We start from the raw sequence: 245,411 nt of genomic DNA, 5'->3' as shown, positions 1-245,411 counted from the left end.
ATAAACATGAAGAACTACTTGTTGTAATGTGAATGCAAGTTAGTTTGTTCCTGTTATGCTTTAAATGGTTCGGGAAACTGGAGACCAGTGCCTGGCAATTCATTGGAATATAATCGAGACATTCGGAGCTCCTCGGCCATTTTTATCGAAAACAACCTCGGATGTATGCCGGTACATCAGTTGAAGTAGTTCGTAAATCTGTGAATTATATCATTAATTAAATGTAGTGTTTTAGAGTTGTATTTATTGATCTAAGTTTAAATTGATTGCCAGTAAAGTGTATTATTGTAAAGATAATTAAGATTCCCAAAAGTTAAGTCATAAAGTTTAACTGCTAAATAAAATTACAACGCGATCTACTTGCAGCGGACTTAAACGCACCGCTTTTTGAGTATGTAAACCGCCCAAATAAATCCGAGATTGTTTTCGATAAAAATGGCCGAGGAGTTCCGAATGATAATCGAGACAATGGGCAGATAACTCCGTAAAGTATTCACATCCTTCCAAAAGCTTAGAGGCTATTTTAAAACATTCGGAATTCCTCGGCCATTTTCCATAGAAAACAACCTCGGATTTATATGGACGGCTGACAATGTCAGAAATATTTTTATTTAACTACTCTGCAAGTAGATCGCGTAGTAATTTGAATTTAGGAGTTAAACTTCATGGTATTACTCTTGGGAATCTTAATTATTCATCAATAATCACTTCACATGCAATCAATTTAAACTAATACGTAATAAATATACGTAAAAAATACAAAAAAAAATAATAATGTTATTTAAAAATTTACAACCTACTACTACTGGTGTACTGGCATACATCCGAGGTTGTTTTCGATAGAAAATGGCCGAGGAGTTCCGAATGATCCGAAAAGAGTTACACTTGAAAAACAAACACTTAACCAGTTATAGACAAACATTTAAACGGTAGGAATAGTTTTCGATACCGTATAAATTGTTCAAGAGTTTAAACTTAATGTTTGTGTGAAGATTAGGGGTGTAATAGATAAAATGGGCGCCACTTTTGTGCTTCTATCTGACCATATTTAAACAGTCTAAGTATTTTGATGTCCCTTAGGGATTGTGCAAATACTCGCCGTATGAACTACCCACAAAGACTAACAAGAGTATTGAAATTGATCTTTGAGATCAGTTAGTGGTGCCCTGAAGATGTATTGTCGAAAATAGTATCAAATTCAGGGGCGGATCCATGATTCGACGTTAGAGGGGTCGTAAGTTAGGGACGTAATATCACTCAGATTCGATTTTTGAGGGCTTTACATGTTGGCAGGCGCGTTTAGTGTTATACCCTAAGAAAAAAATAAACAAAATCTAGTTCGATTTGGTGCATTTCGGGCGTTCTTATATTTTTTTCCTATATTGTATTAAAAAGTTTGACGATAATAGCCCCCACCCCCCTTCTGGACCCGCTAGTGAAATATGTCTTAAATAAAACAGTTTATACTTAATTTTGATTTTTTATGCGTAGTCATTTATTACATGTATATGATTAGCTGTATACGTATTAAGATGTAAACGGAGGGGCCCGTAGCTTACGTACTCGATATTTTGTTGTTCCAGTATTAAATAATTTTATCCACAGTGTAATAACATAAATCTTGAATGGTGTTTGAAAATGGACGTGTGCGTGTATTGTTGTTAATTACTATTTAAGTACAATCATTATTTGATTATTGTTATCGTCTCACGAAGATAAACTATTCCATTGTCACAGAAATTAAAGCTAAACTTCGTTACATTAGATTTTAAGATTACATGTACTTTATCTGATTAACTTAAGTGATTTGTAATTCGATTATTTAATTTAGAGTCAATATTTATTGATATTGTACAGGATTACACCCTGGTAATCGCTTAAGCCCATAAATGTCACCACACATCTCGTTAGCCCGTCACCACCGTCCGCCAACCTCCCGTTTAACATTATGGGACGTCTTGTACTTATTTTGATGAAATTTGTAATAAATTATTACTTAATACGACCTGCAGAAAACAATTAAATACATGTTTGACACATTAAGACCTTGACATTTGCCCCCGGGCCATTAAAGTGACACCTTGACCGTGCAGGTAATGTATTGTACAAAATACGGAAATGAAGTAACAAATTACTAACAAATACACATTTCATTGTGGTTACTTTTGGGATTGCTTTTAACATTCTTTTTAACTTATGTCAAAAAAAATGATAATAGAAATACACGTGAAAAACTGTAGATAGCTTTCCTACTATGACTTGGTGAATCATAAAAGATCGCAAGCAAAAACCGATGACGCTACTCGCTGCTTCTGTTGTATCGTGAAAAACTGTTACAAATAAACCTATTGGAAAACTTGGTTCGCTCTTCACTGTGTATGGTCGCGTGGTTCCAGCTCGGATTGCCTTCGCCAGTTTAGAAAGTACGATTTGGATGTGTTACTATTTCTGTGCTGTTTAAACAAGAATCATTGTCGAAGAGACAATAGTGTATTTACTTTTGATAATTGTTAAAGCTAACATTACACTGTTATCTTGTCATAGCTGACAGTGGGAAGGTCGTGATCTTTCTGCAGAATACATTACACTTGTTTCTATAACAGGGTTAAAAGTGAACTCATATCTCGGATTAAATTACAGCTTTTGTTAAAAGGGCAATCGGATACGGTGAAAAAAAAAAACGAAATAAAATCAGATTTCTTGAGCGACAGTTTTGGAATATTTAAAAAAAAATTCAAACGTTTTGTTTTTGGAAATTAAAATATCAGATAAAATGGAAAGGTCCCTCATTCTGATGGCGCTTGTGTCCGCTGTGTACTCTTGTACATTGGACTTACCGTACTATGCCCGCTCCTCCAACGCGACACTGGAAACTGACAATACACGGGTACACTTCTCCGAGTACATCGTGTTTGGCTCGGTAAAGCAGAATGTCACGGGCCAGAAGTACCCATATAACGGCATGGACGGCATCTACACCGTGGCGTTTGAAGTTCTCTGTTCCTACAAGGGCGGGGTAGTGCCCAAGACTATCTATATTGCTGGCATGGGTAAGTCCTCTCAATTGTATTGATATCTACCATTATGATAAAGGGCAATTGAACTCGTATAAGGCCTATTAAGATAAAACGGATGTTCGAAAGAGTAAACCCAAATTATATGACATCTGCAGAGAAATATAAACTTATGAAAGGGAATATTAGTATTTAAGACCGTATGCAGGGTCTTATTGCACTATCATGATAATCCTCAACAAGATGCATTAATGTAAAGTCCATGGTTCCAATTTCCACTGGTTAGGAGTTCCCAGGGTGTCAGCATTGATTCGATCACATGGCAAAACTGTTTTATTCAACATTTAAGTGGCCCATGATTCTGTAGTTTGAAGACAATGAGTATTGTTTAGACTTAAGCATCCTTTAATCATGTTAATATTAAAAGTTGACATAATACATTTTTAAGTGAATTTCTGTGATCTACAGCCTGGCATTTGAAGTGCCTTTTTAACATGCAGTGCTTGACTTGTTTCGATAAATGCACATGTTAATCGTAAACCTTAGTATATGAAACTGAACAGGATATATGTTTTTTAATAAACATCTTGCTTTCGCTTAAATGCATTAAGTAATAAAGCAGACGACAACTTCGGAAAAGACATGCAGTTGTTAGTATACATGTACAATTTTATAATCTATTTTGGGTGTAAGTTTAATATATTCCCTGGCGAATTATAAATGTATGTACATGGCCATACGTACCATATATCTGAGAGGCTTCCCGGGGGATTTTGTTCTGAGTTTTAGGGGATTTTGATATAAACACCAGGGGATTTTTACGCAGGAAAATTTTGTGCAATATCTACAGTTATGATTTCAGATTGAATACAGAAACACTCTCTAATAACAATAATTTTTTGACTTAGTCATCATGGTCCTTAGTGGATTTTCACACTCATAATATTATGGATGCTTTCCACTGTCAACCTTCAGCTAAGTAGTAAAAAAAATCCAGGGGATAGGGATCCCCCAGCGGGGGGACCAGGGGATAGGTCGGAATTCCGGGGGATTCTCCCGCCGGGGGATATGGCATATATGCATGGCCGTATAACTGAATAATGAAATATTCATTGGTAATATATGACGAAATTGGTCACTGATACCATTACGTTCTATTCTATGTATATAAAAAACGTAACGATGTCATAAAAAGACAATAATAGTTATGGAACACGACAAAAACTGCACATTACCAAAATTACACGAGCAATAAAGTGTAATAAACAACGTGTGAAACCAGACATCGACTGTCAAATACTCTATATATAATTTAGTAATACAATATTCAATGATTTGTTGTCTAAATTAACTTCAGGCTATTTTTGCTATCTGTCTGTACTTTATCTCCTCATATTATCAGACAATATCATACAGTAAATGCACCTTGACATTCACAGCAAGTGAAACAAACTTTTGCACTATCATTCACGAACAATGGTGCACTAAAATCGCTGTATAGTGATGGTCACACTTTGTTTTCTTGTCATAAGAGTAAAACCGTGAATTGGTATAGTCGAAATTGGATGTGATTCAATGACAATAAAATTACGTTAATTTCAAAGGCATTATCAAAACATTTAGATTAGATACAGACGACAATTGGACGCTATATTTAGTTTAAACGTAAAGCTTTTATGTCATATATCTTACAATGAGTTTAATCAAACAGTAAAAGTAAATATATCAAGACGTCTGTATTTCATGAAGGTGCTAGTCTTTAAAGATTGAAACCTTTTGATTCTATAATGAACACTACAAGATTCCAGCTACTGCTACAGTAGTTCTTTTTGTTAACAACAATACTGGAAACAATGTGGCCGACCATTTTAACAAAAGCACGTTTTTCTTTGTGAAGAATTAACAAAATGCGGGGTGCCTAAGCGTCTGTCGCCTACAGTGTGAAATATTTCACCCCAAATCACAGCTGGCCTGGCAGGATTTTAATGATTCCTTTCCAATTCTCGCCGTCCAAACCACATGTTAGTTTTAAAGCTTTTTTTCTAAGCATTAGCAAATGGCTTTCAACGCTTGAAGCGGGTGATCAAAGTCTTGTCGTGCTTGTGAATAAAGCAAATGTACGTGAAACATTTAAAATCGATATTTCAGCATGTGGCCTTGTCTTTGATCGCGTGATGCCAATATCTGATTTGTTTTATCGATCTGCCATGGGATGCAGTGGGGGGACACTCAATAGTTTACAGAAACAGTATATTACATACTCGATACTCGTACAATACCAAGTGAAGGCATTTCCATTCAACGCCATGGTGATCTCTACGGACTTGCTGGTCATTATGTTTTACATACTATAAGATACACAGTAATTAAGATTGGGGCGGGCGAGGGGGTTGGTGGGGGTGGGGTGAAATTGATTGAACGCATTGTCAAAATAGCTGATTCTAAGCTTCAATGATGCAATTAAATTATATAAGGCGGATGAAAAGATAAGTTTTTAAGTACGATTTTAAAGTAATTGTATACGTTTTCATTCATTTGCTCTCACATATATTTAGAAGTTTTTAACAGCAGTACAAAAGTATGCATGTATATTAAATATTGACACATCAATAAATGTTGGCGCCAACGTTATATCGATGAAATTGAACTGGCGTGGAAGAGAAGAAATCCAATTCTACACACGTGGTGGACTTTCAATTTCAAGCACTGTCTGTTAAAATGTTGGTTTAAAAGTACATGTAGAAACAAAACCTATATTGTTGATTCAAACACATGTTATTTTCTATGAAATGCCGTGCATAACAAACAACATGTTGAGTGAACAGTCGCTCCGAGGTTTGCCGAGGATAGGGAAAGTGGGAAAGAATGTATTGGTCGATATACCTGTAACATGTGTTACATACATCAAGAACAGAACAAGGCTTCATGTAATAGTCTTGTACAAGAACAAATTGTTCATTCGGATTGCCAAGATGTTGTTTTCTGAAGGTCGTTGTCTTTTCACCTGTGTAATCCGTGGTGACAAAAGTACTTTACGATTTTGAAAGGCACCCCGATAGTCTTGTACAAGAACAAATTGTTCATTCGGATTGCCAAGATGTTGTTTTTTGAAGGTCGTTGTCTTTTCACCTTTGTAATCCGTGGTGACAAAAGTACTTTACGGTTTTGAAAGGCACCCCAAAAGTATTGTACAAGAACAAAATATTGAGTCTGATTGCCAAGACGCTGTTTTCTGAAGGTCGCCGTGTTTTCACCTGTGTAATCCGTGGTGACAAAAATACTTCACGTAGGAGAAAGGCTTTATGTAATAGTTTTGCACAGGAACAAATTGTTGATTCGGATTGCCAAGATGCTGTTTTCTGTTTTCCACAATAGTCTTGCACAAGAACAAATTAATGATTCTGAGAGCCAAGATGCTGTTTTCTGAAGGTCACCGTCTTTTCACTTGTGTTATTTGTGGTGACAAAAGTACTTTACGAATTTGAAAGGCATCAAGTCGATGCGTGTCTCCTACAGCAACGATGAACATACATTCGAACTTGTTATGGCGAATTCGTTTATCTCGATTTTCTGGTTATGTCGAACCTTTTTTCGATTTTGTTTTCGGTTTAGTTTCAGACTTCTTGTATTTCGGTTATATCGAATATGCGTTATCTCGAGTTTTTTTCCAAGGTTTGAACGACTTCGACATAACAAGTTTTGACTATAGTTTAACCATTTAATGTTAAATGTATCGTCTAATCAGCAGCAGATGGTTTATAATATTTCATGAATTGAATTGAGGACGACCGAAAAGTACACATTTTCAAATATCACTATCAGAAGTCATGCTGGTTCTAAATTCCGCTGAAGGGTAGATGCATAGCTCGAGTTGAAATTGTGAATATTTTTTTTCTTCAAGCTTCATATTGAAATGTACTTAAACACCCCCAACCATGTTAAACTGCTGCAAGCGGAAACCTGATGCCCCCTGCCTCATTTGACTGGTGAACACTTGACTGCAATTCAACTTATTTTCTACATAAATGATTGAAGCCTGTCTTGGCTGAAAAAACTATCAGTTTCCTTGCGCGGAGAATGTTGCTTTGGGCAAGATGAGCAACTTGCACCGGATGGTTTTATACTTTAACTCAATAACTAACTCTGTTCTCAGCCGCGTGTCTTAATAAACACCATACCTATCTTAATGGGTAGTGTAATTAAACCCCCATAAATAAATCTAATTGGAAACAATCAGGCGAACGGATATGAACCATTTTGTGAATTCACATAAAGTATATATTATAAACAAGTATGAGTATTTCATTCAGGACTTCAATTTTTTCGATGATATTGTTGAAAGTCAGGCGAAAACTGATAAATTGGCCATGATTATTAGAAACCTGACCTCTGTAATGGCTCTCACGTGACCAGCTAACAACTGTAATCATCATTGTCCTGCCCTTTGACGTTATTATTAATGTCCCAAGCGCGGGAACATAGCTTTTGACGTACGGATATACATGGGCCATTAAGAACTCTTTTCTAGCGGTAATTGGACACATTACAAGGGACCCTAATGCGACTACGCGAAACATTTACCAACATTCCTGCACTGGATTCAAGTTTTATGGATCAAATCGTCTGAGATTTAACTACAAGAATTAATGTGTCTGAGTGTATCCATCGAAATGAAACGAAGAAAAACTGTCATGGTGCTTTTGGAATGTAAGAAAATTACTTTGTCATCTGCAGACAGTGTCGGATGCAGAACATAATATTAATGTTTCTACGCAACACCGTTTTTGCATCATATAATGCACCAGACAATTGTAACCACGGCCCCCTCAGGTCCGGGGGTTTACCGGGGATAGGGGAAATGGGTAGGTTTTTTACCTTCCAGGTGGCCGCGTGCCGAGTGAATGCGGTGGTTATGTTTTTTTGCTCCGAAAATAGCGGAGGGGGGGGGGGGGTGCCGGGGTGCGGGGGCATTTGGCGGGGATTTTACCAGCAGTATGTCCGTGCAGGGCGGAGATTTTACCCGGGATTGGCCGGACCGAAAGTCAAAGTCACCGCTATTTAACGGACCTGGGCCGGGGGGGGGGGCGTCAAGGGTCGAGGTTACAATTAACTGGTGCATAAGTCAACACAGAAATCATGGAAATCTAGAAGCTAGTCGTTTGACTTAGATTTGACAATTAACAGCTAATAACGGAAGGAGCATCAAATTCAATTTGTGTGTGTTTGCAATTAAGAAGTTGTGTTATAATGTGTAATGGACAAATAATCAAAGGTCAGTTTTACCCACAAGCGGGCAATAGACTTCCCCCAGTAGCTTTAACAATGCGCAGGGGACAATAAGTAAACATTTGGTCTCCGTCAAGTTACAATGCTGCTGTACATAACTTTCCCATCTGGACTCTGGCTTCGCTATTGATTACGTAACAAGTTAACAACACCACTGGAACGCCATTGTTGTCGATTTGAACTACAATAAATTAACTTCACTATCTCTGGTGACCGGTTGTGTACAAAATAAAAACATGCACCATAACGTATGCGTAAAGATATGTATGCCGACACTTCTAATGAATGACCAAATATTAAAACGTTATTTGTAATTACAGTAAAACTCGTTATGTCGAAGTCGTTCGATATAACCAGAACATCGAGATAACAGAATTTGACATACGGAGTTTCGGCTGTAATAGTAAAATGACTATGTCCCATACATAGATTGCCATAGATTTTTGTTGCGCTGTATGTCTTGTGGTCAATGTAAAGAAAAACAAACGATTTTAAACATATGATTCACGTAGCAATGTTAGACTATTAAAGTTACTGCGACCTTATTCATAACATACGCGGTGTAGCTGTTCTCCTAATTGTATTGTTTCTAACATTGGATATGGTGGTGGTGGTGGTGTTAGTAGTTTATACTCCGGGTCCCGATGTGAGCACATTGAAGGGTCCCAGAGTGACAGTTCAACCACCGCACACCTATCCTGGGCGGTGAACCAGTACTAGGTGCCTTCACTTCTGCAAGGAACTGACAACTTCTGTACATGCCAGGGGCAGTGGTACAGTGCGAATGGTCGTAGAAAGTATTTCATAACCAATCACAACAGAAGTGACCTGGTCCGCCCGGGAATCGAACCCTGGTTGTCCGATTAACATTGGATATGGACAAATGACCCGTGACCAGATCTAACGACCAGAAATCTGATTAGTCCAGCATCATCTGTCACTCCGACAATGTACATTGACAGAAGATAGCATAATTGGCCATTAACCCCCTGTCCCGGCGGGCGCCGTGTGAAATTCGATTTGGAGGGGGAAGAAAAATTAATTGACCGGTATCGTTGTCAATTGGACAATTACACTGTCATTGCTACTAGGCATTTTGGTTTTTCTAGTGTTTTCTTTGGAAAATGGCTCGACTTTAGTAAAAAGTAATGAGAAATAGGCGGTAGAATCTACTTCATACAGTACAAAATGAGTTAGGTACACTTAGTAGTATATACATGAATGTAGCAGCCATTTGTAAATAATCAATCACCTTAAAGCGAAAATCCATCTTAATATCGTTAACTCCTTCATTACCATCAATCAGCAGAAAAGTTGATTTACGACTTGATTTCTCGTTTGTCATGTTTAGTTTCTTTAAAATAAGCACAAGGACAATAAGCAAGCACACCTCAAACGAAAAAACGTTAATTATTTTAGAAAATTATAAATGTATATAAAGTCAAACCCCGTTGGCTCGAACAGCAGGGACTGGCGAAATACATCGATACATCAAGGAATTCGAGCCAAACGATAACGCTTACAGTCCGAGTAAAGAAATAGGTCATTTACATTCAATTCGAGTCGACGAGGAAATCGAGCCAAGCGAGTTCGAGCCAACGGGATTAGAAACTATATACATATTGTTCTATTGGTAAGATATTGTCCCATTACAAGATACCGATAGTAGCTACGCGGTCAGCATTAAGAATCATTTACACATTCCTCTTTGCATTATTACACGTGTAGCCACATTTTAATTAGTTGCACGTGTGCCAGTAATAAATTCTAGAGCCCGTCGTTCCAAGGAGTCAGTCGTGTTTTTTTTTTCTTCCTCTACCTCATTACTGCTTCATTTTATCCCATACGAATCTTTCTTGAGAGCGAAATTGTTCCAATTAAAACGGCATAATCGTTACCAAGGTAAAAGACAAAACACAAAAATATCGCTTCTTTTAATCGAGAACAGCATTCCAATGGTTATTAGATGGCATTCGCTGTTACGAGTTGGTAGCAGCGCATATTGAAGAAAAAGTTTATCGCAAAGCACCAAGATATGCCTTCAACAAAATATGTAAAAATTGGTATTAAAGTCGTTAATAACTGAGCCCAAATATTTGCTTGGAACTAGTATATATGTATTTATTATGTCTATGAATTATGGTTACTAATTTGTTCTCGTAAGAGTAATATCTATTGCTAAACAAGGGACAAGGGTCATATCTATCGTTATGTACTTCTGGGGTGAAGATGGGCGGTCATTGGCTGGAAGCAATTAGACGAATTCCGTCCGTACGCCTCATAAAATATCTATTAGTATACGACCGGACCTTTATAGCGTTGACCGACCTCATAAATTGTGTAGCTATTACTAAGAGAAACAAAAACATTAGCAATATTATATCCAGATCCTGTGTTTATCTTGGGAAAGAGAAATACCAAATACATGATGCACCGAGGCAATGTTTAGCCAAGTGGGTGGGGTAAATCGACCCCTTGGGTATTTTATCATCGGCAGTTGTCAGGATTATACGGTATATTATCGTTATTTGTCAGTTACGCTGGAAGGGCAGTAAACTTTGTGGAATTATAAATTATTCAATAATTAGAGCACGAAACACCCAGTAGATAAATGTCTTAACCTTATTGATTGCAGATGTGCAACGTATTTCCATAGTTGAATGTTTCTTTGTGGAATGTTGCAATACTGTTTCAAAGGTAAAGTGCTTAAATTGGAGACTGGTCATTACGAGGAATCCAGTTAAAGCTGCACTCTCACAGATTGAACGTTTTGACAACTTTTGTGTGTCTTGGAACGAGCCAATTTATGCGAAAATGCTCGGAAACCATTGAAATAAGACTGTTGACAAAAATCAGATCGCAGCTTTTCATAATGTAAGTTAAAAAATGATATTTTATGCATTTTTCTTTAACCATTAGTAACGCATTTAGTAATAAAACATAAATTTTCGAACGGAACTATGAAAAACTACGATCTGATTTATTCCCAGCAATCTTATACCACTGGTTTGCGGATATTAACGCAAAAATTGGCTCATTCTAAGACAAAAAAATGTCAAAATGGTAAATCTGTGAGAGTGCAGCTTTAAAGGGAGTGACACCATCTTATTATACAGCCTACAGTCTTCGAGTTTTCTTACACCTACGGCCCAGTCAATATGAACTTAATCTGTTTTGCAATCTCGAAACAATTACAGATGATCAGGATCATTGTGCGTCGTGCTTCCAGCGGTATTATGTAATAGTTAGATGACGTGAATTAAATTCTTAATAATTAAAAATGGACGGATTGAGCGTAGCGAAGGAGCACTTCTTAATCATTAAGATATTACTTCGCCTGGATCATTGTGGTTTCTGCAGTATTATGTTACAGTTCGATGGTATGAATTAAAATCTTAATGATTAAAAATGGGCGGAGTGCGAAAAGCGAGCGATCCCTTCTTAATCATTAAGATATTACTTCAAGTCATCTAACTGACTTAAAATACAACCTCATTGGCTGACACATTGTCAATACAAAATCTTACACTGGGAATGTGTATCGGATGAGTCGCAGTGGGCGGACCTTTAAACACGCGCGAAAGTTGACATTCTTAATGATAAAGTCTACTACCTAATAATTGCTTATCTATCATTACATTAAAATGTAGGTTGTAAGGACAGAAACTGATCAGCTAGTCTATCTGGTTTGCGTGATAAAGAAAACGATAGGTGTAAAACCCGGTCAAAAGTCACATTCTTTAATACACTAAATAAACGCTGGTATTACATGTCATTAATTAATTATCAGACAGGTACACGACAATGCTACACGAAGGTGACACCCAAAGACACATACATCCTATTTCTCAGATAACTCTACCTTCCGAATCTAACCCAGCATGCAATTTGATCACTGCGCCTTTTGCAAGTGTTAAAGCGACTATTGATTTACTAGTTGAAGATTCAGACGACTCTAGGTAGGCAATTAGGGTCAAAGCTAGCCTTGCAGATGTCGCGTGTTCCGGAAACGAAGCGTATAATCGTGATATTGGATACAGACTATCAATGATGACGCAACCGTTTTGAATCAAACAAAAGGCAATTGAGAATTATTGAAATTCTCTTTCGACTATCAGATCTGATCATGACATTATTGAGGCGAGACCTATCCATCTTCTAGAGGTATAGCGTATTGTTGAAAACGATGAAATATAAAATGGTGCTTACATACTCTTAAGGGCCTTCCAGAGTGCAAAAGTCGTTTGAAAGACCAAAACATAAAATGTTAAAACACATTTTTATTTAGTTATGAGGTTCAATTTTTAGCAACCATAATACATATATCCATATTTTAACCAAGTTGTTGAGTATAATGGAGACGAAATAACACAGTCTGTTATAGGAGACAAAACATATATATTCATGATATTGTTGTATTGAAAATAGAAGGTATTACAAAATATTTCTGAAGAGAGTGAAACGAACAGTGCGCTTGACGACTGATTACCGTAGTTCATGTATGAACGCCGGTGAATTACCGTTATCTGGAAGAATAATTGTCAGGTAAAATAACACAAAGATATCATCAGTTTTGTAATTTAGCAGAGATTCCTTTGTCTCTCATTGTCTTTAAGCAAGAATGGTAGTTTTCAGAAGCCTCGCTCTTGACGTTTTTATGAAAGACGTAAAAATAATGAGTCCTCTTCAAAAACATTGAGTTCAGACAGGATGAGAGCTTTGAACCTCATAAAATTAAATTAGATGTGTTCTCTTACTTACATTCTATATCATGTCGTCATGGAATCTAGATGTTTCTAGAATATATCTTTTGACTATCTTTGTTAATCATCATAAGTGGAATTCCTCCTCGTTTCACAGTTCAGAACAAGACTTGCAACTTGGTGCAAGTGGAATATTATGTTATTAGTTTGACAAAACAATCTGCCGGCTTTTGAGTTACGACCGATGGTGGCCAGATTTTTACGGATCCAAAAACCGGTTTCCTTCAAGACAAAGATGTTTGTACCGAATTTGCAGATTTCAGAAAGCGCGAAAAATTCATTACATTTAAAGTGATACACTTATATAAATCAATACATACACATGTATAACAATTTTTTTACCTTAAACATCTTACTAAATAATGTATTTATGGAAAATATTTATTACTGATAACAAGATTGTAACCGCGTATTTAGTAGCTGAAAACGCAAAAGTATTAAACGATTGGTGAATGCTTAAAGAATTACAGTGATGTACTTCCCTCTCATTAGGTAAAATGCTTTCTGCACCTTTCTTTCAAATTTAATTTGCTATTCTTCATAAGAACCAATGTTTTTGACAATTATTCATCGTTTTGAAATATAAAACAATTGTATTAATTGGAGTAAGAGTACATCTTTAAGAATCAGCATTACCGGTATTTTAGTTTATACCGAATGTTCGGCCTATTTCTGTTTTGATTTTACACCAGGGGATGTTTACGCAGTGATTTTTTTCTCAACATTTAAATTTATGATACAAGAATAAATTCAGAAACACTCTTATTACAATAACTTTTAGACTTAATCATCATGGTCCTTCACGGAATATCACACTCATAATATTATGGGTTTTTTTTTAATTATAGGGGATATGGATCCCCCGGCGGGGGACCAGGGGATAGGTCGGAATTTCGGAGGATTTTCCCCCCGCCGGGGATATAGCATATATGACCTTGGAAATCTTGAGTCATACTTGGAGAAACCCAGAGTCATACTGAGAAACAGGCGTACAATGACACAATGCGACAGCTGTGTTCAGTCGTGCCATACATCTTAAAAAGGCAGCCGAGGTGTTCAATTATTAAAACATTATATCGATCGCATAACAATAATAGAATAATGCTTGCCTTAAAAAAGGCATGCATTGAAAACAAATGTTTGAAATTTAACTCTTTGTTCCTTTTGAAACGATATTTTTAGACTACGCTTTGATTTTTAAAACTAGACAATAACAATAAAACTAACAGACATCTTTTGTATGAGATAACAATTCAATGATCGTGTTTATTGGTAAAGTATTTAAAGTGACTCGCTCATGTTTTTGGACCAAAAATAAGTTTTTCCCGGAAATGCATCTGAAAACATTTATTTTATCATTATTTTACTCTATGATATCGAAATTAAAGACAAACAAACAATTGTAGCATAAAAAAATATTTTGGCTTTCTTTGGGTTGAAACCCACACTAGTAAAGTTAAGAAAAAATAGAAACCTCTTGCGATGCCACACGGGCACCGGCACTTGTGTGAAAAGTGGTGGATATGTTGACCTCTTAATGATACATTGATAACACCACGTGATAATGTCAATCAACCAATCACGCAACACCACGGCCGTAATTTAACCTTCAATCGCGTTATATTAACGCTAATGAAAATTGTGGTCTTCAAAGACGATATTTGAGGATTCAGTGTTCAAACATATTTATTAAGTAACGTAAACATACTGTTTCTTGTTACATGATAAGTTTAATTTATATTATATACCACGTTGAGCAAATAACAACATTTGCTGAAGGGTTCCAGCTTTTGGTATTTCTGTTTTAACACTCCTTATAATTTGCCACACTTTATTTCGTAATTAAAAAAGTGCATTTTACAAACCATGAGCGAGTTACTTTAAAAACTACCACTTCGATATTTATAAACTAACGATGTATCGCACCACAAAGCAGGTGATGCACACCATGTGGTTTCGCCGAAGATTACTTTTCATTGATAAATTGATAGATGTTTTAATATCATGCCCATCATTGCACTGTAATTGTGGCTTTTTAGGGTATTTATTTCACTGCTCTGATAAACTAAAGTTATTGATACTAAAACTAAGGATGGTACCATGGGCAGATCCAGGAATTGACGTTAGAAGGGGCGTAGCTTATGGGGCACAACCTTTTGACATACGCCCCTACCTTAGAACCGAAAATATATGGCATAAACTATTTACACGTGGATTTGGGGTTACTGTTTTAAACCATTGTAACAATTTGTAGCCAAAAACGGTGCATTTTGAGCATGCTTTATTACCCCCCCCCCATATTGAAATTAAAAGTAAACTTGGACGATTTCAGAGGGGGCGCTAGCCGGGTGAGCCCCCCCCCCCCCGCCTCTAAATTTGTTAGTGGGTTCATGCCGCTATTCCCTGAATAACTATTTTAGCAAGATGGTTCAACGTACAAAAAACTACATCTCTTGGGGCATTGTTTTCTTGTATGACCTGGTTAAAACCATTGAAATTTGAAATCTAAGAAGATCAAAAATCACCCCAATCCGACCACCTTGTTTTTGACAGTCCATTTAGTCGCCGCTTGACAGAACCCATTTAACGCTGTCAACCCCTTGGCACGAACCCTTTAAGTGCTGGCCATCACTGTAACCCATCAGACCAAAGATGCTGATCGAGATATTATCGCCTGGCATTTTAATAGCTGTGGTCTAATTGTTCGCTTCTTATTTACGACGCCTTGTACCGAACGCAAGGTGATTTCCATTGTCCGGTTAATACAGCCACGCGCTCATGGGTCGCTGGGCACTTAAACTGGACATTCCAGATCAGCGGGCCTGTGTAGCTAATGCAGTATCTGCCAAGTCAACACAAGTTGAACATGCTCTTTAAAGTCCATTATCTGTCATATCCTTTAAAATCATACAGAAGAGCTTCTCTCGTGTTGCTAATATTCGAATGACCATTGTGAATGACCATTGTAATTGTCCATTGTCCGGTCAGTGCGACATAAGGGACTAAAGCCAGTTGAATAAAACTGGAAAAATCTTGGTTTTGGCTATATGTTGGCTAAATGATTGATTGGTCAATATTTTCCCGGAAATAAATTATAACCAATGAAATCATTTAGATGTGAAAAACAGCCTAAAAATAACCTTTGGACACTTTATACAGGTTTTATGCAATTGTCTGCTGATGTTCAAAGTCTGTACTGAAGCCCCATTTGTTAAAATAGCATGATTATTTACCATTTTCTCTGATCTCTATCTAGAGAAAGTATAGATTTTTTAATGTTGGATCATTCACGAGTTTCTCTGAAACTATGACCTGTATTATTCTTTTGGGAGTTGGGCTTAATAGGATATTACATGAATGTTACATGAGTATATTAGGCTAGTGTATTCTATTTACAGCCACTATTTATCTACACTAGATTTAATACATAGATTTCATTTTAAATATTTTCTTTAGACGTACCAAACCATACCAAAAATCAATTCTTAAACAGCAATGGTCAGCGCAACGTTTTCAGCGCCCCATTCTCCCCCTCCCCACAGGTCGTCCTAAACCGTTGTCTGTTTAATTATTCAGAATGGCCTGATTTAGATGCCTTTACACTGTACGGCAGATCGACAGTTTGTAATTTCTGTAATATTACTTCCACATTTTTGACATACCTGTGTGATAAAAGGAATCTTCATATAACAATATACAGCCAAAACTCGCTATGTCGAATTATTTCAATAGTATCTCGGGAAATACTTCGAGATAACGAACACTCGATATAACCGAAAAACCGAAATAGTATAACTAAACCCAACACATTTGAGAAAAAGTTCGCCATAACTAGAACATCGAAATAACAGAGGTCGACATGGATGGTTTGGACAGTATATTAAATAATTGGCTTATAATCGAAAATCTTAGAAAAAACACACTTATTTTTGTCAAGCAATTCTTAACCAAGTTGAAAAGTTGAAGAATGGACTGGAAATTTTCCAAAAGACAGTTTTACTCAAGGCTAAACATCTTTTACAGCCTCATCAATATGTTTTCTATCTCCCCACTTTGTCTGCTGCCAAATTAACAACAACATGTAGTTGGTGATTACATTTCCACTCGTAGATATTTCAGTAATGAATATTTGTAACTTTATTGCCTTTATCGCCGCATGAAGCAGGAAAATATTTACGAGAATTGTACTAGATTACGCAAAAGTGTTTAGTTGGTAAAACATGGCTGTCTGAAACACGCTTAGGTCTTCCTATAGAGCAATAAAGACTGCTCGTTTTAATGTATTCAACTGCAGGATATGTATACCTAATTTATTTAAGAACGTATGTAGTGCAATAACTTTTTCATTATGATAGATACTCATCTTAAGTAGATGTTTTCATGGGAAAAAGCGACCTTTAAATTAAACAATGTGTCTGCATTTCATTATTTTGGCGTACACTAGTAACTTGTATAATTTTATTGTCATCTTCAAGCAATGTGTTTAAGGCGAAATCACGGATTGCATTATTATGGCTTATACCAATCACGGATATCGTTATTTTGGCTTATACCAATCACGGATATCGTTATTTTGGCTTATACCAATCACGGATATCATTATTTTGGCTTATACCAATCACGGATATCGTTATTTTGGCTTATACCAATCACGGATATCGTTATTTTGGCTTATACCAATCACGGATATCATTATTTTGGCTTATACTTATCACGGATATCATTATTTTGGCTTATACTTATCACGGATTTCATCATTTTGGCTTTTACTAGTATGTAACTTGTATATTTTTATTGAGTTTGAGGCAAAATCTTTAACTCAAATCAAAACCTTTCATTTTGAATGTGGTTGATATCTAGAATTTGGTTATTATACCAATAATATACCCAGTCGAACAATAATTATTATAATCATACTTATCATTGACCTTTTAACCAAATGTCTAAAAGTTAGACTAGTCGTAGAGGCACATAAATCACAGCAACAGGCCATACATGAGGAAGTTATTATCGTAGTTATTTCATGGTTCCAAGCCTCAAAGTATGTGATGAAACTATTGCAAAAATCCTGCAGACTGTCAGCTCTCAGAAGAGATGTTTTATGTTCATTGTTTTCCCAGAAGTCGGTGGAAGCGTCCATATTTCAGCCGGTACATTTGTAACGGCCCCCGCGATAATAAATGACATAGCAATCTGTTTTTCGAATTTGTATGTTTTTGTCATTGATAAACGGTTCTATATTTTGTATAGGAAGGTAAGACCATAATAAACAAAGCCAAGTGCTTCCTTAATTACTCTTGCCCTTTTATCTTTAAGTACAGATTAGAGAGAAAATGCGCGCACCTTGATAACTAACTGGTGATAAATAACACCAAGCATCTCCGAGGAAACAATCGCTACCTCCAGTAAAAGGTACAATGTCCATTGTTCTTTGAGAATTTGGAATCAGACTGAATTTCAGAATCGTGCTTCAGCGTTCATCCGACATACTAATTGTAATATATCAGGTCACAGACACTGTTTGAGTTTTATATCATTGAATTTGTCATACCAATATAAGAACAACAAATATTTACAGCAGCAACAACAATTACCTTTATTTGCCATGGAAACATACAGCAGACTATCAATGAATGGACATTGATGGGGGGTTTTATACTTTGAATATGTTTTAAATTTCTCTAAGCATCCCTTTAAAAGACTTTTGCTGACCGCATTGATTGCACTGACTGTTTCTAGACAGCTCGTTCGATTGTTTCGTTTTCTTTATTTCTTAAAGTGACACTCTTATTCAAAACCAGTATGTACACGTGTATATCAAACAAATTTTGAGTGACAAACCTTTAACTACTTAATAAATAATGCATTTATGGAACATATTAACTACTGATTAAAAGATTGTAACCATGTATTTAATAGCTGAAAACACACAAATATTAAATGATTGGTGAATGCTAAAATATTAACTGTGATCTACTTTCGTCTCAGTGCATCTTCTATCGTAAGAGTGCATATTTGTAATCAAGCGTAGAGTGTTTCGATGTACTCGCATCATTTCGTTTTCATCGTCATGGTTCCAAACACGTTGGCCGTCAAACAAAGACCCTCATATTCTACACCATAACGATACCCATTGTGTTTGTGTAAATTGCATTGAACCGAGGAAGCTTTTTTACAACCTGCATGCAATTTCTTGAAAACAAAATCGATCAGCAAACGACTTTTTCTTTGTCGCCATATTGATCAACATTCCTCACCAAACGCTTGATTAAGTCTTATTCCAGAGAAGCTTGATGCAATCAAGCCATTTCTTGCCAAATCATGATCAGAATTTTAAAATGAAGTCATTTGAATGCTTTAATCTTGTAACCTTTGGAGCTGTATATGTGTTTCTATAAACAATAACAAATCGATTTATAACACAATGGCGTCGTGCTTTTTCCCTTTCTGGCATAAAGAAACAATTTCGCCAGACAGTGATGCCATTAGCATTTGTTTTAGTATTGATCAGAAGCCACTTCATGGGACCAGGAATAAGCTAATAGCTGCTGCATAGCTTCATGGCGTATACCAAACTGTTGCATAATCTATTTCTATAATAATTATGTTTCGTTTGGCAAAGCTATCAGAGGCATGCCATTTTAGCCATGGATGGCGGTTTTAATCCATCACCATGGCGACAACTGTTATTAAATTTTGATGTTTTTGACGTAGTATTTGTTTTGCAAGATATCAAGGACAAGATACACATTCAAACGATAGGCACATGGTTACTTTTTATGAAAACTTTCTTTGATTTTAACGAGACTCTTATCTTCTTGAACATCATATCAATTATTAATCATTTATTAAACTCAAAGGTTAGAACGAAAGGTAATATATTATTTAGTTATACGTGTACATATTTCTTTAAGCTCGGTTGAGTCGGAAGCTTATATCTTATAAAATCACTCTTGAGTCCGTTTACTTGGCCAGTACTGGTTGATTTTCATTTTGAATTGCCATGGGAAGCTACCCCACTTTAGGATCGAACCCTCAACCTCTTGGGTGAGAAGCGGAAACCTATACCACTAGATCACTGTCACCATGGTGGGGCTCGAACCCACAACCTCTTGGGTGAGAGGCGGGCACCTATACCACTAGATCACTGTCACCATGGTGGGGCTCGAACCCACAACCTCTTGGATGAGAAGCGGACACATATACCACTAGATCACTGTCACCCTAGTGGGGCTCGAACCCACAACCTCTTGGGTGAGAAGCGGACACATATACCACTAGATCACTGTCACCATGGTGGGGCTCGAACCCACAACCTCTTGGTGAGAAGCGGACACCTATAACACTAGATCACTGTCACCTTGGTGGGGCTCGAACCCACAGCCTCTTGGGTGATAAGAGGACACATATACCACTAGATCACTGTCACCCTGGTGGGACTCGAACCCACAACCTCTTGGGTGAGAAGCGGACACATATACCACTAGATCACTGTCACCCTAGTGGGGATCAAACCCACAACCTCTTGGGTGAGAGGCGGACACCTATACCACTAGACCACTCTCACCCTGGCAGGGATCAAACCCACAACCTCTTGGGTGAGAAGCGGACACCTATACCACTAGACCACTCTCACCCTGGCAGGGATCAAACCCACAACCTCTTGGGTGATAAGAGGACACATATACCACTAGATCACTGTCACCCTGGTGGGACTCGAACCCACAACCTCTTGGGTGAGAAGCGGACACATATACCACTAGATCACTGTCACCATGGTGGGGCTCGAACCCACAACCTCTTGGGTGAGAAGCGGACACCTATACCACTAGATCACTGTCACCATGGTGGGGCTCGAACCCACAACCTCTTGGGTGAGAGGCGGACACCTATACCACTAGATCACTGTCACCCTGGTGGGACTCGAACCCACAACCTCTTGGGTGAGAGGCGGACAGCTTAATGACTACACGAATCTCACCGACTTTAATCATGTTATTTGAACTGTTTTTAGGAACAATAGAGCAGAACGAGAGAATAAAAGGCGCAAGATCGGTCGGGTTTGTGTAAATATGTTTTGCCTAACAACCGTCTGTTACTGAACTTACGGAAATAACACAAACTCTACACGTACAATTAACCATTAACCATCTATGTTTATATTCAAGTCGATAGATTGAATCGTTTTATTTCATCGAACGTTGGAGCATCCGCGGATGCAAAACATAGGGGGGTCGTCAGAAAGGCAATTTGCAATCATTAATATGCATTCTTTTGTAAAGCTGCAGCTTCACATTTAATTTAGGAAGTATTAGTTTTCCTATGCAACTAAAGTGCAAAAAAAGCCCTGTGTGGCCCTCTGCCAGGCGTCCTGCTGCTGTGACAATAAATTCCCCCTAAAGTAACCACAGCTTGCATAATGGTATTTCGAAAACATACGCCGAATTATATACGGCATTTTAATTATTTGCTTTCTGGAAACTCATGGAAACGAGTCTTTGATGATGAAACATTTTATTGGAATGTTCTGTGTTATATTGTATCATAGTTTGAAACATTTCGTGTCGGAACGCTATGATCTTTTTAAGATTGTGTATTTTTACCCTCTCTACTTTGTGTTTTATCACTACTAATTAAGAAATGGATCTCAAATAACCGGGGAATATAGCGATTGCCAGTCATACATGGCTTTCGGAGCTCATCGGCCCGTTTTCAATCGAAAACAATCACGGATATACATCAGTAGAATCAGTTTGTAAACTTTTAAATTATAGTCCCTCTTAAAGCACTTGTTTCTAAGCAAAGATAACATGTGCATCTTCATTTAATAGGTTTAGTAGTTATTTTTTGCACACAAAATTTTTGCTCTCAATATCCCTTTTTTGCCCTACTTTTTTCCAAAACAAATCCTTTTACTATTACCACTTCTATGTTGTAATTGGTCAATTGGAAGCCTGCGTATTGTATTACTGTGATATTTTCTTTGGATCTATTACTTACCCAGTGGGTCAAGTTTGTTTAGAGAAGCCACATTCTCCTCTTTTGTAGCGCCAATAAGAGCATCATGGGTAAACAGCGCCATGTTTGGTGAATAAACACTCACACTTGAGGCGAGAGACGACCTGTAACAATTAGCAGGAATGGAGAAAACCATTCGGAGATCGATCTAATGTGATCATTAAATATTTGCCAGACGTCTCGTGCGCTTAATTGCAGCAGAAATGGTGTAACGAGATCGTGTAGTGTAATGATTTCAAGTAAAGAACTCTAACTAGTGTACTTTTAATGTTGCACTGTGGTTGTTTATCTTCAAAATAGGGCTGAACGAAACTTATCGACAAGACTTACAGCCAGGATACCTTTGACGGTTCAGGGATATACGCCCCCATCTCCATCCTCCCCCACCGTTACATATTCATGTAACGTTATTTACGTATATTTGGATTTTACAGGTAACTATATAAAGACTTGAAGGGATGCCGGACGAAAAGGGTTTAAAAATACACACAACCAATTCTGGCAAAATAATACTGTCTACTAAAAAGTGGGTTCGGTGCCTCAGACAAAAAAAGCAAACAATTCATTTACCGATATTTTTCCAAACCATTCTACACGACACTGACTCACAACCGTTCAAGTTGGAGGAGGAGACCAGTTATCTTAATGGGAATAAATAAGGCTGCGTGTTTGTTCCTGGGCCAAGACCTGGCTGCATCAGAAGCAATGTTTGCTGTGTTGCAGAGCATTCATTTTTTTAAGTGTGATGTATGTGGGTGGCTGTTATCAAAGAACGCGAATAATTTGATGCGCCCAATTCAGAATTTCAGAATGGAATGTAGAAGTTAATATAGTCTTATCAAAGGTCTTTTCATTTGTTTGTATAATCCTTAACGTATCATTCATCCATTTGAGTGAGACTCGACAGACTCTTACTCTGAGCCCAGGGGCCATGATTACGAAAAGTCTCAAGGTCAAGTCTAGACTCAGACTCAGAAAATCATTTTCATGAAGGAGCAAAAAAAAATATTTAACCCATTTGTTTTCAAAATAAAAATGTAAATAAAAGTAAAAATCCAAATATGAAAGTGATAAATTTCAGCATCAATGCTTTGATAGAAGGAAAATTACAAGGAAATGAAGTTTAGCCATGTTGAGTCTTGAGTCTGAACTCAGACTTGAGACTGTACGTAATCACTGCCCCTTAGGCCATGGTTACGAACAGTCTCAAGTCTGAGTTCAGACACAAGTCACAAAACTTCAAATCTTCCTTTTATTGGAACTTCCCTACCAGTTAAGTTTTGTAAATGCAACTTGCAGAATTGTCACGATAACTATATTTGAAACTGTTCTATTATCTACATACACACATGTATATCTGTAAGGCGAATGGAATAAAGATGATTCTCTGAATAAAACCGTTCTTCTGAGTTTGAGTCTAGATTCGGACTTAAGTCTGCTCGTGATCGTGAGTCCAGGGGCCTTATGCCTTATTCAATAAGCAACTTAGATTGAACTTTAAATTCAAGATAAGAAACTAAGGGGTTTGATTGGCCTATATATTTAGCTGACCAATAGACTAAATCATGGTAATCACTGAGGCATAGCTAAGGATAAGATCAATATTGAATACTGCCCCAGGAGATGTAAAGTACGTTTGTGAACAGGTTCTCCTGGAAACAAGGAACAGTTACATATAAAGCTGTGTTTTTGCAAATTCAGGGAAGTTTTTATGGAAGGACGGAAACGACTGTAATAAATATGTTGGACAATCAGATGTGTGGTGGGAATTGGTCTATAGGGAAATATTTACAAGACTCGGAATGATCGCCCGATTGTGTTCAGGGTAAATTCTTGTAAAGAAGTGCCAGTGAGAACTTTATGCAAATTTAGCAACGTCCTCTTCGATCCATGGTGTAAACCACAGGAGGAGGGTTATATTCCGACACATTCGGAACTCCTCGGCCGTTTTTATCGACAACAACCTCGGATGTATTTGGACAGTTTACATACGGTTCCTTTAAGTCCGCTGCAGTTTTATGACTTAACCCTTGAGAATCTTAATTATGTTTGCAATAATACACTTCACTAGCAACCAATTTAAACTTAGATTCATAGATACAACTCTAAAACATTACATATAGATAATGATATTATTCAATCATTTACGAACTACTGCAACTGATGTACCGGCATACATCCGAGGTTGTTTTCGATAAAAATTGCCGAGGAGCTCTTAATGATTCCCACAATCTTGTTCTTCAGGAGCAAGTGATACGTCTTTCCTAAAATACACACATGTTTCTTGTGCGTCACGCTCAAATATTGAAATAATGTGAACAGCTTCCGGCATAATTTAATCCACAAACAATTATTCCTCTTTTTTCTAACACCTTTACCAATTCACTGGATGTTTAGTGTCATTGACCTGAGGTACTCCGCCTCTTGCATTCTGTTTCTGAAGAAGCCTCTTGTTCAAATATTGTCCTATTTGTTCGACAAACACTTCGTCTATGATAGCTTCTTCTGCAGCAAAATTAATATCTTATAAGACACGAAATTTCATTAAAACGATAGATGTTTGCGTTTTTTATTTCGTTGAATGGCATTTTTACACAAGTCAAATTCAGGCAGGTATATTTGATTTTAACCTTTCTTTTAACCATTTTATTTTAAGTCTGGATTGTGCTCATCAAACGGATCTTACCCGAAGCGAAAATATTTTTTCCAAAAATGTGCAGAGCTAGGGCAGTAAACGTTCACTGTGAAAGCGTTAAACATGGATCATTTCTGTGCCTTGGTCTTTAAGGCCTAGTTTATACCTTCTATAAAAGTGCGCCCCCCCCCCCAAAAAAAAAAACGTGTATAGTACACAAGTTCTGAATACGTTTGAGAATATTTATGCCTCCGCCCAAATATGACAAAATTACAATCTAAAACTTAACTAATTTCACGACATATTACCATAAGTTACCCCAACTCGTATATGTTTTATCCTTTAAATCTTTTTAAAACAAATTCTCGACTGAAATATGCTGATTAAACACTTTTGTCAAGGTTTCAAAGAAATATTTGTATACAACAAAATCATTTGAAACATTTAATCAAGTATTTTCTTAGCCTATCGTCCTTTGGGAATCCGTGTAACGCAACACTAAGTCCATTCACAAATTTTTCTCAGAAGTTACTGCAAATGAAACGATAGTGTCGCTTTTTTAACGTCGATTTTGGTGTAGATTCGCTCATTATCGCATCTGGTCTCGGCACAAGGTAATTCTCATCTTTATTATGTGTAAGATTACTCCAGATCACCACTTTATTACGTATTTGCAGAAACATTTCAGCTTTGACACTATTTTCCCACAAATTATGAATAGTAAGTCTGTTGATTTAACACCAGAAAAACAATCAAGATGGTTTCGTTTTTCTGCTATCCTCATTTCTTTACAGTCAATATCTATAGCGTCCATGTGACACAGTCATGGCCGCATCTCTAGGGTCATCTCAGAATTCCTCCAACCAAGAATGAAGTCCTGCAAAATACTATTCAAAACCTCATTAATGTCTTCAAATATGATATAAATCATGTGTAAGCTTGAAAATACATACAAGAATGCAATGTATACATCATCAAATGCAACCTAAAGTGGGGAGAAACATTGTTTATAAGGACTACTTGAAGGGATACAAGACCCGGAAGCATTTCATTTAGTTACTTTGCACACCGGAAATGAAGAGAAGATCTCCACGAAAAGAGCATTCAGGGGAGATAATTTGCCAAGGGAAGTAACAACATTTATTGATCAGAACCAGCTCATTGTTTTTAGCAATTACTCAAGACCATGTTTGGCTCTAGAATGTCAAGAATGTTACTTTGAACTTGACAAAGGTTTTGTTCAACACATTGAATGAAAAACTACGTTATTGAAAAGGTGTTGAACAATAATGTTCTGTTATGTGGAAAAATTAGTTGAAATTAAGATTGAGATTTGACCTGATATACTGGGATATGTTTATTGTGATATTGCGGCTCAAAGCCTATGTTTACGGACAGGTCTCAAAGTCTGAGTCTAGTCACTACCCCAAATATCATTACCTTTACCATTATATAGCAGAGCATGGGCGGTGAAATTTGTTGAAAAGATTTTCATCATTTAATAAAACTGTTTTCGGACTGTGAGTTTAAACTCAGAGTTGAGACGGTTTTCATGGAAGGCTATATCTTTGTTTTAGTTTGGGCCCTTTTGATTCTGAAATGTTCATTAAATGGTACAGGAAAACACTTATCGCTTCTCTCTTACAACTTTAGACATAGCCACTTCAAATTTAACGAATTCATGACAGCAAAAGTCGAATTCACACGTTACAATTCACAAGACAAGAGTTACTTTTCTCAATGATGTAGTTTTTGCATATATATGTCAATAAATTACGTACAAAACATCGCCTGCCAGATGTATCAGTAAATGGTACAGGCACATACATATCGCTTGTCCTTGTATCTTTATGCACATACACTTCAAATTTAACGAATGTTTGTCAGCAAAAGTCGAATGCACACGTCATAATTCACAAGACAAGAGTTACTTCTCACAATGATGTAGTTTTTGCATATATGTGTCAATAAATTAACCAACATAAATCACACATAAAACATCTCCTACCAGGTGCAAACATAAAACATCGTTTATTGCTGTTTTAGAGCATGTTTCTGCCATTTTTGACAAGTTTCAATTACTGTCAATACTACAATTATACATGTTCATATGACAGCCCAAACAGTTCGTACATCATTCAAGTTGATGATCGCAGACAGCGCTCGTGCCACTGCACTTTCACAAACATGAATATTCCAAACCCTTGTTATACACCAGTCTCAAAATAGCAAAAACTGAAGACATTCTGTCTGCATAAGAATTTGAGCATACATCATTCTAGTTTGTGGAACCATGTGCACCAGGCCTTAAGACTGGTATCATTAGGGAATAGTTTTCATTTTCGAGAAAATATTGAGTATGCGATCATTTACTGTATTGTCTCCATAAAATACAATAAATATAAGTTAAGTTTTTGGAAAAACCCATGCAGGTTTAACCTTAAAGCTGCACTCATACAGATTGGCAGTTTTGACTTTTATTTTATTTGTTGTCTTAGAATAAGCTGATCTTGGCATCAATGCCTTCGATTGAGTCATATAAGAAAACTCACTATAGAAAAAAATCTCAAATTGTATTGAAAACTGCCGGAAAACTCTTTTTTCTTAAAGCTTTAGTAACGCTTTTAGCCACAAAACATTTTCGAAAGTAAATATGAAAAACTGTGATGTGATCTTTTGTCAACAATCTTATACCACTGATTTCCAGAATTTACGCAAAATTGTGCTTTTTCCAATACTTAAAAAAATGAAAAAATATGTCGAAAATTTCAGTCTGTGAGAGTGCAGCTTAAAACATGTACCAAACAAAACGCTGTCTCAACAGTATTGCCAGGAAACACTAGTTCATACATTGTGTACCAATAACTGTTTTTACTTGTGTCTAGTACTGATGCATTCATTCTGTCAGATTTGATGTTGTGTTACGCCCTGGGTACATGAAGGTATTTGCTGTTTTTTGCTGGAGGAATCAAGAAATGTCTTGTAGTATACGATTCTTACTGGCAAACGCTCATGTTTGTCGAACAACCGCCTGATAAATTATACATTTATTGTATTGTGAAGCTTTCTTGAAGAAGAGAAAAATCAATGTTGCATTAGGTATATATATAAAATGGTTAAAGGCGTGTTTTGTCGTGTTGTTACCGCAGAATATTGGCATCATTATACATGTCATACGTCCAAGTAATATCACCTTGACGAGATACCGTGTTCATTTTTAACAATGTCAATTATGGCCATATACACATGTACGACAATTTACATAGCATGCAAACATAGCTAAGTAATATTACATACCACGCAAGGGACACGTTTAAACTCACTTTGTTTCATCGTCTTCTTTGATTCTTCTTCTGTACCTCCTACTTCTCCTTCTTTTTCTACTTTTCTCATTATTCTCCGCGTCCTCCTCCTAATTCTCCTCCTCCTGGTCCTTCTCTTACTTGGTATCCTCCTTCTTCTCCTGCTTCTGCTTCTCCTCTTTTCCCCATTATAACTTCGTATCTTTCTCCTATTCTCCCTACTCTATTTTCTCATTGTCTTGTTCTTTCGCCTGATTCGTATCCTCCTTCTTCTTTCCCTTCTGCTGCCTCGCCTGCTCCTCCTGCAGCACCTCTTACTTCGTGTCCTCCTCATTCTCCAGCGTCTCCTCTTACCTCGTAGCCTCCTCCTTCTTTCCCTTCTCCTGTTCCTTATCCTGCTCCTCCTCCTCTTACTTCGTATCCTCCTCTTTCTCCGTCTCCTCCTCATCATCCTTCTCCTCCCCTCATCCTGCTCTTCATATAACTTCGTATCCCCTTCTTCGTCTCTCCCTTCTCCTCATCCTGCCCCTCCTCCTTCATCTTCTTTGTGTCCTTCAGAGTGAGTGTACCTGACCCACACTGGTGTATTGTCGTATGAGTTTCGCCACCATGCCTCCTTCATGTTCTTACATCATAACATAATTGGAAATAATAAGACAGGAACCCCTCGGAGACAGACATTAATAGCCGGACTTAATTTGATACAAGTCATGTGTCTCAGACGTCGTCTGGAATAAAGCGGTCATAATTTACAAAACAAAAATCTTAAAGATAGCAAAAGCAATTGTTCAACAAAAGACACAAAAGCATCAAGTCGATTCTCACTGATGGTTTGGCGATCCACAGCACAACCTGTTTACATAGGTTCATATACAGTCGAACCCCGTTGGCTCGAACTCGCTTCGCTCGAATTCATCGATGGCTCGAACTAGATGTAGAGGACCTATTTATTTATACTGAATGTTAACAATCCTGCTTGGCTCGAATTTTCCGAGGCTCGAGGTGTTTTCGCCGGTCCCTGGGAGTTCGAGCCAACGGGGTTCCACTTTTTTTATCTGACTTAAAGGCGTAGAGAAGACAAGCCCAACTCATCTCTGTCCCCTGATTCTTTATCAGACATCCCGAAATACCGTATATTAATGTTTGGTATTGATACGTGTCTGGCAATTTCGAATCAAGCACATTAAAGATATGATTCCTCCAATCCTATTGAAACCATACCACATATGTTTAAATTTGTTTGTTACGAAACCTCCTCTTAAATGATGCGCACGTTAGCCTCGGTGTCCGTTGGGAAAAGATTGGAATAAAACAGAAGAACATGTCGTCTGGTTTGTGCCTTCATCAGTCACAATATTGCCGTTTTTGCGACTCTGCTAGGCAAGATATGGGCAAGATATATAGGCAGCCACGGTTCCCATATACCGAGTAAATGCATATAAATGTAAATGAACTGAATAATAAGTGGATCTGTAATTTGGTTACTTTAAGTTATTTAATTCTTGCGAGATACAAAACTCTGAGATGAATATGTATCGTTCCTCAAAAAATATTCGGCGGTTACATACAGAGATGGAAGAAAAATGTTTGTTTTTATCGAACCTCGTTGGCTCGAACTACCATGGACCGGCGAAAATGGGTCGAGCCTCGAACAGTTCGAGCCAAACGGGAATGCTTACCTTCAGTAAACAGAATTCGGTTCTTAACATACAGTTCGAGCCAATGAAAACTTCGAGCCAAGCGAGTTCGAGCCAACGGGGTTCGACTTTAAATGTAAATGATTTGAATATGAATCTGTAATAAGGTTACTTTAGTGAACGTTATTTAATTCTTGCGAGATACAAAACTCTGAGAGGAATATGTAAACTATCATTCCTGATAAATATTCGGCGGTTACATCGAGATTGATAAAAAATATTTTTTTATATATATATATCATTTTCTCTGACTGGTTCTGCCACGAATAAGTAAATGTTTGTTGCATGCACTTTATGCACAAATGCCTTCATTGCAAGCGAAGTAGATGAAAATAGATCGCATGTACAGTCATGTGTCAGTTGTACGACATATTAAATGGCACAGTTACCAAAAAAAATGGAATAACATGTAAGTCGGTTAATCTGTTAGATTGAATCACTTCCGAGTTGCTTGCCTAAAGTCCATATCGAACGAAGCCTAAGGTCGAGTGCGATGAATTTTGACTCAAGCAAATAGAAGTGATGCGTAATAGTTAGATGACATGAAGTAAGATCTGAATGATTAAGAATCGGCGTGGTGAGCGTAGCGAAAGCGCCCTTCTTAATAATTATTATATTATCTTCTAACTGACTCAGAATACAACAGTATTACCATTCAATTCCAAATTCCCTTAGAACACTAACTACATGTTCAGCCAAAGAAATTGCAGATAGGCAATCTAATGATTAAGTACCAAGTAGGCTTAATCATTAAGAATTTCACATTTCGGGGGTGTTTAAAGGTCCGCCCGATGTTACTCATCCGATGCACACTCCCTTCGTCAGAGTTTGCGTTGTCAATGTATCAGCCAATGAGGTTGTATTCTAAGTCATTAAGATGACTTGAAGTTATTTCTTAATGATTAAGAAGGGCCTGTTTGTAACGCTCATTCCGCCTATTCTTAATCATTAAGAATTTACTTCATGTCATCTAACTATTACATACATCAACGGCCTTAACAGTAGTTGATTAAATAATATTCAATGTTGTTGTTGTTTTAAACGAAATCATTAAATGGGTTATATTACAATTGACGTTTACATATTAGAATCTCCATATTCAATAATGCCAGGCTCAACGAAGTTGATATTAAACATGACGCACATACATGAACTGCATACTCCAAATAAGGTTGTCCGGACGAAGTATCTCAACAAACGTACACACGCCCACTAAACGCTAGCTCCACCATTTATCGATGGAAAAAGAAAATGAGCTCTTGAAACTTCCGTGTTACACCGATATTTGATTGAGCTGGCGTTCAATGGTCGTGGTACACGTGCGCAGACTACATACGGATCAATGACAATCATGACATCGACTTGGTTCATATGTGGCCATTTCGAGTGTGTTTGCATTTATTGCGTTATTTTAAAGGTTTACTGCTTTACCATTCTCACGGAGACAAATCTGTGGTAATTACTTTCCAGCAAAATATAAGATATATTTTATAATTTATCTATTTTTGAAAAGAAATAAAAACAAGAATGTCATAGATGATGAGTTTAAATGTTCGAAAAAAATCATTTTCTGCTTCGTATGAAACATTTTAGGACCACCCCATTTTTCCGTAATACATTTTGCCTAGAAGACAAAATTATGACGAAGTATATAATCCCTATTATAATGTAACTATATATTATTGCGTCATTTAATATATATTTGTAACAGATTTCTTAAACAAACCAACATTTATATAATGAAGTGGACGATTGGAAGTCCACTTTGCGCTTCCATACATGCTATGTTTGAAATAAGTGCACGAGGATTACAGAAATACAGAAATTCTGTCCGGTGTCCATATTTTACGTTTGAATCATGCAATATCTTAGACGGAAATTTAATAGGTATGAAACACAAGTATATGTTTGTAAACAAATGGATATGGATTTGTTAAATAAATGTGTCTCTATATCATTCTCCGTTTACCAAACATACCACACATGGGTGTTTCCAGTAATCATGAGTCGTTATTGTAATTTCTAGGCAATCATACACTATTCATGGACCATTTTGCAGACTGACTGGCGTGTGAAACTGGCATGATAATGTCAAATGGAATTTTCAGAAATGACCAATAGCGTTTGACGCAAAACATTGACATACAATTTGCCAACTTACGATGTACGTCGAATGACAGATATATAATATATATAGGCTAATGTCCATATTTCATATTTAAAACAAAATGGTGCTCGAGTCCTCGACTTATTTGGGTTTCGAACTATCGTCAGTATGCTTCATATGAAAATAGAAGGAATAATGGCCGGGACTTTGCCTTGACCTCGACCAATATGCACTATCACCCTCAATGCAGTCAGTATTCTTTATATACATGTAGTATCAATCGTAAAGATTGCCTTTGTATCGAACCGAATTTTAACTTCGTATGCATTGTGGTACTTTTCGATGGATTCCTTTCAGAAAGTAACCCGTCCTTGATGGTTACGGTATCTGTTCTTTGGTGGTTCTTCTCTTGTTTTCATTGCTATTGTGGGCGTTGTCGGCAATTCTCGTTGGACCAATAAGTCTACAGTCAAATCTCGTTATTTCGAAATCTGTTATCTCGATGTTCTAGATGTGTCGTTTTTTTCGGTTTAGTTTCACACTTCTTGTTTTTTTCGGTAATATCGAATGTTCGTTATCTCGACATGACAAGGTCTGACTTTATATAAAACTGAAGGCCTTACAACTCCTCAAAACACTGCCAACGGAAACGTTTTTTACTGTGCACACGATCGAGAGGACAGAATCTGTTATTTAAATCTCGGATCTCATTAGTGGTTGTCTTTTTTCTGGAGACTTTTGTCCTTTCCAATTTTCGTCAATCACAAATATTTGTCATAAGCAGTTGGTTTTGCCAACAACTAATATGAACAGTTTACAATGAATCAGTTGATAAGTACGCATCGGAGATACTAATCCACCCTCAAGTACCTAATGTTTGTTTACAAAGATTCATCATCGGTATTTTATTGAAGGCGTTCACGTCTTCATAGTCATACAGTTTCAAAATGAACGTGGTTTATTTGTCATACATAATCATCTTTGGAGAATGCAAAACGGTAAAGTTCCGGGTAATGCGTAGAACATTCTGGCAAATGTATTTCAAAGTATTCACTCTCTGATTAGCATTTGAACTAGACGTGCTTAGGAATGGAATTAGTGACTATTATGTTTTGTCACACGCCTAACAATGACAACATTGATTAAAAAGGTTTTCAGATATGAAAACAATCCTTCTTTTTCTTATACATGTAGTTACAAGACTTTTTTTCTGAAGTAGTGATTAAGAGGCACGCGCAAGAATTCCACGAGCACGAGGTATCGTTTTCCAGGAGGATGCACGCCCATCCGTTTGTCATCCTGGCGACTTGGAATAACATAAACACACGTAATTATGCAATATACTTGACTGTCTCGCTACCTGGAATACCAGAGAAAGACTTTTCCCCCAAAACCTCCTCAATCCGGCATTCCGAGACTAACTTATAGCCAGGCTTCAGGGCTCACAAATGTAGAATCCAACTTCAACTTTATGCCAATGGTGGTATACAATATGCAACTAAAGTCAACTTAGTTGACCTAAGTCTTATGGTCAAACATCATTGACTTTATTCACTGTATAGGTCCGTTTTTGTTTATTTCACGCAATCCGATTAGCTACATCGTTCTTAGACCAGTTTGGAAAACCACCCAAGGCTTCAGGGCCATTGAAAATATTGTTAATAGATGCTTAGACTTTAAAATGAAATATACAGGGAGTATTATATCATTTATAAATGTATCATCATTGTTCAAACACTTACTCATTTATATTCAAAACAATATAAACGTGTTTCTATGTGAAGAATAAGTATACAGTCGAACCCCGTTGGCTCGAACTCGCTTGGCTCGAATTCCTCGTTGGCTCGAACTAGATATAGAGGACCGATTTCTTTATACTGAATGTAAACAATCCCGCTTGTCCCTGGGAGTTCGAGCCATCGGGGTTCGACTGTATTACAATTATGTTATCTTCAATCTAACTCTCCCAATTCTTATTCAATTGTATAAACCGACTTCTAATAGTTTGTGAAACAGATTAAGTCAAGTGCGTTATTTTTACAATCAGTTTTTTTCTGTCTTGAGCCTGTCTAGATGTTTTCGTAGAATGTGCATTCTCCCGTTTGTTAAATATTGATGCATCTGTTCACACTTTGTATGATAGTTTTAATGCACCGTAGGACAGATGTTTTGTAATAATTCCTTTGATTATACGGTTTCAGATAAATTTCAATAGTTGTTTGATTATATATCTTCGTTTAAAAAGTGAATATGTTTCCTGCAATGTAGGCAACTCAGCCAAATATAAATTATCCGCCGTGAGAGTGTTGAAAGTGTTGCTATTATTTATACCTGTGCTTACAGTGAGCTGAGACCTTTTCATACTGGTTCAGAATGTTCACTCTTTCAGAACTTCATCAAACTCAAGACTTTGGCTGGTATTCAATAGTGTTCTTATTTGACTTTACGAACGATGTAGCTAATCGGATTACTTGTTATAAATAACTGACCAATAGAGTGAATGGAGTCAATGATGTATGACCATGAGATTAACTTAAGTTAAATATTGAATACCACCCCAAGGCAATGCATTCATCGTCGTTTGAAATATTTTAATAAGATGTATGAGCAATATAAAACACCTTTACTGCTGGCAGACACATGATTGAAAGAAGCCTTCACCGTTAGGGCAAATTCAGAGAGGGGGTCTATCTTAGAACAAGGTTAAACATAATGAAGCTCCATGCAATTTGCTATATAAAAATTAAAATGAAATATAAGCTGATATAACCTACATTCAATTTAGATTGCCATTGAATCATTCCGTTGTTAGAAATTCCTCGCGGTTCTCCATAGAAACCTGCTTTCTATCATTACAAGCGCCTGTTCTTAAAGACTGCACAACTTGATTGATGATGGATTGCTCATTCCTCTTAATTTGCTGATTACGAACAGGCAAAGAATTGTACTTTGTTTTCTAAATGGCACTTAATTTTATGTTTCTGATGTAATTCAGGCAGCACATGATGCATCCAGCTTAAGGTTAATGTAAACTTCGGAGTTTGTTCTTGAATTATATTCTTACTTTCAGACTCTATTCAGAGCATATAAAAGAAATGGTTTATAGTATTCCTTTTAATTCTGTTAAAAAGGTCAACCATTTTGTTTTTCCTGAATATTCAATACATGAATATCAATACGACAAAATCTCTTAAAGCTGCACTTCCACAGAGTTACCGTGTTTTTTTTTGTCTTGGAACGAGCCATTTTATGCGAAAATGCATGTAAACCAGTCGTATTAGACTGCTATGAAAAAATAGATTATATTCTTACTTTCAGACTCCATTCAGGGCATCTTAAAAGAAATGATTAATATTATCTCTTTTAATTATGTTCAGAAGGTCAACAATTTGTCTTTGCCTGAATATTCAATACATGAATTTCCATAAGACAAAATCTCTTAAAGCTGAACTTCCACAGAGTTACCGTGTTTTTGTTGTTGTTTTTCTTGGAACGAGCCATTTTATGTGAAAATGCATGTAAACCAGTCATATTAGACTGTTATGAAAAAATGGATCGCAGAATTTTTATATTAAAGCTAAAAAAATGATGTTTTATGCATTTTACTTAAACCGTTAGTAACGCTTTAAGTTATAAAACATTCATCCTCGAACGGAAATATGAAACTCTGCGATCTGATCTTTTGTCAGCAGTCTTAACACATATTTACGCAAGCATTCGCTCATTCCAAGACAAAACAAAAAAGGGAAAACAGAAAATCTGTGAGAGTGCTACTTTAAGGTTAATTGTTCTTGAGTTATATTCTTACATCCAGACTGTATTCAGAGCATCTTAAAAGAAATGGTTAATATTATCTCTTTCAATTCTGTTTAAAGGTCAACCATTTTGTCTTTGCCTGAATATTCATGTAATTTCCATACGACAAAATCTCTTAACAGACCACAGCCGGGAGATTGTTGATGTCGCCTGCTGACCACTAGGGTCATTCCCAGTAGTTATTGCCAATGAATTAAAGAGTTAGTGGAATTATAGTCGATAAAAGCTGCAATATAGGACATTTGTCTTTGTTTGGAGACCTCGTTTGCTGCCATTATTTCGCCTGGAGTGACAGTTAGAATTGCGGGTTATTCGATGAATTGGTTGTTGAGACCAATTTCGTTAGCATAATTCGCAGACGGCACCAAACACTGCTGGCAGGTGCGTAGCTTCCTATAGGCCATGGTGGCCGCGGCCAACACATGTTTTGTAAAAAAATATCATTACATTAAATGAATCATTTTAACGTTGTTTACTTTAATTAAAACTTATAAGACATCTCAGGTGAAATGTATGGATATCGGTGTTCTTGTAAGCCTATTTGCTAACTCGAAACAAAGATCGAAAAGCACCTCTTTGAAAGTCAGTTTCGACAAAGCTACGCCCCTGGCTGGTAGCGTTGTCTTTAAGAGATTTAAGATATTTATGTTTATTCAGCAATGTTTATTTAGTTCTGTATGTAAGGATATTGATGTTCTTGAAAGCATATTTGCAAAATCGAAACAAAGATCGAAAAGCACCTCTTTGGAAGTCAGTTTCGACAAAGCTACGCCCCTGGCTGGTAGCGTTGCCTTTAAGAGATTTAAGAGATTCATTTTTCATCAGCAATATTTATTTAGTTCTGTATTCTATATTTTCATTCTCATTCGTCAGCAGATTGATAATTATAAATCTAACCTCTGATTCCATCGCTGCAAAATCGAGTGCGAAACTAAAAATGTGGTAAGCATAGCATCATCACTCTTGTGTACGAGGATGTAAATCGTTGGCTTGTTCCGAGACGGAAACCTAACAATCCTTGATAAACACACCTAGTTTTTTTTATATAGTATATATACACTGTGCTGTTTGTGGAGTTTTGTGCTGTTGTTCCATGTTTCTTGTTTGTGATTTTTTTGTTTTTGTGTTCTATGTCTTTGGCATTTGCCATGTGCCATTTAACGGGGGTTATGTTTAAACTTTTGGCTACTGAGCTTGTTCCTGTAGTTTTTCGTATAAATATTGTACATCTTTTCTCTTTTGAATGTGTTTTCTCAATTAAGTTAATTATACATCATTGTGTCGAATATGGACCCCCTTCCCTTTGGTGCGATCCCGTAGATTACATAATGAAACAACGTTAGTGAAATATATTTTGTTGTGCACGTTTACAATATCTTTAATTGTGCAGCAAATGAATTCCAGGTTTACCTGGTTTTTGCAGAAGTGCATCGATTTTGTCTGGTTTTCTCTCTATTGTTGCTTCTTTCATTTTACATTTATATCGACCAGACATTGAACATTCCATACAAAATTCACGGATGTCTAATCAGACAATGTCATCAAACGATTTTTCAGAAAAAGAAAAAATAGAAATTAGCATTTGTCAAGATTTGAAAGCTCGGTAGAAGAAAGGGGGCGTAGATAGGCGTCAAAGCACCGTTTTATGGCTACTCCGGAACTATAGAACACGATTTAATTGAGTCTCAATAATTGTTTCCATAAAACCCCGCGGTCAAGCGATTCCATGGGAATGGCCGTTTGATGTCGGTTTCTATAAGAGGACCCCCTCGGGGTTATTGCTTGAAATGTTAGAGTCACAGAAGGCCTGATGGTCACGGCGCATCATTAACTAAGGAATCATTGGGAAGACCAAGTTGAAGGTTGGATTTTGCCTCGAATTAATCATATACTAAAAGTACACGGAAATTTATTGTTACAGTACTAACAACCTTCGAACACGTTCATACTAAAAGTACACAGAAATTTATTGTTACAGTACTAGCAACCGTCGAACACGTTCAATCCGTTTAAACATACTTTCTTATTCATCAGAGGTTTGATAATGATAAATCTAGCGCATGGCATCCACTCTGGTGAACGAGAATGTTTACATGCAGTGTGTGGAATTATTCTGACTGCGTACAATATGTTGCCCTTGTCAATGGTCACATAAGTAGCCCATTGTTTAGTTTGATGTTTGTGAAATGGTTAAACGACCATTCCTATACCGGTAGCAGGTGATAGGTAACAGGAAAAGTCAGTCCTGCCATTTGATGCGTATTTCCTGATGAAGGACTCTTCTATCTACGTCTTTAACACCAAGTATATGTGATTAGATGCTAATGAAACGTTAAGGAAAGTTTAATCAAGCTCACAAGACAAATGAAGGGAGCTCTTGTATCGTCTGACCCCACAATTGACATAATGAATCTCAAGGTCATTGTCCATCTATACTAAAGTACATCACACATTATTCAATAACACGTGTCAAAACAACACAGTTTCAATTTATGCATTGTCCTTAATATATGTATGTTTGTCTTAGTTTCTTAAACATTTTCGGAACCATGTCTCCATGGACTTTTTACTTTAAAAAACTAGTCAGAATGGACTGTTTACTATTTGACTTAACTTTGACTGTTTTTTTTTAAGTTCATCTCAACTCATAACTTAATCTTGAGAAAGATCACTCAAGTCCTTACTCATGCAGTACATTTTCAATTGAAGCAAATACTTAAGCGCATCCTGGTGAGTGTTTATCAACACTGGCTCAGTAGTCTCACAGTCATCATCATCATTGGCAAAGTAGGTCTCCCAATCAAAAGCATTAAATCAATCTAAATCCATCAATTATCAAACACTTCCGTGTTTTTCACTCTAACCTTGACCTCTATCATAAAGCGGCTACAAAGTTGTCGTAAAGTGGTCCGTGATTATCAGGTGTAGTAAACTTCTTTCCATTGGGTGTCAGTCGAGATGTGAACTCAAAGATGTATACCTGTCAACAAATTGCCTGCGGTCGCGTAAATGATCAATTTCACATGTGATTAATTAAAAGGGACTGGATTAAGTGGTCATATTACTGTATAACGGGGTGCCCTTTTTTTGATTTACGACCATTGAATTATAGAGGAAAAAGATCGGATCTGATAAAACTCGGTCTCATTAGCGGGGTGGTCGTGAAAACGGGGTGGTCGCATATAGGGTTTTTACCGTATATGTAATATATGTTGCGAATGAACACAACATAACATAACAAAAGGTTTATTTTCGATGTAAGCATATACAGCTTATTTTCGCATACAAATATTATTACAAACATGCATGAAAATGGAATGTATAATAATTCTACTAATAATACGATCATAGCATACAAAAATGGTAAACCGCAATTATCGCAAAAGTGCATAAATACCCATTTTGTTGCAATGTAGTTTCATATGAAGACAATATACCGTTTATTAGTTACCAAGACACAAACACACGGTTAAGTTGTATTCCAGCAAGCCGACGTATTGAAACGGAATTGAGAAGGGAGGCTATGGACCATGCAGCAGGTTTATAGGATCGTGAATGACTAGGATCAAAGAAACTACGTTGCATAGAGGTTCATTCTGAGACAATAATAATGGCACCTTTAAGTCAAGAATACGTTCAACGTGATGGATGGGATTTCTTTGAAAAGAACATTTAGGCGGGCGTTCCATCATTTGAGCTTCAAACGATGTAATTTCTTTAATACATTGATGTCAGTTGTATCGGAGTATCGCCAAGTGCTAGCTCATTCCGGGGGCTTAACGCATGTGCATCCGTAATTAAATAAGAACTTTTTCTTGTAACGCCCACAATATCTTCTTATATTCTAAGATAACACAGGTAATTGAATTTAAACAAAACAAGGTATTCTGCATTTGCTCTCTAGTTTCTACACATTGAAGTCATTGCAAAAAGAATACATTCCGGAGAATCATAAGAATTCGGTGATCATAAATGTTACAGATATAATGTGGAACATATTATTTTTTTTCCGCCAACAGCTAGAATTTGGTGGGAAGTAAGAACAAAACCAGTTTGTTTTAAATCAAATATGATTACAAAGAAAACTTATTTAGAATATATTATAGTCGGCTCACTGGCCGCTCGGTCTGTTTGTAGAAAAAAATTTTGAATAACGTCACCTTTCAGCAGTAGTTCCACAAAAAAACCTTTGTCACGATTCCCCAAGAATTGATTGTCCAGTTTTGCCTTTGAACAAAGAAAACTCCATCACTGGTTTCAAGAAGCCGATTATTTCAGTATTTCAATTATATTTTGTTGCTAGGCAACTATTTTCCCGAGGGACACGTATTGCATTTATTTTCTAAAAAGTAATATACTTGAATGATGTATTTCACATTTAAGCCATGTGCTTACCGTTTGTCCTTCAATTCAGTTGACATGTTTTAAAGTGACACTCTTATTCAAAATCAATACATACACATACGTGTATAACAAAGATACATTTTGACTGATTAACCTTTAACTACTTACTTAATAATGCATTTGTGGAAATTATGAATTACTGATAATAAGATTGTAACGTGTATTTAATAGCAGAAAGCACAAAAATAGTAAATGATTGGTGACTGCTAAAAGATTTACTGCGGTGTACTATAGTCTCATAAGGTAGAAATACCGTGTTTTATGCTAATTTCTTTCAAATTAAACTCGGTATCCTTTATAAGAACCATAATTTTCGACATTTATTTATCCTTTTTGGAATATTAAAACAATACTATTAATTGTAAGAAATTTGATCTTGTATAGTAATAGTGCATCTTTAAAGGTATTGGCATCAGCTATGTCATGGTTAACATACAATGCTACAACGTTTGGCATTGGTTTTCTGAATAACAGGTCATATGTCACAACTAGTGGTCACAATGGACGGGGGCGTACAATGTCATCAAGGCTACCTAATCTCCGGTTGACATCTCTGATCACTAGAAAATTACCAGTTTAACTTCTTATGGCAGATCAAATTAATGCTAATGAGGCAGGTGCTCCAGTAATTGCCCCCTTGCCACGCGCCTCGTTGCTACAAATTGTAGCGGGCTTTAAAAAGTGGGCTCATAGTGGTTTCATGGGTTGGTGGTGGGGCTTTATTGATGTTTTTGATGACACAAAAGGCACACGCCTGAACGACGGGGGTTTCATCATTGACTCCTATTAAATATGATGCTTGGACAACTTTGATGGATCGAACTAAAATACGAATAAACGACGAGACTTGAATAATACTTCCTAATAGTTAAAGTAACATTCTTATTTGAAATCAATACATACGCATGTATAACGAACATAACTTTTAAGTGATAAACCTTTTAACTTTTTCGTAAATAATGCATTTATGGAAAGTATTAATTACTGATAACAAGGTTGTAGCCGTGTATTTATAGCTAAATACACACAAACATTTAAGTGATTGGTGAGTGCTAAAGGGTTTACTGCGATCTTCTATCGTCTCATAAGGTAGAAAAACCGTGTTTTCTGCACTTTTTTCAAATTAAACTCGATATCCTTCATACAAAACATTGATTTGGACATTTATTCATCCTTTTAGGTATATTAAAACAATTGAATAAATTGTGGTCAATCTTATTTGCGAGTAAGAGTGCATCTTTAACATTTTCTACCCGCTGATGCTGTTCCATATATGTTAATACTGTTCAACTACTACAACTAATTATAAAGATAATATATGAACACCGCTATAACAGTACATTTGTATATTAATATAATCAAGATCTGTAGAAAATTGCCTGCCAGAAAACTCACACTTTTATGTTTACCATTCGCAAACAAGCTTTGAGATTATGAAATAGACCATTTACGCAATTACTAAAATGTCAATGAAAATCCTTGTTTTGTCTGGAACGCTGGCGTTGACGTTCGGTATTAGCTAATTCTCTGAAAATTCCAGAAAATTCCCCGGGTGCTTACAAGTGATAAGCATGAAGTTTGAATGTTCAATAATGCTTGATTACGTAATCGATTCCCTGCCCTGAAGCTGTTTAAATAATTGCTGAGGCCGTAAAAAATTGTTTGGTAAGGGTAACAACCTTTTCAAAAATAGGTAGGGTAGGTAGGCTTTTTTTATAAGGCTTTATATTAGAATGTAATTTTCATCATTGGAAAAGGTGTTAAAGTTATCTTCTGTATATGCATTTAAGGTTTTAAACTACATATTGAAAAGCATTTTTTTTATTATTATTTTTTATGATTGTTATTATTTTATTATTTTTCAAATCGCTTATAAAAACGGTAGGGTCGGCGCCTATTCCGAAGGTAGGGTCGGGTTACCCGAACCAAATGTATTTTTTTTTGTAGGCCTGACTGCCTAGAAGTTTGGCCACAAATGCCGCGTCGCTGCCAGTGATTACATGACATGTCGTCAATGATTTATTCACTAAATTAGCTTTCAGCAGATTACTTAAATCGCTAAACACATGGTCCATTTTAGCCAACTGCTGCATTACGTTTTCCGCAAGCTACGGGATATGATTGTATGTTCTGTTTTGTCTGTAAAAGCATCGATCTTGTTTTGCCTCGAGCTATTTCATTTATTTTATGGCATTCTGACTCAGCTGGAGCTGAATAGGAAACAAGATATATTAGATATACAACAAATTACACTATATCCGACTGGAATCACAATATGGGTATAATTTGTTATAGTGTAAGATTGTAATTTATTTCACCGAATAGACACGAATCATTATAATATACACGAGGCGTAAAAAAAGAAAGCGTCATCAGAAAGCGCAGCGAATTGTATTTGAACGTAACGCTAAATAACGTCATTAAAATTGTGTCCCAGCCTCGTATGCGCTGACGTTCGATTCTGAAATGACGGAACGTGTTAAATTTGTAAAACAGCGACAAATATCAAATTGGTATTTCATCGTTTGAAACATAATTTTATTTAACAGATAAATCCATATCAAAGAAAAGTATACAATAAATACATGTAGACATGCTTGTAAGAACTGTTTGTATTCTGTGCGATTGAGCTGCTCATGTATTTTACATGTTCGAGCACAAAACACTAATGAATTATATAAGTAAATACAATCTCAGACTCTCAGAACACAAAATAGTTTTCGGAGATGAATATAATAAAAAGGCATGATGACCTCAACAGTTTTGTCCCCTAACACCAAAACTTGCAAATGTAGGCACATATAATTGAAGATACGATCGCATAATTTGTTGTTGTTTTTATTGACATCAGTTTTATAAGCTATGACACTTATGTGTCCGACGAAGCCTCAACGCCATTAAAACTACTTTCTCGTCGGGAAATCCATACCGTCGGAACAAGTTAACAGGGGTTACATTTCTTATTGCATAATTTGAAGTGGCAGATGCCTTTCTGACGAGGGTTGATAACTTTGTACATGTTTAGCTGTGTCGTCATTTTCCTAGCAAATATATCGCTGCCACCAACATAACAGAAATTTTGTCTGAAGAAAAAATGCGAAGAAATGTCTAAAACAATTCGAGAAATTGTTGCTGATTGTGTAGATAAGACTTAAGACTTCATGAATATTCTGTTTTGAAAGAAAAAATAAAGGTTTGTTTCCCGAGGAAGATAAATAGAGCTTTCGCTTATAACATTCTTAGCGTTGGTGGTATATCTGATTAGCATTTAAAGCTGCACTCTCACAGATTTTCAGCTTTCACTTTTTTTCTTTTTTTTCTTCTCAGAGTCGGCTGATTTTGGTATCAATACCTTCAATTCATTCATATAAGATAACTCACAATAGAACATAAAAATTATATCAATTGTTTCAGAAACTGCCGAAAATTTCACTTCTATTTTTAAAGCGTTAGTAACGCTTTTAGCCATAAAAAAATAACCCTCGAAGTAAACATGAAAAACTGCGATCTGCTCTTTTGTCAGCAATTTTGTAACCTTGGTTTCCAGACATTTACGTAATAATTGGCTCATTCCAAGACAAAACATATAAATGTTGTCAAAATGGCCAATCTGTGAGAATGCAGCTTTAAACTGTTTGAAACTAAATGCATAAAACAAAATGTGCAAAAAAAAATAATGACAACGAGTATAAGTGGGAAACATCCTTTCCGTTTTGTTTACATATTAATAGTTAAATCGTAATACATTTTGAACGTTTTTCTGTTTATATCACTGAAATTTTATGTTACATTTATGTGTTTTAAACAGTTGAACTTTAAGCATGTGATAAAGTGCCATGATTATGGCAGAACAAGTTCCTTCAATTTCCAGGAATCGAGTATTTATGAGTGGAGTTTAATACCTCTGAATAAATATGTACTGTTAAATTAATGGCAATGATGTACTTTACGTGTTATAATCATCCTTCTTTATTGTCTTTTACGTTACCAGGGTAACATTCCTATCATTGTGCGGCTCTAAAGATGTAGAGGATAATTGTTTGTTTCAGTGTAAGATCGTGATATATTTCACCGAGTGAGCACCAAAAGCTATATTTCACAAGTGAAATATTTACTTTTGGTGTTCACGAGGTGAAATATATTGCAATCTTACACTGAAACCAACATTAATTTCACCTTATTACATGCCTGAAAAGGTATAAAATGACATAAATAAATTGTTTCAGATAAGCGCGCCAAATTGTATGCAAACCTAACGTCATTTTTAGCCATAGTGTAGTCGTTGAACCTGTGCCCAGCCCTATGCGCGCTGACGTTTGATTTGCAATTGAGAGCGGGCTAAAATTTCAAAACAGTGAGAAATATCAAGATGTTATTTCACTGTTTCAAACATAACTATCGATAAATCACCGGTAAGCATATAATGAATTGCGTTCCGTCACGGACTTATAAACTAATCCATGGTTTATAGGTCCGTGGTTCCGTTTTAGTTTCAATGACAAAAGTACATATTAGTTCAATATCATATATTACACCACAGTGTAAGTTTCAGCCTTTAACAAAAGCATTTAACTGTACATTATAATTCGCCCACTTTGTCAAAAGCAAGCTGGGAAGTAAAAAGTTTCCATTGCTCCTGCTTTATAAACAATGGAATCGTATTACGTCCTTTGTGTGTTTGTTTTTCTGCAGAACATGTGTGTTAGGCATGAATGTGCGTGGTAAGTAAAATAGATGATTTCATTCGGTGCAGTCCTCGGCAATTTTTATCGAAAACAACCTCGGATGTATATGGACGGTTTTCAATGTCAGAAATCGGTCTTTTTGAGTCCGCTGCAAGTAGATTGCGTAGTAATTTAATTTAACAGTTAAACTTAATGACTTTTAATAATGTTTGCAATAATTCACTTCACTGGCAATCAATTTAAACTTAGATCAACAAATATGAGCTAAAACACTACATTTCATTAATGATATAATTCAAAATTTTACGAACTACTTTTACTGATGGACCGGCATACACCCGAGGTTGTTTTCGATGAAATTGGCCGAGGAGTTCCGGTTTTCGATAAAAATGGCCATATTAAAGTTCTGAATAAACTGTACATTAGAATTCGTCAACTTTGTCAAAAGCAAGATTGGAAGAACATGGTTTTAATTGCCCCTGCTTTATAAACACTGTAATCGTATTACGTCCTGTGTTTGTTTGTTTTTCTGCAGAACATGTTTATCAGGCATGAATGTGCGTTGTTAGTAAAAAAGATCAGGGCCGTAGCTAACCCTCTTTTCATGTGGATTCGTAATTGTGCTGGGGTGTGGGGGTTCGGGGGCATGCCCCATCAGAACATTTTGAAACCATAGTACAATCTGGTGCATTCTGTGCGTTCGGTGTTGCTTTATTTAGTACTGGAAAATGGACAGTTTTAGGATCATGTATAGTCAAGTACGCATACTGCAACTTTGGCTTATATTTTTGTCAGAACCATGTGGATTCAGCCGCCTACTCACGTATAGGCAGCTACGCGTCTGTAGATGATCTGCGTGATAATGTACATGATGAAATTTAAATTACCAATCATTCAAACGAGGCAAGCTGGCTGATTTAGGTTTAATTGACTTAGCAGTTGATACGACAACAAGTCATGCCGCACAAGGGACCGACTATTCCGCCCTGCAGCTGGTTGCAAATTTGCATAATTAGTTCTACTTGCAAATCTGCTCTGGCGTCGCTCATGTACAATTACGAGTGTTTGCGTAAACAATAGATTGGAGACTCACCGTGTAGCATTCATGGCATTTTCTGGGTAATTCCAAGATAATATTTGGTTGTCCAGTCCTGATCTCTCCTTAATACTCCTGGGGCCAATAATACGTAATACTGAATAGTTAAGCAACTTTCTGGACAAGAGCACGAATTCCTGAAACAAAATCAGGCTTGAATTGGATGTCTTTACAGTCACCTATCCGTATAAACATGTGGAACATTGTGCCACCATAGGAACTGGCCATAGGCTAATAATATTACTGTTGTTTTTTTGTTTTTGTTTTTTGTTGTTGTTGTTGTTGTTGTTGTTTTGTTGTGATGGGTCTTGTTGAAGGTATTTGTGAAATGATTTTGGTAAGGTGTCTGATCATAGTCTAATGAGGGACATTCTAACATAAGTCTGTCTGCCCGTCCATCGGACAGTCAGTCGGTCGGTATGTCGGTCGGTCAGTGCGTCCTGCCTTCCTGAACAAAACATATTCGTTTAAATTAATGACGTCATACATTTCAAGGAAAATGACATGTTCTTGCAATTGATTATACGTTGTGTTTGTCATAAACAAGGTGGATCACACCTGATAAGACATTAGTAACACCAGCATAAAGCATTTATGATCGCTGTTTTCGGAAACATCAAACGCTTATAAAAGATAGAATTATTTCATGATTCCTATCCGAATTATTTATAGTCGGTAGAAATGACATATTTACTGCAAACGACGGTGTATTTAGGCACGCTTATGCTAAGAGAAGTACAGTCTATTACTTCATTTTCATATTTCTGAGCCAAGAATTATTGCCAACTGTCACAAGAGGGCCATTGATCGCTGGATTTAGGGCATATCATTTCTGTTCTTTTATTGAAAATCAGGAACAGAGTATTGATTCTATATCCTTTAAAATAGCTTAGAGACTAAAGAATTAAGAATGATGCTGATAACGGTAATAATTCATTTAGAAAGATAATGCATTTTCACTTCATATCATTTCTGGTCTTTTATTGAAAATCAGGAACATTATATCGATTCCATATCCTTAAAAACGGGGGCTAAAGAATTAAAGCTGCACTCTCACTGATTTACCGTTTTAAAAACTTTTTTTTAAGTTATTGCCTTGGAATAAGCAAATTTGTGCGTAAATATCTTCAAACCAGTGATATAAGATTGCTGACAATAGATTAAATCGCAAATTTTCATATTTCCGTTCGAAAATTAATGTCTTACGGCTAAAAGCGTTACTAACGGTTTAAGAAAAATGCATAAAACATCATTTTTTAAGCTTAAATATAAAAATCTGCTATCTAATTTTTGTCAGCAGTCTTATATGATTGGTTTACATCATTTTCGCATAAATTGGCTCGTTCTAAGACATTTTTTTTTTAAAGAAGTTGTCAAAACGTTCAATCTGTGAGAGTGCAGCTTAAAGACCGATGCTGATAACGGTAATAATTCATTCAGAAAGATAATGGTTTTTCACTTCAACCGTCGTTAATCGCGTCATCATTCTCATAAACGTTCATGAACAAGCAGATTTAATCCCTCTCAAGCTTCTGAGGTAAATATTAATTGTCTATTCTCTTGTTTTACAACACGCTTAATGTCTACCATTCGAGGACGCGGGGCTGGTCGGACGCCAAAAGTTGCGCGACTGCCTGTAAAACCCTTGGTGCGCACATTCTTGTTCTACCATTTTTCTGTTTTTATAGCAAATGAAAGTGTATTTTACGCATTCCCATAGACACATATTGTAAAAGTTCTTGAGAGATGCTAAGCTTGCGTCCAAGTGTTTCCAATTACATGAGCCCAAGAAAACGACTTTATGTATGTGTGTTTTTCTCATTCGTTGATTTGCAAACTAACAGTTAGAAGAGAGCATACTCGTATTAATGTGTATACACAACACGATTCTAGCCTTCTATCGTAAAGCATTTTAAAGTGACACTCTTATTCAAAATCAATGCAAACACATGTGTAACAATCATGAATTTTGACTGATAAATCTTTAACTGCTTACTAAATAATGCATTTATGGAAAAAAATAATAACCGATAACAATATTGTAACCATGCATGTAAGAGCAGAAAGCGCAAAAATATTTAATGGTTGGCGAATGCTAAAAGATATACTGCGGTTAATTATAGTCTCATGAGGTAGAAATACCGTGTTTTATGCTCTTTCTTTTCAAATTTATCTTATTATCCTTCGTTTGCGACATTTATTTATCTTTTTTTGGAAAATTAAAATAGTATTATGTATTGTGGTAAATCTTATTTGGGAGTAAGAGTGCATCTTTAATAGCCCCCCCCCCAAAAAAACAAACAAACAAAAAAACAACAACAACAACAACAAAAAACAACAAAAAAAACAACAACAAAAACACAACAACAAAAAAAACAACTGCCAATACGTTTAATTAAATAAATTTCGGTTCTGGGGGAAGGGCGCAACAAGTCAAAGTTGCCCCTTGCGACGTAAAATCCTGGATCCGCCCCAATTGATGAGCTATGACGTACATAAGCAGAACACTCTTTATATGGATTAACGATATATCTATCACCCCTCCAACATAAATGACGCAACGCCATTGATCCAGTACTGGGTACACGGTGACCCCATATTTTGTCCATATTAGGTCACCAAATTTATATCGTACCATTGTAGCGTCTATTTTCCGATTTCGATGAATATTCCGATGAATAAATAAAACATTTAAACATGTAAACAGGTTGTCGACGTGATATATACGTTACGGGGTTAGTAGGTGACCCGATATGGGATTAACGGGGCGGGGCGCAGAAAACCATATTCGGATTCGAGCCTCGCTCTCCATCCATATGGTTTCCTTTGCCCCGTTTATCCCAGGTCGGGTCACCTACTAGCCCCGAAACTTATAATATTGAACATGGACATGATGTGCATCCATGATCTGGTAATGATGCCTGATAGTTGAGTTGATTTGTTATTCCTGTTTTCGTCTTTTCCCATATTAAGTTATTCTATTCATAAAACCAAAAAAAAAATGACAACTGTGTTTGGTCTAAGGGAAGCAACCTGTATTTGACAATCTGTAGAATAATAACAAGTTGTCGACCTTTATTTTGTATTTGTTACTTCAGGGAACGAGAACAAAGCTTTACCCGGATGTCCAACTGTAAAGGTGGGCAGCAAACATAACTATATTATGTACTTGAAAAACACTTCTCGGACCAAGTCAGACGCTATTTACGAGATCGAGTACGCCCCGACCGGCGGGGAAGCTGAGATTATCCTGGATGACCTAACAATCAACTGTGGACTTGAGTTGCACGAGGATACAGCAGGTATGACGCTTTTGGCTCATTCGGAGCTCCTCGGCCATTTTTATCGACAACAACATTCGGAACTCCTCGGCCATTTTTATCGAAAACAATCTCGGATGTATTTGGACGGATTACATACTCAAAAAGTGGTACGTTTAAGTCCGCTGCAAGTAGATCGAGTAGTAATTTTATTTAGCAGTTAAATTTTATGACATTACACTTGGGAATCTTATTTATGTTTGCAATAATACACTTCACTGACAATCAATTTAAACTTAGATCAATAAATACAACTCTTAAGCACTAAATTTAATATATGATATAATTAACAAAGTACGAACTACTTCAACTGATGTACCGGCATACATCCGAGGTTGTTTGCGATAAGAATGGCCGAGGAATTCCGAATGGCTTCTTGCTTTGTTGTCTGCTTGCAACTTCTGTATTATCTGAGCCGTTTATTTTTCAACTTGGCTTCTTTAATTAGCGTGTAATTTAAACAAAAATATCGGTGAAATGTCTACGAACTTCAACATACACTCTCAAAGATTGAACGTTTTGACAACTGTTTTATGTTTTGTCTTGGAACGAGCCAATTTATGCAAAAATGCATGGACACCAGTGGTAAAAGACTGCTGCCAAATCAGATCGCAGATTTCATAATTAAGTTCAACAAATGATATGTTATGCATTTTTCGAGCCTAAATATTAAAAATTGAGATCTGATCTTTTGTCAGCAGTCTTAGATCACTGGCTTGCTGATCACACGATCTCTTGGGTGAGAGGCGGACTCCTAAACCACTAGACCACCTTCACCCTCGTGTATTTGACAACTCCGATCATTCCGGCAGTTCTGCGACCAAATCTGGCAACTTCTATGTGACAGAAAACCTTTAGGTGTCACCAGTAGTGATTCACTAAATAGATCTTCGTATCACTTGCTTAAAGCCATGAATCTACATTTCAGCTGAGGAGTGTAGTGATTTCATACCACTGAACAAGGAAGAGGGGTGCGTACAGTGGAAGAAACCGGCACCGACTACCCCCGCATCCACAAATGCTCCAACCACAGTTCCAACCACAGTCCCAACCACAGTTCCAGAGAAGGATACTGGTATACATTCTCTAAAAATTATCGGTCGAAACTCGCTATGTCGAACTCTGTTATCTCGAAATTCTGGTTATGTCGAGCCTTTTTAGATGGTTTTTTTTGTGTAGTAATACACTTTTTCAAAGTTCGTTTATATCGAATGTTCGTTATCTCGAAGTGCTTTCCGTGGTCCCAATGACTTCGAATTATCGTGTTTTACCTTACATCCACATTTTTAAAGAAAATAAAACATTGCTATTAAGTTTGTATTTTTTAAACAGTAGGAATTCCAAGTTCTGGTCAATTTTATCTGTTTTTAAACTTTATATTTTGGTTTAAATGCTTGTGTTGGTGGTTTAGCCTACAGTGATTTTATGGGAATGAACTCCTGCTTTGGTGTCATTTGACGTGTATAAAATATAGTGACATTTAACCGCAATTATTTATGTTTTCTTTAGATTTATCAAAGGGGTCACTCTTTCCAACTATCAAGCATAAAATAAGTATAAATTATTGCAGTTTTACAATGTCAGATCATCAAATCACTGTGGTTTAGCTCGTCTGTTTCACGATTAAAGGCCTAGTTTAAGGAATGTTTGGCATGATAATCCCCCGATGTGCATCTCCTGCTAAGTGCACTGGTGTCACAGTAAGGGCCAATTCCCTGTGTATTCGTTTATTGGCTCAGAGCCATTTAGGGTCCATTTCTATCATAAAACATCCCAAACTGCACAGCAGGATACTCAGATCGGAGATTTGATAAGACAATATTCATACGCTCCTTAGTTTTTGATAAGGCGATGTACTACACGTTTTCTTACCAATTGCTAACTTATTTGTTTGTGTTTTAGACGAAATTGATGTCAAGCCTGTTCCAGAAGAGGATGAAGACAACCAGTCGGACCAGGGTGGATATGATACCAAGACAGAGAAAACCGTCGACAATGGGGGAAAAACGGGCAAAGTATCTGACAACGACCCCACCGGCTCAGCTGGAAAACTAGCATCTTCCTTCTTATTAGCAATTGTGTCAATTTCCTTCGCAATTCTATTGTAAAATCGGATTAGTCTAGAATTGTGGTTTTTAATTCTTTAAGACATTTAATAAATTTTACAGGATATATTACTTCTGATACTGACGAGCAACAATAATCATTCCCGCAGGGCTATGTGATACAAATGCAGTTTCAGTTTTCATTTCTGAGCAATGTCTTTCGATGGACGTATCTAAAACGTCAAGTAGAGCGTCGCTGGAATTCTCTATCAACGTCGACAGTGTCCTTTGTACTGTCACAATTAGTAATTCTAGTGTCTCGTGCCCTGTGACACAAGCACTGTGACGTCATGGCGCCAAGATCGGAATTTCACGTGCGAGATGTCACCTGCTGGAGGATACAGAATATGACGTGAGACTGCGCTATTCACGAGCACAGCAATGAACGTCCGCGCAATGAAATGAATCTCAAAAGGCTGTTATCTCTGTATCTTTAAAGTTCATAAGGAGTTGACACTAATAATATTCATCTTTTAAGCTCAAACATTTAATATAACGGCAAAGTCGAGATTGCAAAATGATTTAAATATAGAAACCATTAAAATACTTTATAACTTATAACTTCATTGCATATAAAGCATGCTAGTCGCTGCTTTTATTGTTCCTAGATTTTTTTAGTTACGTTGCCTCATTTATTACCTCATATAACTCAAATGCTGAATTGTTTTGAATAAATTTATTGAGGTTTAAATGGCTCTTTCCCAAACTGGAGCTTTGAGAAATTGTCTATATTAAAACATGAATATAAATAGTTACATAATAAAGTAACCATTCTTCTTTTATCTATCACACATTTATAATAAATATAATAAATGGGAATTGATTATATCAAATAAATCTAAATATTTTTTATGTTTCGCTTGTTAGAACTTAAATTGATCTCTCTCAATATTCGGAGACCTTGAGAAACCCCATACTTCAGAAACGTAGGTCACTATAGGGCCTATTGTATTAAAACACATCTAAACTAACGGACTAATAAGTGTTCATGTATCTAGTAAATGTGTTATGTATAGTTTTATATATATACCCATCATGTGCAATACCTCTTTTATACATTGTTTTATTTAGAAAGATTCATATGCATAAAGTACCAAGTGAATGTTAAAAAAGCAAGTCTTTTATTAAACAACTGTGGTAATAAAAAATATATGTTGAATGTTCAGTTTATATTCATGCATATTATGTGCAAAATGTACAACAATTCATTTTCGGATCTGAAAATATATTACTTAAATTTACTTTTCATCATTTGTGATAAAAATAAGACAACATTGTATATTTTATGTCTGGAAAATCGGGTTACATCTGGATGCAAATGTAATGTACGGTTTATATTAGCACATATAATTGCTTAAAAATTTATACATGAAATGCCTCATTTTTATTTGCAAGGAGCAGATGTTTGCATTTATATACAAAATACAGTCAAACCCGTCTGGCTCGAACTCCCAGGGAACGGCGAAAATACCTCGAACCTCGAAAAATTCGAGCCAACCAGGATAATTACCCTTCAGTATAAAGAAATTGGTCCTCTAGCCTGCAAGGAACTCGAGCCAAGCGAGTTCGAGCCAGCTGGGTTCGACTGTAATTTTATAAAGAGGCAAACGTGGTGTGGATTTATTCTATGGTCTCTGCTTCTTTTCTCCCACTTGCCTTGCTAAACAATCTGCCTTCATGTACATATGCATATATGTCCAGCCAGATAACCACTGTATTCATTGTACGAGTTTTGTTATTATTTTAACACCATGTGCTCATTATAAAATGTAAATAAGCTTTAATTATTACAACTATAATATGTTTGCTATGTGTGTATACTGTTAAATATTTGCTCATGAGTTCCAGGACTGTAAAGGATGAGTTTAGTATTGTGAACATTTTTTTTCTTAAAACAAATGTATTATATTAATGGTATCCATTAATTAGAAACAAACTTTTATAATAAAATACATAAATCAGTTTCTAAATTCACTTTAAGACATAATCCACTGAAACTATTTACAAACTGTTCCAGGACAGGTGGACGATATATTTTTCTTATATGACATTTTAAACATTGCAATAAACAGCTAACATAAAATTGATAATAAATTTCAAATTATTTGCATCTCCATACTGAAAGAGCAACTGAGTTAATATGCTGTGACTGTGTTTGTACCTTTTTTTAAGCTGCATGTTCACAGATTTACCGTTTTTACAACTTCTTTATTTTTTGTCTTGGAATGAGCCAATTCTTGCGTAAATATCTGCAAAACAGTGATATGAGACTGTTGACAAAAGATCAGATCGCAGATTTTCATTTTTCTTAAAGCGTTACTAATGGTTGAAGAAAAATGCATAAAACTTCAATTTTTTTTAACTCAAAAATAAAATTCTGCGATCTAATTGTCAGCAGCTTTATATGACTGATATTTATGCATGTTCGCATAAATTAGCTCATTCCAAGACAAATAAATACAAAAAATGTCAAAACGTTCAATCTGTGCGAGTGCAGCTTCAAAGTAAGTTACAAATTCTCTACCATTGTCTAATTGCCTGGAAGCCCAAATTTGATGTGTTTTTTTTTCACGAATAAGGAATGATATTTTACAATTTTATACCAACTTAAGAATATTCAATATCAGAATTCATATATTGCAATATTTCTTCCTATTTTTATGAATATGCACTATGATAAAAACAATTAATATAGATGGAATATTTGTGTATTTTGAGTTTGAAAAGTGAATCTTGCCCTAGTCAGATATTTGCAAACAAAAACTGGCCCTTAGACAGAATGAATGTGCAATCATTGAATCATTGCTTTATTCCGATGGAAGTATAGATTCTATGAATGGATTTACTTTAAATGGCCATATGTCTTGCTTCGTATTTATTTTACGACTGGGATTTTCCCTGTGGTTTAACTTGTATTATTGAATAACAGTCAAAAACCGTTGGCTCGATATCCTAGGGACCGGCATAACAATACGCGCTTCATGATAATCGAGGCAAGCTGGAATGCTTACATAAAGTTAAAATATGTCAGTACTTGACATCATTTCGAGCCATCGAGGAAATCGAACCAAGCGATATCGAGCCAAAAGGTTTTCAAATGATATGACTTCCTATTGCCAAGATCAGACTGAACTAGCTTTTACAAATGTGGTACATCACACTTCAGTTTCTTGAAAGTTCTTCATCATAATTAGTTTAAGTAACTAATTTCGTTATGCCAAATTTCTTACTTTAGTCTTGATATTACCAAATAAAAATTAATTTACCATGATTACCATCATGATAATTTCCTAATGAAGTCCAAACACTGTCAATAATCTTAAAATTACATAATTTATACCAAAAAAAAATATGAGTGTAGTGCCATTCCAGTAAACCATATAACCCATAGGGGGGAAGGCAATTATTTTAATAGTATATACATGTAGGTGGGTGTCTTTTTTTGCTAATTACAACCCCAAAAGGGTAAATTTGCTTCTGTAGGGGGGTGGCATAATTTAAAAGTGCCTTCCCCCGGGGGTTATATATGTAAATGGAATAGGCCTTAGCTAAATCATGTTATAAATGACATCAGATGCTTCTAGAAACTGAACCTTGATTCAACCTGACGAAAGAAGTAAAACATTTGTGTTTATTTATGTGTAAGTCTGATCGATAGTATAATGAATTAAAGTTGTAAATGTGAGTGTGTTATATGCACAGTTACCTGTAGCTAATTGTGTACATATAAAGTCTGGGTGCTGCTTTGTGTAATTACTATAAATGCATGGTGAATTTTGAATATTTATGAATACAAGAATAAATCTTTTTGTCATGATCGAGTTATTTGTATCTATGTCTCAACTTGCCTAGGCCTTAAATAAGAGATTTGTCCACTAGAACCTCTTGCTAATTGGCCCAACTTGAACAGAATTAGTAATATATATCCAGATTACTAAAAGAAAGTGACTGTGGTGGATCCATGGTCAAGTTGTCGCACACTTGAGTGTCAGTCCAGAGGTCAAAGGTTGGATTCCCGGCAGCACCACTAAAACAACTACAAACTGTAATCGACTTCCGGGGAGGAGGTTAAATGGGGTCCTGTGTAACAGTGCTTTACTCTTTTGCACGTGAAAGAACCAGGGTAGCCTAGGGTAGCTCTAACCAGGGTTACATTCTGTCTGTCCACTATGCTCTAAAAACCTTAAATGACTAACAATCTAATCAGAACACACTCGCTGAATGGGCAAGGCCCAAGTGCGAGGATAAATTAAAAAGCTTACACACCAAAAAGGCTATGGTTGAGGTGGTTTTTGTCACTATAACCGCGTATCACTACTTAAATAAATCTGAATATTCATCTTGCCTGTCCAGTTGTTCAGAACTTTGTTGAAGTTAACAACATTGTTAACTTCATTGTTGTTAACTTCATTGTTGTTAACTTCATTGTTGTATTGTTGTTAACTTCATTGTTGTTAACTTTCATTGTTGTTAACTTTCAAGTTAAATTTTTGTTCTTAAAGTTTAAAAGATACATTAGTGAGATTCTATATTTTTAACATAATTTGAGACAATTGTTTCAACTGTTCTTGTTTATATTTAAATTTCTTAGCACCTCATCAAATATTTCATGTTTAGATGTTAACAACGATGTCGTTAAACAAGTTGTTACCTTTAACAAAATTTTCAACAATCGGCCATAAAACATTATACATTTCTGAGAATAACAAACTTGTCTTGCTATTCCAAAAAATCAGTTTCACTGATAATTTATCCAGATATAAATTACCAAACTAAAATAATTGATGCATATTATCAATCAAAGATCATTATAAAGCAAAAACGCAACCATAATTTTTACTTAAAAGCAGAACTGATTCATTGGTACATTTCCATTTTATTTTTCTGTAAAAACATCATATACATTCATTCATCTTTTTGAACAAAGTGCTTACAACTTACTAGACAAAACACACTGTCACCAAGAGTCCAGGCAGCCGCTAGAAAATATTACATAACAGGGCCAAGATTATTAAATTAGGTACGCAAAATAAATTATTTTGGGAAATAATTATGGGTGTCCAAATATTTAGAGTGTCCGAACTCTTAGGTGAATTACAGTAACTTTAATCGAAAAATATTTTTGTTGAAATTATAAACGTCTTACGATATACCGTATCCCGATCTTCAACTGCCGTTTTAACCCATATATACTCGATCAATATGACGCGAGTAACATCTGTTTCTACATAAATCTAAAACAAACTCTCGGCTTGAAATTGACCTCAGAAAAAAAGTTCAAAAAATTGTTACTGGGTATTATACGCAGGCATTTTTTTGCATCAAAATCTGAGGGAAAAAAAGTGCGTCTAATACCCAGTCATTTACGGTATCATTCTTATAATGAATCATTCTGGCTAGCAACAATGCCTGCGAACTTATAAATATTCCTAGGTGCGTCATAATGGTAGCAATACATTCTTTGCACATCCACCATATATAGTATTTGACCATTGTGTTCCACCTTTGCTAACAGGTTTTTTCGTGGTTTAAGTGCACAAGATGCTTAATATACGAGGGTGAGTCGTTCCCAGACTCTGCACATGATATCAAAACTGTAATAAATTTAATTATGAATTATATTTATATCCATCAAAAATATGTAAGTTTTTGTTTACCTGACTATAACTTGTCGTATTTCAATATCACTGAGTATTTAAACGATTGGATAAATAATGTGATTTTTATAAGGACAGTCTGGGAACTTTATGCCTGACCCTCATATAACTTTTCAGCGATGAACATTCAAATGTTTCCCGGCACTGTGAGATTGAAGTCTGGTCGATGTTTGTAAGGTATTACTGCACTTATATTGCACAATGTGGCCAACTGCACTGCTGTCTCATGTCTGGTTGACACCACTGAATGCCTCAATGACAGCAGGTTTCCTGGCCAGCTCCCATGGATAGGAACCAGTCTGGTCTGGGACACAGTCAGCTCCTTGTTGCAGCAACACGGTGACACAGTCTACATGCTGGGCACCAGATGCTATGTGCAGGGCTGAAGGAAAAAGATAGTTCTTAAAATAAGATGACCTCAATTTAATTTATACCAGTATCAATAATGGCATTATGTTAAAGCATTGCTAGTATATACAGTGGAACACAATCCTGTCTTTGTGTCCATTTCAAGATAACTTGAAAAACTCCCAAACCAATCAAGTAAGAGAGCAGACAATGAGCTGATTGGTCAGAACTTCGTTAAATAAACTGCATGATAACACCATTGTTTATAACTTTAAAACATGAAATACATGTAGTTGAAGATGTGTTCATATATTTAAATAGTACAGCTGAAACATTTGTCAGAAATCTTGTTAGAAATACTAAAGGTCACAGAAAAAGCACATTAAGATTTGAAAATTAACAATGCCGTAAAAAAACAACTGTAATTTTAACCAAGTTCTGAAGACGTGGCAACTGAGTAGTGATGGTTATTAAACCTATATGAGATATTTTACCTATAGGTATATTCCGATAAATATTTGCCAGGTTCGGACAATTCAAGGGCAATACTTCAGAAGTTACTGAATCTATTAGACCGGTTATGAAATGTGCCAAAACTGTATGCACATGAATGTTTTTTTTAACTAAGTTTGGTATGGAACAGGACAACATTTATCAAGTTGGCAGTGGACAACTTGGGCGGAAGCAATTTGCCACCCTCCATAATAATGTAATCCCATAATACCACACGGTTTTAGACAAGAAAAAAAATAACAAGAGGCCCAAAAGGGCCTATGCTCTACTTGCTGGGTTTGTGTGGTCAACATCACTGTTTTCGAAAAGAACCAACCTCTTATTATGGATATCTGAATACTGCGTAAGTTTCATCGAGATACACTCAAAACTGAAGACTGTATATGTTCGCAAGCTTTTTTTACACAATAGCATTTTTTTACACTATCAAGGCCCATAATCTAATCATGTCATGGCCCATAATCTAGGCATGAATGGACAGATCTAGCTGGTTTTCGAAAGGAACCGAGCTCTAATGGATATCCAAATACTGTACAAGTTTCATCAAGATACAATCAAAACTGAAGGCTGTATTGTGTTAACAAGGAATTGTTTACAAACTCACTGATTTTTTATACTATCAAGGCCCATAATCTAGGCATGCATGGGCGGGTCTGGCTGGTTTTCGAAAGGAACCAAGCTCTAATGGATATGTAGATACTGTACAAGTTTCATCGAGATACAATCAAAACTGAAGGCTGAATCGTGTTAACAAGGAATTGTTTACAGACGCACGGACGCACATACTACATACACATTACCATCGCATAAGCTCCTCTTGCCTTTGGCCAGTAGAGCTAAAAACACTAACATATCATTATTAAGCGATAAATAGAGGATATTTGTTTACTTCAGTCTAAGATCATATTTTATTTCCCGAGGTGTCATAGAAAAGCATATTTCACCCAAAAGCATGACAGAAAACTTTGTATTTCATGAAATCAGTGTGTTAAGTTTTAAAACTAACCAAACAAAATAAAAAAATTATTGCATTAGTGGGTTCAAGACACTTGTTGAGAGTTTACTAGTGGTAAAGGTGTCCACCTCTTACACAAGGGGTTGTGGGTTTGATCCCCACCTAGGGTGCTTTCTTATGGCCTCTCAAACTAGACACCAGTACTGGTTTCTACCCAGGAAAAGGACTCAAGAGTGATTCTATAAGCTATCAGCTTTCATCACCATCGAGCTAAAATAAGTAAGTATAAACTAAGATAATCTTCAGTATGACAAAGGCTAGTTCTACGTTGATCTTTTATCACTCTTATTGCATGTAGACACACCAGTTCTTCCCCTTGAGTCAGTCAGATTTATATCCACACCACGGGACAGCAGGAATAGGATAACATCACTGTGACCTTCCTGAAATATACAACATTCCTCACATTTACTTTGAACTTATGAATTGTCAGGTCTCTTTCTGGGCATCCCTGGGGTCAGATAATTGATAAGTAAAACTAATTCGGGGGCTGAACCATGCATCTTTTGCACATTTTTCCATTTTGTAATTTACAACAGTTGTCTACTTCTAGCTCACATTGACATTTCTAGGCTTGTTTTGAAGAAATACAGTATTTGCCAATATTTCGGGACCATCTGGTGTCCAGTCCCTTCAAAACCAGTCGGAATCCCAATTTGACAAGTTATTCTTGGATACTATTATTTCACCTCCATTTTCAGGACCTCTGGGATTACAGGTGCAAATACTTGGACCTTAAATGCCAAGACAAAGGTCTGATTAAAATTATATGTAAGAGATTATGTATGTAAATTATGCTAGCAATGTATTTTTTTTTAAGTATGAACGAACCACCAGTGGTGTTCATGATGCGAAAGCGAAACTGCTGTACAATAAACAAGTAGTAAAGTATATTGATGTTAATGCTATTTGTTTGAAAGGTGAACACATATACATGTAGTAGTAGTTGTTGTAATAGTTGTAGTATTTCTTTAGACCTTGCAGTCAAGGCAAGCACTTATTTCCAACAGGGTCCTTTGTTTTTTTGCTGAAGGGACAGCACGCGGTAGAGACTGTGGTGGGATACAAGGAAGTCAGGGTGTGATACCCTAGCTCTTTTACGAAGAGACCCCTGGGATCTTGTAAAGCACCAATACGCATGGTACAACCACTACTGAGTACACCACATTTCCAAACACTACCCTTTTAATGCCAACCGCCAGACAAGGGAGCTACTTGTACCAACTTTTAACGTCTTTCGGTATGACGCTGCCAGGGATTGAACCCACGACCTCCCACTCTGTAGGCTGACGCCTTAACCACTAGGGCACAGTTAAACCATGTATAACCATTTAAGGTATTTGACCTACAAATAACATACCGGTACCTATAGTAAGCTGTTTCATTACTGAAGATACTTGCCAGTAACCAGATCTATTTTGAGAGAATAGAGGTTGTAAATTAAGACAAAGCAATCAGATCTAAATATCATTGCATGTTTCAACTTGAAACTTGGTATTTGATAAAAAAAGACAGCTGGTGTCAGGCAGAACCCTGGCATATCATTTACAATTAATACTTGATATAATTATCATTTTAAAGCTCTCTAAGTGATAACATATGTCATATTCATCCAATTGTCTGTCTGTCGCAGCTTATCAATAACAACATATATGGACAAATGCCACAAGGTCTTTCGAGCTGAAATTACTTATGGCAACAGGGGCAAAATAGAAAGCAAAATGAGAAATGATAATTTTCAACATTTAATTGAATTCTAAAGCAAGATCCATACATAACAGTTTATATATAACAGAACAGAAACAATAACAAGAACTATATATATAGAATAATAGCACAATTATTCACATCACAATCAACAGACAGCTTCAGTCCTGACAATGATCACACGGCTTCTGCCCTCACAATAATCACACAGTTTCAGTTCTGAAAATGATCACACAGCTTCAGTCCTGACAATGATCACACAGTTTCAGTCAGTCCTGTACATGGTGGAGTCCATGTTGGCCCAAACAGCAGCTGATTTGTCCTGCCTTGTTGTGCTACCTGCTTGTGGTGATGCCATCAGTGATATAACAGGCTCACTGTTGTCTGCTTCCAGTTGGGACTTGATGGTCTGGGCTGTTGACTGCACCTGAACATAAACAAGTAATACAATTAAAAAAAAAATTAAAAATAAAGTTGAACTGATCTTACATAACCAGAGATAAAAAAGTCACAGATAAGAAAATAGTTCTACTGTTACTGATGTGTGGTGTGTAAGATTATTTATACTCGCACGCGGGCCTTGCCCATTCGGCGAGTGCTCCGTTAAGATTGTTAGTCATTTTAGGTTTTTGGAGCATAGTGTACAATCAGAATGTAATCATGGTTAGAGCTACCCTGATTTGTATGGCACTGTCACACAGATCCCCCATTTAATGTCCCTCCCGGAAGACGATATTAGTATTTTGTTAGTGATGAGACGGGGAATTGAACCAACAAACCCTGGATTGATAGTCTAGTGTGTTACCACTAGACCACGGATCTGCCACGACTGTTACAGAAAGCTGAGATAAATGTTATATATTGGGTACCAGATAAATATTCTGAATAAAATCCAACCTGGGCCCACTTGTTTCTGGAGAAAGTGGTGAACATTGTGTGTACGCCTTCAGAGATGGACAGACGGAGGAGCAGTTGTAGATGACCGTACTGGCTGTCCTCCACCTCTGCACTCAGACATGCCCTGCCCAGCTCGCTCAGGTGGCAGTCTGAAAAGTAAGTGAAAAAATAACAATAAACAATTTCAATTCTTTTCAGATTTACAAGCTGTCATTAAAATCTATTAAGATGCAGAGTTTACTATAGCACGTAGAGATTTATGGTATGAAATTAAGATGTGCATGTAAATAATATTTGAAAACTGGCTTAATTTCAAACCTAGATAAGAAGATCCGATTATTAGAATATCCCTAAGCATACGGCATTTGTTTCTTTTGTGAAAACCCATGTTAATCAGAAACTGATAAGTGTTGAAAGGCACCTTACCTAGGGCTTCTATATTTTGGTCACTGTTCTGTAGAGCAGCAAGCTGGTGCTTCAGGGTGGAGGCTGCTTTCATAGGGCTGTCCATGGCTGAGGTTTAAGTTTTCTGTTGTGCTTTGAGAGATTTCACAAGATATGATGTCATTACCAGCATTTCAGTCATTCTTATACTTTCAGGGAAGATGTGGTTTTCACACTTCACACTTTCACAGCTTATATGGACCAAACACTGCTGATTGATGGTGTGAAGATAAAAGGCACTTCAAACAAACCCACTTTATCTATTAAATTGGTGATAATTACCTATTTACAGCTATTTATTTCAATTATGTAAATCACTTTTATAATCAAAATTTAATCATGTCACAATCTTATGGAAACTATTTTAAACACACAATTAAAAATAAAAGAATTAAGTAGTTCTGCACATTAAATTGAATTGTTGATTTTTATCATAATTAGATTTTCCAATACATACTTTCATTTTTTAAGATTTATTTTTTATGTCTGGAGTAGATATTTTACTTACCTATTGTGCTTATTTGTGTTTGTATTTTTGTGAAAATGTTATATTCACATCATTGTGAAATTTCGTCTAAACAAGAAACATAAAGCAGTAACGTCTAACAATTTCAATATTTTATGCATTAAATTAGATCAGGGCTTCCGTTAAAGGAAGTTTGGAAGTATATTACTCCCTAGAAATGGGTTAAAACTTCCAAAATTGATTCCTTGGAAGTACAAAAACTTCCATAATTTTGAAGAAAACTTCCAAAGTTGAAAGCTTGGAAGTTCAAAAAATCAAAACCTTTTGTCAATATTACTTTTATAGTCATAATTTCAATCAGTTTAAGTGTTTTTAAGTAAAAGGAATAATAATAATATAAGTTAAAGTGAAAATTATTTGATTTTTAATATATTTGTTGAAAAATAGTTGAAAAGATATTGTATTATGGAGACTTAAACTTCCATATTTCAGTGTAAAACTTCCAAAAGTGATTCACAGGAAGTTCATACTTCCAGTTTCAAATTCTTAATGGAAGCCCTGAATTAGATTATTCTATACATTAAACTGTAAATAAAGAGGAAATGAAACTTTTTTTCAGACTCCTCATACTAAAGTTGCAAACGCTTTCTTTTCTATATTTTGTCAGCACATTTTACATGGCCATCATTTAACAGATATTACATTTTTTGCATATTTTAGATGCATTTTATTCACCCTGACATGTTATGGGTTATAGTCTAAGACAAAATGTATACAAGAAAAGGCATAAACAATTCAAACTATTGTAACACAAAATTAAAACTTCTTCCGCGATCTGGTTTTTGTGTGATATTCGGAGTCATCATGGCCCAATCAATTCTGTCAAACATTATTTCGAAATTCCTCAGCAAAAGGCAAAGTTGTAGGCACAAAAAAATTAACAGACAGACACTAACATCATAGAACTGTCATTGTGGCAAACTTGTGGGCTTGTCAAAAGAGAGAGAGGTTCAATTTAAAAAAAAAAATGATTCTTTTTCAATACCACTTCAAAAATATACAAAGAAGAAATATAAATATTATTGAAGGGGTGAGAGTGGTGAATTGGTATTATAGGTGTCAGCCTCTCACCCAAGAGGGCGTGGGTTTGATTCCCACTAGGGTGAGAGTGGTCTAGTGGTATAGGAATCAGCCTCTCACCCAAGAGGGCGTGGGTTTGAATCCCACTAGGGTGAGAGTGGTTTAGTGGTATAGGTATCAGCCTCCCACCCAAGAGGTCATGGGTTTGATCCCCACATGGGTGAGAGTGGTCTAGTGGTTTAGGTGTCCGCCTCTCACCCAAGAGGTAGTGGGTTTGATCTCCACAAGGGTGAGACTGGTCTAGTGGTATAGGTGCCGCCCTCTCACCCAAGATGTTGTGGGTTCAATCCCAACTAGGGTTATTTCTCATGGCCTCTCAAAAAGGACACAGTACTGGTGTCTGCCCAGTAAACAGACACAGCTTTGTCACAATCAAGCTAAAATGAATAAGTATATGCTCATTATTACCTTGGCTGCGATGTGCAATCCTGAGGCCCCGGTCCCTGTGCACAGGACCCCCGGATGGGCCCCACAAGTGTCAACAAGGTAGACGAGGGAGTCAAGACATCCAGCCTGGCACGCCACGTGCAGACACTGACGACCTACATTGTCTTCCTTGGTTATATCAGCCTAAAGTACACAAGTTTTGAGATGATTTTAAAATAAAACAAATTGCTGAAATGTCACATATATTCACCTACAGGCGCTAGTCACATAATCAAATATTTTACAAAATCGGCCTATATATGTATTTTTAGATATCTTATTATAGTATATAGCCATTTTAGAACATTAAAAAAAGTGTGTGTCAAGTACCTGTGTATTCACCCAATGACCAACTGTCGCAATTGTAATATGATTAATTTCAACTTTATATATATTCTTTGGTAAATCATTGTTATGGACTCATTGTTTAATTTCCAAAGGTGTCTTTCATGAATTTTACACATATACTTATAAAGATAGGGTAGATTTCCTTGCCTCTTTTGTTTCACATTATCGATATACATTTAAATGAATACAGGGGAGGCAAGCAATAAACTATCAGAGAAATCAACCATTGCAGTGTGTTAGAATCTAATCATTATGTATGGTAGTAAATGCTATTTTTTAAAATGTATAAACATTGAGGATAACTTGACTTTTCTCTGAGTGGAGTTTAATTTGGAACCAGACTGCTTGAAACGCAATTAGAAACAATAATGAAAATTAATCCATTTCTTGCCAAAATGGTAAATCTACACATAAATTAAGAATGCTGATAAGCCTTTTTGGTATTCAGTGGTTTTAATATCTTCAGCAAAGTTTTTAAAATTCAAATTAATCTTTAAAGTCAGATAAGAACTCTAGCTTTCCCGGCATTTGGTATTCACCTCATGATTGTTGATGAGCACGTCGGCAGCCTGTATACAGCCAACCCTGATGGCATCCATGAGGGGAGTGGAGCCACAACTGTCCTGGGTGTCTGTCACATAGTCACATCTCTCCAGTAAAAGTGAGACCACATCTGCATGGCTGTGGAGAGCTGAAATGGTTACAATATTTTACTATTTAGATCAATTTGTGTTTATGTATTTATGATGTTCTTTTTCTCATTATGTATCTGATATTACTTTAAAATGACATTTCTAAACATGGACTATTTTCAAACGCTGACTATTGAACTCTAGATTGTTATTTACTGTATAGCTTTTGATGTATTTCATAGTGCAAAGCATACACAGGGATGATAACAGAGCCAAGTTGCCAATCCTGAAAATGTCTGCATGGGGTTCAGGGGGCCGCTTAAGGCCCCCGATGGGTCCAGGGCAAAGCCCTGGTGGGGGGACAAGGGGGGCGAAGCCCCCCGAAGCTGTCCGTATTTCAGGGATTCTAATACCCTTTTTTGCCTTAGAATAGTGTTCAAGGAGTACACCTTTCGGTTTGGTAGATATAATTATGTTCAACACGAGACATCCACAATCAGAACAATTATCAGGAATCTTAGCAGTGAAGTTTAACACCTTTGTCTTTAAACAAAGTTAAATTTACTTTTTTCTACCTGAAGTCACAGGCATTAGACATGTACCTGACATTTTGATTCAGTTGTCCACTTCCCATAAAACTCAACTGGCTATGATCAAATGGCTGTGTATGAACAGTCTACACTGTGGGATGTTTGATTTATAATAATGAACAACATATCGATTATCATGCTTGCAAATGTTTATTGTAAGTGTTAATTATTCAATTTTTATGTATCATATAAAGAATATTTTTTCCATTTCTGCACATTTGATGAAAATATAATGTTATTAATTATTATATATATTATTCCAAGTAATATCCAAACTGGACTTAAATGCTTTGACAGCGTAGCCGTTGTGGACATGGTGGACTTTGACGTATTATGGTCTCTAAGCCAGATTCTTTCCCCTCATGGTGTTAAACGAGTCCAGTAGCACACAAACTAGATTGTCCCACGGCAGTTCAAGTCTCTCAAACTGGCTTTCAATTTCTATGAAAATTGATTCAGAATCAGCCCTTGTGATTTTTAAGGAGGCCAAATGTCTCAACACTATTTCTTTCTCTATAGCAGAAAAATAGCTGAAACAGTTTTCTCAGTGTGTTTGTTGACTTGTCTTAGTTGAAACAAAACCGAGATCCATTAACTCCTCCACATGTTCATCATTGAAATGGCTAGCCACTCCGTAAGTCATCTTGTATGATGCTGTACACCTTTGAAGTTTTAATTCGCTGAGAGCTTTTGTACCTTTGGCAAGTGTCTTAAGTAAGACACACTACTGTGGTGCCAGGGAGCATGTTCTGTCATAAATCCAAGTATCATGGCCTCTGGATTGAATTGTCAGTCAATGACAGGAACAACTGGATGCATTGGCTGAGGTATCTGTTCATCCCTTACTTTTGTAACCATCAACATACCTGGAAATACAAATTACAACTATATAATTTAAATCTCACTCAAACTGGGTCCTCAAGAGGTTTTGTTGAACTGTCTCAAATAGAAAATAAAATGACTGCCTCTACGTAATATGTATTACTACTACAAAATATTTATTCTTTTTTTCTTTTTTCTTTTAATTTGAACCAAACCAATTTTCATTTGAACCTCCCATTGTGGTCAACAGCCACTTCTTATTGAGAACAATGCTTCAGACATTATGAGAATAATAAAGAAACGGTTTACAGCGTAAAATAATAATTTGTAAAATAAAAATCGATTATTATGACACAATCCGAATCGGATTCAGACTTAGCCGGCACGTTCATCCCCATAGCTTTCAGCAAATCCAAGTCCAATCCGATTATCACAAGTGGTCCTTTTACCCCCATAGCATAGTTCTTTGGAATAGCCTGCCCGTCAATGTAGCAACTCTGCCAGCAACAGAACTTGATAGGTTCAAACAGGCAGTGTCAAGCTTACAATATTAGTTTTACGTACTATCATATTTTACTTTTTAAAAATGTTCTCACGACTAACTAGTTTTAACCATGACTGGATTTTGTTTTTCTATTCCATGTCCCACAATGTTATCTTTTATTTCTTTCTTTCACTTTACTAACAGTCCGACGCGCACCTGCCAGTAATACTCGAAAGAGGGGTTCGGCAGTATTCAAAGATAGATAGATAGATAGATAGATAGATAGATAGATAGGGATGTCCGAAATAATGCTACATGCGCAAATTTCATTATTAGTTTGATCACTTTCTATAAACTTAAAAAGAAACGTTTCGGGAATTTCTCTTAAAAATAAATGGCAAATATACCCTTTAAATCGACGAATCTATGTTTCGAAGTTGGTGGTGGTCGTTTTTTTTTCCAATTTTCCAATACCCGTTTATTCGTCTGTCATATCCGGATACGACCATCCGGATATTGTCTTCTAGTCCCATCGGTAATTTCCGTTATCACCGGATGCTATCTTAACCAATCATATAGCTCGATTGCCAAGACGTAAATAGGTTCGTTAATTTCCGGCTTTACACTTCCGAAAAACTCACCTTTCGTACCCATGTTGTTCAAACTGAGCTCGATTCGGTCCCTGTACCCCCCCCCCCCCCCCCAGAAAAAAACTCAACGGATTTACATTAATCTCAAAATCGATCCGTGAGGCCTTAAATCCGGAATTCCGGATTAATCCGGAATTTTATCATCCCTGCATACAGGCTATAATCAATATTGCCAAACTTATAAACAAATTGTGTATATCCGTGGCGGATCTACCGGGGGGGGGCACATAGGGCCTGTGCCCCCCCAGTGGGCCGGCAAGTAATGTTTTTTGGGGGCACATCTTTATATTTTAACTGTACAAATAAGTTGTTTTGTCACAATTCAAATTTTAGATAAGCACAGTTAACTTAAATTTATATTGATCAATGACATCCGAGGTACCTATAGTGTCGTTGAGTGCAATCAACGTACTGTAGTGTAGGTTTATATAGCACTAATTTTTAAGCAAAAATATGTGTGTCTCAGGTGGACGAGCGGTTAACGACTTAGCCTGTTAATCCGTCGACCCTGGTTCGGTTCCCCAAAACAGCTAGATATCTTTGTTGTTTTTTGAAAGGTTTATCTCAGTAAATGATATCTTTTTAATTCAATTTATCTGCCAAACATTATTGACAGTGAAGACAAATGTCAATTCCATGTCATTATATGATTAAAATAATGCATTCAAAAAAAGTTTGATATGTTTACACTTAGTTGTGCCCCCCCATTTTGAAAGTCCTGGATCCGCCGCTGTATATTAAAACTTTAGCACGCTTGCCAAATGGGTATAACCCCCCACTACCCCGCCCCCCCCCCCCCAATTTAAAAAAAAAAAATGGTTTATCAAAATCACATTTTGAAATGAAAAAGTATGTCCCCGAACAATGGAGTCTGTATTTGACAAGATATTTTTTTGAATACACAATGTAGCATGTTCTGTTACCTATATATTTTTACTTTTTATGGCAGCCCCGTCTGAATATATTCTTAGGTCTAAATGGTCAATTTTAGGTGGGAAATACGCAGGGATCCATTAGCGTATGGTCCTTTTTTTCTGGCCATATCAGGCTTTCAATGCTGTAATGCTAGACTTAGGAAGGCATGCTAGTTAGCTTGTTACTGTCACTCCATCACAATAAGCTATTATTTTCATGAAAGGAAAGAATTGTTAATAGCACAAAAGGGGTGATTTGACAACTGATTCACAGTGCAAACATGACGTTTAGGGTAAGAGTGAAAAACCTGTTAATATAACCACCTCTGTCACCACCAAGTACATGTACACTCATTGCAGAACTACCAGTTTTCGTGTTACTTGGGGGATTTTAGTGAGGTAAACGGGTAACATACTCGTTAGAAGTCTGCGATTTACTTGTAAAACCCTCAGATTTACCAAGAAAGTAGAAGTTTCGCGAGGAATGGAAATGTACATGTTTATTAGCCTCTTAAAAAGGACATTGGTGCTATTTTATACTCTTGAAACAAACCAAAGGTTGGTTAATACAGGGTTCTCAATAAGTTTCGGTTGAACTGTCTCAAATAGTAAAGTAACCGACCAGCTTCTACTTATTCTACTTAAAATTCATTTAGTTTTCCAAATTTGAACCAGCCCAATTGCCATCTGAACCGTCCATTTTGGCCGGCAGCCGGTTCTTATTGAGAACACTGTTCATATCATCTAAATAATGTAGTAAAAATATAATACATGTAGTATACAATAAGACCTGACCTGCTGTGTGTAAAGGTGTCCGTCCATTCTTGCTCACTGTATCCCAAACAGTCTTGTCAAAGTTGAGGAGATACTCAATGATGTCCAAATGGCCTTCCCTTCAAGGCAATCAAATTGTTTATTCGCATTTATAACCATTACCGTATATATATTTTTAAACAGAATTCAAATAATTTGACATAGACAATTCGTTAACAATATATCATTAATTTGAATCACTGAACAGAAGAGCAGAGGTCATTGCGAAAAAAGAAACGGTTCTCCTTTTAAATAGTTATTGGTATATTTTAGTTCAAAACATTATGATAATCTTATTTATTACACAACATCATTAATTATCATTCATCTAAGATCTAAATCTCAATGGTGAACAAGCCAAAACACAATTGAGGAACAGTGTTGTAGGTAGACACCACATGCATTGGGTCAAGGGCACTCTTAGAACTTCAAATGACAGGTGCATCGTAGAAGTTTCCAAACATACTTGTATACATTAACACATACATCTACATAGGTTTGCTTTACAAGGTTTTATATATAGAGAGATTAAAGAGAAGTGCCTACCTTACCTAACAGCCACATGGAAGCTGTTCCAACCATCTTTATTTTTCAATTTCAAACGAGCACCGTGTTCAAGAAGTGCCTTTACGATATCCAGCCTGTCCTTTGTACAAGCAAGCATCAGTGACGTCCTGTAAATAATTGATGGGTTGTCGTAATCATATTAGATTTTACAACTTAAACAGCATTTTTGTTAAAACAGTATGCGTATGAATGACTCAAAAACTGAACTGTGTACCGGTTGATTCCCGGGCTTCTGTAATGTAGCTGTTTTCACTTTTTCAGAATTATGGGACTGCTCCAACAATCAGACTTTATAGCAATTGAACTACTTTTATTAGCTGGTATGTCAAGTGCTATAAACAAATTCGCTAAAGCCCCATGTGGTAGCTCTGTTTGACCTATGGTCATGGTTTCTGAGGTAGTAGTACATTTTTAATTTATTACATTCTACTCATTGAAGAAACCTGGCGGAAAAGTGTGCTTTATGTTGAGCTAGAAACCATGATCGCTGGAAAACTAGCTCAGCCCTCTAATCAATGAATCCCACACATTAAACTAATTCCACCTAGTTATATTTGCAAATCATGGCACTCTTGCCTTTTACATTTACTTCTTCCATCAATGAAGTAAATCTTCGAGGAAGAGTGTGCCCGGTGTTAGGCCCAAAACCACAATAGCTGGAACACAAGCACAGCGCTATAAACAACTGAGCTATCAGGCAGCTGGTGCTTTACCCACACATACTGCATCAATCAACTCCAGATAACATAATATTGCTTTACTGTTGTATACAGAAAAAATACCAACAGAAATTCAAAATGATAAAAAATATGCAGCAGACTCAGTCTCAGACAACAATCAGAGATACCCACCAATCAGCTCTTTTAAGCGAGTCAACAGACGCACCAGAGTCAAGGAGGCACACGAGGCACTCGTACTGGCCTGCCTGCGCTGCTTCATGTAGAGGTCTCTTTCCATCAAAGTTACCAGTCTCCAAGTTAAAGCCCTTGCACAAGAGAAATTTTACAAGTTCCAAATGACCATGTCTTACTGCAAAGTGTATCGCAGTATCACCGGATTTATCATGGAAATATTCAAGTACCATACTAATGTTAACTTCCTTGTCATAAACTTCACGGAAATATCCTAAATCGCCAGATTGAGCTGCACGGGATATTTCGGACATTTTCGGATAAACTTTACGCGGCACTTGATCTGCAAAGCAAACTAAATAATTTAATCGATTAATGTTTAGCTAACCTTTATTGACATTTCTTGCGAAATTTATTTACCCTTTGTGCATTTTTCACTATTTTATAAAACTTTCAGTTGTTTAAATCTTTGAAATATGTTTTAATTGTTACTTTGTTTAAATCAGTTTGTAGTTTCCAAGAATTTTAATCGAGCACACCGAAATTTTCACGGTGCGATGGTAGTTTGTGACGCCTGCGATGGCAACAAGAGCAGACAGGGTATACCTAATGTTCTTAGAAATTTTCTAATAATTCACAGTGTTTGCCTATTATTATTTTATATAACTGACTGTCAACATGTTTTTCTTTCTACATCACTTGAACGTTTCAATCGTCAATACACAGAATAAAAGTTGTCTTTGCATATAGGCTACAATATACTTCCGACACTTGATAATGAATTACTTCCTGGTTATTTGTTCTGTTTGTTTTAGATGAATGTTAATAATGTTATTTTTATCTGTTTCATTTAAGGTTTTAAAAATAAATGTTTACAACTTCTTTTTTTCTAAAAAAATGAAAATGCAAGTGAAATGCATGATACAATGCCAAGTCCATTGTACACTATAGGAAAAAGAAAGTAGAAGATTTCAAGTATGACAATGTTTAATGTAAAAGAAACTTAAGGCAAAATTTAAAGCCAAATGACAGTTTTGTTAAAACAATTTTGATTTTACTTATGAATCATTGTTAAGTTTTTATTAAAAATTAATTACGTATACCAGGACAATATTATACAGTCTTGTACAACTAATATACAATGTCCAACTACTGCACCAGTCAACTGTAACCACGCCCCCCTCCCCCAGGTCACCAGGTCCGGGGATATACCGGGGAAAGCTGGGGAAATGGGCCATGTTTTTACCTTCCAGGTGGCCCCGCAGTGCTGTGTGAATATGATGGTTTTGTCTTTGTGCCAAAAATAGTGGGGAATGGGCCTTACCTAAGGTCCCTGGGGTATGGGGGCATTTGGCGGGGATTTTACCCGGGCTTGGCTGGACCGAAAGTCAAAATCCCCGCTCTTCCTCTGACCCACAACAATTGACTGGTGCATAATTGTACTTAGCAAAATTTGATACCTTTTTTTGGCTGGGGCAGCCTCATAAAAGCCTTGTATAATGCAGAGATTGGTTCTTCTGCTTGGTGTAAAATATGTGTGTTGACAGCAGTATTGGAAACATTTTATGTGATCAAAGCTGTAGAAATTGTGTCTACATGCTTGTGGATTATACCCAATCAGAAAACAACATAATATTGATAGAAATCTTCGTAATGATTACAATGTATATGTTTTCATTTTTCAGTTTTAAAATATGCAATAACTTTAAACACATTTTTACATTTACACTTAAACCTTATATTTTCAATTAAGTCCCAGGATCCACAATGGCCAGACTGGATGAGGCCAGGTGTACGTGTTATCCGAGGTCCTGACTTTAGGTCCACAGTCAAAGATCCGAAGGCTACAAACCTAGGGACGCTCAGTTATGTGCCAAAGCAAGCGGGAAATAGTAGGGTGCACGTTGTGTGGGATACAGGCCAAGAGAGGAACTATAGCTCTGGATTTTGTGGACAGTATGATCTAAGAGCTTATGATGTTCAACAAGTTGGTAAGCCATACTCACTTAAACACAACAGTTAGTGAGTTTTAAATGAACACAAACATGTATCTGATATTAAAGCTGCACTCTCACATATTGATTGTATTGAAAACTTTTTATTTTTTGTCTTGGAATAAATCAGATCGCAGTTTTCATTTTTATGTTTGACAATTGATGTTTTATGGCTAAAACCATTGATAACGCTTAAAGAAAAATGAAATTTTCAGGCAGTTTTACCAAACATTTAAGATCTGTTCTAATGTGAGTTACATGTTATATGACTGAATTGAAGGCACTGATGCCATAATGAGCTGATTCTGAGACAAAAAAATAAAAAGGCCAAAACTGTCAATTTGTGAGAGTGCAGCTTTTACTTAAAATGAAGAAAATGGTACCGGTATTTCTCTGTGCAGGACTGCATATGTGTAACTTTAAAGAAAATTTATATTTTAATCAGATATATTAACTTTATGGTCTGGATTATTTTAAAAAAGCAACATAAATGTATTATTCACACAAGTGATTTAGTTTGATGTATTACAGTGAATTTGATGAAGTGATCTCCTAAGATTTGGATACAATGTAGTGTATACATGTAAATTTTTCTTTTCAGGCATTTCCCATACGGGATTTAAATGTTCTGTTTGTTCAATTGACCCAATCCATGGAATCAGGTTTCAATGTGCTCAGTGTGCTATAGATCTGTGCACAGACTGTTACCATGGTGATAAACACGATATGGATCACCAATTTAACAGAATTGATTCCCCAAATAGTGAGCTGTAAGTATACCTTAAGTTAATGCTATTGTTGTGACCAGATGAATAAAGGTGTTGTGAAATAATTGGTGTGTATTGTTGTCTCGTAAAATATGGATTACAATTCCGATCTGTAGGAATAAAACATCAAATAGCATATGTTAGCTTGAGTGGTTATATTTCAAGAACCTGGAATGGAAATACAGTATTAAATGCATCCATCATTTCCATCTGAATAACATGATAAATATGTCTCGTGCATCATAAATTATTTTTTCTAGAGTAACATTGAACACTACTTCACTTAAGTGTTTTATAGTGCTATAAAACCAGGAAAGTTTTCTTCACAGTTTAATGAAAAAGAGACATCAATTATGTTAGAACTATTCAAAGCAGACCATAATGATTGATATTGACTGAATACTTGGATGGTTGCATTATCTGAGGGACTGGTATGCAAGTTTGAAAGACAAATAAAATACTAGTACATAATTTGATTTCTTTTACTCTCTTTTCTCCACTTAACTGAACAGATCTATTTGTTCGGAATTAGGTTAAAAAATAAAAGTAAACATTATGAGTTGTGGCACATATGTGTGAACTGGTGAATAACCATCTGAGTTAAACCAATCAATTTCAACATGTCAGTTTGGCATTTTATCTTGTCAGAAGCCTTCCACATTATCAGACTCTGTATGGCAAACCCATTTAAACATTATATATTTTACAGCAATTGTGAAAAAAGTTACGATAACTTTACACTAAGTCACTCTCATTGGTATGATGTTGCACAAGTGTGTGTTCTTGTATTGTGGGGGAAAACCCACTTGTCCGACTTGTTGACCACTTACCAAACTCACATGTGTCCATGCTGGGAATAGAACTAGAGTTGCCCTGGTGAAAAGTGAGTGCACTAACCTCTGCGCTAACCGGACAACCTGCAACCCCAACCGGCAAACCCATTTGTAAAAAAAATCAGGGGAAACACTAAATTTTGCTACTGATGGCTGTTTTTATGGAACCTTTTAGAATTTAATTCAATTTACGAGTGAAAACATCTTTATCATGTATTGTATGTATACATGTACCTTCATGTATGTATATATAGATTATTCCACAACATACCCTCAATATTTCAATATACAGAGTGCCGCTTCCAACCAGAAAGAGTTCCCAGTTTGTGAAGCTGTTTGGTGTGTATGAGAAGACAGATGTTATACGAGGACCTCACTGGAACTACACCGGTTCCGATGGTAGTCATGTTAAAAATTAATATGCAAAATTCTATGTGCATAGTAAATTTTTATACAAGCAGTTATGACTTGTTTACTTTAATACCATATGAAGATATCAGAAAAATGGCTGAACTGTTCTAGTATTTACTTTTTATTAATAAAATATGAAAACTATCATCTTGATTTTGCCTATGGTTTCTACCATGCTGGCTGTTTTATTTAGGCGTTAACTTTAGTTTTTATTACCTTCTTTTATGTGATGAGATTGTTACTATTCATGATGCAAACTTGTACTCTTAAAAGCTGTACTCTCACCGTATTGACAACTTTTTCATTTTTGTCTTGGAATAAGCCAAACTTTGTGTAAATGTCTAAAAAAAGTGATATAAGACTGCTGACAAAAGATCAGATCTCAGTTTTTAATATTTACGCTCAAAAATTTATGTTTTTTGGCTAAAAGCTTTACTTATGTTTGAAGAAAAATGAAAATTTTGGCAGTTTTTCGGAGATCTGTCCTATTGTGTTTTAATCTGTATGTCTGATTTGAAAAAAATGATGCCAAAGTCAGCTGATTCTGAGACAAAAAAAATGAAAAAGTTGTCAAATTGGTTAATGAGAGTGCAGCTTTAATGTAAGTTGATATAGAACACTGCATGATATTCTCATATGGTCCCGCTAGTGGAAAAACTCATAATTTATTTTGAAGTATAAGACACTTAATGGAAGTTTAAATTCATCAACCAGGTGAGACCGGGCGTGGCGTGGTGAAGGCATTTGTCGATGAGAAAGACGGAAAGTTTAATGCATGGGTGCGCGTAAAGTGGGAGGTTGGGAAGGAGGTCCGGGAGTATCGTCTAGGGGCAGAGGGCTTTGTAGACATCGTCGCATCAAAAGTGACCCCGGGCGGCAAGGTGTATGCAGACCATTTGCCTCTTTTGGGTAAGTACATTGATGGTAATTTCATTGGTTTGAGTGAGGTTGCCATGTTTTATTATTATTGATTATATTCTTAGATTAACAAAATGAGATGAATGAATTAAAATAAAATAAAATAACTACATAAAACATGTAGTAAAATTGGCATTCTTGAACTACCCGATATAACAGGATCAATTTCACCACATAAAAAAAGGATGAATTGTGTAATACACTCTTTAAGAGATTGTTTAGTCTTTTATTAGAGTTTGTTTAGTCTTTAAAACATTTTTTTTTAAGATAATTCCGATAAACTAGTTTTTGTTTTGTTTAATCAAGGTTGTGAAATATATTTGACTTATTGTTATTGGATACTTATATATTTATAAGCATTTTAAGCTTAAGATTTTTCTGAGAAATTGAGGCCTGATAAGTGGCTCCAAATAATTAAAATTAAGTGTCTTAAGTCCTTTCAGGCTGTTTTGTTGAATAGGGCTTTAGCATAATTGCTATATACATGTAATAATGAATCAATTTACAAACAACAAGAAACAGGAGTTAATACTGTGAGGGGTGTAACCAGTGTAACGCACTTACGCATGTGTGTAAGATCAATTTTAAAAATGAAAAAAAATATGACCAAAAATTGCATCAATGTCAAGGGCTTAGCTAAAAATTAATATCAAAATAAAGGGAAGATCAGCTAAAGTAAGCATTGCTTCTCTGTTCTAGATAGCTTACTGAGCCTAAATTGGTCACTTGGTAACTGCAAAGGCAGCGGCCTCGAACCTATAATCCCTCCAAATACACCTCAGAGCTCATCATGTTAGTTCCATTTTTTCCCTGGGGAGGCCCCCTAAACCCCCAACCAGCTACAGGAATATTCCCCTCCCACACCTGCCCCCTTTTGTGTGTAACATTCAGTAAAGCCTGGCTACGCCCCTGGCTGTAACCAGCAAGTAAAGCCCTCTGATTTGTTCTTCTAGGTATAGTAATGTTAAAGGTGGGAGACAAAGTGACGGTGAACATGAGCCTTGAAGACTTCAAAAAAGCACAAGAGAAGGCGAAAGTCCCAGGGGGCTGGAAACCAGAAATGAAACAGGTTGGCACTATATATTTTTGTCTGTGTTTTTGGAAGAAAAGGTTGAGAAAAACTGTTGCATTTTCCAGCCGTAACATCATCATTGTGAGCTGCAAAGATTTAGTTGTAGATACAGAAAAGCAATCATACTGATCATAAGGCCTAAAAAAATATCTTTGGTGCAGGTAACCCGACCCTACCTACGAAATAGGCACTGACCCGACCTTTTTTTTATTAGTTGTTTATAAAAATTTAAAAAGAAAAAAAAATATATATATATGAGAGTGTGTTTTAATATATGGTTTAAAACCCTAAAGCTTTATACAGAGGATTGTTTTAACACCATTCTCCAATGATCTCCAATTGCTCGACATTGCAAAATGACAAGTGTAGTTATGACAGAATCTGATACATATCGTAGATGTAAAGTTTTCGGATAAAAATCAAAGAAGAGGATAACAAAAATTCAGTTTCCCATGTTTGTAGTTAAAACTTTGTAGAATATAAGCAATTGTGGGCTGATTGTTCAGAACTCTGTTAAAGATGACAACATTATTCAAATCATCAGTGTTTTCTTTCAACTCTTCACTTCTCTGGATGTATGATGCACTTGAGTTTGAAGTTTTTCTAATACATTTGGAAACAAGAGTTTCATCTGTTCATGTTTATTTAAGGATTGATCGCATTTGTCTTGCTTTTATATTGTATGAACAACACGCAAACAAATTCCATAAATCCCACTAGCAATTCTTGGTAAATGCTCGCTTGCCGTTTTGCGTTCATACAGCATAAACACAAGCAAAAATGTGATCAATACTTATATTTAGATTTAACATTCATTAGATGAAATATTAGCAGTATCATTTGCAATTGATTTTCTGTTTTTTATGATTTATAACCAATAACATGCAAAAGAATAGTTGATATTTGTAATGTCATCTGTCATTGGTTTAATGGAGTTTTGCTAATCCAATCAGAGCTCAGTACTGAAATAAACAATGACATCATAACATCTTCCATGTTGTACAATATAAATGTCAAGTTTTATCTATGCATATGACTAGGTTAATGTAACTATATTTAAATATATGAATATATCATCAAATATTTCACGTTTTAAAGATACGATGAAAACTATTCCCACTCTTGCTGTTTTTGTTTCTAGTGCGTAGCAGAGACAGGCACCCTCGTAGAGAAGGTCTTCAATGGCAACTTCTTTCGAGTACAATACCTCGATACAAAGGAACACGTCGTCTCCAAAACTGCTCTCTTTAGGGTAAGATAAGCTTTAATATGCACCATGGAGCTGGATTTTTTTAAAACATACAAAATTATCCTTTTAAGCGTTTTCAAAACTATTAGAAAAGATATTATTGGAAAAAATTGTGTTTACAGCTGCACTCTCACTAATTGTAAGTTTTGATACCTTTAAGATTATTTGTCTCAGAATCGGCTGATTTGGACATCAATGCCTTCAATTCAGTCATATTAGATCATTTACAATGGATTAGATCTCAATTGTTTGGTAAACTGCTGAAAGTTCCATTTTTCTTAAAGCCAATAAAGGGTACATCAATATCGAATATAAATATGGTAATCTGTGATTTGATATTTGGTCAGCTGTCTAATATCATTGGGTTCCAGATATTTTCCCCAAAATTGGCTATTTAAAAGACAAAAAATAGAAGAAGTTATCCAAATGATCAGTCTATTAGAGTACTTTAAATTTTGAACAGAGTATTTTACGAACATTATTTTCCATAAAGTATAAATACCGGTAATTGTTTGTTTTCAGTGTAAGGTAGCATATATTCTTTTGGTCTTCACAAGGTCATATATATATGCATTTTTTTTAAATGAAACCATCAAGTTTCTCCTTATTTCTTGTTTATAATTCTTCAAAAATATCAATTGCTTGATATTGAAATGGAAAATCTCACCAAATTTAAGCAAAATGTTCTCACACAAATCCTGTTTTAAATTAATTGAATATTATTACTTTCATGCTTATTATTGACTATCTGCCAACAGCACAGTGGTTTCTGTGAGAAGGATGCTGTGGAGATTATACCGGACAGGCAACGGCTGAAGGCGCTACAGATTGGCCACGGAGGAACGAGCCCAGACATGGAAAAGGTTGGTGGGGTTGATATTTATCAGCATTGGGGCCAATATCACAAAAATGCTCAAGTTTAATCTCAATCTCAAATCCATTTACCACATTAATGCATAGTAAATTCCAAATGTTTTTATGTTTTAGAAATGTATTTTTTCATAGAATATATGTTGATAAAAAGAAGTCAACAATATTTTAAAGAAAACTAATTTTGGGCAAAAGGTCAAGGTCACAGTGACCTTTAATGGTAATATAATTTTAAAGCTTGTCCGAGTGATAACTCAACAATGCCTGCACCCATGGCCCTCAAACTTGACATGGAGGTTGAGCCTGACCAGTAGTGACCTTGAATGGTAAAAGGTTGTCCGAGTGATAACGTGACAATGCCTGCACCCATGGCCCTCAAACTTGTCTTGGAGGTTGGGCCTGACCAGTAGCTGACCCCTATTGTTTTTTGGGCTCAATGGGTCAAAGGTCAAGGTCACAGTGACCTTGAATGGTAAAAGGTTGTTGATAACTCAACAATGCCTGCACCCATGGCCCTCAAACTTGACTTGGAGGTTGGGCCTGATCAGTAGATGACCCCTATCGTTTTTGGGGGTCATTGGGCCAAAGGTCAAGGTCACAGTGACCTTGAATGGTAAAAGGTTGTCCGATTGATAACTCAACAATGCCTGCACCCATGGCCCTCAAACTTGACTTTGAGAATTGGCCTTACCAGGAGATGACCCCTATGGTTTTGGGGGGTCATCTGGCCAAAGGTCAAGGTCACAGTGACCTGGAATGGTAAAAGATTGTCTGAGTGATAACTTGACAATGCCTGCACCCATGGCCCTCAAACTTGACTTGGAGGTTGGGCTTGGCCAGAAGATGGTCCCTATTGATTTAAGGGGTCATTGGGCCAAAGGTCAAGGTCACAGTGACCTGGAATGGTAAAAGGTTATCCGAGTGATAACTTGACAATGGCTGCACCCATGGCCCTCAAACTTGATTTGGAGGTTGAGCCTGGCCAGAAGATTGTCCCTATTAATTTTAGGGGTCATTGGGCCAAAGGTCAAGGTCACAGTGACCTTGAATGATAAAAGGTTGTCCAAGTGATAACTCAACAATGCCTGCACCCATGGCCCTCAAACTTGACATGGAGGTTGGGCCTGACCAGTAGATGACCCCTATTGATTTTAGGGGTCAAAGGTCAAGGTCACAGTGACCTTGAAAGCAAACTCGACAATTCTTGGACCTATGGTCATCAAACTTGACATGAAGGTTGGGCCTGCCAAGTAGATGACCCCTATCGACTTTGGGGGTCATCAGGCCAAGGTCAATGTCACAGTAACCTTTAATGCAAAAAAGTTATGATTTAAGGGGTCATCGGGTCAAAGGTCAAGGTCACAGTGACCTTGAACGAAAAAAACTTGTCTTTTGATAACTTGACAATGCCTGCACCCATGGCCCTCAAACTTGACATTTAGGTTTCTGGTGACCAGCTAATGACTCTGGATTTTGAGTTCATAGAGTCCAAGGTCATGACGGTCATAACACACTTTATCCTCACACTTTAATGGTCATAATCTTAAAACAGCAACAAATCAGCTGTCATTTCGGTCCATGCATATTTCATTCAATTGTCCATATAATCCTGACAACATGGCGCTCAGGGGGGGGCATAATGTTTGACAAACATCTCTTGTTAATAACTTGTGATGCTATGTGAAAAAAATAGTAGAGGCTGGGATTGATATTTGACTTAAGTATTTTCGTGATATTGGGCAGTGATTTTTTTTGGTGCAATATTATGCCTTCTAAAGGCTGTTTCCCACTAGTGAAAAAGTGTTGAATTTCTCCAAAAATTCATGATATTTTCCAAATTAATTGAATACAGATCCTGTGAATGAATAAAAAAGCAATGATTTATTAAATTTTAAACAAAATCTTAGCTCTTTTACAGCATAATGTATGCATAAAAAAGTTAAAACATGTATATTTGGTATTATAGTTCCTATTTTAGCATGATTTTGCATTTTTTTGCAAAGTCGAAAAAAATTCCTTATTTGGAAGGAACAGACGGTGAAAATAAAACCTAAAAAGTTACTGGTGGCCTGGCTATAATAGAAGTCGTAGTGTATTATTTTGCCCTCTAGGTTAAGCCTTGAATTTACTTAGTTATTTTTTTCAAATGGATCATCTGGTTCTATAACTGATCTTCCCTTGTGAAGTATTGACACAGACCTATAATAGGTCCGTGGTATTGATAAACAAGATTTCCTAGTATAGCTTTAAGCAGGCATTACAGGTCAAGTTTTCACATAACGTTTAAAAATAGGATTTTTTTATGTCCTGAATAGTCTAGAAAAAAACACGCTCTATGCCAAGTAAAGTCTTGAAAAATATGCATACTGTATCTGGATAATCAAAAAAATAGGTTAAGCTATGACTGAGGCTTAGTTATTTTTATTTAAGGGCTATTCCATTAAAACATATAACCCTAAGGGGGAAGGCAATTATTTTAATAGTATATGTGTTGGTGTCTTTTTTGCCTATTGTGACCCTCAAAAGGGTAAATTTGCTTTTGGAAGGGGTTGGTATAATTAAAGTTGCCTTCCCCTGGCGGTTATACATGTATGTATAAATGGAATACCGGTAACCCTAAATATAAATTTACTTCAAATCCGATATGAAGCTCACTAAGTTGTACTTCCTAAGTCAGTTTAGTTACTAAATATGAACTCATTCATAATTGTAGTAAAAAAAAAATGAAAAAAATATGTATATCTACTCTGTGGATTATTAAGTCTACCAACTATTTGAAAAAAAGTATTCAAGCCTTATAAAAGGCCTGATTCTTACTAAAAAGATCAACATTTTATCCTATAGGTCCACCATCCAGGGTTCTGTCATCACCGGAGGCATGTTTGCATGACCCCTGAAAATGGACACCAGTTTACATTTAGTTAATTGCTTTACTTAATTGCTTTTCAGTCATTTGATAAAGGTCTGAAAAAGAACCAGTGAACTCCTACATGGCTTTCAAAAAGTGTTTTATGACATTAAATGAAATTGAATTTTAATTATTTGTTATTAAGTTTTCACAAATTTCTTATACAAGTAGGATAAATTTGGAAATAAGAAAATTCAGAGATATTGGCCAGTTACCATAATCAGTCATAGAGCGGAAAAAATTGACCGGTGAGTAATATAGTCATGAAATAATACTTCATAACCAAGATAAAATAATTTTTAAATTCTTAAAATTTTCTTGTTTTTCTTACCAGGCATGTGGTAAGGTAGGTCGCCTGTTGAAGATCCAGGCAGACGGTGATATGGTCGTCCTGGTGAATGGGAAGAAACTCACGCTCAGTCCAACATGTTGTGCTCCAATCTGGGACCAGGTACAGGTTTAAAACAATGTTTAGGGTTAAAACCTGGGCATGGCTTAAAGTTAAAACCTGGGCAAGGCTTAAAGTTAAAACCTGGGCAAGGTTTATGGTTAAAACCTGGGCAAGGTTTAAAATTAAAACCTGGGCAAAGCAAAAGTAAAAACCTGGGCAAGGTTGAAAGTAAAAACCTGGGCAAGGTTTATGGTTAAAACCTGGGCAAGGTTTATGGTTGAAACCTGGGCAAGGTTTATGGTTGAAACATGGGCAAGGTTTATGGTTAAAACCTGGGCAAGGTTTAAGGTTGAAACATGGGCAAGGTTTATGGTTGAAACCTGGGCAAGAATTATGGTTAAAACCTGGGCAAGGTTTATGGTTAAAACCTGGGCAAGGTTTATGGTTGAAACCTGGGCAAGGTTTATGGTTAAAACCTGGGCAAGGTTTATGGTTGAAACCTGGGCAAGGTTTATGGTTGAAACATGGGCAAGGTTTATGGTTGAAACATGGACAAGGTTTATGGTTGAAACCTGGGCAAGGTTTATGGTTAAAACATGGACAAGGTTTATGGTTAAAACCTGGACAAGGTTTATGGTTGAAACATGGGCAAGGTTTATGGTTAAAACCTGGGCAAGGTTTATGGTTGAAACCTGGGCAAGGTTTATGGTTGAAACATGGACAAGGTTTATGGTTAAAACCTGGACAAGGTTTATGGTTGAAACATGGGCAAGGTTTATGGTTAAAACATGGGCAAGGTTTATGGTTGAAACCTGGGCAAGGTTTATGGTTGAAACATGGACAAGGTTTATGGTTAAAACCTGGACAAGGTTTATTGTTGAAACATGGGCAAGGTTTAAGGTTGAAACATGGACAAGGTTTATGGTTAAAACTTGGGCGAGGTTTAAAGTTAAAAGCTGAAGGTTTAAAGTAAAAACCTGGACAAGGTTTATGGTTAAAACCTGGACAAGGTTTATGGTTGAAACATGGGCAAGGTTTATGGTTGAAACATGGACAAGGTTTATGGTTGAAACCTGGGCAAGGTTTATGGTTAAAACATGGGCAAGGTTTATGGTTAAAACCTGGACAAGGTTTATGGTTGAAACATGGGCAAGGTTTATGGTTAAAACCTGGGCAAGGTTTATGGTTGAAACCTGGGCAAGGTTTATGGTTGAAACATGGACAAGGTTTATGGTTAAAACCTGGACAAGGTTTATTGTTGAAACATGGGCAAGGTTTAAGGTTAAAACCAGGGCAAGGTTTAAGGTTAAAACTTGGGCGAGGTTTAAAGTTAAAAGCTGAAGGTTTAAAGTAAAAACCTGGACAAGGTTTATGGTTAAAACCTGGACAAGGTTTATGGTTGAAACATGGGCAAGGTTTAAGGTTAAAACCAGGGCAAGGTTTATGGTTGAAACATGGACAAGGTTTATGGTTAAAACCTGGACAAGGTTTATGGTTGAAACATGGGCAAGGTTTAAGGTAAAAACCAGGGCAAGGTTTAAGGTTAAAACTTGGGCGAGGTTTAAAGTTTAAAGCTGAAGGTTTAAAGTAAAAACCTGGGCAAGGTTAAAGGTTAAAACGTGGGCAAGGCTTAAGGTTAAAACCTGGTATATTATTGTACTCAATGGCCAACATGGAAGATTGTTTGTCTAAAACTCTGTCCAACCTGCTGTAATGAAATGGTCTGAGACAAAATATGGGGCTATTTGTCCTTACCAGGGGCCAGTTACCTTTTATATTTTGTATTCAATCCAATTTTAATAAACACTTTGTTCTGGCAAGCCTTTTCGTTTATATTTATGAGTAAAGAAATAAATTTACTCTCTCCTATTCATGACCAGCAGATCCCCTATTGATTTTGAGGTCAGTAGGTCAGAGGGTGCAGTGACCATAAACACAAAAACAATAAATATTCCTACTATCCTCAAACTTGTAGGGATTTTGGTCAATACCTTCTCAACAGACATTTAATGTGAAATGATTAAATGGCTGCCATTAGGGGGCATAGGTTTTATACAATCATCCCTTGAGCTCTTAAAACAGCTATCAATCTGAGATGGCCCAGTTTGGACAGCATTTTTAGCTCGACTATTCGAAGAATAAGGAGAGCTATACTACTCACCCAAGCATCGGCGTCGGCGTCACCCCTTGGTTAAGGTTTTGCGTGCAAGCACACATAGGTTAATATCTCAGCAACTACTTGAGGTATTGCATTGAGACTTTATACAATGGTACTCAACCATCCAACCAACTTAATTAACCAAGTTTGATAACTCTACTTTGCATTTAATGCCAATAATAGGCCTTTATTATTTGACTTAGAAATTCTGGTTAAGGTTTTGCGTGCAAGCACACATAGGTTAATATCTCAGCAACTACTTGAGGTATTGCATTGAGACTTGATACAATGGTACTCAATTATCCAACCTACTCAATTAACCATGTTTGATAACTCTAGTTTGCATTTAATGCAAATAATAGGCCTTTATTATTTGACTTAGAAATTCTGGTTAAGGTTTTGCATGTAAGCACACATAGGTTAATATCTCAGCAACTACTGGATGAATTGCATTGAGACTTTAAAATGGTACTCAACCATCCAATCTACTTGAATAATCAAGTAAGATAACTCTAGTTTGCTTTAAATTCAAATAATGGCTCCTTTTTTATTCAACATAAAAATTCTGGTTAAGGTTTTGCATGTAACCACTTTTAAGTCAATGCTTCAGCAAATATGTCATGTATTGCATTGAAACTTTACACACAGGCTCCCAACCATTTATCCTTCTTATTTAATCAAGTAAGATAACTCTATCTTTCATATTATATAATTTTTGCCCCTTTATTATGCGACTTAGAAATTCTGGTTAAGGTCTTGCATGTTAGCACACATGATAATATCTCAGCAACTACTTGATGTATTGCATTGAGACTTTATACAATGGTATTCAACCACCCAACCTAATTGAATAATCAAGTAAGATAACTGTGTTTTGCAAATAATGGCCCTTTATTATTACACTTAAAAATTCTGGTTAAAATTTTGCATGTAACCACATTTATGTTAATATCTCCGCATATCATGTATTGCATTGAAATCTAATCTTACAGTGATCCTTGTATGTTTCGCCAAACCTTTTCAATCCTTACACTGAAAAGCGACGGAATAGTCGAGAGTGCTCTCTCTGTGACAGCTCTTGTTTTAAGTCGAGTTAATCAAAGACACCTTGCGATCCAACTTTCAGGGCCATCACTCCCAGCTCTAGATTGACCTAATTACATTCCAGGATGTAGCGAAGAGTGCTCCACCAGTACCAATGTCTGACTCAGAGGATGAGGCTGGTGATGAAGGTGATGGGGCAACATTCGTGCCAGAAGGAGACTGTGTCCCTGGTAGGAAGCTGGTCAGCAACACGGAGCAGGTCAAAGCAAAGCCCGCTCTCAAAGGTAGGTCTGAATAATTTTTTTGGTACTATGTGTCTATACATAGCACATGTTTTGAATGTTACATGATATCCAACAATAAACAAATATTGACTTGAATTGAAATAAATTTTCTTCGTGTTAGCAAAAAATTAGGAATGCTTTGGGGCGTTATATATGGGACAATATGTTTGAAGAGAGTACATATATTTTTTTTTGTTAAATGAAGAAGGTAATTTTAGAGGGTAGTATTATTCAGATAAAGTGCTATGTCAATAATTGAGAGGAGAAAGATTCCAAAGCAATTTTCTTTATATTTAATATTAGATATTTTAAAAGTAAGTAAATAAAAAAAACAATGTTATCTTTTTTATAAAAAATCAAATGCGGTTTTAGACATACAGTAATATACATTTACTGTATGTGTGTTCTCTTTTGTGTTTCATTGACATCTTCCACATATAATGGCTGCTCATTTTCCTCACATACAAGGCAAGCCATCTTCCACACACACACACCTGGCTGCCCATCTTCCACACATACATGGATACCCATCTTCCACACATACATGGCTACCCAACTTCTACATGTACATGGATACCCATCTTCCACACATACATGGCTGCCCATCTTCCACACATACATGGCTACCCATCTTCTACACAAACATGGCTGCCCATCTTCCACACAAATATGGCTACCCATCTTCCACACAAACATGGCTTCATGGCTACCCATCTTCCACACATACATGGCTGCCAATCTTCCACACAAACATGGCTACATGGCTACCCATCTTCCACACATACATGGCTACCCATCTTCCACACAAACATGGCCACATGGATACCCATTTTCTACACATACATGGCTGCCCATCTTCCACACAAACATGGCTGCCCATCTTCCACACATACATGGCTACCCATCTTCCACACAAACATGGCTACATGGCTACCCATCTTCCACACATGCATGGCTACCCATCTTCTACACAAACATGGCTACCCATCGTCTACACATACATGGCTACCCATCTTCTACACATACATGGCTGTCCATTTTCTACACATACATGGCTGCCTATTTTCTACACATACATGGCTGCCCATCTGCCACACATACATGGCTACCCATCTTCCACACATACATGGCTCCCCATCTTCTACACATACATACCTGCCCATCTTCCACACATACATGGCTACCCATCTTCCACACATACATGGCTGCCCATCTCCACACATACATGGCTGCCCATCTTCCACATACACATGTCTGCCCATCTTCGACACACACATGGCTGCCCATCTTCCATGCAAACATGGCTACTCACCTTCCACAGAAGCATGGCTGCCCATCTTCCACACAAACATGGCTACTCACCTTCCACACACACATGGCTGCCCATCTTCAGCACAAACATGGCTACTCATCTTCGACTCATACAGGGCTACTCATCTTCCACACATAAATGGCTACTCATTTTTCACACATACATGGCTTCTCACATTCCACACAAACATGGCTACTCATCTTCCACACATTTCAGACTTTTCGGAGGAATTTGGTTCCCACGTGAACAACATCAAGCGAAATCAGGATGTAACCAACGATGGCAACAACATGTTTGAGGCCTTTGCCAAAGCTGACTTAGACAAAGTAAAGGCCATGATTAAGTCTAATAAGAAACTGGTAAGTGATTAATTGACCAACCTTGCACAGAAAAGTAAACTTAAAATGCCAAGCTTAAGCCTTATATAAGTGACCCCTCCCAAACCTGTGTACAGTACGCAACCTCTGTGTATTGATCTTAATCTTCTTGCCCTGATCTCTCAGATCTGAGTATCCTGCTGTGCAGTTTTGGAGGTTTTATTATAGAAATGGACCCTATATGGCCCTGAGACAATAAACGAATACACATGAAATTGGCCCCTACTTTGACACCAGTTCATACAGCAGGAGATGCACAGCAGGGGATTATTTTACCAAACATTCCTTGAACTAGTCCTTTAAGTTCTTTATTAAAGGCCCATAGGCAGCTGTTTTAAGGTAATAAAATACAATCTATAAAAAAATTCTGAAATTTAAAAAAAACATATCTAGGTTATAAATCAAGACATGAATTTATTTGTTTATTCCTTAATATCAACTAAATATCACTAAGCAGAAATCTGTCACCTAAATTTCATCCAAAAGTCTTTCACTAGTGCTCGTCATAAAAGAACTCAAAGCCCTGCGATATGAAATCCAAAATGTAAAAACGCCAGAAAATCATTTAATCAGTGCTTGTGCTTATTTTGACTCTTAATACCCTATAGTATAATGTGTAACTAAGAAATATGATAAATTACTAGTATCTCTGAATTTTGTTTCATTGTCTCATTTTGTTTTTATATTTGATAAAATGAAGGATTTTTTTCTTTGTGAATTTTCTAAAGTTTGTAAGTGTGACTTAAATTTGCTAAACTTTTATTCTTCTGAAAATATTCACAAATCATTACCATTATGAAAACCATGTCCATAGGTTGACTTCCGTATGGAGGGTCGGACGATCCTGCACCTCGCCTGCCACGAGGGCTATATTGGGCTCGTACGAGAGTTGATAGATGCGGGAGCCAATATGGGCCTGCAGGATGATGAAGGGGACACACCACTTCACTATGCTGCCTTTGGGTGTGTGATGGTTATTTTGTGTACGAGTTTGGTTAAATGATATTGGAAACTTTGATAAATGATTTTGGCAACCCACTGGCTGCAAATATATAAAGGGTAATCGTTTGTTTCAGTGTAAGATTGTGATATATTTCACCGAGTGAGCACAAAAAGATATATTGTGAAATTTTCACTTTTGGTGTTCAAAAGGTGAAAGGTCTTTTTTTATCATATGCCAAAAATTGAAGTTAAAATCATTTATTTACACTTTTAGAAAAATGCGCCAATTTATATGCGCATGTAACCTCATTTCAGAAATGTTGTCATTTAAATTGTGTCCCAGCCTAATGTAAGCGCTGACATTTGATTTTGAACTGAGAGCAGACTTAAATTTAAAATCTGAAAAATATCAATTTGATATTTTCATTGTTTCAAACAGTGGAATATCAATTTATTTCCACTGATAAAACTTTATAAACCACCAGAAAGCATATAATAAAGAGCAATATTGAAAAATTGTCTTTGTGAATTATTTAAACTAAAATTAATTAACCATGCCTTATTGAAAGAACAACAAATAATGCTTAGTTGAGTCCTCAATGAATGTTTTAAAGGTATCAAACTATTGTGATTTTATCAATGAAAGTGATTGGTAATCTTTTTCTAGAAGTACACTTTATGACCAGTTTTATTGACTTGCAGAAAGCAGCCAGACTGTGTCCAGGAGCTCTTACAGAATGCTGCCAACCCTAACGTGAGGAATAAGAATGGCCTGACCCCCCTTCTGATTGCAATAGACCATCCTGACATTGACTCCATCCAGTGCCTTATTCTCAACAATGCCGATGTCTCATTGAGGGTAATGTCTAATACTGTTTTTGCATGATTTTTAAAGTAATGGTTAGGAAATTATTTTTTATTGTGTTTAAAGTAAATCGGTCTACAGCTATTTTTAAAACAGCTTATCTGTCTTTAAATAAACTGAAGCATTTTTTATTTATCTTAAACAGGAGATTTATACAGAAATTATTATTATTATTATTATTATTATTATTATTATTATTATTATTATTATTATTATTATTATTTTTATAAGCAAGTACTGGGATAATCTGCCGGTTGATTTATCACGGCAAATATGAACTCATCAAAAATCTCACTGCAAGTGAACATTCAAACTTATTTATTAAGACATGGAAGGGACTTTATTATGGAGTGACCTTCCTATGTCTTTCAAATAGATATGATCAAGTGTCTGTTAGCTATTGCTATCTGTACGAAAACACTTTGTTAAATAATAAAATACATTCTTCAGACTGATGATGGTGAGACAGCCATGCACACTGCCATAGAACAGAAGGAGGGGCAGCCCCTGATCCTACAGGCTGTCCTCTCAGCAACAACTGCTGACCACACAATGTGTAATGCGGACAACTTTAATGTTCTTCAGTGGGCCGTGTTCAAGAATGTTCCTGCGTAAGTAGTTGTTGTGTGCCGCTCACATAAACAAATCAGGGGTAGTGTTTAATTGCCTGTCAGTTATGTAATAAGGACAACTTTAATGTTTTTCAGTCCCGTGTTTAAGAACGTCACTGCTTGAGTAACTGTTGTGTGAGATCAAACAAACAAAATTTGGGGTCATTCAGTCTTGTATTTGCTTGTCAGTTTTTCAAAAGATAAAAGTTAAGGTATTGTGATAGACTCGGTGTCATCAATGTCATTTACAGAATGTGCAACGTTAATGTTGACCATAATTTAAAACCAAATTCAAAACAAGATTATAAAACAAATGAAAATTAATTCACATGTTGCCAGAGACAAAAATGCACATGTGAGTAAAGACCTAGCACTCTGGCGTAACTAATGATTCAGTTATGCCTTTGTACCAGTCTTTGCCTTAAAAAAAATTCAGCACTTGTCCTTTCGGGCAAGTAATTGAAGTAAACCACTTGCCTGAAAACAGTTTTACTTGCCCAAAATAATTTAAAAAAAAAAAAACGCAACAAAATTTAAATTGTAGTGTTCATTTATTCCTTATGGATAACAGCATATTGAAATCAAGGTATTCAGTCATCTCTCATCCTCATCAGAATCATCAAAAATAAGACAAAATACATAAAAATTCATTGTTTAGTAACCAAACCACGAACGAAAGAAGTATTCCATTAATTAGCGTTCATGTTTTCAGTTTTTCAAGAGTCATTGTTCGTTTGTTTTTGTTTTTAGCTCCCCTGTCACGTAGTGACAAGGTGAGCTTTTGTGATCACTCTTCGTCCGTCGTCCGTCCGTCCGTCCGTCCGTCCGTTCACAATTGCTTGTGAACACAATAGAGGTCACAATTTTGACCTAATCTTTATGAAACTTGGTCAGACTGATCATCTCTATAAAATCTAGGTCAAGTTCGATATTGGGTCATCTGGGGTCAAAAACTAGGTCACTAGGTCAATTAGTAGAAAAACCTTGTGAACACAATAGAGGTCACAATTTTAGCCTAATCTCAATGCAACTTGGTCAGAATGGTCATCTCTATAAAATCTAGGTCAAGTTCGATATTGGGTCATCCGCGGTCAATAATTAGGTCACTAGGTCAATTAGTAGAAAAACCTTGTGAACACAATAGAGGTCACAATTTTAGCCTAATCTCCATGCAACTTGGTCAGAATGATCATCTCTATAAAATCTAGGTCAAGTTCGATATTGGGTCATCCGCGGTCAATAACTAGGTCACTAGGTCAATTAGTACAAAAACCTTGTGAACACAATAGAGGTCACAATTTTAGGCTAATCTTAATGCAACTTGGTCAGAATGATCATCTCTATAAAATCTGGGTCAAGTTTGATATTGGGTCATACGCAGTCAATAACTAGGTCACTAGGTCAATTATTAGAAAAACCTTGTGAACAAAATAGAGGTCACAATTTTAGCCTTATCTTAATGAAACTTGGTCAGAATGATCATCTTAACATAAGCTAGGTCAAGTTCCATATTGGGTCAACCCAGGTCAAAAACTAGGTCACTAGGTCAATTAGTAGAAAAACCTTGTGAACACAATAGAGGTCACAATTTAAGCCTAATCTCAATGCAACTTGGTCAGAATGATCATCTTTATAAAATGTAGGTCAAGTTCGATATTGGGTCATCCGCGGTCAACAACTAGGTCACTAGGTCAATTAGTACAAAAACCTTGTGAACACAATAGAGGTCACAATTTTAGCCTAATCTCAATGCAAGTTGGTCAGAATAATCATCTCTATAAAATCTAGGTCAAGTTCGATATTGGGTCATCCGCAGTCAATAACTAGGTCACTAGGTCAATTATTAGAAAAACCTTGTGAACACAACAGAGGTCACAATTTTGACCTAATCTTTATGAAACTTGGTCAGACTGATCATCTCTATGAAATCTAGGTCAAGTTCGATATTGGGTCATCTGGGGTCAAAAACTAGGTCAGTAGGTCAATTAGTAGAAATACCTTGTGAACACATTAGAGGTCACAATTTTAGCCTAATCTCAATGCAACTTGGTCAGAATGATCATCTCTATAAAATTTAGGTCAAGTTCGATATTGGATCATCCGCGGTCAATAACTAGGTCACTAGGTCAATTAGTAGAAAAACCTTGTGAACACAATATAGGTCACAATTTTAGCCTAATCTCAATGCAACTTGGTCAGAATGATCATCGCTATAAAATGTAGGTCAAGTTTGATATTGGGTCATCTGGGGTCAATAACTAGGTCACTAGGTCAATTAGTACAAAAACCTTGTGAACACAATAGAGGTCACAATTTTAGCCTAATCTCAATGCAACTTGGTCAGAATGATCATCTCTATAAAATCTAAGTCAAGTTCGATATTGGGTCATCCGCGGTCAATTACTAGGTCACTAGGTCAATTAGTAGAAAAACCTTGTGAACACAATAGAGGTCACAATTTTAGCCTAATCTCAATGCAAATTGGTCAGAATGATCATCGCTGTAAAATGTAGGTCAAGTTTGATATTGGGTCATTCACTGTCAATAACTAGGTCACTAGGTCAATTAGTACAAAAACCTTGTGAACACAATAGAGGTCACAATTTTAGCCTAATCTCAATGCAACTTGGTCAGAATGATCATCTCTATAAAATCTAGGTCAAGTTCGATATTGGGTCATCCGCGGTCAATAACTAGGTCACTAGGTCAATTAGTACAAAAACCTTGTGAACACAATAGAAGTCACAATTTTAGGCTAATCTTAATGCAACTTGGTCAGAATGATCATCTCTATAAAATCTGGGTCAAGTTCGATATTGGGTCATCCGCGGTCAATAACTAGGTCACTAGGTCAATTATTAGAAAAACCTTGTGAACAAAATAGAGGTCACAATTTTAGCCTTATCTTAATGAAACTTGGTCAGAATGATCATCTTAACATAAGCTAGGTCAAGTTCCATATTGGGTCAACCCAGGTCAAAAACTAGGTCACTAGGTCAATTAGTAGAAAAACCTTGTGAACACAATAGAGGTCACAATTTAAGCCTAATCTCAATGCAACTTGGTCAGAATGATCATCTCTATAAAATGTAGGTCAAGTTCGATATTGGGTCATCCGCGGTCAACAACTAGGTCACTAGGTCAATTAGTACAAAAACCTTGTGAACACAATAGAGGTCACAATTTTAGCCTAATCTCAATGCAAGTTGGTCAGAATAATCATCTCTATAAAATCTAGGTCAAGTTCGATATTGGGTCATCCGCAGTCAATAACTAGGTCACTAGGTCAATTATTAGAAAAACCTTGTGAACACAACAGAGGTCACAATTTTGACCTAATCTTTATGAAACTTGGTCAGACTGATCATCTCTATGAAATCTAGGTCAAGTTCGATATTGGGTCATCTGGGGTCAAAAACTAGGTCAGTAGGTCAATTAGTAGAAATACCTTGTGAACACATTAGAGGTCACAATTTTAGCCTAATCTCAATGCAACTTGGTCAGAATGATCATCTCTATAAAATTTAGGTCAAGTTCGATATTGGGTCATCCGCGGTCAATAACTAGGTCACTAGGTCAATTAGTAGAAAAACCTTGTGAACACAATATAGGTCACAATTTTAGCCTAATCTCAATGCAACTTGGTCAGAATGATCATCGCTATAAAATGTAGGTCAAGTTTGATATTGGGTCATCTGGGGTCAATAACTAGGTCACTAGGTCAATTAGTACAAAAACCTTGTGAACACAATAGAGGTCACAATTTTAGCCTAATCTCAATGCAACTTGGTCAGAATGATCATCTCTATAAAATCTAAGTCAAGTTCGATATTGGGTCATCCGCGGTCAATTACTAGGTCACTAGGTCAATTAGTAGAAAAACCTTGTGAACACAATAGAGGTCACAATTTTAGCCTAATCTCAATGCAAATTGGTCAGAATGATCATCTCTATAAAATGTAGGTCAAGTTCGATATTGGGTCATCCGCGGTCAACAACTAGGTCACTAGGTCAATTAGTACAAAAACCTTGTGAACACAATAGAGGTCACAATTTTAGCCTAATCTCAATGCAAGTTGGTCAGAATAATCATCTCTATAAAATCTAGGTCAAGTTCGATATTGGGTCATCCGCAGTCAATAACTAGGTCACTAGGTCAATTATTAGAAAAACCTTGTGAACACAACAGAGGTCACAATTTTGACCTAATCTTTATGAAACTTGGTCAGACTGATCATCTCTATGAAATCTAGGTCAAGTTCGATATTGGGTCATCTGGGGTCAAAAACTAGGTCAGTAGGTCAATTAGTAGAAATACCTTGTGAACACATTAGAGGTCACAATTTTAGCCTTATCTTAATGAAACTTGGTCAGAATGATCATCTTAACATAAGCTAGGTCAAGTTCCATATTGGGTCAACCCAGGTCAAAAACTAGGTCACTAGGTCAATTAGTAGAAAAACCTTGTGAACACAATAAAGGTCACAATTTAAGCCTAATCTCAATGCAACTTGGTCAGAATGATCATCTCTATAAAATGTAGGTCAAGTTCGATATTGGGTCATCCGCGGTCAACAACTAGGTCACTAGGTCAATTAGTACAAAAACCTTGTGAACACAATAGAGGTCACAATTTTAGCCTAATCTCAATGCAACTTGGTCAGAATAATCATCTCTATGAAATCTAGGTCAAGTTCGATATTGGGTCATCTGGGGTCAATAACTAGGTCACTAGGTCAATTAGTACAAAAACCTTGTGAACACAATAGAGGTCACAATTTTAGCCTAATCTCAATGCAACTTGGTCAGAATGATCATCTCTATAAAATCTAAGTCAAGTTCGATATTGGGTCATCCGCGGTCAATTACTAGGTCACTAGGTCAATTAGTAGAAAAACCTTGTGAACACAATAGAGGTCACAATTTTAGCCTAATCTCAATGCAAATTGGTCAGAATGATCATCGCTGTAAAATGTAGGTCAAGTTTGATATTGGGTCATTCACTGTCAATAACTAGGTCACTAGGTCAATTAGTACAAAAACCTTGTGAACACAATAGAGGTCACAATTTTAGCCTAATCTCAATGCAACTTGGTCAGAATGATCATCTCTATAAAATCTAGGTCAAGTTCGATATTGGGTCATCCGCGGTCAATAACTAGGTCACTAGGTCAATTAGTACAAAAACCTTGTGAACACAATAGAAGTCACAATTTTAGGCTAATCTTAATGCAACTTGGTCAGAATGATCATCTCTATAAAATCTGGGTCAAGTTCGATATTGGGTCATCCGCGGTCAATAACTAGGTCACTAGGTCAATTATTAGAAAAACCTTGTGAACAAAATAGAGGTCACAATTTTAGCCTTATCTTAATGAAACTTGGTCAGAATGATCATCTTAACATAAGCTAGGTCAAGTTCCATATTGGGTCAACCCAGGTCAAAAACTAGGTCACTAGGTCAATTAGTAGAAAAACCTTGTGAACACAATAGAGGTCACAATTTAAGCCTAATCTCAATGCAACTTGGTCAGAATGATCATCTCTATAAAATGTAGGTCAAGTTCGATATTGGGTCATCCGCGGTCAACAACTAGGTCACTAGGTCAATTAGTACAAAAACCTTGTGAACACAATAGAGGTCACAATTTTAGCCTAATCTCAATGCAAGTTGGTCAGAATAATCATCTCTATAAAATCTAGGTCAAGTTCGATATTGGGTCATCCGCAGTCAATAACTAGGTCACTAGGTCAATTATTAGAAAAACCTTGTGAACACAACAGAGGTCACAATTTTGACCTAATCTTTATGAAACTTGGTCAGACTGATCATCTCTATGAAATCTAGGTCAAGTTCGATATTGGGTCATCTGGGGTCAAAAACTAGGTCAGTAGGTCAATTAGTAGAAATACCTTGTGAACACATTAGAGGTCACAATTTTAGCCTAATCTCAATGCAACTTGGTCAGAATGATCATCTCTATAAAATTTAGGTCAAGTTCGATATTGGGTCATCCGCGGTCAATAACTAGGTCACTAGGTCAATTAGTAGAAAAACCTTGTGAACACAATATAGGTCACAATTTTAGCCTAATCTCAATGCAACTTGGTCAGAATGATCATCGCTATAAAATGTAGGTCAAGTTTGATATTGGGTCATCTGGGGTCAATAACTAGGTCACTAGGTCAATTAGTACAAAAACCTTGTGAACACAATAGAGGTCACAATTTTAGCCTAATCTCAATGCAACTTGGTCAGAATGATCATCTCTATAAAATCTAAGTCAAGTTCGATATTGGGTCATCCGCGGTCAATTACTAGGTCACTAGGTCAATTAGTAGAAAAACCTTGTGAACACAATAGAGGTCACAATTTTAGCCTAATCTCAATGCAAATTGGTCAGAATGATCATCTCTATAAAATGTAGGTCAAGTTCGATATTGGGTCATCCGCGGTCAACAACTAGGTCACTAGGTCAATTAGTACAAAAACCTTGTGAACACAATAGAGGTCACAATTTTAGCCTAATCTCAATGCAAGTTGGTCAGAATAATCATCTCTATAAAATCTAGGTCAAGTTCGATATTGGGTCATCCGCAGTCAATAACTAGGTCACTAGGTCAATTATTAGAAAAACCTTGTGAACACAACAGAGGTCACAATTTTGACCTAATCTTTATGAAACTTGGTCAGACTGATCATCTCTATGAAATCTAGGTCAAGTTCGATATTGGGTCATCTGGGGTCAAAAACTAGGTCAGTAGGTCAATTAGTAGAAATACCTTGTGAACACATTAGAGGTCACAATTTTAGCCTTATCTTAATGAAACTTGGTCAGAATGATCATCTTAACATAAGCTAGGTCAAGTTCCATATTGGGTCAACCCAGGTCAAAAACTAGGTCACTAGGTCAATTAGTAGAAAAACCTTGTGAACACAATAGAGGTCACAATTTAAGCCTAATCTCAATGCAACTTGGTCAGAATGATCATCTCTATAAAATGTAGGTCAAGTTCGATATTGGGTCATCCGCGGTCAACAACTAGGTCACTAGGTCAATTAGTACAAAAACCTTGTGAACACAATAGAGGTCACAATTTTAGCCTAATCTCAATGCAAGTTGGTCAGAATAATCATCTCTATAAAATCTAGGTCAAGTTCGATATTGGGTCATCCGCAGTCAATAACTAGGTCACTAGGTCAATTATTAGAAAAACCTTGTGAACACAACAGAGGTCACAATTTTGACCTAATCTTTATGAAACTTGGTCAGACTGATCATCTCTATGAAATCTAGGTCAAGTTCGATATTGGGTCATCTGGGGTCAAAAACTAGGTCAGTAGGTCAATTAGTAGAAATACCTTGTGAACACATTAGAGGTCACAATTTTAGCCTAATCTCAATGCAACTTGGTCAGAATGATCATCTCTATAAAATTTAGGTCAAGTTCGATATTGGGTCATCCGCGGTCAATAACTAGGTCACTAGGTCAATTAGTAGAAAAACCTTGTGAACACAATAGAGGTCACAATTTTAGCCTAATCTCAATGCAACTTGGTCAGAATGGTCATCGCTATAAAATGTAGGTCAAGTTTGATATTGGGTCATCTGGGGTCAATAACTAGGTCACTAGGTCAATTAGAACAAAAACCTTGTGAACACAATAGAGGTCACAATTTTAGCCTAATCTCAATGCAACTTGGTCAGAATGATCATCTCTATAAAATCTAAGCCAAGTTCGATATTGGGTCATCTGCGGTCAATAACTAGGTCACTAGGTCAATTAGTACAAAAACCTTGTGAACACAATAGAGGTCACAATTTTAGGCTAATCTTAATGCAACTTGGTCAGAATGATCATCTCTATAAAATCTGGGTCAAGTTCGATATTGGGTCATACGCAGTCAATAACTAGGTCACTAGGTCAATTATTAGAAAAACCTTGTGAACAAAATAGAGGTCACAATTTTAGCCTTATCTTAATGAAACTTGGTCAGAATGATCATCTTAACATAAGCTAGGTCAAGTTCCATATTGGGTCAACCCAGGTCAAAAACTAGGTCACTAGGTCAATTATTTTTATTTACCGGTGATATTTGAACATAAATGTCTATGTTTGAGAACTTTCAGCTGTTTCATATATCTGATAAATATGATTATCATTTTGCAAGTGCAACTACCGACTCTTAAATAATGTCTATTTGGATTTTCTTGTATCATTCTATTTATGGCAGATATTAATTGTTCTTATTAAGACTTACAATCACATTATATAAATATTTTTGGATTTATTATTGATTTACATAATCATACGTAATTCTACTAAATTTTATTTCAAATTTATAATAATATCTTTTTAGATTTTTTTTTATGAAATTGCCTTTTTAGCTCACCTGTCACTTTGTGACATGGTGAGCTTTTGTGATCGCCTTTTGTCCGTCGTGCGGCGTGCGTCGTCCGTCAACAATTTACTTAAAAGACATCTCCGCCTTAACCGCTAGGCCAATATTAATAAAACTTCATAGGTTCCTTGGGTTGTCTTCTATCAAAGTTGTTCAAAGAATTCAATTCCATACAGAACTCTGGTTGCCATGGCAACCAAAAGGAAAAACTTTAAAAATCTTCTTCTCCCAAACCACAAGGCTTAGGCGGTTGATATATGGTAGGTAGGATCACCAAATGGTCCTCTACCAAGATTGTTCAAATTATGGCCCTGGGGTCAAAATTGGCCCCGCCCCGGGGGGTCATGGGTTTTCTCTATATGTTTATAGTGAAAACTTAAAAAATCTTCTCCTCTGAACTTACTTGGCCTAGAGCTTAGATATTTGGCATGGTTCATCGTCTAGTGGACCTCTACAAAGTTTGTTCAAATTATGGCCCTGGGGTCAAACTTGGCCTCGACCCGGGGGGTCATGGGTTTTCTCTATATGTTTATAGTGAAAACCTTAAAAAATCTTCTCCTCTGAACTTACTTGGCCTAGAGCTTAGATATTTGGCATGGTTCATCGCCTAGTGGACCTCTACAAAGTTTGTTCAAATTATGGCCCTGGGGTCAAAGTTGGCCCCGTCCCGGGGGGTCATGGGTTTTCTCTATATGTTTATAGTGAAAACTTCAAAAATCTTCTCCTCTGAACTTACTTGGCCTAGAGCTTAGATATTTGGCATGATTCATCGTCTAGTGGACCTCTACAAAGTTTGTTCAAATTATGGCCCTGGGGTCAAAATTGGCCCCGCCCCGGGGGGTCATGGGTATTCTCTATAAGTTTATAGTTAAAACTTCAAAAATCTTCTTCTCTGAACTTACTTGGACTAGAGCTTAGATATTTGGCATGATTCATTGTCTAGTGGACCTTTACAAAGATTGTTCAAATTATGGCCTTGGGGTCAAAATTGGCCCCGCCGCCCCGGGGGTCATGGGTATACTTGATATGTTTATAGTTAAAACTTCAAAAATCTTCTCCTCTTAACTTACTTGGACTAGAGCTTAGATATTTGGCATGATTCATCGTCTAGTGGACCTCTACAAAGTTTGTTCAAATTTTGGTCTTTGGGTCAAAATTGGCGCTGCCCCAAGGGGTCATGGGTTTTCTCTATATGTTTATAGTGAAAACCTTAAAAAATCTTCTCCTCTGAACTTACTTGGCCTAGAGCTTAGATATTTGGCATGATTCATCGTCTAGTGGACCTCTACAAAGTTTGTTCAAATTATGGCCCTTGGGTCAAAATTGGCCCCGCCCGGGGGGGTCATGGATTTTCTCTATATGTTTATAGTGAAAACTTCAAAAATCTTCTCCTCTGAACTTACTTGGCCTAGAGCTTAGATATTTGGCATGATTCATCGTCTAGTGGTCCTCTACAAAGTTTGTTCAAATTATGGCCCTGGGGTCAAAATTGGCCCCGCCCCGGGGGGTCATGGGTATTCTCTATATGTTTATAGTTAAAACTTCAAAAATCTTCTCCTCTGAACTTACTTGGACTAGAGCTTAGATATTTGGCATGATTCATCGTCTAGTGGACCTTTACAAAGATTGTTCAAATTATGGCCTTGGATTCAAAATTGGCCCCGCCCCGGGGGTAATGGGTTTTCTCTATATGTTTATAGTGAAAACTTCAAAAATCTTCTCCTTTGAACTTACTTGGACTAGAGCTTAGATATTTGGCATGGTTCATGGTCTAGTTGACCTCTACAAAGATTGTTCAAATTATGGCCTTGGGGTCAAAATTGACCCCGCCCTGGGGGGTCATGGGTATACTTGATATGTTTATAGTTAAAACTTCAAAAATCTTCTCCTCTTAACTTACTTGGACTAGAGCTTAGATATTTGGCATGATTCATCGTCTAGTGGACCTCTACAAAGATTGTTCAAAATTGGCCCCGCCCCGGGGGGTCATGGGTTTTCTCTATATGTTTATAGTTAAAACTTCAAAAATCTTCTCCTCTGAACTTACTTGGACTAGAGCTTAGATATTTGGCATGATTCATCATCTAGTGGACCTCTACAAAGATTGTTCAAATTATGGCCTTGGGGTCAAAAATGGCCCCGCCCCCTTGGGGGTCATGGGTTTTCTCTATATGTTTATAGTGAAAACTTCAAAAATCATCTCCTCTGAACTTACGTGGCTTAGAGCTTAGATATTTGGCATGATTCATCGTCTAGTGGACCTCTACAAAGTTTGTTCAAATTATGGCCCTGGGGTCAACATTGGCCACACCCCGGGGCTGATGGTTTTTCTCTATATGGGTTATAGTGAAAACTTAAAAAATCTTCTCCAAACTCACAAAGACAAATAACGTCTTAATTTAAACTGGATAACATATTTAGTACACATACCAATTTTCAATATGGGCCACATACAACAATTAATTACAAATATACATATATAGATACACACGTAAAATCAAGTAGTGACAAGAGCTTAGATATTTGGCATGATATACCATCTAGTTGACTTGTACCAATATTGTTCAATCTTTGGCTCTGGGGTCAAAAAATGGCCCCACCCGGGCGGTCATGGGTTTCCTTATATATGTATATGATGAAAACTTAAGTAATCTTCTTCTCCGAAACCAAAAGGCGAAGGCCTTAGATATTTGGTATGAAGCATCGTTTATCGGACCACTATTAAGATTGTTCAAACTTTAGCCCTGGGGTCAAAATTGGCCACGCCCCGTGTTCATAGGCTTAGGTTTTCAATATTTGTATATAATTGAAGAATGTGCAATATATGACAGGTGAGCGATTCAGGGCCATTTGGCCCTCTTGTTTAATTTCATTGTCTTTCTTCATAGGTCTCATCTGTATTATATTGGCATTTTAAGGTACATAATAATCTATACTTCATTACATAGTTTCCATAACTTAAAAAATAATAACAATTTCCAGTGTTTTATAAAGATCTGCTGTATTAGATCCATTGTAATTCTGTAAAAATCTCAAGCACGACGAAAAATAATCAATATTACTTTTATTAGAATACCTCGGCTTATATCCTTTTCTTAGGTGGTAAAAAAATTCCAGAGTCAAAACTTAGAAAAATATGTTCTGACTCTTACGTCCGTATTATTTATTTAATGCATGTTGGTTATGTAACCCAATGCATCCTTGTCGAATTCCAATATGCACCAGTGATTGTTTAGTTGCAACAACATCTTTCTTACTTTCAGTTTCACTTTAAGGTTTTTATTTTTTTCAGAAAGTAAACAAAAACATTAAACGTTCCTATTGCCAATATTGCAATATTGTATATTTCATAAATGGCATAACCATAACTGTTATACAATACTGTTTTGTTATAGAACTTAACTGTAATGTTAACACTGACAGCGATTTATGCAGTTCTTCTTTCACTTTCATTAAAATTGACAGGAAGCAAGCATGCACCTGTTTTCTGCGCTTTTTATACAATGTGCTACGAAAAATGTTTATTTTTCTGTGACACATTAAAAACTTATAAGAATATTTTTTTAATTTAACCCGAAATATAATAAAACAACTTAAAATAAATGAACAAAATATATTTTAGCATTGTTGTTTTTCAAAACCATCTTACTTAACGAAAACATGGAAGGTGTCCGTTAATTTGCATAATTGGCAGAGTTAATATTACGTCATTGAGTTTGAGTGCTGCTAATTGTCATGGTTACCGATCAGATTCCAGATCGATAATCACTTGTCACTTTGAGTGTTAAATACTCTTGCGAATTAAACAAACATTCAGATCATGCATTGAGGCTTTCAGATGATAACAACTCTCATACTGAAATTCTCCCGGGTCAAATTTGATGCATACATGTACTACAAATTTATGATGTGTCAATTTTGGGTCATTTACGATTTCTGTGCATCAAAACTAATATACTAAAGCCAATATTTAGAAAGTTCATTCCAAATTTGAAAATTATTGCTGAAGAAATTATGAAAACTTAGGGATTTAAATTTCGGGAAAATGCACTTGCCCGTTTGGGCAACCACCTGTGAATTTTGACATGTCCGAAACGGTAATTACTTGTCCCGGGCTTCGGGCAACCCAGTTATGACGAAGAATGTTGTACAGCTGAAAAAAGACAAGTGATTGCATCTTTTAGTGCTGGTTCAAAGTTTCTGCGTACAGCAATTAAGATCAGTATATTATAACAATTTGATTGAAGGTTTCTGTATACAGCCACAAAGATGCTTATTTTGTAACAATTTCTTTAACCTTAAAAATCAAGTGTTTTCAATAAATATTGAGATCTTTTTTGCTCCCCAACCCCAGTGCGGTAAAGATTGTCCTGGACCGAAGCCCGAGTCTTGTTGAAATGTCCATGGGAGATGACAAGTACACCTGCCTGCATATCGCAGCTGTCAACGACTTTGTTGAGATTGCTGGACTAATGCTCGAAATGGTTGGTGGTTTTCAAGAAGTTTCTAAATTTCAAAAGCCTGTACATTTGATCTAGGTTTTTCACTCTTCTTATTTAGTATTTGAGGGAATATCTATGATTACACAGTTATAAGCTGCTCTCTCACAAACAGTCCTTTTTCACAACTGTTTTTTTTCCAAGAATGAGCTTATTTCTTTGTAAATCTCTGAAAATCATTGATATATGACTGCTGACAAAAAATCAGATCGCAGTTTTCATAGTTAGGTTTGTAAATTAATATTTTATGGCTAAAAGCGTTACAAACATATTAAACAAAATATTAAGAAAAATGAGGTTTTTTTTGCATAAAATATCAGTAAATATGGAAACCTGTGGCCTGATCTTTTGTCAACGGTCTTATATCACTCGTTTCCAGACATAAGCACAAAAATTGAATTATTCTAGGACAAAAATGCCACTTTTCTTGTAAATAAAGATGAACATACAATATCTTATAGAAGAAATATCCCTTAGATGACAGTCATACAATAAAATTTGCGAAGCACTTACACATAAATAAAAACATGCTTTCTCTTTTTCTAATTTAAGAATAAAAATTACATTTCATACTTGTTTAAATGCATGCTTTTGTTACATTCCCAGGGTGGAGCAAAGCCTGACCCCAAAGACAAAGAAATGAGAACACCCCTTCATCTGGCTGTGGTCAGACAACATAAGAGAACTATTGAACTCCTGCTCAATAAGAGTAAGAAACCATAATATTGACTTATTTTAAAGTTCTTCCTCATTTTTTTCTCTCAAACATTCTTAATTGTTAACATGCATACCCATTTAAGGTTAAGAACTATTGAGGCCTATTCCATTTAAACCTATAACCCCCCAGGGGGAAGGCACTTTTAAAATATATCACCCCCCTTCAGAAGCAAATTTACCCTTTCGGCGTCCAAATTAGCGAAATATTACACCCACCTATATACTATTTAGATAATTACCTCCCCCCGGGGGTTATTTGTTTTACTGGAGTAACCCTGAACTCTTGCTCATCAACATTAAAGAACCTTGATAAGTTGATATTGGCTTAAGCTTCTTCCAACATTCCTCATTTTATTTCTCAAACAATCAAAAAAAATACATGTATTCTTTAAAAGTTAATTTAGGAATGAATTCTGGGATTGATGTCATTATCGGGGTATGAATGCTGTTGGGCTGGTGAAAGTGTGTGGAGTTGAAAGGTCTCCACACATATTTAAACAAGCCCAACTGAGTTCATTTCCCTGATTATGACATCAATCATGCAGTTCATTACTTCATTCTCCTTATTTTATTTTTAAAACATTCTCAAAAGAATTACATGTACACATGTTTAATGTTAAGAACTATTAAACTCCTGCTCATTTTATTTCTCAAATATTTTTGATATTTTTAAAATTTACATGTATCGCGATTAATGTTAAGGAGTATTTGGGTATTTAAGTATATACAAGAGTCCTCTCCTCCACCATGATCATTCATAAAAGTGATGTGTTTTGCCTTGTACAAGCATCATAATGTGGCTCATTTATTTCAGTTGTTTAAGCTTCTAAGTTTCCTTTATTTTAAAGCTGCAAACTCACAGACTGAATCAGCTGGTTTTGGTATCAATGCCTTCAATTTTAGTCATATAAGAAAACTCACAGTACAACAGGTCTCGATTGTCTGGAAAACTGTTGAAAAGCTAAAAACATTAGCGTTAGTAACCCCTTGAGCCAAAAAAGATCAATTTTCGAATGCAAATATGATCTTTTGTCAGCAGCTACAATTTGATCTTTTGTCTGGAGTCTTATATCACTGTTTTCCAGACATTTAAGCATAAATTGGCTGATTCTTAGACAAAAAAATAAAGAAGTTATCAAAACTGTACGATATTCCTAAAAACTTGGAACAAAACTGTTCAAGATATTCCAGAGACTTGAAACAAAACTGTCCAAGATTTTCCCATGAAACTTGGCTGTTCAAGATATTCCCATGAGACTTAGAACAAAACTGCTCAAGATACTCACATGAAACTTGGATCAAAACTGTTCAAGATATTCCCATGAGACTTAGAACAAAACTGCTCAAGATACTCACATGAAACTTGGAACAAAACTGCTCAAGATATTCCCATGAAACTTGGAACAAAACTGCTCAAGATATTCCCATGAGACTTAGAACAAAACTGTTCAAGATATTCCCATGAGACTGAGAACAAAACTGCTCAAGATACTCATATGAAACTTGGAACAAAACTGCTCAAGATATTGCCATGAAACTTGGAACAAAACTATTCAAGATACTCACATGAAACTTGGATCAAAACTGTTCAAGATATTCCCATGAGACTTAGAACAAAACTGCTCAAGATACTCACATGAAACTTGGAACAAAACTGCTCAAGATATTCCCTTGAGACTTGGAACAAAACTGTTCGAGATATTCCAATGAGACTTGGAACAAAACTTTTCAAGATATTACCATGAAATCGACTGCAAAGTGTAGTAACTTAAGGCATAGCTGTTCGGCTTAAACATGCATCGAGTTATGTCTCTTTGGCTATTTCGCTGTGATAATTCAAAATACATTACCTACACAGTGTGTTAAAATATTTCAGAGGCTGATGTGAATGCCCAGGATAAGGATGGTAACACCCCACTCCATCTCTCCCAGAACGTGAAACTCCTACAGTCATTTAGGGTATGAGCTATTCCAATAAAACATAATATAACAGTTCTGTAGGTCATTTTGGAAAGTGTAGGTTGTTAAGGATTTATGTTTATTTCATTTTCTCTGAAATGTAAAATACTATCGGAAAATATTGAATGAAAATATGAAATAATGAAAATATTGCAACATAAACTTTTAATGGTTACAGACACTACAGAATTTTAAATTTAAGTATTTTGCAAAGAACTGTTGTTCATGCCTAAACCTGTACTAGCCCAGAATCATTAATGTTTTTTATACTTACCATAACAAATAACTGTTAGGTTAATGTCAATGAAAGTTAAATTTACTTTCATTTTCTACCGATTATTGGGTTATAACAATGAGCATAATATGTTTGATTTTCAGTGTTTAAACAAACCATTGCTGATTGTGTTTTACTCATAAAATCCATAATTTATGACCAATTTCAAAAATTAAACCAGCAAAATGTGCGGGACACATGTCTGTCTAAATCCGCATCAATTGATGTACCATTACTTATTGAAATTTAGAGTATTATTCATTCTTTTGATAATTTTTTTTTCAAGTGAGACTGCATAACGCTTAAAAATAGCCAATTTTGGAGCATATTTCCCAACATATCTCAAGAACGGGTAATACTAACGTCTTGAAATTTTAGAAAAGTGAGATAGGCATTTTCTAGTCTGGTCAACCTTTAAAATCTGTCCCTATCTTATATATTTTTTCTGTGCCATTGATATAACATAAAAAAAAAGCTATTCAGCACCAATACCCTGTTCCAGCCATATAGGATTAGTGCACAGGAATTGATATCTAAGTTTACATCTAGATTAAAATAATCTTTCAACCTTTATAATAAAATATAAACCTTGTGATATTAAATGGTAAAATTATATGTGTTTATTTCCATTATTATAACCTTTTGTGAACCTCGTGTATTGTGTACTGCATAGCTGCATCATTTGCCTAGCTGTCCTCAGCGTAGCTTTATTAGATGACAGCTACATTTCGCGTACTGTGATAAAAATCATTAAATGAAATAAGGAAATGTGACTGAAAAACAAATTAAGGCTGCCTCATATGAAATCTAAAAGATTGTTCTCTAACCAAACTTATCCTTGTGTTTTACAGAAGACAGTGAGTAACGTGAAGAATGACATAAACATCCAGATTGTATACACCCTTCTGGAGAAGGGAGCTGATCTGTATATTAAGAACAACGACAATTTTACCCCTGTTGACCTTATTATTGACCCGACCATGAAGAAGATGATAGAAAAGTGAGTGCTCTTGTACATGTAGATGTATGTTATCTGACTTTAGGGCTGAAATCATTTGTTTGCACAAATAGAACAATAACACTAAAAATTATTGTCTGTTTTATATTAACTTTGCATACAGAATGGTATTATATCCTTAACATGCATGAGTAGTCTTGAGCTGTGTTTAGTAAATTGTACCCTATGCTTTATCAAATCGTTTCAATGTTTAGTGTCCGCGGACAGATAGGTTATGGGCTTCCTGATAAAAAAAACAAATTTTTTATGATCAACGATCTTGTAAAATATATGACACATGTAAAGTATTTTTAATTTCCATCTACTATAACTCAGACTACAGAACACAAGTGTAAACAGCATGCTTCATATTTCGTACTAGTATTCTTGGCATTTGATATAAAACAAAAAAAAGAATGTACATGATCAGGATACTTACATAAAAGTTTTATTTGAACACTTTTGGCAGTGGAAATATATCTGACAATTGAGAATGCTCCATAAGATGTCAGTCACTGTTCTAATAGTTGACTCTAAACATAGAAAGCAATTTGGTAAAGTCCTATCTTGAACAATCTATCTAACAATTAAAAATGTTCCAGAATGGACTAAGGGGGCTCTGGGGTCTATATTCTACATAAGATGTCAGTCACTGTTCTAATAGTTGACTCTAAACATAGAAAGCAATTTGGTATAGTCCTATCTTGATCTTGACTCATCTATTTAACAATTGAGAATGGTCCAGAATGGACTAAGGAGGCTCTGGTGTCTTTATTCTACATCAGATGTCACTCATTTGTTTTATTTGAAATCTTTTGGCAGTGGAAATCTATCTACAATTAGTTTAAACTTTATTTATTATTATGCCCCCCTTCGAAGAAGAGGGGTATATTGCTTTGCACAGGCATTTCGGTATGTCGGTCGGTCGGTCCGTCGGTAAACCAAAGCTTGTCCGAGTGACAACTCAACAATTTCTGGACGTATAGTCATCAAACTTGACGTGAAGGTTGGGCCTGACCAGTAGATGACCCCTATTGATTTAAGGGCTCATCAGGTCAAAGGTCAAGGTCACAGTGACCTTTAATGGTAAAAGAATTTTAAAGCTTGCCCGAGTGATAACTCAACAATGCCTAGACCTATGGTCATCAAACTTGATATGGAAGTTGGGCCTGACCAGTAGATGACCCCTATTGTTTTTGGGGGTCATCGGGCCAAAGGTCAAGGTCACAGTGACCTTGAATGGTAAAAGGTTGTCCGAGTAATAACTCGACAATGCCTGCACCCATGGCCCTCAAACTTGACTTGGAGGTTGAGCCTGACCAGTAAATGACCCCTATTGTATTTGGGGGTCATCGGGCCAAAGGTCAAGGTCACATGTACCTTGAATGGTAAAAAGTTGTCCATGTGATAACTCGACAATGCCTGCACCCATGGCCCTCAAACTTGACTTGGTGGTTGGGCCTGACCAGTAGATGACCCCTATTGTTTTTTGGGCTCATCGGGTCAAAGGTCAAGGTCACATGTACCTTTACTGGTAAAAGGTTGTCCGATTGATAACTCAACCATGCCTGCTCCTATGGCCCTGAAATTGACTTGGAGGTTGGGGCTGACCAGTAGATGACCCCTATTGATTTTGGGGGTCATTGGGCCAAAGGTCAAGGTCACAGTGACCTTGAATGGTTAAAGGTTGTCCATGTGATAACTTGACAATGCCTGCACCCATGGCCCTCAAACTTGACTTGGAGGGTGGGCCTGACCAGTAGATGACCCTATTGTTGTTAGGGTTCATTGGGTCAAAGGTCAAGGTCACATGTACCTTGACTGCTAAAAGGTTGGCCGAGTAATAACTCGACAATGCCTTGACCCATGGCCATCAAACTTGACTCGGAGGTTGGGCCTGACCAGTAGATGGCCCCTATTGATTTTAGGGGTCATTGGGCCAAAGGTCAAGGTCACAGTGACTAAGAACCATAAAAGGTTGTCTGAGTGATAACTAAACAATGCCTGCACCCATGGCCCTCAAACTTGTATTGGAGGTTGGGCCTGACCAGTAGATGGCCCCTATTGATTTTAGGGGTCATTGGGCCAAAGGTCAAGGTCACAGTGACTAAGAACGATAAAAGGTTGTCTGAGTGATAACTCAACAATGCCTGCACCCATGACCCTCAAACTTGTATTGGAGGTTGGGCCTGACCAGTAGATGACCCCTATTGATTTGGGGGTCAAGGTCACAGTGACCTTGAAAGCAAACTTGACAATTCCTGGACCTGTTGTTATCAAACTTGACATGAAGGTTGGGCCTGACCAGTAGATGACCCCTCTTGACTTTGGAGGTCATCAGGTCAAGGTCAAGGTCACAGTAACCTTTAACACAAAAAAGTTAACAAATCTTCTCCCAGTGATATCTCAACAATGCCTGAACCTATGAGCATCAAACTTGACATGGAAGTTGGGCCTGACCAGGAGATGACACTTATTGATTTCAGGAGTCATTGGGTCAAAGGTTAAGTTCACAGTGACCTTGAATGCGAAAATGTTTCAAGTGATAATTCGACTGTGCCTGCACCCATGGCCCTCAAACTTGACTTGGTGTTGTGTCTGTCCTGTAGATGACCCCTTATGATTTTAGGGGTCATCGGGTCAAAGGTCAAGGTTACAGTGACCTTGAGCGAAAAAAGCTTGTCTGTGTGATAACTTTTCAATGCCTGCACCCATGGCCCTCAAACTTGACATTTAGATTTTTGGTGACCAGCTGATGTTTCCTATGGAGTTTGAGGTCAAAGGTCATGGTCATAACACAGTGACACTCTATCCTATATACTCTATACTTTGATTGGTCATAATCTTAAAACTGCCACAACGGCATCCAATGTCAGTGACAAATCAGCTGTCATTTTGGTCCATGAATATTTCATTCAATTGTCCATATTATCCTGACAACATGGCGCTCGGGGGGGGGGGGCATTATGTTTGACAAACATCTCTTGTTTTACAACATTTGTAAAGAAAGTTGTATTTACTATACTAAGTCACTCTTGTTGGCACGATGTTTAGCGAGAATGTTGTCTTGTGGTGTGGGGGAAACCAAAGAACCCGGAGAAAACCTACTTGTCCGGCTTGGCAACCACCAACCAAACTCACATGGGCCAGACAGGGAATCAAACTTGGGTCTCCTTGGTGAGAAGCTAGTGCGCTAGCCACTGCACTAATCAGACAACCAGAAAGGGCTTAGGGGTTTCAGGGGTCTATATTCTACATATGATGTCTCTAAGCATAAAAAGTAATCTGGTATAGTCCTATTATGACTCATCTTTCTAACAATTAAGAATGGTCCAGAATGGACTAAGGGGGATGTTGTGTCTTTGTCACTCATTTGTTACAAGAGTTGACGTTATACATAAGAAAGCAATTTGGTATAGTTCTATCCCGACTAATTTGATTTTTGTAAATATATATCCCAACTTCTTCGTAAAACATTTCCAGATTACAAGATACCTACAAGAAGGATCCAGTGATGTCCCAAGCAGGGGTCAAACTCCCGATCCACTGGACATCTATGAAGGTCACGGAGGTTGTGTGCATCAAATTGGACCTGAACGACACCATGCAGCGACAGGAGTATCAGGAAGTGGATAAACACTTCCACGACTCGATGCCCAATGCAACCATCGCCAGCGTACATAGAGTCCAGAATGCTCAGCTGTGGGAGCACTTTAACCTGTATGTACTTAATAATGAGGGTGTTTCCCCCCAAACTGCTTGCGTGCATAATATTTTTTAATTTATTTATTTTACAATGATTGTGAGACAACTTATAACAACATTATATCAATTACTCTCGTTAGTGGATTTTACGGATTGGTTGATTTTACGCGAGAGTGTGGTCTTGTGTTGTGTGGAAAACCAGAGTACCTCGAGGAAACCCACTTGTGCTTAGTGACCACCAACCAAACTCACATGCGCCCAGGCTGGGAATCGAACCTGGGTCGCCTAGGTGAGAAGCGAGTGTGCTTACCACTGTGCTGACTGAACAACCTAATACAGAACACTTCTTCTTATATCATAAGTTTTACAGTTTAACACCTGAAATAGTGCCTTCCAAAGTGGGAGTTTCACTCAAAATTACAATGTTGTGGACAAATTAGACTCTATTTTAGAACAACCAGTAGTTTGGTACTTAATTTCAAATAGTATTTGTGAAGTAAGGTCAAATTTTGCGCTTCATTTGTTTCAAACTGACACTTTGGTGAATTAAACACCTTTCTAGGGAACTGCTTGCAGGCTGTATGGCATAATCTTGTATTCAATTTTAACATACATGTACTTGTTCCTCGATATTTACTGGTTTAATATTTGTTGAGGATACTAGTATGCCAAGTGTGATAGTGGTCTAGATAAATAACTGTCAATAAGCCAATAAGTAACAAGTCCTGGGCTCGTTCGCCACCGGAGAGAACCACGCATGGTCTCTCGAAAAGATCCTTATAGGTAGAAAATAGACTTGAGCGTGATTCAAATGAACTAGCGCTTTTCACAACCAAGCTTGTATAAATAAGTGAAAACTGAGGATAATTACAGTGGTTGAAATTAATACAAGCCTGCAAGCCTTGCACTGGTAAAAAGTCTTCTGAGCTTGCTCAAATTTTGAGTTTTATATAGCAGGGCTTGTTAAAATATTTGATGCCAAGCACTAGTGCAAGAATTTGTTCATCCAAAAGTCAAATTTCGATGACTGTAATTACAAATATGAAAACCTCTTCTGCTCCTGAATGATTATACATAATGTCAAGGTCTCCTATGATTTCAGTAAGAAGCGTGAAATGGAGAGAAAGTACGGTCAGGGTGGTGCGAACGAGCTTCACCTCTACCATGGCACAAGACCTGACATCGTCGAGAACATTGTACACGACAACTTCGACTTTCGCATTGCAGGCAGCAGGGTGGGCGCCCTGTACGGGGACGGGTCATATTTCGCTACAACGGCCAAATACTCCGACCTATACGCATCTCAAGACTCTGACACCGGGTTTAAGACAATGTTTGTGGCCAAAGTTTTGGGGGGGAAGAATTGTCTTGGTGCACCAGGAATGAAGCGACCACCACAGATTGATCCTAAGGACTTTAAGAAAGGCTACTATGATTCAGTAGTGAATAATATACTTTCACCTACGATTTACTGCGTTTTTGATATGAACCAATACTATCCAGAATACTACATAGAGTACCATTGTTAAGGAACATTTTGAAAGAAAATATTGGTTTTTCATTTATTGATAAGACAATGGTAGGATTTGATATATTTTGCAAACGCAATATATGAATTCCATTATTTGATTTGGATAAATATTCTATATTCATTTTAAGTCAGTATTTTTAGTCATTTATATATGTAACATGTCGTTATTCAATGATGCTGAATCATAGGTCTACCCTCATCAAGTGAGGAAAAGTGTCCAACATCATACTACTGGTGGTTGTTTCGATTTTATGATTTACTTTCTTCACAGCTGTTTAGTTTTGGCCGGTCTTGCATGGTTTGAAAAAAATTATGTGATAACTTAGTTTTGGGGAATCATAGGTAATAATTATAATATTATCCTGATCAATTTATTGTGAAAGAATAAATGCTCATAAATTGTAAAGTGATATCATCTTGCAAAATGTGAAAAAAACTACTGCTCACAAAATGTGAAATAATAGACACTGAAAAAAGTGACACAATAAATGTTAGCAAAATGTGAAAATAATAAACACTTATAAAGTGTGAAATGATAAATGCTTATGAATTATGAAATAGTGAACGCTCAAATTAATATGATTAAAAGGTTTGGAAAAAACCTTGGTTTATTTGTTTGTTTCATTCAACTAAAGTGAATTTTAACCATTCATACATGTATACATAGGTATCTTGTCTTTTGTTTTTGAAATGTTTTAATGGAGTTAATCGTATATATTTATATACATATGTATTTGCTTAAGTGTTACCTTCAATGCTCTAGGAATGGATGGTCCTTGGTTACTAGTATTTAAATATATAACAAATCAATTTCTGTCATGACTATCTCGGTATGATATGAATTTGTATTACCTGAAACATTCCTATCAATTGATATCAGCCATCAATAGCTGAGGTGATAGAAATGTGCTGATTAAAGCCTGTGTGTGTGTGTGTGTGTGTGTGTGTGTGTGTGTGTGTTCACGCGCGTATGTGCATTCTTTAAGATATTGCTTTATTTCTCCTGGAACGTGATATGTATCCGCAATTTAATCTTGAAGAAGCCCATAAAAATTCGAGTACATTTACGGTGTTATTTCTAAAATAAAAAAAAGTATTCTCGATTGTTTTATTATTTGGTCTTGATTCTTGATGTCATTCGAAATTCCTCGGACATTTTTATCGAAAACTACCTCGGATGTATATGAACGGTTTACAATGTCAGAAATCCTTACACTTTTAACTACGCTGCAAGTAGATCGCGTAGTTATTTCAATTAAGCAGTTACACTTAATAACTTAACTCTTGGGCTCAGTCTTACTTATGCTTACAATAATAACCTGTAATGGCAATAAATTTAAACTTAGATCTACAAATACAAGCTAAACACTTCATTTAATTAATGATTTTTTTACCTACATGTACTTCTACTGTACTTCTACTGATGTACCGGCATAATTCCGAGGTTGTTTTCAATAAAAATGGCCGAGGAGTTCCGAATGTCGTGAAACTTGTCCCTGTAGTTTCTGCTGTTCCATTCTTTGACATGAGCAATTTTGTGCGTCCAACGAACATGTATCACACGAATTCACAGGACGCTGGTTGTCATTTGAAAACAATTCAATCAGAAAGGGGTGATATTTCGTCAATACATATTAACACATGGCTGTTACATTGTAAACTCTTGGGAACTTATTCATAAAACATTTTAAGTCATGTCCTAACTTAAATCGATTTTTGACAAATTTCATTGTCAACTTAAAAAGTATAAGTCCTTTTTAACAAGAAAGTGTGTTTTTCAATCACTTAAATGAAACTAATATATTTTAGAATTTTTTTTTTTTTTTTTATTTCATATGACTTACTAAAATTAAGAGACTTGAGTTAGAAAATGACTTGAGAAGTCTTACGAATATCGCCCCTGGAACATTTTTGTTCTTAGTAGCTTTTTAAGACTTAGAAGTACCCCGGGCTGTGTCGGATTGGAATTCTAGTTATCCGGGTACCACAAGTAGAACTCCAGAAATTAATCCAATGTATTGAAAGACAAACAGAACATTGTGCTTGCTGTTCTCGCTTACAAATAACAACACTGCACACAATATAGCATCAATTTATTGATATATTTTATATAACTATGCATTTCAAACTTAAAACCCTTTGCTCCCCAAGCTAAAAAAGTTGACCACTGGCCCTATAGTGCAAACTACTGCTGTAGGACTAGACCATGTGATATTTGTCAATGAAATCATAAAGTAAACATGCTAAGCAAAGTCCATTTTTAATGCAATATTTATGCAAAAAGCTACAGAAGCAAGCTCAGTAGCAAATTTTTTTAACATAAACCCGGTTTAGTGGCACTGTGCAAACGCCAAAAGACATAGAACACAAAATCTAAAAACAAGAACCATAGAAGAAACGGCGCTAGTCCTTTTCGTCAGCGTTTCACAATAAATAAGGATTGTTGATAGAATAGCGCACTACATTCAAAATACGCTTAAACTACTACTTCCAAATTCACATTTCAGCGCATCAGGAAACGGCCAGGTTTGTTGGTGAAGCAACATGGAGTCGAATGATAAAATATATTGTATGCTGCATCTCCTTTTCCTTCATCACCTGAAAATATATGAAGTATATTACAAATTATGTCAACATCTATAAATTCAAAACGTTCATCTCGTCATTTACGCATATTTCGAGGGGTGTAAGCGAAATGGTTCTTTATCTTCTTTATTTACTGTCACTTAGAACCTTTTCGCATTCATCCCTCGATATGCAGTATTAATACCTTCGCCAATACATATATATGCAATATTATTATGACAAGCGAGAGTTAACCGCTACAGCTAAAACAAACGAGAAAATTACAAATCATTAACATTCTTAGTAGTTATTTTATTAAGACGAGGAAAATTAGAATAACTCATAACCTACTATTTATTTCTTCCATGGCATATCCACAGGAACTTTCCACATTACGTAGTTTCCGCAACACACTCCGAGTTTCGGTGTATAAACCTGTGGGCCACAACAATACGACTCAACCCCATACTCCTTTGGCCGTACGACACCGCCGCAGCACAGATGCCGCAATGGATCAAAGCAGTCTCCACCACAACACTCTGAGTGATAACTGCTAATACTTTTAACAATGTTGCAGTTACAACAGATCTGCCTGGAACTGTCATATGTACGGTTACAGCAACAGCAATCGTCGAAGTGGGTTGTTTTCTTGATCACTTGTCCATCGCAGCACAACCCTTTCTCTGGATTGTAGCTACGAATGCCACAGCATCTGGTTAACGGACCAACCCATGCGTGCTGAATAACTCCGTCACAACACATATCAATATCTGCATCGTAACTCTTGCCTGCACAACACCGTGTGTTACCCTTGGGGTTCTTGATTGGTTGTGGTGTTTCCTCTCCTTCGTATGTGCAACAAACCTCAGTAACTGGATTGTACGTTGTTTTTCCACAGCAAAGCATATCGTCGGCATTTTTCTTCTCCCGAATCTCATCAGCACAGCAAATATGTGTTTTGCGGTTATAAGGTTTTCCATTGCAACAATCAGACATACCGTATACACCCGGTAGATCAAATAGCATTCCATCACAACAGATGTTTTCATAGATACTGTAACTCTTTTTCGAACAGCAACGCGTGTCCATTTTGTCGTCTGTTAATATTTTGTTTGAATTCCCGTGGCAGCAGAGTTCTTTGTCTGCCTCGTAAGTTTCGTTGCCACAGCAGACGTCATCGTTTGCATGGTTCTTGACTAACAGTCGATCAACATCACAACATATCATTTCATCGGTGTCGTAAGCAACATCACCACAGCATTCAGTCTTACTCCCAGTCCTTACTTGTACTTTGCCAATGCAACAAATGTGTGTATCTGGATTGAGTGACTGCTTCTCGCAGCATACATAATCACCTCTCAAAGTCTTGTTGACAACGCTACTGTCGCAACAAAGTTGTGTATCTTGATCATAGCTAACATTTTTGCAACATCCGGTATCTTGGACAGATTTTGGTTGCCGCACACCCTCGCAACAAATGTCTTTTCTCGTATTGTATGAACTATCGCCACAACATGCATTGTCATCTTGGTGGGGTTTATCGTTAACCTCGTTGGAATCACAACATATTTGTTCTTTTGGGTTATAACTTATATCGCCACAACATCTAGTTCTACCGTTGTCTGCAGGTTGAGAGTGACCATTACAACATAGGTCATTCTGCGTGTTAAAACTGCCTTCCCCGCAGCACCAGGTATCATCCGGTTTATCTTTCCTTCTGATTTGATCGTCACAACATAGATGTGAATCTGGATCATAACTCTTCTTTACACAACACCGTGTCTTCGAACCTCCAACCTTTTCTTGTACTACACCTTCACAACATACTTCAGTTCTTTCATCGAAGGTTGAATTACCGCAGCAACAGTCGTCATTTTGATGTTCTTTATCTATTACTTTCATATCACAGCATAGTTGTCTCTTCGTGTTCATGCCATATGGGCCACAACATGACCCGTCGTTCACATTACCATCGACATCTTGAGGCATTCCATCGCAGCATATTTGAGTTCCTGTATTGTACGTACTATTTTCTCCGCAACAACAATCATCTTTATTGTCCATCTTGTTGCGCACGTCCTCTTTGCAACATATTTCGGATCTCGTATCAAATGATTTCTTAAGACAGCATGCAGAGTACTTGCCACCCTTCCTTTCGACAACCTCCATGTCGCAACACATCTGCCTTTCGGTGTTGTATGTTTTCTTGCCACAACAACAATCATCGTCTTCGCTGGAAGAGTCCATCAGATCAAAACCATCACAGCATACTTTAGTTTTTGAATTATAACTACGCATATCACAACAAAGTGTAATATCGCCCGTAAGTGGTTGAGGAACACCGTTACAACATATTTCCTTCCGTGTATCCATCGTGGTATTGCCGCAACAACAGTTATCTGAAGCGTCGTTTTTCGGTACTAGTCCCTTATCACAGCACATAAACATTGCTGTGTTGTAACCAACATCGCCACAGCAATTTGCGTCTTCATCTACTGAGGACTTTGTATAAGGATTTCCATTGCAGCAAACTCCCCGCCGTGTTTCAAACGTTGAATTACCACAGCAGCAGTCGTCACGTTTGTTGCGTTTCTCTCTTACGCCTTCCTCGCAACAAAGATAAGAGCGGGTATCAAAGCTTTCACCGAAGCAGCAAGAAGTGTACTCGACACCAGCAACGAGTGGCTGTGCTTTTGTATCGCAACAAATCTCCGTTTCAGCATCGATCGTTCCTTTTCCACAACAACCATCGTCTTTCTTTCCTCTCTTCTGTACCAATTTCCTATTACAGCAAACATGCATGTTTGGATCAAAACTGATTTCGTCACAACACTGTGTCCTGTTTCCTCCGGGCTGCACATATAGACCATCACAGCAGAGCTGTTCATCTGAATTAAATGGCGCATTGCCACAGCAACAGTTATCATCCTTATTTTCCTTCTTCACAAGTTTCATGTTGCAACACAAGTATCCTTTAGGATCAAAACTCTTATTTACACAGCACACTGTTTTATTTCCAGCAACCCTGTCCTGAACGTTCTTGCCCTGGCAACAAATGTGGCGTGCCGTATTCATTGCCCATCTGCCACAACAACAGTTATCGTCTTCGGCGTTCTTCTCAATAATTTTCATTTCTCCATCACAACATAAATGTGAGACTGGATTATAATTCTCATCCTTACAGCACTTATCTCTAGCAGAATACCGATCTCTTACAGATTTCTCACAGCAGATTTGTAATTGGGTATTAAATGTCTTGTTTCCACAGCAACAATCATCTTTCTGATCGGTTTTAAGAAACACAATACCATCACAACAAAGCTCGTTTTTTGTGTCAAGACTCATATCTCCGCAACAGGTATGGTATTTTCCTCCAGGATAAACTTGCTTGTTGCAACATATTTCGGTTCGTTCTGTCATGGGTGTACTTCCACAGCATGTGTCATCGCTATTCTTGGACTTTTTAATCAGAGTACCCTGGCAGCAAATATGGGTCGAAGCATCATAACCAACATCGCCACAACACATCATTTCGTCACTTTTATTTGAAAATACCTTTCCAAGACAACATATATGTGTTTTCGTGTTGTATGTTTCTTCCTTTCCACAACAGTAGTTGTCTTTTGGATTTTCTTTTCCTCGAAGTTTTCCAGTATCACAACACACGTAGTCTTTAGCAATATATGCAATCTCGCCACAACAGTGTGTTCCTATACCTGGTATACCCTCACAACATATGTGTAGACCGGTCGTCATAGTGGTGTTTCCGCAACAACAATTATCTGACGATAATCTCTTATTTCGTAAATCATCTCCACAGCAGATTTGTATTGAATAATCATAACTTCTCTTGTGACAGCAAATCGTTGTCTTTCCAAATGATGGCTGAGGATTTTTGTCACAGCAAACGCCCCGCTTTGTATTAAATGTTGATTCACCACAGCAAGAGTTATCATCCTCGTGACTTTTATTTTGTACGTGATTTGGTGCACAACATATTTGTGTATATGTGTCGTACGCAATTTCATCACAACACTCCATACTTTTACTTCTTCGATCAAATCTCTTTTTATGGCAGCAAATGTGATCTTCTGCATTCATCGTACCCTTGCCGCAACAACTATCATCATCATCATCCGTTTTATCAACAACATCGACATCACAGCATAGCTGTTTTCTTGGATTGAAGCTCATGCGTCCACAACAGCGGGTTGAAGAACCAGCCACCTTGTCTGCCACAAACTTTCCCTGGCAACACACTTGTTTTTCCGTGTTATATGACGTATCTCCACAACACCAGTTATCCTCATCATCCGTTTTGTTAAATAAGCCTGAATCGCAGCAAATCTGTGTATTTGCTTCGTAAGAAATGTCACCACAGCAGTGTGTACTATCGCCATAAGACGGTTGCACGACGGACCCATGGCAGCATATTTGCTTTCTAGTATTATATGGCTGATCTCCGCAGCACCATTCATCTGCTTGGCTATTCTTTTGCACTACTTTGTCTTCACAACACATTTCCTTTCGATTATCGTAGCTTTCTCTCTCACAGCATCTCGTTGTATCTTTATTACGTATTGGTTGAGGCACACCCATGCAGCAGGTCTCTGTTTCAGCATCGACGGTGGAATCGCCGCAACACCCGTCGTCTGCGGGTTTGTTTTTGTCAACAACTTTACCAAAACAACAAAGTTGGTTTTTTGTGTTGTAACTTTGCTTTCCACAGCATGTTGTTGGACCTCTGTATCTTGGTTGAGGTTCACACTCACAGCACACTTCCTTAGATGATTGGATAGTCATATTGCAGCAACAACAATCATCGTTTTTGTCCCTCTTTTGAACAATTTTCATATCACAACAGAAAGTTGTTTCAGAGTTATAGCTTTCTGTTCCACAACATTTTGTGTTTTTACCCCCTTTTCTATCTTGTGGGACACCATTGCAGCATATACCGGACTTGATATTGAAGGTTGATGAACCGCAACACCAATCGTGATCCGGTTTTTCTTTATCTCTTATGTCTCCTGCATCACAGCATATCCCTTCATCTGAATTGTAACTCTTGTCATAACAACATCTTGCTGCATCACCCCCAACCACAGGTTGTGGTACTCCCATGCAGCAAATCTGGGTTTCTGTGTTCATCGTTGTTGATCCGCAGCAACAATTATTATCATTGTCCACTTTCTCTATAATTTTACCATAACAGCACATTTCGGTTTGACTGTCAAATGTCTTGTTACCGCAGCAGTCCGTGTATTTGCCACCAACAAGTCTGTTTGAGACACCATCACAGCACATTTCACTCTTGGAGTCCACTGTAGATTCGTCCCCGCAACAAGCATCATCTTCTGAGCCATATTTTGTTCGTACCATTCCATCGCAGCATATAGTCTCTCTAGAGTCGTAACTCGTTTCTTCACAACATGAGGTAAATTCTCCAGCAGCACGTGGTTGTTTTTCACCAAGGCAGCAAATGTCATCCTCAGAGTTCATTGATTTATGGCCACAACAACAATCATCTTTTCTTTTTTCCTTTTCAATGACGTCTTTTCCACAACACATATGAGTATCTGGACCAAAGCTTAATTCAAAGCAGCACTGGACTTTGTCCCCGCCGATTCTGGGCTGTGGGGTTGTTCCCATACAACAAACTTCGATAGTTGAATCAAGCGTTAAGTTTCCGCAACACATGTTATCATTGTCTTTTGTTTTTTCAATCACATTATTGTCGCAACATATGTGGGTTTGGGAGTTGAAACTGTCTTGTAAGCAACATCTTGCCATTTCACCCCCTTTTCTTTCATCAACATTTCCATTACAACAAATGTGTGTAGTAGTGTTGAATGAAACATCATCACAGCACCAGTTATTGCCTTCATCTCCACGTGGAACAATTTTATCTATGCAACATATATGTGTTTCAATATTGTAGCCTTTTCCGTCGCAACAACCAGCACTGTCGACACCTCCTACATCATAAGCTTCCCCGTTACAACAAATTTCTTTAGCTGGGTTAAATGTGTTTTTAGTTCCACAGCATTCTCTATCATCAACCCTCTTTTTGTTTCTCACGTCACCTTCATTACAACAGAGTTGCGACATTGTAGAGTAGCTTTTGTCTTTACAACACGACGTAAACTCACCGTCTGTGCTCAATCTTGGAACACCTTCACAGCATATTTCTTTACTCATATTAACTGTAGTGTTTCCACAACACATGTCGGCATCGGGTGAATGTTTTGTCACGATGGTTCGTCCACAGCATAACGACAAAGTTGAATTGAAGCTTACCTCGTGACAGCATTGAGTGTTTCGCCCATACTTCGGTTGTATATTGCCTTCACAGCAAACGTTCAGCTTTGTATTGAAAGGTTTATTGCCACAACACCAGTTGTCATTTTCATCACGTTTAGCTGTCACAGTGGTTCCATCACAGCAGATTGATTCACTTCTGTTGTAACTCTTATCTAGGCAACAACCAGTACGTGGCCCGTAATAATCATTTGTTACACCCAAGCAGCACACTTCTGTCTCATAGTTGAAAGTACTGTCACCACAACAGCCGGTATCTTCGGGACTGGCTTTCTGAACAATATTCCCATTACAGCAAACTGACTTGCTCATGTTGTAACTCTCCGAACCACAGCATTTTCCATTTCTTCCATATCCTTTCTTTGTAACACCCTCACAACATATATCGTCCTTTGAGTCCATTGAGCTTTTTCCGCAGCATTCATCATGACTAAGATCAACTTTCGTTATAACTTCTCCGTCACAACATAACTCAGACATTATATCAAAGCTTTTCTTGTCACAACAGTCAGTAAAAGGTCCACCTTTCTTTGGCTGCGCGACACCCTCGCAGCATATTTCGTTTATACTGTCGTACGTTGAGTTTCCACAACAATGATCATCATCATTATCTTTTTTATCGACAACATCTTTGTCGCAACATACTTGTGTATCCGCGTTGTAACTCCTAAGTATACAGCACTTAGTATTGTCTCCATATTTTGGCTGTGGATTGATTCCTCCACAGCAAACCTCATCATCAGGATTATATGTTTTGGTCTTACCGCAACACATTGTATCATTGTCTTTTGTTTTTTCAGTCACGTTCTTGTCGCAACATATGTGGGTTTCGGAGTTGAAACTGTCTTGTGAGCAACATCTTGCCATTTCACCCCCTTTTCTTTCATCAACATTTCCATTACAACATATGTGTGTAGCAGTGTTGAATGGAACATCATCACAGCACCAGTTATTGCCTTCATCTCCACGTGGAACAATTTTATCTATGCAACATATATGTGTTTCAATATTGTAGCCTTTACCGTCGCAACATCCAGCGCTGTCGACACCTCCTACATCATAAGCTTCCCCGTTACAGCAAATTTCTTTAGCTGGGTTAAATGTTTTTTTAGTTCCACAGCATTCTCTATCATCAACCCTCTTTTTGTTTCTCACGTCACCTTCATTACAACAGAGTTGCGACATTGTAGAGTAGCTTTTGTCTTTACAACACGACGTAAACTCACCGTCTGTTCTCAATCTTGGAACACCTTCACAGCATATTTCTTTACTCATATCAACTGTAGTGTTTCCACAACACATGTCGGCATCGGGTGAATATTTTGTCATGATGGTTCGTCCACAGCATAACGACAAATTTGAATTGAAGCTTACCTCGTGACAGCATTGAGTGTTTCCCCCATACTTCGGTTGTATATTGCCTTCACAGCAAACGTCCTTCTTTGAATTGAAAGGTTTATTGCCACAACACCAGTTGTCATTTTCATCAAGTTTAGCTGTCACAGTGGTTCCATCACAGCAGATTGATTCACTTCTGTTGTAACTCTTATCTAGGCAACAACCAGTACGTGGCCCGTAATAATCATTTGTTACACCCAAGCAGCACACTTCTGTCTCATAGTTGAAAGTACTGTCACCACAACAGCCGGTATCTTCGGGACTGGCTTTCTGAACAATATTTCCATTACAGCAAACTGAATTTCTCATGTTGTAACTCTCCAAACCACAGCATTTTCCATTTCTTCCATATCCTTTGTTTGTAACACCCTCACAACATATGTCGTCCTTTGAGTCCATAGAGCTTTTTCCGCAGCATTCATCATGACTAAGATCAACTTTCGTTATAACTTCTCCGTCACAACATAACTCAGACATTATATCAAAGCTTTTCTTGTCACAACAGTCAGTAAAAGGTCCACCTTTCTTTGGCTGCGCGACACCCTCGCAGCATATTTCGTTTATACTGTCGTACGTTGAGTTTCCACAACAATGATCATCATCATTATCTTTTTTATCGACAACATCTTTGTCGCAACATACTTGTGTATCCGCGTTGTAACTCCTAAGCATACAGCACTTAGTATTGTCTCCATATTTTGGCTGTGGATTGATTCCTCCACAGCAAACCTCATCATCAGAATTATATGTTTTGGTCTTACCGCAACACATTGTATCATTGTCTTTTGTTTTTTCAGTCACGTTATTGACGCAACATATTTGAGTTTGGGAGTTGAAACTGTCTTGTGAGCAACATCTTGCCATTTTACCCCCTTTTCTTTCATCAACATTTCCATTACAACATATGTGTGTAGCAGTGTTGAATGGAACATCATCACAGCACCAGTTATTGCCTTCAACTCCACTTGGAACAATTTTATCTATGCAACATATATGTGTTTCAATATTGTAGCCTTTTCCGTGGCAACATCCAGCGCTGTCGACACCTCCTACATCATAAGCTTCCCCGTTACAACAAATTTCTTTAGCTGGGTTAAATGTGGTTTTAGTTCCACAGCATTCTCTATCATCATCTTCATTTTTGTTTCTCACGTCACCTTTATTACAACATAGTTGCGACATTGTAGAGTAGCTTTTGTCTTTACAACACGACGTAAACTCACCGTCTGTTCTCAATCTTGGAACACCTTCACAGCATATTTCTTTACTCATATTAACTGTAGTGTCTCCACAACACATGTCGGCATCGGGTGAATGTTTTGTCACGATGGTTCGTCCACAGCATAACGACAAAGTTGAATTGAAGCTTACCTCGTGACAGCATTGAGTGTTTCCCCCATACTTCGGTTGTATATTGCCTTCACAGCAAACGTTTAGCTTTGTATTGAAAGGTTTATTGCCACAACACCAGTTGTCATTTTCATCACGTTTAGCTGTCACAGTGGTTCCATCACAGCAGATTGATTCACTTCTGTTGTAACTCTTATCTAGGCAACAACCAGTACGTGGCCCGTAATAATCATTTGTTACACCCAAGCAGCACACTTCTGTCTCATAGTTGAAAGTACTGTCACCACAACAGCCGGTATCTTCGGGACTGGCTTTCTGAACAATATTCCCATTACAGCAAACTGAATTTCTCATGTTGTAACTCTCCGAACCACAGCATTTTCCATTTCTTCCATATCCTTTGTTTGTAACACCCTCACAACATATATCGTCCTTTGAGTCCATAGAGCTTTTTCCGCAGCATTCATCATGACTAAGATCAACTTTCGTTATAACTTCTCCGTCACAACATAACTCAGACATTATATCAAAGCTTTTCTTGTCACAACAGTCAGTAAAAGGTCCACCTTTCTTTGGCTGCGCGACACCCTCGCAGCATATTTCGTTTATACTGTCGTACGTTGAGTTTCCACAACAATGATCATCATCATTATCTTTTTTATCGACAACATCTTTGTCGCAACATACTTGTGTAACCGCGTTGTAACTCCTAAGTATACAACACTTAGTATTGTCTCCATATTTTGGCTGTGGATTGATTCCTCCACAGCAAACCTCATCATCAGGATTATATGTTTTGGTCTTACCGCAACACATTGTATCATTGTCTTTTGTTTTTTCAGTCACGTTCTTGTCGCAACATATGTGGGTTTGGGAGTTGAAACTGTATTGTGAGCAACATCTTGCCATTTTACCCCCTTTTCTTTCATCAACATTTCCATTACAACATATGTGTGTAGCAGTGTTAAATGAAACATCATCACAGCACCAGTTATTGCCTTCAATTCCACTTCGAACAATTTTATCTGTACAACATATATGTGTTTCAATATTGTAGCCTTTTCCGTGGCAACATCCAGCGCTGTCGACACCTCCTACATCATAAGCTTCCCCGTTACAACAAATTTCTTTAGCTGGGTTAAATGTGTTTTTAGTTCCACAGCATTCTCTATCATCAACCCTCTTTTTGTTTCTCACGTCACCTTCATTACAACAGAGTTGCGACATTGTAGAGTAGCTTTTGTCTTTACAACACGACGTAAACTCACCGTCTGTTCTCAATCTTGGAACACCTTCACAGCATATTTCTTTACTCATATTAACTGTAGTGTTTCCACAACACATGTCGGCATCGGGTGAATGTTTTGTCACGATGGTTCGTCCACAGCATAACGACAAAGTTGAATTGAAGCTTACCTCGTGACAGCATTGAGTGTTTTCCCCATACTTCGGTTGTATATTGCCTTCACAGCAAACGTTCAGCTTTGTATTGAAAGGTTTATTGCCACAACACCAGTTGTCATTTTCATCACGTTTAGCTGTCACAGTGGTTCCATCACAGCAGATTGATTCACTTCTGTTGTAACTCTTATCTAGGCAACAACCAGTACGTGGCCCGTAATAATCATTTGTTACACCCAAGCAGCACACTTTTGTCTCATAGTTGAAAGTACTGTCACCACAACAGCCGGTATCTTCGGGACTGGCTTTCTGAACAATATTCCCATTACAGCAAACTGAATTTCTCATGTTGTAACTCTCCGAACCACAGCATTTTCCATTTCTTCCATATCCTTTGTTTGTAACACCCTCACAACATATGTCGTCCATTGAGTCCATAGAGCTTTTTCCGCAGCATTCATCATGACTAAGATCAACTTTCGTTATAACTTCTCCGTCACAACATAACTCAGACATTATATCAAAGCTTTTCTTGTCACAACAGTCAGTAAAAGGTCCACCTTTCTTTGGCTGCGCGACATCCTCGCAGCATATTTCGTTTATACTGTCGTACGTTGAGTTTCCACAACAATGATCATCATCATTATCTTTTTTATCGACAACATCTTTGTCGCAACATACTTGTGTATCCGCGTTGTAACTCCTACGCATACAGCACTTGGTATTGTCTCCATATTTTGGCTGTGGATTGATTCCTCCACAGCAAACCTCATCATCAGGATTATATGTTTTGGTCTTACCGCAACACATTGTATCATTGTCTTTTGTTTTTTCAGTCACGTTAGTGTCGCAACATATGTGCGTTTGGGAGTTGAAACTGTCTTGTGAGCAACATCTTGCCATTTCACCCCCTTTTCTTTCATCAACATTTCCATTACAACATATGTGTGTAGCAGTGTTAAATGAAACATCATCACAGCACCAGATATTGCCTTCAACTCCACTTCGAACAATTTTATCTGTGCAACATATATGTGTTTCAATATTGTAGCCTTTTCCGTCGCAACATCCAGCGCTGTCGACACCTCCTACATCATAAGCTTCCCCGTTACAGCAAATTTCTTTAGCTGGGTTAAATGTGTTTTTAGTTCCACAGCATTCTCTATCATCAACCCTCTTTTTGTTTCTCACGTCACCTTCATTACAACATAGTTGCGACATTGTAGAGTAGCTTTTGTCTTTACAACACGACGTAAACTCACCGTCTGTTCTCAATCTTGGAACACCTTCACAGCATATTTCTTTACTCATATTAACTGTAGTGTTTCCACAACACATGTCGGCATTGGGTGAATGTTTTGTCACGATGGTTCGTCCACAGCATAACGACAAAGTTGAATTGAAGCTTACCTCGTGACAGCATTGAGTGTTTCGCCCATACTTCGATTGTATATTGCCTTCACAGCAAACGTTCAGCTTTGTATTGAAAGGTTTATTGCCACAACACCAGTTGTCATTTTCATCACGTTTAGCTGTCACAGTGGTTCCATCACAGCAGATTGATTCACTTCTGTTGTAACTCTTATCTAGGCAACAACCAGTACGTGACCCGTAATAATCATTTGTTACACCCAAGCAGCACACTTTTGTCTCATAGTTGAAAGTACTGTCACCACAACAGCCGGTATCTTCGGGACTGGCTTTCTGAACAATATTCCCATTACAGCAAACTGAATTTCTCATGTTGTAACTCTCCGAACCACAGCATTTTCCATTTCTTCCATATCCTTTGTTTGTAACACCCTCACAACATATGTCGTCCTTTGAGTCCATAGAGCTTTTTCCGCAGCATTCATCATGACTAAGATCAACTTTCGTTATAACTTCTCCGTCACAACATAACTCAGACATTATATCAAAGCTTTTCTTGTCACAACAGTCAGTAAAAGGTCCACCTTTCTTTGGCTGCGCGACACCCTCGCAGCATATTTCGTTTATACTGTCGTACGTTGAGTTTCCACAACAATGATCATCATCATTATCTTTTTTATCGACAACATCTTTGTCGCAACATACTTGTGTATCCGCGTTGTAACTCCTAAGTATACAGCACTTGGTATTGTCTCCATATTTGGGCTGTGGATTGATTCCTCCACAGCAAACCTCATCATCAAGATTATATGTTTTGGTCTTACCGCAACACGTATCATTGTCTTTTGTTTTTTCAGTCACGTTATTGTCGCAACATATGTGCGTTTGGGAGTTGAAACTGTCTTGTGAGCAACATCTTGCCATTTCACCCCCTTTTCTTTCATCAACATTTCCATTACAACATATGTGTGTAGCAGTGTTAAATGGAACATCATCACAGCACCAGTTATTGCCTTCAACTCCACGTGGAACAATTTTATCTGTGCAACAGATATGTGTTTCAATATTGTAGCCTTTACCGTCGCAACATTCAGCACTGTCGACACCTCCTACATCATAAGCTTCCCCGTTACAGCAAATTTCTTTAGCTGGGTTAAATGTTTTTTTAGTTCCACAGCATTCTCTATCATCAACCCTCTTTTTGTTTCTCACGTCACCTTCATTACAACAGAGTTGCGACATTGTAGAGTAGCTTTTGTCTTTACAACACGACGTAAACTCACCGTCTGTTTTCGATCTTGGAACACCTTCACAGCATATTTCGTTACTCATATCAACTGTAGTGTTTCCACAACACATGTCGGCATCGGGTGAATGTTTTGTCACGATGGTTCGTCCACAGCATAACGACAAATTTGAATTGAAGCTTACCTCGTGACAGCATTGAGTGTTTCCCCCATACTTCGGTTGTATATTGCCTTCACAGCAAACGTTCAGCTTTGTATTGAAAGGTTTATTGCCACAACACCAGTTGTCATTTTCATCACGTTTAGCTGTCACAGTGGTTCCATCACAGCAGATTGATTCACTTCTGTTGTAACTCTTATCTAGGCAACAACCAGTACGTGGCCCGTAATAATCATTTGTTACACCCAAGCAGCACACTTCTGTCTCATAGTTGAAAGTACTGTCACCACAACAGCCGGTATCGTCAGGACTGGCTTTCTGAACAATATTCCCATTACAACAAACTGAATTGTTCATGTTGTAACTCTCCGAACCACAGCATTTTCCATTTCTTTCATATCCTTTGTTTGTAACACCCTCACAACATATATCCTCCTTTGAGTCCATAGAGCTTTTTCCGCAGCATCCATCATGACTAAGATCATCTTTCGTTATAACTTTTCCGTCACAACATAACTCAGACATTATATCAAAGCTTTTCTTTTCGCAACAGTCAGTAAAAGGTCCACCTTTCTTTGGCTGCGCGACACCATCGCAGCATATTTCGTTTATACTATCGTACGTTGAATTTCCACAACAATGATCATCATCATAATCTTTTTTATCGACAACATCTTTGTCGCAACACACTTGTGTATCTGCGTTATAACTGTTAAGTATACAGCACTTGGTATTGTCTCCATATTTTGGCTGTGGATTGATTCCTCCACAGCAAACCTCATCATCAGGATTATATGTTTTGGTCTTACCACAACAGCATGTATCATCATCGCTCTCCTTTTCCACAACACCCTTCTCACAACACAGTTGCTTTGCTGGATTAAAGCTGACAGTGTCGCAACACTGCGTAGAGGATCCTGCGACAAGAGGCTGCGGTGAATGGTTGCAGCATATCTGTTCCTTTGTGTTAAAACTTACATTTCCACAACATAAGTTGTCGTCCTCATCAACTTTGGTAACAACACGACCTTCGCAGCAAATTTGTTTAATTGGATCGAATGCTTCTTCCAGACAGCATTTTGTCATCTCCGCTCCAACACGTATTCGTACTTTGCCATCGCAACAAATCTCAGATTTGGTGTTCATGGATGTATCACCACAACAACAATCATCTTTAGAATTATGTTTCTCCCTTACGTCATTATTATCACAGCAAATATGAGTTTTGACGTTATGGCTTTCATCGCCACAACAGGAATACATTCTGATTGGTCCTGGTTGTGGGTTGCCATTACAGCAAATCTGGCTACTGGCATCAATAGTTCTATTGCCACAACAACCATCGTCCTGCTCGTTTATCTTTCCTATGACTTCATTGTGGCAACACACATGCGTTTTCTGATTAAAGCTCTTCTTACCACAGCACTGTGTGTCAGACCCATATCCAGGATTCGGTACATTTTCACAGCATATATCCGTCTTGCTGTTCAAGGTTTTATAGTCGCAACAACAGTCATCGTCTGGTGATGATTTGTTTGATAATCTCATACCATCACAGCATACCTTATTAGCTGAATCATAACTCTTATCAAGGCAACAAAGCGTGTCGTCTCCGGCAACTCTCGGTTGTCTTACATCATTACAACATATATGGTCGGATGCATGCATCGTGCTGTCACCACAGCAAACGTTGTCTCTTTCATTCTCCTTTGCTATTACTTCTGAATCATTACAACAAATATGTGTTCTTTCGTCGTAAACATTTGAACCACAACAGTCACCAAACTCAGGATCAACAGCTTGCGGAACACCTTTGCAACACAGCTCCGTTTGACTATTTACAGAACTGTCATCCCCACAACAGCCGTCGTCGTTGTCATTTTTCTTTTCTCTAACTTTTCCGTAACAACACAAATGCGTTAGTGTATTATAACTATATTCATTACAACACGTGTAAGTTCTACCGCCAGGCTGAACATTTCTATTGCAACACATCTGTTTTGTATTCATTGTACCGTTTCCACAACACATTGTATCCTTTACGTCATCCTTTTCAACGGTATTGCCATCACAACAAATATGAGTCGAAGGATTATAGCTGTTTTTATTGCAGCACTTTGTATCTTCTGGATCCGGTGTTCGTTTTGGTTGTTTGTATAAGCCTTGACAGCAAATATGTTTCTTCATATTGTATGTTGTGTCACCACAACACCATTTATCCTCTGGTTCTGCTACAACTACCATCCGGTTTTCACAGCAGATGTGCGTTTCTGTGTTATAGCTCTTGTCGACACAACATGCCCATGTCGGCCCGCCAGGTTGTGTAGTGTTTTCACAACAAAGCTCATCCTCAGTATTAAATGTGTTTACTCCACAACAGCAGTTATCATCCGCGGAATCTTTCTCGTGAACATGTATTCCGTTGCAGCACAACGATATTTCTGGGTCGTAACTAACATTCCTACAACACCTGGTATCAGGACCAGCACACCGTGGTTGTTTATTTCCCTCACAGCATATGTGATCTGTTCCATTTGCCGAGACATAACTTCCGGGTTTGCCACAACAGCAATCGTCATCCTTTTCTTCTTTATCAATGATATAATGTTCATCATGATCTCCGCAACATATTTGTGTTTTACTGTCATAGCTTACTCCGTGGCAACAATGAGAATATGGACCACCAGGTTGAGCCCTTCCATCACAACATATCTCGTTGTCTGTATCTACAGTTCCATTACCACAGCACATGTCATCTTTCCTGGATCTCTTTGGACGTGGGTTCCAATCTCCATTTTTATCACGGCAGCATATTTCCTTTCTTGCATCAAAGCTTTGCTTACTACAACACTGTGTTAATTCGCCACCGTCCCTTTTATCGACTTCACCGTCACAACATATTTGAGTGTCGGAATTCATAGGTTCATTCGCACAACAGACATTGTCGTCGGCAGAATTTTTTTTAATCAGGTCTGTGCCATTACAACATAAATATTCGTCTATATCATAACTCTTTAATCTGCAACATCTGGTTTCCGGCCCTGCTACAGCAGGTTGTGGTTTACCAAAGCAGCAAACTTCTGTTTCTGTGTTCATTGAAGTATCATTACAACACCAATTGTCGGAGACTTTGGATTTCTTGACCAGGCTGCATTCACAACAAATCTGGTTTCTGGTGTCATACGATTGACCACAGCAGCAGTCTGTAAATTCCAGTGATCCCCTGATGGGAACTGGACCATCTTTGCAACATATTTTTTCTGAAGAATCCATTGTTGTATCAATACAGCAACAGTCGTCGTCATCGTTCCGTTTGTCTCTGACTCCGTCTCGTTCACAGCAAATTTGTTTTTTTGTGTTATATGCGACAGTACCACAACAATCAGTATATTCTCCACCGATTCTTGCTTGCCGGACGCCTTCGCAACATATTTCATTTCTTGTATTCATTGACTCGTCTCCACAGCAACAGTCATCGTCAGGTGAATTCATTTTGTAAATGCTTTCATTACAACATATATGCGTACCCATATCAAAACTTTTATTGTCACAGCATAGTGTCCGGTCCCCGTATCTTGGCTGTTTCACTTTTCCATTACAACAAACGTGCTTTCTCGTGTTGTACGTTTCATCACCACAACACCATTTATCATCTATGTCCGTCTTCTCCAATAAATCACCGTGACAGCAAATCATGTTCTCCATATCGTAACTAATAGTGCCGCAACATTTTGTCGTATCTGGATCACCGTAGGCGGACTGAACGACCATGTCACAACACACCTGGGTGTTTGTGTCGTATGGATCATCTGCACAGCACCAGTTGTCCTCGGGTTTTTCTTTCTTTACCATTTTGTTTTCACAACACATATGTGTTTGTGGGTTGTAGCTGTTCTTGTCGCAACACATCCAGTTGGACCCACTAACAAACTGTGGCTTTCCCAGACAACATATCTGATCTTCTGTGTTCATAGTAGTTTTACCACAACAACAATCGTCCTTCTTGGATACTTTCTCAACCACCTTTTTATCGCAGCACATGGAATCCTTCATACCGTAGCTTTCATCGCCACAGCAACCTGTTTGTTGCCCTTTATATTTCATTTGACGTTTCCCTCGGCAACATACAAAGTCTTTCGAGTTCATTGTAGTGTTTCCACAACAACAGTCATCATCTTCATCGACCTTTAGAACAATTCGGTTTTCACAGCACACATACATTTTCGAGTCAAAACTTTTCCTGTCACAACAAAAGTAGAAATCATTCTCCTTCGGCTGAGGTGTGTCCTGGCAACACATTTCTTCTTTGGAGTTCATAGTTGTATCTCCGCAACAGCAGTTGTCGTTCGGCAACCTTTTAGTCTTTTTCATTTTTCCGTCACAACACATGAACGCATTAGGATCGTAGCTTTCGTCCATGCAGCATTTTGTGTCCTTTCCTGCAGGTGCTGGCTGAACCACGTTCATGCAGCAAATCTCGGCATCATTATCATATGTTGTGTTTCCACAGCAACAATCATCTTCTGTATTCCGCTTCGGCCTCACTTTCATATCACAACACATTTCGTCCCTGGAGTCATACGCTTTGTCATCACAGCATTTTGTGAATTCTCCACCCTCTTTTGGCTCAGAATTTCCTTTACAGCATATCATGGTGTTGGCATTCATCGTTGTACCGCCACAACAGCAATCATCATCCGGTCTTCGTTTAGGCACAAGTTCCATGTTGCAACATAGTTGTTCTCTTGTGTCGCCCGCATCATCTCCACAACAAAATCCATAATCAGTATCAGAAACCCCAATTGGTTTTCCTTCACAGCAAATTTCGTTTTGAGTATCCATTGTAGCTTTTCCACAGCAGTAGTCATCTGATGGCGTGCGTTTGTCGACCACGTCACCAGTGCAACACATCTGCAGTCTTTCATTGAAGCTTTTATTTCTGCAACAAAACGTATTTTCGACTGATGTTACAATTGGCTGTTTATTTCCTCTGCAACATATATGCAAATTAGTGTTGATACTGATATCCCCGCAACACCAATTGTCCTTAGAGTCGAGTTTCGGTACTACGCGATTTTCACAGCATATATCTTTGTCGGGGTTATAACTAAGTTGCCCACAACACCTCGTTTTGCCAGAAGCTTCTAATGACTGCGGAACACCTTCGCAGCAAATTCCTTCAAGTGTATTCATTGTAGTATTGCCACAACAACAGTTATCGTCTTTGCGCGCCTTTGTTTCAATTTTGTTTCCATCACAACATATTTCCTTATTGGTGTCTATGATTATTTTTTCATTACAGCAAACCATGGTATTTGGAAACACCCTTCCATCGCAGCAAATTTCAGTTTTAACATTGAAGCTATTCTTATTGCAGCATCTTGTTCCTTCTTTAAGCATAGGCCCTGGTTCTCCATTGCAACACATTTCCGTTCTCGGATCGTACGAAACGTCTCCACAGCAACCGGTATGTTTTTTTTTACTCTTTTTCATTACTTTATTGTGGCAACACAGCTCTTTCTTAGCGTGATAGCTCTTTTGTCCGCAACATCTCGTAATGCTCTTACGTCCTTTAGCAAGCGACTGAATTGAACCTTCGCAACAAATAAATTTTTGAGATTTAAAGCTCTTCTTTTCACAACACTGTGTACCGTTTTTAAATTTCGGCTGTACCTCATCGTCACAGCACACTTCCTTATTAGGCGAGAACGCCTCGTCCCCGCAACAACAACTGTCAGACTTCCTTGTTTTCTTCGCAAGTTTCGTATTGTCACAGCAGACATGTGTATCCGGATCAAAACTCCGCGTTTTGCAGCAGCGGGTCATGTTTCCTGCGACACGTGGCAGCACGTTGCCATTGCAGCATATGGATGCTTTCGGGTCATAATTTTTGTCCCCGCAGCACGCCGATATGTCCCCGCCAACTCTGTCTTGCAGTTTGTCATCACAACATATTCGATCTTGCGGGTCAAATGCCTGTGCCTTACAGCAGCAGGTCAGGTTGCCAACAATAGCAGGGACCAGTTTTCCTTCACAACAGGCTTGCTTATTGTTGTCAAAGAACGGCTTTTCGTGCATTCCATCACAGCTGTAACAATTAGGGTGGATGTGTGGGGGAAACAACATTCCTGCAAAAACAACCAAACTCGTGTGTTTATACATCTACAAGGAAAACCGCTTTTGCGACAGTCATTGACGATGCCGCTCTGCTGAGTGGTATTCAATATGCAACTTTAGCTAATCTAAGGGCCTTACATCACAGACTTTGTTCACTCTATTGGTAAGTTCTTAATAACAAGTAATCCGATTAGCTACATCGTTCTTAGATTCAATTAAGACAATATTGAATGCCAGTCCTGAACAGTCAAATAATTATATTAAGAGCAGAAAATTAGATAAACTTAATAATGCAATATTAAAATATGTAAACACAAATAAATAATATTATTTAATTTAAGCTAAGATTATAATTAAAGGATATTTCTTAGTTTTTATATAATTCAAAAACTAACCTTAGAAATAAACATCTATGTTTCATGATATCGCGGTGGAGTCCCTGGCCTAGAAACGCCAAGTAAGTTAAGATGATATTTGAGTTATATCTTAAACTAAATATCAAAGACGACCCTCGGTAAAAATCACGTGCATACCTTTGCAGCAGAGTCTCTCCATGGGGTCGTAGCTCTCGTGCCCGCAGCAATGAGTGTCTTCCCCAGCCACAAGAGGTTGAACCTTTATAGTGGTAAGATCATTAGCTACTGTTGATTGTTGTCATTTACAGAGAATAGCATCTCGTTATAATCAATCACAGCAGTTTTCTTGGAATGAAAATCTCGTAATGCATAAATATCTGAGAGTAAAACAACTTGAATCGCAATAAAGCGATCCGGTACACAGACCATCAGTACAGTCATTTGAAGGGAATGTACGCCCTGAAAAAGCAGTGTGTGTATACCACGTTATACATTGCGTCAAAAATGCTTCGTCGAAAGGCAACATTATGCTTTAAATGAAGACTTAAAACTAAGCTAACTTTTCTTTTACAGCACTTTCTTTTTACAGCATCTTTAAAAAAGGACAGTCTATGCCGCTTAAAGAGCCACGCCTTCGTTTTAATTCCGGGGTTTGATAAGGTGATTAGTTTCATCAAACACTTTCGACAAACTTTGTCCAAAACAATGTTTTGACAGCGCTTCGTCAGATGGCCGTTTTGTGAAGGTTAGTCAAAGTGTTTTAAGTAGTTTAACTCTCAAACTTCGGCAAGAATGCGAGGCTGTTTAAGCGGCATAGACTGCCCTTTGATTTATTCAAAATGGTGTAGTAAACGAAAAGTTAGCTTTGATTTAAGTCTTTATTTTAAGAAAAATGTTGTCTTCCGACGTAGCATATATGACGAAATTTATCACGTGGTGTACACATCCCAGATAAGAACAGTCGAATCCCGTTGGTTCGAATTCGTTTGACTCGAATTCCTTGTTGGCTCGAACTGAATGTTAAGGACCCATTTATTTAAGCTGAAGGTTATCATTCCCGATTATCTCGAATTTTCCGAGGCTCGATGTACTTTCGGCGGTCTCTTTGAGTTCGAGCCAATGGGGTTTGACTGTATATCCGAATATTTGGCAATGCTTGAAATCATTATTACTAAGTGGTAACACGAATCTTATTTTAATACGTTAACCAGTTAGTATGTTACTTATTAAGTGGATAAGCTGTTAGTGTTGTACATCGAAAAAAGGTAACAGGTTGCAGTTTTTGGCACTTTCAAGCCTGTTTTTAGTCTTATGATATTTATCCCGCCGAAAAGTAACGCGATTATTAACTAAATAACTAGATAATTATCGTGAAAATTAAGTGATTAACACGAAACAATTCGCGAACGTTAACAGGTTATCTTACGGCAGTTATATGCCACCAATAGATGTTTTATGAATACTAGGTCTGAACTTTACATTTTTTTCGCATAGAAATCCACCTTGGTTCAGATTTCAGTGATGCGACAATGCTTGGTTTGCATTTTCAAGATTATGTTTGGGAGTGGGTCTACATATGCTTGTGTTCATTGAATACTGAACATATTCAACGGTTGCTACAATGCTGTAAACGTTAAACGTATTTATCATAGTCTAATTCCGGATCAAAACGCAGTACTAATAACCCTTTTATTATATACATTACTGGTTAGAACGCTTAAAGGGGCAGCATTCGCTGCCTCGGCAGCGAGTGAATGGGGAGTGGCTTATTGAAAATTCCCTCAGCTATGTACCTTTCTGTTAAACTCAGTGTTAGAAATCTTTAGCACACACTGGAAACAAACTGGGCTAATCAGAGCAGACGATGCATTTCCTCTCATTACTATCTACTATAGGAAATAAAGATGACCAAGCCAACTTTTCCAGATGTTTTCTTTGAAATGATTGTTTTATTGATAATAAATGTCATTTTAACGACGCACTTTTTTGTTTTTCGCCCAACGATAGTTGTTATGACGTGATGTCACAAGAATGGAATACGTCCGTACTGCATGGGAGTGGAATACGGCCGTACTGCATTGGAAGGGAATACGGCCGAACTGCACGGGAGTGGAATACGGCCGTACTGCATGGGAGTTGAATCCGGCCGTACTGCACTGAAGTGGAATACGCCCGTACTGCCCGGGAAGGGAATACGGCCGTACTGCACTGGAGTGGAATGCGGCCGTACTGCACTAGAGTGGAATACGGCCGTACTGCAAGGCAGTGGAATACGGCCGTTCTCCACGGGCAGGGAATACGGCCGTACTGCCGCATTCAATGCTGGAATGACGTCACTTAACGGAAAGTTGTTTACTTTTTGAAAATAATACAAAAATCAAGAAATAAAAATATTTTGTGACCGGTACTTTTTTAAGTTAAATTAGAAAACATCAGAATAAAAAACAACAAGAATTTTGGTGAAATTTGTGTGGACTGAATCAGCTGATTTGAACATCTGGCGATATGTCAACAAAGTTAGGTCGACACATAGGTTTGAAACAAGGTGGATGCTGATCTGAAGTTTCTTTTTGAAGACTTTGTAAGGTAAAAAACTTTATTTTATCCAATTTAAAGCATTTTAAACCCAAATCATAGATATGGAAAATGGCTGGAAAAAGAAAGACATGTAAGAAGATAAACAATCATAAAAATCAACGTCGCCTCATAAATCACCTATTTCTGTGAATAGTAAACGTCCCAAAAAACAACTTGCTGCGCCTGTAGAAGCCAAGAGCCTCCTGACCAGATCAAAAGATATCCTGCAAAACCTTGGATCCAGTGTTATCTGTCAACTATCCGGAAGGAATGAAGATGTCAGTGGTCCTTTGGACTATTTTAACACTATTGATTCAATTTAGAGATATAAAATTGAATGAAATCCATTTTGACCACATCTTTGACGTTAGAATTTTTTCCAGCGTCTCTGATGAATACAGAGAAAGCCCATCAAACAACTACAACGTCGAGATATCATCGGACAGTTTCACTGAACTTATACATCAAGTGCAGTATCACCTGCAATATACTACCCGTGAAAAGGTACTCAAACCCCGGATCATTCTCCGTTTGCTACTACTATTAGAAGGAGATAAACATGCCAACCCAGGTCAGGTCCGTAACCCCTGCGCAGAATGTTATCGTCCAATTGCCTGCAACCATCGTGCTGTAAAATGTGTTGCTTGCTATCAGCGGTGGCACATAAAGTGTCACAGAATCTCACCTTCTGAGTTTGTTGAACTATCAACCAGTGAAGATCCTTGGACATGTCACGAGTGTTTTAATCCATATAAATTTAATGATTCATTCTTTGATGATATTACCTCCAGTGACCTTGATAGTGTTACTTCTAATTAGCCAGACAACAATAATACTGAACAACATGATTCTAGTCATACTTCATCTGAAGATTTTATTGATTATTCCAAATTTGATGCTTTTAAACAGAAAGGTTTACATTTTGTACATTTTAATACAAGGTCTTTACTACCAAAATTATCAGAACTGAGACATTTCGCCACTACATGCAGAGTGGGTGTTATTGCAATCACAGAAACATGACTTGATGAATCCGTTACAGACAACGAGGTAGCCATTCAGGGATACAACATTTTACGCAAGGACCGTAACAGGAATGGGGGAGGAGTGTGTTTATATATAAGGGAAGATGTTCCTTTCACATTGAGAACTGACTTACAAGTTGATAATGTAGAAGCTGTATGGTTTTTATATAAAACTAAACCTATTTTAGTATCATCTTGTTATAGACCTCCAAACCAGTTAGATTTTACTGAGCATTTTGAAAATATATTATCATGTATACGTGCTGATAGCGAATGGTATATTTTAGGTGATTTTAATATATGTATGAAAGATAAAAAATCTGCTCTCTACAGGAAATATAAACAATTATTAAATATGTTTAATTTCAAACAGTTAATAACAGTTCCTACTAGAGTCACTGCTTTATCCTCAACTTTGATTGAACATATTTTATGTAGTCACAGTGACAAGATCTCTCAGTCTGGTACATTACCAATAAACTTAAGTGATCATTTACCAATTTTTTGCACAAGAAGAACTACCATGGTTAAGCCTAACAAACACAATACTATTAATGTAAGGTGTACCAAAAACTACAATGTTGATGATTTCATTAGTAAATTAAAACTTTGTGATTGGTCTGAAATGTTTAAGATGGAATATGTACAATCGTCTTGGATTGTTTTTAAAGATACATTTTTATCAGTTTTAAATAACAGTGCTCCTTAAAGAAGTACGATTAAAACAAAGAAGTGAGCCTTGGATTGATTATGATATATTGGAACTTATAAAGAATAGGGATTTTTATAAGTATAAGTTTAGGAAAACAGGCAAAACAGATTTTTACAAGCTCTTTTGCTCATTTAGAAATACAGTTCAAAAGGCTGTTAAGAAAGCCAAATCTGAGTATATATGCTAGGAACTAGAAGAAAATAAACACAATCCAAAAAGTCTGTGGTCTCAGTTAAATGATCTAGGATACAGTAATAGTAGTAAATCGTCACCTAATGTAGTTCTTAACATAGGTGACAAGCTGTGTTTTGACGCTAAAACAATAGCAAATCATTTTAATCATTTTTTTTTTACTACGGTCGCATCAGTTCTACTGGAGAAACTGCCTGTTGCATCAAATTTGTTCAGTGTTTCATCTAGTGTTTTTCAAAACTTCTACCAGCAGAGAAACCCTGAGTCAAAATCCTTTAAACTACATACTGTTTCAGAGCAATTTGTCCTGAATGAATTATCCAAACTAAATTGTTCAAAAAACACTGGGCTTGATGATATTCCTGCTAGATTTCTAAAGGACGCAGCTCCTTTTATTAAGATACATATCACATTTTTAATAAATAGTTCTATTAATAATGAAAGGGTGCCAAATGACTTAAAGTGTGCCAATGTCAAACCGCTTTTTAAGAAAAATAGTAGGTCAGAAGTTTAAAATTATAGGCCTGTTAGCATTTTATCAATTGTGTCCAAAATTCTTGAGCGAGCTGTCTACACTCAGCTGGAATCCTTCTTAGTAAAAAATGGTTTGTTGTATGAATATCAAGCGGGTTCCGTGGTAACTACTCTACCGACTCCTGCCTAATACACCTTACAGATTATATACGTAGACAATTTTCTAAAGATTTATTTACTGGCATGATCATGTTGGATCTGCAAAAAGCTTTCGACACAGTAGATCATGATATTTTATGCCGAAAGCTACAAGTGTGGAGTCGGTGGAGTGGTTTCGCTCATAACTAACCGACAGAAAACATTCTGTTCATGTTAACAATACCAAATCAGATTTTGATCAAGTTGTGTGTGGTGTACCTCAAGGAAGTGTATTAGGTCCTCTGTTGTTTTTATGCTACACTAATGACATGAATACAAGCATCAGTTCTAATTCCAAACTTATACTTTATGCTGATGACAGCGCTCTCTTATTTTCTCATAAAGACACTGATATTATTAGACAAGTTCTTGGTCAAGAATTGCAAAACTGCAGCATGTGGTTAACTGATAACAAATTATCCCTTCATTTAGGAAAGACCGAATGCATTCTTTTTGGCTCCAAACGTAAACTTGGCAAAATAGGGGATTTTAGCATTCAATGTAATGGCCATGAAATCAAGTCTCAAGATTCAGTCAAATATCTTGGGTCAATTTTGGACTCTGATTTGTCAGGTACATCTACTGTGAACAATATTGTTAAGAAGGTTAACTCTAGAATCAAATTTTTATATAGACAACGTGAATTTTTAAACAAATCTCTTAGGAAAACTCTTTGTAATGCATTAGTTCAATGTCATCTTGACTATGCTTCATCATCTTGGTACTGTGGCTTTACCATGAAGTCTAAAAATAGACTCCAGGTGGCACAAAATAAAATTGTTCGTTTTATTAATAATTTTCATTCTGAACCTCACTTTCAGTGGCAAGTTTTGTTGATCTTGGTTTTTTAAATGTCGAACAAAGATGTAGACAACTTAGGCTGAATCATGCACACAAAATATTTTATGACAAGTGTCCAAGTAATATGAAGGATAATTTTGCCAAATGTAACGAAGTTCACTCATATGGCAGTAAATCAAACTTATAATTTTATGTCCCACATAATGGTGGTTTTACAGCAGCTTCTTTTATTTTAATGGTTTTACGGGATTGGAACATGCTTCAAAATAACATCAAAGACACAGAATCAAAGTATGTTCTTAAGAAATTAGTCAAAACTCACCTCTTATAAATGAGATGGAGAAGTTTGAAAAGTCTGTATTTTTGTATGTATTAGATAAATACATGTGCGCTTTCTAAGAATACGCACAATTTTTATATAGTTGCTTTGGTAATTTTTAAATATTCCTTAACTATTTGTATAATTGTGTGGTATATTATATAATTATGTGATACTGATAGTAGTTTATTTGTTTTGAATGTCATATATTTACTTAATTCATCTGAGTATATGATATAATATTATATAATACTGTTCACTAAATCATTAAATGCCAACTTTAATACCCGTTGGAAATAAGCTTTTGTACTTGTGCAGATCTTTACGGGTTATCCTGTGCAATGTCATTTATGATGTTAAACTTTATTTGGTAAAACTTTATTTGGTAATAAATTAGTTAGCTTTATCATTAACACCAGAAGTAATACTTGTTTTAGTATATCTATTATTATGTGTTTCATGTTAAACTTTCTGTGATATAACTTATAAGAACTCTAAATATCATGCAAATATAATATGTGATATATCTTATATTGATGTAAAATGTACTGTTATTGACATAATGCACGAATAAAACTACTAACTACTACTACTACTACTACTACTACTACTGCACGGGAGTGGAATCCGGCCGTACTGCACTGGAGTTGAATACGGCCGTACTGCACTAGAGTTGAATTCGGCCGTACTGCACTGGAAGGGAATACGGCCGTACTGCACTGGACGGGAATACGGCCGTACTGCACTGGAGTTGAATACGGCCGTACTGCACTGGAGTTGAATACGGCCGTACTGCACTGGAAGGGAATACGGCCGTACTGTACTGGATGGGAATACGGCCGTACTGCAATGAAAGGGAATACAGCCGTGCTGCACTGGAAGGGAATACGGCCGTACTGCACGGGAGTGGAATACGGACTACCGTTTTTTGCGACATGTATTGCGTATGGATTTATGATGGATACATTATAATAAATATGCATATCTGCCGGATCTGTTGGATATTGTGCAAATAAATCTCACATATAATCTTAACAAATAGGATTTCTTTCTGGGGATCAAGTACATGTTGATTTAATGTCGTTAAGAAGGCTTATACTGAGACGATAAGATATTATATTTTATTCAGAACTTATAAATTTAGAACAACTCAAGGCCATTCCTATGTGGAACTACATTTTCCAATTTTCAAAATTACTCGTATAAACATCGAAAAATGAAAAATAAGAAACCATACTCGCTGTTTACTTACATGTTCCAATCATTGGCACTATAACGGAACACGCGTTGGAGCATTTTTAACACATAACAAAATGTTATGGCTCCAATGATTACCCGCCGTGTTATTACTCATTGGTACCGCGTGGCCACTTTTTATTATATTATATTATACTATTATATGTGGCCTTTGGACGAAAAATGTGGGCTTCGTTAAGATAATGACCGGTTTCTAAATTGTTTTCTTTGGCAACTCATTTACAGTAAATTAAATTAGTAAAGAGTTAATGTCATGGCTAGAAAGTCCCATTATAGTCAAGTTATAGCAAATGACATGTAGAGAGATGAGAGTGGTCTAGTGATTTAGGTGTCCGCCTTTCACCCAAGAGGTCATTAGTTGGTCCCCACTAGGGGTACTATCTCATGCCTTCCCAAAAAATACACAGTACTGGATTCTGCCCAGGATACGGACGCGAGGGTGATTCTATTAGCTATCTGCTCAATCGAGCTTAAATGCATAGCTAGTAGAATATATTAATAGCAAAAGACATCAACTTTACAACTACGACGAATTGCTACAATGTAACAAATCGCTGGATCCATGCGCTCAGATGTGTTTATATTTAGCTGTATATAACAAAATTTATCGAGCTTACAGTGTGACCACAGCATTTGTGGGTCCGCGGGTCCATGGGCTCCATTCCACAGCACACCGTCCTCTTCCCCGCGATCTTCTCCACCACGTTGTCATTTGTGCAGCACATATGGGAGTCCGGGTCGAACGAGGTTGTGCCGCAGCATTGTGTCCGCAAACCCGCAACCCGCATGGCCACCGACCACTGGCAACATATCTCCACGCTCGGGTTGAAACCCGGATGCCAGCACAAGCTCGCTATAAGGTAAATTACAAGAGAGTATGACTTAACCGAAAAGAAAATCGAAACAGATTCGACGTAACCAGAACATCAAAGTAGTTTGATGTAGCAAGTTTCGACTGTTTAAGATAAGATAAGATAATGGTAAGATAGATGTAAGATACGGTGAATTATCTATACTTGTTGATAACATACACCATCAGCGCGTATCATACACTATATTGCATACATGCATGTACGAAGTTTGTACAGTGATGTTTATTATTGGTCCAGGTATGAAGTCACGGTCCCTTCATATGTATGAGGATATATACACGCTTATGTTGTATGTCAACACATAAACAGATGTCTTGTCGACTTAAAGTGACACTCTTATTCAAAATCGATACATACACATTTCTAACAAGCATAACTTTTGACGGATCAATCCTTAACTACTTACTAAATAATATATTTTTGTAAAATATTACTTACTGATAATAAGAAAGTAACTGTAAATTTAAAAGCTGTAAACCCCAAAATATTAAATGATTGGTGAATGGTTAAAGATTTACAGTGATCAACTATCGTCTCATAAGGTCACTCCTTTTCTATATTTTGGTTTACAAGAATTTTTGGAAAAAATGTCCACCGGGTGGTCGAAAAAAAAGGAAAAAAATCACAAAACATACTCTTAAAGGGTGAAAATCAGAGCACAACATAAAGACACTGAAACTTCATATCATTTACTTGACATTTTACATTTTTAAACTGCCATTAATGCATGTTTTAATACACTCAAAGTTTCAAAGTTCTAATTAACACACAGTTTGAATCTTACATACTGTGCATATAAAACTTCAATGGAATTGACTATAAAACATGATTTTAAGGAATGAATTGCGGGCTTGATGTCATTATCGGGGTATGAACGTAATTGGGCTGGTCAAAGTACTTTGACCAGCCAAATTGCGTTCATATCCCCGATAATGACATCGACCCCGCAATTCATTACTTATATTTACACCAATAGTTCATTATTTTATTCAATAATTGGTAAAGAAAATACTTCATTTCATTTCAGAAAACCTTTCAGTAACTCTTTCCTACCCATTCTGTAAATAGAACGACCCGACTGTAACCGGAAGCATTTTTCAAATGACGTCACAATAACGCCGGAAAAGATCAGCCACTTGAAATCACTTTTAAACGCAAAAATTAAACACTTATGGCAACAATTTATTTAAAATTTAAAAGAATTATACTTTCTAAAATGTTGATTTATATTTTACGGGACCTGCTGACACCATGGGATATTTACCATGGGATGTTCACCAAATCCATTTCAAATTCAAATTTTGCAGCAAATTACCACATCAGTACATAAAAATCACATAGCAAAATAATAAATCTACCATGTGACTTAACTTTATGTACCAATGATAGTAACAGAGAAATCCTTAATTATGTATTGGATATTTTCATATTCTCCCAACTCCGCCAATTTGTCTATACATGAGTTCACAGGGCATCTTTACTTCATGCTTGTTTATTTTTTATTTTACAGAGTATTCCTTGGTTACAACAACACATCTCATTTATAGTGAAATATCAAGTTCATTACAAATTGAAATTGGCTTATTCAAAAAGGTTTTCCGTGTTGTTTTATCTAAATGTTTTGCACACAACTCCTGGCATTAGTAATTGTCATGGACACATGTGTTCAACTGTTTTATTGTTTTTATTCTAATATTAACACAAACATGAAAAAACATGTAATCTAGAATAAACACAAGCTTAACATTGACTTAATGACAAGTATTTCCAAACCATTTTGTGACTTAAAATCCATAAACACCACCGACCAAACTTGTGAAACTAGGTCACCGGTGTCAACTTAGAAATTTTACTTTCGATTTCACCACTCGCAGTTAGTGCACTGTTATTTGATATTTAACCATAAAATGTTATAAAAAAATATCACACATACTTTACAGATATTTGTGTCTACTAATTCGATCGCAGCCGCTGACACTTTTATTTTTTTATCTATAAACAACAATATTTTTAATGACCTAAATTGGCGGGGAATTTTGACTTTTCATCACCAACTTAAAAAGATTGGAGAGACCGGTTTCAACGTTATAGGACATCCAAAAAAATGCACAAAGAAGAAGATGAGGTGCAACTTTCATTTTTTATCTACTCTAAAGAAAGATACTGAACACTTATTTAAAAGTTTTGTACTTTCGGCAGAGGATTATAAGAAATTTGATACCGTATTGGAACAATTCAACGGACATTTCTCACCGAAAAAGAACATCATTCATGAAAGAGCAAAGTTTCATTCTCGAAAACAAACAAAAGGCGAATTTTAACTTTATTTTCATCAAAAATAACCTTATTTTCGTATTTTAGTCCAAAAACTTTTTTCGCGAAAATAACCTATTTTCGCGGAAATATGTTATTTTCGTATTTAAGTCATAACGAGCGAATCGGTCGAATCTTTTATCAGGAGTTAGCTTAGAGCTGCAAGTTCAACGCTGCCGTAAAATCAGAATAAATCTGTGATGGCATAGTGGTCGGATTTCTCCACAAACAAATGGCAGAGCCAATGCAGTATGAATGTGAAACATTAGAAAAAGCCGTGGCAATGGCAATACAGAGCGAACTGGTAAAGGGACAGGTTCGAGCACAATCGACTGGACCTGCCGAATTGAATGAGCTTCAAGGAGCCAAATTTAAGTTTTGTGGCGGGCGTGTCCAGCCGAAAACAAAACAATGTTATCGACGTCAACGACGTGATGAAGCTTTCACAATACCACAGTGTAGTCGTTGTAACCGTAGGCACGGTTCGTCGGGAAAATAACCAGCGAAATCCAAGAAATGCGGGAAGTGTGGGAAATTAAATCATTTTGCAGTGTGCTGCAAAAGTGTAAGTGAATAACACGTTGTATCAAATATGGATTTTACAAGCGACAACGAAAACAGTAAGTACTATTTAGATTCCATTATCTCTGACATGCACGAAGAAGATCAACTGAAAATCAAATTGACAATGTGTAATTCAAACATTGTATATAAATTGATACTGGGGCAGAGGCTACAGTCATTTCTGAGTCCACATTCATATCTTTGAAAAAGCGCCCAGCGCTAGCCCTTCATGTTTGGTGCTTCGTGGTCCTGGTGGTAAAATTGTTTGTAAGGATTACTTCATTGCTGATACATACAGAGATGGTAAAAAGTTTTTGTATCGGGTGTCCGTGGTCGCAGGAATAGATCAAAATAGTCTACTTAGTAGAGGAGCCGCAAAGGCTATGAATTTAGTACAGCGTCTATGTGAAATTTCACAAAGCATATTTGGAACCGCGGGTACCATGAAATGCTCAAACCAGATGCACAGCCGTACAATGTGAATACAGCGCGCCGCGTACCATTCCCACTATTGGCGAAGTGTGAAAAAGCACTTAATGACAAGCTAAATTACGGTGTCAAAGAGAAAATAACGGAACCGACAGACTGGTGTGCACCGATGGTACCAATAGTTAAGCCGAATCGAAATGTAAGAATATGTGTCGATCTAAAAAAAAAAGTTAAACAAATTCGTAAAACGTAATCGCTATTTCACCGAAACTTGTGAACATGACAGTCTTTTCAAAGTTAGATGCAGCGAATGGTTTCTATCAGTTTCCGCTTGATGACAATAGCTCGCGATTGACGATATTTATAACTCCATTTGGTCGATAACGTGTTCCGTTTGGGATTACGTCAACACCTGAAATATTTCAAAGAAAAATGTCTGAGCTTTTAAATGGTCTGCCAGGTGTTGATGCCATTATGGATATCATTGTCGTCTATGGTAAAGACCTACAGGAGCATGATATAAATTTGAGTAAAGTCCTACAAAGGATCGAAAATTCGGGACTAAAATTAAACAAAAACAAATGTTTGTTCAGACAGACCAAAATTGAATATTTTGGCCATATAGTTAGTGATAAAGGGGTCAGTGTTAATCCCAAAAAGGTCCAAGCAGTAAAAGACCTTAGTACGCCAAACAATGTCGCAAAATTGAGACGCATGATAGCGATGATTAATTATCTATGCAGATACACTCCAAATTTGTCTACAGTCATTAGCCCGATGACTGTATTGTTGAAGTCAAAATCAGTTTGGCAATGGGGCGTTCCGCAGGAAAAAGACTTCCAAATTATAAAAGATTTGCTGACAAACGCGCCGACTTTAGCGTATTATGACAGATCGAAAACTTTAGTTGTTATCGCAGAAAGCAGTAGTTATGGATTAGGTGGAACACTGTTCGTTTAAAAAGGTTCGAATCTCAAGTCGGTAGCGTATTGTTCGAGAATGTTGTCCGATGTAAAAAAAGAGATACGCGCAAATTGAGAAAGAAATAACCGCCTCGGTATTGGCATGCGAAAAGTTTGAAAATATCTTACAGGACTGGATTCATTTGTTCTATTGACAGATCACAAACCGCTGATTTCGCTTATTAACAATCCGAACATTGACCAAGCACCTTTAAGATGTCAGAGGCTTCTAATGCGAATGAGAAAGTTTAATCCAATATGCAGTTATATACAGGGCAAAGAAATGGTTGTGTCAGATACCCTTTCCAGGTCTCCATTGAATGAGTTGAATCAAACTTTTGAGAATGAAGTGAAAATATACATAGAAATGGTCACTGAAAATATTCCTTTAAGTGACATTCGACTACAGCAAATACAACAGTCACAACAAAATGATGAACACATTCAAAAGGTTATTACGTACACAAAGCATGGATGGCCGGAAAAGGAAAACTTACTTACACAGGAAATAAAGCCGTACTTTGCAGCAAGAAATGATTATTCTGTGGCAAAAGCTTTATTGTTGTACATGAGTAGAATTGTTGTACCAGACAAATTACACTCAGAAATTTTACAACAAACGCATACAAGTCACATGAGAATTACTAAAAGTAAGAACCTAGCTGGCCTGACAGTTTGATGGCCAGGAATATCCAAAGACATTGTGAAGTTAATTCAAAACTGTCAAACTTGCCAAGAAAATAAGCCAACACAAGGACGTGAACCATTGAAAACAATGCCTTTGCCTAATGGGTCATGGGAGAAAATTGCCGCAGATATTGGCAAAGTTTACAATAAGCAGTTTCTGGTAGTAATGGATTATTATTCCCGTTATCTTGAGATTGGATACTTACCGATAGCAACAAGTGATAACGTGGTGGGAAAAATGTCAAACATGTTCTCACATTGGGGCGACGCCACAGAGCTAGTGACCGATAACGGTACACCTTTCACATCTGATTTCCGCAAGGAAATTCCCAAGCCGAAGCTGGGGTAAAATTAGTGAAGGGTATTTGGGACAAACTGATGTTATCAGAACATTTCAAACGTATCGGAACACGCCAACAATAGCGACAGGATTTAGTCCTAATGAACTGATGATAGGCAGGAATGTTCGCACGTTTCTTCCATGTATGCCGGAAACCACTAGACCAAGATGGCCTAGACGGCCAATTGTTCAAAGAAACGACAATAAAGTCAAAACAAACTTACGAACATTTTTACTACAAGAGATATTCCGCACGTGCATTGACATTACTGAGGTCAAAAGGTCAGAATAAAACTAGACATTGAGAAGAAATGGGAAAAAGAAGGAACTGTCACGATTCCATTCCAAGAGAGAAGATCATACATGGAACATATACAAGAAATCGAAGGCTTTTACAACAAATTCCGAACAGTGATCTTCGTGAGCCTGACAAATCAAACGAAAAACAAAGTGAAAATTGTGCCACTTTTCCTTTTCAACAATCCAAGGAAACTCCGAGTGAACAGAGAGATAAAACACAAAAATCTCCAGTAACATACGTAACTCGATCTGGGAGGGAAAAGGGGCAACAGGACTATATAAACCTCCAGGTGGCGCTGGGGCAAGCTTTTGTATAATTTTATGCATGTTTCACATCAGGGACACTTTTTCCAAATTTATGCAATGCTTACAAAAAGTTGAGACATGAAACTTTGCAGGCATGTAGAATAAAGGTTAAACAAATAAAAAAATCCACAATTTGTTTTTGACATTACTAGAAGCATGACTTTGAGAAAAAAAAATCCAACTGTCAGATTGAAAATTTGAATATGCCGGGGGAGTGGCTAATTGGTGTTCTGGTGGTTATGAATTCTCTATTGTAAACATTACCGCGTGCTGGTGTTTACATCCCTAGCAGCTTGCTTGTAGCAGATCAAATACTGTAGTAACAAAAGTGAACAAACCTTGATAAGTTTTTATTCCAAATAAGTTTAAATATGTAGCATTGTTTTCATATTTGTCGTTTTAAATAAATAATTATGAACCTCATTGCTTAAATGTTAGTTGCTCCTTCGCTTTTCTATCAAAAGCTTTGTCATCATTACATGTTTATATCCCAGCCAGGTAAAGTGAATATTGTTGTTCAGTCATGTAAACTATATATATATATATTATCTTTGTCCTGATTATTTTGTTCCATATTTTGAGTCTTCTTATTCTGCCCAAAGTTGTTATTTTAAAGGAGTGCAGTACCTAGTTCAATGTCTTGCAATTGTTCACGTATAACTGTGTTCGAGTTCCCTCCTTTTTGACTCAAAATGTGCATTTTATTTCCAGTTATCAATACACAAACCAGATTCCAGCCAGTGACATTTAATTACCAATTAAAGGTGTCAACACTATCTGAATTGTTTCCTTGCTGAACTCGTTTACAATAAGGTTAATTTGTACTAGGGTTGTGGATGCATTCAAACAAGCTTTATTATTGTATGTTGACAAAATAATTAGTTTTGGATTCCAGATTGAGAATAAACCTTGCTATTTTGGACTGGAATGAGAATGTTGACTCTAAACATTTGAGAGGGATGCCCCATACAGGAAAAAAAGATTTAGCCGAAATAACAAAATGCCAGTCAGCAACAAGAAAACGATCATTTCAAATAAAACATCTGTTAAAGATGGCTTGGTAATTTTTATTTCATATAGAACATTGTAGTGTGGGGAAATACATCGTCTGCTCTGATCAGCCTGTTTGTTTACATTTCTCTTGTGTGTGCGAAAGACAGAACACTGATAGACAGGTACATAGCCGAGGGAATTTACAATAAGCCACTACCCATTTACTCGATGCCGAGGCAGCGAATGTTGCCACCACAGCGATATGGGAACTATGTTTAATGTTAGAAGTAATGACATTCAGATTAAGTTCAAGAGTCTCAGATAGGACGTTATAATCGCTAATTAAGAAATGTTTTAACTGACAGTTTCGTTTATATTTAGATTACCACTTCACAAAAGTTATCTGTGATGTCTCTAATATGTGAACCTTAGGTTGACAATTTATGGAGGGAGATGTTTGATATTCCATTCATATAAATTGTAACCATGATTACTCAGAGCTGCTAATGAATATTAGGCTCCACCTACTGTCTTATGTTATTCTTATTACTGCTGCAGGGTTTTGTACATAGCAGAGATGTGTTTACTATCATGAGATGTATATCGTTATTTAAGTATAAAACATTGAATTGTGTTTATATACACTGTCCACCCAATTTCATAACAAATCAGGTGACACTTATTGTTTGTGTCGGCTGTTAAATTTGCCAATGTTTATTGCTATTGTTATTTTAATAACTCCTGCATATTTTAATGAATTAATTTCTTACAAAGAAGAGGGATTTACAACTACGTCATTGCTTTCTGCTATGTGTACCACGTGATACAAAAAATCCAGGAAGGTAGTACAAAGAAATGTAAACAATGGCTAATTCTGATAAGATTTTTGCAGTAACATTCACCATGAATGATCTTTCTGGTGCAAAGATCTCTCAGAATTCCGTTGTTGAATTAAGTAATGGACACAGTGCTGCTGAGGTCTAACTTCATCTGGCGAAAAACCAGAACTAATTAACAGGTAAGCAAATTATGCAATCCATGAATATACGTTTACATTTAACAAAACGTATAATATTGTGATGATATGGTATGCTGAAGGTTTAACATATAAGATTTAGTCTAACAGTTGCATTGAAATTCTTTAATATAATGTAATATTGTTTCTAGCCCAGAATTAAGGTAAACATGCATATGAAACGAATATATATCAGTTGGTCAGCAACAGGTACACTTTCTCTGTCTTATCATACAACGGATCTTGTCTGTGTTTCCTAATGTGTATTTGTGAATAGATGATATATAACCAGGTACTTAATGTATAAAATAGGTTTCGATGTTTTATGATTCAGAAATTAATTGGATTTTTTTAGATGCAGTGTCTGTATTAAAGCTGGGGAGACAAGGTCATTATAGTGCCGGTTGATGACGGATTATGCCAGTTGACCTTTAAATGCATCAATGAAAAAAGTCCACAATGTCATGATTTATACAGAAAAGTGTGTAACATATCTGGTACACACAAAGTACAAATAGATATATTTATATAAACATCGATGTGTTGTCAATACAAATATTAAAAGATAATACTCTATATCTTTTTCTTTTCTTCCCTTTTTTCTCATTTATTTTAGATAAATGAAATAAATGAAAAATAAATGAGAAAAAAACAACTATATACATTCTTGTGTTTTGTTATATAGTGTATTTATTTAATTTTAATCATTCTTTGCATGCCGCTTAAAATAGTAAAAAGTGCAATTGCACTTTGTTTTACTGAAGGATGTCTTAAATACCCCATAAGCAATTACTAATTCGCGAAAATCTAAGATGTGCGCAAACTGTGAGGCTATGACCATGTCACTGTCACTCTTGCTCCCTTTATCCACATCCGACAGAAATGTTATAGCTCCAGAACTTGAATGCCCATAATGCATTTCAAAGTTGCTTTATTTGTATACAAAGAATACAGATTATTTCACCGAAAAATGTAAACTCTGTGTTTTAAAGGGATTGGTATAAATGACTAAATTGATGATTGGTGGTGCCAGTGTAAGATTCAAATAGGTTAGCATCATTCAGAAGCCGCTCAAACGACATATATTATCTTTGTTCTATAGTATTTTTCCCCTATCTCTTTTTTAACTCTCTTGAGTGGAATCAGGTTCACAGCTGGTCGCTGCATTTCAATTGATTTAATTTGGATTAATAAAACACATGAGTAAGAATGTTCACACGTAATTGTCTTCCTTAATTATATAAGTTATCATGTATATGCATACAGACATATGGCACATTTCCTGCAAGACTGGATCAATATGAATATTGTGTGTTTCTGTAGAAAGGTGAGTTGAACGGCTGTTTGTCATACACCCATACTGCAAGAGGGCTTTGAAAATTCAATGTATTCTTTGATACAGGGAAATATCACAAGTACCCATTCCTTGTCCTTAATGCTAAGTATTGGAATTAAGAGAACCGCAAAGTTTCCTTTAAATGATACAAAAAGAGCGAATACAGAGGAAAAAAACAAACTAACAAGCAAATAAAAAACACACAAAAAAAAACAATAACTAATAATCACTTGTCACTAATCACCTGGTTTATTTAAATAACTTCCCATAGAGTTATATAATTACACTAAGGCGTCGAGCAACAGAATAACTACTTCCAGACTTTGTGCACCTTATCTATTTCGGCCATTGAGATGTCACTTGTTATAGTGAAATATTACAAGTACCCACTCCTTGTCCTCAATGCAAAGTATTGGATATAAGTAAAGCACAAAGATTCTCATCTATGATGCCAGGCAACTATAAAATCTAAACAGTAATTTCCTGTCTAAAACTCAACAACAAATGTTTAGAATTGAACACATGTTTCAGAAACCACTGACGTGTGGAACTTTTTTGGCATAAGCGGGATTTGTTTTTCGTTACTTCAGGCACAACAATAAGTAGTTTAAATATAAAATAGACTAGTGCAAATAAGTGTACCGTTTATTTTGCAATCATGTACATAACTAGTCATAAACATTACATGTTAATTGCAACTGAATCTGAAAAGTGTTCTAACCATGAGATTTTTTAGAGATAAGCTCTTGCTGTGAATAACCACTTGACTGCAATGCGGCGGCGCTGGACAAGGTTGCTGCGACGCTTTGTGGTGAAAAGTTTTCCCACGCGCGCATAATGATCAAGCATCCCGTTACAGCCCTGCCCAATAATTATGTTGATTGATTGAAGTGTCGATCAATCTTAGTGGCCGCAGGGCGATAGCACACCCTCTTCTGGGTGAATGTGCCAACTCGCCATCGTACAGATTTATTGCCTTCAAATGGCTTTTTTTTCTTACCAAAATTACAGTAGCAGTGACCTGCTTCTCAGAAATATGTTTTGCAGATTTGTCTTTTACTAGTAATCGAAACAGATAACCACATGTGAGATCAACAACAATCGTTTCGGCAAAAGTTATGTAGTTTTGCAAATAAATAACAGAGCAAATGCTTTCATCCTTCGAATTAAAAACAACTACATTTTTGGATTGTGTAATGAAACTATATTCCAAGAAACTTCAGAGATGAAAATGTCTTAATTGTCAGATAATTCAAACACTCGTTTTAATGTTAATTGACCCAGATTACTAGCCCTATCGCCTGTCAAATGAACAAAAATATGATCTGTCCCTAAACAATAAAAACTTAACTATTTCTTCACTTTCAAAAGTTATGCAATAAGTTAACTATATACAAAGCGCACCTAGTTTATCGAACATTAATGGCACCGCTTGTTGTTGTTATTGCAACATTATAGGCAGATTTGTCTTTTACTAGTAATCGAAACAGATAATCACATGTGAGATCAACAACAATCGTTTCGGCAAAAGTTATGTAGTTTTGCAAATAAATAACAGAGCAAATGCTTTCATCCTTCGAATTAAAAACAACTACATTTTTGGATTGTGTAATGAAACTATTTTCCCAGAAACTTCAGAGATGAAAATGTCTTAATTGTCAGATAATTCAAACACTCGTTTTAATGTTAATTGACCCAGATCACTAGCCCTATCGCCTGTCAAATGAACAAAAATATGATCTGTCCCTAAACAATAAAAACTTTACTATTTCTTCACTTTCAAAAGTTATGTAATAAGTTAACTATATACAAAGCGCACCTAGTTTATCGAACATTAATGGCACCGCTTGTTGTTGTTATTGCAACATTATAGGCAGCCTGCTCTAAGCCAACCGTTTTTTAAATGTCTTTTCAAAAGCAAACCGGCAGCGGGATTTCCAGTGTAAAAAACTGGGTTCCATTCAACAGACCGCACCATATCACGGAATAAAACTTGTAGTTTTTCAATTAAACTGTCAACGGACTTTTCAGCCAACATCAAAGAACAATTACAACTATTCCTTTCTGGTATAGCTTTAAAATGACAGTCAGCAGTATGTAAATGAGTACGACCGTAACGCTCTTTATACACTAGGAATTTTCTGTTTCTTGCATTGAACATGTTTTTAGCCGGTTGAAGCCCACCTATAAAGGTACTAAATTCACACTGAATCTTGGACTTTTATTGAACGTATGAGGATGAATCAATTTAGGCGTCCAGATATGCCATTCTAGATTTAATTGCTTTAAGAGTGTCATTATCCATAATATTCGATGAAGATGCACTCGTTTGGCTATCAAGCTTAACACCACACATTTTACAATTAACGGAATCACCATCATTCATTGATTGACACCCCGTAAATGAAATTGGTAGATTTCTTGCTTCTGAGTGGTCTGTAAATAAATATATATCTAGTATAAGGATCTCAAGATCGGCCATGTAATTGTGGTAATTAGACATGATGTAACCATGCGGTGAGATGAAGTACGATAACACTTGTTTGCTGCCCAATTATAACGACTAGTAAATCGAAACATGTGCCATCATTACCATGTACAAAAGATAAATTTTAAGAATCTTTACTAAGAAAAAAACTCAACTTAAGACGAAGATGTCTCTTAATATACAAATTTATTTACAACATACATAAACATTAATTAATGACAGAACATATTTATCTTTAAACCAGGTATCATCTTATATAATGCAGTCTCTTTTCGTCTGAATTCAATTAACCATATTCACAGTTGACTAGTACAGAGTACATGACGAAGTTTGTTAGAAAATATACTTTCACCGTTCTCATTCAGATGTACAGTATCATATAAAAATATGTCACCTTTATTTAAGTACACCCAGCCATGTGTTTTACAAACATTTTGGAGTTTAATATTGGTCAGCTCAGTCTTGGCATTTATAAAATTGTTTTTCGTTACAATGACGGATGATATTATAATATGTATAAGCTCATTTGATTCTCTGATAGAAAGCAAGGATGATTCCAGCAAATCAAGCTCATTGAAAGCCATGGTCAATTATTCAAGCTCATTTCTGTACAAATGCTCTTAACTCAAATTGTAAACACCTGTATGGACCAATAAAACCCTTTGGAAAATATTGTTTTCTAACCGAAACAAATGATTAATAGTTTCACTTATGAGGCGCCCACTAATGAAAAAGATGTGTGCCAACGGATTATGCAATCTTGACTCACTCAGTAGAAATCGAATAATGGAATCCCCCACACAGACAAAATGGTTATTCTTTGAAGTTGCAGTCAACTTTGTTAATGTCAATTTCCCCCATAACGGGCCGATTACCTGACCATCTTTGTCTGGAGCAACCCGAATGACCCACAAACTTTCACTAACCTAACAAACCTGGCACAATTCTTGAATTTAATGGAATCTGTATAACGCCTGTATCACCTTTTTACCCAAATGAAAAGCGTCTTTGACAAATTGTATCATTTTCTGGAACCAATAAGGTGTAACATCACTTAATGGCAAAATCAGCAAACACGTGAGCGTGCTTTTAGTTAGAAATCTCAAAGTTGCAAAAAGAAACACAAATGGAGGAAACACGTAGCAATTCCCAGATGAGCTGATAACTTGTGCTCACATAATATTTACTCCTGCGGAATATGGAGTAGGGCACGGGGTAAAATGACGCAATGCGCATCTACTTTTATCCAGCATACAGTTTGAGTCTAGAGACAGAATATCTATAGTATGGCCATTTTAACTGCCAAAATATTGTTCCACCAATTAGAAAGCATTGAATCAGTCCTATTTAAGGCATATATTTTTATATATTGACGCATCTGTATAAATCTTAATGTTAAGATGTCGTTTAGGTTTCCAGACAACATTCCCTTTCTAATTATCAAAAAATCGCCAGTATTCTAGTTCTTCCCGCTAGGTACCAGATACATGAATCTGACCCTCTCTCATACCCCTTGATATCGTCGCATTCTTTTCACGGATAAACAGTCTTGCAGCCGGAACTGCTAACATGAAATAAAAAGCCTTACCACTTAGTTTTTGAGATCAAGAAAAGAGATTACACGTTTGGATAAGACAAATTCCCCGTGGTCAATAAATTTTTGCCTCTTTACCTCTGTCACTCGAAAACAACATTCATCTGAATAAACAATAAAACCTAGGAAAGCCGGGTTTTTTTGTGTGTTTTTTTCCAGTGCGTACAAAGTTTGTACTACATGTTACAGTTGCTATTGCCTGTGCTTATCAGTAAATCTATTTTAAGCATATTGGCGGATTAAAAATCCCTCCTATACATACGTTCACATACGTGCGTCTACTAAATCGATGGCAACCGCTGACACTTTTGTTTTTTTATCTATAAACAACAATACTTTCATTACCTAAATTGGCGCGGGAAAACATCAATCACGTGACAGTTATTGTTTATGTCGGCTGTTAAATTTGCCAATGTTGATTGCTTTTGTTATTTTAACAACTCATGCATATTTAAATAAAATATTTCTTACAAAGAAAGCCCGATATCGCCATCGCCAATTCCGCCATTGTCAACGGCGCTGCCACGACAGTTGACTGGCTCACATGCTATCACTATAAATTGGCGAACAACAAACCAGTCGAGATCTGCTGCATTCGTACTCTTATCTGTTCGTTTTCTTTCGTTTCGCACCAAAATTAATACGGTCGGGAAAATAATTTTGAAAAAAAAGTGAAATTCATTCTTTATTTTTCTTGTACAATTTTGAAAATTAGACCGGCGGGTTTTGTAAACCAATTTATATAAAATTAGTGGCCTAAGGTAGAAAAACCTGGTTTTCTGCACATTTCTTTCAAATTAAAACTCGGTATCCATCATACGAACCATTGTTTTATTCATCGTTTCTGGTATATTTAAACAGTTGTATTAATTGTGGTTAATCATATTTGGGAGTAATAGTGCATCTTTAAAACACCTTACTTAACCTTTATCTTAATAAAACTTATCTTATTTGATATAATCTTATCTTTTATTTATCTATATTTAAAACCATCATACATTAATATTTCTCTGGTCCTGGAACATTATTTGTCGAAAGCAATTTCACAAATATCTTTTTTTTTAAATTTACTTAGCACAATCAATGTAGTTCAGAATGTTTGGAGATATTTAAAGTGATACTATTATTCAAAATCAGCACATGTATAACAAACATCAACTTTGACTGATAGACCTTTAACTACTTAATTACTGATAATAAGATTGTAACCGTGTATTTAATAGCAGAAAGCACAAAAATATTAAATGATTTGTGAATGCTATAAAATTTAACGTGATACACTTTAGTCTCATAAGGTAGAAATACCGTGGTTTATGCTCATTTCTTTCGAATTAAACTCGGTATCCTTCATAAGAACCATTGTTTTCGACATTTATTCATCCTTTTTGGGATATTAAAACAATATTATTAATTGTGGTAAATCTTATTTGGGAGCCATAAAATACGGATGGTGACTGTTTAAGGCCTAGTTTAAACCTTCTAGAAGTGACCCCCCCCCCCCCACCAAAAATAAAAGAAACTGTGTACAGTACACAACCTCTGTTTATTGATGTGAATCTGCTTGCCTTGATCCCTCTTATCAGATCTCCGATCTGAGTATCCTGCTGTGCAGATTTGGAAGTTTTAGAGCAGAAATGGACCCCAAATGCCCCCCTACAGTTACACCAGTGCAAATAACAGGAGATGCACAGCAGGGAATTTTCATGCAAAACATTCCTTAAACCAGGCCTTTAATCACTTATTTAAAACTGACAATTTATAAGGAATGATTTATTTTTGTGGTATTACTTGCCGGGGGTGTTGTAGTAGTAGTTGTTGTTGAAGTTGTTGTTGGCGGTACGACGTATTTTCTTGGGGCGTCTGCAAGTGTGAACAAGTTACATGTCAAATAAGTAATGTATATACCAACCTTAATACCATTTAACAATGAACGGCTTTCGTATTCTTATGGGAATATGTTAGTTCGTCAATGTATTTCGACAACATATCGTAAAATAAATTATGAAATGATGCGTTGATATTCGATATATTAAGACAATAAAGATGAAAGTACTTCATGTAAACTAATAATACAAATATGTTGAAAGAGTTTTGTTTTGAAACAAATATATCTCTCTGACAACAAAATGGCCAAAATGGCAGGACTCTGCCCTCAAATTTTTCGCATTCATCATGGACTGTAACCTACCGAGGCAGATTTAAAGAGGAGCCCCTCGAAATAATTCATTCCACATCAGCGGCCATATTGAACTTAGATTGAACTTAAATTTAAGATTAGAAACTATTTTTTTTTTTGATTGGCCTTTATATTTAGCTTAAAAATAGGCTGATGGAATCACTGAGGCACATCTAAGGATATGGATAAAATCAATATTGAATACTGGTCCAGCTCTATAGCGGATTCGCGGTCTAGTGGTAACACACTTGGCTCTCAATCCAAGGATCGCAGGTTCGATTCCCCGCTGCATCATTAATAATACTAATCGTCTTCCGGGAAGGACGATGAATGGGGGTCCCGTGTGCAATGCTATGTACTTGTGCACGTTAAAGATCCAAGGTAGCTCTTACCAGGGTTTCATTCTGTCTGTGCAAAATGCTCTAAACCCCTAAAATAACTTACAATCGTATCCGAGCACTCCAGTCCCGAGTGCGAGTATAAATAAGCTTACACACACACACAATGTAGGCCCAGCTCTACATCGAAACGTACGTTTACATTTATATACTAAAGACATACCGAAGCAGATGGAAGTATACAGAGAAGACTCTATGTCGCCAAGGTCGATGAATAAGATAAGATAAGATAAGATAATCTTTATTTAAAGTCGGTTATGATAAACATAAACAACACTAGCTGATAGCTATTTTCCGACATAATAGATTATCCAATAACAGACAAACAAAAGACCTGAAAATATTCAAGATCATAATATCATATGTTAATTAAAATGTTAAAACATAGGTTATAATGAGATTATAGGCTTCATTACATAAAAATAATACCAGATACATCAAAAGTTACAAGATAAAACATATTTATGTTTTTAATACTGGTCCAATGCATTAAGTGAAATTTAAATAAAAGCAACAGTAAGACACAAAACATGTAATTCAAACAGCAATACATATTTAAGTGATAAGATAGTTGTTAGCGGCTATTACAAAGCAATTCAACATATAGGACAGATTTTTACTATATACACAAATAAGATGCTGGAGGTGAACGCTAATCGTTTTCTAAAAAATATATAAGACGAAAAGAAAATAAGACACTGAAAAAAATTCACGCATTACAATGCATAGATAAAAAAATGGGTATAAAAGATCCTATTATCACCACGGTCAGACCTGTGGTGAACTGATTAGCATTCACTTCAAGCATAGGAATAAAACCAGACTCATGCATGAAGCAACTTAGACACATTTCATCTACAGCTATACATTTGTTAAACAAGAGCAAGCAGTGGTTAGTAAAGCTAACAAGCAGAAAAGCGGTTAAACTATACACACATAGAGCATTCACATTTGCTGCCACTCCAAGTATGGATCAGTCTCTTAAACTCTTTGAAATCAGTAGCTGTGCGTAATTCGTTTGGCAGACTGTTCCATACTTGGGTGGCCTCAAAACGAAAGCTTTTCTTACCATAAGTAACTGTATTTACACGTGGTATGTCGAGCATGTTTTTATGTCTGAAAGAGTAATGTTTAGATTTAACAGAGACAAGTTCTTGTATGTAAATGGGAGATAACTTGTGTAAGCATTTGAAAACTTCAACAGCGATTTGTCTTAGCCTGCTTATATGAAGGGTTGGCATATTTACTCTTTCTAAACACTGTTTATAACACGATGTATAATCATTAAAGACTAGTTTCAGAGCTCTATATTGCAATTTTTCTAGTCGTTCAGTGTTTTGTTGATTACAGAAGAAAGCCATACTAAAGGGCAGTAGTTAAAATTGGAACGGACAAAACATGTGTAGATAAGTAATTTTGTATCTTGTGTGAGATATTTAGACAATCTTGACAAGACATTTATTTGCCGGGCTGATTTCTTACAAATAGTTGCAACATGAGCATCAAAGTTTAACAGTGAATCAATTTATACTTCTAAGAGTTTAACACTTTCTTCACATGGTATTTCTGAGTTTTCAATTCTGAAGGAATCTATTTTACTTAATGTGAGCTTTCCGATACATATTGATTGACATTTATCAGGATTTGCTTGCATTAGATTATCTTCAAACCACTTAATTGGGATAGCACTTTCATATTCAAGAACTTGTTTTAGGTTGTTGATGTTGGAATCACAGTGAGATAAAGTATTGTCGTCAGCATAGTTGTAAACTTTGGCTTGATGAATGAAATAAAATATATCATTGATAAAAATATTGAAAATCAACTGTCCCAAGATCGATCCCTGTGGTACGCCTTTTGATATATCCATCCACTCACTATGAAAATCGCCCAGTTTTACTCTTTGTTTGCGGTTAGTCAAATAATTATGCATGAGGTTGGCAGCTTTTTCGGAGAGCCCATAGGCTTTAAGTTTTAGGACAATAAGATCGTAGGGGAGGCAGTCGAAGACCTTGGACAGGTCCAATAGTATAGCCGCTACATACCCATGGTTGTCCAGGGCCCTCTTCCAATCCTCCATTAATCGGAGTAGAGTAGTTTGGCAACCAAAATTTCCTCTAAAAGCTGATAAAAAATTATGAAAAATATTTTCAAAATGAAAACAGAGTTGTTCACCAACCGACTGCTCGAAAACTTTGGATATAGTACGGAGAATACTGACAGGTCTTTAGTTTTTCTTTTGGAATGGGTCTTCTTTTTTAAATAAGGGTCTAACTTGAGCAAGTATGAGAGCATTTGTGAAGTTTCCTGTTGCAAAAGATGTGTTGACAATATTTGTAAGGGGTTCTGTCAGTGAATCTGCACCTGCTTTTATAACCCTTGGTGGGAGATTATCCACATTATCCATGGCTTTCTTAGAGTCAAAAGTGCTTAACAGTTTATGAACATGTTTGTTGTCTGGTTTAAAATCAAAAACATTAACATTTGGATTTTCTCTTATGATAGCTTCTATGCTGGGGTGAGTATTGTCTACAATAACAGAACTGTTAATACCAATATTGTTTGCTATATCGACATAAAAATCATTCAGATTATTACAAACAGATTTTGGATCATATATGAGAGTGTTATTTTCATTCAATATTTCTTTGGCCTCTGATTTTTGAACATTTTTATTTGATAAAAAGGGTTTGATAGTAGGCCAAAAGTGCTTTGATTTTGGTCCAGGCCCACACCTTTCTTTGAAATATACCTGCATAGACTTTCTTTTAAGGTTTGTTACTAGATTTCGTTGTCTTCTATAAGCATTCCAGTTAAAATTATTTTTACATTTGAAAAAATAATTTCTAATTTGTTTCTTTTTAAAAATAGCATGTCTCAGATCTCCATTCATGAAAGGTTGTTTTTTTTTTTACCTTAGTTTGTTTTAGAGGAGCATGTTCATTAACTACAATTTTCATTAACAATTCACTGGCCCAGTAAATGTCATCAATGTCATTAAAAACATGTGCCACATGGAAGGGTACTCTATTCAAATCTGCATTAAAAGAAACAGGATTTAAGTGTTTATATGATCTAAAAATTACATATTTTGTTTTTACATGATTGCATTGTTCCTTTAAAGTTGAAGCAATAAAATTGTGACAGTCACTTAAACCAGAGTCAAACTTCATGGTATTGCAAAGCAGATTTGAGTGATTGGTAAGAATAACATCTAGAAGGCTCAGCAACTTTTGTATAGCATGTTGAACCATTGACAACATTTTTAAGGTTGTAAGTGTCACAGATTTGTGAAATTGGTTTACATTTAGCTGGCTTATTCAGATCAAAATTCAGATCTCCAATAACTAATATATGGTCATAGTTTATTAACATTTTATCAAGTGAAATTGAAATATCTTCTAAAAATATGGTGTCTTTTGTAGTAGGGAGCTTATACAGTGCTAAAATACCCCATTTTCCAATAGTTCAAAACACATAGATTCTAAATGTTCACATTCATAATCAGTTCTTCTTCTAAAAGGGAGATCATCTCTTATGTATACTAATATTCCCCCACCAAACCATTTTCTGTCCTTTCTTTCCATTTTTAAACCTTTAAAAGTATATAAATTATTATTAAAAGATACATCTAACTTTCAGAAAATTTATTTTTCAGACTGTTGATATTTAAATGTCCAATTAGAGGTCGCTTGCGATTACCTTTTCTCAAACTTTTAAGTTCTTCATAAAAGTTCACTGAGCTGGTATATGAAGTGTCCAAAGCGTCCGAAGATGACAGGTTGTTGTTGCATATGCTTTGGTCTGGAGAATTGAAGCTGTCCGTCAAGGCATCAGATTATGTCCGAAATGTTGGAAAAATCATCTGAAACTAGTACAGATAGGTGTTAATATATATTTGGAATGTTTTGCTGGGTGGTATCACCAGGTGGATTATTCAAATTGCTCTTATGGATGGCATTGTACTGAAAAGAAATATTTTGAATCACTGGTAAATGAGTGTTATTTTGTTAGTTGAACCATCTGGATGTAGAGTTGAGGTTTTGATATTAGGAGTCATTGAAAATTTCATGCAAGGTTTGCAGTTGAAAGGTTGAACAGCAACTGACAATTTGTATTGTTTATATAAACTTCCAGATAAGTTTGAACATTTTTTATATGTCCATTGTTTACATATACCACAGAGTAAAACCTGGTGTTTTTTATACACAAGTCTGTCACACACATTACACAGGCTGTTTGTAGGGATGGGTCCAGGGTTGAGAGCAACGTCTCCACTAAGTTATAGTATCAATGTTACTTGGTATTTGGACGAGCAGTCATTTCTTCCTGGGAGGCGCCATTTGACGTTTAACCCACCCACTCCCTTGATGAGGTCTGATCGCCATTTCATGGAGAGAAGTGAAGGTCTCAGTGTAGCATCGACTTGGTTTGTAAAAGATGCATCTCAAGCAAAGTTGTTGATATTCTTATAGTTAAAATGTGAGTTAAAATCTATTAAAAAAGCGTAGAATATCACTATGTTTATAAAGTACGCCATTTCGGTAGCAGTCAACAGAAAACTTTCAAGCTTCCAACCTCAAATAGATTCGCCTTGGTCGGGGTGAAGGCGATCTGTACCAGCTCATCCCTATCCAGATCTTCAAACCCTAACCCCGTTCGGTTTTAATTTCAAATTCGGTGAATTCGGGGAATTAGGTATGACCAAACTTCAAACTTGTCCAAATTTCATTACGCAACTGCATATTTGCGTACAATGAGGTACACGCCTGATGACGTAATTGATCACGTGGTATACACACACACTGGTTATTATTGCAAGGTTATATGAACAACGCCTGTTAGCACGATGTTAGGCGAGGGTGTGGTCTTCTATGAAAATGAAGTTTACGGACGAACCCCACTTTTCCGACTTTGTTACCATCAACCAAACTCAGATACGCACAGGCCGAAACTCGAGGTCATGACACGTTGAAAATAGAGAGTAGAGTCGAACTCCATTGGCTCGAAATACCAGGTACCGGCGAAAAAATACCCCGAGCCTCGGAAAATTCGAGCCTAAAGGAAATATTTACCTTCAGTAAAAAGAAAACGGTCCTTAACATCTAGTTCGAGCCAACGAGGATTTCGAGCCTACTGAGTTCGAGCCAACGAAATTCGAGCCTACCGAGTTCGAGCCAACGGGGTTCGACTATAGACTACCTGTTCTCATGAAACAAGTTACTGAAACATCTAGAAAGCACCAAAAGAGAGCTTGCGTTCTTATATTGATATGCAGATTTCATTTCGTAAGTGTAGACTAAATCAGGTCCATAAACAATTGTCAAGTTTAACCCGTAAGTTCACTTGGTATCAGCGGCAGCGTTGGCACTGCCTGATTAACGCTCATTGTATGCAATAAGGAGGTCAATATGTTTAATTTCGACTCTAAAGCTGCACTCTCACATATTGAACATTTGAACAACTTTTATTTTCATTTTTGATATAGAATGAGCCAATATATGCATAAATACTTGAAAAACAGTGATAAAAGACTGCTGTTTTTTGTCTTTCATGTTCCCGTTGGAAAATTAAAGATTTATGGCTAAAAGCGTTACTACCTCTTTAAGAAAATGGTTAAAACATCATTTTTCAACTGAAATATGGGAAGCTGCAATCTATTTGTTTTGTCAGTAGTATTATAGCACCAGTTTCCATGCATTTTTGCATGAATTGGCTTGTTCCAAAAAAATTGTCAAACCGTTTAATCACTGAGAGAGCAGATTTAAAGGTTACATACTTACTTTATGGCAAGAGCGGTATTGGTACTCCCGGGTACATAGGTGATGGCATTGATGGCTTCCTCAAGCGATTTCTTGTACTCGTATTTGTTCATTTTGAACTGGGAAACGAAAAGTAATTGTAGGAAGTAACGCCTACCTGCACCCCATTGGGACCTGTGTAGGAGAGAGTCTAAGTTTAAACATATTTATTATACAACGATTGTAAAAACAAGTTATTACAACTTTATACTAATCACTCTCGTTGGTACGATTTAACGCGAGAGTGTGGTCTTGTATTGTGGAGGAAACCGGAGAAAACCCACTTGTCCGGCTTGGTGACCACAAACCAAACTCACATGCGCCAAGGTCGGGAATCAAACCCGGGTCACCGAGGTGAGAAGCAAGTGCGCTTCCCACTGCGCTCACCGGGCAACCAATACGAGAGAGTCGGTGAGAATAAAGATAGTTGTGGCGGATCCGTGGTCAAGTGGTTACACACTTGGCTGTCAATCAAGGGCTCGCAGGTTCGATTCCCCGCCACACCACTGAAAATACTAATCCTCTTCCGGGAGGGACGTTAATTTGGGGTCGCGTGTGATAGTGCTGTACACTGGTGCACGTTAAAGAACCAGGGTAGCTCGTAGAAAGGGCAGGGCCCGAGTGCGAGTAAAAAAAAGCTTGTACACCAATCGAATCAAGGATCAACCAAACAAGACATTCATGCGTCATGCCCCTGAGACTCAGACAAAGTACCACCCCCCCCCCACCACCCCGAACCAAGGAAGCACTAAACAAGACATGCATGCGTCATGCAAAAAATACAATATTTAACGTTTAAAGCACTTAAACGAATCATAGAATTTAAGGAAGCATTAAGAATGACTGCGTATACGTAATGCCGTAAAAATGAAAAGCGCCGAAGACGCTGATGGACGTTGTCGATTTGTTTTTTTTCAACGGTAGACACCGATATTCACTTTTTTCTCTTCAAAATTACAAACACAAAAACTCTGATCGTTGACATCATTACTGAAAGTATTTTGTTCATTTAAGGACCGATCAGGATATCCCGATAAGAATTAGCATTAAATGTAGAGTTATATATGTATATGTTAAGATGTTCTTGTGAAGTCGCTATGCTATTACGATTAATTAATCATCAATATTATTAACATTAAAGTTAACCGAAATCAACACAATATATGTACGGTTCAGCCTCTGTCGTCTTTTGGTTTTGAAAGTAAAACCGTTGTTGACAATACCTTCATGCAATGTCCTCGTGAGTATAAACAAGTTCGTAAGTTAATGAGTTATGGGTATTCTAATCAATATGTCTTAAGCGTGAGCAAACTAAAAAGCAAATTAACTAGACATTTTTCTGTTTCACTTCGAGGAATTAACAGGAAAACATGTCGTATTTCAATGACGTATATATTTATGCACCAGTCAATTGTTACCATGCCCCCACCCCAGGTCCGGGGATATTGGGGAAAATGGGCCGTGTTTTTACCTTCCAGGTATCCCCGCAGTGCCAAATGAATGCGGTGGCTTTGTTTTCGCGCTGAAAATAGCGTGGAATTGCCTTTTCTTAGGTTGTCCCCGGTTGCGGGGGCAGTTAGCGGGGAGTTTAACAACAGTTTGTGAACCGCAGGGTGGAGATTTTACCTTGCATTGGTTGGACCGAAAGTCAAAGTCCCGGCTAAACCCCGGCCCTGGGGGCCGTGGTTAAAATTGACTGGTGCATTACGCTTCCATTCGTCCATTTTTTTAACAAATGTGTTGCCTAACAAGCAATATTTATGTACACAAATGAGCACAATTCACCCATCTCTGCGTTCGGGTTGATAACAAGATCAGCTACAAACTGCTTGACCTTTGTAAAGTTGTCGGCTCTGACGCTCTCTGACGAGTCCAGGACGAACACCATATCAACCAGCGGAGATGCACAAGCTGAAGGCATAAATGGAACACAGCAGTTAGATATGTGTGCTATGAATAATAAACCATATATATAAACATGCAAACTTGAACCTTTTTCGTCTGGCATCGTGCAGGAGGGAACCCCGGCGATCACATCGCCAACTGGAAGTGCAAGGAAGTGCCAGTTAAATAAAAAGCTGGACATATGTTAAGGTATTAACCATCTGCTATTATTATTATTTTGTGAGGATACAGCTGTACTGCTTAGTATAGCATATTCTCCGTAATAAGATTGGTAGTAATTTGGTAATTCTCGAGTGTTTCGGCAATGATGTTTTCTAATATTTACTAATCATTGATATATTTTAGAACCCCTTCAATTTAATATACCATATGCAAAAACTACCAAATGGTATGCTTATCATCATGTCAACGAAGGCGTTCCAAACGATCGTTTAGTTTCTTATTGTCCTATTGCCGGTATTAGGGTGTAGTGTTGTGTTTAATTTGCATTGGGAAGTAAAGCAGCTTGACTATTGCGGTCTGAAAGCTGTCCTATCACAGAAAGACCGTTGTGACAACTTCTTTTATTTTTTGCTTGGAAAGAGCCCTTTTCTGCGTTAAGCTCTGACCACCATTAATATTAGACTGCTGACAAAACTCGGTTCCTTACAATAACGCAAAAATGACTGATTCTAAAAACAAGAACAGTTGTCTGAACAGTCAATCTGTGTGAGTGCAGCTTTAAAGGTGTAACGTCATTGGCTTGATGTTGTTGAAAATTGTCCAAGATATTCACATGAGACTTGGAACAAAACTGTTCAAAATATTCCCATGAAACTTGGAACAAAACTGTTCAAAATATTCCCATGAAACTTGGAATAAAACTGTTCAAAATTTTCCCATGAAACTTGGAACAAAAATTCCCAAGATATTCCCATAAAACTTGGAACAAGCATTCCCAAGATGTCAACTCCTAAGTGTAGTAACTTAAAGCGACAGTCCGCAAATCGGGCAAATTAGCCATGAAAAAAAAATAAAATTCATCTATGTGTTGATAAGCATTCCTGACTGACGAATCCAAAAATAATTTGGTTCAAATCGACCTAGAAATGAGTTTTTCGTGTCATTTTCAATATCTCTTCTTAACTATCGGCCCCCGAGAGTTAACGGTTATATAAATAGAAAAAAACAGTGGGATTCCAAAGTTCTTGCGCATGCGCAGGGCGATACTATTTCCCGGTCTCTCCTCGTAAAATCCGGTCTCATCCGGTCTCATAATTCCCGGTTCATAACTTATGGCCCCAGGCAACGGATTGTGTTGCTGATGTTTATAACACGATTTTGACAATCTTATTTGTTTTTATATGTAACAAAATGGTATAAAATATATAAACATTATGTCTTAATTTATGCAATTTGTTATAGGTATACACTATTTATGCAATTCGTGTTAAAGGTGTAGAGAAAGATGCGATGCAGTACAAATGCTCATGTTTTTTGCATAAAAGATTGAGGACGGCTAGAGTATGAAGTAACTTAGAATTGCACCTTTTAAATTATGTTATGTTATGTTATTGTTCTTCCTTTTATGTTTACCCCCCCCCGACATAAAATTTTTTAAGCATAAATGATTACAATTGAAAAATTCCATGTTTGCATATCCGACTCATATCGATACGATACGATATGTTTATTGCGTAAAACATTATACAATGTTCATCGCATGTAAACAAGTAAATCAATGAATGGAGAAAAAGTACACAAACACATTTTCTGGAGCTAAAAGTTGCAATGTTATAACATCCTATTATAGTAATTATGCGTGTGCTTAGACATTAAAGCTACTAGATGAAGAGTGTTTCTTTGAAGTTGCGCCATTCTGAAGTAATCAACACATTATGTCTCCATTTTTCGTTTATATTTTTGTGCTATTCGCTAATGCTAGGTTTATATTAGGCCACGATTACCACGATGTCCCCGATTCCAGAGCATCGTGGCGAACGTAACAGAGCGTGGAGTCGAATCGGGGTGATCGTGGGGGAGCGTAACGGAACGTGGTTGAATCGGGGACATCTTGGGCATCGGGACAGATTTTAAATCAAACTTAAATTTCACCACGATTGCCCCGATTCATTTTCTAATCGTGACATAGCGTGGCCTTCGTAACAAAACGTAACGGAACGTAACGAAGCGTAACAGAACGTGGAGTACAATCGCAACAGATCGGGACCAGCGTGGACAAATTTTTTCATCCCGCTTCGCTGCGACGTCTCACGATAGCTCCACGCTCTGCTACGATCTACCACGATCTGTTACGATATACACTTTTCTACCATTTATTGCTCCACGTTGCGTCACGCTCTCCTACGGTATCCCCGATTGTCGTTCACGTTCTGATACGCTCTGACACGCTCCAACACGTTTCCTCACGATAGCCACGATTTCCACGCAAGCTGCATATACATAACAGCTTTATCTACTGGTACTCTATCGTTTAAGATTCCACATGAAATGTGTCGGCATAAAAATTTAAATTAGACGATCAGTTGGCAGAAATACATAAGGCAACTGGTCGTGGAAGCGCATCTGCTGCAACAAAATCAATAGTTAAACAAAAGAAGGATAATAGAATTCCTGAAGTACTGAGATAACTTACAAATTTGATTTACATGTAGTCAAGCATTGTTATTTTTTGTATTACTATTATCAAAAGTATACTTATAACTGAATTTATTATGAAAAAAACACACACTCAATGTGTTTGTTATTTATGACATTAATTTCAGTACATGTGCATATTTCATGTTTTTATCTTTGCCTAAATTTATTTTATGTTTTATTGATATAAAATTTGAAATAAATAGTGACATAATTATCATCAAATATCTAATGTTTTAATCAACTGTAATCTTTTGTAATCCTATTACCCCCCGCGGTCATTAACACCTTTTTGATCACGCCCGATAGCTACTATAAAACAGAGACCGGAGGAGACCGGAGGAGACCGGGACCGGATGAGACCGGGACCGGGAAATAGTATCGCCCCCAAGAGTAGTCGGAAAAACCGTAGACCTACTTTCTCTTTTGCCGTCTAAAAATAGCAACTTTCGGCAATTTTCAATTTGTTAAATCTAAGTTATTAAAGCGATTTTTTAAAAAATAATTGCGGTTCAGTCGGTCTGAAACAATGTGGAACTTATTAAAAACTTTTGAAATACGGTTACTTTTGTGGACTGTCGCTTTAAGGCATAGCTGTTCGGCTAAAATAACCATTGAGTAATGCCTCTTTGCCTTTTTCTCTGTGATAATTCCAAATGTATGACCTACACAGAGGCTGATATAAATGCCCAGGACAAGGATGGTAACACCCCACTCCATCTCTCCCAGAACTTGAAACTCCTACAGCCATTTAGGGTATGAGCTTTTCCAGTAAAACATATCACACACACTGTTGGTCAACATTTTGGAAAGTGTAGCTTATTAAGGATTTATGTTTGTTTCTTTTTCTCTGAAATGTAAAATACTATATGATTAGCGCACAGGAATTGATATATAAAGTTTACAATAAGATTAAAATAATCCTTTAACCTTTATAATAACCTACAAATTTTTGTCATAAACTTTTATGTCTAGTGTTATTTAATATCCTCAAAAAGTCTTATATTTTGAATATAAAATGCATTTATACTACAAACATTCACATTCTTCAAAGTACTATCATATTATACTGTGTATATGATGCTAGCATAGATTGGTGAAAAAAACATTCGGGTAAAAACCCTTATTACAGTACATAAGACGCAGTGGAAAATGTCAAAATCTGAGCTGAAAAGGACAGCCAAAAAAATAGTTTTGATGATTTATTTTTGGATCGTAAAAATGGCAAAGGTTAATATAAACCTTGCGATATTAAATGGTAAAATAATATGTGTTTCTTTGTTTATTTCCAGTATTTTCACCTTTTGTGGACCTCATTTATTGTGTACTGCATAGCTGCATCATTTGCCTAGCTGTCCTCAGCGTAGCTTTATTAAATGACAGCTACATGTACCATTTCGTGTACTGTGATAAAAATGAAATAAGGAAATGTGACTGAAATACAAATTTAGGTTGCCTCATATGAAACCTAAAAGATTGTTCTCTAATCAAACTTATCCTTGTGTTTTACAGAAGACAGTGAGCAACGAGAAGAATGACATAAACATCCAGATTGTATACACCCTTCTGGAGAAGGGAGCTAACCTGTATATTAAGAACAACGACAATTTAACCCCTGTTGACCTAATTATTGACCCAACCATGAAGAAGATGATAGAAAAGTGAGTGCTTTTGTACATGTAGATGTATGTTTTCTGACTTTGGGGCTTAAATGTTTAAATCATTTGTTGCCACAAATAGTAGATTAACACTAAAAATTATTGTCTGTTTTATATTAACTTTGCATACAGAATGGTATTATATTCTTAACATGCATGAGTAGTCTTGAGCTGTGTTTAGTAAATTGTACCCTATGCTTTATCAAATCGTTTCAATATTTAGTGTCCGCGGACGGATAGGTTTAGGGCTTCCTGATAAAAAAAACAACAATTTTTTTATGATCAACGTTCTTGTAAAAAATATGACACATGTAAAGTATTTTTAATTTCCATTTACTATAACTCAGACTACAGAACACAAGTGTAAACAGCATGCTTCATATTTCGTACTAGTATTCTTGGCATTTGATATAAAACAAAAAAAGATGAACATGGTCAGGATACTTACATAAAAGTTTTATTTGAACTCTTTTGGCAGTGGAAATATATCTGACATTTGAAAATGCTCCAGAATGGACTAAGGTGGTGCTGGTGTATATATTCTACATAAGATGTCAACCATTTGTTTTAAGAGTTTACGCTAAACATCAAAAAGCAATTTGGTATAGTCCTATCTTGAACAATCTATCTAACAATTAAAAATGTTCCAGAATGGACTACGGGGGCTCTGGGGTCTATACTCTACATAAGATGTCAGTCACTGTTCTAATAGTTGACTCTAAACATAGAAAGCAATTTGGTATAGTCCTATCTTGAACAATCTATCTAACAATTAAAAATGTTCCAGAATGGACTAAGGGGGCTCTGGGGTCTATATTCTACATAAGATGTCAGTCACTGTTCTAATAATTGACTCTAAACATAGAAAGCAATTTGGTATAGTCCTATCTTGATCTTGACTCATCTATTTAACAATTGAGAATGGTCCAGAATGGACTAAGGAGGTTCTGGTGTCTTTATTCTACATCAGATGTCACTCATTTATTTTATTTGAACTCTTTTTAGTGTGGTCTTGTGTTTTTGGGCAAACCAGAGTACCTGGAGAAAACCAACTTGTCCATCTTGGTGACCACTTACCAATTTCACATGCGCCCAGGCCGGGAATTGAACCCGGGTCGCCTTGGTGAGAAGCGAGTGCTCTTACCACTGTGCTGACAGATAAACCTAATACAGAACACTTGTTCTCTTATTATAAGTTGAAGCCTGTGTAACAGGTTTTTCCAGAATATCTGAGGGCCATACAAGCGTGTATCCTCTTACTGCTTGCATACAGAGCACTTGTACTCACATGATAAAGTTAAGACCATGTTAAAGAATTATTAAATAATAATGCCAAGGAATCCTATGATTTCAGTAAAAAGAGGGAAATGGAGAGAAAGTACGGTCAGGGTGGTGCCAACGAGCTTCACCTTTACCACGGCACAAGACCTGACATAGTCGAGAACATTGTACAACGCATCTCAAGACTCGGACACCGGGTTTAAGACAATGTTTGTAGCCAAAGTTTTTTTTTTTGGGGGGGGGGGAATTGTCTTGGTGCACCAGGAATGAAGAGACCACCACAGATTGATCCTAAGGACTTTAAGAAAGGCTACTATGATTCAGTAGTGAACAGTATACTATCACCTACGATTTACTGCGTTTTTGATATGAATCAATATTATCTAGAATACTACATAGAGTACCATTAATGCTAAGGAACATTTGGAAAAAAAATATTGGTTTTTCATTAACTGATATGACAATGTTAGTATTTGATATATTTTGCAAACGCATTTATGAATTCTATTGTTTAAGTTAAATAAATATTCTTTATTAATTTAAAATCAGTTTTTTTAGTCATTTATATTTGTAACATGTTGTTATTCAATGGTGTTGAAGCATTAGTCTGCCCTCATCAAATGAGGAAAAATGTCCAACATAATATTGTTGTTGGTTGTTTGAATTTCATCATTTTCGTTCCTCACTCACAGCTGTTTAGTTTTGGCCGATCTTGCATGCATTGGTTTAAAAATTGTGATGATGTAACTTAGTTTTGGAGATTCATAGGTAATAATTATAATATTATCCTGATCAATTTATTGTGAAATGATAAATGCTCATTAATTGTAAAATAATATCATCTTGCAAAATGTGAAAAAACTACTGCTCACAAAATGTGAAATACTAAATCCTCACAAAATATGAACTGCTCAAGAAATGTAAAATAAGACACCAAAACTGTGAAATAACAAATGCTAGCAAAATGTTAAAATAATCACTCTCAAAATGGGAAATAATAAACACTTATAAAATGTGAAATGATAAATGCTTATGAAATGTGAATAGTAAAAGCTCAAAAGTATCCAATCTACAGTATTAAGTGTCCAATAGCAAATTCATAAGATTAAAAGGTTTGAAAAATACCTTGGTTTATTTATTTGTTTCATTCAACTATTAAAAGTGATTTTTAAATTTTAACCATTCATACATGTACATGTACAGTTGTATACATATATATCTTGTCTTTTGTTTTTGATTTTTTTAATGAAGTTAATTATATATATCTAATTTCTTCAATGCTCTAAGAATGAAAGGTTCTTGGTGATTTACATGTATAACAATCAATTTCTGTCATGACTATCTCGGTATCGAAATGAATTTGTATTACCTGAAACATTCCTATCAATACCTTTCAGCAACCAATAGCTGAGGTGATAGAAATATGCTGGTTAAAGTGTGTGTTCGCGTGGTCTTGATTCTTGATGTCATTCGAAATTCCTCGGCCATTGATATCGAAAACACCCTCGGATGTATATGGATGTATATGAACGGTTTACAATGTCAGAAATCTTTTCACTTTTAATCGCGTAGTTATTTCAATTAAGCATTTACACTTAATAACTTAACTCTTGGGAGTCTTACTTATGCTTACAATAATGACCTGTACTGTCAATCAATTTAAACTTAGATCTACAAATACAAGCTAAACACTTCATTTAATTAATGATATTTTTACCTACATGTACTTCTACTGTACTTCTACTGATGTACCGGCATAATTCCGAGGTTGTTTTCGATACAAATGGCCGAGGAGTTCCGAATATCGTGAAATGTCCCTGTAGTTTCTGCTCTTTGATTCTTTGGCATGAGCAATTTTGTGCGTCCAACCAACATGTAATGATCACACGAATTCACAGGATGTTGGTTGTCATTCGAACACTATTCAATCAGAAAGGGGTGATATTTCGTCAATACATATTAGCACATGGTTTTTACATTGTAAACTCTTGGGAACGTAGTCGTAAAATATCTTAAGTCATGTCCTAACTTAAATCGATTTCTGACAAATTTTATTGTCAACTTAAACAGTATATGTCCTTTTAACAAGAAAGTGTGTTTTTCAATCACTTAAATGAAAATAATATATTTTGGAAATTCTTTTTTTTTTATTTCATATGACTTAAGAGATACTAAAATTAAGAGACTTGAGTTAGAAAATGACTTGAGAAGTCTTACGAATATCGCGCCTTGAACATTTTTGTTCTTAGTAGCTTATTAAGACTTAGAAGTACCCCGGGCTGTGTCGGATTGGAATTCTAGGTATCCGGGTACCACAAGTAGAACTCCAGAAATTAATCCAATGTATTGAAAGACAAACAGAACATTGTGCTTGCTGTTCTCGCTTACAAATAACAACAACACTGCACACAATATTACATCAATTTATTTATATATTTTATATAGCTATGCATTTCAAACTTAAAACCCTTTGCTCCCCAGGCTAAATAAAGTTGACTACTGGCCCTGTAGTGCAAACTACTGCTGTAGGACTAGACCATGTGATATTTGTCAATGAAATCATACAGAAAACATGCTAAGCAAAGTCCATTTTAAATGCAATATTTATGCAAAGAGCTACAGAAGCAAGCTCAGTAGCAAAAAGTTTAAACATAAACCCGGTTTAGTGGCACTGGGCAAACGCCAAAGACATAGAGCACAAAATCAAAGAACCATAGAAGAAACGGCGCTAGTCTTTTTCGTCAGCGTTTCACAATAAATAAGGAGTGTTGATAGAATAGCGCACTAGATTCAAAATACGCTTAAACTACTACTTCCAAATTCACATTTCAGCGCATCAGGAAACGACCAGGTTCGTTGGTGAAGCAACATGGAGTCGAATGATAAAATATATTGTATGCTGCATCTCCTTTTCCTGCATCACCTGAATATATATGAAGTATAATACAAATTATGTAAACATCTTCTGTAAATTCAAAACGTTCATCTCGTCAATTACCCACATTTCGAGGGGTGAAAGCGAAATGGTTCTTTATCTTCTTTATTTAATGTCACTTAGAACCTTTTCGCATTCATTCCTCGTTATGTAGTATTAATACCTTAGCCAATACATGTATGCAATATTATTATAACAAGCGAGAGTTAACCGCTACAGCTAAAACAAACGAGCAAATTACAAATAATTTACATTCTTAGTAGTTATTTTATTAAGACGAGGACAATTAAAGGTACTGTATCACATATTGGCACCAAAAAAAGTTTTTTTCTGTAACGAATCTCATGACAATTATCTAATAGAATGTGTTACGCTTTAATATCATAATTGTAAAAAAGGGTACCAAAATGTAAAAAAAATAATGTGTCTGAGACCGGGTTCGAACCCGCGTCGCCAAAACTGAAGTCCAGCGTCATCCTGAGTGAGCTATTAAGGCTTACTCTCGTCGGGTGACATAATTAAGGTATATACCTACCTCAGTAATATCACGTGATAACACCGACTTACCAATCACGCATTAGAAATGAATTCTACCTGGTAGACATACCCAGTAATCTTTTTAATGGAAAAATACGAAATAACTGCTAAACTTATAAATTGCAAACTATGTGGTACTTCAGTTAGTAAGTTTCAATGAATTGTACACATCGATGCAAAGTTTATGTCATTTTTCGACAATTTATTTTTTCGCTATTTTATCATCTGTGAGACAGCCCCTTTAAGATATCTCATAACCTACTATTTATTTCTTCCATGGCATATCCACAGGAACTTTCCACATTACGTAGTTTCCGCAACACACTCCGAGTTTCGGTGTATAAACCTGTGGGCCACAACAATACGACTCAACCCCATACTTCTTTGGCCGTACGACACCGCCACAGCACAGATGTAGCAATGAATCAAAGCAGTCTCCACCACAACACTCTGAGTGAAAACTGCTAATACTTTTAACAATGTTGCAGTTACAACAGATCTGCCGGGAACTGTCATATGTACGGTTACAGCAACAGCAATCGTCAAAATGGGTTGTTTTCTCGATCACTTGTCCATCGCAGCACAACCCTTTCTCTGGATTGTAGCTACGAATGCCACAGCATCTGGTTAACCGACCAACCCATGCGTGCTGAATCACTCCGTCACAACACATATCAATATCTGCATCGTAACTCTTGCCTGCACAACACCGTGTGTTACCCCTGGCGTTCTTGACTGGTTGTGGTGTTTCCTCTCCTTCGTATGTGCAACAAACCTCAGTAACTGGATTGTACGTTGTTTTTCCACAGCAAAGCATATCGTCGGCATTTTTCTTCCCCCGAATCTCACCAGCACAGCAGATATGTGTTTTGCGGTTATATGGTTTTCCATTGCAACAATCAGACATACCGTATACACCCGGTAGATCAAATAGCATTCCATCACAACAGATGTTTTCATAGATACTGTAACTCTTTTTCGAACAGCAACGCGTGTCCATTTTGTCGTCTGTTAATATTTTGTTGGAATTCCCGTAGCAGCAGAGTTCTTTGTCTGCCTCGTAAGTTTCGTTGCCACAGCAGACGTCATCGTTTGCATGGTTCTTCACTAACATTCGATCAACATCACAACATATCATTTCATCGGTGTCGTAAGCAACATCACCACAGCATTCAGTCTTACTTCCAGTCTTTTCTTGTACTTTGCCCGTGCAACAAATGTGTGTATCTGGATTGAGTGACTGCTTCTCGCAGCATACATAATCACCTCTCAAAGTCTTGTTGACAACGCTACTGTCGCAACAAAGTTGTGTATCTTGATCATAGCTAACCTTTTTGCAACATCCGGTATCTTGGCCAGATTTTGGTTGCGGCACACCCTCGCAACAAATGTCTTTTCTCGTATTGTATGAACTATCGCCACAACATGCATTGTCATCCTGGTGGGGTTTATCGTTAACCTCGTTAGAATCACAACATATTTGTTCTTTCGGGTTATAACTTATACCGCCACAACATCTAGTTCTACCGTTGTCTGCAGGTTGAGAGTGACCATTACAACATAGTTCATTCTGCGTGTTAAAACTGCCTTCCCCGCAGCACCAGGTATCATCCGGTTTATCTTTCCTTCTAATTTGATCGTCACAACATAGATGTGAATCTGGATCATAACTCTTCTTTACACAACACCGTGTCTTCGAACCTCCAATCTTTTCTTGTACTACACCTTCACAACATACTTCAGTTTTTTCATCGAAGGTTGAATTACCGCAGCAACAATTGTCATTTTGATGTTCTTTATCTATTACTTTCATATCACAGCATAGTTGTCTCTTCGTGTTCATGCCATATGGGCCACAACATGACCCGTCGTTCACATTACCATCGACATCTTGGGGCTTTCCATCGCAGCATATTTGAGTTCTTGTGTTGTACGTACTTTTTTCTCCGCAACAAAAATCATCTTTATTGTCCATCTTGTTGCGCACGTCCTCTTTGCAACATATTTCGGATCTTGTATCAAATGATTGCTTAAGACAGCATGCAGAGTACTTGCCACCCTTCTTTTCGACAACCTCCATGTCGCAACACATCTGCCTTTCTGTGTTGTATGTTTTCTTGCCACAACAACAATCATCATATTCGCTGGAAGAGTCCATCAGATCAAAACCATCACAGCATACTTTATTTTTTGTATTATAACTGCGCAAATCACAGCAGAGTGTAATATTGCCCGTAAGTGGCTGAGGAACACCATTACAACATATTTCCTTCCGTGTATCCATCGTGGTATTGCCGCAACAACAATTATCTGAAGCGTCGTTTTTCGGTACCAGTCCCTTATCACAGCACATAAACATTGCTGTGTTGTAACCAACATCGCCACAACAATTTGCGTCGTCATCTACTGAGGACTTTGTATAAGGATTTCCATTGCAGCAAACTCCCCGCCGTGTTTCAAACGTTGAATTACCACAGCAGCAGTCGTCACGTTTGTTGCGTTTCTCTCTTACGCCTTCCTCGCAACAAAGATGAGAGCGGGTATCAAAGCTTTCACCGAAGCAGCAAGAAGTGTACTCGACGCCAGCAACGAGTGGCTGCGCCTTTGTATGGCAACAAATCTCCGTTTCAGCATCGATCGTTCCTTTTCCACAACAACCATAGTCTTTCTTTCCTCTCTTCTCTACCAATTTCTCATTACAGCAAACATGCATGTTTGGATCAAAACTGATTTCGTCACAACACTGTGTCCTGTTTCCTCCGGGCTGCACATATAGACCATCACAGCAGAGCTGTTCATCTGAATTAAATGGCTCATCGCCACAGCAACAGTTTTCATCCTTATTTTCCTTCTTCACAAGCTTCATGTTGCAACACAAGTATCCATTAGGATCAAAGCTCTTATTTACACAGCACATTGTTTTATTTCCAGCAACCCTGTCCTGAACGTTCTTGCCCTGGCAACAAATGTGGCGTGCCGTATTCATTGCCCATCTGCCACAACAACAGTTATCGTCTTCTGCGTTCTTCTCAATAATTTTCATTTCTCCATCACAACATAAATGTGAGACTGGATTATAATTCTCATCCTTACAGCACTTATCTCTAGCAGAATACCGATCTCTTACAGATTTCTCACAGCAGATTTGTAACTGGTTATTAAATGTCTTGTTTCCACAGCAACAATCATCTTTCTGATCGGTTTTAAGAAACACAATACCATCACAACAAAGCTCTTTTTTTGTGTCAAGACTAATATCTCCGCAACAGGTATGGTATTTTCCTCCAGGATAAACTTGTTCGTTGCAACATATTTCGGTTCGTTCTGTCATGGGTGTACTTCCACAGCATGTGTCATCGCTATTCTTGGACTTTTTAATCAGAGTACCCTGGCAGCAAATATGGGTCGAAGCATCATAACCAACATCGCCACAGCACATCATTTCGTCACTTTTATTTGAAAATACCTTTCCAAGACAACATATATGTGTTTTCGTGTTGTATGTTTCTTCCTTTCCACAACAGTAGTTGTCTTTTGGATTTTCTTTTTCTCGAAGTTTTCCCGTATCACAACACACGTAGTCTTTAGCAATAAATGCAATCTCGCCACAACAGTGTGTTCCTATACCTGGTACACCCTCGCAACATATGTGTAGACCGGACGTCATAGTGGTGTTTCCGCAACAACAATTATCTGACGATAATCTCTTATTTCGTAAATCATCTCCACAGCAGATTTGTATTGAATAATCATAACTTCTCTTGTGACAGCAAATAGTTGTCTTTCCAAATGATGGCTGAGGAGTTTTGTCGCAGCAAACGTCCCGCTTTGTATTAAATGTTGATTCACCACAGCAAGAGTTGTCATCCTCGTGGCTTTTATTTTGTACGTGATTTGGTGCACAACATATTTGTGTATTTGTGTCGTACGCAATTTCATCACAACACTCCATACTTTTACTTCTTCGATCAAATCTCTTTTTATGGCAGCAAATGTGATCTTCTGCATTCATCGTAACCTTGTCGCAACAACTATCATCATCATCATCCGTTTTATCAACAACATCGACATCACAGCATAGCTGTTTTCTTGGATTGAAGCTCATGCGTCCACAACAGCGGGTTGAAGAACCAGCCACCTTGTCTGCCACAAACTTTCCCTGGCAACACATTTGTTTTTCCGTGTTATATGACGTATCTCCACAACACCAGTTATCCTCATCATCCGTTTTGTTAAATAAGCCTGAATCGCAGCAAATCTGTGTATTTGCGGCGTAAGAAATGTCACCACAGCAGTGTGTACTATCGCCATAAGACTGTTGCACGACGGACCCATGGCAGCATATTTGCTTTCTAGTATTATATGGCTGATCTCCGCAGCACCATTCATCTGCTTGGCTATTCTTTTGCACTACTTTGTCTTCACAACACATTTCCTTTCGATTATCGTAACTTTCTGTCTTACAGCATCTCGTTGTATCTTTATTACGTATTGGTTGAGGCACACCCATGCAGCAGGTCTCTGTTTCAGCATCGACGGTGGAATCGCCGCAACACCCGTCGTCTTCGGGTTTGTTTTTGTCAACGACTTTACCAAAACAACAAAGTTGGTCTTTTGTGTTGTAACTTTGCTTTCCACAGCATGTTGTTGGACCTCTGTATCTTGGTTGAGGTTCACACTCACAGCACACTTCATTAGATAATTGGATAGTCATATTGCAGCAACAACAGTCATCGTTTTTGTCCCTCTTTTGAACAATTTTCATATCACAACAGAAACTTGTGTCAGAGTTATAGCTTTCTGTTCCACAACATTTTGTGTTTTTACCCCCTTTTCTATCTTGTGGGACACCATTGCAGCATATACCGGACTTGGTATTGAAGGTTGATGAACCGCAACACCAATCGTGATCCTGCTCTTCTTTATCTCTTATGTCTCCTGCATCACAGCATATCCCTTCATCTGAATTGTAACTCTTGTCATAACAACATCTTGCTGCATCACCCCCAACCACAGGTTGTGGTACTCCCATGCAGCAAATCTGGGTTTCTGTGTTCATCGTTGTTGCTCCGCAGCAACAGTTATTATCATTGTCGACTTTCTCTATAATTTTACCATAACAGCACATTTCGGTTTGACTGTCAAATGTCTTGTTACCGCAGCAGTCCGTGTATTTACCACCAACAAGTCTGTTTGACACACCATCACAGCACATTTCACTCTTGGAGTCCACTGTGGATTCGACCCCGCAACAAGCATCATCTTCTGAGCCATATTTTGTTCGTACCATTCCATTGCAGCATATACCTTCTCTAGAGTCGTAACTCGTTTCTTCACAACATGAGGTAAATTCCCCAGCAACACGTGTTTGTTTTTCACCAAGGCAGCAAATGTCATCCTCAGAGTTCATTGATTTATGGCCACAACAACAATCATCTTTTCTTTTTTCCTTTTCAATGACGTCTTTTCCGCAACACATATGAGTATCTGGACCAAAGCTTAATTCAAAGCAGCACTGGACTTTGTCCCCGCCGATTCTGGGCTGTGGGGTTGTTCCCATACAACAAACTTCGATAGTTGAATCAAGCGTTAAGTTTCCGCAACACATGTTATCGTTGTCTTTTGTTTTTTCAATCACATTATTGTCGCAACATATGTGGGTTTGGGAGTTGAAACTGTCTTGTGAGCAACATCTTGCCATTTCACCCCCTTTTCTTTCATCAACATTTCCATTACAACAAATGTGTGTACCAGTGTTGAATGGAACATCATCACAGCACCAGTTATTGCCTTCATCTCCACGTGGAACAATTTTATCTATGCAACATATATGTGTTTCAATATTGTAGCCTTTTCCGTCGCAACAACCAGCGCTGTCGACACCTCCTACATCATAAGCTTCCCCGTTACAGCAAATTTCTTTAGCTGGGTTAAATGTGTTTTTAGTTCCACAGCATTCTCTATTATCATCCCTATTTTTGTTTCTCACGTCAACTTCATTACAACAGAGTTGCGACATTGTAGAGTAGCTTTTGTCTTTACAACAAGACGTAAACTCACCGTCTGTTCTCGATCTTGGAACACCTTCACAGCATATTTCGTTACTCATATCAACTGTAGTGTTTCCACAACACATGTCGGCATCGGGTGAATGTTTTGTCACGATGGTTCGTCCACAGCATAAAGACAAAGTTGAATCGAAGCTTACCTCGTGACAGCATTGCGTGTTTCGCCCATACTTCGGTTGTATATTGCCTTCACAGCAAACGTCCATCTTTGTATTGAAAGGTTTATTGCCACAACACCAGTTGTCATTTTTATCACGTTTAGCTGTCACAGTGGTTCCATCACAGCAGATTGATTCACTGCTGTTGTAACTCTTATCTAGGCAACAACCAGTACGTGGCCCGTAATAATCATTTGTTACACCCAAGCAGCAGACTTCTGTCTCATAGTTGAAAGTACTGTCACCACAACAGCCGGTATCTTCGGGACTGGCTTTCTGAACAATATTCCCATTACAGCAAACTGAATTGTTCATGTTGTAACTCTCCGAACCACAGCATTTTCCGTTTCTTCCATACCCTTTGTTTGTAACACCCTCACAACATATATCGTCCCTTGAGTCCATAGAGCTTTTTCCGCAGCATTCATCATGACTAAGATCATCTTTTGTTATAACTTCTGCGTCACAACATAGCTCAGACATTATATCAAAGCTTTTCTTGTCACAACAGTCAGTAAAAGGTCCACCTTTCTTTGGCTGCGCGACACCCTCGCAGCATATTTCGTTTATACTATCATACGTTGAATTTCCACAACAATGATCATCATCATTATCTTTTTTATCGACAACAACTTTGTCGCAACATACTTGTGTATCCGCGTTGTAACTCTTAAGTATACAGCACCTAGTATTGTTTCCATATTTTGGCTGTGGATTGATTCCTCCACAGCAAACCTCATCATCAGGATTATATGTTTTGTTCTTACCACAACACATGTTATCATTGTCTTTTGTTTTTTCAATCACATTATTGTCGCAACATATGTGGGTTTGGGAGTTGAAACTGTCTTGTGAGCAGCATCTTGCCATTTCAACCCCTTTTCTTTCATCAACATTTCCATTACAACATATGTGTGTAGCAGTGTTGAATGGAACATCATCACAGCACCAGTTATTGCCTTCATCTCTACGTGGAACAATTTTATCTATGCAACATATTTGTGTTTCAATATTGTAGCCTTTTCCGTCGCAACATGCTGCGCTGTCGACACCTCCTACATCATAAGCTTCCCCGTTACAGCAAGTTTCTTTAGCTGGGTTAAATGTGTTTTTAGTTCCACAGCATTCTCTATCATCAACCCTATTTTTGTTTCTTACGTCACCTTTATTACAACATAGTTGCGACATTGTAGAGTAGCTTTTGTCTTTACAACATGACGTAAACACACCGTCTGTTCTCGATCTTGGAACTCCTTCACAGCATATTTCATTACTCATATCAACTGTAGTGTTTCCACAACACATGTCGGCATCGGGTGAATGTTTTGTCACGATGGTTCGTCCACAGCATAAAGACAAAGTTGAATCGAAGCTTACCTCGTGACAGCATTGCGTGTTTCGCCCATACTTCGGTTGTATATTGCCTTCACAGCAAACGTTCATCTTTGTATTGAAAGGTTTATTGCCACAACACCAGTTGTCATTTTCATCACGTTTAGCTGTCACAGTGGTTCCATCACAGCAGATTGATTCACTGCTGTTGTAACTCTTATCTAGGCAACAACCAGTACGTGGCCCGTAATAATCATTTGTTACACCCAAGCAGCAAACCTCTGTCTCATAGTTGAAAGTACTGTCACCACAACAGCCGGTATCTTCGGGACTGGCTTTCTGAACAATATTCCCATTACAGCAAACTGAATTGATCATGTTGTAACTCTCCGAACCACAGCATTTTTCGTTTCTTCCATATCCTTTGTTTGTAACACCCTCACAACATATATCGTCCTTTGAGTCCATAGAGCTTTTTCCGCAGCATTCATCATGACTAAGATCATCTTTCGTTATAACTTCTCCGTCACAACATAACTCAGACATTATATCAAAGCTTTTCTTGTCACAACAGTCAGTAAAAGGTCCACCTTTCTTTGGCTGCGCGACACCCTCGCAGCATATTTCGTTTATACTGTCGTACGTTGAGTTTCCACAACAATGATCATCATCATTGTCTTTTTTATCGACAACATCTTTGTCGCAACATACTTGTGTATCCGCGTTGTAACTCTTAAGTATACAGCACCTAGTATTGTCTCCATATTTTGGCTGTGGATTGATTCCTCCACAGCAAACCTCATCATCAGGATTATATGTTTTGGTCTTACCGCAACAGCATGTAGCATTGTCTTTTGTTTTTTCAATCACATTATTGTCGCAACATATGTGGGTTTGGGAGTTGAAACTGTCTTGTGAGCAACATCTTGCCATTTCACCCCCTTTTCTTTCATCAACATTTCCATTACAACATATGTGTGTAGCAGTGTTGAATGGAACATCATCACAACACCAGTTATTGCCTTCATCTCCACGTGGAACAATTTTATCTATGCAACATATATGTGTTTCAATATTGTAGCCTTTTCCGTCGCAACATCCAGCACTGTCGACACCTCCTACATCATAAGCTTCCCCGTTACAACAAATTTCTTTAGCTGGGTTAAATGTGTTTTTAGTTCCACAGCATTCTCTATCATTATCCCTGTTTTTGTTTCTCAGGTCACCTTCATTACAACAGAGTTGCGACATTGTAGAGTAGCTTTTGTCTTTACAACACGACGTAAACTCACCGTCTGTTCTCGATCTTGGAACTCCTTCACAGCATATTTCCTTACTCATATCAACTGTAGTGTTTCCACAACACATGTCGGCATCGGGTGAATGTTTTGTCACGATGGTTCGTCCACAGCATAAAGACAAAGTTGAATCGAAGCTTACCTCGTGACAGCATTGAGTCGTGTTTCGCCCATACTTCGGTTGTATATTGCCTTCACAGCAAACGTCCATCTTTGTATTGAAAGGTTTATTGCCACAACACCAGTTGTCATTTTTATCACGTTTAGCTGTCACAGTGGTTCCATCACAACAGATTGATTCACTGCTGTTGTAACTCTTATCTAGGCAACAACCAGTACGTGGCCCGTAATAATCATTTGTTACACCCAAGCAGCACACCTCTGTCTCATAGTTGAAAGTACTGTCACCACAACAGCCGGTATCTTCAGGACTGGCTTTCTGAACAATATTCCCATTACAGCAAACTGAATTGATCATGTTGTAACTCTCCGAACCACAGCATTTTTCGTTTCTTCCATATCCTTTGTTTGTAACACCCTCACAGCATATATCGTCCTTTGAGTCCATAGAGCTTTTTCCGCAGCATTCATCATGACTAAGATCATCTTTCGTTATAACTTCTCCGTCACAACAGAGCTCAGACATTATATCAAAGCTTTTCTTTTCGCAACAGTCAGTAAAAGGTCCACCTTTCTTTGGCTGCGCGACACCCTCGCAGCATATTTCGTTTATACTATCGTACGTTGAATTTCCACAACAATGATCATCATCATAATCTGTTTTATCGACAACATCTTTGTCGCAACATACTTGTGTATCTGCGTTGTAACTCTTAAGTTTACAGCACTTATTATTGTCTCCATATTTAGGCTGTGGATTGATTCCTCCACAGCAAACCTCATCATCAGGATTATATGTTTTGTTCTTACCGCAACAGCATGTATCATCATCGCTCTCCTTTTCCACAACACCCTTCTCACAACACAGTTGCTTTGCTGGATTAAAACTGACATTGTCGCAACACTGTGTAGAGGATCCTGCGACAAGAGGCTGCGGTGAATGGTTGCAGCATATCTGTTCCATTGTGTTAAAACTTACATTTCCACAACATAAGTTGTCGTCCTCTTCAACTTTGGTAATAACACGACCTTCGCAGCAAATTTGTTTAATTGGATCGAATGCTTCTTCCAGACAGCATTTTGTCATCTCCGCTCCAACACGTGTTCGTACTTTGCCATCGCAACAAATCTCAGATTTGGTGTTCATGGATGTATCACCACAACAACAGTCATCTTTAGAATTATGTTTCTCCCTTACGTCATTATTATCACAGCAAATATGAGTTTTGACGTTATGGCTTTCATCGCCACAACAGGAATACATTCTGATTGGTCCTGGTTGTGGGTTGCCATTACAGCATATCTGGCTACTGGCATCAATAGTTCTATTGCCACAACAACCATCGTCCTGCTCGTTTATCTTTTCTATGACTTCATTGTGGCAACACACATGCGTTTTCTGATTAAAGCTCTTCTTACCACAGCACTGTGTGTCAGACCCATATCCAGGATTCGGTACATTTTCACAGCATATGTCCGTCTTGCTGTTGAAGGTTTTATCGTCGCAACAACAGTCATCGTCTGGTGATGATTTCCTTGATAATCTCATACCATCACAGCATACCTTATTAGCTGGATCATAACTCTTATCAAGGCAACAAAGCGTGTCGTCTCCGGCAACTCTTGGTTGTCTTACATCATTACAACATATATGGTCGGATGCATGCATCGTGCTGTCACCACAGCAAACGTTGTCTCTTTCATCCTCCTTTGCTATAACTTCTGAATCATTACAACAAATATGTGTTCTTTCGTCGTAAACATTTGAATCACAACAGTCACCAAACTCTGGATCAACAGCTTGCGGAACACCTTTGCAACACAGCTCCGTTTGACTATTTACAGAACTGTCATCCCCACAACAGCCGTCGTCGTTGTCATTTTTCTTTTCTCTAACTTTTCCGTTACAACACAAATGTGTTAGTGTATTATAACTATACTCATTACAACACGTGTAAGTTCTACCGCCAGGCTGAACATTTCTATTGCAACACATCTGTTTTGTATTCATTGTACCGTTTCCACAACACATTGTATCCTTTACGTCTTCCTTTTCAACGATATTGCCATCACAACAAATATGAGTCGAAGGATTATAGCTGTATTTATTACAGCACTTTGTATCTTCTGGATCCGGTGTTTGTTTTGGTTGTTTGTATAAGCCTTGACAGCAAACATGTTTCTTCATATTGTATGTTGTGTCACCACAACACCATTTATCCTCTGGTTCTGCTACAGCTACTATCCGGTGTTCACAGCAGATGTGAGTTTCTGTGTTATAGCTCTTGTCGACACAACATGCCCATGTCGGCCCGCCAGGTTGTGTAGTGTTTTCACAACAAAGCTCATCCTCAGTATTAAATGTGTTTACTCCACAACAGCAGTTATCATCCGCTGAATCTTTCTCGTGAACATGTATTCCGTTGCAGCACAACGATATTTCTGGGTCGTAACTAACATCCCTACAACACCTGGTATCAGGACCAGCACACCGTGGTTGTTTATTTCCCTCACAGCATATGTGATCTGTTCCATTTGCCGAGACATAACTTCCGGGTTTGCCACAGCAGCAATCGTCATCCTTTTCTTCTTTATCAATGATAAAATGTTCATCATGATCTCCGCAACATATTTGTGTTTTACTGTCATAGCTTACTCCGTGGCAACAATGAGAATATGGACCACCAGGTTGAGCCCTTCCATCACAACATATCTCGTTGTCTGTATCAACAGTTCCATTACCACAGCACATGTCATCTTTCCTGGATCTCTTTGGACGTGGGTTCCAATCTCCATCATTATCACGGCAGCATATTTCCTTTCTTGGATCAAAGCTTTGTTTACTACAACACTGTGTTAATTCGCCACCGTTTCTTTTATCAACTTCACCGTCACAACATATTTGAGTGTCGAAATTCATAGGTTCATTCGCACAACATACATTGTCGTCGGTAGATTTTTTTTTAATCAAGTTTGTGCCATTGCAACATAAATATTCGTCTATATCATAACTCTTAAGTTTGCAACATCTGGTGTCTGGCCCTGCTACAGCAGGTTGTGGTTTACCGAAGCAGCAGACTTCTGTTTCAGTGTCCATTGAAGTATCATTACAACACCAATTGTCGGAGACTTTGGATTTCTTGACCAGACTGCATTCACAACAAATCTGGTTTCTGGTGTCATACGATTGACCACAGCAGCAGTCTGTGAATTCCTGTGATCCCCTGATGGGAACTGGACCATCTTTGCAGCATATTTCTTCTGAAGACTCCATTGTTGTATCAATACAGCAACAGTCGTCGTCATCGTTTCGTTTGTCTCTGACTCCGTCTCGTTCACAGCAAATTTGTTTTCTTGTGTTATATGCGACAGTACCACAACAATCAGTATATTCTCCACCGATTCTTGCTTGTCGGACGCCTTCGCAACATATTTCATTTCTTGTATTCATTGACTCGTCTCCACAGCAACAGTCATCGTCAGGTGAATTCATTTTGTAAATGCTTTCATTACAACATATATGCGTACCCATATCAAAACTTTTATTGTCACAGCATTGTGTCCGGTCCCCGTATCTTGGCTGTTTCACTTTTCCATTACAACAAACGTGCTTTCTCGTGTTGTACGTTTCATCACCACAACACCATTTATCATCTTTGTCCGTCTTCTCCAATAAATCACCGTGACAGCAAATCATGTTCTCCATATCGTAACTAATAGTGCCGCAACATTTTGTCGTATCTGGATCACCGTAGGCGGGCTGAACGACCATGTCACAACACACCTGGGTGTTTGTGTCGTATGGATCATCTGCACAGCACCAGTTGTCCTCTGTTTTTTCTTTCTTTACTATTTTGTTTTCACAACACAAATGTGTTTGTGGGTTGTAGCTGTTCCTGTCGCAACACATCCAGTTGGACCCACTAACATACTGTGGCTTTGCCAGACAACAAATCTGATCTTCTGTGTTCATAGTAGTTTTACCACAACAACAATCGTCCTTCTTGGATACTTTCTCAACCACCTTTTTATCGCAGCACATTGAATCCTTCATACCGTAGCTTTCATCGCCACAACAACCTGTTTGTTGCCCTTTATACTTTATTTGACGTTTCCCTCGGCAACATACAAAGTCTTTCGAGTTCATTGTAGTGTTTCCACAACAACAGTCATCATCTTCATCGACCTTTAGAACAATTCGGTTTTCACAGCACACATACATTTTCGAGTCAAAACTTTTCCTGTCACAACAAAAGTAGAAATCATTCTCCTTCGGCTGAGGTGTGTCCTGGCAACACATTTCTTCTTTGGAATTCATAGTTGTATCTCCGCAACAGCAGTTGTCGTTCGGCGACCTTTTAGTCTTTTTCATTTTTCCATCACAACACATGAACGCATTAGGATCGTAGCTCTCGTCCATGCAACATTGTGTGTCTTTTCCTGCATGTGCTGGCTGAACCACGTTCATGCAGCAAATCTCGGCATCATTATCATATGTTGTGTTTCCACAGCAACAATCATCTTCTGTATTCCGCTTCGGTCTCACTCTCATATCACAACACATTTCGTCCCTGGAGTCATACGCTTTGTCATCACAGCATTTTGTGAATTCTCCACCCTCTTTTGGCTCAGAATTTCCTTTACAGCATATCATGTTGTTGGCATTCATCGTTGTACCACCACAACAACAATCATCATCCGGTCTTCGTTTAGGCACAAGTTTCATGTTGCAACATAGTTGTTCTCTTGTGTCGCCCGCATCATCTCCACAACAAAATCCATAATCAGTATCAGAAACCCCAATTGGTTTTCCTTCACAGCAAATTTCGTTTTGAGTATCGATTGTAGCTTTTCCACAGCAGTAGTCATCTGATGGCGTGCGTTTGTCGACCACGTCACCAGTGCAACACATCTGCAGTCTTCCATTGAAGCTTTTATTTCTGCAACAAAACGTATTTTCGACTAATGTTAAAATTGGCTGTTTATTTTCTCTGCAACATATATGCAAATTAGTGTTGATGCTGGTATCCCCGCAACACCAATTATCCTTAGAGTCGATTTTCGGTACTACGCGATTTTCACAGCATATTTCTTTGTCGGGGTTATAACTTAGTTGCCCACAACACCTCGTTTTGTCAGAAGCTTCTAATGACTGCGGAACACCTTCGCAGCAAATGCCTTCAAGCGTATTCATTGAAGTATTGCCACAACAACAGTTATCGTCTTTGTGCGCCTTTGTTTCAATTTTGTTTCCATCACAACATATTTCCTTGTTGGTATCTATGATTATTTTTTCATTACAGCAAACCATGGTATTTGGATACACCCTTCCATCGCAGCAAATCTCAGTTTTAACATTGAAGCTATTCTTATTGCAGCATCTTGTTCCTTCTTTAAGCATAGGCCCTGGTTCTCCATTGCAACACATTTCCGTTCTCGGATCGTACGAAACGTCTCCACAGCAACCGGTATGTTTTTTTTTACTCTTTTTCATTACTTTATTGTTGCAACACAGCTCTTTCTTAGCGTGATAGCTCTTTTGTCCGCAACATCTCGTAATGCTCTTACGTCCTCTAGCAAGCGACTGAATTGAACCTTCGCAACAAATAAGTTTTTGAGATTTAAAGCTCTTCTTTTCACAACACTGTGTACCGCGTTTAAATTTCGGCTGTACCTCATCGTCACAGCACACTTCCTTATTAGGCGAGAACGCCTCGTCCCCGCAACAACAACTGTCAGACTTCCTTGTTTTCTTCGCAAGTTTCTTATTGTCACAGCAGACATGTGTATCCGGATCAAAACTCCGCGTATTGCAGCAGCGTGTCATGTTTCCTGCGACACGTGGCAGCACGTTGCCATTGCAGCATATGGATGTTTTCGGGTCATAGTTTTTGTCCCCGCAGCACGCCGATATGTCACCGCCAACTCTATCTTGCAGTTTGTCATCACAACATATACGATCTTGCGGGTCAAATGCCTGTGCCTTACAGCAGCAGGTCAGGTTGCCAACAATAGCAGGGACCAGTTTTCCTTCACAACAGGCATGCTTATTATTGTCAAAGAACGGCTTTTCGTGCATTCCATCACAGCCGTAACAATTGGGGTGAACGTGTGGTGGAAACAACATTCCTGCAAAAACAATCAAACTCGTGTGTGCAAGAAAAAATGCTTTTGCGACAGTCATTGACGATGTCGTCGTTCTGCTGAGGTGGTATTCAATATGCAACTTAAGTTAATCGAAGGTTCATACATTACTGAATTCGTTCACTCTATTGGTAAGTTCTAAATAACAAGTAATCCGATTAGCTACATCGTTCTTAGATTCAATTAAGACAATATTGAAAGCCAGCCCTGAATAAAGAGTCGAATAATTATATTAAGAGCAGAAATTTGGATAAACTTAATAATGCAATATCAAAATATGTAAACACATTTAAATAATATTATTCAATTTAAGCTTAGATTATAATTCAAGATATGTTTTAGTTTTTTTATATAATTCAAAAAATAACCTTAGAAATAAACATCTATGTCTCATGATATCGCGGTGGAGTCTCTGGCTTAGAAACGCCAAGTAAGTTAAGATGATATTTGAGTTATATCTTAAACTAAATATTAAAGACGACCCTTGGTAAGAAAACAACACGTGCATACCTTTGCAGCAGAGTCTCTCCATGGGGTCGTAGCTCTCGTACCCGCAGCAATGAGTGTCTTCCCCAGCCACAAGAGGTTGAACCTTTATAGTGGTAAGATCATTAGCTACTGTTGATTGCTGTCATTTACAGAGAATAGCATCTCGTTACAATCAATCACAGCAGCTTTCTTGGAATGAATTTCTGCTTTTGTGTCACATGACGGTAAATACTTAATGACATTTAATCTAATATTTTTTGTTCAGATTTATAAATTGAGTCACTTCTCCTAACAATCTTGGATAAAAGTATGAATTACGGCAATTAAACAATGTCAGAAAATCTCGGAATGCATAAATATCTGAGAGTTAAACAACTCGAATATCAATAAAGCGATCCGGTACACAGACCATCAGTAGAGTCATTTGAAAGGAATGTACGCCTTGTAAAAGCAGTGTGTGTATACCACGTGATACATTGCGTCAAAAATACTTCGACGGAATGCAACATTCTGCTTTAAATGAAGACTTAAAATAAAGATAACTTTTCTTTTACAGCACTATCTTTAGACTGTCATCACAATACGGCCGTCTGACGGAACACTGTCAAAACATTGTTTTGGACAAAGTTTGTCGAAGTGTTTGATAAAACTAATGACCAAATCAAACCCCGGAATTAAAACGAAGGCGTGGCTCTTTAAGCGGCATAGATAACTTCACTATTTTTCCACGATTTTTAATGAAACAAAGCGCAGTCTACGCCACTTACGCTGGAGCCCCACTTTCGGTCTTTAACCAGAATTTGATTGCGAGTTTAGTTTTCTGAAACACTTCGACAAACCGCTTCACATAACGGCCGTCTGACGGAGCACTGTCAAAACCCTATTTTGGAAACAAGTTTGTCAAAGTGTTTGAAGAAACTAATGAACTCATCAAATTTCGGAAATAAAACAAATGCGAGACTTTTTAAGCGGCATAGACTGCCCTTTCTTTCATTTAAAATGGTTTTGTAAATGAAAAATTATCTTTGGTTAAAGTCTTCATTTTAAGCACATTTTTGCCGTCCGGCGTAGCATATATGACCTCATTTATCACGTGGTATACACACACTGACATATGTTGGTATTACATTGAATGCTCAGCATTTTCAACAGTTGGTACAATGCTGTCAACTTAAGCGTATCCAATATAGTCTAATAGGGTTATTCCGGATCAAAACGCAGTATTAATAACCGTTTATTATATACATTACTGGTTAGATCGCTTAAAAGCCTCATGTTATAATAATAAATGTCATTTTAACGACGCACTATTTTGTTTTATGACGTCATTTTAACATCGCCCAACGATAGTTGTTATGACGTAAAGTCACAATGGTGGAATACGTCCGTACTGCACGGGAGTGGCATACGGCCGTACTGCACGGGAGTGGGATCCGGCCGTACTGCACGGGAGTGGAATGCGACCGTACTGCACGGGAGTGGAATGCGGCCGTACTGCACGGGAATGGAATACGGTCGCACTGCACGGGAGTGGAATTTGGCCGTACTGCACGGGAGTGGAATACGGCCGTACTGCACGGGAGTGGAGTACGGCCGTTCTGCATGGGAGTGGAATACGGCCGTACTGCACGGGGTGGAATACGGCCGTACTGCACGGGAGTGGAATACAGTGGTTTAACGATACTTATTTTAATTTTTAGATATTACTTAGTTTATGCATTCACCTTTGTTGAACAGTTGGATTACAGGACGCAATTATGTCAACGACGTCATTAAATACATATCTTTAGAAATTAACATATGGCCCACTTTGCCATTAAGTCGATACAGCCCAAAAATGCCAATAATGGTCCCAGGGCTTAAAGAGCCAGATATAAAAAATTTCTAGTACCGTGGCCTTATTACTCATTGGCAGCGTGGCCACTTATTATATTATCTTACTATATGTGGCCTTCGGACGAAAAATGTGGGCTTCGTTAAGATAATGACCGGTCTCTAAATTATTTTTCTTTGGCAACTCATTTACAAAATTAGTAAAGAGTTACTGTCATGGCTAGAAAGTTCTATTACAGTCAAGTAATAGCAAATGACATGGTGAAATGTGAGAGTGGTCTAGTGGTTTATGTGTCCGCCTTTCACGAAAGGGGTCATGAGTTTGATCCACACTAGGGGTACTATCTCATATCTACACCAAAGGACACAGTACTGGATTCTGCACAGGATACGGACGCAAGGGTGATTCTATTAGCTATCAGCTCAATCGAGCTTAAATGCATAACTAGAAGAATATATTAATAGCGAAAGACATCAACTTTACAACTACGACGTATTGCTACAATGTAACAAATGGCTGGATCCCTGCGCTCAGATGTGTTTACATTTAGCTGTATATAACAAAATTTATCGAGCTTACAGTGTGACCACAGCATTTGTGGGTCCGCGGGTCCATTGGCTCCATTCCACAGCACACCGTCCTCTTCCCCGCGATCTTCTCCACCACGTTGTCATTTGTGCAGCACTTATGGGAGTCCGGGTCGAACGCGGTTGTGCCGCAGCATTTCGTCCGCAAGCCCGCAACCCGCATGGTCACCGACCACTGGCAACATATCGCCACGTTAGGGTCGAAATACTGATGCCCGCACAAGCTCGCTATAAGGTAAAGTACAATGAAAAAAGGTAATACAGTGAAAACTCGCTATGTCGAAGACGCTTGGACCTCGGGAAATACTTCGAGATAACAAACATTCGATATAACAAAACAAGAGAGTACGACTTAACCGAAAATAAATCGAAACAGATTCGACGTAACCAGAACATCGAAATAGTTTGATGTAGCGAGTTTCGACTGTTTAAGATAAGATAAATTAAGATAATGGTAATATAGAGGTAAGATACGGTGAATTATCTATACTTGTTAATAACATACACCATAAGCGTGCATCATACAACATATTGCATACATGTATGAACGAAGTTTTACAGTGATGTTTATTATAAGTCAGGGTATGAAGTCACGGTCCCTTCATATGTTTTTGCATACGTTGTATGTTAACACATAGATGTCTAGCCGACTTGAAGTGACACTCTTATTCAAAATCGATACATACACATTTCTAACAAGCATAACTTTTACTTTAACTACTTACTAAATAATGTATTTTTGGAAAATATTACTTACTGATAACAAGATAGTAACTGAGAATTTAATAGCTGTAAACCCCAAAATATTTAATGATAGGTGAATGGTAAAAGATTTACAGTGATCTACTATCGTCTCATAAGATCACTCTATTTTTATTTTTTGGTTTACAAGAATTTTTGAGAAAAAATTGTCCACCGGGTGGTCGAAAAAAGAAAGAGAATAAAGGTCACAAAACATACTCTTAAAAGGTGAAAATCAGAGAACAACATAAAAACATTGACAATTTATATCATTTACTTGACATTTTAAATCTGCCATTAATGCATGTTTTAATACACTCAAAGTTTCAAAGTTCTAATTAAACACACAGTATAAATCTTACATACTGTGCATATAAAACATCAATGAAATTGACTATAAAACATGTTTACATGTATAAACTACACGTTTTTATCAAAAATACATTGAATATCACTCAGCAAGACATTTGTTTAGCTTTAAGGGTATGCTAAAGCAAAAGTGAATGCAGAACACTTAAAAACTGACCCATATTAAATTGAAAAAAGAGAAGGAGAATTTCAGCTTTAAAATACACAAAAATTGCACTGTATTAAAACAATACAATACATTTTCTAAGCATTGTTTCAGTTATTTCAATATTGGAAAATGTCCTAGATTTGAGTTTTAATAACCTTTACATTGCGGGGTCCTAGTTGTGTGTAACCCGATCCATGCTAAGTCCGGATATTTTCGGACCGGGATATTTACCATGGGATGTTCACCAAATCCATTTCAAATTCAAATCTTGCATCAAATTACCACGTCAGTACATTAAAATCACATAGCAAAATAAATCTAGCATGTGACTTAACTTTATGTACCAATGATAGTAACAGAGAAATCCTTAATTATGTATTGGATATTTTCTACTTCTCCCAACTCCGCCAATTTGTGTATACATGCGTTCACAGGGCATCTATACTTCTTGCTTGCTTATTTTTCATTTTACAGAGTATTCCTTGGTTACAACAACAAATCTCATTTATAGTAAAATATCAAGTTCATTACAAATTGAAATGGACTTGTTCAAAATAGTTTTCCGTGTTGTTTTATCTAAATGTTTTGCACACAACTCCTGGCATTAGTAGATGTCATTGACACATGTGTTCAACTCTTTCATTGTTTTTACTCTAATATGAACCAAAACATGAAAAAAATGTAATCTAGAATAAACAAGATTAACATTGACTCAATGACAAGTATTTCCAAACCATTTTGTGACTTAAAATCCAAAAACAACACCGACCAAGCTTGTGAAACTAGGTCACCGGTGTCAACTTAGAAATTTTACTTTCAATTTCACCAATTGCACTTAGTGCACTGTTATTTGATATTAAACCATAAAATGTTATAAAAAAAATCTCACACATACTTTACAGATATTTGTGTCTACTCATTCGATGGCAGCCGCTGACACTTTTATTTTTTTATCTATAAACAACACTATTTTAAACGACCTAAATTGGCGGGGAATTTTGACCTTTCATCACCAACTAAATGGGAAGATTGGAGAGATCGGTTTCAACGTTATAGGACATCAACAAAATTGCACATAGAGAAAGAAGAGGTGCAAATTTCATGTTTGTCTACTCTATGGGGAAAGACGCTGAACACTTATTTAAAAGTTTTGGACTTTCGGCAGAGGATTATAAGAAATTTGATACCGTATTGGAATAATTTAACGGACATTTCACACCGAAAAATAACATTATTCATGAAAGAGCAAAGTTTCATTCCCGAAAACAAACAAAAGGCGAATCGGTCGAATCTTTCATCAGGAGTCTGTACGAGTTAGCTGAGAGCTGCGAATTCAACGCTGCCGTAAAATCAGAACAAAATTAATACGTGATTGCATAGTGGTCGGAATTCTCGACAAACAAATGTCAGAGAAAATGCAGTTAGAATGTGATCTAACATTGGAAAAAGCCGTCTCGATGGCAAGACAGAGCGAACTGGTTAAGGGACAGGTTCGAGCACAATCGAATGGACCTGCCAAATTGGATGAGCTTATAGGAGTCAAATTCAAGTCTGGTGGCGGGCTTCGCCAGCCGAAAACCAAACAGTGTTATCGACGTCAACGACATGATGAAGCTTTCACAATAACACAGTGTACTCGTTGTAACCGTAGGCACGGTTTGACGGGAAAATGCCCAGCGAAGTCCCAGAAATGCCGGAAGTGTGGGAAATTAATCATTTTGCAGTGTGCTGCAAAAGTGTAAGTGAATATTACGTTGTATCAAATATGGATTTTACAAGCGACAACGAAAACAATGACAAAAACAGTGAGTACTATTTAGATTCCATTATCTGTGACACGCACGAAGAAGATCAATGGAAAATCAAATTGACAATTTGTAATTCAAATATTGTATATAAATTGATACTGGGGCAGACGCTACAGTCATTTCTGAGTCAACATTCAAATCATTGAAAAAGCGCCCAGCGCTAAAGCATTCATCTTCGGTTCTTCGTGGTCCTGGTGGTAAAATTGTTTGTAAGAGTTACTTCATTGCTGATCATGATGGGAAAAAGTTTCTGTTTCGCGTGTTCGCGGTCGCTGGAAACTATCAAAATAGTCTACTTAGTAGAGGAGCCGCGAAGGCTATGCATTTAGTACAACGTCTAGGTAAACTTTCACAAAGCATATTTGGAACCGCGGGAACCATGAAATGCGAGCCTGTTAGAATAGAGCTCAAACCAGATGCACAGCCGTACAGTGAGAATAGAGCGTGCTGCGTACCATTTCCACCCTTGCAGAAGTGTGAAAAGGCACTTAATGAAATGCTTAATGACGGTGTAATGCAACAGACTGACTGGTGTGCACCGATGGTACCAGTAGTTAAGCCGAATGCAAATGTAAGAATTTGTGTCGATCTAACAAAGTGAAACAAATCCGTAAAACGTGAACGCTTTAAGATACCAAATCTTGACTGTATTTCACCGAAACTTTTGAACATGACAGTCTTTTTAAAGTAATATGCAGCGAATGGTTTCTATCAGTTACCGACGACAATAGCTCGCGATCGACGACATTTAAAACGCCATTTGGTCGATATGCGTTCAAACGTGTTCCGTTTGGGATCATGTCACCTCCTGAAATATTTCAAAGAAAATTGTCTGAGCTTTTAGATGGTCTGCCAGGTGTTGATGCCATTATGGATGACATTGTCGTCTATGGTAAAGACGTAAAGGAGCATGATAAATATTTGAGTAAAGTCCTACAAAGGATCGAAAATTCGGAACTAAAATAAAACAAAAACAAATGTTTGTTCAGACAGTCCAAAATTGAATATTTTGGCCATATATTTATTATATAAAGGGGTCAGTGTTAATCCAAAAAAGGTCCAAGCAGTAAAATACCTTAGTACGCCAAACAATGTCGCGGAATTGAGACGCGTGATAGGGATGATTAAATATTTAGGAATGTACACTCCAAATTTGTCTACAGTCATGAGCCCTATGACTGAATTGTTGAAGTCAAAATCAGTTCGGCAATGTGGCGCTCGGCATGAAAAAGCCTTCCAAACTATTAAAGTTTTGCTGACAAACGCGCCGACTTTAGCGTATTATGAAAGATCGAAACCTTAAGTTGTTAGCGCTGATAGCAGTAGTTACGGATTAGGTGGAACACTTTTCGTTAAAGAAGGTTCGAATCTCAAGTCGGTAGCGTATTGTTCGAGAATGTTGTCCGATGTAAAAAAAAGAGATACGCGCAAATTGAGAAAGAAATGACCGCCTCTGTATGGGCATGCGAAAGGTTTGAAAAATATAGTTAGGGCTGGATTCTTTTCTTCTATTGACAGATCACAAACCGCTGATATCGCTTATTAACAATCAGATCATTGACCAAGCACCTTTAAGATGTCAGAGGCTTCACATGCGAATGAGAAAGTTTAATACAATATGCAGTTATATACCGGGCAAAGAAATGGTTGTGTCACATACCCTTTCCAGGTCTCCATTAAATGAATTTGATCAAACTTTTAAGAATAAAGTGAATACATATATAGAAATGGTCACTGAAAATATTCCTCTACAGCAAATACAACAGTCACAACAAAATGATGAAAATATTCAAAAGGTTAGTACGTACACAAAGCATGGATGGCCGGAAAAGGAAAACTTACACAGGAATTAGAGCCGTACTTTCCATTAAGAAATGATTATTCTGTGACCAAAGGTTTACTGTTGAACAGGAGTAGAATTGTTGTACCAGGCAAATTTCACGAAGAAATTTTACAATTGCATACAAGTCACATGGGAATTACTAAAAGTAAGATCCTAGCTGGCCTAACAGTTTGGTGGCCAAAAATATCCAAAGACATTGTGAAGTTAATTCAAAACTGTCAAACATGCCAAGAAATTAAGCCAACACCAGGACGTGAACCATTGAAAACAATGCCTTTGCCTAATGGGCTATGGAAGAAAATTGCCGCAGACAACGTAGTTGACAATAAACAGTTTCTGGTAGTAATGGATTATTATTCACGTTATCTTAAGACGGGATACTTACCGAGAGCAACAAGTGATAACGTGGTGGGGAAAAATCTCAAACATGTTCTTACATTGGGGCGACGCCACACAGCTAGTGACCGATAACGGTACACCCTTCACATCTGATAAATTCACAAAGTTTATGGAAAAACATAATATGAAACATTCATCTTCATCCACAAGATATCCGCAAGGAAATTCTCAAGCCGAAGCTTGGGTAAAATTAGCGAAGGGTATTTTGAGACAAACTGATGTTATCAGAGCACTTCAAACGTATCGGAAAACGCCAATAATAGCAACAGGATTTAGTCCTAATCAGCTGATGATAGGCAGGAATGTTCGCACGTTTCTTCCATGTATGCCAGAAACCACTAGACCAAAATCGCCTAGACGGTCAATTGTTCAAAGAAACAACAATAAAGACAAAACAAACTTGCGAATATTTCTACAACAATAGATATTCTGCACGTGCATTGCCATTATTGAATGAAGGTCAAAAGGTCAGAATATAACTAGACAATGAGAAGAAATGGGAAAAAGAAGGAACTATTACGATTCCATTCCAAGAGAGAAGATCATACGATGTAGATAAAGAAAATAAAACATATACAAGAAATCGATGGCATTTGCAACAAATTCCGAACAGTGATTTTCGTGAGCCTGACAAATCAAACGAAAAACAAAGTGAAAATGGTGTCAATGTTCTTTTCAATTCCAGGGAAACTCCGGGTGAACAGAGAGATAAAACACAATCTCCAGTAACATACGTAACTCGATCTGGGAGGGAAGTTCAAGCACCACAGCGATATGGGAACTATGTTTAATGTTAGAAGTAATGACATTCAGATTAAGTTCAAGAGTCTCAGATAAGACGTTATAATCTCTAATTAAGAAATATTTTAACTGACAGTTTCATTTATGTTTAGATTAGAACTTCTGAAAAATGTCATGAGTGATGTCTCTAATATGTGAACCTTAGGTTAACATTTTTTGAGGGAGATGTTTGGTATTCCATTCATATAAAATGTAACCATGATAACTCAGAGCTGCTTATGAATATTAAGCTCCACCTACTGTCTAATGTTATTCTTACTACTGCTGCATTGTTTTGTACATAACATAGTTGTGTTTACTATCATGAGATGTATATCGTTATTTAAGTATAAAACATTGAATTGTGTTTATATACACTATCCACCCAATTTCATAACAAATCACGTGACAGTTATTGTTCGTGTCGGCTGTTAAATTTGCCAATGTTTTTTGCTATTGTTATTTTAACAACTCATGCATATTTTAATTATTTATTTCTTACAAAGAAGAGGGATTTACTTCGTCATTGCTTTCTGCTATGTGTACCACGTGATACAAAATTTCCAGGAAGGTAGTACAAAGAAATGTAAAAAATGGCTTATTCTGATAAGGTTTTTACAGTAACATTCACCATGAATGATCTTCCTGGTGCAAAGTTCTCTCAGAATTTAATTGTTGAATTAAATAATGGACACAGTGCTGCTGAGGTTTAACTTCATCTGGGGAAAGACCAGAACCAATTAACAGGTAAGCAAATGCAATCCATGTATATACGTTTACATTTAAGAAAACGTATACTATTGTAATGATTTTTAGGTTTAACATAAAATATTTAGTCTAACAGCTGCATTAAAATTCTTAAATAAAATGTAATATTGTTTCTAGCCCAGAATTAAGGTAAACACACATATGAAATGGATATATATCAGTTGGTCAGAAATAGGTACACTATCTCTGTCTTATCATACAACGGATCTTGTCTGTGTGTCCTAATGTGTATTTGTGAATACTAAGTAGATGATATGTAACCAGGTACTTAATGTATAAAATAGGTTTCGATGTTTTATGATTAAGAAATTAATTGGATTTTTTTTTCAGATGCAGTGTCTGTATAACAGCTGGGGAAGGCAAGGTCATTATAGTGCCGGTTGATGACGGATTATGCCAGATGACCTTTAAATAAATAAATGAAAAACAGTAAGCAATGTCATGATTTATACAGAAAAGTCTGTAACATATATTGTACACACATAGTACAATTATATATATAAACATCGATGTGTTGTCAATACAAATATTAAAATATAGTTATATATACATTCTTGTGTTTCGTTACATAGTGTATTTATTTAATTTCAATCATTCACTGCATGCCGCTTTAAATGGTCAAATGTGCAATAACACTTTGTTTTAATGAAGGATGTCTAAAATACCCCATATGCAATTACTAATTCGCCTGGCTTTAAGAAGTGCACAAGCTGTGAGGCTATGACCATGTCACTGTCACTCTTGCTCCCTTTATCCACATCCGACAGAAATGTTAAATATCCAGAACTGGAATGTCCATAATACATTTCAAAGTTGCATTATTTGTGTACAAAGAATACAGATTCCTTTACCGAAAAATGTAAACTCTTTAAACAATTTAAAGGGATATGTATAAATGATTAATTGATGATTGGTGGTGCCAGTGTAAGATTTAAATAGATTAACATCATTCAGAAGCTGCTCAAACGACATATATTATCTTTGTTCTACAGTATTTTCCCCTATCTCTTTTTTTAACTCTCTCGAGTGGAATCAGGTTCACAGCTGGTCGCTGCATTTAAATTTTATTTTATTTGGATTAATGAAACACAAGAGTAAGAATGTTCACACGTAATTGTCTTCCTTAATTATATAAGTTATCATGTATATGCATACACACATATGGCATATTTCCTGCAAGACTGGATCAATAAGAATATTGTGTGTTTCTGCAGTAAGGTGAACGGCTGTTTGTCACACACTCATACTTCAAAAGGGCCTTGAAACTTCAATGTATTCTTTGATACAGATGAAGCTCTAAGTGTTTCTGGCCTATCTGTTTTGGGAATATTTATCAACCTGTCGTAATAATCACCTTCAATAGATCTAGTAAAATTGTTCCTTATCTAATACCACAATGTATGTTATATCAATACTTATTTAGATATAAGGTTTCTATAAATAGAAGCAAAAAAAACACGAAAATAGTTTTTAATCTATCTGGCATAATTACATTTAGTTTTCAAATTTCTGATGTATTTGTATAATTATGTTGCAAGCTTAGGGTCTGGATGATCCTCAGAAGGTCCTTTTCCTCTAAAAAAATGTTTACTGCATTTGTATGTCCACTTTTTAATTTAGCAACTGTGAAATCCTCTTGACCACGCGCACATATTAACCCTTTGTACATAAATTTCATTTGTTTTATTTAAGGGAAAGGTATGAAAAACATTTATTTTGTGTTATAAAAGAGTGTTGTTAGGCTGTAAGCCGCTAGGCCTGCAGACTTTTACAACCGTATCTCGGAAATCGCATCGGCAGATCGACATAACATTTTTAACTTTTGGCGAATTAATGCGCGCACGGGCGTATCAACCCCAACGCAGTTAGAACTGCGTTGGTCAACAACCTAATTAACTTTAAAAGTTACGTCGAAAATACTTAGTAAGCAATCTTCTTCAATTGCTACGGACTGCGTTCGGCATATTAATTAGCTAGCTAAAAAATGCGCTGTTCGGTGTTTTCAATCTTTGTTATGCGGTTAATATAGTTCGAATAAGCTGCGTTTTACGTAATATAACGCGATTAAAATTGTACGAAAAGCAATTATTTCAATATCGGCGAGTTATAGAACGCAATATAAAAAGCAGAATCTGCAAATAGTTTCTAAGTGAATGCGTACTGAATCAAATAAATGTAAGGCCGAGATCTGATAATATCTTCATGTACTTTGCAGTTAAGAATAGAATCTGGGTCATCGCATTCAGACAGGTTTATTTCCCGGAAATAAACTCTGAGAACTTGTTAAAACCCGGAAAAAATATGGATCGTATTATGATGCAATTAAATGCTATTTAGGCGTAAGATATCAAACCATAATGTTTTAAATGAAATTATAATACTTCATTTTATCCTACAATCAGTTTATATTTGGTTATTGAGGTTCATTCATAAGAATATTTTCTATGTTTTATATTGCTTCAATCGCTCTTACTTGATATTTTTATTGAGATTGATAGTTTGTCCTTGTGTTTGTTAAATGAGTGTCGCGTAAGACCATTCTCTTGTGTAAGTACATATTAACAACCTTTAACCAGTACTAAATGCATATTATACACCTTTACCATTCAAATCAAATCGCGTAAAGCATTGACAGGCTATCGACCTGCTACAGTTTGTGTCATAGTCATGTAATGCCGAATGAAACAGAAAGTGTGTGAATATTCCTCAGTTTTTCTTAGTAATTTCAGACCAAAGTCTTGAGCATGTAGTATAATGCATATGCATACTTAAAAACCACTGATATATATGAGTAATCTGTTCATTTTGTGACATAGGTTGAGGGCATTTTTTCGATACATATACATCAAACATACAGGGAATAAATATGATTTGGGTTGTTCGATCCAGAGGTATTTGTCGTTGTAGAAGGAAGCCTTAAACATAAACCTAATTAATATGTCCAATGCATTTTGTTGGGGTGCATTTGGTTAGGCTGGCATATCCTGGAAGTAAACTTAATACGCCTATGTCAAGTTCCAATTGTAGAGTAGATTTTACTAAAATTCCTAAATGCTTTATCCGTGGCAGTGCATTATTTTTGAAAACAAAGTTTTATATGATATTGAGAATTATTCCATACCGTATACGTATATATTTGACGTATTACACATTTCAAGTGACTTATACTACATGATCTAATTGAGAATCAACATAAAACTCTATAAGTTTTTCCAAAGGAAATTATGAGCGAGCATATACTATCTTTAGATTTTTATGTTAATAACTATGTTTTACAATTACATGACTATTCTCACAAAACGTTGCAGGCCGAAAGCCATTCAATGCTTTAAGCGCTTTGATTTTTAAGAGATAAAGGCTCCAAGTCCATACCCAATCCATTGCAAATCTATGTTAAACAGATGCCAGGTCGTACAAAGTTTGTACTACCTGTTACAGTTTCTATTGCCTGTGCTTATCAGTAAATTTATTTATAGCATATTGGCGGATAAGAAATCCCTCATATACATACGTTCACAGGGCATCTATACTTCATTCTTTATTTTTCATTTTAAAGAGTAATCTTGGTTACAACAACTAAATGTTTTGCACACAACTCCTGGCATTAGTAAATGTCATTGACACATGTGTTTAACTCTTTCATTGTTTAACTCTTCTATTAACCCAAACATGTAGTATAGAATAAACACAGGCTTTACATTAACTTAATGACAAGAATTTAACCATTTTGTGATTTAAAATCCATAAACACCACCGACCGAACTTGTGAAGCTAGGTCACCGGTGTCAACTTAGAAATGTTTTCTTCCGATTTCACCACTCACACTTTGTGCACTGTTATTTTATATTTAACCATAAAATGTTATAAAATGTTTTTCTCACACATAATTTACAGATATTTGTGTCTACTCATTCGATGGCAGCCGTTGACACTTATTTTTTTTATCTATTAACAACAATATTTTCTATGACCTAAATTGGCGCGGGAAAACATCAATCACGTGACAGTTATTGTTTGTGTCGGCTGTTAATTTTGCCAATGTTGATTGCTATTGTTATTTTAACAACTCCTGAATATTTTAAATAATTATTTCTTACAAAGAACGCCTGCTATCGCTATCGCCAATTCCGCCATTGCCAACAGAGGTGCCACGACAGTTGACTGGCTCACATGCTATCACTATAAATTGGCGAACAATAAACCAGTCGAGATATACTGCATTCGTACTCTTATCTATTCGTTTTTCTTTCGTTTCGCACCAAAATCAATACGTCCGGGAAAATAATATTGCAAAAAAGTGAGAAAAAAAAATCTGGTACTTTTCGGAAAATTAGACACGTGGGATTTGTAAACCAATTAATATAAAAGTAGTGGCCTAGTGGTAGAAAACCCGTGTTTTCTGCACATTTCATTCAAATTTAACTCGGTATCCTTCATACGAACCATTGTTGTCGACATTTATTCATCGTTTCTGGTATATTTAAACACGTATAACAAACATCAATTTTGTCTGATAAACCTTTAACTACTTACTAAATAACGCATTTATTGAAAAAATAAGTACTGATAATAAGATTGTAATCGTGTATATTTAATAGCAGAAAACACAAAAATATTAAATGATTGGTGAATGCTATAAGACTTAACGTGATATACTTTAGTCTCATAAGGTAGAAATAACGTAGTTTATGCTGATTTCTTTCGAATTAAACTCGGTATTCTTCATAAGAACCATTTTTTGACATTCATTCATCCTTTTTGGGATATTAAAACAATATTATTAATTGTGGTAAATCTAAATTTGGGAGTAAGAGTTCATCTGTAATTATATTCAGGTCAATGCATTAGTAGAAGCCATAAACTACGGATGGTGACTGTTAGGCCTAGTTTAAATCTTCTATAAGTGCCCCCCCCCCCCAAAAAAAAAAAAAAAAAAAATAAAGAGAAAAGAAAATATATATATGTATTACCTGCCGGGGATGTTGTAGTAGTTGTTGTTGTTGAAGTTGTTGTGGGCGGTACGACGTATTTTCTTGGGGCGTCTGCAAGTGTGAACCAGTTACATGTCAAATATGTAATGTATATACCAACCTTAATACTATTTAACAATGAACGTCCTTCGTATTGTTGTGGGAATATGTTAGTTCGTCAGTGTATTTCGACAACATATCGTAAAATAAATTATGAAAAGATGCGTTGATATTCGATATATTAAGACACTAAAGCTAAAAGTACTACATGTAAACTAATATAACAAATATGTTGAAAGAGTTCTGTTTTGTCTCTGACAACAAAATAGCCAAAATGGCAGAACTCTGCCCTCAAAATTTTCGCATTCACCATGGACAGTAACCTACCGAGGCAGATTTAAAGAGGAGCCCCTCGAAATAATTCATTCGACATCAGTGGCCATATTCAACTTAGATTGAACTTAAATTTAAGATTAGAAACTATTTTTTTGATTGGCCTTTATATTTAGCTTAAAAATTGGCTGAATGGAATCACTGAGGCACATCTAAGGATATGGATAAAATCAATATTGAATATTGATCCAGCTCTATAGCGGATCCGCGATCTAGTGGTAACCCACTTGACTCTCAATCCAGGGATCGCAGGTTCGATTCCCCGCCGCATCATTAAAAATACTAATCGTCTTCCGGGAAGGACGATGAATGGGGGTCCCGTGTGCAATGCTATGTACTTGTGCACGTTAAAGATCCAAGGTAGCTCTTACCAGGGTTTCAATTTGTCTGTGCAAAATGCTCTAAACCCCTAAAATAACTTACAATCGTATCGGAGCACTCCAGTCCCGAGTGCGAGTATATAAGCTTACACACACAAAATGTAGGCCCAGCTCTACATCAAAACGTACGTTTACATTTATATACTAAGGACGTACCGAAGCAGATGGAAGTATACAGAGAAGACTCTATGTCGCTAAGGTCTTGAAGCTTCCGACCTCAAATAGATTCGCCTTGGTCGGGGTGGAGGCGATCTGTACCAGCTCATCCCTATCCAGATCTTTCTTTTCGCCTATGGCAACTCCTATTACCCTGGAAACAAGGTATTTTACGCGCGTGCAGTCTAATGCACCATTCAATTGTAACCACGCCCTCCCCCAGGTCCGGGGAATAGCGGAGACTTTGACTTTAAGTCCAGCCAACCCCGGGTAAAATCCCCGCCTTGCGGGTACGAACTGCTGGTAAAATCCCCGCCAAATGCCCCCGCACCCCAGGGACCCTAGGTAAGGCCCATTCCCCGATATTTTTGGCGCGAAAGACAAAGCCACCGCATTTTCCGGCACTGCGGCGCCACATGGAAGGTAAAAACACGGCCCATTTCCTCGACTATACCCGGTATACCACCAGACTTGGGGGTCGTGGTTACAACTGACAGGTGCATAATGGTTTCTGTATCTTAAATCATTACATAAAAATTGAGTAATTAACATTTTACTGCTCACTTAATATTGCATTTATGGTTAAGATCAATCACTGATAGTTACTGAGTTAGAAACATCGATTTAATAGCACAAATATATGATGACTGGTGAAACCTAAAGATTTACAGTGACCCACGATCACCTCATAAGGTAGAAATACCGTGTTTTCTGCACCTTTCTTTCAAATTAAACTCCGTATCCTTCATAAGAGTCATTGCTTATGATTTTTATTCATCCTTACCTTTTTGGTAAATTAAACCAATTGTATTAATTGTGCAACTGCTTATTTGGAAGTAAGAGGGCACCTGTAAAAGTTTGTAAACTTAAATGGTCCTTGTATTATAATTGACCGCATTTTATGTCCGTGTATTTTAATGCGTAAATTCTTTATGTCCGTGTTTTCTATTGCGTAAATTCTTTATGTCCGTGTTTTCTAATGCGTTAATTCTTTATGTCCGTGTATTCTAATGCGTAAATTCTTTATGTCCGTGTTTTTTATGCGTAAATTCTTATATTTGTGTATTATAATGCTAAAATTCTTTCTGTCCGTGTATTCTAATGCGTAATTTTTTTATGTCCGTGTATTCTAATACGTAAATTCTTTATGTCCGTGTATTCTAATGCGTGAAATTTAATGGTTGGTTTGTAGCAATGGTCCATGTTTTCTAATGGTAAAATGAATGAATGAATGAATGAATGAATGAATGAATGAATGAATGAATGAATGAATGAATGAATGAATGAATGAATGAATGAATGAATGAATGAATGAATGAATGAATGAATGAATGAATGAATGAATGAATGAATGAATGAATGAATGAATGAATGAAAGAATGAATGAATGAATGAATGAATGAATGAATGAATGAATGAATGAATGGCTGCCTGCCTGCCTGCCTGCCTGCCTGACTGACTGACTGACTGACTGACTGACTGCCTGACTGACTGACTGACTGACTGACTGACTGACTGACTGACTGACTGACTGACTGACTGACTGACTGACTGACTGACTGAAAATGAATGAATAAATGAATGAATGAATGAATGAATGAATGAATGAATGAATGAATGAATGAATGAATGAATGAATGAATGAAACAACGAACGAACCAACGAATGAATGAATGAGATTAATTTGACCACTTTTTTTAGGGGTTTTTTTTGGTCTTTGAATGGGCAAATTTTTGCGTAATTGTCGGGTGTTAATTCAATCTCTGCTTGAATGATCAGTTTTGGTCACCACTAAACACCTAAGTGAGTTTTGGATGCCTTGGTTGATAGTCAATATTCAACTTAACAAAATTTAATAGTCATACATCATTGACTTAATTCATTCTATTGGTCAGTTATTGATAACAAGTACTCCGATTAGCTACATCGTTCCTAGTCTTATATCGAACACCAGTCCTGGTGATCCCATTCTATTTTGGTATTATTTGAAAGGGAATTATGGGTAAATAAGTAACATATAAAAACTACCCTAAAATAGATGATGGAAACCTTTTTTTTACATTGAAAAATGGAAAAATATGTCATTTCACGTCAGGTTTCCTGTTAGAATAAAGAACAAAAAATTCAAACTGCAATAACCTTATAAATAAAGGAATCGGACTTTTATTTAAAGCTGCATTCTCACAGATTGACTGTTTTGATCCTCTGTTTATTTTTTTACTAAAGCTTTATTAAAAATGAAATTTAAGGCATTTTCTTTTTCAAATCTTTAGATGTTTTGTTGTGAGTTATCTAACATGTCTGAATTTAAGGCGCTGATACCAAAATAAGCTGATTCCGAGACAAAAATAATTAAAACAAATGTCAATACTGTCAATCTGCGAGAGTGCAGCTTTAATAGATACGTAATAAATAAGCAATGCCCCTTCGAATGATTCCAAAACATCAGGCATCAGCATTTGATATTTTAACAAATGGCTCATTGAGATGGCTAGTTCATTTGTATTAACATATACCATATTGGTACAATAAGCGTTAACTAGCGTCAACGTTTTTGTTCTGTTGTGTATTTTACTGACCCGTAAGCCAGGGGCTGATCCAGTATACGACGTTAGAGGGGGCGCAACTTTGGGGCGTCCCTTTTTATTTCCGCCCCTCCCTCAGAAACGAAATTTATTTGGTTTAAAGTGTTGGAAGTAGGGGTCGTGGTCCTTCCCCCCCCCCTCCCCCACGAAAATTTTAACAATTTCTAGTCCGAGTGGCATTTTGGGCGTATTTTAGTTTTTATTTAATACCTTTCTTCTCCTATATTGAAATAGAAAGTAAACTTGAACGATTTTTTTTGGGGGGAAGGGGGTCCGCTAGTGTAAGTTATAAAATAGTTTTACTTTCGACGCGTATTAAAAGAATCGGATGCCGCTATTTGCTATTATCTGTTGTTATAAAACACCGACCATATCCCCGCTGCCTTCGCTTTTGCCGCTTCCTCAATGGTCTCCTGTTTTACGTCAGACCTGCCGTCGGTAATGACGAACATCACGTTGGGCACATCCGATCTGTCGCCAGCCTCCTTCGTAAAGTATTCTTCACGGGCGTGCCTAGAATATAGTTAAAATAGAGTATAAATAAGTTAAGTGTATACACCCCCGAAATCGAGAAAACACTAAACAAGGCATCCATTTAGCCTCTGAGACACAGACACAAAACCCCCTCCCCCTCCCCCCGAATCAAGAAAGCACTAAACAAGGCATCCATTTAGTCCCTGAGACACAGACACAATAATCCCCCCCCCCAAATCAAGCACTAAACATGGCATGTATCAGTCCAGCCCCTGAGACACAGACCAAGCCACCTCCACCCACCCCGCGAATCAAGGAAGCACTGAAACAATGCATTTAGCCCTGAGACACAGACAAAGTTTACCCCCCCCCCCCCGAATTGAGAAAGCACTAAACAAGGCATCCATGCGTCTAGCCCCTGAGATACAGGTAAATAATATGTTTATGAAATACAAATAAAGGTATATGTTTACTAAGGCCTTTTTTAATAAATTGGTTAACGGATCCGCCGCCAAATTATTTCGAAAAGTCCCCCCCAAAAAATAATTAAATATTGGAAAAAATAAATCGGATTTTTTTCTGCGCACATGAAGTGATGTAAAACCTGTCGCCTATTCATTTGCAACATAGGGATGCAGTTTTAAAAATTGTTTTAAAAATGTCGGCCTCAACTGAGCTGAGATCATACAAAAAAATAAATTCTCATTTTCAACATACCATCTGCATTTAATCAATTTTTTGGGTAATAACTGACATCAATGCTGATGTCTGTATCAATGGTTACAAAGAGAGTTATGGATAAAATATATTGTCCTGTGTTTGTCCCAGGGGTCATTAATTGTTGAACAAACTATATGGAGACTACTTTTCAATTAATCAAAATCTTGGGTAACTTAAATTTTGTTTAAGCTGCAGAGAAATATCTTTACTTCAAAGAATGCATTACTGAATATAAAATCATTTTTATTATTTACATTTCCATTCTCCATCTAAAAAATAATTGAGTCAGTGAAATTTGCTACAGTGTGCTTTTCCTGTTGAGAAGAAGTAGTGCCCAGGCATATTCATTGTATGGCCGACATGTTGAAATAATGTTGCAAATAGGAACACTTTTATAGTCAGGATGTGCTTCAAAAACCATCAACAAAAAGTGACACAAAAAAGTTTGTAATAATATTTACTTTTAATGTGACATTATTTTAAGTGGAAGTGTATAAAATGCTTATATAATGATTACAATAATTTAAATTTGAAATTGGTAGGAGAGAACATTAGACTGTAAAGCCAAACATATGTGTATGACAAAGTGAGCATTTGAACATATCAATATTCATTATAATATTGAGGCATTGCAGACATTGTGTTGCATAGAAATCAAAGCATTTCAAATGTCATTCATATGTATCTATGAACATGTCTTTCCTGTTTGTTGCTATTTTGATCTTTTGGTTTTGGGTTTCGCCACAAGTATGAAATCCTTTTCTTTTCACACCACCCGTCCAACATTTTTTTCAAAAAAATCCGCTAACCAATTAATAAAAAAATACCGGCCTAATGTAATAACAAATCAAAATCATTGGACATTTAAAAAATGTTATTATCACGTGACACCTGTATAATAATTGCAAAGAACATCGATTCAGTATTAATAAAGTCACTACACTAATTAAGCACTTCAAATGAACTATAGATTTCTAGGAAACCTTGAAAATCACTCCGTATACGTTATTGCTTAACAAATCAAAGCGCCGAGAATGCTGGTGGACGCTTTCGATTTGGTGTTTTCGACGGAAGACACCGATATACCGATCAGGATTTCCCGATAAGAATGTTGGGTTATATATGTATATGTTAAGTTGTTCTTGTGAAGTCAATATGCTATAATAATGAATTAATCATCAATATTATCAACATTAAAGTGACAACACAAAATGTACGGTTAACAAGAGTCTCTGTCGTCTTTAGGTTTGGACAGTATGTGTGTGTTGACAATTCTTTCATTAAATGTCCTCTTCAGTATACTCGAGTTAGCTGCCCCATAAAACAGAAATCGGAATAATTGCGCCGCTACCCCAAATTTCTCATGAGTTATAAATATTGAGTCTGTTTATAGCATGAGCAAACAAAAGGCGAATAAACTAGACATTCTTCTGTTTTATTATTATTTGAAAAGTTTTATTTTTATTTTAATTATTCAACAAAAACATATATTTTGGAATACCGATTTTGACATTCGAATACCAAACGTTCGATCGAATATTCGTTTGCATACCTACTGAGTTAGTAATTATGACGTAGAAATTTTCGATGAGCACATGCTTTTCATATCAATAGTGTGCCATATTGGTAAGCTCTGGTCCAAACGAGCATATGTCCATAACCTGAGACAATTCTTATATTTCAATCGTTTATAAAAGTGGCATTTTAAAGGGTACTTAAGGATTACGTATATTTGGTCCTCTGCAGCAGCTTTATTCCGCATTTACATATAGAATGCTGGTGCCCGTTTGAATATACGCCACGATTGGTATATCTTAAAACAGATTTAGGTGCCATATTTCAATAAGACTAACTACATGCTTAAAGGCATAGTTTAAGCCTTCTATAAGTGCCCTTTCCACCCCCCACCCCCCAAAAAAAAATATCGGTGTATAGTACACAACCTCTGTGTATTAATCTAAATGCCTGGTGCCTTCTTATCAGATCTCCAATCTGAGTATCCTGCTGTGCAGTTTTGGAGGTTTCATTATAATATTGGTCCCTAAATGGCCTTAAGCCAATAAACCAATATACAGGAAATTGGCCCCTACTCTGACACCAATGCAATGAGCATAAGATGCACAGCACGGTGTTATCATGCCAAACATTCCTTAAACTGGGCCTTTAATCATAAACATAATTTATCAAGACTACGTAAAAAATCCGTAAAGTCTCAAAACGCTTTAAAAGGAGAAATAAATACGATTTTCACTAAAACAAAAATAGCGAGCTTAGTGTGATCCTGTTATAAGGGACTTAAGATTGTTCGAACAAAAAATCGGGTCATAAAATCTACTTACAGCAGCATTCGATCCTCTTGTTAATACCCTTCCTCTCGCCAATCTGGCCATTACAGCATATTTTATCTGTGGGATCAAAGCTTTCATTCCCGCAACAGCACGTGCCCGCGTCTCCTTCGCGTCTGGGCTGCAGTTTCCCGTCGCAGCAGACGTTGTCCTTCATGTGGATGTCTGGCATCGTGCAGGAGGGAACACCGGCGATCACATCGCCAACTGGAAGTGCAAGGAAGTGCCAGTTAAATAAAAAGCTGGAAATATGTTAAGATATTAACCGTTGTGACAACTTCTTTTATTTTTGGCTTGGAAAGAGCCCTTTTATGCGTTAAGCTCTGACCACCATTAATATTAGACTGCTGACAAAACTCGTTTCCTTACAAAAACGCAAAAATGAATGATTCTAAAAACAAGAACAGTTGTCTGAGCAGTCAATCTATGAGAGTGCAGCTTTAAAGGTGAGATATCGTCATTGTCTTGATGTTGTAGGCTACGGAACAAAAATGTTCAAGATATTCCCATGGAACTTGGAACAAAACTGTACAAGATATTCCTATGAAACTTGGAACAAAACTGTTCAAGATATTCTCATGAAACTTGGAACAAAAATGCCCAAGATATTCCCATAAAACTTGGAGCTCAGCATTCCCAAGATGTCAACTCCTAAGTGTAGTAACTTAAGGCATAGCTGTTCGGCTAAAACAATAATTGAGTAATGCCTCTTTGCCTTTTTCTCTGTGATAATTCAAAATGCATGACCTACACAGTGTGTTAAAATATTTCAGAGGCTGATGTGAATGCCCAAGGCAAGGATGGTAACACCCCACTCACCCAGATATTGAAAATCCTACAGTCATTTAGGGTATGAGCTATTCCAGTAAAACATATCACACACACTGTTGGTCAACATTTTGGAAAGTGTAGCTTATTAAGGATTTATGTTTATTTCATTTTCTCTGAAATGTGAAACACTATGGGATTAGTGCACAGGAGTTGATATATAAAGTTTACATTTAGATTAAAATAATCATTCAACCTTTATAATAACCTACAAAATTTTGTCTTAAACTTTTACGTCTAGTGTTATTTAATATCCTCAAAAGGTCTTATATTTTGAATAGAAAATGCATGTATACTGAAAACCTTCACATTCTTCAAAGTACTATCATATTATACTGTGTATAGGATGCTAGCATAGATTGGTGAAAAAACACTCGGGTAAAAATCCTTATTACAGTAGATAAGACACAGTGGAAAATGTCAAAATCTGAGCTGAAAAATCGACAGCCAAAAAATTAGTTTTGATGATTTATTTTTGGATCATGAAAATGGCAAAGGTTAATTTAAACCTTGCGATATTCAACGGTAAAATAGTTTGTGTTTCTTTGTTTATTTCAAGTATTTTCACCATTTGTGGACCTCATGTATTGTGTACTGCAAACCAGCTGCATGTTTGCCTAGCTGTCCTCAGCGTAGCTTTATTAGATGACAGCTACATGTAGCTTTTCGCGTACTGTGATAAAAATGAAATAAGGAAATGAGACTATAACTGCCTCATATGAAATGAAAAAAAAATCTAAAACATTGCTCTCTAATCAAACTTAACCTTGTGTTTTACAGAAGACAGTGAGTATCGCGAAGAATGACATAAACATCCAGATTGTATACACCCGTCTGGAGAAGGGGGCTGACCTGTACATCAAGAACAACGACAATTTAACTCCTGTTGACCTTATTATTGACCCGACTATGAAGAGATGATAGAAAAGTGAGTGCTCTTGTACATGAAGATGTATGTTTTCTCCATTTTAGGGATACATGTTAAAATTGTAACGTTACGCTGTAGGCGGAAGTGCGTTTGTAGTACGTTGTACATGATAATATGCAAATTGGCTTATCCAGGTCTCCGTGTGGACGGAGAACATATGTATATAAAGACCAGTTGACAATCTAACAATTGAGAATGGTCCAGAATGGATTAAGGGGGATCTGGGGTCTATATTCTACATAAGATGTCAGTCATCCATTCCAAGACTTGATGTTACATAAGAAAGCAATTTGGTATAGTCCTATATTGACTCATCTATCTAACAATTGAGAAGTGTCCAGAATAGACTAAGGTGGCTCTGGTGTCTATACTCTATATAAGATGTCAGTAATTCGATCTAAGAGTTGACTACAAACATAAAAAGCAATTTGGTAAAGTCCTATCCTGACTCATTTGATTTTGTTTATGATTAAAATATTTATCCAACTTCATCTAAAAACATTTCCAGAATACAAGAAACCTACAGGAAGGATCCAGCGATGTCCCAAGCATGGGTCAAACTGCCGATCCACTTGAGATCTATGAAGGTCACGGAGATCGTGTGTATCAAATTGGACCTGAACGACACCATGCAGCGGCAGGAGTACCAGGAAGTGGATAAACAATTCCACAAGTCGATGCCCAATGCAACCATCGCCAGCGTACATAGAGTCCAGAATGCACAGCTGTGGGAGCTCTTTAACCTGTATTTACTTAATAATGAGGGTGTTTCCCCCAAACTGCTTGCATACAGAATACAGTTTAAATTTATTTATTTTACAATGATTGTGAAACAAGTTATTAAAACATTGTATTAATTACTTTCGTTGGCACGATGTTATGGTGTGAGTGTGGTTTTGTGTTTTGGGGGTTACCAGAGAAGCTAGTGCTAACCACTTTGCAGACCGCACAACCTAATACAGAACACTTTTACTCTTATTATAAGTTGAAGTCTGTGTAACAGTGGGTTTTTTTTTTCAGAATACTTGAGAGCCATACAATGGTGTATCCCCTTACAGCTTGCATACAGAGCACTTGTACTCACTTGATTAAGTCAAGACCATGTTACAGAATGAGTTAATAATAACGCCAAGGTCTCCTATGATTTCAGTAAAAAGCGTGAAATGGAGAGAAAGTATGGCCGGGGTGGCGCCAACGAGCTTCATCTTTACCACGGCACAAGACCTGACATCGTCGAGAACATTGTACACGACAACTTCGACTTTCACATTGCAGGGAGCAGGGTAGGCGCCCTGTACGGAGACGGGTCATATTTCGCTACAACGGCCAAATACTCTGACCTATATATCTCAAAACTCGGACAATCCTAAGGACTTTAAGAAAGGCTACTATGATTCAGTAGTGAATAATATACTATCACCTACGATTTACTGCGTTTTTCATATGAACCAATACTATCCAGAATACTACATAGAGTACCATTAATGCTAAGGAACATTTTGAAAGAAAATATTGGTTTTTCATTAATTGATATGACAATGTTAGTATTTGATATATTTTGCAAACGCATTTATGAATTCTATTGTTTAAGTTGAATAAATATTCTTTATTAATTTAAAATCGTTTTTTTTTGTCATTTATATTTGAAACATGTTGTTATTCAATGGTGTTGAATCATTAGTCTGCCCTCATCAAATGAGGAAAAAATGTCCAACATAATATTGTTGTTGGTTGTTTGAATTTCATCATTTTCTTTCCTCACTCACAGCTGTTTAGTTTTGGCCGATCTTGCATGCATTGGTTTAAAAATTGTGATGATGTAACTTTGTTTTGGAGATGCATAGGTAATGATTATAATATTATCCTGATCAATTTATTGTGAAATGATAAATGCTCATTAATTGTAAAATAAGATCATCTTGCAAAATGTGAAAAAAACTACTGCTCACAAAATGTGAAATATTAAATCCTCACAAAATATGAACTGTTCACGAAATGTAAAATAAGACACCAAAACTGTGAAATAGCAAATGCTAGCAAAATGTTAAAATACTCACTCTCAAAATGGGAAATAATAAACACTTATAAAATGTGAAATGATAAATGCTTATGAAATGTGAATAGTAAAAGCTCAAAAGTATCCAATCTACAGTATTAAGTGTCCAATAGCAAATTTATAAGATTAAAAGGTTTGAAAATTACCTTGGTTTATTTATTTGTTTCATTCAACTATTAAAAGTGATTTTTAAATTTTAACCATTCATACATGTACATATACAGTTGTATACATATATATCTTGTCTTTTGTTTTTGATTTTTTTAATGAAGTTAAGTATATATATCTAGTTTCTTCAATGCTCTAAGAATGGAAGGTTCTTGGTGATTTACATGTATAGCAATCAATTTCTGTCATGACTATCTCGGTATCGAAATGAATTTGTAGTACCTGAAACGTTCCTATCAATACATTTCAGCAATCAATAGCTGAGGTGATAGAAATGTGCTAGTTAAAGTGTGTGTTCGCGTGCATGTGTGTGTGTTCTTTAAGATATTGCTTTATTTCTTCTGGAACGTGATATGTTTCCGCAATTTAATCTTAAAGAATTCCATAACAATTTGAGTACATGTACGGTGTTATTTCTTACATAAAAAATTATTCTCGATTGTTTTATTATTTGGTCTTGATTCTTGATGTCATTCGAAATTCCTCGGCCAGTGTTATCGAAAACACCCTCGGATGTATATGGATGTATATGAACGGTTTACAATGTCAGAAATATTTTCACTTTTAATCGCGTAGTTATTTCAATTAAGCATTTACACTTAATAACTTAACTCTTGGGAGTCTTACTTATGCTTACAATAATGACCTGTACTGGCAATCAATTTAAACTTAGATCTACAAATACAAGCTAAACACTTCATTTAATTAATGATTTTTTTTACCTACATGTACTTCTACTGTACTTCTACTGATGTACCGGCATAATTCCGAGGTTGTTTTCAATAAAAATGGCCGAGGAGTTCCGAATGTCGTGAAACTTGTCCCTGTAGTTTCTGCTGTTCCATTCTTTGACATGAGCAATTTTGTGCGTCCAACCAACATGTAATGATCACACGAATTCACAGGACGCTGGTTGTCATTCGAACACTATTCAATCAGAAAGGGGTGATATATACATATTAGCATATGGCTGTTACATTGTAAACTCTTGGGAACGTATTCGTAAAACATCTTAAGTCATGTCCTAACTTAAATCGATTTCTGACAAATTTCATTGTCAACTTAAACAGTATATGTCCTTTTAACAAGAAAGTGTGTTTTTCAATCACTTAAATGAAAATAATATATTTTGGAAATTCTTTCTTTTTATATTTCATATGACTTAAGCGATACTAAAATTAAGAGACTTGAGTTAGAAAATGACTACTGACAACAACACTGCACACATTATTCCATCAATTTATATATATATATTATATATAGCTATGCATTTCAAACTTAAAACCCTTTGCTCCCCAGGCTAAATAAAGTTGACTACTGGCCCAATAGTGCAAAACTACTGCTGTAGGACTAGACCATGTGATATTTGACAATGAAATCATAAAGAGAACATGCTAAGCAAAGTCCATTTTAAATACAATATTTATGCAAAGAGCTACAGAAGCAAGCTCAGTAGCAAACAGTTTAAACATAAACCCGGTTTAGTGGCACTGGGCAAACGCCAAAGACATAGAACACAAAATCAAAGAACTATAGAAGAAACGGCGCTAGTCGTTTTCGTCAGCGTTTCACAATAAATAAGGATTGTTGATAGAATAGCGCACTACATTCAAAATACGCTTAAACTACTACTTCCAAATTCACATTTCAGCGCATCAGGAAACGACCAGGTTCGTTGGTGAAGCAACATGGAGTCGAATGATAAGATATATTGTATGCAGCATCTCCTTTTCCTGCATCACCTGAAAATATATGAAGTATATTACAAATTATGTAAACATCTTCTGTAAATTCAAAACTTTCATCTCGTCATTTACGCACATTTCGAGGGGTGAAAGCGAAATGGTTCTTTATCTTCTTTATTTAATGTCACTAAGAACCTTTTCGCATTCATTCCTCGTTATGCAGTATTAATATCTTAGCCAATACATATATGCAATATTTTTATAACAAGCGAGAGTTAACCGCTACAGCTAAAACAAACGAGAAAATTACCAATAAATAGTAGTTATTTTATTAAGGCGAGGACAATTAAAGGGACTGTGTCACAGATTGGCACCAAAAAAAGTTTTTTTCTGTAACGAATCTCATGACAATTATCTAATAGAATGTGTTACGCTTTGATATCATAATTGTAAAAAAAGGTACCAAAATGTAAAAAAAAAATTGTGTCTGACACCGGGATCGAACCCGCGTCGTCAAAATTGAAGTCCAGCATTATCCTGACTGAGCTATTAAGGCTTACTGTCGTCGTGTGACATAATTAAGCTATATACCTACCTCAGTAATATCACGTGATAACACCGACTAGCCAATCACACATAAGAAATGAATTCTACCTGGTAGACATACCCAGTAATCTTTATAATGGAAAAATACGAAATAACTGCTAAACTTAAATAAATTGTTACCTATGTGGTACTTCAGTTAGTAAGTTTCAATGCATTGTACACATCGATGCAAAGTTTATGTCATTTTTCGACAATTTATTTTTTCGCTATTTTATCATCTGTGAGACAGTCCCTTTAAGATATCTCATAACCTACTATTTATTTCTTCCATGGCATATCCACAGGAACTTTCCACATTACGTAGTTTCCGCAACACACTCCGAGTTTCGGTGTATAAACCTGTGGGCCACAACAATACGACTCAACCCCATACTTCTTTGGCCGTACGACACCGCCGCAGCACAGATGTAGCAATGAATCAAAGCAGTCTCCACCACAACACTCTGAGTGAAAACTGCCAATATTTTTAACAATGTTGCAGTTACAACAGATCTGCCTGGAACTGTCATATGTACGGTTACAGCAACAGCAATCGTCAAAATGGGTTGTTTTCTCGATCACTTGTCCATCGCAGCACAACCCTTTCTCTGGATTGTAGCTACGAATGCCACAGCATCTGGTTAACCGACCAACCCATGCGTGCTGAATCACTCCGTCACAACACATATCAATAGCTGCATCGTAACTCTTGCCTTCACAACACCGTGTGTTACCCTTGGGGTTCTTGACTGGTTGTGGTGTTTCCTCTCCTTCGTATGTGCAACAAACCTCAGTAACTGGATTGTACGTTGTTTTTCCACAGCAAAGCATATCGGCGGCATTTTTCTTCCCCCGAATCTCACCAGCACAGCAGATATGTGTTTTGCGGTTATATGGTTTTCCATTGCAACAATCAGACATACCGTATACACCCGGTAGATCAAATAGCATTCCATCACAACAGATGTTTTCATAGATACTGTAACTCTTTTTCGAACAGCAACGCGTGTCCATTTTGTCGTCTGTTAATATTTTGTTGGAACTCCCGTAGCAGCAGAGTTCTTTGTCTGCCTGGTAAGTTTCGTTGCCACAGCAGACGTCATCGTTTGCATGGTTCTTCACTATCATTCGATCAACATCACAACATATCATTTCATCGGTGTCGTAAGCAACATCACCACAGCATTCAGTCTTACTCCCAGTCTTTTCTTGTACTTTGCCCATGCAACAAATGTGTGTATCGGGATTGAGTGACTGCTTCTCGCAGCATACATAATCACCTCTCAAAGTCTTGTTGACAACGCTACTGTCGCAACAAAGTTGTGTATTTTGATCATAGCTAACCTTTTTGCAACATCCAGTATCTTGACCAGAGTTTGGTTGCGGCACACCCTCGCAACAAATGTCTTTTCTCGTATTGTATGAACTATCGCCACAACATGCATTGTCATCCTGGTGGGGTTTATCGTTAACTTCGTTAGAATCACAACATATTTGTTCTTTTGGGTTATAACTTATACCGCCACAACACCTAGTCCTACCGTTGTCTGCAGGTTGAGAGTGACCATTACAACATAGGTCATTCTGCGTGTTAAAACTGCCTTCCCCGCAGCACCAGGTATCATCCGGTTTATCTTTCTTTCTGATTTGATCGTCACAACATAGATGTGAATCTGGATCATAACTCTTCTTTACACAACACCGTGTCTTCGAACCTCCAACTTTTTCTTGTACTACACCTTCACAACATACTTCAGTTCTTTCATCGAAGGTTGAATTACCGCAGCAATAGTCGTCATTTTGATGTTCTTTATCTATTACTTTCATATCACAGCATAGTTGTCTCTTCGTGTTCATGCCATATGGGCCACAACATGACCCGTCGTTCACATTACCATCGACGTCTTGAGGCATTCCATCGCAGCATATTTGAGTGCTTGTGTTGTACGTACCTTTTTCTCCACAACAACAATCATCTTTATTGTCCATCTTGTTGCGCACGTCCTCTTTGCAACATATTTCGGATCTTGTATCAAATGATTTCTTAAGACAGCATGCAGAGTACTTGCCACCCTTCTTTTCGACAACCTCCATGTCGCAACACATCTGCCTTTCTGTGTTGTATGTTTTCTTACCACAACAACAATCATCATCTTCGCTGGAAGAGTCTATCAGATCAAAACCATCACAGCATACTTTATTTTTTGGATTATAGCTGCGCATATCACAGCAGAGTGTAATATTGCCCGTAAGTGGCTGAGGAACAGCATTACAACATATTTCCTTCCGTGTATCCATCGTGGTATTGCCGCAACAACAATTATCTGAAGCGTCGTTCTTCGGTACCAGTCCCTTATCACAGCACATAAACGTTGCTGTGTTGTAACCAACATCGCCACAGCAATTTGCGTCGTCATCTACTGAGGACTTTGTAGAAGGATTTCCATTGCAGCAAACTCCCCGCCGTGTTTCAAACGTTGAATTACCACAGCAGCAGTCGTCATGTTTGTTGCGTTTCTCTCTTACGCCTTCCTCGCAACAAAGATGAGAGCGGGTATCAAAGCTTTCACCGAAGCAGCAAGAAGTGTACTCGACACCAGCAACGAGTGGCTGCGCTTTTGTATCGCAACAAATCTCCGTTTCAACATCGATCGTTCCTTTTCCACAACAACCATCGTCTTTCTTTCCTCTCTTCTGTACCAATTTCCTATTACAGCAAACATGCATGTTTGGATCAAAACTGATTTCGTCACAACACTGTGTCCTGTTTCCTCCGGGCTGCACATATAGACCATCACAGCAGAGCTGTTCATCTGAATTAAATGGCTCATCGCCACAGCAACAGTTAGCATCCTTATTTTCCTTCTTCACAAGCTTCATGTTGCAACACAAGTATCCTTTAGGATCAAAGCTCTTATTTACACAGCACATTGTTTTATTTCCTGCAACCCTGCCCTGAACGTCCTTGCCCTGGCAACAAATGTGCCGTGCCGTATTCATTGCCCATCTGCCACAACAACAGTTATCGTCTTCGTCGTTCTTCTCAACAATTTTCATTTCTCCATCACAACATAAATGTGAGACTGGATTATAATTCTCATCCTTACAGCATTTATCTTTAGCAGAATACCGATATCTTACAGATTTCTCACAGCAGATTTGTGATTGGGTATTAAATGTATTGTTTCCACAGCAAAAATCATCTTTCTGATCGGTTTTAAGAAACACCATACCATCACAACAAAGCTCGTTTTTTGTGTCAAGACTCATATCTCCGCAACAGGTATGGTATTTTCCTCCAGGATAAACTTGTTTGTTGCAACATATTTCGGTTCGTTCTGTCATGGGTGTACTTCCACAGCATGTGTCATCGCTATTCTTGAACTTTTTAATCAGAGTACCCTGGCAGCAAATATGGGTCGAAGCATCATAACCAACATCGCCACAGCACATCCTTTCGTCACTTTTATTTGAAAATACCTTTCCAAGACAACATATATGTGTTTTCGTGTTGTATGTTTCTTCCTTTCCACAACAGTAGTTGTCTTTTGGATTTTCTTTTTTTCGAAGTTTGCCCGTATCACAACACACGTAGTCTTTAGCAATAAATGCAATCTCGCCACAACAGTGTGTTCCTATACCTGGCACACCCTCGCAACATATGTGTAGACCGGACGTCATAGTGGTGTTTCCGCAACAACAATTATCTGACGATAATCTCTTATTTCGTAAATCATCTTCACAGCAGATTTGTATTGAATAATCATAACTGTTCTTGTGACAGCAATTCGTTGTCTTTCCAAATGATGGCTGAGGATTTTCGTCACAGCAAACTTCCCGCTTTGTATTAAATGTTGTTTCACCACAGCAAGAGTTGTCTTCCTCGTGGCTTTTATTTTGTACGTGATTTGGTGCACAACATATTTGTGTATTTGTGTCGTACGCAATTTCATCACAACACTCCATACTTTTACTTCTTCGATCAAATCTCTTTTTATGACAGCAAATGTGATCTTCTAAATTCATCGTACCCTTGCCGCAACAACTATCATCATCATCCGTTTTATCCACAACATCGACATCACAACATATCTGTTTTCTTGGATTGAAGCTCATGCGTCCACAACAGCGGGTTGAAGAACCAGCCACCTTGTCTGCCACAAACTTTCTCTGGCAGCATACTTGTTTTTCCGTGTTATATGACGTATTTCCACAACACCAGTTATCCTCATCATCCGTTTTGTTAAATAAGCCTGAATCGCAGCAAATCTGTGTATTTGCGTCGTAAGAAATGTCACCACAGCAGTGTGTTCTATCGCCATAAAACGGTTGCACGACGGACCCATGGCAGCATATTTGCTTTCTAGTATTATATGGCTGATCTCCGCAGCACCAATCATCGGCTTGGCTATTCTTTTGCACTACTTTGTCTTCACAACACATTTCCTCACGATTATCGTAACTTTCTCTCTTACAGCATCTCGTTGTATCTTTATTACGCATTGGTTGAGGCACCCCCATGCAGCAGGTCTCTGTTTTAGCATCGAAGGTGGAATCGCCGCAGCACCCGTCGTCTGCGGGTTTGTTTTGGTCAACGACTTTACCAAAACAACAAAGTTGGTCTTTTGTGTTGTAACTTTGCTTTCCACAGCATGATGTTGGACCTCTGTACCTTGGTTGAGGTTCACACTCACAGCACACTTCCTTAGATGATTCGATAGTCATATTGCAGCAACAGCAATCATCGTTTGTGCCCCTCTTTTTAACAATTTTCATATCACAACAGAAAGTTGTGTCAGAGTTATAGCTTTCTGTTCCACAACATTTTGTGTTTTTACCCCCTTTTCCATTTTGTGGGACATCATTGCAGCATATACCGGACTTGGTATTGAAGGTTGATGAACCACAACACCAATCGTGATCTGGCTCTTCTTTATCTCTTATGTCTCCTGCATCACAGCATATCTCTTCATCTGAATTGTAACTCTTGTCATAACAACATCTTGCTGCATCACCCCCAACCGCAGGTTGTGGTACTCCCATGCAGCAAATCTGGGTTTCTGTGTTCATCGTTGTTGGTCCGCAGCAACAGTTATCATCATTGTCCACTTTCTCTACAATTTTACCATAACAGCACATTTCGGTTTGACTGCCAAATGTCTTGTTACCGCAGCAGTCCGTGTATTTACCACCAACAAGTCTGTTAGACACACCATCACAGCACATTTCACTCTTAGAGTCCACTGTGGATTCGTCCCCGCAACAAGCATCATCTTCTGAGCCATATTTTGTTCGTACCATTCCATCGCAGCATATAGTCTCTCTAGAGTCGTAACTCGTTTCTTTACAACATGAGGTAAATTCCCCAGCAACACGTGCTTGTTTTTCACCAAGGCAGCAAATGTCATCCTCAGAGTTCATTGATTTATGGCCACAACAACAATCATCTTTTCTTTTTTCCTTTTCAATGACGTCTTTTCCACAACAAATATAAGTATCTGGATCAAAGCTTAACTCAAAGCAGCACTGGACTTTGTCCCCGCCAATTCTGGGCTGTGGGGTTGTTCCCATACAACAAACTTCGATAGTTGAATCAAGCGTTAAGTTTCCGCAACACATGTTATCATTGTCTTTTGTTTTTCCAATCACATTATTGTCGCAACATATGTGGGTTTGGGCGTTGAAACTGTCTTGTGAGCAACATCTTGCAATTTCACCCCCTTTTCTTTCATCAACATTTCCATTACAACACATATGTGTAGCAGTGTTGAATGGAACATCAGCACAGCACCAGTTATTGCCCTCATCTCCACGTGGAACAATTTTATCTATGCAACAGATATGTGTTTTAATATTGTAGCCTTTTCCGTCGCAACATCCAGCGCTGTCGACACCTCCTACATCATAAGCTTCCCCGTTACAGCAAGTTTCTTTAGCTGGGTTAAATGTGTTCTTAGTTCCACAGCATTCTCTATCATTAACCCTCTGTTTGTTTCTTACGCCACCTTCATTACAACAGAGTTGCGACATTGTTGAGAAGCTTTTGTCTCTACAACACGACGTAAACACACCGTCTGTTCTCGATCTTGGAACTCCTTCACAGCATATTTCGTTACTCATATCAACTGTAGTGTTTCCACAACACATGTCGGCATCGGGTGAATGTTTTGTCACGATGGTTCGTCCACAGCATAACGACAAAGTTGAATCGAAGCTAACCTCGTGACAGCATTGGGTATTTCGCCCATACTTCGGTTGTATATTGCCTTCACAGCAAACGTCCATCTTTGTATTGAAAGGTTTATTGCCACAACACCAGTTGTCATTTTTATCACGTTTAGTTGTCACAGTAGTTCTATCACAGCAGATTGATTCACTGCTGTCGTAACTCTTATCTAGACAACAACCAGTACGTGGCCCGTAATAATCATTTGTTACACCCAAGCAGCAGACTTCCGTCTCATAGTTGAAAGTACTGTCACCACAACAGCCGGTATCTTCGGGACTGGCTTTCTGAACAATATTCCCATTACAGCAAACTGAATTGTTCATGTTGTGACTCTCCGAACCACAGCATTTTCCATTTCTTCCATATCCTTTGTTTGTAACACCCCCACAACATATATCGTCCTTTGAGTCCATAGAGGTTTTTCCGCAGCATTCATCATGACTAAGATCATCTTTCGTTATAACTTCTCCGTCACAACATAGCTCAGACATTATTTCAAAGCTATTCTTGCCACAACAGTCAGTGAAAGGTCCACCTTTCTTTGGCTGCGCGACACCCTCGCAGCATATTTCGTTTATACTATCGTACGTTGAATTTCCACAACAATAATCATCATCATTATCTTTTTTATCGACAACATCTTTGTCGCAACATACTTGCGTATCTGCGTTGTAGCTCTTAAGTTTACAGCATTTAGTATTGTATCCATAATTTGGCTGTGGATTGATTCCTCCACAGCAAACCTCATCATCAGGATTATATGTTTTGGTCTTACCGCAACAGCATGTATCATCACTGCTCTCCTTTTCCACAACACCCTTCTCACAGCACAGTTGCTTTGTTTGATTAAAGCTGACAGTGTCGCAACACTGCGTAGAGGATCCTGCGACAAGAGGCTGCGGTAAATGGTTGCAGCATATCTGTTCCTTTGTGTTAAAACTTACTTTTCCACAACATAAGTTGTCGTTTTCATCAACTTTGGTAACAACACGACCTTCGCAGCAAATCTGTTTAATTGGATCGAATGCTTCTTCCAGACAGCATTTTGTCATCTCCGCTGCAAAACGTGTTCGTACTTTGCCATCGCAACAAATCTCAGATTTGGTGTTCATGGATGTATCGCCACAACAACAGTCATCTTTAGAATTACGTTTCTCCCTTACGTCATTATTATCACAGCAAATATGAGTTTTGACGTTATGGCTTTCATCGCCACAACAGGAATACATTATGATTGGTCCTGGTTGTGGGTTGCCATTACAGCATATCTGGCTACTGGCATCAATCGTTCGATTGGCGCAACAACCATCGTCCTTCTCGTTTATCTTTTCTATGACTTCATTGTGGCAACACACATGCGTTTTCTGATTAAAGCTCTTCTTGCCACAACACTGTGTGTCAGACCCATATCCAGGATTTGGTACATTTTCACAGCATATGTCCGTCTTGCTGTTGAAGGTTTTATCGTCGCAACAACAGTCATCGTCTGGTGATGATTTGCTTGATAACCTCATACCATCACAGCATACTTTAATAGCTGGATCATAACTCTTATCAAGGCAACAAAGCGTGTCGTCTCCGGCATCTCTCGGTTGTCTTACATCATTACAACATATATGGTCGGGTGCATGCATCGTGCTGTCACCACAGCAAATGTTGTCTCTTTCATTCTCCTTTGCTTTTACTTCTGAATCATTACAACAAATATGTGTTCTTTGATCGTAAACATTTGAACCACAACAGTCACCAAACACTGGATCAACAGCTTGCGGAACACCTTTGCAACACAGCTCCGTTTGACTATTTACAGAACTGTCATCCCCACAACAGCCGTCGTCGTTGCCATTTTTCTTTTCCCTAACTTTTTCGTTACAACACAAATGCGTTAGTGTATTATAACTATACTCATTACAACACGTGTAAGTTCTACCGCCAGGCTGAACATTTCTATTGCAACACATCTGTTTCGTATTCATTGTAACGTTTCCACAACACACTGTATCCTTTACGTCATCCTTTTCAAAGGTATCGCCATCACAACAAATATGAGTCGAAGGATTATAGCTGTTTTTATTACAGCACTTTGTATCTTCTGGATCCGTCGTTCGTTTTGGTTGTTTGTATAAGCCTTCACAGCAAACATGTTTCTTCATATTGTATGTTGTGTCACCACAACACCATTTATCCCCTGGTTCTGCTAGAGATACTATCTGGTTTTCACAGCAAATGTGCGTTTCTGTGTTATAGCTCTTGTCGACACAACATGCCCATGTCGGCCCGCCAGGTTGTGTAGTGTTTTCACAACAAAGCTCATCCTCAGTATTAAATGAGTATATTCCACAACAGCAGTTATCATCCGCGGAATTCTTCTCGTGAACATGTATTCCGTTGCAGCACAAAGATTTTTCTGGGTCGTAACTAACTTTCCTACAACATCTGGTATCAGGACCAGCATGCCTTGGCTGTTTATTTCCCTCGCAGCAGATGTCCGTTATTCCATTTGCCGATACATAACTTTCGGGTTTGCCACAGCAGCAATCGTCATCCTTTTCTTGTTTATCAATGATATAATGTTCATCATGATCTCCGCAACATATTTGTGTTCTACTATCATAGCCAACTCCGTGGCAACAATGAGAATATGGACCACCAGGTTGAGCCCTTCCATCACAACATATCTCGTTGTCTGTATCAACAGTTCCATTACCACAGCACATGTCATCCTTCCTGGACCTCTTTGGACGTGGGTTCCAATCTGCATTTTTATCGCGGCAGCATATTTCTTTTCTTGGATCATAGCTTTGTTTACTACAGCACTGTGTTAATTCGCCACCGTCCCTTTTATCAACTTCACCGTCACAACATATTTGAGTGTCGGAATTCATAGGTTCATTCGCACAACAGACATTGTCGTCGGCAGATTTTTTTTTAATCAAGTTTGTGCCATTACAACATAAATATTCGTCTATATCATAACTCTTATATCTGCAACATCTGGTGTCCGGCCCTCCTACAGCAGGTTGTGGTTTACCAAAGCAGCAAACTTCTGTTTCTGTGTTCATTGAAGTATCATTACAACACCAATTGTCGGAGACTTTTGATTTCTTGACCAGACTGCATTCACAACAAATCTGGTTTCTGGTGTCATACGATTGGCCACAGCAGCAGTCTGTAAATTCCAGTGATCCCCTGATGGGAACTGGACCATCTTTGCAACATATTTCTTCTGAAGAATCCATTGTTGTATCAATACAGCAATAGTCGTCGTCACCGTTTCGTTTGTCTCTGACCCCGTCTCGTTCACAGCAGATTTGTTTTCTTGTGTTATATGCGACAGTACCACAACAATCAGTATATTCTCCGCCGATTCTTGCTTGTCGGACGCCTTCGCAACATATTTCATTTCTTGTATTCATTGACTCGTCTGCACAGCAACAGTCATCGTTAGGTGAATTCATTTTGTAAATGCTTTCATTACAACATATATGCGTACCCATATCAAAACTTTTATTGTCACAGCATTGTGTCCGGTCCCCGTATCTTGGCTGTTTCACTTTTCCATTACAACAAACGTGCTTTCTCGTATTGTATGTTTCATCCCCACAACACCATTTATCATCTTTGTCCGTCTTCTGCAATAAATCACCGTGACAGCAAATCATGTTCTCCATATCGTAACTAATAGTGCCGCAACATTTTGTCGTATCTGGAGCACCATAGGCGGGCTGAACAACCATGTCACAACACACCTGGGTGATTGTGTCGTAGGGATCATCTTCACAACACCAGTTATCCTCTGGTTTTTCCTTCTTTACTATTTTGTTTTCACAACACATATGTGTTTGTGGATTGTAGCTGTTCTTGTCGCAACACATCCAGTTGGACCCACTTACAAACTGTGGCTTTCCCAGACAACAAATCTGATCTTTTGTGTTCATAGTAGTTTTACCGCAACAACAATCGTCCTTCTTGGATACTTTCTCAACCACCTTTTTATCGCAGCACATTGAATCATTCATACCGTAGCTTTCATCGCCACAGCAACCTGTTTGTTGCCCTTTATACTTTATTTGACGTTTCCCTCGGCAACATACAAAGTCTTTCGAGTTCATTGTAGTGTTTCCACAACAACAGTCATCATCTTCATCGACCTTTTGAACAATTCGGTTTTCACAGCACACATACATTTTCGAGTCAAAACTTTTCCTGTCACAACAAAAGTAGAAATCATTCTCCTTCAGCTGAGGTGTGTCCTGGCAACACATTTCTTCTTTGGAGTTCATAGTTGTATCTCCGCAACAGCAGTTGTCGTTCGGCGACCTTTTAGTCTTTTTCATTTTTCCGTCACAACATATGAACGCATTAGGATCGTAGCTCTCGTCCATGCAGCATTTTGTGTCCTTTCCTGCAGGTGCTGGCTGAACCACGTTCATGCAGCAAATCTCGGCATCATTATCATATGTTGTGTCTCCACAGCAACAATCATCTTCTGTATTCCGCTTCGGTCTCACTCTCATATCACAACACATTTCGTCCCTGGAGTCATACGCTTTGTCATCACAGCATTTTGTGAACTCTACACCCTCTTTTGGCTCAGGATTTCCTTTACAGCATACCATGGTGTTGGGATTCATCGTTGTACCGCCACAACAACAGTCATCATTCGGTCCTCGTTTAGGCACAAGTTTCATGTCGCAACATAGTTGTTCTCTTGTGTCGCCCGCATCATTTCCACAACAAAATCCATAATCAGTATCAGAAACCCCAATTGGTTTTCCTTCACAGCAAATTTCGTTTTGAGTATCGATTGTAGCTTTTCCACAGCAGTTGTCATCTGATGGCGTGCGTTTGTCGACCACGTCACCAGTGCAACACATCTGCAGTCTTTCATTGAAGCTTTTATTTCTGCAACAAAACGTATTTTCGACCGATGTTAAAATTGGCTGTTTATTTCCTCTGCAACATATATGCAAATTAGTGTTGATGCTGGTATCCCCGCAACACCAATTATCCTTAGAGTCGATTTTCGGTACTACGCGATTTTCACAGCATATATCTTTGTCGGGGTTATAACTAAGTTGCCCACAACATCTCGTTTTGTCAGAAGCTTCTAATGACTGCGGAACACCTTCGCAGCAAATATCTTCAATTGTATTCATTGAAGTATTGCCACAACAACAGTTATCGTCTTTGTGTGCCTTTGTTTCAATTTTGTTTCCATCACAACATATTTCCTTGTTGGTATCTATGATTATTTTTTCATTACAGCAAACCATGGTATTTGGAAACACCCTTCCATCGCAGCAAATCTCAGTTTTAACATTGAAGCTATTCTTATTGCAGCATCTTGTTCCTTCTTTAAGCATAGGCCCTGGTTCTCCATCGCAACACATTTCCGTTCTCGGATCGTACGAAACGTCTCCACAGCAACCGGTATGTTTTCTTTTTCTCTTTTTCATTACTTTATTGTTGCAACACAGCTCTTTCTTAGCGTGATAGCTCTTTTGTCCGCAACATCTCGTAATGCTCTTACGTCCTCTAGCAAGCGACTGAATTGAACCTTCGCAACAAATAAATTTGTGAGATTTAAAGCTCTTCTTTTCACAACACTGTGTACCGCGTTTAAATTTCGGCTGTACCTCATCGTCACAGCACACTTCCTTATTAGGCGAGAACGCCTCGTCCCCGCAACAACAACTGTCAGACTTCCTTGTTTTCTTCGCAAGTTTCTTATTGTCACAGCAGACATGTGTATCCGGATCAAAACTCCGCGTTTTGCAGCAGCGTGTCTTGTTTCCTGCGACACGTGGCTGCAAGTTCGCATTACAACATATGGATGCATAAGGATCATAGTTTTTGTCCCCGCAGCACGCCGATATTTCCCCGCCAACTCTGTCTTGCAGTTTGTCATCACAACATATACGATCTTGCGGGTCAAATGCCTGTGCCTTACAGCAGCAGGTCAGGTTGCCAACAATAGCAGGGACAAGTTTTCCTTCACAACAGGCATGCTTATTGTTGTCAAAGAACGGCTTTTCGTGCATCCCATCACAGCCGTAACAATTGGGGTGAACATGTGGTGGAAACAACATTCCTGCAAAAACAATCAAACTCGTGTGTTTATACATATGCTTTTTCTACAGTCATTGACGATGTCGCTCTGCTGAGGTGGTATTCAATATGCAACTTAAGTTAATCGAAGGTTCATACATCATTGACTTCGTTCACTCTATTGGTAAGTTCTAAATAACAAGTCATCCGATTAGCTACATCGTTCTAAGATTCAATTAAGACAATATTGAATGCCAGCCCTGAATAAACAGTCAAATAATTATATTAAGAGCAGAAATTTGGATAAACTTAATAATGTTATATCAAAATATGTAAACACATTTAAATAATATTATTTAATTTAAGCTTAGATTATAATTCAGGATATGTAATATGTATATAATTAAAAAAAACATCTATGTCTAATGATATCGCTCTGGAGTCCCTGGCTTAGAAACACCAAGTAAGTTAAGATGATATTTGAGTTATATCTTAAACTAAATAATGAAGACGACCCTCGGAAAACAACAACACGTGCTTACCTTTGCAGCAGAGTCTCTCCATGGGGTCGTAGCTCTCGTGCCCACAGCAATGAGTGTCTTCCCCAGCCACAAGAGGTTGAACCTTTATAGTGGTAAGATCATTAGCTACTGTTGATTGTTGTCATTTACAGAGAATAGCAACTCGTTACAATCAATCACAGTAGCTTTCTTGGAATTAATTTTTGCTTTAGTGTCACATGACGGTAAATGCTTAATGACATTTTACCTAATATATTTTGTCCAGATTTATAAATTGAGTCACTTCTCTTAACAATCTTGCATAAAAGTATGAATTACGGCAATTAAAATCTCGGAATGCATAAATATCTGAGGGTAAAACAACTCGAATCGCAATAAAGCGATCCGGTACACAGACCATCAGTACAGTCATTTGAAGCGAATGTACGCCCTGTCAAAGCAGTGTGTGTATACCACGTGATACATAGCGTTAAATATGCTTCGTCGGAAGGCAATATTCTGCTTTAAATGAAGACTTAAACCAAAGATAACTTTTCTTTAACAGCACTATATCTTTAATGAAAGAAAGGACAGTTTATGTCGCTTAAAGAGAAACGCCTTCGTTTTAATTTCGGGGTTTGATTAGGTTATTAGTTTCAAACGAATGTTTTGACAGTGCTCCGTCAGACGGCCATTTTGTAAAAAGGTTAGTCAAAGTGTTATAAGTAATTTAACTCTCAATCAAACTCTCCGTAAGCGGCGTAGACTGTGCTATGTTTCATTTAAAATGGTGAAGAAATAGTGAAGATATCTTAGTTTAAAATATTCATTCGAAGCAAAATGTTGCCTTCCGACGTACCATATATAACGCAATTTGTCACGTGGTATACACACACTGAGGAGTACAGTCCTTATTAAATGTACAAAGCGTTGATCATTTTACATGTCATATGACACCATAAGCAGGTGTTCATTCCAACCAAACTTCTTTGCAATCCATAGATACGCATATTTACAGGTAGCGCACTACCGCGTTATAAATGCTACGTCGGAAGGCTACGTCGGAAGATTTAAAATAAAGATAACTTCACTAATTCTTCACCATTTAACTGAAACATAGCGCAATGTTCGCCTCTAACGGAGTCCAGCCTTTCATATTTTACCAGAGATTGACTGAGAGTTTAGCATCTTAAAACACTTCGACAAACCTTTTCACAATAAGGCCGTCTGACAGAACAGTCATAACATTGTTTTGGACAAAGTTTGTCGAAGTGTTTGATGAAACTAATCATCAATTCAAACCCCGGAATTAAAACGAAGGCGTGGCCCTTAAAGCGGCATAGATAACTTCACTATTTCTCCACGATTTTAATGAAACATAACGCAGTTTACGCCACTTACGGAGCCCCACCTTCGGTCTTTAACCAGAATTTGATTGCGAGTTTAGTTTTCGAAAACACTTCGACAAACCGCTTCACATTACGGCCGTCTGGCGGAGCACTGTCAAAACACTATTTAGAAACAGCTTTGTCAAAGTGTTTGAAGAAACTAATGAATTCATCAAATTTCGAAAATAAAACAAATGCAAGACTCTTTAAAGCGGCATAGACTGCCCTTTCTTTCATTTAAAATGGTTTTGTAATTGAAAAATTATCTTTGGTTAAAGTCTTCATTTTAAGCACATTTTTGCCGTCCGACGTAGCATATATGACCTCATTTATCACGTGGTATACACACACTGACATATGTTGGTGTTGCATTGAATGCTCAGCATTTTCAACAGTTGCTACAATGCTGTCAACTTAAGAGTATCCAATATAGTCTAATAGGGTTATTCCGGATCAAAAAAGTATTAATAACCCTTTTATTATATACATTACTGGTTAGATCGCTTAAAAGCCGCATGTTATGATAATAAATGTCATTTTAACGACGCACTATTTTGTTTTATGACGTCATTGTAACTTCGCCCAACGATAGTTGTTATGACGTGACGTCACAAGAGTGGAATACGTCCGTACTGCACGGGAGTGGCATACGGTCGTACTGCGCTGGAGTGGAATACGGCCGTACTGCATTGGAGTGGAATACGGCCGTACTGCACGGGGTCGGAATCCGGACGTACTGCACGAGAGTGGAATATGGCCGTACTGCACTGGAGTGGAATACGGCCGTACTGCACGGGAGTGGAATACGGACTACCGTACTTTGCGACATGTATTTCGTATGGATTTATGTTGCCGGATCTGTTGGATATTGTGCAAATAAATCTCACATATAATCCTTAACAAATAGGATTTCTTTCTGGGGATCAAGAACATGTAGACTTATGTCGTTAAGAAGGCTTATACTTATGAGGTTGTACTAAGCAAGCCGTTTATTGTTTTTTGTTAGTAACACGTGGTTTGTCAATACTTTTTTTATTGATTAGATATTACTTAGTTTATGCATTCACCTTTGTTGAACAGTCGGATTACAGGACGCAATTACGTCAACAACTTCGTTAAATACATATGTTTAGAAATTAACATATGGCCCACTTTGCCATTAAGACGACACAGCCCAAACATGCCGATAATGGTCCCAGGGCTTAAAGAGCAAGATGGAAATATCTAGTACCGTGGCCTACATTACTCATTGGCAGCGTGGCCACTTATTATATTATACTATTATATGTGGCCTTCGGACGAAAAATGTGGGCTTCGTTAAGATAATGACGGTCTCTAAATTATTTTCTTTGGTAACTCATTTACAAAATTAGTAAAGAGTTACTGTCATGGCTAGAAAGTTCCATTATAACAAAGTTATGGCAAATGACATGGTGATGTGTGAGAGTGGTCCAGTGGTTTAGGTGTCCGCCTTTCAACAAAGAGGTCATGAGTTTTATCCCCACTAGGGGTACTATCTCATGTCTTCCCAAATGGGAAACAGTACTAGATTCTGCCCAGGATACGGACGCGAGGGTGATTCTATTAGCTATCAGCTCAATCTGGCTTAAATGCATAACGTGTAGAATATATTAATAACAAAAGACATCAACTTTACAACTACGACGAATTGCTACAATGTAATAAATGGCTGGATCCCTGCGCTCAGATATGTATTCATTTAGCTGTATATAACAAAATTTATCGAGCTTACAGTGTGACCACAGCACTTGTGGGTCCGCGGGTCCATGGGCTCCAGTCCACAGCACACCGTCCTCTCCCCTGCGATCTTCTCCACCACGTGGTCATTTGTGCAGCACTTATGGGAGTCTGGATCGAACGCGGTTGTGCCGCAGCATTTCGTCCGCAAGCCCGCAACCCGCATGGCCACCGACCACTGGCAACATATCGCCACGTTCGGGTCGAAATACTGATGCCCGCACAAGCTCGCTATAAGGTAAAGTACAATGAAAAAAGGTAATACAGTGAGGATTCGCTTTGTCGAAGACGCTTGGACCTCGGGAAATACTTCGAGATAACAAACATTTGATATAATCGAAACAAGAGAGTATGACTTAACCGAAACAAAATCGAAACAGACTCGACGTAACCAGAACATCGAAATAGTTTTTAGCGAGTTTCGACCGTTGAAGATAAGATAAATTAAGATAATGGTAATATAGAGGTAAGATACGGTGAATTATCTATACTTGTTAATAACATACACCATAAGCGTGTATCATACATCATATTGCATACATGTATGAACGAATTTTGTACATTGATGTTTATTATTTGTCCAGGTATGAAGTCACGGTCCTTTCATATGTACGAGCATATGTTGTATGTCAACACATGTACAGATGTCTTGCTGACCTAAAGTGACACTCTTATTCAAAATCGATACATACACATTTCTAACAAGCATAAATTTAAAGTGATGAATCATTAACTACTTACAAAATAATGTATATTTGGAAAATATTACTTACTGATAACAAGATTGTAACTGTGAATTTAAAAGCTGTCAACCCCAAAATATTAAATGATCGGTAAATGGTAAAAGATTTACAGTGATCTACTATCGTCTCATAAGATCACTCCTTTTTATCTTTTGGTTTACAAGAATTTTTGGAAAAATTGTCCACCGGGTGGTCGAAAAAAGAAAGAGGATAAAGGTCACAAAACATACTCTCTAAAGGTGAAAATCAGAGAACAACATAAAAACATTGAAAATTTATATCATTTACTTGACATTTAAAAACTGTCATTAATGCATGTTTTAATACATTCAAAATTTTAAAGTTCTAATTAAACACACAGTTTAAATCTTACATACTGTGCATATAAAACATCAATGAAATTGACTACAAAACATGTTTACATGTATAAACTACACTTTTTATCAAAAATACATTGAATATCACTCAGCAAGACATTTGTTTAGCTGTAAGGGTATGGTTAAGCAAAAGTAAATGCAGAACAATTAAAAACTGACCCATATTAAATTGAAAAAAGAGAAGGAGAATTTCAGCTTTAAAATACACAAAAATTGCAATGTATTACAACAATACATTACATTTTCTAAACATTGTTTCAGTTATTTCAATATTGTAAAATGCCAATAAAGTTTAATAATTACCAATTTTGTAAATAAGGAAGTAACATTTTATGAAGACATTTGAGCTTTAATATTGTGAAAACAATTCCCGAAAAACTGAAAACCAAGCTAGAACTAGATTTGAGTTTTAATAACCTTAACCATGCGGGGTCCTAGTTGTGTGTAACCGATCCATACTAAGTCCGGATATTTTCGGACCGGGATATTTACCATGGGATGTTCACCAAATCCATTTCAAATTCAAATATTGCAGCAAATTACCACATCAGTACATAAAAATCACATAGCAAAATAATAAATCTAGCATGTGACTTAACTTTATGTACCAATGATAGTAACAGAGAAATCCATAATTATGTATTGGATATTTTCATCTTCTCCAAACACCGCCAATGTGTTTATACATGCATTCACAGAGCATCTATACTTCATGATTGTTTATTTTCATTTTAGAGAGTTTTCTTTGGTTACAACAACAAATCTCATTTATATTTATAGTGAAATATCAAGTTTATAACAAATTAAATGGACTTATTCAAAATAGTTTTCTGTGTTTTTTATCTAAATGTTTTGCACACAACTCCTGGCATTAGTAAATGTCATGGACACATGTGTTCAACTCTTTCATTGGTTTTACTCTAATATTAACATGAACAAACATTTAATCTAGAATAAACACAAGCTTAACATTGACTCAATGACAAGTATTTCCAAACAATTTGGTGACGTAAAATCCATAAACACCACCGACCGAACTTGTGAAACTGGGTCACCGGTGTCAACTTAGAAATGTTACTTTCGATTTCACCACTCGCACTTAGTGCACTGTTATTTGATATTTAACCGTAAAATGTTATGAAGTGTTTTTCTCACACATACTTTACAGATATTTGTGTCTACTAATTCGATCGCAGCCGCTGACAATTTTATTTTTTATTTATAAACAACAACATTTTCATGACCGAAATTGCGGGGAATTTTGACTTTTCATCATCAACTAAATGGGAAGATTGGAGAGACCGTTTTCAACGTAATAGGGCAGTTACAAAATTGCACAAAGAAGAAGAAGAGGTGCAAATTTCATATTTAATCTACTCTATGGGGAAAGACGCTGAACACGTATTTAAAAGTTTTGGACTTTCGGCAGAGAATTTTAAGAAATTTGATACCGTAAACAACGGACATTTCACACCGAAAAAGAACATCATTCATGAAAGAGCAAAGTTTCATTCTCGAAAACAAACAAAAGGCGAATCGGTCGAATCTTTCATCAGGAGTTAGCTTGGAGCTGCAAGTTCAACGCTGCCGTTAAATCAGAATAAATCTGTGATGGCATAGTGGTCGGATTTCTCCAGAAACAAATGTCAGAGAAAATGCAGTAAGAATGTGATCTAACATTGGAAAAAGCCGTCTCAATGGCAATACATAGCGAACTGGTAAAGTGACAGGTTCGAGCACACTCGACTGGCCCTGCCGAATTGAATGAGCTTAAAGGAGCCAAATTTAAGTTTTGTGGCGGGCGTGGCCAGCCGAAAACCAAACAGTGTTATCGACGTCAACGACATGATGAAGCTTTCGCAATACCATAGTGTTCTCGTTGGAACAGTAGGCACGGTTCGACGGGAAAATGCCCAGCAAAGTCCCAAAAATGCCGGAAGTGTGGGAAATAATATCATTTTGCAGAGTCCTGCAAAAGTGTAAGTGAATTACACGTTGTATCAAATATGGATTTTACAAGCGACAACGAAAACAATGACAAAATCAGTGAGTACTATTTAGATTCCATTATCTGTGACACTCACGAAGAAGAACAATGGAAAATCAAATTGACAATGTGTAATTCAAAAATTGTATATAAATTGATACTGGGGCAGACGCTACGGTCACTTCTGAGTCAACATTCAAATCTTTGAAAAAGCGCCCAGAGCTAAAGCATTCATCTTCGGTTCTTCGTGGTCCTGGTGGTAAAATTGTTTGTAAGGGTTACTTCATTGCTGATATGTACAGAGATGGTAAAAAAATCTGTTTCGCGTGTCCATGGTCGCAGGAAACTATCAAAATAGTCTACTTAGTAGAGGAGACGCGAAGGCTATGAATTTAGTACAACGTCTAGGTAAAATTTCACAAAGCATATTTGGAACCGCGGGAATCATGGAATGCGAGCCTGTTAGAATAGAGCTCAAACCAGATGCACAGCCGTACAGTGTGAATACAACATGCTGCGTACCATTTCCACTCTTGCTGAAGTGTGAAAAGGCACTTAATGAAATGCTAAATGACGGTGTAATAGAGAAAGTAACGCAACCGACAGACTGGTGTGCACCGATTGTACCAGTAGTTAAGCCGAATGGAAATGTAAGAATTTGTGTCGATCTAACAAAGTTTAACAAATCCGTAAAACGTAAACGCTTTATGATACCAAATCTTGACTGTATTACACCGAAACTTTTGAACATGACAGTCTTTTCAAAGTAAGATGCAGCGAATGGTTTCTATCAGTTACCGATGACAACAGCTCGCGATCAACGACATTTAAAACGCCATTTAGTCGATATGCGTTCAAACTTGTTCCGTTTGGGATCATGTCACCTCCTGAAATATTTCAAAGAAAATTGTCTGAGCTTTTAAATGGTCTGTCAGGTGTTGATGCCATTATGGATGACATTGTCGTCTATGGTAAAGACGTACAGGAGTATGATAGAAATTTGAGTAAAGTCCTACAAAGGATCGACAATTCGGGACTAAAATTAAACAAAAACAAATGTTTGTTCAGACAGTCCAAAATTGAATATCTTGGCCATATATTTATTATATAAAGGGGTCAGTGTTAATCCCAAAAAGGTCCAAGCAGTAAAATATCTTAGTAGGCCAAACAATGTCGCGGAATTGAGACGCGTGATAGGGATGATTAATTATTTAGGCAGATACACTCCAAATTTGTCTACAGTCATGAGCCCGATGACTGAATTGTTGAAGTCAAAATATGTTTGGCAGTGTGGCGCTCGGCATGAAAAAGCCATCCAAACTATTAAAGATTTGCTGACAAACGCGCCGACTTTAGCGTATCATGAAAGATCGAAACCTTAAGTTATTAGCGCTGATAGCAGTAGTTACGGATTAAGTGGAACACTGTTCGTTAAAGAAGGTTCGAATCTCAAGCCGGTAGCGTATTGTTCGAGAATGTTGTCCGATGCAAAAAAGAGATACGCGCAAATTTAAAAAGAAATGACCACCTCTGTATTGGCATGCGAAAGGTTTGAAAAATATGTTTAGGGCTGGATTCATTTCTTCTATTGACAGATCACAAACCGCTGATATCGCTTATTAACAATCTGAACATTGACCAAGCACCTTTAAGATGTCAGAGGCTTCATATGCGAATGAGAAAGTTAATCCAATATGCAGTTATATACCGGGCAAAGAAATGGTTGTGTCAGATACCCTTTCCAGGTCTCCATTGAATGAGTTTGATCAAACTTTTGAGAATGAAGTTAATACATATATAGAAATGGTTACTGAAAGTATTCCTCTACAGCAAACACAACAGTCACAACAAAATGATGAAAACATTCAAAATGTTATTACGTACACAAAGCATGGATGGCCTGAAAAGGAAAACTTACACAGGAATTACAGCCGTACTTTCCAGCAAGAAATGATTATTCTGTGACCAAAGGTTTGCTATTGAGTAGAATTGTTGTACCAGGCAAATTACACGAAGAAATTTTACAACAATTGCATACAAGTCACATGGGAATTACTTAAAGTAAGAATTAAGCTGGCCTGGCAGTTTGGTGGCCAGGAATATCCAAAGACATTGTGAAGGAAATTCAAAACTGTCAAACTTGCCAAGAGAATAAGCCAACACAAGGACGTGAACCATTGAAAACAATGCCTTTGCCTAATGGGCCATGGAAGAAAATTTCCGCATATATTTGCGAAGTTGACAATAAACAGTTTCTGGTAGTAATGGATTATTATTCCCGTTATCTTGAGACTGGATACTCCGAGAGCAACAAGTGATAACTTGGTGGGAAAAAAGTCAAACATGTTCTTACATTGGATCGACACCAGAGCTAGTGACCGATGACGGTACACCCTTCACATCTGATAAATTCACAAAGTTTATGGAAAAACATAATATGAAACTTTCATTTTCATCCACAAGATATCCGCAAGGAAATTCTCAAGCCGAAGCTGGGGTAAAATTAGCGAAGGGTATTTTGAGACGAACTGATGTTATCAGAGCACTTCAAACGTATCGGAACACGCCAACAATAGCAACAGGATTTAGTCCTAATCAGCTGATGATATGCAGAAATGTTTGCACGTTTCTTTCATGTATGCCGGAAACCACTAGACCAAAATGGCCTAGACGGTCAATTGTTCAAAGAAACGACAAGAAGACAAAACAAACTTACGAAAATTTCAACAACAAGAGATATTCTGCACATGCATTACCATTATTGAATGAAGGTCAAAAGGTCAGAATAAAACTAGACAATGGGAAGAAATGGGAAAAAGAACTATTACGATTCCATTCCAAGAGAGAAGATCATACGATGTAAATACAGAAAATGGAACATATACAAGAAATCGAAGGCATTTACAACAAATTCCGAACAGTGATTTTCGTGAGCTTGACAAATCAAACGAAAAACAAGTTGAAAATGGTTTCACTGTTCTTTATAATTCCAGGGAATCTCCGGGTGAACAGAGAGATAAAACACAAACATCTCCAGTAACATACGTAACTCGATCTGGGAGGGAAGTTCAAGCACCACAGCGATATGGGAACTATGTTTAATGTTAGAAGTAATGGCATTCAGATTAAGTTCAAGAGTCTCAGATAAGACGTTATAATCGCTAATTAAGAAAATTTAATGTTTTAACTGACAGTTTCCTTTATGTTTAGATTAGAACTTCACAAAAGTTATCAGTGGTGTCTCTAATATGTGAACCTTAGGTTAACAATTTTTGGAGAAGATGTTTGGTATGCCATTCATATGAAATGTAACCATGATAAGCTGCTTATGAATATTAAGCTCCACCTACTGTCTAATGTTATTCTTACTACTGCTGCATTGTTTTGTACATAACATAGTTGTGTTTACTATCATGATATGTATATCGTTATTTAAGTATAAAACATTGAATTGTGTTTATATACACTGTCCACCCAATTTCATAACAAATCCCGTGACAGTTATGGTTCGTGTCGGCTGTTAAATTTGCCAATATATTTTGCTATTGTTATTTTAACAACTCATGCATATTTTAATTAATTATTTCTTACAAAGAAGAGGGATTTACAACTACGTCATTGCTTTCTGCTATGTGTACCACGTGAAACCAAATTTCCAGGAAGGTAGTACAAAGAAATGTAAACAGTCGCTTATTCTGATAAGGTTTTTACAGTAACATTCACCATGAATGATCTTCCTGGTGCAAAGTTTTTCTCAGAATTCAGTTGTTGAATAAAGTAATGGACACAGTGCTGCTGAGGTTTAACTTCATCTCGGAAATGAACAGAACTAATTAACAGGTAAGCAAATTATGCAATATATGTATATACGTTTACGTTTTAGAAAACGTATACTAATGTAATGATTTTTAGGTTTAACATAAAATATTTAGTCTTACAGCTGCACTAAAATTCCTTAATAAAATGTAATATTGTTTCTAGCCCAGAATTAAGGTAAACACACATGAAATGGATATATATCAGTTGATCAGAAACAGGTACACTATCTCTGTCTTTTCATACAGCTGATCTTGTCTGTGTGTCCTAATGTGTATTTGTGATATCTAACCAGGTACTCAATGTATAAAATAGGTTTCGATGTTTTATGATAAAGAAATTAATTGGATTTTTTTTTCAGATGCAGTGTCTGTATAAAAGCTGGGAAAGACAAGTCATGCATTTTAGTGCCGGTTGATGACGGATTATGCCAGATGACCTTTAAATGAATCAATGAAAAACAGTCCACAATGTCATGATTTATACAGAAAAGTCTGTAACATATATTGTACACACATAGTACAAATATATATATATATATATAAACATCGATGTGTTGTCAATAAAAATATTAAAATATAATTCTATATGCATTCTTGTGTTTCGTTATATAGTGTATTTATTTAATTTCAATTATTCACTGCATGCCGCTTAAAATGGTCAAATGTGCAATTCGAGGGGTGAAAGCGAAAAGGTTCTATCTGCTTCTTTATTTTATGTCAGTTAGAACCTTTTCGCATTCACCCCTCGAATTGCACTTTGTTTTCTCTGAAAGATGTCTAAACTACCCAATAAGCAATTACAAATTCGCCTGGCTCTAAGATGTGCGCAAACTGTGAGGCTATGACCATGTCACTGTCACTCTTGCTCTCTTTATCCACATCCGACAGAAATGTTATAGATCCAGAACTGGAATGTCCATAATACATTTTAAAGTTGCTTTATTTGTGTACAAAGAATACAGATTCCTTCACCGAAAAATGTAAACTCTGTGTTTTAAAGGGATATGTATAAATGACTTAATTGATGATTAGTGGTGCCAGTGTAAGATTTAAACAGATTAACATCATTCAGAAGCCGTTCAAACGACATATATTATCTTTGTTCTACAATATTCCCCCCCCCCCCATCTCTTTTTTTTAACTCTCTCGAGTGAAATCAGGTTCACAGCTGGTCGCTGCATTTAGATTTAATTTTATTTGGATTAATGAAACACAAGAGTAAAAATGTTCACACGTCTTCCTTAATTATATAAGTTATCATGTATATGCATACACACATATGGCACATTTCCTGCAAGACTGGGTCAATAAGAATATTGTGTGTTTCTGTAGTGAGTTGAACGGCTGTTTGTCACACACTCATACTGCAAGAGGACCTTGAAACTTCAATGTATTCTTTGATACAGATGTAGCTCTAAGTGTTTCTGGCCTATCTGTTTTGGGAATATTTATGGACCTGTCGTAAAATCTTCAATATATTGTCATCACCTTCAACATATCTAGTAAAATTGTTCCTTATCTAATACCACAATAGTATGTAATATCAGTACTTATCCAGTTATAAGGTTTCTATAAATTGAAGCAAAAAAAAAACACGAAATATTTTTTTTTAATCTATCTGGTATAATTACATTTAGTTTTAAAATTTCTGATGTATTTGTATAATGATGTTGCAAGCTTAGGGTCTGAATGATCCTCAGAAGGTCCTTTTCCTCTTACAAAATGTTTACTGCATTTGTATGTCCACTTTTTAGTTTAGCAACTGTGAAATCCTCTTGACCACGCGCACATATTAAACCTTTGTACATAAATTTCATTTGTTTTATTTAAGGGAAAGGTATGAAAAACATTTATTTTTTGTTATAAAAGAGTGTTGTTAGGCTGTAAGCCGCTAGGCCTACATACTTTTACAACCGTATCTCGGAAATCGCATCGGCAGATCGACATAACATTTTTAACTTTTGGCGAATTAATGCGCGCACGTGCGTGTCAACCCCAGCGCAGTTAGAACTGCGTTGGTCAACAACCTAATTTACATTAACAGTTACGTCGAAAATACTTAGTAAGCAATCTGCTTCAATTGCTACGGACTGCGTACTGCATATTAATTAGCTAGCTAAAAGTAGCACTGTAAGGTGATTTCAGTCTTTGTTATGCTGTTAATATAGTTCGAATAAGCTGCGTTCTGCGTAATATAATGCGATTAAAATTGTACAATTGTACTGAATCAAATAAATACATGTAAGGCCGAGATCCAATAATATCTACATGTACTTTGTAGTTAAGAATAGAATCTGGGTCATCGCATTCAGACAGGTTTATTTCCCGGAAATAAACTCTGAGAACTCGTTAAAACCCGGAAAAAATATGGATCGTATTATGATGCAATTAAATGCTATTTAGGCGTAAGATATCGAACCATAATGTTTTAAATAAATTATAATACTTCATTTTATCCTACAGTCAGTTTATTTTTGGTTATTGAAGTTCATTCATAAGAATATTTTCTATGTTTTATATTGCTTAAATCGCTCTTACTTGACATTTTTATTGAGATTGATAGTTTGTCCTTGTGTTTGTAAAATGAGTGTCGCATAAGACCATTCTCTTGTGTAAGTACATATTAACAACCTTTAACCAGTACTAAATGCATATTATACACCTTTACCATTCAAATCAAATCGCGTAAAGCATTGACAGGCTAACCAGCCAGCAAAAAATATGGTACCCACATGGGTTACCATATGGGTCCCATGTGAGCTACCAATCTGGGCCCCACATGCGTTTTGCAACAGGGCTCCATGTGGGTCCCATATGGGCAACCCATATGGGCTGAATGTAGGACCCATATGGGCCCCACATGGGTTTTGGAACTGGGCTAGATTTAGGACCCATATGGGCCCCACATGGGTTTTTGAACAGGGCTTGATATGGGACCCATATGGGTCCCACATGGTATTTGTGGGCTCTATATGCCCTACCTAAGCAATTGATTTGGGGTTAACCGTTACTTTTGTTATTACATGTTATAATGTATTGATTCCAATTACCTAAAATATTAGATCTTGAGTGTTCACCTATTGCATTACTACATTTCATTGGTTATCTAGACAAACAGCCATGTAGAGAAGTGCAAATGACATAATGTCAACATAATATCTCATTACACAACAAAGATAGCAATAATCTTATTAAGTTTATTAACATGAAAACATTAGAAATGTAAAACAAGATGTACACTAAAAAGGTCAACAAAAATTACATACATAAAAGTGTCACACAAGAAAAATGTGACTGAAATTATGACACATATTTTTCAGTTTGGTTTGACAATACCAAACTAATAAGATCTAGTACATTTATATGGTAATTTGATTAATAACTTAATAATAAGTGAAAACTTTGTTTTATTGATTGTATCTGTCAGTTAAAGCTGTCAAACTGAAAAAGCGCGTCAATTATTACAAGTAAAAAACCACACCTTTTAAAGGCTTTAACGACATTTGGAGCTCCTCGGCCATTTTATCAAAAACAAGCTCTGATGTATATGGACAGTTTACATACTCAAAAAGCGGTACGTTTTGTAGCAAATTTTTGAGCAGTTAAACTTTATGACGTAACTCTTGGGAATCTTAATTATGTTTGCAATAATACACTTCACTGGCAATCAATTTAAACTTAGATCAATAAATACAATTCTAAAACCCTACATTTAATTAATGATATAATTAATAAATTTACAAACTACTTCAACTGATGTACCGGCATACAACTGAGGTTGTTTTCGATAAAAATGGCCGAGGAGCTTCAAATGTTTTAACGAATGTGTTTGAAAAAATACACTAATCGAAACACAAATCTAATAAACAGAGCATGGATGGCATCTACACATTCAAGTATAACAATATTGCTTAGACATAAAGCAGCTTTTCAAACCAGAAATGAAAAAACCAGTTGCAAGTCAATTGGCACATAGGATTTAATCACAAAAATCATACATGTAAAATAAAAAAGAATTTAAAAGGAGAACAAAAACAGAGCTATTGACTAACACAATTAATGCACCTTGTAATACTGACTAGTGGACTAACATGACTGAATGTTAAAACATATATATAGATATCCTTATTTCCTCCATGTATGTTGAGTTACATTACAAAATACATCTGAAACAAAAGTAGAGCAACAGCATATAAGTTATAACAAATATTTACATAATAAAATTACATTATTTAGACCTGATTCATTGTTGTACATCAAGAAGGATTAATTAATATATACACACTCAATCCATAGGTTAAAAAATGAATCTACCATGTACAAATCTGGGATCACTGTTATCACCAGGGAAATAAATGGGGTTGATATAATTTAAGTCATCTGGCCCCAATTTCTCGAAAGTTCTTAAGCGT

The 245,411-nt window shown here is 37.1% G+C and overlaps 10 protein-coding genes across 11 annotated transcripts; 4 read left to right on the top strand and 6 right to left on the bottom strand.

Moving 5' to 3' along the window:
• Positions 1 to 2,366: 2,366 nt before the first annotated feature.
• LOC128218581 (uncharacterized) lies at positions 2,367 to 55,069 on the top strand. The gene is made up of 4 exons (XM_052926285.1): positions 2,367 to 3,050; positions 48,922 to 49,125; positions 50,072 to 50,218; positions 51,046 to 55,069. Exons 1-4 carry the CDS (start codon positions 2,774 to 2,776, stop codon positions 51,249 to 51,251), a joined length of 834 nt encoding a protein of 277 aa, XP_052782245.1. The 5' UTR covers positions 2,367 to 2,773; the 3' UTR covers positions 51,252 to 55,069.
• Positions 55,070 to 56,114: 1,045 nt separating this feature from the next.
• LOC128218579 (ankyrin repeat domain-containing protein 16-like) lies at positions 56,115 to 71,022 on the bottom strand. 2 transcript variants are annotated; one of them, XM_052926283.1, is made up of 7 exons: positions 70,533 to 71,022; positions 69,666 to 69,788; positions 69,097 to 69,194; positions 64,749 to 64,900; positions 63,844 to 64,005; positions 59,086 to 59,164; positions 56,115 to 57,287 (listed from the first exon to the last, which is right to left on the bottom strand). In XM_052926283.1, the coding sequence occupies exons 1-7, from the start codon at positions 70,844 to 70,846 to the stop codon at positions 57,130 to 57,132; spliced, it is 1,086 nt and encodes a 361-aa protein (XP_052782243.1). In that variant the 5' UTR covers positions 70,847 to 71,022; the 3' UTR covers positions 56,115 to 57,129. The 2 variants fall into 2 exon arrangements, with proteins under 2 accessions (XP_052782243.1, XP_052782244.1); XM_052926284.1 differs by lacking the exons at positions 56,115 to 57,287; positions 59,086 to 59,164 and adding an exon at positions 61,677 to 61,922.
• Positions 71,023 to 71,055: 33 nt separating this feature from the next.
• Positions 71,056 to 112,725, top strand: LOC128218576 (E3 ubiquitin-protein ligase MIB2-like). Its single transcript, XM_052926274.1, has 20 exons — positions 71,056 to 71,132; positions 72,286 to 72,523; positions 73,128 to 73,296; positions 74,419 to 74,525; positions 75,252 to 75,446; positions 76,409 to 76,524; positions 77,669 to 77,779; positions 78,535 to 78,639; positions 81,889 to 82,005; positions 85,272 to 85,431; positions 86,960 to 87,102; positions 87,935 to 88,083; positions 88,765 to 88,921; positions 89,378 to 89,538; positions 102,297 to 102,426; positions 103,048 to 103,150; positions 105,035 to 105,117; positions 106,243 to 106,391; positions 109,872 to 110,108; positions 111,196 to 112,725. Exons 1-20 carry the CDS (start codon positions 71,112 to 71,114, stop codon positions 111,620 to 111,622), a joined length of 3,078 nt encoding a protein of 1,025 aa, XP_052782234.1. The 5' UTR covers positions 71,056 to 71,111; the 3' UTR covers positions 111,623 to 112,725.
• Positions 112,726 to 113,700: 975 nt separating this feature from the next.
• On the bottom strand, positions 113,701 to 122,705 carry LOC128218574 (fibrillin-1-like). Its single transcript, XM_052926271.1, has 2 exons — positions 114,541 to 122,705; positions 113,701 to 114,222 (listed from the first exon to the last, which is right to left on the bottom strand). Exon 1 carries the CDS (start codon positions 122,674 to 122,676, stop codon positions 114,544 to 114,546), a length of 8,133 nt encoding a protein of 2,710 aa, XP_052782231.1. The 5' UTR covers positions 122,677 to 122,705; the 3' UTR covers positions 113,701 to 114,222; positions 114,541 to 114,543.
• Positions 122,703 to 156,189, bottom strand: LOC128216055 (uncharacterized). Its single transcript, XM_052922648.1, has 5 exons — positions 156,133 to 156,189; positions 142,080 to 142,315; positions 134,085 to 134,166; positions 122,775 to 133,562; positions 122,703 to 122,743 (listed from the first exon to the last, which is right to left on the bottom strand). Exons 1-5 carry the CDS (start codon positions 156,167 to 156,169, stop codon positions 122,703 to 122,705), a joined length of 11,184 nt encoding a protein of 3,727 aa, XP_052778608.1. The 5' UTR covers positions 156,170 to 156,189.
• Positions 156,190 to 169,208: 13,019 nt separating this feature from the next.
• Positions 169,209 to 171,763, top strand: LOC128217023 (E3 ubiquitin-protein ligase mind-bomb-like). Its single transcript, XM_052923833.1, has 3 exons — positions 169,209 to 169,334; positions 170,091 to 170,239; positions 171,591 to 171,763. The coding sequence occupies exons 1-3, from the start codon at positions 169,239 to 169,241 to the stop codon at positions 171,718 to 171,720; spliced, it is 375 nt and encodes a 124-aa protein (XP_052779793.1). The 5' UTR covers positions 169,209 to 169,238; the 3' UTR covers positions 171,721 to 171,763.
• Positions 171,764 to 173,926: 2,163 nt separating this feature from the next.
• LOC128217848 (uncharacterized) lies at positions 173,927 to 188,274 on the bottom strand. Its single transcript, XM_052925261.1, has 2 exons — positions 175,252 to 188,274; positions 173,927 to 174,440 (listed from the first exon to the last, which is right to left on the bottom strand). Exon 1 carries the CDS (start codon positions 188,263 to 188,265, stop codon positions 175,255 to 175,257), a length of 13,011 nt encoding a protein of 4,336 aa, XP_052781221.1. The 5' UTR covers positions 188,266 to 188,274; the 3' UTR covers positions 173,927 to 174,440; positions 175,252 to 175,254.
• Positions 188,275 to 188,333: 59 nt separating this feature from the next.
• On the bottom strand, positions 188,334 to 204,017 carry LOC128216054 (uncharacterized). The gene is made up of 5 exons (XM_052922647.1): positions 203,973 to 204,017; positions 193,012 to 193,247; positions 190,620 to 190,701; positions 188,549 to 190,094; positions 188,334 to 188,418 (listed from the first exon to the last, which is right to left on the bottom strand). The coding sequence occupies exons 1-5, from the start codon at positions 204,007 to 204,009 to the stop codon at positions 188,334 to 188,336; spliced, it is 1,986 nt and encodes a 661-aa protein (XP_052778607.1). The 5' UTR covers positions 204,010 to 204,017.
• Positions 204,018 to 213,643: 9,626 nt separating this feature from the next.
• Positions 213,644 to 215,024, top strand: LOC128216053 (protein mono-ADP-ribosyltransferase PARP11-like). The gene is made up of 3 exons (XM_052922646.1): positions 213,644 to 213,654; positions 214,163 to 214,381; positions 214,805 to 215,024. The coding sequence occupies exons 1-3, from the start codon at positions 213,644 to 213,646 to the stop codon at positions 215,022 to 215,024; spliced, it is 450 nt and encodes a 149-aa protein (XP_052778606.1).
• Positions 215,025 to 217,125: 2,101 nt separating this feature from the next.
• On the bottom strand, positions 217,126 to 225,551 carry LOC128215828 (uncharacterized). Its single transcript, XM_052922437.1, has 2 exons — positions 218,425 to 225,551; positions 217,126 to 217,620 (listed from the first exon to the last, which is right to left on the bottom strand). The coding sequence occupies exon 1, from the start codon at positions 225,487 to 225,489 to the stop codon at positions 218,428 to 218,430; it is 7,062 nt and encodes a 2,353-aa protein (XP_052778397.1). The 5' UTR covers positions 225,490 to 225,551; the 3' UTR covers positions 217,126 to 217,620; positions 218,425 to 218,427.
• Positions 225,552 to 245,411: the final 19,860 nt, after the last annotated feature.

This window comes from Mya arenaria, chromosome 14, assembly GCF_026914265.1.
Source record: "Mya arenaria isolate MELC-2E11 chromosome 14, ASM2691426v1".
In the NCBI taxonomy this organism is placed as follows: Eukaryota; Metazoa; Mollusca; class Bivalvia; order Myida; family Myidae; genus Mya; species Mya arenaria.
Note: the sequence above shows the minus strand (reverse complement) of the source record. Positions and strands in the feature narration are given on the sequence as shown.

Coding starts and splice junctions, on each gene's coding strand:
- LOC128215828 (XM_052922437.1), bottom strand. CDS start 225,489: ATGAACACCAAATCTGAGATTTGTTGCGATGGCAAAGTACGAACACGT.
- LOC128218574 (XM_052926271.1), bottom strand. CDS start 122,676: ATGTGTTGCGGTAAGACCAAAACATATAATTCTGATGATGAGGTTTGC.
- LOC128218581 (XM_052926285.1), top strand. CDS start 2,774: ATGGAAAGGTCCCTCATTCTGATGGCGCTTGTGTCCGCTGTGTACTCT. Junction 49,126..50,071: donor GTTGCACGAGGATACAGCAG/GTATGACGCTTT, acceptor TCTACATTTCAG/CTGAGGAGTGTAGTGATTTC. Junction 50,219..51,045: donor AGTTCCAGAGAAGGATACTG/GTATACATTCTC, acceptor TTTGTGTTTTAG/ACGAAATTGATGTCAAGCCT.
- LOC128217848 (XM_052925261.1), bottom strand. CDS start 188,265: ATGTGTTGCCAGGACACACCTCAGCCGAAGGAGAATGATTTCTACTTT.
- LOC128218576 (XM_052926274.1), top strand. CDS start 71,112: ATGGCAACAAGAGCAGACAGG. Junction 75,447..76,408: donor AGACCATTTGCCTCTTTTGG/GTAAGTACATTG, acceptor TTGTTCTTCTAG/GTATAGTAATGTTAAAGGTG. Junction 87,103..87,934: donor TTAAGTCTAATAAGAAACTG/GTAAGTGATTAA, acceptor CCATGTCCATAG/GTTGACTTCCGTATGGAGGG.
- LOC128216055 (XM_052922648.1), bottom strand. CDS start 156,169: ATGGCGGAATTGGCGATGGCGATATCGGGCTTTCTTT. Junction 142,316..156,132: donor GGCGATATCGGGCTTTCTTT/GTAAGAAATATT, acceptor TTTACCTTATAG/CGAGCTTGTGCTGGCATCCG. Junction 122,744..122,774: donor TGTTGATGAAAGAAAAGGGG/GTAAAATGGCAA, acceptor CTCACAAGACAG/TTTCAACTCCCAAACTCAAA.
- LOC128218579 (XM_052926283.1), bottom strand. CDS start 70,846: ATGTCCGAAATATCCCGTGCAGCTCAATCTGGCGATTTAGGATATTTC. Junction 69,789..70,532: donor TCGCTTAAAAGAGCTGATTG/GTGGGTATCTCT, acceptor AATTATTTACAG/GACGTCACTGATGCTTGCTT. Junction 59,165..63,843: donor GATTGCACATCGCAGCCAAG/GTAATAATGAGC, acceptor TGTATATTTCAG/GAAGGTCACAGTGATGTTAT.
- LOC128217023 (XM_052923833.1), top strand. CDS start 169,239: ATGACCTACACAGAGGCTGATATAAATGCCCAGGACAAGGATGGTAAC. Junction 169,335..170,090: donor AACTCCTACAGCCATTTAGG/GTATGAGCTTTT, acceptor TGTGTTTTACAG/AAGACAGTGAGCAACGAGAA. Junction 170,240..171,590: donor ATGAAGAAGATGATAGAAAA/GTGAGTGCTTTT, acceptor CTATGATTTCAG/TAAAAAGAGGGAAATGGAGA.
- LOC128216054 (XM_052922647.1), bottom strand. CDS start 204,009: ATGGCGGAATTGGCGATAGCGATAGCAGGCGTTCTTT. Junction 193,248..203,972: donor AGCGATAGCAGGCGTTCTTT/GTAAGAAATAAT, acceptor TTTACCTTATAG/CGAGCTTGTGCGGGCATCAG. Junction 190,702..193,011: donor ACAAATGCTGTGGTCACACT/GTAAGCTCGATA, acceptor ACCACTATAAAG/GTTCAACCTCTTGTGGCTGG.
- LOC128216053 (XM_052922646.1), top strand. Junction 214,382..214,804: donor AGAGTCCAGAATGCACAGCT/GTGGGAGCTCTT, acceptor CTATGATTTCAG/TAAAAAGCGTGAAATGGAGA.